This window comes from Dermacentor variabilis, unplaced genomic scaffold (genome assembly GCF_050947875.1).
Source record: "Dermacentor variabilis isolate Ectoservices unplaced genomic scaffold, ASM5094787v1 scaffold_12, whole genome shotgun sequence".
NCBI lineage: Eukaryota > Metazoa > Arthropoda > Arachnida > Ixodida > Ixodidae > Dermacentor > Dermacentor variabilis.
Genome location: NW_027460280.1, coordinates 48,945,370 through 49,222,920, shown reverse-complemented (window position 1 = coordinate 49,222,920; position 277,551 = coordinate 48,945,370). Strand labels below are relative to the sequence as shown.

Sequence of the window (277,551 nt, the reverse complement as noted above, 5' to 3'; positions counted from 1 at the left end):
GATTCCGGGTGGCATGACACCAGTGCTGCAACCCCTCGACGTTTCAGTCAACAAGCCCTTCAAAGCCAATCTCTGACAGGAGTACGAAGACTGGGTGCGAAACCCTGACCGGAAGAAGACGCCGACGGGAAAGCTGCAGAAAGCGTCCCCATCAACCATCGCAAAGTGGATTTCGGACGCGTGGAAGAGGGTCCAAGTGGACGTTGTGGTCAAATCATTTAAGAATTACTCGATCACAAACAACTTCGACGGAACGGAAGACGACCTGCTGTGGGATACCGAGAGCAGCGGTTCAAGCGGTGCGATGAACTCGAATGGCAGTGATAGTGACTGAGCATCCTACACAAGCGGCGGGTTTACTGTCTGCACTGATTTTTCTTTTGGATGTGTGCAAAATAAAATGTTATTTCTCACACCCGTCTCTTCGTGATGTCGCAGCTAAAAGAGGGAGGGGGGGGGGGGGGGGGTCATTCTAGATTTTTCGAATCTAAGCACCCCCCTCACTTTGGGCACCGCGATCGTGAAAAAAAGGGGGTGCTTAGAATCGACTAAATACGGTATATGCGCAGTCAAAGGGTCATCGAATGAAAGAAGAACATGCAGAACTAAGTTATTCACAGCTGATTCTGGCGCGCAACATGGGGAAATAAAGCGCAATCCCAATTGCAAACAACCGGCGGATTTTGTTACACTAGAAATATTAGCTGCTGTTGTGAAATTACAGAGCTTCAAAAAATGCTTGTAAAAGAAAGCACTTGATGTGCTGAGCAGAATGGAAACATCTTCATAAGGTTGGCAGAAGAAATGAAGGCCTTTCTAGGTGTCAACCTCCTGATTTGCTATTGTGTTCTGCCAGCTGAAAGAAGGCAACCTGCGAAGTGGACCGATAGTCAAAAATGAAGTGCTACATTCAAATGTTGTTTGAATTCCTGGACATTAGGGGTAAACAGCGCCTACATAGGTATGTCAAACTACAAGCTGCCAAGCCCACTATACCTGCTCTGACCTTGCTGCAGTTTTGTAAGGAAGTCGTAGGGGTTCTTACTCAAAATTTTTCAAGCAAGAATGGAGCACAAGTCTTGGAAAAATATGCAAGCAGGTAATGTGCACAAGAAGCTCCTGCATGCCTAATTGCAAAAGCACCTGCTCAAAAAGGCGTGCGAATTATGCTCTCTGAAACCTAGAAAACTACACATTTATCTGCTGCAACATTTGCAATGTTCACTTGTGCTCCCCACCGCAAGAAATTGTTTCATGGAATTTCAAGCACGAAGCAGCTAACAAGAACACATAAATCTTAGCATTCCCTTAAGGTAGAGGTAGATTCTGGGGTTTTACATGCCGAAACTATGATTTGATTAGGAGACACGCCATAGTGGGGGACTCCGAATTAATTTTGTCCTCCTTGGGTTCTCGAACACGCACCCAATGCACAGCACACGGGTGTTTTTGCATTTCACCCCCATCGAAATGCAGCTGCGGCAGCCGGGATTTGATCCCGCAACTTCGTGCCTAGAAGCGTAATGCCAAAGCCACTAAGCACCCACGGCAGGTTCCCTTAAGAGGAAGCTTTAGCTCGGGTGCTCCTGTCTAAATACATGTCATCATCACCATCAGCCTATCTTATGTCCACTGCAGGACGAAGGCCTCTCCCTGCGATCTCCAATTACCTCTGTGTTGCACCAACCAATTCAAACTAGTGCCTGCGAATTTCTTAATTTCATCACCTCACCTACTCTTCTGCCGTCCTCGACTGCGCTTCCTTTCTCTTGGCACCCATTCTGTAACCCAAATGGTCCCCCGGTTATCTAACCTATGCATTACATGGCCTGCCCAGCTCCATTTTTTCTCCTAACGTCAATTAGAATATTGGCTATCCCCATTTGCTCTCAGATTCACACCACCCTCTTCCTGTCTCTTAACGTTAAACCTAACATTTTTTTGTTCCATCGCACTTTGCACGGTCCTTAGCTTGTTCTTGGGTTTCTTTGTCAACCTCCAAGTTTCTGCCCCATATGTTAGCACTAGTAGAATGCATTGATTGTACACCTTTCTTTTCAATGATAGTGGTATGCTTCCAGTCAGGATCTGGCAATGTCTGCTGTATGCACTCCAACCCATTTTTATTCATCTGTAAATTTCCTTGTCATGATCAGGGTCCCCCGTGAGCTATTGACCTACGCGAATGTACTCCTTCACAGACTCTAGAGGCTGACTGGCAATCCTGAACTCTTGTTCCCTTGCCACCTGGATATTGATCATTATCTTTGTCTTCTGCATATTAATCTTCAACCCCACGCTTATACTCTCTGTTCAGATCCTCAATCATTTGTTGTAACTCGTCCCCAGTGTTGTTGAACAGGACAATATAATTCATCTGCAAAACTAAGGTTGCCGAGATATTCGCCGTTGATCCTTCATCCTAAGCCTTCCCAGTTTAATAGCTTGAATACTTCTTCCAAGCCTATGGTGAATAGCATTGGAGAGATTGTGTCTCCTTGTGTGACCCCTTTCTTTATGGGTGTCTTCCTATTTTTCTTTTGGAGAATTAAGGTAGCTGTGGAATCTGTAGATTCTTTCCAAGATATTTACGTAAGCGTCCTGTACTCCTCGCTTATGTAATGCTTCTATGACTGCTGGTACCTCTACTGAAATGCCTTTTCGTAATCTATGAAAGCCATATAGAGAGGTTGATTGTACTCTGCAGATTTCTTGATTACCTGATTGATGAAATGGATGTAATCCATTGTAGAGTATCCCTTCCTGAAGCCAGCATGCTCTCTTGGTTGACTGAAGTGTTGCCCTTATTTTATTGGAAATTATTTTGTTTAATATTTTATACAATATTGGAAGTAAGGGAGTAAGTAATGGGCCTATAATTTTTCTATTCTTCAACGTCTCCATTTTAGTGGATTAGTATAATGTTGGCATTCTTCCAGTTCTCTGGAACCCTTGAAGTCGATAGGCAGTTCGTATTCCGCTAGTTCTTCAAGCATTATGTACCCATCATCTTTGATTAAATACACGTAAAACGAGAATTTGTTTTTCTCGGCAACCACTGCACCAAATGTGACGAGGTTTGTTGCATTAAAAGAAAAAGTTCAAATCTAGTGACTGTTGGTTTCAAATTTTTGATATAGGTCAATTTTTAAATTAAAAATTGGGAAGAATTTCAAATTTTCAGAAAACGAAACTGTCAAGTTTACCATTCTAACTCGGCAATGAAAAATGATACTGCACTTCTGTGAATTGCATCCAATAGTACATCTAAAGTAGACAAAATTGATATGTTACACATGAATCTCAATAAATTTAGTAACATAGAAATGCAGCTTTTGGAGAACCCTTGTACACAACATAATGAATTCACGTAAGATATAAATTGACATATCAAATTCGTCCGCTTTGAATGATATAATGGATGCCGTTTACAGAACCGTGATATTTGTTCTTGATGCAAAGCAATTCATTTTTTAACTTCGTGCTTGTATTTCTTGCACATTTCCAAATTTTTGAAAATTTGTTAAACAATATTCAGGCCCAAAATCGAAATTCTGCTTCCAAGAGTCACTAGAATTTAACTTTCTCTCTCAAATGTAACAAATTTCATGAAATCGGCCCAGGGGTTATCTCAGAAAAGCATTTCTGCATTTTACATGTATTTGAATAGGCCACGTCGGAGTTGGGCCCAAGCTAACGCTTCCTCTTAAGGTACATAGGGACACATATGTCCCAGAGGGTAACATCTAAACTATAAGAAATATATTTTTGAAAAGTGTTCCATTATTGTTTGGAAGGCCCAGATAAAGAAAACACAATGCATCAATATTTTCTTGCCTCATTGGCTTATTTACACGAGGGGGATATAACTAATTTTATCTTCACACAACCATTCGACTTTTTACAAATTTATTTGCATCCCTTGCACGTCATCCAGCTGTTGGAACTGAAAAATAAACCATCACCATAGAGCAAAAAATCAACCTGAAATGTCGGCCAGTTGGGGGAAACTCCGTCAGAAACACTTGTAGTGCTCTGGCAAGCAAGTGTATGGAGATAACACCATGTCCCACACACGTGTTTGAGTGACACAATAAGTTCAAAGAGGGGCATGCAGAAGTGGAACTGCACTCTAGGAGTGGGAAGCCTTCATCTAGCAGGACTGATGGCAACGTTGAATGGGTAAGGTAGGTATTGCGTGCCAATTGTTGGCGAACTGTTCGGATGATCACCAGCCAGCTGGACATGCAAAACGAGCGTTCGGAAAATTATCACCGAAAGTTCCGACATGCAAAAACTGAAAAAATGCTGCTATGGATGCTTTATTTTGATCAAAAGAACCTCTGCATGTACGTGTGCCAAGACATGATCGCACATCTTCTAACAGAACCGGACTTGCTTCGGAAAGTCCATCACTAGAGAAGGGATTATATGCAAATGCCCATTTCTTCCCATGTCGGCACTGGCCCCTCTTGTCGTATGAGCATGAATTCTGGATTAATAAGTGGTTTAGCACTGGCTTTATAGTGCCTATAAATGCCTGTTTCTGCCTTTAACTCCTAAGAATACTTTTTGGGGGCACTTGTTTTTTTTTTCTTCAAAGGCACATTTGATTATTTCTATCCACAAGAGCTGGCAGCATGGGCAGATGCCATTGCTAACTGCAACACGCCTTGCAATAACCACTTGCATTGTCAACGTTAGTCAAGGTCAAATCTAGAGGGGGCGAAATGCAAGAATGTCCATGTACCATGTATTGAGTGCACGTGAAGAGCCCCGGGTGGTCAAAATTAATCCGTAGTCCCCCACTATGGCGTGCCTTGTAATCGTATCGTGGTTTTTGCTTGTAAAACCGAGATTTAGTTACCTAATTTTTAATGTTAAGCATTTGGGGTCCTCTCACCATCTGCCAGAGAAAAAGGTCACCAAGTCTCCTTGTCAAGCAGTGGACACGCAACTTCATGTTACACTGCATGGGGGTTTGAGAGAGATAGGTGCACTGTAAACTGCAGCTTAGAGAGACTTGACTGTAGAGTGCGCTGCACGTGTCTTAAGCATAAGCATGCAAAATCAGCTGAAAGTACTGTCCCCTGCAGTTATGCGGTCCCCTATTTCGGCGCCTCCGCTCCTTTTGTGGTTGTGCAGAGACGACTAGCCGACAGTGGCTCACCTAAAGCATTAAACTCTGCCCCTCACTCTGCCCATGAATTAGGACTTATTATCTAATTAGCCAGAATGAAAAAAAAAATAGTTTGAGTATCTCCAAGCAACGGCAAACAACATTACCTTTGTTCTGTTCAGCTACATGGCATTTGCATATTTTAATATTCTGGCTAAAGTTAGCTGGCACACCCTGTATATGTGCTGCCCTTCAATGCCGACATGGGTCACTGTAGATGTGGGACTGGGTAGGTGCTGTTATTCAATGAAACTCCTTAATGCCGGCTTGGAGCACTGGCTATGTGCCACTCTGTCTTTGCTAGTCAATGAACCTCTTTGATGCCAACTTTGGTCGCTGGGTAATGCCAGCAGGCATGTGCCACTCTTGAATGAATGTCTTCGATGCCAATTGGGTAACTACCCAATGAACAGACAACCCTGGGATGTTGCCGGACATTAAGAATTTCCAGAGGACTACAAGGCGCAAAAAAAAATTTGTATATCTTGGGCTGTCCGGCGGACATCAAAAATGGATGTTCGGACGTTTACAAATTTTGTTAGCACTTTTCACTATGTCCAGCCGACGTCCATGGAATATCTGAACGTCCAGTGCACACCAGGGTTGGGATTTTCTGTGATCCTTGGACATCCTGAGGACGTCAAAGTAGCGGATTTTCAGTGGACATTTGTAAAGAAGTTTTAGGCGAGGCAGACATACTTTGTCGCTAATAACGTGAATTCCAGAACAATTAACCGAAATTAGTAATAATTGTTTTATTAGTACTTCCGGGGGCAGTTGTTTAAACAGAAAACTTGGAGGCAGTCAAATTTTAATGCACTCCCATTTTCTTTTACCTTGTAAATTGTGATTAATTCGTTATATTCTTCATCGAATGTCAAGCTGAATCCAAGCAATATCGAAACCGAGTATACCTCGCCGCTATGTCCCACGGAAACGTCCTGTGACTAAGTTTGAATGAGGGCATGTCGAGGTCAACAATGACACTGCACGTCGCGGCGTAGGTTTGCCAAGCAAAACGTGCCATATCAGTATTTGCTGCAATGTTCAGTTTCAAACTTTGACTTTTCGTTACGGAGCGTTTCTGATATAGCAGGGCTGCCTTTTCTGTACTCCCAGTGCATTAGTTTTTGATATTGCCTGGACTGAGTGTTGAAATTCGTTGACGACTATCTTGAAGGAGGCGCAATTTTCAATATTTTTTTTTGTTGTTGTTCAGGGCGCATTCAAATTTGACTGGCTCCAAGTCTGGCATTTAAACTACCCTCAAATATTAATAAAATAGTCAATTAGAATGAATTTGTTAGCTGTTCTGAAACTCTTGCTATTAGTGGCAAAGTATGTCCGCCTCGCCTATAAACTCCTTTACAGAAATGCCAAGTTGACTATGCTGAGAGCTTTATATATATATATATATATATATATATATATATATATATATATATATATATATATATATCTGTGTGCTGAAAAAGAGCACCCTGCATGATCAGCAACGAACGGACAGGAACGCTGCCAACTGGGAAATTGATTTTCTGAAATACAAATATGCACACACCAGACGAGCGGCAGTAATCTAAATAGTAGTCACTTATTTTTTTATTTCCATGCAAATTTGTCCACTAGAACACCGTTTGTTTTCTCTTTGTACATCACTGTCTTAATGTGCAGGCTCTAAGAACTGTCAGAGCCTGTTGCGTCCCTTGTTTCGCTGGTTGTGTCATGCCATTTATTTCATGAGTACACAGCTATCATTAGGAATATTAGTACAAGTCACTATCAACATATGCGATAGGCAAAATTTCAATGTTGCTGGAATTTGCATTTATGTGAATAGATTGTGTAACCTTTACTTGACACCGTTGTGGGGTTTCTACACACACTCTTACAAATTACATGCCACCACACAATGTGCAAATGAAGTATAGAACAGGCACTGGCTCACTAGTACATATGCATAAAAAGAGTGACGCACGTACTGGACTGTATACTGCTACTCTTCTAGTGTATACATTATTCGCATTTCAAATATGTATAATTTTCTTATTTGGCAGCAGTCACCTTTAATCTTTACTGAGCATTTACTGCATTTAGTGCAGCTTACTCTATCACTAGAGCACTTGTCCCATTTCAGGAATATATGTGGGCACTGGTGGCTTGTGCAAACTTCTGTTCCGCATGTGCTATTGAAAGTATGTGCACATGTCAACAACCATTTATATCGTAAATTAAGGCATGAGCATGAACATCTTTTTATTAATAAAAGCAGCAACAGCAAATGAACTGCCACACAATGAAGCCTAACTTTATAAAGACATAAAATGTTGAATACATGGTGTACTGCAACTAGATGGGCAGTGGCTCGACTCTTGAGCACGTGAACTACAAACATGGGTGACTGAATAAATGGTATAGTTTCACAAAAAAGGGAAATGGTGAAAAACTCATGACAAACTACATCACAGAAATAAATGTATAGTATAAACGAATTCGTAGCAAGTAGTGAATTAAGAGAACAAAATATGATACGAACATGAATGGTATGACGTGGCACAATACCTTAGCCGAGGAGGATCACTTGAGAGCAAATATGCCATAAATCAGATAATAAACACGAGTGCCACAATATATTTTAGGCAACTTGACAAACTAACGCGAATATGTGAAAATGACAACTATTCGGCGATTTTTACGTGCCAAAACCACTACATGATTACGACTCCCTGGGATTCTTTAATGTGCACCCAATGCAAGGTATGGATTTTTGCGTTTCACCCCCATGAACATGCGGCTGCTGTGGCTGGGATTTGATCCTGTGCCCTCAGGCTTAGTAGCATGGTTATCATAAAAAATTGTCAACTGAAAAATTTACAAAGTAAGCTTAAATTTCATTACAGATGACAGTTTGACATGGCACTCACTGCTGACAAAATGCAAGATATACGAGATACCATGCCACAAAGATTCAAAATAGTGGAGTGTTAATTTCCTCGCGGTAAAAAACAATACTTGAGAAACGTTTGCATGCAACATCATATGCTTGAGCAAAAAGTATAAAAATTATCCTGCTACTCAGTGACAGACCTCACAGCTAAGCATTGAAGTGCACATCAAGCACGAATATGTTGCTGCAACTACACAATTTAAACTAAAATAACAAATTATCTCTGGCAACAGTTCCTAAGACATGCATGGCAGTACGCATAGAAGTTGATAGAACACATAAATGAGTCACGCTTGCTGCATAACATTATTAGGACAGTTACAGAGATGAATGATATTGTCAATAAGATTTCCAAAAAGTTGCATGTTGCAAAGCACGTTAAATTTTGGCATCAACATCAAATTTGCTACAGTGACTAACCAGTGCAATTGGTGAACTACACAAGCCACACAGATTTCACAACTTGGACTGAGCCCAATATGAAAATTATGAGAGGCCCCTTGTGAACACAACTTTTACATATTATATTTAGCATAGGAGAATTAAGTTTCATCACACTAACATGGATGGTTTACGACTTGGCATATGATATAATGTGAAGAGAATCACTAGGCTGCAAAGGAAGCCACATGTCACAGAAAAAAATTGAGTGGCATAATGTATTACAGACACTTTGGCTGAAGACATTAATGTGTGTTGGCAAAATGAGAAATGTCACAAATTGTCAACTAAGCACTATTACTGTCACGAAGTAAACGTAAGTGTCGCACTTTGACATGGCATATATCTAGCTGTGGAACTAAAATGTGAGATAACAAAATACGAAACAGCATAGGGTCCATGTATTAGAACAACTGAAAAAGTAATGACCCAATATTTTGAAGTGTTCTTTTCTTTCTTTAAATGGAGACACGGTACCTCTAAACCCCAGAAAACGTACTGCCTAGCCTCAGACCACCCTAAATGATTTAATATAATAAATTTTCTACCGCTAGTTCTCGGTTTCATTTCTACTTTGTTGTGACGTCATGACACAGTATGTGGTCACATCAAAGCAGGACATCGCAATGTTTTGACACTCGCTTCAGCTTACTCTGCTACCCACTATGCTGCTACACCGGTTCTGAGAATGAGTAACAGCATAAGAGGTGAGCAAGCAAGCCAGAGTGAGTGTCAAGACATCACAATGTCCTGCTTTGATGTGACCCCATACGGTGTCATGATGTCAAACACAGTATCCTCCAGGCAAGACACCAAAACTGGCTAAAGAAATGTTATCACAATAAAATATTTAGAGCACTTTGAGGCTTGTCACAACATTTTCTAGAGTTTAGAGATGTAGGTCCTTCCCCTAACGTAACAAAAGGATAGTTGAAAATATCATTTCATTACTGCTTTAATGCCGATGCAGCAATAAAAAATTACTTGGCGAACACTCAAGTAACGACACCTGCTTGAGTTACTCACAGAGTCTGTACAGGATTTTTTTCTCTGAGATGTCTTTAGAGCTTTGTGTAGGAATTTTTTTTGCTTGTGTAAGATGGAAAAGCTCTAAAGGCATTTTAGATTTTTAAAAGTTCTGTGCAGACCTTATGAGGATTTTTCAAGTCTTGGTGTGAGATGCTCGGGTGCACACGGCAGCCATGACTTGATATGTGCCTCAACAGCAGCTGTCGTTCCATCTGGCAGCCAACTCACTGCAGCTGAAATTGAATTGAGTGCAAACCAATGCAGTACTTCAGGTTGCAGTACCCAGCACTTGGAGGCATGTGAACACAGTCAATGAAAATTAATAAATAACGGGTCCAAATGCAATACAAGGCTATTTATGTTTTCATTGACTGGCATTAAATGGCACCTCCCCAAAAGTATTTTTCAGTATGTTTTTGAATGTGCCCATGAGCAGCAATTCATTCACAAAATTGGCTTCTAGAGACCTGCATATGCTTCCACTACAAACAATGCAAGATCGTCAGTCATGAATGGCACAATTAATTGAACAGAGTTGTGTTTTATAGCGTTTGGCCAGTGGAATCCCATCCATGTTTACTGTGAGCAGGACGACAGGAGGAAGGTTTTCTATGTGCCTTAGCGTATGCGGCAGGCCAGACACGAATCTAAAGTGCATGTACTAGTCTGTACTCATGACAATACCTGAAAACTTGTCGCTGAAGGTTTTGGCGGAAGCTGTAAGGAGGCCGCCCGCGTCGTTCACATCGTACGGAAGACCCGAGAAACCCTCTTGCTGTCTCAACAATTTGAACTGTTCAACGAGCGGCCTACTATTAATACAACTATCTACCGCCCAGTGCCGTGAGGAGTGTCTGATTTTCCCCTGTCACAGCACCATCACATTCTGGATGCGGGGCGCGGGATCGTATTGCGCTCGGCTTGAAAATGGGCGTGGCGAAATCCACGTTGGCACTGTTGCCGCTACCATCACTGACATCGTACTGTCTGCTTTCGGCACAATGCTAGCAGGTACCGTTGTCTGCATATTCTTCCCTCAGGAAAGGTGGCTCAGCTTCCGAAGAATCGTATATCAGCTGAAATTGCGTTTTCGGCTACCAGCGTTTACTTTGGGGTGCCACCGCAACCATAATTGAGGCGCCTCAATGTTTTTTTCGCTCTCTTTTGCCGTCTTGCGGCCGTACGCCATGTGAAATCGCCTAGCCAAGAAAAGTGGGGGGCAGGCCACAATATATAATGGAAAGGTTGTTCACGGCCGCCATGTTTACGCCAATGTGCGCGTTATGTTCGAACAATTGGGGGAGACACCATACAGCGTCCGAAACTTCGGTCACCGTTTTTCATAGGTCATAAAAGAACGCGATCGCTAGGTGCCGCCAGAAAATCGAGGTTAATTGTCCCGTTGCCTACGCAACCCGCACACGTCGGGGTGGAAGGCATTGATATAGACAGCAACCCACGAGAGAAACATCAGTACAATCCCTTGACTCGGCTCACCGCGGAGCTAATGCAGCCACTGGTCCACGCCATGCGATGCCACTGTAGATGGTGGGGTAAAACGGCGCTTGAGGGCATAGTTCCGTTTTTTGAAAGCGCAAGCAACTCTTACGGGCGCAACATTGGCGCAGCGGTAGCATCACTCGCTACGTTTCGAGAGATCAAATTTATAAATATACTCACCTAGCCAGAAGCAAGCACGGGTGCTGAAGCAACCTGGCATCTTTAGTTTCTCGAGAGGTGCGAGGAAAAAAAAGCGAACAAACGACGAAGGCCCTGATCTATGGTGACCCAACACAAATACACACTCAAAATGCGCGGGAATCCGAGCGTAAGGTAAGCCGAAGTACAGTTACCCTAGTACAGTGCCGCCGAAGCAATGCGTTGGCCGAAGCCGCAGCCGTCATCTCATCTCGCTTGTATCTTACGACTGCTCGCGACCTACGCCCCGTGCTCGCGACGATGCTTCCAACTTGTTTAGTTATATAATCAAATTATTATAAAATTCCAAAGTACATGCTTTATTCATTTCCTAAATTAGGACCTTCGTTGAGTCTATCATCATCATCATCATCGACTGCAAACAAACAAAGGAGCGCCGTAGACCAAAAAAAAGGTATGCAAAAAATAACAACTTGTTTTGTATTAAGCACAAATTCCTTTTTGTAGAAAAGAGAAGGCCACCCAAGGGTACTTTGTGTTTGCAACCAGATTTTCATTATCCTAAGGTGGTAACCTCCAGAGCAAACGGGGATAGCCAATATTCTAATTGACGTTAGGAGAAAAAAATGGAGCTGGGCAGGCCATGTAATGCATAGGTTAGATAACCGGGGGGCCATTTGGGTTACAGAATGGGTGCCAAGAGAAGGGAAGCGCAGTCGAGGACGGCAGAAGACTAGGTGGGGTGATAAAATTAAGAAATTCACAGGCGCAAGTTGGAATCAGTTGGCACAGGACAGGGGTAATCGTCCTGCAGTGGACATAAGATAGGATTATTATTATTATTATTATTATTATTATTATTATTATTATTATTATTATTATTATTGTTATTATTATTATTATTATTATTATTATTATTATTATTATTATGGTGATGATAAACATGTTATTCCAGTGTCCATGGTTTTTCAACTGCGATCTCTGAGAGAGTCTTGTGTGCATGCATAGATATAAACAAAATAGACAGACAATGAACCCTTTTGTCATGATTTCATTATGTTACAGAAAAAAAATCTCGCTGATGGAAGGACAACAATGAATTTGGCGCTTGGCGTCCAGTTATGCAGTTTATCAAGACAATGTGTGTCTTCATTATTTTTCTATAGTGTTAAATGGACACGTCTCAGTTACATTTAGTAATTAATATGCGTGCATCATGCGATGTTTACGTGATGACATAACTGGTGACAAAAGTGGTACATAACGTACATTTACAGGGGGCCCTGCACACTGATTGTCGAGAAATTTACATAGTTATTTACACGGCCTCTGAGTAAATATAATCCACGCACATGGACAAATTGGTTCAAAATGGTTAAACAACTTCCTAGAAAGTTGTTCCGTTCTTTAATGTTGCGAGCTGGGTACTTCCAAGCCGAGAATGACAATTGCGCATTATCAGCTTGACATAGCAGTCTTGACAGGAAAGTAGCGATTGCCGAGTTTGCAAGAAAGGAAACGCAAACAAGGGAGATGAAGATAATTTATTGTGGGACAAATATACACCCCAGAAGGTACAACCGTTTTAGGAGTGTATGCTAAATGCACTGCCGTCGACAGTCATTGGGTTCTGCCAAAGTTTTTAATATGACCCAGAATTCAAGCACTGGAACTGTCAGTGGAAGTCTGATGTTGCTGAGACTCTTGAAGAAATCAAGGCAGTCTAAGTCTGTCTATTGTGAGAGGCATTATCCAGAGCAAAATTCTTGTCATAGGGACGGACAATCAAACAGCGTCTACAAAAATATCCTACGGCATTTGCACCGCCTGTTATAGGAATGGTCGAAAAAAAATTTTTTATTCAATTAACGGAGACCAACTTCCGGTTCGGATGCGAGCGCACGTCTTTTCCTGGCGCTCCGTTTCTTTTCGACAGTTACGCGCGCTGTTCGCGTTTCACCTTCTTCTGTCGCACATCCTCTTCATCGGTGTCGCTTCAGCCACACGTCGAGGCAAGCCTCGGAAAGGTGCGTTGCTTTTTGGCCGTTTTACGGCCGCTTCTACGCGCCAGCGGGCGGCCTTGCTAAGCCTAATGCATGGCCACGACTGCGTTGATGACCGCGCCAGGGTCATCGAAGCTACCTCCATCTGACGACCATGAACAACGCCAGGGACAATCAGCTTTGATGACGCCAACCCAAGACTGGGGCCAGGAAGCGGCTACGCAACGTCCCGAAGGCGTTCCGGAAGCGTCTACCACAGAACGCTCTGCTGGTATGCATGTATAACGCTGTGGGCATGCTACCGCTGACCAACAACATAGACGCGAACGCCAAAGACGAAAGAATAATCGGGAACCGAGCGAACGCAGCCGCAGCCGCCACCGTCGTGATAGCGACCGCTCCGCAAGTCTGTCAACGACGGCGAGCGCGGTATCGAAACGAACGCGGCACGACTCTTTCACGTCATCGGCCTACGAAGACGCGTCCGCCCCTTCCAGTGAGCCGACACGAAGACGACATGCAAACACAAGCACCACCGGCATCCTCAAGCCTACAATCTGATGTGACAATGCTACGTCAAACAGACTGCATTGGACGCATCTCAAGAAGTGTTTTCTTACGCAAACTCAACTGAGAAGCTAGAGACAATTCGAGACGCCGGAGCCCTCTCCCAGGAAGCGTTTGAAGATTACGGTGACGAAGGAGCGTGGAAAGTGCAACGCCGCAAGCACAACCAAACGCGGCCCGAGAAGGAAACACCGCCAGAAACTTTCGTGCTAGTCGTGAAACCACGAGTAAACGTGGCGCTCACGACTGTACCAGGCAAGGACCTCCACCGCAACTTCGTGATGGCCACACCCGCTGCCGTCAACATCAAGCCTTTGACGTACACGTTGCAACCAGCATCTAACACTATAAGATTGCTCGTTCACGACAAGAGGCAAGCAGACGGGCTTCTGAAGCTTTCACACCTAGACGTGAACCACGGGCAGATACCAGTACAAGTGTATCAGGCACCCGGACGAGACATGTGCCGAGGCGTTATATACAACGTTGACTGCAATGAAACAAAGGCTGGAACTCCGGGCAACCTTGACCTGTGATCACCGACGTATCCTTGACGCGCGCCCAATGGGAAAGCGTGGGACATGTCTGCTGACTTTTGAAGGACGCCACCCCCCTAACAGAGTCGTGTATTACGGCCGCATCACCCGAGTTTCAATTCACGATCCTAAAAGCATCGTGTGTGACCGTTGTCATCGCTTTGGTTACAAAAAGGAAGTCTGCCCGAACGAAGCGGTATGTCCTACATGCGGCAAGACACACGAAGGTAGCACTACTGGCAATGAATGCAAACAGACGACGCCCAGGTGCCGCAACTGTGAAGAAGAAGGTCACACGGCGACTGACCCGAAGTGTCCAGCTAAACTGAAGTCCGACGCAAAAATTGCTAAGAAACTCCGCTCAAGGCCCCGCTCTCGTCGTAGAAGGTACGGCGCACACCGATCGAGAAGCCGCACTAGAACTGTCCAGTCCCATGATGTCAAATCGACGCAGCAGCTATTTGAGCGTGGTTTTAGACGAGGTTACTCCACAACCACACAGTTAGTAGTCACTGTCCATGAGCTCGCTTCCGTGCTTGATGGGGGCGGTCAAGTTGACGCTATTTTCTTAGATTATTCTAAGGCTTTCGACAGATTCCCTCATTCGAAACTAATATATAAAATGAAACTGCTGGGAATACCCCTACAGATCATAAACTGGGTAAATTCATACCTGACTGGTCGTAAGCAGTATGTGGAAATAAATGGATCATGCTCCCGGTTTTTGGGGGTAACTTCAGGCGTACCTCAGGGATCGGTGCTGGGCCCAGTACTGTTTAATATTTATATTAATAACCTAGTTAAAATTATGGAATCACCTGTTCGCGTCAAATTGTTTGCAGATGTTTGTATTATATTTAGCAACATTCGAACTGTCTCTGATCAGCTTTTTCTGGAAGAAACCTTGGATAAGTTGGCAGAATGGTGCAATGAATTAGATATGGTTAGTAATTATTACAAAACAGTGCATATGTGTATTACAAATAAGTTAAGAAAGCTAGATTACTTGTACAAAATAAAGGATAATAAGATTAGGAAAGTAGAAAGCTGCAAATACTTGGGGATAACTTTAACTTCACGTCTATCCTGGGTGCCTCACATAGACAATATAACCTGTGCAGCCCGAAAAAGATTAGGATTTCTAAAGTTTAAATTAGGTGACTCCACATCCTCATTAAGATTAAAAGCCTATAAAACGTACGTTAAGCCTCTCTTAGAATATTCGAGTATCGTTTGGGATCCTCACACAGTGGTAGGTATTGAAAAACTAGAAAGAATTCAAAGGTTAGCCGCGTGCTTCATTTATAAGCGCTTCAAACGACGTGATTCTCCAACGAGTATGCTGGAAGCCGCAAACTTGGAGCCACTAACTGATCGAAGAAAAACTGCCAGATTAAATTTCTTTCGCCAGCTTTATTACGGGAAACTAGGAATACAACCGCGTGACTATATTATTAAGGACACATCTCGAATTTCCCGCCACAAACACAGCCAGTATTTAAAACCGATCTTTGCACGAACAAACCTTTTCAAAAACTCATTTTTTCCGAAAACAATCAATGATTGGAATGCCCTACCTGGAAATTCCCACTGGTTACAGCCACCCACTTGATGAATCTTGTTGACTGTAACCCTTGTATATATTTGTATGTTTGCTTATTTTTGTATCTGCTCACGTAGCCCCCTCCTGCTTGGACACATGTCCGCAGTATTGTGAAAATAGATAAATAAATAAATAAATAAATAAATAAAATAAAACATCTCAACGCAGCCACGTACCATAAAGGAAGCAGTGAACGAGATTGTTTCAAAGAACTGCGCGCAACCAACAGCGGGAGGAAACGGCTGCAACCTCAACTACGCAGCAGTGCTCAGGCGAACTCAACCAAGTGGAGACAAACCGGCGAACTCTTCACTTTATACCACACCTATGCTACATTCACCATCGCAGCTGGTTGATACATCGGAAGACAGTGTAGAAGCTGAGATTGCAGAACTCGCACGACAGAACGCTGAACTGCGGCGGAAACTAGAAGAGAACGATAAAAGGCATGCAGCACTGCTCGAACGTGTTCGTGCCAAGCGACAGCAGCAGCCATGCAATCCACAGGAGCTCACTAAAATGCAAGGAGCAGCCTCTACTACCACACAGTAGACATACCTGGCTCTGCTGGTACAACAACTTTTGCATGCTCTCCTCCAAGCGCAGGAGAAGCACTTCCAACGACAATATGGCTTGCTCCAACAGCTCTTCGCCTCGCGTCAGTAGAAACCCGGCTTCGCGTACAGCCCTCGACAGTCCCACACCACGCTTTTTACAGTGGAACTGCCGAGGGCTCGGCACCTGTGCGACAGAACTGAACCTCTTGTTTGACTGTGTCGGACGCCCCCTTGCACTTTTACTTCAAGAGACTAATAGCACAGATCGGACACTACGACAGTTCAATGGTTATTACCAGCCGTCAATAGAGCATAGAAACAGGAAACGACACCGAAACCCGCGGAACAATGGTATCGCCAGTGCAGCCGAGGAATTTGTAATACGGGGACAAGCGGCTGTCTTTGTCCGCACAGATGTTCCGCAAACGCAGATTGACACTTCTCATAACTCGACTGCCGTGCAGGAGGTGGTGGCTGTCCGTTGCACGATTGCAAAGCGAAATGCAGTGCTGGTATCGGTATACATGCGCCCTGAAGTTAGCTCCCGTACACACGGTTCATTCACGTGGATTCGCGCTTTACGGAGACGTTACCCAAACGACGGCTTCCTGATTGGTGGCGTTTTCAACGCCAAGCATCCGCAGTGGAGCTATGACTATCACACGCCCCGTGGAACGGCACTCGCAGGTGCCACGGAGTCAGCTGTCTTAGTGCTCGCAAATGACACCGACTACCCCACCCGCGCCGCCCTGCATAGTGGACAACGCAACACGACCCCGGACCTGACGTTGTCCACACCAGCCTACGTGAAAGACTGGCGATGCGATCCGGACGCCTGGGGCAGCGACCACTATCCAGTGTGGATAACTTTGAACGTGGGACGAAAGCGTGCGGCCGGGCGTACTGTGTGCACGATTAGATGGGATGCCTACAGAAGAGCATTTGCGGAGAAATCCAAGACTGCATCCGTACGAGAGCGGGCGTCACGGGCCCTGCGCAAGGCCACTACCGAGACTGAGGTGAGAGCTGATGCTCCGGCGCCGGACATACATATGCTAAACCTTTTGGATGCACGCAAGCGAGCACAGTTGACGTATACGTCAACTGTGCTCGCCAATGGCCGACGGCCGACGACATCGCGACCGTGTGCGACTTCGATGTCGCACTGTTATCGCTAGAATATACACCAAGCGCCTGTATCGGGAACGTTGGAGCCAGCACTGCTCATCATTCAACGAAAGAACTGGCCTCCATAAAGTGTGGCACACGTTCAAGGCTATGACAGGTCGGCGTAAAACACGCAGCGCTATTTCAAACGTCTTGCTAAAAACTAGCCAGTGTTTGGATCGCACCGCTGGCGCGATCGGTTGGGAACTCGGCGCTGACGCCCGTGGTTGTACCTGGGTCGCAAGCCCCAAGGGTAGCGTTGGCCTGGCGGCCTGGGGTACAACTGGAAGCATCCGAAGGTCCCGGCAAAGCATGAGTCGACTGGTAACAACAAAACAACTTGTTTATTTTAACATCGCAAAGAGTTGGCGGTCAGGTTTGACCGAAGTAGAGAGACGGGAGAGCACTTCACTCAACAGAAGAAATCGGAGCCCTCCTTTTGGCGTCCGGGGGCAGCTGTTTTTATACTCTCGCAGTTGAGGGCAAGAAGGAACTCCTCAAAAGACGAGCACGTGAATGTACAATGGGCTAATGGTGACGCACACTGTCGTAGCGCTGCCGTAGCACCATGTCGAGCACGATCTCGTAGCACCCTGTCGTAGCGCTGCCGTAGCACCATGTCGAGCACGATCTCGTAGCACCCTGTCGTAGCGCTGCCGGTCGGGCACAATGACTGTAATGAGAGGATGATCCCTGCTTTCGCTTCGCCTGGTTCGGGCACAATGACTGGAATGAGAGGGTGATCCTTTGCGGTCGCATCGCCGCAGTCGCGCCTGGAAACACCTGCCGATGAGCGTTGCGGCGACGATGATCGGGCCAAAATGTCTGCCGCCCCGCCGCAGTCGCGCCGGCAAAACCACGTGTCGCAGGCGAAACGCAACACCAGTCAGTCAGCCAACTCCAAGATGATGCCGCGAACACGTTTTTTCCCCAACCGTCGACGCCCCCGAACGTCGACATTTACCGGAAGACGCCCCCAGCGACCGATGAGGGCATCCAGGCCCCATTCTCACTCTTCGAGCTCGAACAGGCACTTTCTTCCATCAACGCGCGCAGCGCGCCAGGCTATGACGGCGTGACGTGGGCGGCTCTGAGGAATCTGGAACAATACGCAAAAAAGCAACTTCTCGAGGAGATTAACGAAGTGTGGATCAACGGTGAAATCCCAGCAGGATGGAAGCATTCGATAGTCACACCCATACCGAAACCAAACAAACAGCCAGATGTACTGTCGAACATGCGCCCTGTATCTCTCAAACTTACTGCGTGTAAGCTGGCGGAGCGAATGGCCTTGACACGAATATCTCACTTTCTAGAAATAGAGTCGCTTTCATCCAGTACAGACAGGGTTTAGACCAAACATTGGCACTCATGACAGCCTCGATCCTACTTGTGAGGGAGGGTGTACTGCTATGGTAGTACTGCGTCAAAAGACAGTCGGTCGCGCAAAGCGACACCCGAGCATCCTGGTGGCGGTGGACCTCCGTAAAGCTTTTGACACTGTGACGCATGAGGCAATCATCGAGGCAGCTGCAGTGAGAGGCACGGAATCACAGGCCGCCCCCTCAACTTTGTGCGTTCCTTCCTTCAAGATCGCACTTTTTCCATACGGGTGAGACGTCGGGAAGGTTTACCCATACATTGTGGGAGTCCCACAAGGCTCCATACTATCACCCCTCATCTTTAATTTGACTATGATAGGCCTGGCTGAGCGACTGGAGGCTATTTCCGAACTGGGATTCACAATTTACGCAGGTGACATCACGTTATGGACTGCATCACGACCCGTTGGTGAGCAGCAGGAGACCCTGCAGGCGGCACTTGACGTTACGTTATTGACCACTACCTGCCACAAACTGGCATGCGGCCATCTCCAGAGAAGACAACCTATGTGGTGATCCGAGGTTCAACGCAGTACGAAGCAGCCCTCACGCGCACTCGCAGGCGAAACGCTGCAGCGAGCGGAAAAATCAGTGTGGGTTCTCGGGATACCTATTTACCAGGGGCGTAGCCAGGGGGGGGGGGGGGGTTATGGGGCTTCAGCTCCCCCCTCCCCGAAATTTTTTCGTGCTGTCCATGCACCGCCGAGCAAAGCAACCCCCGGCGCCGGAAATCATTCTGGATTTTGTCTAGAACGGGTTTTTTTTTCACGCTCGAAAAGTCATTTCACCGCGAAAATTGCGAACACGGGCTGGATTTCGCGACAACGCCCATGCACCAGGAGTCACATAACGCAAGCAGCCCCATCCGTGCACAAAGTTTCAAGGACGTTTTGATGGCGAACGGGCTCGCCGCGGCATCTCGCGGAGGCCGCAGAATCTACACTCTATCATGAACTCTACGGAGCGCATGGATGTCAATTCCGAAACTTTATGGGTATAAAGTTCCCATAAACTTTTGATGTGAAAGGTGCATTGACATTTCCAAACGTGTGCTTTAGATTTTCAATTGCGGAACTTTGTAAGTTTAATGTTCCCATAAATATTTGACGCCAAAGGTTCATTAACTTTTCCAAAGTTGTACATCGGGCCATACAACGAGACAAGCCACATCAACACACTATCAGACAAGTTGACAAAGCCCGCAACGAGGCTCGATGAGGCGAAGCGTTGTGGTGGTATCACATAAAAAATATCAAAATTTTTTTTTCACCTGCGCCAAAGCATCCAGTGAAGACACTAAAGCCAGCCAAGGTAACTACGTTCTTATTTTTTCTACTTTGACTTTTAATCGCGAGGACAAATTCAGCCTCTTCAATTTTTTTTGTTCTCGCTCCCCTACCCGCGGGCTGCCAGAGCCAGCCAGAGCGCATGTGTTTTTCTTGTGTTTCCCCGACCACCGCGCGGCGCACTTCGGTGCGCGTTCGGTTTTCTCTGTCCGAGTGCATTTTCGCCTGGCAGAGTTTTAGACGCTTTCTAGCTAGCAGACGAGAAAACGAAACAATGGTCGCTCGCCGACATCACTGTGGGGACTCGACGGATTGCACCGCGTTCGCTTGAGCGCAACCTCTGCAGAAAGTCTTGTCTCGCCGGTGTAGGATACCGAGCAGTATGCGCATGGTTCTTGGTGGACCAAGCGTCTCGTGTTTTCTTCGATATTCCTTTAATAGCCACATTAGTTGCCCAAAGTAGGCATTCGATTGTGACCAACATACTTCGCGTTTTTTTTTTCCATTACGGTGCCCCCGCCCCACAAAAGGAAAAAAAAAACGTTGCGGCGCAGCGAATTGTCGCATGGTGAAAGTTCTATTTTGTTACTTCTTTTGCGGAAAGTAATGGGCCATGGGACGCTTCAGCTGCCGGGTACTCCTATTATATTATTGCGATAGCAATTATATGGACACTCTAGGCGCATTCCTGCCGTCGCCGTCGCGCTCATGTTCCGCATGAAGTCCAAGGGCGATAACATCGTGACCGCGCGCCGCATGCTGTATGTGCGAGTGAAAGCGTGTGGGGGTGGGGGGGATGGGTGAGCCGACTAGAGTCTTGTGCGCGCCAGGGAGAAAAGTGAGGAGCAAGCGCGCCGCCTTCCGTCGCGCGTGATACATCGGGGGGGGGGGGGGGGATGGAATGGGGGCGGGATCTAGGATTCTGTGAATCTGTGATTGCGCAACATGTTTATTTGCCTTGTTTGACCCATTATACACCGTGACTTTTTCTTAGATACGTAGATTTATTGGCGACTTATACGTATGTTTAGATATCTTGTTGCGAGGTTTTGTGCATACGTGCAGTGAACTTTGTTTCCAGTGGCACTTTTTTTGCACTTTATCAAGCTGTATCTTCGCATTTGTATACTCCATTGTATCTTCGCATTTCCAATGTACGAGGGCGAGTCAAATGAATGCTAGCTTACTCACCCTGTGCAATTATGGTTCTGTTCATTATCTGCAAGGCCTGCGTGTAGCACACAGGCATGTCTCATTTACAAAAGTGACACGCAGGTGTGAGGATAAATGTTCTTTAATGCGCTCATACACTGGGTTGAACATGGTTGCGTGACGTAATGGACGCTCCAAAAGTTGAGCAGCGTGGTGCCGTGGGGTTTTTGACAGCTGAAGGTGTTTCCCAAAAAGAAATTTGTGACCGTATGGCTGCCGTGTATTGAACATTGCATTTCATTGGCCACTGTGAAGCGTTAGAACAAACGGTTCAAAGAAAGACATGAAAGTTGCAAAGACGATCCCAGACCGGACCAAACCATCGTGCAATCACCCCTAACAAAATTGCAAAGGTTGATGAGCTGATGACACGAGAACGGAGGATAAGCATCGATGAACTGGCAGAGCGTGTGAACATCAGTCACGGTTCGGTTCACCATCACCGTTCACGCCATAATTCATGAACATCTCGGTTATTGGCTCTTGTGTGCGCAATGGATGCCCAAGATTTTGAACCACCGCCGGAATACGGAGAAGTTCGGCACTGCCTTTACTCATCTGATCCGGTATCACAATAAGGGTGACGATTTCTTGCCTGCAATTGTGATCGGAGACGAACCATCATGCCACTACTACGAGCCTGAAACATGACGGCAAAGCTTACATCGGAAACATTCGAATTCACCACCCCCAAAGAAAGCAAAGGCCGTGATTTTCGCCGGAGAGGTGTTGTCGACTTTTATTTTTCGATCGTCAGGGGCCATTACTGATAGAATTTGCTAAATTTTGAGAGACTATCAATTGTTTCCGATATTGTGAAACGCCGGATCGGCTGCGTGTCGCAATCAAGAACAAACTACGTTAAAAATTGACGAATGGAGTCATCTTGTTCCACGACGATGCCCATCCCCACGTCGCTGATGTGGTTAATACAAAACTGGCAAAGTTCAAGTATGAAACGCTGCAACATCCGCCATACAGCTCAGACCTGTCGCCTTGCGACTTCCACATTTTGCGGCAACCGAAAAAACAGCTCAAGGGAACCAGATTCGTCTCGGACGATGACGTGAAAGTCAGTTGCCGACGTTTTGAAGCAACAACCCAAGGAGCTTTATGAGACGGGAATTACGCGACTCGTTTGCCAATGGGACAAATGTCTAAATGCTCATGGAGGCTACTTTTAAATAAAGTACCCCGTTTGTCATATATTCGCATTGGCTCACTTTCATCTGACTCGCCCTCGTATATTCTGCAGAACTCCTGCTTTTTATGCGTGCTCCCTGTTGCGACTATAATTTCGGTGCAACTACTCACGATACACGACCGGTGACAGCTGCTCCTGCGTAATACATTGGAACAAATGACAGCGTCATTGAGATTTTTCACTGGCCGTTGCATATGTACAAGAATGTAAACAAGGATCTTGAATGACAAAGTTTCATTAACATATTTGTCCTCAACTTGTTCATTTCATGGCCTTTACATTTTTCATATCAGCGGCATGCACTGCTTTGCTGGTTTCGAACTGATCTAGTTCTAAAGTTCGTGTGATATTTCCTTTACTTACTAAATAGATAAAAAAAAAACATGGAGCATTGACATCAGTTGTGTTGGGCACAATTTTTGGCACATACGGGTATAATATTTTATGAAAAAATACATATTTTACTTGTATTGACAGTGCGTAGCGTTCAAGAATTCGTTTGCAGCATCTTTGGCACTGGCAATGCAGTTATTATTCATGTATTTGATCCCTAGGTAAATTGTTTAAGAGGAAGCTTTAGCTCGGGCCCAACTACGACGCGGCCTTTTCAGATACATGTAAAACGCAGGAACGCTTTTCTGAGATAACTCCTGAATCGCTTTTAATGAAATTTGTTGCATTTGAAAGAGTAAGTTAAATTCTAGTGTCTGTTGGAAGCGGAATTTTGATTTAGGGCCCGAACTTTGTTTAAAATATTTTGAAAAATTCGAAATTTCGAAAAAAAATAGAAGCACGAAGTTTACAAAATAATAGCTCTGCATCAAGTACAAATATCCCGGTTCTGCAAACGGCACCCATTACACTATTCAAAGCGGACAAATTCGATATGTCTATTTGTATCTTACGTGAATTGGTTATGTTATGTACAAGGGTTCTGCAAAAGCCATATTTCCATAATACTTAATTTTTTGGGACTCATGTGTAACATCAATTTTGTCCGCTTTAGATGTACTATTATGTGCAATTCACAGAATTGCGATATCAATTTTCATTGCTGATTTACAGAGTTGTAAACTTCATAGTTTCATTTTCTGAAAATGTTTGATTTTTGCCACTTTCACTAGAATTTAAGAATCACTAGAACATAAGTTTTTCTTTTAAATGCGACAAACCTCATCAAATTTGGCGCAGTGGTTGCCGAGAAAAACGAATTCTCCTTCTACATGTATTTCGATAGGAGCATCCGACCTAATGTTTCCTCCTAGGAGGAGACCGAGCTGCATTGTGAGCCGTGTGCATTATTTCTTAAGGTGAACTTAAGAAATAAGCATTCAAGACGAAGGAAACCGCTGTTATACTTCATTTATGGCCCTATAGCGATTTGATAATTGCTCATCACTTCGCACTGCTCGTACACAATAAGCGGCGCAAGCGGCGACACAGCGCTGTGTCAATATCTTGTACTTTGGTCACCGTACCCGAACGCTGCCGGTCACATTCCCTTAGATGGTGGGTCTGTGTGTGTTGTTATGCTGACATTTCTTAATTCCAGAGAAGCATTGTTTACCTCTGCGTCAAACAGGAAAGGAGAGACAGTGCATTCGATACAGCAGCATAAACTCGCTCAGTTGCCAACGGTGTCAGCGATGGCATCCGCCTTTTTTCGAGAGAACTACACGGCATATAAGTGGGGTCTTATGGCGAGCACAGTTGTCTCTAATAATACTTCATAGCACGCGCAAACTGTAGGTATGATGAAGTTAAACAAAAGCGAGAATCAGAAGTAACAGCCCGTAATATATATGTGTCTGGCTCACAGTTGCAGTTGTTTAAGGGACTCGGCCGCTCATACTGACTCGTCTGTATGTTTTGCTACGTTTTGAGATTATTTCACATCAGCGATGCGCCGTTTATGCAATAACCGAAACTTACAGCGATCTGAAGCTGTAGAGGTAAACAAATGCACCGCTTTGACAAATACCACGTGGAAGGCTGCGCTCGTAGGCTTCTTGAATATGCGAAATGTTTAGTGAATGTGCAAAAGGAATACAAACACGTCACGTGGTTGCGCTAAAGGTCAATGGTGGCTGCCCGGCCGCGCCCAAGGGCTGAACTGAGTGATTGCAATAGGCAACGCATAAAAGCGATGTGCAATCGCAGACCTCAGCTACAACGAACTCAAGGCAGCCGCGTCGGCAGACGGAACTCAGCGTGCCTTTATCGGCCGCGCTGTTACCACAACAGCGCACTCGGGCCTGTTCATCCACTATACTCGATGGGTGAACGACATGCTGCCCCGGAGAAACCATTAAAAATAAATCGCGATCCACAAACCGCACAACCGACGTACACTCAACATGGGCGCAAGTACACAAATCAACCGGCGAAATCCCCGACACCCTTCCAAAACGTTTCCAGCGGCGTGCGCCAGAGGGCAGCACAGGATGAAAGAGGCGGATTAAGAATTCGACCGGTGCGAAGTGGGTGCAAATGACCACAAATGGTCGGGCAGATTCGGGACAATTCACTACCCCACTACGAGCAGCACAGGTTAGAGTTAAATGTGCTCATCCTTAACCTCAAGCCAGCACGTTGAGGCAGCGCAGCAAGGTAGTATTGATTGCAGCACATCGATGTTCGAGCGCTGTCATTAAAAGCTACATCAAGCGAGCAGCGCACGAGCTCGCGCTGCAGCGCGATTCGCACGTACGGTATACTGCGAACTCATATGCATTGCATCAGTTATTAATCAGTTGCTAAAGGGACAGATAGTCGCTACTACAGCACAGGCATAACTATAGTCGTCTAGCGGCATTCAGCCAACAAAGATTGCAGAAGGCCCGCCGTTTCGCGGCATGTCGAAAGACCCCTGCCGTCGCGGCGCGTACGATCGTGCGCTCGAGCAGTTCCGTACACATGATGTCTGCTTATCGCTGCTGTGAATTCATTTATAGCAAGTATTTCCTCGCGTTTGTGCGCCTGAATCTAGCAGCGTGCAAACCTTACCTGAAGTTCAACTTCGTACGCGACTCGCTTCACTTGCGGTTGACTCCGCGCTAAAACTTCGCCGCTTATTTCTTGAACAGCGTACACATATTGGGCGTTGCATAATTTCTTGCCTTTAAGCTGCTTGCCACCCCTGAAAAAATCTTCGGCGCCCGATATTCGCTGCAAGCCGTGGTACAACACAACCGAAAGTGGCGGGTCCATATTGTAAACGTGCTTTCCGAAGTAGATTACCGAGCTTGGTACAACCACGGCCGCTCGATGCAAAAGCACAGGTTTGCATCGGGTGCAAAAGCATTTGCTTTGCATCGAGCGGCCGTGGTACAACCCAGTTCAGGACAGAGGGCGCTTTTTAGCACCATTTTCGGTTTGGTTAGGGTTTTGTGGCAAATGGACGTGCTTTTCGGGGCTCCGCGGCGGCGACGAAATCATAAGTTTTTGTGTATGCTTTGAGCTTGCTTCTGTTTTTGATTTGCTGATTTTTTTTTTTGCCTTTAGATAGTAATTGTGTGGTTTTCTTTTTCTTTTTTCTTTTTTTTTTGTCTCGTATTTCGGGTGAGTGGGTGTGTTTCGTGTACATTTGGCTTTGCAGGATGGTTAGAGCGTCCTTTCGCGCCACGTGCTTCAACACGTGCAGCCGGGTGGGACTTTGAGTGTTTGTAGTCTTTAAATGATAGCTTGGAAGTGGCAAGACTAATAGCTATTAGTGTTTTACTGTGCGTGTTTTGGTAGGAAAGTGAGAGCGTGGCCGCGTGGTTGAGCGCGTGCGAGAGCGTGTCATACTGGTGTTGGGCTGCTGAGCACGAGGTCGCGGGATCGAATCCCGGCCACGGCGGCCGCATTTCGATGGGGGCGAAATGCGAAAACACCCGTGTGCTTAGATTTAGGTGCACGTTAAAGAACCCCAGGTTGTCAAAATTTCCGGAGTCCTCCACTACGGCGTGCCTCATAATCAGAAAGTGGTTTTGGCACGTAAAACCCCAAATATTATTAGAGCGTGTCATACCTTCGGTCTCCGCGGCATTGATTGCTTTTGAAACCGTGGTGAGAGTTGCTTTGCGACATTTTGAGGATTTGGATCCTGTGCGTATCGGTTTTTGCTAAAATGCACGTGCTCTGCATTGATATAGTATTGTAGTATTTGCATTAGTAGTAACATTATTATAGTATTATAGTGTGTGCAGAAAAAGCGGTGCAATACATGGCGAGAAAGCCGGAAAAGCAGGCAGTCCGGGGGGGGGGGGGGGGGGGGTCCCTCAAGGCAGATGAGGAGACGGATGAGAATGGAGAGGGCGTCGAATCAACCGGCACACAATGTGATGTGGATACTAGGCTGCAGAAAATGGAGGCTTTCCAGGAAGAGCTTTCAAATAGGTGCAAGAGCTCAAAAATGAGCTAAACAGGGAGCGTGATGCACAAAAGGTACTTGAAAAGAGACTTGAAGCAGCCAAGGAAAAGCTGAACAGGGCCGCTATTGTGAACGAGAATGTGCGTGACAATGGAACGCAGACCCCTGAGGTGACACAGAGAGGGAGTGTCAGCAAATTACGTGGAATGCTTCAGCGTGATGAAAGGTTAGCTGGAAAGAGCGGCACCTACCTCGAGGCCGCCACGCGGAAAAAGCAGGAGCCAAAGGGACAATGCCCCTTGTCGAGTCCGAATCACGCGGAAAAGGACAAAGGTAAGATAGGGAGAGCTAGGAGAAGGGGAAAGAGTGATTATCGCCGGCGACTCAAATCTGGCTAGGTATCTCAAAAGCAATTGTGGAGAGGGCGAAAGGCGATAAAAGAGTGGCGGTAGGGACATTTCCAGGGCGAAACACTGGGTTCTGTCATGGAGCGAGTAAAAGAAAAGCTCGCGGAAAATGCCCACGTGCGCAACCTTGTCATAGTAGCAGATGCGCTAAATGACGTCCTAAACAGGAAAGGGACAGGACTAGCCCAGCGCTTGGTGAAGGGGGTGGACGACTTGCGCGAGCTATCCACTCAGGTGCAGATCGTGGTGTGCACGGTGCCGGAGGTGCCTGTACGTGACAGTCACGTACAAAGAGCCGTAGTGGCTGCTAATGAGGCAATATGGAAAATGAGCCGAGAGAAAGGCTTCGAGGTTGTCGAAGTAAACAGGGAAGTGAGAAGGTGTGGTGGTTTTAAACGAGACGGGATCCACTTCAATTACAGACTGGCACGAGAAGTTTCAAGCATGGGCAGAGAATAGTGGCATTTTGAAATAAATTGAGAATGGCTTCAGAATAGGTAGGCGTTCAGATGATAACTTATTTGTTCTTACTCAGTGCATTGAAATACCTAAAGCAGAAAGCAGACCGTTATATGTGGCCTTTTTAGACATTACAGGAGCCTATGACAACGTAGACCGCAACATTTTGTGGGATATTCTGGAAGGGGAAGGTCTATAGGTGACGACTGTCTACAGCTTTTGAGAGAGATTTACCTAGAAAATACCGTTTACGTTGAATGGGACTAGAAGACGTTTGCCCTGGCTGAGTAGCCGATTGAGTTAGACCCATTCCCTCGGCGTTTTGGAAAGTACCCACTACCTCGCCTTTTTTATATCTTCGTGCACACTGCTTCATTGTCGTTAGGGCCCACTTTTATGCACACATGAGGCCAGTGTAAGTTCATCTTGTTTGCAGTGGGCATCGCGCGTTTGAATCGCGTAAGTAGACCAGGGCCACGAGATTATAGGATTCTCGCATAGTGAAGGCGTCACACCGGCGGTGGTGTCGTTGTCACGGGTTCACTGGAAGAAGTATTTTTTATTATAGAATTTACTCAGGTATCGTTCTTCCCTACGAGAGAGGGCTTCACAGGCAGTTTTAAAAAATGGGTTATACCTAGCGTCCTTTAACCAGAGACCTTGGCTAGTTTACAGTCGAGCACATGAGCAAGCTGCAATTGTTCGGGGTTTGAGCGGCGCGCACTCTCATAACTTAGCCGTCACGCATTTTACACCGACTTGTCAGGCAGCGTGCTCCACCACCGCAGTCCCGTAGATCACGAGACGCCCCGCATGGTACTTTGCTCCCAGCAAGAGACCCTTGAGTAAACACGAGGAAAGACTCTTCGCACCGATACTAGGGTGGCTAGACCTACCGATGCCCTGCCATGGTTCCGGGGACTGTAAGAAGAGACCCACGAGTAGACACGGGGGGTTCGAGCGAGGCGAGAGGGAAGAGCCGCGGAGGCGAGCCGAGCCAGGGAGACGGCACGGGGAGACGCACGAGAGACGCGGCCGAGGAAGGCAGCAACACGCTTCACGCTGGCGCTCTGCAGATAATAAACAGTTTTCATTTGAATTAGAATCCACCCTTTTTCATTTGCTGTCATGGCGCAGCCGACAGGATCTGCAGACGCGTCTTTCCCGAACGAAGAACGAGCGGCCACCACGGAGCCCAGCAGAACGCCATCGGTGAGCTCGGAGTCCACATTCATCTGGTCACCGGTGAAATCAACTGTCCGCCACGTACTCAGTGCCCTGAAAAAGCAACGGCTGACTGACGAGCTGAGAATCCGTGGACTTCCGTGCAACGGCCGCAAGGACGATCTCGTGACCCGTCTCCAAGACGACAACACTCGCCTCCAGGCCTTGTTGGACACGTCCTCGGACTCAACGACCAGCCAGACCGAAGCTGACGGCGACGACCACGAAAAGGCGGACTCCAAGGCACCGGCTACGATCGAGAGTCTGCGTGCAGAGGTTGACCAACTGCGACGGCTTCTAACCCAGTAACGCGGGTCACACGCTACGAATGACACAACAGGGGCACCGAAGCCAACGCAGGCGCAAGCTGGGGACGAAACGGGCTCCCAACGTTTCGACGGGATCCAAGGCCGCGCTACGGCAGCGAACCAACGGCCTGCAGAAGTCAGCCGTGACGCACCTCCACAGCCCTCGCCGGAGAACACCACCGCCACAGCTCCAGAGGGTACGTCAAGCATGACTGAAATCGTGGCCATGTTCGCTCGCGCGCAGCTGCAGATGACGGAAGCGTTGTCGAGAATGTCCGCGCCAGCTCCGCCCATGCTGATCCAGTCTACGAACGATACCGCGTCCGCCATCCCCGAGTACGACGATGATGTACAACGAAATGTCCAAACGTGGATTACGCAGGTGGAACGCATTGTTGCACTGGCCCACTGGTCCCCACCACTGACGCTCGCAACGGCAGCAACCCGGCTGCAAGGGGCCGCAACGGACTGGCACAGCTCTTACGGTATGGCATGTGAAACGTGGGACCTTTGGAAGGAAGCACTTGCCTCTCGTTTCGACCGGAAGCTAACAATGCAGGAGTTCTTGGACCTGCAAGCTTCACGAAAACTGCGCAATTCGGAGACCCTAGTGGAGTACATGTACTCTAAAAATGCTCTACTGGACAAGTCTCCGTACCCGCTTGCGAATGAAGAGAGAATTTCGCTGATACTTAGCGGGATCGAAGACGACACCTGGCCGAATCCTCTCGCTGCACAGCCCTGCAGCAGCGTCATTGATTTGATAGACCGCGCAGCGCTGCTCGACACCAGGCGGCGTAAAGCAATAACGACGCAAGCAGCGCAGTTCCGACAATCTCAAGCTGGGCAACAGAGCCAACGGAACCAAATGAGGAGCAGCTACGAGAACAGAGCGACAGCCGACGACGGACGCCCCGAGCCGAGCACTCAGTCAATGCGGCGCCAACACCGAGAACCAGTTCGAGCTGCGCGAGCACGAGCCTGCTTTAACTGCGGCAATATGGGACATTTGTCGAGGGAATGCACCAGACCCAAGACGGAGGCCACAATCCACGCGGAACGACGCCGAGAAGCCAGATACGACGCAGGCAACGCCGGCACAACCTCCAGGCAATCGAACTGCTTTCTGCAATCGACGGGCGGCACCCTACCCATTGTGAAGGGCTTCGTTGGGCCGACCGGTCAGAGTCTGCATAGACAGCGGCTCCAACGTCTCCGTCCTCGGCGAGAGCTCCGTGGGCCCTGAGGTTCATCCCCGACCTTGGACGTCTCCCGATACGATAGAAGTGCTCGACCGGTGCATCAGACCGGCGAGAGTGGCGACTCTGAACGTGACCATCGGAACATCGACCGTGCGGCTCGAGGAGGTAGTGATCGCGCCCTTGCCAGGTGCCATGGACCTGATTCTTGGTTCGGACTGGCGTAGCGCTGCGAATGTTGACGTCACGTTCCACCCCACTAACGACGTCACCCTCGTCCCCGTTCAGCCATCGGTGAGTGAGCCATCGGGTCACGCACCAGGCGCACACGGTGCGCATCGCGTCGGAGAAACCCTAATAACAGCCTTTAGCAATCGCAGTTTCCTAGACGAACTAGCGGCGAGCGATGTCGGCTTCGTACAGCTAAAGACGAAGGACACCGGTCCTGACGAAGATTACACCAATCACGTTGAAGAGGCATGTCCCGCGGCGCAAACGCCGACGAACGAGATGAGCTGCGCTCAATTCTTCATCGTCACCATAAGGCGTTCACCTCGAGGAAGGACGCGCTGGGGCTCTGCGCTCACGCTGAGCACAGCATCGATCTCAGGGACGATATTCCAGTCGCCTCAAATACATACAGATCCTGTCCCGCGGACCGCCAGTTTCAAGAGAGCGATCCCGAATGCCAAAAGTTCCGGGCGGAAGCAGGAACTGTTAACTCCATCTACGAAGTGGAAGACGACATCGTGGTGAGAAGATCAATCGAGGGCGGACGAGCTTGCAAAACGGTGGTGTTTCCTGCGGCGCTCCGAAGCAGCGTAATGACAGTCTTTCATGACAACAACGGACACTTCGGAAGCGAGAAAACGAAAGCCTTGATCCAGCGAAAGTATAGGTGGCCATCTAAAGTAAAGGACATCCGCCGCTACATCGAGTCATGCCACACGTGCCAGTTGATTAACTCAAGAACAACACGAGCCGAAGGGTGCCTCAGCCCCAGAGAAGTTCCAAACGAGCCCAATGTTGTCATCTCTCTCGATCACATGGGTCCCCTGGATGGAGGCGAAGGTTATATCCTCGTATGCATCGACCACGCTACAGGGTACATGGACGCGGCAGCAGTGCCAAGCACATCTTCCAAGTACTACCTGGAATTTCTTACGAACCGGTGGATCCCACGATTCGGCGTTCCAAACATCATCCTCACGGATCAAACGAAGGGCTTTGTGAACAAACGAACAGCGCAAGTTCACAACAGGCTTGGAATCCACCACATAAACTCTCCTCCGTACATTAGATGTCTTATACGAAGGGCCATTCGAAATAACGGCACTTACAGGTCCCAACATGGCTGTTATAAGCAGGGCTACCCCCATCCCCGGTAGATCAAACGAAAAAACTGTAAACGTCGAACAGCTGAGGAAGTACAAAGAACGCGCCTTGGACACCGAGGAATTGACATCGACGGACACGTGCGCCTGAGGACATTCGCAAATTTTGTGTAGGCCGTGTGAGCGGCGCGCACTCTCATAACTTAGCCGTCACGCATTTTACGCCGACCTGTCAGGCAGCGGGCTCCACCGCCGCAATCCCGTAGATCACGAGACGCCCCGCATGGTACTTTGCTCCCCGCAAGAGACCCTTGAGTAAACACGAGGAAATACTCTTCGCACCGAAGCCCTGCCATGGTCCCGGGACTGTAAGAAGAGACCCACGACTAGACACGGGGGTTCGAGCGAGGCGAGAGGGAAGAGCCGGAGGCGAGCCGAGCCAGGGAGACGGCACGGGGAGACGCACGAGAGACGCGGCCGAGGAAGGCAGCAACACGCTTCACGCTGACGCTCTGCAGATAATAAACAGTTTTCATTTGAACCAGAATCCAGCCTTTTTTTATTTGCTGTCAGGGGCAACCACAGACCACACTCAATACCTTGAAGGCATGCTCCCCCTGTGATTTCGTCGAGAGATGCAGGTGCCACCGTATAGGTGTTCTGTGGTGCCACCCTGAAGCTTATGCATGCTTTCTTGATTAACTTGCTACTTGTGACATATTTCATGATTACGAATACGAGATGCCACTGCGGCACGGTATTTAATGTATCATTAAGCTCATATCATATCAGTCAGATTTTAGCTACGATCCTCGCAAAGTGCCTGTGTTCGAGCATGCGCAAGACTACTCATAGCGTTGTTCCTTTGATTTGGTCCCGGGAAACAGTAACTGATGATTACGAAACTCGGAATTGTAAAATGTGAGTCTATCGCGTTTGACAGCGGTCGCCAGAGACCCCCGCCCGCTCATCCAACATATGCTGCAAACAATATGCTAGCCGGTCGGGTGGCTTCCGCTTCGCCACCGTCGCGTTCGCGCCGCGTTCGCCGCACTAGTTATTCACGAGCGCTGTTATTAAACGACGCTTGAGAATCATGCTTCTCTCGCCCTCTTCGACGCAAGCGAGCAGCGGCGCGCGCCGACGGTGGCAGCGCCGCGATAGCGGAACGCAGCTGCTTCGCGGCCGTTTACAGCGGGTTCAAGTTTTATTGCGAAGCAATACTACTTTAGGTCGCACTTCAGCCCGTTCCGTGGCGAGGCGGTGGTAGGCACCATTGACCTTTAGCGTGACCTCGCTGCGTGACGTCACACCACGTGACCTAGAGTGACGTCACACCAGCTGTGTAAAAACGGGGCCCCATCTCACGCCGTCGCGAGGCGAGGCGGTAGCCACCAACGGCGGCCTAACTCCCGCTCCTCTCACCAGGGGCGCTACGGTCACTATTGCTTCGCAATCATCAGGCTTAACCAAGCTAAGCCACGGCCGTTTTCTTTTTTTTGACCAAGACTGTACGTCACTCAAATACTGCCGATTGTCGCACGGAACGAGCAAACGATTGAATATTTATACGTGCAAGAATAAGAACCTACTGCAAAGCCGTCAGAAATATTTTATGCTGCTTTTTACAGTAAAATATATCAACTTAGATTAATAAAGCACGTTTCACGCTATTTTCGACGCATATTTGCTGCCCTCAAATATCGGCAACAGCGGGGAGACTTCGCTCGAAATCGTCGCTCGCATGGGGTACGCAAATCGCATACAAACACAACTTGGTTATGTTGAGGTTCTTAATACATGGTGTTCCATGGACAAGAGGCTATGGAAAGTTAAATATTTATATCGAATATTTCGTCATATTGAAATTACTTGTATCGATGTTTAACTGTATGTTATGCAATGGCACTTAGGGCAGAATTAAGGTAAATGGCGCCAGTGAATCTCTGTATAGTACAGTTAAACAAGAAATAAGAAAAATGGCAAAAGTGAAAGGTGAAGTCCAACTAAGATATGCAAGAGATTACAAGATGCACAAAGGAAAAAAAAATACTGGTTTAGGAATTTAAAGTACGTGCTCTTTTCTACGACGCGAAGGAATGCCAATTATGTAGGATACTTGGTTGAAACCGACACCTTGTTTCAATGGCCACACAACTAGCATGATGTAATGGACGCTCGGATGCTATAGATTTGCTGGAATCGGCATGAACTCCATCGGTGTGTCAAATACATGCTCCAAAGTGGTGCGCATGCTGTGCCACATCTTTAGTGGACTGGGAATGGTACAATGATCAACGACTGGGTTTCAAGCCGCCGGCTTCGGGCGACATGGCGTCATGTGCGGTGGGGGGGGGGGGGGGTAAGAGAGGTGAAACACTCGGCTCGGCATCACTCAGGACTCGGAAAAACCATTGACAGTCACTGTACCACAGCCGCACAGTCACTGCTCCTGCTCCGCCATTCTAGTACAATCGATTTAACAATTTCCACCCCACTCCTGTCAAACTCTTGAAAACGATTGATTAATCAAACGGGTTTAATTGATTAAGTCGATTAAGTGAAAGGTGGACGTAATGAAGATTAATTGTTTTGCGGGATACTTATAAGTGATTAATCATTGATCGATATGTTTCCATATTACCAACCCTGGTACATTGCACGAGGAGAGGTCCGAGTTGTGGCAACACAAACATTGCTGCTGCTTCAGGACAACGAACCAAGTCATAATGCTCCAGCATCTGCCAGTTCCTGGCCAAAATGAACATCGCCATTCTGAAACAGCCCACTTAACTCCTTGACTTTGCCCCCAGGGACTTTTACAGCGGAGCTGTTATACGCTAGGTTCTGGCAGTTTGTGTGTTTGGGCAAAAATGGCGGCCACCCGAGAGCTAAAAGAGCCAAAGCATACAGCAAAAGCATATCGCCGGGTATGCATCCTTGCTCCATGCGGGCATGCCCAAGGAGGTTAAAGAAAAACTGCTGGAGTGGAAACTATGCCACGAAGGTGAAGCTGCAAAGGAGGCCACAACAAAACAATAAACGATAAAAATTGTGAAGAAGTGCTTTTCGCGCACTTTCAATGTGTTAATCAAGCTCCTTCGTTAATCATGGCTTATTTTACCAGACAGTTATGTGCACCTCTGTATTACTGGTTTTAGTGTGAAATCTGAATGTCCTGGCATATTGTATTGGGGAGAACATCATCAATATTCAGTAGTTGCTATTTTTGTTGGGAACAGCCAGCTTTTTCTAAATAGCCTAGCATTACAATAACAGAGCCAAATCACTCAATCTGTAAGCGGACCTGACAAGGCTCTATTTCAGGTGAGGGAGGGCAAGCATTGGCTTCACCTTTCCTGGTGAAAAGCTACGGGAGCCTCCACTCCAGCAGTTTTTCTTCAACCTCCTTGGGTATGCCCCAGCTGCGTTTGACCATGAGAAGTGTCAAAACGTATTATGATAAAAGAAATATTGTAATAAAATAAAGTAGAACCGAAATAGACACTATTTAGTATGGATTGCCGTTTGACGTCACGGGCTCTATAGGCAAACCATAGGCGTTCTGTGGGCAAACCAGGTAACATTGTCTCAGTTCCGTTCCACCCGTGCAATCGGTAGGCTGTGTACGGTAAGGACTTCGGAAGAACAGCGCGCCTACGAACAACACCATCATGAACAGAAGCAGAAATGTGCGCAGCGACGGCGAGCGGTATGTACAGACGAAGATCATGCCGCAAACACCAAACGTATGCACCGTTGATTGGATAACCTCAACCCGTACAGACTCCACTCCCATCATAATTGTGGGTGATTTCAACACAGACGTGTCTTGGCCATACGGAAAGTGGTTCAAGGCATTTCTCTCTGAAGGAGTCAGCGTTTAATGTCGCATAAATGTCAGTGTGCCCACGACGCGTCATTGGTCGTGTATAGACCTCACATTTGCCAGGAACCTTTCCAGTGTTGCCAGAGCCACTGGCCGTCATGTCATAGCGATCACAAAGCGATTGCCACCTTGGTGACCAAATAACAAATAAAAAAAGCAAACGAAAGAAGGTTAAAAATTAGAAAAGCATCGAGTATGCGAAAAAAATTTACGAAAAATTAATTGTGGCATGTGTCAATCAACACATATATACATCTCTGCCAGTCATCCACCTTCACAGAGTGGAACGGCTGAATTTTTCTCATTCCCCAAGCTGAAGGTGCTTATCAAGGACGCTCGTTTTGAAGACCTGGAGGCAATGAAAAGAGCCATAAAGATGCAACTGCTGATTATCCTACAAGAATCCTTCTAGCACCACACAGAGGCATGGTAGAAAGCAAAAGGGGGTAAACTGAAGGGAATTACCTTGAAGGGGGCACCTTGAAGTTCGTATGGTGTATAAACAAATTGTCAGTGATACCAGTCCCATTACTTTTCAGACAAATCTCATATTACCATGTATAGGATATCGAAGTAGATGTGGAGTTGCTGCACAAGTGGAGCCATTTTGCAGTGGTTGAGTTCAGCCAGAGCACACACAACTGTTATTGCAATGATGGACTACGTTGTACTAAGCTTAAAGGGGGAACCAAGAAAATTTTTGTCATGCGTTTATTGCTCTGTGAAATAGCTGCCGTTTCCGTAATCGCAATGTGATGCTTCAATTCCTTGAATGTGCAACAAATCATGAACTATAACATCTTTTAATGTGACAAATCCAAAAAGCATGCCAAATGTTTTGGCATAGGGTTCATTACAAGAACAACCTCTATTAGTCATGAAAATTGGGGGTTGACCTGGTATCACTTGAGGTGATGTCAGCTGCATTTTGTGACATCCCAGCCCTCCATATGCTGGTTGGTAAATCACTCAGTTCAGTGGGAAAATTAAAGCTCCTTGGTGCCACAGACTATCCTATATACAAAACTTAATACGCAGTCCTTCCCATGCAGACGCTTGTGCCGCTCAAGTGGTGCACATTGTAACCAGCAGCCTTTAGATGTGGAATTAGTGTAGCTGTAACAAGCAACTGTGTGGCATGTTCTACATGCCTCAACTGCGTGTGCATCTGCCTTGTGCTAGCAGCAGTCAGTATCACACAATGCTTTTCAGTACTTTCACCAAGGTAGCCACAGCAGGCTCTTCCCTTGCGCAAGGATGTTATAACCTTCATTTTGCTGTGCCCAAGTTCACTAGCTTGGTTGCCTGTGTGGACATGAAACCTCTAGGTACTGTGTGCACCATTTACGCAGAAGTTTGTTAAACTGAAACTGCATAGCGGCTTTATATAATACAAGTGGCAAAATGAAGCTTATCTGTCAGTGTTGTTTGTATCCATCTCCGTGCTTGTATGGCTCACGCATTTTCCTGGCATGGCAAGCCAGTGCAAGGAGTGCCACACAGTTCTTCAATGACAAAATTCTAGAGTTGAAATAACTGATTGAATATGACATTCCAAGTGATCATAGCAATGAAGAGGCCAAATGATTCATTAGTATTTTGAGTATTCAGATTAAGGAACTTTATAAAATGTTCTACACAATACCATTTGAGTTTAAAGCCTGTTAATGTGTCACTTGGACAGAGAATGAATTCGATACTTTGGAAAAACGTACAAGAGGCAAGAGAGGCTGAAACACCTGGCATTCAATGGGTTAATGGAGTGCCAATTGCAGGAACCCTTGGTGCATTACAAGAAAGGGCAAGGTGTGGGAAGAATGCAGCAGCACTGTTGAGCTCTGTTTAAGTGTGGCAGTTCTGCAATCACCTCTTTCAGAAACTCCGGAAATGTTCATCTAAGGGTACTTTGGAACAGTGATTGAACGGCAAATTATGCTCAGGGTGCTTGAGGTACCCTTTTTGCTATCATGGCTAGCTATCATGGAAGCTATGCATGAAAAAACCCCCCACTACTGCATTTTGTGTATTAAATATACTCTAAATATTTTTGCATCATCAGTTAGGCTGTAAAATAATAGGATTGACTAGGCAAAACAATTTTGGCAGCCTCTCCACATGGCCACTGACAATACACAGTTTAATTCACAAAGGACGGTATTCCCTCCTGAATGAAACTTCTAACATGCTAGCAGGGACATCCTGCACACTGTCACTTGGCAGCAATAAACAAAAATTATTACAAGCTGTCCACACAACCAAGCAAGCATTGCACAAAGATAGGATGTTTTTTATTTGTGTCTTTAACAGGCAAACACAAAAGTACACGCGCATAAAATCTTGAACTAAATTCATGTCATCCTATATCTGCCTGGCAGGCTCTTTCAAATAAAGGTTATATCAAAAGCAGACTGTTTGTATACGCAAATACAAATGGCATTATTTGTATATGATATATACATATATGTACAGCAAACAAAATGACTTTCCATAAATGCATCCTTAAAAGCCTTAAAAAAGCAATAAGCCTAGGAAGAAAAACTAAACAAATTCTATCACGTTTCAAGCACGGTTGTGCCACTAGTCAACATGGGCACTAAGACATGCATAAAATGATTATCAGAAATGATTCATTTGAGAGGTCTGCCACAACACAACCTGGCATAAGGAGCCAATTATGGGCTCTCACAGAGAGGAGCCTCATGACATGGTTGCTAGGCATCCTCTGACTGCCTTGACTACATATCTGCTTCAATGAGGCTGAATAGACAATCCACAACTAGATGTGCTGTAAAATCTTAAAAAGTAGCAGCTAAAAACAAAGGCTCTGTCCATTTCCTGGCCCAGGCCATTGCACTGGGGCACGTGCAATACTGAAGGAATGCATCTTTCAGGCTACAGTGCTAATTGCAGTCCTTGGCAAGGTTGAACACTCAATCCAAACCAGGACACGGCAAATCAAAGGTGCCGGAAATTCTTAAAAGAAGCTTCATTCCGCCCAGGTTGCATGCCTTGGCTAAAGCAATGTGTGCAGTAAGCACTGCTTCACTCCTCACTAACACAACCCAGGGCAACATACACCTTTGGACTTGCGTGCAGCAAAAATGGCTGCAGCTGGCTTGTAGGGCCTAATTTTTGATGAAGTTACTGCATGAGCTGAATTGACTACTCAGAGCTACTCACGGCATTAAGTTAAAAAAAAAAATGGACTAAAAGTTCTTAAGAACAAGGCTCTGTGTCCATTTTCCCTAGGTCTTGTCCAAACCACTGCACAGGAAGTGTGCTCAAACACACTGGGCTTCTCCACACATGGCAGAGGTGCTGGTGCAACAAACGATGCTGGGCAGTGCACCCACAGGCACCAATGTGCTGGCGTGCTGTGTTCTATCAGTCTTGTGCAGCAGGAGCTTCCAAAGCACAGTTGTCGCAGTGGGGAGGGGGGCACTAACTTGGAGTGGCCACAGCTACCTGGACAACAAAGCCCATCTGCAGCTTGGCTTCATCAACACGCGTCCGATCTGAGAGCAGCTTGCCCCCAAAGAACCAACGTTGGTGGCTGGCTGGGATGCCCTCAAGGTCCTCCAAGCGCCGCTTCGCAGCCAGTATGGTCTCACCCGTGCGCACAGCCATCTTGGTGTCCTTTCCCGTGGTAGAGAGGCGCAACTTGAGAAGTATCTCATGACCTGCACATGGTTCGCTCTCTGGTGATGGTGACTCGGCATCGCTTGTATCCTCCACCAGGTTGCCTGGCGCACTCAGACAGTAGACAGGCAACTGGTACCGATTGCCCAGCTCATCATAGCAGTCAAGCAAGGTCCCTGCAAGAATGAAACGAAGCCACTTATCACGGTGACTGCCAACCATGTCTGCACACAAATGTGGTCACTAAAACTAGGTACATAAACAGAGCAAGTGGGCCGAGTACCTCAATCCCAGAGGCTAGCATCCTGCAGTATCAAGAGTATACACATCTTGCAGCATGTGTACATCTACATGTGTATGATGCACATTATCTTGTCTGACATGTTCCTTTGAGCGTGTTCCCAATATGCAATTGCACCAACTTGCCCATCTATTAACTGTCCTAACATACATAAATGGCTCCAATTCTCAGAGTAAGACAATGCTTCTACACCCACAGCCAATGTGTGCAGTGTTGAGCATGTTGCATAATTTAACAGCTACAAATGCCTGCAATGCAGCCATTACCGCACCTTTTTGAAAAACTGCTGTGCAAGAATGTTTTTGTAAAGGGAGCTGTGACTGTCAATTAAATATAATTCCCAAAGTGGGTTTAGTTTTAGAGCGCAACTCTTAGGCGCCTGTTCCTGCGGCGAGCGTCGGCGTCCTACCTCGTAACCAAGCAAGCACAGTAAGAGATGAGAGCAAATGCGGGGGATGAAAAAAGGGGTGAGAGTAAAGAAAGTGCAAGGAGGAAATCGTGGCAAAAACGTGAGAAGAAAAGCATAGTGCCGCGTATGAGGGGCTTTATGGCTGCGATGGCTACGATATGGCACCGGAGTAGTGCGCGTCGTCTGCATGGAAACAAAGCGCTGCATGAGCAGAGGTTGTCTGTGGTGGCTGCTGTGAATTGTGCCCACGCGCTTCCTCTCGCAATACAGCTGCTCTCTCAATTTACATTTGGGAGTATCGTAATTGTCGGTGAACTTTTTTATTGGGGAGATGAAAGATTTATAGTACTTGATAGGGCTACATAGAGTTTCTCAACTCCATAGAGATGATGAAAATGGTGCCTCCACAGACCATGCAGATTTCATTATGAGATCTAGTATTTGGCTTTACCCAATGGCTGTGGAAATGCAAACTATCTCAGGAATAAGTGCCTTTTCCTACTTAACTACTACCCCTCATATGCATATGATTGTAGTAATACAACCATAAAAAAAAAAAAAAAAATGGCCGGCTCACACAGCTAATACACATTTTCTAAACAACTTCTCTGCAATGTGCTCAACATCCTTTTTGGCCGCTACAGTATTATTGCCAGAGTCTGTGTTGGGCATAAGACCGCACAAAGATTTGTGAATGTTGTGTGACAGCACAGTGGCTACCATGTCCTGCTAAGAATTGCACATTCCCACAGGAACAACAGATTGAATCAGAGTAGTACTTGTGGTGAAGTTTTGAGTGTGCAGGCCTGTTATTTCGTAGTGAAGCTAATGCCTTTAGGCACTTTTCACATTAGAAAGCGGCTGCATTCATTGCTTGGCCTGGGGCAGTGTTGCTTCACCACTCACGAATATGAAACGCGCTGAAAGGCATTGCTACAAAGTCAAGGGATGAGGGAGAAAAAAAAAAGGAAATAGTGCCTATTTGGCTACATTCCTTGCGAAACCTACTGCTGAAGCAATAAAACCTTTATGAGCATCATGCACTCTTCTAATAAGAGGTCTGTGCACTTTAGGGATACCCATGAGCTGACTGTATACAGGGTGATCATTTTTAATTTTTACGGAATTTTTAAAAATCACCTGCTACAGATAGCATAATTCCCATCCTTGAGTTGGATTACTTGAAGATGTGGGTATTACTAGCACCAGAAATTAAAACACATTCAATTAACCAAACTTCACTAATTAACCTCTTAATGAATTTACAGCACATACTGCAATCTACTAATCGCAGCCGGTGAGCTTTCATTTTTTAAATTTTGAGTTTACTTGCAACAACGTTGTGGGAGACCAGTAATAAAAACTGTTTAAACAGCTTGACCTGGCCACCCTATATACATGCCATAATGGTAGTTGCAACAAGGGGAAAAAAATAATGAAAAGGAAATAGACAGTGCAGTGTACATGGCTCACGTACAAACAAAACATACTTGCATGTGGCACGCGTCAGAAAACTTACACAAACACTATTTCGATAAACAGCAAAATAAAAATAAACAAATCGGCAGGAATTGCGTACAAACGTGTACGAGTTTATGGCAAAATTTTACTTCCAGTAATACTATCTGTAGCTGTTTGAATGAGAGTTGTGAAATGTCAAAGAGCTGTTCTCTACTAACTGTATTTAGTAATGTGGGTAGCAAGAACTGTAGCATGTGCTCGCCTTAATTTGTGCAACATTTTTTTTATTTACCATTTTTTCGGTTTGCATGTCTCATATTTTGTAATGTCTGCTTTTAGTCTAGCTAGTATTGCTAGCGTGTTAGTATTGTGGACTATAGCAAATTTGTACTGTCGACACAAATTATAAGTGTACATAGAATTGACCTTAATAATACTATGTTTTCTGAAAAGGTCCTCGGTGTGAAAATGGTATAGAATGTTATATATTAATTGAGCCACACGCTTTTGCAACACTTCAAGCTTGATATTTTCGTTAGTGGTTGTACCCCAAACTAGTAACCCATAGTCATATACTGACAAAAAGAGCATTATAAAGAAGTATGTTGACAGGTACGGGGAATTAAAAGAAACGTGGCATATCACACCTATTGTTCTAGACAACTTACTAATCATATAGTTTACATGTTCATCCCATGTCATGGGTTCACCAAAGTAGACTCCAAGGGTTTTTACTGATGGTACTAGTTCTAATTCTATGTCACTTAAATTAATTGGAGCAAGCTAGACAGGTTTGTTTCGAGGTCGAAATAAGCCCGCCTTTGCTTTATTAATGTTAAACTTTAAGTGGTTTTGAGAAGCCCAGAAGAAAGGGGGTTAACCGAGGGGCCGGATTTTTATTAGTCATGTCATAAGAAGCCAACGAACACTGACACGGACAACATAGGGGAAATTACCTGTGCTTAATAAATGAAATAAAGAAACGACAAATAAATGGAAACGAAAGTGGGTGAAAAGACAACTTGCCGCTGGTGGGGAACAATCCCACAACCTTTGCATTTATGCGTGCGATGCTATACCAATTGAGCTACCGCGGCGCCGTTTGCCCAACCACTTTCTTGGGTATTTATGTTTCCTTGTAGAACCCTGGGAGTGTTAGCCAGCGCCACCACTCGCAAACCTTGGCGGCGGATGTGGAACATCCTTTCTGCCACAGGCATCACGTTCTCACGACGCCTGCATTTCTCGTGATGCCCGATGCCTGCAAGTTCTCGTAATGCCTGCGGCAGAAAGGATGTCCCACATCCGCCGCCAAGGTTTGCGAGTGGTGGCACTGGCTAACACTCCCAGGGTTCTACAAGGAAACAAATACCCAAGAAAGTGGTTGGGGAAACGGCGCCGCGGTAGCTCAATCGGTAGAGCATCGCAAGTGTAATGCGAAGGTTGTGGGATCGTTCTCCACCTGCAGTAAGTTGTTTTTTAATCCACTTTAATTTCCATTTATTTATCGTTTCATTATTTCATTTATTAAGCAAAAGTAATTTCCCCTATGTTGTCCTTGGTGTCAGTGTTGGCTTCTTATGATTTGAGTAGCCGAGTCATTTATTTTAGATAGTGCTTTGTTACCTCTACTTACTAAGTCTGTGCCTGAATTTACCACAAAAGATAAACTGGCATCATCTGCATATATTACAAATTTAGCTGTATTATCAGTGGTTGGGATCTCATTTGTAATAAAAATAATAGTCCCAGAATGCTTCCCTGGGGAACATCACATTTGACCGGTTTCTCAAATGACCTTTCTTCTGCAACCATTACATACAGAGTTCTATGTTGTAAATAGGAGGAAATTAAAGGGTGTGTAACGCCTCCAATACCATAAAATTCCAGCATTCTCAACAAAATGCTGTGATTAACAAGGTCAAATGCCTTGGAGAAATCTAAAAATAAGCAGAGTACCATTTTCTGACATTCAAATTTTTCTAATATGAACTCTTTTTGGGCAAAAAGGGCAAGTTCAGTGAATTTCTTTTTTTGGAAGCCGTATTGGGCAGAATGTATAAGATTATGGCCAACTACAAAAGATGACAGGCACTGCAAGATTATTTTTTCAAAACCTTTAGTAAAGACTGGTAATATGGATATTGACCTGTAATTGCTCAATGCATTTTTGTCCTCTCTTTTAAATTTTAAATACTGCAGTCACTTTAGCGGTCTGCATGTCACGCAGAAAAATGCCTAATGATAAGCTTTGGTTAAAAATATGAGTTAGAAATGGTGCCAGAACATCGATTATGTGTTTCACTGGTTGTATTTGGATACCTGACACATCAGTCGCTTTACTGTTGCTGAATGCCATAAAAGACAACTTCATTCTCGGAAACTGGTATAAGAAACAATCTATGTTCAGTGTGAGAAATCGTATAATTAAAATCTGCATCAATGTTTGAAGACTGACCGAGTGAAAGAAAGAAGTCAGTGAAACTGTTCCCCAATTCGCTACCTGTCAACCAATTTGCTACTTGTCAATTCTATGCTATCTCGTAAAACCGTAATCATTTATTCAGGCAATCTTCCTAGCATTGTATTAAAGGGGGCATGACACGGTCACCCAACATTTTGTGGTTTCCCATGAGAAATTGTAGCAGAGGGTTTATTATGGCTATACACGCATAAAAAACTGGGCAGTAAAGGCACATTTCTGTCCAAAATGTGAGCTAGAACTCGCTGGCTCTAAGCCCCGCCCTTCAGCGCCCACCGCCATATTGCCAAGCCATGTGCGATGTCATGCGCTGCATGGAACCGAGCCATCATCTGCTACAAAAGTGGCCACTGCGCCATATGAGGTCAGGGCATAGCTGCCGTTTCTTACTATATTTGCTCCAGATGTCGCATGGCATGTCTTTGACACTGCCAACTTCACGTGATGAAGCAAGTGAGGCATCTTTCAGCAGCATGTGCAGCGATGGCGTAGTATATGCTGTGCATTTTGACATCGACCTCATCGCCACCAGCTCCAGTGATAAAACACGGCCTCCGAGATTCGCGCGCCAGCTGGCATGTGCAAATCTTGGAGGCCATGGACAAAGACCGCGTAGTAAACGTGGTCAACATAGATGGCGACATCGGTGTTACACTAAATGCTGCTGATGCTTTCTGCACTCATGATATTTTATGCGTTCAGCATGGCTTAGCCATCCGTTCACGGGAGGCAAAGTCTGGTGCTACTTCGCACAAAGCAAATTGTTACGCGTGTAGATTGTTTGCGTAACATGCATTTCTCTAAGAATCGTACTCAACAAAACTATGTTGTTATTAAGCTGCCGCGCGTTCCCACCAGTTCATTTTTTCCCCCGGTAGTTGCGTGCAGCATATATAAACAAATGCCCGCACACATGTGTCCGTGGCGCAAGGATTTGGCTCGATGTACGCTTTGGCTGAACCTTCACTTGAACTTGCTTTATTGCACCAGATATCCATAAAACAAATAGCAATGCTAATGTTTGGCCAGCGTGCTGCCTGCCGGAGGGGTCGGTGCGTGAACACAGTCTGCATTGTGTCTGGCCGGAGCCTCAGCTTTTTCACAGGTATCCCAAACTCAGCGAGCAGGTGCAAATCGTCGTCATAGATGCTTGGCGTGAAGTGTTCCGAGAACAAAACAAAAGCGTCAGATAATCGCCAGTCCTTCCTGAAGTTTGACGAGCTCCTTGGGGAACCTGAAGTACGATACGGAGCACTCCTTGCTCCGTTCGCTGTAGCACGCAAGAGCGCTACATAGGCGCCGTGGCGGCATTGTTTCAGCCGCTACAAGTTGAACAATTCCAATGGCAAGTTGAATAATTGCAATGGAAAACTGAACAAAGCAGAAGCTTTCCACATGCGCGCACAGCCGACACACCGATTCTTCGCCGGAATATACCATATACATGCTAGCTTGGCACGCACGCAGCCTGCGACGTCACGGCTCGGGAGCGTGCCAGTGTTGCCCCGGTGTTATGCCGTTAGAGTGTAATATAAAAAATTCAATTACAAATTATGTGCTGGTTCAAATGAGCTAAAATTTTGCCAATGCGTTCTTGAACGCACAAATATACTATCTCACACTATACAGATTAGGATCGAAAATCGGGTGTCATGCCCCCTTTAAGCATCTTCCTAATGTCAGCATCATGTCCTACAGACGTATTAAACTTGTTGAATAGACATTCATTCTTAGCCCTCCGTAATTCCTTGGTAACGGAGTTTCTAAATTGCTTAAACGCTTTGAGTGCCTCAGGAATTTTAGCTTTGATGAATGTTTTGTACAATTGGTCACATTTTCTAATTTGGTGGAGCAATTCCCTTGTCATCCATTGTTTCCTGCATTTCTTTTTAGCTTGCCAGAATTATTTACTTGAAATTAATTTCCAGGATGACACCAGTTTCGACATATTTTCCAAAAATAAAATACATGGGCGTTCCGGTTACTTTTGTGCTCCAATGAATAAAAGTAGATTTTGTTAAAAAGGTAGGTGGAACAACAGTGCATTTTTACGACAAGTTTGATGGTGCATATCTCCAAACTGGCATTATTCTGGAAATTCAAGATATTAATTCAAGATAATTAGTGGATGCTTGTTAATTAGCTTAATATGCGTTTTGATTTCTCATGCAAGTAATGTCTACCTCATAATATTCCAGCTAAAGGACTATAATTGTTATCTGCAGGAGCGTATCTTTAGAAATTCCATAAAATTTTAGAAATGGTCACCCTGTATATAGTCTAAAATATAATTAACAGGGATATAACGAATTATGGGATATAACAAAGTAAATCTAAGATTTGATTGATCATGCATTATTTGAATGGAGTATTCTGCTATAACAAAACAATACGGGATCCAACATGGTATCACTTATAGTGAAGCAAATATTTGCTTGCAAGTGGCTGAAAATATATATTTTGGTATTAGAAATGTCAAATACAGCTATTTTTCAGACCTGCATGCTTATCTGGACTTCCCTGTAACAGTGCCACCTACCTGTAGAACCAATATGTAATAGCAATGGCAATCCGCCTCTTTCATGGCGCGACGGCGCATGTGCCCTGCCCTAGTGGATTATTCGCGTAACGTTTTGGAAGGGATGCGCGCGTGGCCGAGCGCCGGAAAGTCCCCCTAAAAAAAAACAATGCTCGGATGCGCACTGCTGCAAACACTCGTGCCATGTACCGCGTTAAAACTCTACTGGTAGCTCAACGTCGGTGCAGTGCCGAAAACATGCGTAGCGTAAGAGCGCAACTCCACTTTAAAAGAGAAAGCGGCCAGGGCATCATCCGAGTTGTCCGGACTGCACCTTGAGCCAGGTAGTTGCCGCCTTTCATGAATGGCTCGCCAATTTAACGAAAAACCTGTGTGTTGCACTTGGGCGACACTTAAGTAAATCACGTTGCTGACAAAGTCTTTTTGCAGCGTCGGTCCTTACTTGCTGGTGGTGGCAGCACGTTCCTGACTGCATGTACTCGTAAGGTGCGGCAACGCTGGGTCAATACGAGACCGACAAGACACTCACTCCAATGTTTGACCGACTATTGTGCGTCACTGAAACCTTTTTATCATACCAGGTCGACAACAACGCAACCGACGAGTGCGAGTTGTGCTGTGACAGGCTTTCTTGTTCAGCGTGCCGACCATCGTTCGACTGAACAAAACAATAGCGACAGCGTCTTCGCTTGTATATATGATTAATCGTGCTCAAAATGACTCAAGTACGCCTACCAAGATGAAATGCACAAGCTTTAACCCTCTCAAGCCGTGCCCACGAAGTTTGAGCCAATGTCGATCCTGTTCAGCGAAGGTAAACCTGGCGCTGTCGAGTTCGTGCACTCGCTACCGGTGGGCCTGAACTGAAATGTAAGCAGTTAGGTCGAACGAAACTGCTTTTATAGTACAATTCTGGCCTTAGCGATTTGAAATCAGCTACACTTCACTTCGCACGGCGCGTACACAATAAGCGGCGACACAGCACTGTGCCAGCATCTGTAAGTCACTTTACCTGTAGGCTGTCGGCCGCCTTTGCAACGTATATGGGTGGACCTGTACGTGTTGCTTTGCCGACACATTTCTCAATTTCAGAGATGCACTGTTTGCCTCTGCATCAAGCGGCAAACAAGAGACGGTGTATTCGGCATACAGCAGCACAAACAACTGCCTCGCTCATTTATACCAACGCTGTGTGAGCAGTGGCATCCGTGCGTTTCGTGAGAGAACAACATGACCTACAAATGAGCACTTATGCGAGCACAGTTTTCTCTAATAATGCTCTATGGCACACTAAAACTTTAAGTATGATGGAGTTAAAGAAAAGCGAGAATAAATTAACAGCCCGTAATATATGTGTCATAATCACAGTTGCCGTTGTTAAGTGGTTCGGCCGCTCATATTGACTCGTCTCAGGGTGTAACAACATGGCACATATGTGCAGATATGAATGTTTTGCTACATTTTGACACTATTTCATATCAGCGATGGACCTTTTCCACAGTATTTGACGATAACAATGACCTGCGGCTGTAGATGTCGATGTAAACAAGTGCACCGCTTTATTAAATCCGACGCAGAAGGCTGTGCTCAAAGACTTTTTGAATATGCGAAACGTCTAAATAATGCGTAAAAAGAATGCAAAAAGCGATGTCCAAATGCAGAAATCAGTGACAAATTCCAAGGCAGCTGTGCCGCCAAACAGAACTCGGCATGCCTTTATCGGCCGCACTGTTTGCAGAACAGCGCACTCAGGCCTGCTCACCCAGTAGTCATTGAGTGCTACATGGCTTCAGGAACGACATGCTGTCCCGAAGAAGTCTTTAATAATGATTCGTGATCCACAAAACCCACAACTGACGTGAACTCAACGTGGGCGCAGGTACACAAATCAACCGGCGAAAGCCCCGGTACCCTTCCACAACGTTTTCAGCGGCGTGCGGCAGAGGGCAGCACAGAAAAATGAAAGAGGCGGATTTTTGGTGCCACATGGTTTTCCACTAAATTTTTTGGACATGATGTGGGTGCGTGCGACACTGCAAACATGGTGCTGGACTTCACACCAAATCCCAACTTTTGTTGCCAAATCCTGAAATGAAGCTGCTTAAGTTTCCAGTCAAGGCAGTATGGCTGCGATGAAAATTTGCCGACAGCAGGTTGGTGACAAGTTGCAGCGGGGAGCTCGCCATCAATATGTTCATGCCGATAGATCTCACCGGCAATTGAATGTGAGATCACACGTACGGGCTAGACTGATGAATGTAGTAGCAGAGCTGGGTCTGAGTGTGCTCCCCTCCATGCTCGAAAATTCACTTGGTGACTGTACTCATCAAGAGCAACATGAAAGAACACGTTCTGGTCACGCATACACATTCTGGCAAGCAGTTTAGCTTTGACGCTGTCACCACCAGCATAATGAAACGGACAGATGAACGGACACAGCAAACCCAGTTTTGAGCTTTATAAACTGCTGTATAAAACATTTCAGCTCGCTTGATTGCCTCCTATGCTACTACTCATTGTGAGGCCCGATGTAGCAGCATAGCAAATGACCAAGCGAGACAGAGCATATGTCAATGTTGCAATGGCCTGCTCTCACTTGGCCACCTACCGCATTATGACGTCACAACACAGTCACCTCCTGGGAAAAGAAACTGAAACTGGCCATAGAAAAGCTAGTAGGTTAAATTATTTTGTGTGCTTTGAGGCTAGCCAATATTTCTTTTAGAATTTATAGGTATAGAACCTTAATCTAATGCAAAAGAAAGTCTGAAATATGTCAGTACACCTTTAAGGTTAATTTCCCACTATAGCTACTGTGCCTTCCATTCAAAGCGATCATCATCATGTGTGTAGGAAAGAGTACTTGTAAGGGCTCTTGAGGCAGTTATGTGAATGAGAACAATGCACATAGCCTTATATACACATACTATACTTTGTAGTTGAGATAAATCTTGTCTAAATGGCAATGGCAGCACAAATTTCACTGCCTAGTTCATTTTCTGCACAGAAGCCAACAACATTAGGATGACAAACTGGGCATGTTGGTTTAGCATATTCCAAGGTGAAAGGTGCGTAGATGACGACACACAAGAGAGATATTCCATGAGTATCTTTTTTGTGTCCTCGTCTATGCGCCTTTCACCTCAGAAAACCCACAACATTATTTCAGCAAGGCTGACAAGAACACACATTTTATAATTAAGGGTCCTGTTAAAAGCAAGTGACGTCATACCACAGACTAACTAACAACCACAACACGTGCCTGCTTCCCCATCATCAGCACTTCTCTGGATACAATCGACAAAACCCCAGTTCCAAGCATGCACGAAGCCCTCCGATACCTGGGCTTTGAACCATTGCACTGACATATTTCTCCTGCAGAACTCGCACAAGCGAGATGAAAGTGTCGGAGTAGCAAAGAGTGGAGTACCGTTTGGGAGAGAGATGTTGGCTCCGTCAATGATAGCTTGCGCGAGAGTGAAGTCGTTGGTTTCTGCGGCATAAGCGGCCGCCTTGAGGGCATCCCAGATTTCTTTACGGCCCTCAAAGGCTGGTGCGGTGTCCCAGAACTCGTCCCGCTTACTACGCAGCTGGCCTTCCATGAGCGGCACATCGCTTTTCCACCGTGGCTTCTCATGTCGGAGCGGTTGGTTCTTTCCTATAGAAACTATAAGAATTAATGCACTTCTAAGTAAAGCTGAATGCGTACTGCGCACCTCAAGAATGTTTATCGCCAATAAACTAATTTGCACCTGCGGTATTTCTAATCGAGTTACGAGTGTGTCTCTCTACTACCAAGGGCCGGACAATGGGCGCGTCTTTTCCCAAGACTGGCAAATCAAACAAACCGCGGGAAAAATTCATGGCTCTCATCAAGAGGTCGCGCCCCTAGTCCAGAAAGTATCCAAGTTTCACAGATATAAGTGAAGGGAACGCAACACTGAACTAGAATGCGCAATACACGGGCGTTTCGCGAGCAAAAAACAGTGCGCCTTGTGCGATCAAAACAAATAGGAAGATTCAACGTTACCGCAGCAGTACTCCTAGTTATGACAATGAAAGTAATGAGACATCACATGAATCGTTTAAGAGACCGCACCGAATCGACCTGACGTCAACTATAGTTCAATATTTAGGGTTAAACTAAACCATTGGCAATACAACTATCGATAATACTTCTAGAATAAAGCCATTCATTGCATTTGCGCTGTTTCCTTTGTATTTGGGCGAAACACTCTTTCCCGGCACAGGACACAGGGCACAGAGCAGACGGAAAACAACGTTTAACGTGAATAACTACCTCTCTTTACAACTACTATAATAGACCAAACAATGAAGTCCATACCAGTTTGTTGCAAGTTAGTTTCATCGGTGGATTCAATACCGGACGATGGTCTACTGTTTCTGGTGCCAATGCAACCGCCCATCGTAATACTTTACGCCAACAAACATTGTTACTTCTAACATTCATAGAAGCATAGTTTTTCTAGCAACTGCCATCCCCTCAATCCTGCGCAGCTGACCCAAGGGACACCACCGTGCATCGCAGTGCCGCAGTCAAATGTTCTGTTTTTTTTTTTGTTTTTGTTTTCCGGGCGAATAATTGTTGGCTTTTACAAGTATTTGTAAAAATATACTTACTTACAATTAAATTGGAACATATATTAGTACTTACAATGCTGAAGTGTGTTCTGGAGCTTGTATGCATGTACACCAGTGTACACTTTGTGGCGGTGCTGGAACTTGAAGGCACATGTTTAAAACGGGAGCGTCTGCTGCCATGGACGCATCGCCTCTCAATGACGGTGACGACAAGTTTGAAGAAGAAGTTGCCCGTTATGTGAACGGTAGAGTGATCAGAAATTTGACAAACACTTTGACTAGCTCTGTGCTGATAATGTGTTGGTAGTTGTGACTGAAGTTGATCAACTGATCGAATTATTGCTTTGCTCACACATGCGTTCCCGCAACGGTTTAGAGTCTGTGAGAATATCGCCAAAATGTGCTGAAGGCTGAATGAAGTTGTATTTTTGTAACTGTTTATTGCAGTGATCAAAGAAGATAAGGATCAGTTGCTGCAGATGCTTGAAAGTATGGGGTAAGAGTACAAATTTTGATGTAATGCTTGTTCCCGCACTGTAAGTACTGTTGTCCTGTAGGCACATTTTGACGCACAAAGACTACCAGCGAAGGGCTACTGGTGTAAGAGTAATCACCAACGTCATCCAACTTCTTCCCCAAAGATATCTTGGAAAGGAGCAAAGTAAGTTTTGATGCACTGCATGCTTTCAAAATGTGGAGTGTCTTAATGTCGGTCTTGTGGTTTATGAAACGCAGCTACCACTCTACTTGATTACTATCTGAGCAAGCTGGAGGACCACCCAATAATGGTACCGTTCGCCATACGGGGCTTGTACGAGCTAGTGGTGAGTATAACCTACGGTGACCGCTTTCCCCATGTCCAAAAATGCATCTTGAAGCCTACGTATGACTTGATTAAATGGCGCCTGTCGTGAACGCAGTAGGAAACGCTATGAGCGTCTCGGGCACGTTCACGCCAGGCGTAATTTATGTCAAGTTGAGCATGGGCTTCAATGTAAAATGAGCTGAGCACAACGGGTGATGAAGCTCATATTCGGGCTACAGCATACACCTGAAGTCCACCACACACTCGATCATTTTCGTCGATTGCTAGTTTGCTTTCTGCGGCACTCCACTTGTGATGGTGGCGTCTTAAAGTACATGTGGTTGGTTATATTTCTCCCGTCTTACCTCAACTCAGTTTTAGTTAAATTTTGGGGCTTCCCGAAACAACTCACGAGCTGTGAGAGGCGCCGTAAGGGGTGGGGGGACTTGCGCCTGATTAATTTAAATCACTTGGAGTTCTTTAACGTGCACCAAAAGCACGGTACACGCATTTTTTCATTCCACTCCGATCAGAATGTGACCGGGAATCGATTCGGGACCTCGCGCATACTAGCAGAACACCATAGCCTCTGAACCACCTTCCAGGGTCCAGTAAAAGAGAGGTTTAGTTCCAAGTTTTTTTGGGATGCAACCTGTGCACGTCATATTAAAGAAGTATTAAGAGAGAAGATTAATACCTCCAAAAATATGCACAATAATACAGTGCAGACAGGGCACACTTTCAAGTCAAGCACAAACCAACACCCTACCTACACCCGCTAAACTCCACTGCATCTGGGTTTTGGCATAATCACCACCTTCAAAATGTATTCGCTGTGGACAACACCTCAACATTGAATACATGCACTAGCACTGCTATCCAAGCCCCACCGCCTCATGCCCTCAGAAACCCAACTATCCCTGCCCCTGACTCAAGCCTCCAAGACAAGGTCAAAGATTTCGGGCTCCATTTGTCAAATCAGCATAGGTGCATGAATACAGTAAGTGAGGCCCTGGACTGAAGGTCTCTGAAAATCTAAAACTGCAATAAAGCTCTCTCTCTCTCTCTCTCTCTCTCTCTCTCTCTCTCTCTCTCTCTCTCTGTGGATTGTGATATTCGCATTGCATTCACAGAAGCCATTCTCGAGTGAAAATGGAGCTGCTTTGCAAACTAAAAATAAAATGGGTGGTGTACTTAAAAGTGTGTGGGAAATGTGCGCCCATTTAAAGCTTCTTTATCTATAGTATTGAAGCGATGCCACGCCCTATCTTGCGTTCATAAAAGGGCAGCGCATCTAAAATGCAGCTCGTGCCACTATCAAACAAACTGAAGAAGAAGTTAAAAATACAGAACAATCAACTTTGGTTTGCAAATCTATGCTTTACACCTGCTCATACCAGAAGCAGTACTGATAATCTAGCATTTGTATGTACAAGTGGTGTTTTGTCAGTCACAGGAGTGCACTGAGTTAGTTTTCGCAAAAGTTGCCTGGAAGAAATTCGAAGCACACATAAAAGGAGCCATGGGACTCTTAGAAGTGACGTGATGGTTGCTTTCAATACAATTTCTCTCGCACCCGCCGTGGTTGCTTAGTGGCTTTGTTGTTGTGCTGCTAAGCATGAGGTCGCAGGATCAAATTCCGACCATGCAGGCCACATTTTGATAGGGGCTAAATGCAAAAATGCCTGTGTACCCTGCACTGGGTGCACAGTAAAGAACCCCAGGTGGTCAAAATTCAACCAGAGTCCCCCCCACTGTTGCGTGCCTCATAATCGGATCATAGTTTTGGCACACGAAACCCCAAAATTTAGTTTTTTAGCTTTCTCCCTAGCAGAGCTGCTGGCCTTTAGCTAGACTGCTGGCCTTTGTGCAGATGCTGGGTTGGACCCTCCCGCGTGTAGCCGTGCGTGGCGTAGCCGTGTCTGGGGAAAAGGGGATCCTGAGGGTTGAGCCGATGCTGGGTGTCTGGACCCCCGGCGGAGGCAACACACCTCTTTGGCCTCTGCTTCACATAGACGGCACCTCCAGACTGACGCACCTGGAGGAAATCAGCAGTCGCCTTTTCCTGTCCCTCTATTCAATCTTTTGCTTTCCCTCTCGCTATCTCTTCTTTCCTGTCTTCTTATCACTTCTCACTTCCGAATTTCTAGGCGGCAAGGGTTAACCTGGTGTATGTATCCAACCTTGGGTATGTTATATTAGGTTATAGTGGCTACGTACAGCTGGCGTCTGCGTTTCCTCCCGGACTCGTGGCGTCCCCTTGTTGGGCTCGGTGGTGGGCGGCTGGCGTAGCTACCGAAATAAATGAATTCTGCATGGCTAACACGTCATTACCCCCCCTTTCCGATCGTCCTCTTTCAAAAAGAGGGCGCACCGAAGAAACTTTTCAACTGTTCAGCCAGCGCAAAGAAACTTTCCCCCGCTACCATGTAATACACAGTCAAGATCCTGAAAAGACAGTCAGAACTATCTCGCCCTTCATCGTAGCTAAATGCCTTACCGAAACACTAGGTGCTGGCTACAAAGTGACGAAACTGAGCAGTGGCGACCTTCTTCTTGAGGTCCGCGACACTCTACAGCATGGCAAACTCTCCAGTCTCTTAGCGTTCCGTAATGTGAAAATCACTGTTACCCCCCACCGATCACTGAACACGTCTAAAGGAGTCATCTCTGATGAAGATCTGTTGAGCCTAAGTGAGGAAGAGCTCCTGGAGGGCTGGAAAGAACACAATGTGATTTAGGTGCAAAGAATAAAGATCAAGTGAGATAACCAAGATATCCCAACTAAACATCTCATCCTCACCTTTGCGTCCAGCGTTTTACCAGAAACCTTAGAAACAGGATATACCAAACTTCGAGTCCGGCCTTACATCCCAAACCCCCGAAGATGCTTCAAGTGTCAGAGATTTGGCCATGGTTCGCAAAGCTGCCATGGCCGACTGACCTGTGCAAAGTGTGGCGAACACGAACACGAATCCAACAACTGTAATGGCACACCCCACTGTCCCAACTGTGACGGTGGACACTCAGCATACTCTCGAACCTGCCCCACATGGAAAAAAGAAAAAGACATAATAACAATGAAAATCAAAGAAAACATCTCTTTTCAAGAAGCGCGGAAACGTGTTTCCTTTTTCCATACCTCAGGGTATGCTGGTGCGGCGCGCAAGGGGGCAGCGTCGCAGCAGACTCCGGCTCCGGCCCAGCCCACAACGAGCGTGGTTGCGGCCCTGCCACCAGCCCCCCTGGCGTCAGCAGCCAGCGCTGCTGCGCTGTCCCTGAAGGAGGGCCCATCGACCTCTGGGTTGGTGGCCTCCAAGGCCCTGCTTTTCGAGGCAAGGTTTAAGGTGAAAACACCCCACCCCGCTCGTGTGAGCGGAAGTCCAGCGGCTCCCAAGAGTCGATGGACACAACCCCGAGCCAGAAGGCACATCTAGCGCCTCGGGAGCGGCGCAAGTCTTGCGACCGCTCCAAAAAAGACAAAACTCGTACCATAATCACGGGGCCTGAAAAGGCTTCATAAATCATTCCTCTGACTTGACTCCTCTTGACACACAGCATAAAAACACGAACAATATGGCTACACAAATAATACACTGGAACGTTACAGGTCTTATCCATAACCTCGATGACATTAAAGAACTCTTACACAAACATAACCCAAAGGTGCTGTGTGTTCAGGAGACACATCTTAAATGCACACAAACAAACTTTCTTTGTCAGTACGCCATCTACCGTAAAGACCGCAACGAGGCGAATACCTCGTCTGGCGGTGTAGCAATAGTTGTAGACAAGTCCGTAGCTTGTCACCAGGTCGCCCTTCAGACGCCCCTTGAGGCAGTGTCAATTCAGGCAATTATTTTTAATAAATTGATCACTGTATGTTGCTTATACATACCCCCTAATTTTCATCTGGAAAAAAGTGATTTTTATAACCTAATTGACCAGCTTCCGGACCCTTACATACTCGCAGGTGATTTTAATGCCCACCACACCATGTGGGGAGACTCGCAATGTGATGCGAGAGGCCGTTTTATTGAAAATTTTCTTGTGAACTCCGGTGCATGCCTCTTCAACAAGAAGGAGCCAATTTATTATAATATCCATAATAATTCATATTCATCAATAGACCTGTCTATTGGCTCGCTTCAATTTTCCCGGACTTGCAATGGCATGTAATAAAAAATCCCTATATAAGTGACCACTTTCCTGTAATGTTAAATTCAATGCCTCAACATGAATGCCCCCTACATACACCCCGGTGGAAGCTAGCCTCCGCCGAATGAAATGATTTTAAGGAAGCAACTTACTTATCACGAGATTTTATCGCTGATTTTAACATAGACAATGCAGTAGCATATTTTACTTGTTTTATAATCGACGCAGCTGAAAAGTTCATTCCCCAAACACAAGGTCTCTCTTGTAAAAGACGGGTACCCTGGTGGAATGAACAGTGCAGACTGGCACGAAAGAAACAAAACAAAGCGTGGGATTTGCTGCGTCACGCCCCGACTGCAGAAAACCTCATTGAATTTAAACTGACAAAGTCACAAGGGAGGCGCACGCGGAGACAGGCAAGGAGAGCTAGCTGGGAGATATTTCTCTCGGGCATCACATCCTACACTCAAGAATCTAAAGTTTGAAATGGTGTAAGAAAGATAAAGGGGCAACAAATTCACCCTCTGCCCTTAGTGGACGACCAAGGGACTACCTTGGAGGACCAGGCAAACGCTCTGGGCAAACACTTCGAACATGTATCAAGCTCCACACATTACACAAAATCATTCCTCAAATATAAATACTTAGCTGAACTTAAGACACTTGATCGAAAATGCCGTCCGGATGAACCATATAACCATCCTTTTAACATTGCCGAGCTTAAAGCTGCATTGAGCACATGTAGAAGCTCTGCACCAGGAGCTGATAGAATCATCTATGACATGATTAAGAACTTACACGAAGACACACAAATGACACTTTTGGCACTTTTCAACTCTATCTGGGCTGCCGGATACCTCCCATCCTCATGGAAGGAAGCTATTGTTATTCCCGTCTTGAAGCTGGGTAAAGACCCTTTCTTGGCGGCAAGTTACCGCCCGATAGCTCTTACAAGTTGTCCTTGTAAGCTATTCGAAAAAATAATTAATCGTAGACTGATACATTTTCTTGAACTGAACAATATGCTTGATCCCTATCAGTGTGGCTTCAGAGAAGGGCGGTCCACAACTGATCATCTTGTATGCATTGAAGCAAATATCCGCGATGCATTTTTACATAAACAGTTCTTCTTATCGATATTCCTCGATATGGAGAAGGCGTACGACACGACGTGGCGATACGGGATCTTGCGAGACTTGTCGGGGATGGGCATCCGTGGAAATATGCTAAACATAATAGAAAGCTATCTGTCCAAACGTACCTTCCGCGTGAAAATAGGCAATGCATTGTCGCGACCTTTTATACAAGGAAATGGTGTACCTCAAGGAGGTGTGCTTAGCTGCACACTATCGTGAAAATGAACACCCTTCGTGCTTCATTACCGCCAGCCATTTTTTATTCTGTTTACGTAGATGATATACAAATAGGCTTCAAATCCTGCAACCTTGTAGTGTGTTAGAGGCAAGTACAACAGGGCTTGAACAAAGTATCTAAATGGGCCGACCAAAACGGATTTAAGGTGAACCCGAACAAAAGTTCTTGTGTGCTTTTCACAAGAAAGAGAGGCCTCGTTGCAGATCCCAATATCGAAATGTATGGCCAGCAAATCCCTGTGAACAAAGAGCACAAGTTCTTAGGTATCATACTTGACTCTAAACTAACATTTATTCCACACATAAAGTATCTCAAGGTGAAATCCTTAAAAACAATGAACTTACTCAAAATTTTATCCCATACAACATGGGGCAGCGACAGAAAATGTTTGATGAATCTTCACAAAAGCCTCATTCGATCACGATTGGACTACGGTGCCGTGATTTATCATTCTGCAGCCCCGAGCGCGCTAAAGATGCTAGATCCGGTTCACCATTTAGGAATTAGACTGGCCACTGGCGCTTTCAGAACAAGTCCCATGGAAAGTTTGTATGTCGAATCAAATGAGTGGTCACTCGATCTCCAGAGAACATCAGCCAAACATATTTCCTGGAAGTCCACTCTAATCCTGAACATCCGTGCTTTAATACCCTCAACGATATGACATATGATACACTCTTTCATAATCGTTCACCTGTAAGACAGCCCTTCTCATTTCGTGTGAGGGAGCTTAGTGTTGAAATGGATGTCCCAATCCTCAAACACCGCCTAATGCCTCCAGCTAAGCTGCTACCTCCTTGGGAGTGGCAGATGATACAATGCGATATATCTTTCATGCAAGTTACAAAACATGCTCCAGAGATCGAAATCCAAATGCATTTCCGGGAACTCCAATACAAACACTCGTGCATGGAGTTCTACACAGACGCATCGAAGTCACGCGAGGGGGTGTCATATGCAGCCGTCGGCCCATCCTTCTCGGAATCCGATGTACTGCATCCGGAAACAAGCATCTTTACGGCTGAGGCCTACGCACTACTGTAGGCTGTAAAGCATATAAGGAAAACAAAACTAAAAAAATCTGTTATATATACGGACTCCCTAAGCGCTGTGAAGGCTTTGATGTCATTTTGTAAGCACAAAAATCCAATAATCAATGAACTATATTCCGTCCTATGTAAAGCGTATATATGTAACCAGCATGTCATCATATGCTGGGTGCCGGGTCATAGGGGCATCGAAGGTAACATTCTGGTGGACCAGATGGCCACATCAATTGCATCGTATTCTGTTCATCCTACCGCAGCAGTCCCTGTTACAGATCTGAGGCCCTTCTTGCGCAGGAAACTGCGAAACTACTGGCAACGCTTGTGGGACAGGGAAACAAATAATAAGCTGCATGTAATAAAGCCACAATTAGGGTTCTGGCCTTCTGCAATAAAATCACACCGGACAGATGTCCTATTCTGTCGTCTTAGAATAGGACACACATTTGGCACCCATAACTTTTTACTCACCGGAAATGACCCTCCAACCTGTGGCAGATGCGGGGAGAGGCTGACCGTGCTCCACGTCCTCCTGGAGTGTCGGAAAGCCGAATCTGAGAGAAGGAGACATTTTTCCTTAGCATACCGTCTACACATTCCTCTTCATCCTGTAATGTTTCTCGGTCCAGAACCGCTTTTTAATACAAAGACTGTCCTAGGTTTCCTCAGAGATGTTGTCCTACATGTTATTAGTCCCATACATTCGTAGCGCTTCCTCTCTTGAGAGGATGCCGCTGTGGCAGTCATACTGTATAGCACATGCCTCCAGGCCCTTGCGTTTTAAGGGCTCTGGCGAGGCAGTAGTGCTCCAGGTAATTTTACCATCTCACATATCTTTTATAATGCATCATTCTCTCACGATGGATTTTATTGCTCATAGAACATGTCATTCTCATCGACATAATCTTATAACAGATAGATTTTACGCACTCTAGAGTGACTATTTTTAAGGCCCCTTTACAGCCACGTCACATCAACCTCATTGAACTCATAACTACATTGCGAATTCATCAACACAGGCTTGGCGCTCTTTGGCCATACCTGGCCCTTGCGCCAATAAAAACCAAACGTTCATTCATTCATTCATTGTGCAGATGCCCTATTCATTCTCCTTCAGTTGCAACATGCCACGGGATAGAAATTTATGCGAGGCTGTGAATGAATGTTGAGATTCTCTTGCAGTGACGATGCCATTGATGGCCCACTCCTGCAGTTACTGTAGCCGGCTGTCTGCCAGGATTTCACCATTGCCTCATTGACAGCTGCTTGCTATCTTATTAATTGTGCTTTTAATCTCCTAATTTTTCACAGTGATGTGGCCGCACATGTCGTAAGCGCAAGGGAATATGCTATAAACGGCTTATGTGGTTTATAATAAGTAAATTTCCTTGTAACAACTTACTGCTGCATTACTTGTGTAAGTTATGTGAAATAATAAAAAAGAAAAGATAAGACATCTAGATACCTAAAGAGATGAAGCATATCTATAATTGCAGTCAACTTGTGCCACATTGACATTTCATTGATCAAACTTTTGTTTGCTGTATAGCCACATTGCTAGTCAGTTTTTCTTTTTTTTGCTTTAAACGTCAACGTGTACACACCCTTAAAGGGACACTAAAGGCATATACTAAGTCAAGCTAAAGTGATAGATTAGTGCTCGAGAATCTCTAAGGCATCAATATTATCGTGTAGAGAGCCTTAATAATCAAGGTAAATGCAGGACATGATTACTGGGACATTCAAACACTTGCCCGATGACGAAAGCACTACTCAGTTAAATTTTGTCACTAGTACTCAACTACTTCCTTGCAAAAGAACATCCTCGTATTGTATTATTAGATGAAATAAAATGCTACTTGACCAGTTCAATTTCATATTTAGAAAAAAAGAACTCATTGAAATTGCCGTTGACAACGACGCGGGCGGTCGAAAGGTTTCATTTTCACTCGACTCTGCACCGCCCACGCTTTCGCATTTCAGTACTTTCTGATCGTGTAGTGCTGCGCTGGTTTTGCTGGCTCATAAAACTCGCATAAACAACAAGTAGCAGAGAATTCAACTTCCATGTGATGTCATGGCATGCCCGAATGCTCTACACCACGTGACCAAAAAGCAGCTGCAGCGGTGAATCCGCCGCTCTGTCTTGGCTTGGTGATGGTGTACGCAACGTCACCACTCCCGCGGTTGGGTGGCAGAAGATTTGAATTTTGAAAAAGGTATTCGGACCCTTCAGACACAATTTTCTTGCAAACTAGGTCTTTTCTTGGCACGAAACAAGCATTGCGAGGTTTCTGGAAAGCTATTTAAACAGTCCATGTCGACTTAGTATTTGCTTTCAGTGTCCCTTTATTGAATATATGACAGCATCAACAAAGGTTATAAAATCTATTGTTTAAGAAAAAATTTTGGGGGAAAAAAAAGCATGGCACACCATCTCAATGAAGAAATTGTTCTTTCAGCACTTCGTTCAACTAATATGTTTTTGTCGAGACGTTAATTTTTAATAGATATGGTATATAAAATCTGAACTATGCATGTGCATCATGAAAATAGACTGTAATATAAAAGTATCAGGGCGTCTACCAACCGGGAAAACCGGGAATTCTCAAGGAGTTTGAGTAGTCTGGAAAAACTCAGGGAAAACTCAGGGAATTTGTGCTTCTATCAGGGAAAATTAGCTGTAATTTTATTGAAAGGGTCGAAATTCGCAGTAATGCTGGCTCGCGTAACAGACAGGAATTGTAATTTATCGTCCTTGACGCCCTGTTGTCGGCTGGAGGAGTTACCAGTGTACAGTCAAAGTCCGACTTTCCGGAGTCTCAATAATTTGGACGGCTTTGCGGCACCACCACGTACCCCCTAGAGTCAATGTATCAAAACGTCGGAAATTTCGGACGCAAGAACTCTTCGCCGTCTGATTTTCCGGTCGTTTTACCATGACCGCATGTCCAAAATGGCATTAGTCAAAGCCACCACTTCTGCCATTTTGATTACCTCGCCGCCTCGAACCGGCGCTCTCGCACGCAGATCCGCTGGCAGCTGTAGCCATCACTGCGGCAACGCTAGGCCTAGCTGCTTCGACGATCGCTATGAAGCTTCTTGCCGTTGGGTGTCTTGTTTTTTATTGAAAGAATTCGCTGCTGTCAGCAATAGCCCGGACTCTGCCTTTGTGGTCCTTGCGATTGGCTTAGAAGCTTCGTAAGCACGGGGCGTTTTATAATGCCGGTTTCCGAAAGTCGGCTTCGCCTCTCTACAGAAATCTTGCTTGGTGAAGCTCACGAAAAAGTATTGCAGTGAAGCATAACAAGTGTGGGAAGGGGCTTTTGCCATGGGAAACGGCATGTATTCCTTAATTATACACTTGTGCACCCGGTATTTCCTGTCACAGTACGAGCACCGATATGTCTAATATGTGTACCGACAGGCCTTCAGAGCATTTTAGAATGTGCCTGTTGCATTTGAGCCCTTAACGGCAGTAAATGACATGCATTTATTTTTTCCAACTGGCCGATTTTTCGGACGTTTTCGCGGCCCCTAGGGAGTTCGAAAAATTGGACGTGGACTGTGCACCTGACCAAGAAGGTGCTTCGAATGGTCCGTGGGGCGAACGAATGGTGGAAGGAGGACAAGAACAGAAAGGACCTACACATTGAGGAATGAACGGGAAAGGAAGCGCTGCTGCTGTTTTGAAGAAGCTTGAGCTCAACAAAGCAAAGTGTTGGCTGATGCCGAGATGCAGGTGTCCCTCATCCAAACCAAAATAAACTCTTTAACGCAGTGAAACAAAACACTGAGGCGTCGTGCGCGGGCTGAGAGTATGTCAGGACAGTTGAGGTTGACTTACGAGCTGTTGAGAGGGAATCTCAATTGTGACAACGTTCGTGCCTCATACCAGTGAGCTTGCTATCAGTTGATAGAAATAGCTCATATTCGAAAATATTTGCTTCCATATGCATCTCCTTTTTATTCGTATTTGAGAATGTCCAACTTGATTTGCATTTTTATTCGAAGACTTTATTTGCTGTGCATTTTGCTAATACCTCCCTTCTATTCTCTTTTTGAATAACATAAACACTACTGCTTAGTATTCAAATTCGACTAAGTTGGTTTTTAAAAAAATTTTTTTCATATGCTTACTAGAAAGCGACAGCATTGGGCGATATGGTTTCAGCCCGTCTCGACATAAAACATAGTTCCGCGTCACTCAGGGAATTTTGCAAAGGCACTCAGGGAAAACCTGGAAAACTCAGGGAATTTGAAAATGTCAACTTGGTAGACACCCTGAGTATGCTTGGTGGTAGCTAAAACTAGTAATAGTGGGGTTTACAGTGAGGCATTGTAACCACTACCCTACAGCCGCACAAGTGAAAATGAAGAGAAAACTGTTTCAGCATTCCAATGTCTATTCAGAAAAATGTGTTTAATGGGCCAAGTTAAACTTGATGTTGAATAACTTCCTTTGTATTCAAAATTAAGCCTCTAATGAACTATTGACTGAACAGAATATTTGAGCATGGCTTATGATGGGCATGGTGCTGTCACTAGTGAATGTGTCTAGAGTAGAGCTTCATAGGAATTGCTTCTTGGCCTTGTTGGTATTGGGTGATAGACACATGAGTAGCTGAAAAGACGAACACAAAAAGGAAGACACATAGGCGATGGCTGCCTATGCCATCATCAACCCGTTTTCTTTATTGTGTATCTTTTTTGTGGCAAATATGCTGCTCAGTAGAGCAGAGCTGTTGGGGTTGTAAGGAAATCCACCAGGTCCTACTAGTGTGTTTTCTCACTGGAAACCTTGGTATATATAAAGTGCCTGGATCAGCTTTAGATATACAGTGAGGCATTTGTGCATACTGCCATTGGTGTGCATATACTTCAAGAAAAACATGGAAGGATTTGACATGTCATATGAGATTGAAGCACATGGGCTTGAAGAATGTAGATTGTTTCAGGTGAAAGGTGCAATATGCTCTATTGGAAGAATGGAATGAGAAGGATAATGTTAGAATAAGAAATTAATCGGAGATGACGATGCAAGCAAAAATAAAAAAAAATTATTGCTAGATTGCTGTGAGAAAGTACTTTTAGAAGGCTTTCTATGCCCCTCCATGGTGCATTTGTGCAAGTTGTTATGCTTGCACAAATAACTTTGAGTCCGATAATGGTTATCTGCACTAAATTGCTGTTTGCATCAAATCGATGCACAGCAGCAATAATTGTTGTCCAAAAAGCAGTGTGCCTAATGCAGAAAAAAGAATTGTGCATGTAGCTTTAGTTGTATGTTTCAACTTAATATCAAAAAGCTACATGCATTCCTATAGATTTGTATTTGTAAGTGATCAAAAGATGAGTTGCTGCTGTATAGAACACATATGTTATGACTGTTTCCTTTTGAAGAGGGTTTAACCTTATGTTTTTTACAGGTTAACCAAGACGAGGTGGATGATACCGAAATTGAGAAGTTACTTCAGGCCATCCTCTATGATGTACAAATGCCTGGGCTTCTCCAGGCTGAACGCTACCTCGTCTACAGGATGCTAGCTTATATGCTGCTTAATTATACATCAGGTGGGTAGGCTAGTAAAAGCCTTCTCTTGCTGTGGCTAGGATACTTGGCTCTCTCTCCTCTTGCTGTTGACATTTCTGTTTGTCTAAGTAATAAGGAGTGTTCAGTTCTGTATGGCTCGAAAACAAGCACTACTACTTGGGAAAGCTATATCAAAATGTTATGCAATTGGTAGCACTTGTACAAGTTATAGTAGTAGTAAAGACACAAATTTTCACCACCGCTGTAGGAATGCAGACCTATGCAACTGAAGAGAAATTGGAAGATGTTTGACAGACGCAACAGCATGTATGGCCTGCTTCAGATGTGCCATGTTTATAAATTAATAAAAGCACTTCATACAAAATGATAGAGTGGAAATTTGGGCTAGTTGGTTATTCATGATCATCTAATAACGGCATGTAAAACGATTAGGGACAAACATAAAAGCACCCACAGGGTTGTCTGAACAGACCAATCAAACGCTCTCCTTGTTTATAGGAGGTCACTTTTATTTGCTTTAAAAACGAATTACATTGCCTACACTGGTTGGCTTGTCTTATCTAAATGGCTGACAAGAGGCTAGGGGCTTGCTCAAGTGCAGAGGGATTTTGACAGGGCCGAGCCAGTGCACTGAAAATTGGTAACTGGATGAAGGTGGTAGTGCCAGCGTTTGATTGGTCCGCTTTCCCTTGCTTAGCTTGAGGTGGCTGGTCGAAAATTCCAGCGGCATGCAACGGAAGGTTAAGAATGCCGCTAAAATGGATCCTCAGCAAATAATGACGTCGTAAACGTGCTGAACGTGCTCGAAAACATTACACGGCCACGCAAAAAGTTTTATTGTACACAAATATAGCCATGCTGTCCGGCCGGTGTGAATAGCCAGTGCCTGAGCGATTGGCGGCAGCTATCTTTTTTTCTTTTCGAAACGGGGCACCCTGCAGCTATTCAGAAAAAAAAAAGCAGTTTTGTTCTGCATATTAATGCATCTTTAACACGTACAAGTTACTTTGACGCGGTGAGTTTTTGCGGTTTTGTGACGTCGTGTGACAGGCAGGTGAAGTGGGTGCAACCCGAAAGCATTTGAACAATAGCCGAGGGCTGATGGCAGAAAGGTGTCGAATGAGAAATAACCATTTTTCTTTTGTTCGGTCCAATCTTCAGTGTGTATGTGTCATATCAGATGGAGAGCTATCGCGGTTTTCGTGACATTGCGTGACAGACGGGCGGGGTGGAGGAGTTCAAAAAAGTTTTTGACCAATCGCCGAGGGCTGATTGCAAAATTGGAATTGAAAAGTTTGGAATAGCTTGACGTTATAGCGGCTCAGGTCCTGTGCACTCGGGCGGAGGGTACCAGTGCAGCATGTAGTGTCCATGCAAATTGGACAATGCAAGGGATATGCATGTTCTCTGCTTTCTTTTCTTTTTCAGCTCTGCATAACATGGGTAGCAAGTTTGTGCATGGTTGCATTCAAGCAATTGAAGGCGAACGGGACCCACGGTGTCTCTTGCAAGTTTTTGCCATAATCCCTATGATTTGCAACAACTTTATTTTAGGTGCGTCTTTGTTTTGCAGTGCTTTAGTGCTATGATGTAGAATGGAAAGCTTGGTAAGCTTCTGAGCAGCATGTTCATAACATGCTGCTTATAACTGCTGCTACATACTTAAAATGAAACATGTTAGAGTAAGATAGATGGTGAGTGCTGTCTTGGTTTAACAAGCTGGCTTGACATGTTATTGTGAAGGGTCATCTCTGTGCACCAAACAAGTGTTTGTGCACCCTGGACCCAGAATGATCCTGACTGCACACATACACGAATGTTCATTGCCAAGAAAGGCTGGCTTGCTTTTATTATTGTAATTTTTTTTTGGTACAGGATGTGCATGCGGTCTTCTTATGACTCATGCATGCTTCTCACTTGTCACAACTGTTGTCCTCTGCTTCACCTGGCAGTCTGTGCTTTGTTGGACTCAGTCGTTATCTGCACAATAAGCAGCATACTCTAGCTTTGAGTGGCTGTGTATTGCGCCATATCATTGCCAAAACTTCTTAGTCTCTTTTTGTGACTATACAGTAACAGAAAATGGCAGCAGAGGTTGACTAAAATATTAACTTATTGGGTTTTGCGTTTTAAATCTATCCCTGGACTCCATGGGACGCTCCAGACCAATTTTCAACATGTGGCATGCACCGTTTTGGCATGTTGGTGTTTTTGAATTTCCGCATACGTCAAAATGGGGTGGTAGTAGCTGGGAATTGAACCAGTGGCACCATGCCCAGTGGAGTGGGAAACTTAAACATGTTTCATCCCGGTTTTCATTCCAGCTCTGAGAAAAATGGTTAATTTCTGATTCAACTCCAGAGCAAAAAAATGGTTCAAACTGGTGCCAACTGGTTTACATTCTTTTGCATAGCCTAAGAATAATTACAAGAAAACAGCATAAAATTATTTTGTAGAAAAGCTGGGCACTGCTCTTGAGCTGCACGGAAAAGACTGAAAAAAAAAGAAGTGGTTACATGTGCGGTGCTTTTTTCCACAAGTTGATAAACGCATTATGGAAGCATACCTCAAAAGCAATGTGTCACAAAAGCCAAACATCATTTATATCACACCTACTTCAGTTAACATCATTTATATCACACCTACTTCAGTGTGATACCAGTGTGATCAAAAGCACCCATTTAGCTAGGAAGTGCTTCTTAATTTCAGTAATTATATAGGTCTCCCACTACAAGAAATTTATTTGATGGTCAGAAATTTCGAATGCTAAAAATTCAATTACATTTTCAGGTTTAACATCCTGAAACTATACAGAGGGTTATAAGAAATGCCATAGTGGGGAGCTTCAGGATAATTGTAACTGCTTGGGGCTCTTTAATGTGCACCTTAAGTCTAAGTACACAAGTATTCTTGCATTTTGCCCTCGTTGAAATGCGGCTGCCACGATTTTCAAATATTCGTGAAGGTATTACAGTCGAACCCGCATATTTCGAATTATTGGCTATATCGAACACACAGATTACCCCCTTGAAAATACTATGTAAAAGTATAGGACAATTGCGTAGTATATCGAATTCCATTTTCGTCGGACATTCGATATATCGAACGCTGCGCCGCGCCGCGCCCCTGGAAGGGGCACTTTTCCCAAAGACATTCGTGTCCGGTCATCAGGGGAAAACATTTCCGCAGAGTCAGTCAGCAGGCTCCTCCTCTGCACATGCGCGGCCGTCGCCTAGCGACGGAGACGCAGAGCCTTTCCCCCGTTCTTGCGCCCCACCGGCACGAGCTCTCTCGCTCCTCCTCTACCGCCGGTGTGTGCATTGGGCAAGGGCATTGGAGCTCAGCGAAGAGAGTGCGCAGCATGGAGACGCGGCGACGTTTCCAAGCCAAGCTTTCTGGGAAAAGGGAGAGAGAGAGAGTGAGGGGTCGGCACGGTCGCTCGTGGGCCAGGGGAGACAAGAGAGCCAGAGAGGGCTCAAAAAACGAACACAGCGCCTTCGACGGCATATTCCGCCGATCTTTTTCCCCGCTCTCTTCTTTCTTTTCCCTTTGTCGTTCCTTCGCAGCCCCGTTGACTGCCGCTCGAACAGGCTTCGCTCGGACTGCTCCATTTGCGCATCGCGCATTCTGTTGTGCGTACCTCTGTTTCAACGTGCCGTGTGTAGCGTGTGTGATTGCGGTCATCCGCAGACATAAAAAAGAGGAAGAATCTGGACTTTGCAAGAAAGCTTGAAGTAATCCGGCATGTCGAGAATGGAGAAAAGAAGTCCTCCGTGGCAGACGCATTCGGCATTCCGAGGAGTACTTTAAGTACGTTGTTAAAAAACATGCAGGACATCAAGCTTAAAGCAGGTGAGGAAAGTCGCTCGGGAGCGTGTCATGTGCGCCCTGCTGCTTTTGACAAAGTAGAGAAGGCACTCTATATGTGGTTTCTTGAAATCCGAGCGAAAAATATTCCCATGGATGGCCTGATGTTAATCGAAAAGGCCAAATGGTTTGCTACGGCTCTTGGCGAAGAGAACTTTTGCAGTGGCACTGGATGGCTGCAACAGTTTAAAAACCGCCACAGCATTGTAGGAAAGGCCATTTCAGGCGAAAGTGGGGCTGTCAGCAGCCAGGAGATGCAGCAGTGGCTTTCTGAGGAGTGGCTGAAGATCACTGAGAAGTTTTCGCCTGCAGAAATCTTCAATGCAGACAAAACTGGTCTCTTTTGGCAAATGTTGCCGAATAAGACACTCGCTCTTCGTGGAACCTTATGCCACGGCGGTAAAATGAACAAAGTGCGTGTGTCGGTGCTGCTTGCAGCCAACATGGACGGCCCGTGCAAGCTACGGCCATTCGTGATCGGGAAGAGCAAGTCACCGTGCTGCTTCAAGAACTGTAAACAGCTTCCCGTCCGCTACGGCTGTAATAGGAAGGCCTGGATGACACGTCAACTTTTTGTTGAATGGCTGCAGGCTTGGGACACTGAGTTGGGCAAGTCGGGCTGCCGAGTTTGCCTTCTGGTAGACAATTGTTCGGCCCATCAAACGACTTGCAAGCTGCAGCACATCGAATTGAAGTTTCTCCCGCCAAACACCACAGCGAGACTGCAGCCCCTCGACAAGGGTATCATAAAGGCATTCAAGGTAGGCTATCGGAAGTGACTTATTCAACGGCTCCTTATAAACCTCCGCATGGGAACCGATCTCAAGATTGACCAGCTCGGCGCGATCCAGATGATCACCGTCGCTTGGGGCGACGTGAAGCAGGCCACAGTAGCCAACTGTTTTTGCAAGGCAGGCCTTGAAGTGGCCGGAGATGAATGTCCGGAAGTTTTAGATGACGATGAGTGCTTGGAGGACGCGTTCCGCGACTTGTCCAATTTTCCCTGCGCCATCCCGTCTGAAGTTACTGTTGATGACTTCATTAACGCTGACAACGAAGTTCAAGCGGTAGCCGACCTCGCTGATGAGGACATTGTGGCCGGAATAGCTGGCGTTCAAGACGGCGATTCCAGCGACGACGAGGGCTACTGTGTTTTCGAAGAAACGCGTCCATGCACAGCCACTGAACTGGCGTCAGCATTCAGCCTGATTCGGCGCTGTTGCAGCGAAATGGAAGGCACTGGGCTCTCGCACCTGGACAATCTCGAGAAGATTGAGACTAGTGTTTTAAACTTCATTTCCCAGACGAAAAAGCAGCCCAAAATTAGTGATTTTTTTTCCGTGAAATAAAGCGCTTTCATATTGTGTGCACATGCTATGTGATTCGCGGCTGTTCCAATCGGTAAGCCACAATTTTTCATGATCGTGAGTGCTTTTTTGGCCTATATCTGTATATTGAATTTTCGCTATATCGAACTATTTTTCGATCCCTGTTGAATTCGATATATCCGGGTTCGACTGTATTGACATGCTTGCCTCCGAACGAATTGGGTTGAAAACAGCAATAATGGTGTTGGCACTACTAAAATTATAACAAGCCCAGTGAATTTACAATGTTGGCATTTCTAAAATGATAGCAAGCCTGTGTGCACTCTCAAATGAGGTGGCGTGGTTGAGCCACAAGTGTAAGCAATGCATGAATGAAACTCGCTAAAGATGGTGGCTAACCTTTACAAAAATACCATTTTATTTTTTCATTCCAGAATGAAAAAAAAATGGTGTAACAATACCAGTTGTTACATCATTGAAAAGATGAAACTTTGCTCTGTTTTTATTCATAATGGCCATCTTTTTCTACACATTTTTGTAGACGGTCTTCCATCCCAATGTCATAGAACTCCGCTGCCAACCCATTGAGGAAACGTTTCACCTCTTCTTTGACGTCCTCGTCGCTCCAGAAGCGTTGGCCACTCAAATGTTCCTTTAACTTGGGGAACAAGTGATAATCACTAAGCACGAGATCTGGACTGTACGGTCGGTGGGGCATGATAGTCCACCCAAAGTTTGTCAAAAGTTCCTGGGTTTGACGGGACGTGAGGTCGGGCGTTGTCGTGAAGCAGCGTTACACTGGCTGCCAGTGATCCTTCCTGGCGGTTCTGGATAACTTGCCTGTTTTCTTAGTGTTGCACAATAACTGTCTGAGTTGATTGTTGTCCCACGTTCCATGAAATCGATCAGCAGTATCTCCTTACGATTCCAAAAAACACTGGCCATGACTTTAGCGCCAGCAGGAGGAGTTTGTACTTCTTTGCAACTGGTGACTCTGGGTGATGCCACTGTTAGGATTTTTGTTTCATTTCGGGAGTGAAATGGAACACCCACATTTTGTCTCCCATAACAATGGAGTCCAACAATCCTTCCTTATCTTCTTGACACTTTTGAAGAAACTGGTGAGCACAGTCAAGGCATTTCTCCTTGTGGTCTGATGTCAATAGCCACTTGGTACCCATCGAGCACAACACTTGTGACACCCTGATTTTTCAGTCAAAGCTCTTTCCACAGTACCGTAAGAACTCTCAGGAATCTGAGCAACACGTTCACGGGCGGTGATCCTCCTGTTTCGAAGCACTTCGCGTTGGACCATATCGATAACCGTCTCTGAAACTGACGGTCTTCCACTCCGTTCTTCATCATGTACTTCCTTCCGACCAGCATTAAACTCCCTGCACCACTTTCGAATGTGTTGAACGGACATACATTTGTCGCCATACACCTCTGTCAACTGACAATGAATATCCACGGGTGGAGTCCCTTTGGCGTGCAAAAAGCGAATTGCGGAACAAATCTCCCACTTGGCGGGATCAACAATGGGAACCTCCATATCAGACGGCTGCTGAGCCAAGAATGAGCAGCGCAGTGAAGCGCGGCCGGGGGGGGAATCGAGAGTAGGGGGACAGCCGCGCGCAGCAGTGTTGCCGGATTTCGCCTCGCACCTTCCCATGTGGCTGGAGCTCTTTGGGAACCTTATTTCTGTTTCAACCCTCGTATAATGAAGCAAATAACAAAATTTCTTTGCCAATATCAGCTTGTAATAAATATTAGTTATAATTAAGGTGTTTTCGATTTGGATGTGGCTTTGTTATAGTGAGGTTCAACTTTATATTGATAATTGAGATTGAACACATTGGCTGTTAAATGTGTGGCACAATAATTCACCAGCCATTTGCATTCCAACAAAAATTAAGTGTTCCGGGTGTTATCGCTGAAGAAAATGCTAGTAGACCAGCAACAAGTGTATCAAGTACTGCCAGCAACGACACTCATGCTAGCTAGCCGGTTTGACGGCAACTTTTTTGTTTCATAGCTGATGGCATCAGAAGTGTGTACACTAGGTCTGTGCTTGAGTCTGTGTTGCTATCATTCTGTTATTTTGTTTTCTGTAGTTATTGATAGCTTGCACACTGTTAAATGCAAACTGTGAGTAGAAGGGCAGAGGAAGTGAAGTGGATGCAAAGTTATAAAGCTGTGATAAAGTGAGGCAGAGAAATCAAGCTAAATGAAGACTATGCCTCTGAAGGCCAGCATGTCTTTTAGACAGGGAAGCGAATGCATTGCTGGATGCTTGAGCCAGCAGTCCCATCTGTCTTACTGTGTGGAAAAGAACTGCAGCAGTGGTACTGGCAGGCAACTAAGCATCACTTACTGTAGCACCAGTACTAATTGACAACTAATCATTATATGTAAGTGTATGGAAATACTATACAAGGTACCCCAGCCAGAGGAAGGCAGCGATATGAGAGTGCACACTTCTTATTGAACCTTGTTATAATGAAGTCACATCCAACTTGAAAAAACACCTTTGTTGTATTTGACATTTGTTGTAAGCATACATTTGTTGCACATTGATTTCAGTGAGAGACATTTTAGATTTACTTTGTTATATCCAATAATTTGTTATACCCATGTTGATTAAATTGAGGTTCAACTGTATTAACAAACAGACACAGGCTGACAGACAGATGGGAATGGATGGTCTCTCATCATCATGTGTTTAAGCGAGAATGAGGGGCCCCTTGGAGGCCTAGGAAGATGTATGAGGGAGGCAAGCAGTGGGCAGTGGTGTGGTCGAGAGCAACGTAGGATGTTGCAGGCTGAACTCATCTGGTTTTCCCAAGCATCATCAAAGAGGTTCAGCAGTCAGATAGTTTGTTAGAAGAGTGGCTTACTTGAGCCTGCTGTATGTCATAGCACTTGCTCTTCTTAGGTGACTCTTTGTTGTTTAAGGAAACACCAAATTTTTAGCTTGAATTATGCATTGGATGTTAAACCATACAGGTTCCACAGCAAGCCATCATAACGTAAGCACATTAGGTGTGGCAGAAAACTTGTATTCTAAATTTTTTAGTGCTGCAACTGAATTGTACATCAGTCTGGCAACACTTATGGGTGACAAAATAAAGTGAATTCTGGGTGGCCAATATGCACTGTATACGTGTGGATTTGTTTTCACGTGTGCAACTCGGTGATAGACTAGAGGTAGTTTCTGAAGGCATTCCCTTGTTTGTGCTGTTGTTATTGTGCTGTTGTTATTGTGCAAGTGAAAGAATTGCGGGCACAATGCAATGGAAATGGATACCAGAGCATGTGAGCAAGGAGAGTAGGGTGCCCAATGCATTCCCTTTGAGCGGAGGTACACATTCAGGCACCTCGGGAGAGTCCAGCACAGTGTGCCCATGCTGGACTCTCCCAACAAACCATTCCAAAATGGCATGGTTTGTTGGTGGGACAGGCTTAGAGGCAATGACGTTAAATTGAAATTTAGGGTTAGAATGGAGTGGTAAAAGCCCAGTTTAGTTGTTCATATAACCATAATGGCCCCTTTATTCTTTTTGTAATGATAAACTGAGAACAGTTTGATGACCATGTCATTGCCCCTTTATTCTGCTCAAGTTCATGCAGCCAGTGCTGCGTTTTCATTTTTATGTTTTTTCATTAACTGTGTAGTGGCCAGTATCACTGTGCCTGTGAAGCATTAGGTGGAATTATCTGTGTATCTTTGTGCATACACTAAACGTAGCCTTCTGCTGGTGTTGTCCTCACTTTTGTGCTGCTTTCACAATTCTTGGTACTATGAAAACTCTATGTCGGTACTGAACTGACTTTCTTGTTCATTTATAAATTCTTTTTGTGACACTATTGAATGACTGTAGTGTTAGCTATAAATAGCATGTTTTATTCCAGCCAGTGTTTGCACTTTAATGACTGTAGCTGCTTCATTCCTTTCTTGAAGCCAGCAGTACAGTTTGGCAACTCTTGCTTTTCTATGTTGCGCATTTGCTCCCTCGTATTATCAAAAGTTTACTTGAAAGCATGAAACTTGGAAGTAGGTTTTAAAACAAACCAACTGTAGCTGTGTTTGAAATTGTGAATGCTTTCTTTTCCAGGAGAACTAGAAGAATCGCTGTTTGAAGTGTGTGCATGCTATTTTCCTATCGACTTCAATCCCGTAAGTTCTACTTTCTACATCTATCATCTTTAAGTTGTTAATCTTTTGCCTTGGCAGAAAGTGATGTCATGAAGTTGTTGGCTTTGGAGCATTCCTAATTTACGTTATTATGAAGGGCAGTATTAAGAGCTTATACAATGTTTTGCGATTGTCATTTCATGACAACAGTTAGAGATTTTCTAGAACGCAGCTCTTAGGCGACAGTTCCTGCTGTGAGCGTTGGCGTCATACCTTGTAACCGAGCGAACAAGCACAGTGAAAGATGAGAGTGAACGCGGAACCCATGAGGCGGAAAGCGGAGGAGGAGGGTATGGCGAAAGCATGAGAAGAAAAGCATAGTGCTGTGTGGCACGGACTATGGCAACGATGACTATTAGATGGCGCCAGAGTAGTCATTAGGGTGCCTCAATGCGCTCGCTTGCCTTTGCTCCCTTCGCGGGGGGTGCGCGCATTCAGGCACTCTACCCATCGTCTGTTCACCAAAGTGCTGCATTAGTGGAGGTCTGTCTGCGGTGGCTACTGGGAATCATGGCCACACGTCACCCACACGCTGCCTCTCACGATCTCCCAATTAGCGAATCAGTCGTGTCACACTTCATTTCGTTTAGACTGTGCCGCATCAGACAGATTGTTCGCGCCTTCCAATATATTGCGAAACGAAAACACGTTTAGAGCTGCGCTCAAATTTTACATTAGGGAGTATCGTAATTGTTGGTGGATTTTTTGTACTTGTACTTTTTTACTTTGCACTTCCAGTACAGACATGCATTTCCATTGGAAGCAGGCACAGGTACCTCTGCAGACTATTCAGTCATCTCATTTTTGCCAAATGTAGACAATGGCCCTTGGTGCCAACTTTGTCCAGTGTTAAGCTTAGTGATGGCAATCGCCCAGTTTTCCTGGAATAGATTAAAATGTGTCATCATCTATGGCAACACCAAATTAAAAATGTGGAACACTGTGCAGACTGCCATGGCGTTTTTTAAAATAGAAATCAAATGCAATGCACTAACAGATAACAGAAGGGTGCTATGTCATTGCCCACATTCCAACAGCTGGCACAGCTAGAGATTGCTCAGTGTTGTTTAGCTGGACATTACTGAAGGTGGTGTATATTTATTTGTTTTGCATGAACCAAGGAAGATCCGATATTAAAAATTGCACAGTACTAAGCCTACCAGCAGATGTGAGCAAAGGAGGCTGTTGGTCTAATGCAGAACAACCAATAAAAAAAAGATCATTTGTGATTTAGTGGCAAATGCGAGAAATGCATTAGGGCATTATGTCACACCTCTTTGAGGTCCCGGATCCATGATTTAAAACTGCATTCACCACATTTCAAAATGTTGCTCAGGAGCTCACCTGACACGTGTCCCGACTCTAGGAATGAAGTGCAACTGACAGTGGTCCGGCGCAGAACGCCGCAAGTAAACAAACGGGAAGAGAAGGGCAAGCAGAAGGATAGAGGAGCAGTGGGTCAGGGAAATAGTTGGTTTTTGGAATGGCTGAGATTTGGGTGTGTCGTGTACTGCTTCGAACCTGTTCAAGGCCTCAGGACTCCCATTACATTTTGGCAGCAGCAGTCATGCTAACCCGCAGCAAGACGTCTCCCAGTACGATGCCCTCGCTCGCATCGGTGCCTCAATTTATGCGGGCACCGTTATCGGGCACTCAACTGGACTAAGCACTTTCCATGAGCGACACCACCACTCGCTGTCAGCCTACACCTGACTTAGCGGCTTTCCTGGCCACTTTTGAAGCACGCCGTGACCAGCAACTGCTCTCCGTTGAGAACTGTTTAGTCCAGCGTATGTCTTCTGTGTAGTGTCGCTTCGCTGACCTCACCACACGTGTTTCAAGCCTCATGTTGCCTGCTTCCACTGATCAAGCTTCACCTGTCTCGGCACCTCAATCTCCCTTTCCGAATTCCATCACACAGCAATGTCAGGGACCCTTCCCTAGTCCACCTACTTTTGGTGGTACCATGTCATGGTCCGCTGTTTGTATGTAGTTCGAGTATGTCGTTGCTCTCCACTACTGGTCATCTCACCACAAAACTCAAATCCTTGTGGCTCAGCTCTTCGTCCTGCTGCCTCTGAACTTCTGGAGTTCCTGCTGGCATCCAACCATTCCAACTACGCAAGTCTCATCTCGGCACTCAAGTCCTACTATGGTAATGCCCATCTTCAGCACTTAAATCTTACAAAATTATGGCATGTGCAGCAGGGCCACTACAGCCTGCAAGAACTCGCTGCTCATCTCGAGCGCCTGTCATGGAAGGCCCTGGCTGGTTGTCCGAACTCCACTGCCAACTTCATTGCTACCAAAGCCTTCATCGAAGCCATTACTGACCTCAATGTTCAACACTTCATCCGCCTTGCCCGCCCGTCTACAGTTCATGCTGCCTTAGCTCTTGTCTTGGAGGCTCACATAGGGGAATGCTCCACAGCAGTGCCCCACCCCCACCCTTTTCCAAGTCAACAAGCATCAGCAGGCCAAGCCAATCGCTCCGACATATACCATTTGCGCTCTCCAACCATGCACTGCTATCAATGCAACGAGATCGGCCATTACACTCGAGACTGTGTCTCTCATACTCCTTCATCAGAAAACTTCACTGTGGGCCACTGAGGAGCAGCACCCTGTGTAAGTCGTCAAGTCCCTCCTATCACTGGGCCCGTTTACAGGTATGCCCACGTTGCAAGTCCAGCTAGGTGAGCCACCGGAAAACGTTGAAGCCCTAGTGGACAAGGTGCAGCTTTTAATTTTATAATGCCAAATTTGTTTTCCATTCAGCGCCATCTGAAGATGGCTATGGTCGCACCGGCCGGCCTCCTCCTAGGTTATAGAACTCATCTACCACCCCTTGGAGAAATCTCGATAACTGCGACTGCTTTCGGAAAAGGTGTAAGTGTCCCATTCATTGTGGTGCAAAACCTCTGCACAACCCGCCGTGGTTGTTTAGTGGCTATGGTGTTGGGCTGCTAAGCATGAGGTCGCGGGATCGAATCCCGGCCATGGCGGCTTCATACCGATGGGGGCGGAATGCAAAAACACCTGTGTACTTAGATTTAGGGGTACGTTAAAGAACCCCAGGTGGTTCAAATTTCCGGAGTCCTCCACTACGGCGTGCCTCATAATCGGATCGTGGTTTTGGCACGTAAAACCCCATATTAAAAAAAAGAAAAAGAAAAGTCTACGTACCCTTAATTTTAGGCTGCAACTAGCGCTCAACACTGGGCGTACGCATGGTCTTTAACTACGTTGGGTGCATAATAGGATTGCACCCTCATGATCCGGCACCTGACCTGGCAGCCATCACAGTCGCGAATAATATGTTGTCCTCGTTCGTGTGCTCTATTTTTAAGTTGGCCAGCCACGTAGCCACAGGAGCTTGCTCCTTTCTGGCACTTTGTCGTTGTGTAAGCATTTCTCTTATTTTCATGTGAGAGTATGCGCCCTCTCAACATGGATATGTGTGCTAATGACTGTGCTTCTATTGAAGGCCCACAAACATGAACATGTTTGCCCACCACCACCACTTTATTTTCCTGTGCTGGCAACATCTATGGTAACTATACCCTTGTTTTCTTCTGCATGGGTACATGTTCGTTGTGACATGGACTCATGCTTAGATGCAGATGTCTTTGTTGACTGCACTACCTGCTTGTGACCGGGCAATGAATTTGCCATCCCACTCTCTTTACTGCGCTCCTCTTCTGCACTTGCTCTCCTGGTGTTCAACCTATCAGACAGACAGCTGCACTTACACTCTGGAACTGTGTTAGCATCTGGCCCTTAAGCCCTGCTCCATCCTCGCAACAGTGCAACACTGTACTTCTCCAGAGAGTGGCGATGACTCCGTCGACTGGAATGCGTTTCATTTTGGCCCAAACCTAACGTCATTCGAGAAGTCCAACATCCAAGCATTGCTGGGGAAATTTCAAAGGTGCTTGGCGTTATCATCGAGCTAACTTGGCTGTACTACTCTTGTTCATCACAAAATCAACACTGGCTCCCATGCACCCGTTCGACACAACCCTTGTTACGTTTCTGCTTCTGAATGTGCTGAAATTACAACTCAAGTGGAAAATATGTTACAGCATGGCATCGTATGTCTCTCATTCATTCCTTGGTCATCCCCATTAGTTGTGCGAAAGAAGGATGGCACTAGGCAATTTTGCGTGGACTATCACTGCCTAAACAAGCATTACAGAGCCGCATATATACCTTCTTCACTGCCTCAACGACACCTTAGATTGGCTTCACGGGGCCAGATTTTTCACTGCACTCAACCTTCTCTTCGGCTACTGGCAGGTCGGGCTTGACAAGAATGATGCGGAGAAGACTGCTTTTATCACACTGGATGGCCTGTATCATTTTAACCACCATTGTTTTAGTTTCTCTAACGCACCTGCAGTGTTCCAAAAACTAATGGACCGGGTCCTTGGACACTTGAAGTGGTCGATGGCATTAGTATATTTGGGTGACATCATCATTTATGCTTCCTCATTTTCCAAACACCAACGGTGTTTGGAGCTTGTCTTGCGCGCTTTAGGTGATGTTGGACTCTGCATAAAGCCTTCAAAGTGTTTTTTTGGCTATTGAGAAGTTACCTACTTGTTTCATGTTGCGAGTGCCCACGCATTAGCCCTGACCCTTGAAAACTACAAGCTTTAGCAAGCATTACAACGGCCATATAAGTTTGACCTTCACTTCCTACTTTTGCCATTTTGTCCCTGGCTTCGCCGCTCGCGCTGCACCCCTCAACGAACTTCTGAAGAAAAATAGGGAGTGGCATTGGGGCCCCAACCAAGAATCAGCCTTCCAGAACATTAAGGCGGCCCTGATGACTCCACCGACACTTGCACACTATCAAGAGGACACCCCTAGCATCATCCACACTGATGCCAGTGGTCTTGGCCTTGGGGCAGTTCTTCTACAGTCTGACTCTGAAGGGAATGAGAAGCCCATTTCCTATGCCACTTGCTGCCTCGGTGAACCAGAGAGTCGGTACCATGCTTCAGAACTTGAGTGCCTCACGGTAGTCTGGGCCATTGAGAAGTGTGGCCTTATATCTATGGTGAGCATTTTACTGTTGTTACTGACAACGTTGCACTGTGCTGGCTCCAAACAAAAAAAGACCTAAATGCAAAACTTGCCCAGTGGTTCCTCAAACTTCTTGACTACAGTTTCACAGTTGTTCATCGTAGTGGTTCTTGTCACCAAGACACCAACTACCTTTCATGCAACCCTGTCATTACTAACTACTCTGCGCCAGCATTTGCAGTACTCAGTCTCCAAGCTGCGCAATCAAAGGATACTGAAACTTGTGTCATTGCCCAAGGGCCTCTCTGGTGATACCAGTACATCTAAGCGCCACCTCGAGAGACTTTCATCAGCTTGTACAGTTCTGAATAGCATCCTTTATCATCGATGTACAGGAAGTGAATTGTACCTACCTGTGGTGCCTGTGGCAATGTGACCATCCATACTTTTCATGTGCCACGACGCCCCCTCTGCTGGCCACTGGGTCAGCAGAAGACTCTGACTCACATTAAGAGAAGATTTTGGTGGTCTGGCATGGGTGCGCCAGTGCCTACCTGTGCATGTCATCCTGCAACATTTGTAAAGCTTGTAAGGTCGTCACAAACCCACAACCTGTGCCCTTACAACCAATCACCCCTCGTAATGAACCATTCAGTATTGTGGGCATTGATCACATGGGCCCATTTTCTCACCGCAAGCATGGCAACAAATTTCTCATTGTGGCCATGGATTACCTGATTAAGTGGGTAGAAATTCGAGCTCTTCCTGATTCTGCAGTGCCTCATATTCTGCAAGGCACACCGAAGTTGATTTCCGACCGTGGCACGGCATTTATGTTGCGTGTCTTCAAAACTTTCTTTTGTAAACATGGAATACGACACGCTACAGTGTCCCCTCAATATCCATAAACAAATGGACAGGTCGAGTGCACCAACCGCACCATAAACAACATAATTTCTTCCTACATCTGTCCCACACACACGATGACTGAGATGACTACGTCGGTGCTGTGGTTTTTGCTCTAAACATGTCCCAACACGAAGTCACTCGCGCCATGCCATTTCCGCTTCTTTATGAGAGGACGCCAAGGTTACTGCAAGAACACCTTCTTGGCTTCGACATGTCCTTGCAAGAACGCCCTGCAAAAGTGGAGTCGAGCGAGACCCTGCGCCAGGCTCACCTCCCAAGCTCAGTTAGCAATACTGAACCACCAAGCATATTTTAATATGTCTTCTCAGCAAAGTTCTGCTCATAATGCAAAGAAGGGGTAAGGCATGCAGACACGGACACAAGAGGAGAGAAGTGGACAACATGAACGCCGGCATTATGAATCCTTATGAGCTAGCTCAGTTTTCTGTTGTTCTAAAAGTCCTGCTCGCTCTTGCCAACCAGGTGATTTAGCCATGGTCACGGGTGTCATGTCTGGCATCCAAGAACTGGGCGGCGTAGACGTAGCGTCGAAAGAACGTTTATTCCTGTTACTTGGCAGGCAGCCAACAGGTTACATACTGCGCGCGGTGGGCCCGTGCGAGCGGTCTTTTAAAACCAGCACGGGCTACCCGATAAGAGATAGCCGGGCAGAGAGCATGCGCAGACAGCACGCGATAACACGCGTGCTTGGTTTCGCGCGCACACAACATCTCCTTCCTCCTAATGAGCACAAAGTCCTTTTGCCACATTATACAATGCAACTAATGCTATGGCTGATATCTGTCAGGAGGTCGCCGGTCCCTCTGTGGATAGCGTCGCTCCCCTGGAGGGTCGGTCGTTGCCGCAGGGGCCGCAGCTGGAAATGGCTCGTTGGCGCTCTCAGGATCCCTGAAATCTGGAATAAAATCTTCCGTGATGCTCTGCTTTGAGCTGTCGATGCTGAGCAGTAGCTGGTCTTGATGACGACGCCAAATGAGCACCCCATGATTCGTTCTAACGCGAACCTTGTATGAAACGGGGCCAGACTGCTGAATGATAGTGCCAGGGACCCATTTCTCAGGACCTCTGTAATTCCTCACGAGGACCTCATCATTGATGTTGAAAAGTCGCTCACGTGCCTTGCGTCGCACCATATCGGAGAGCTGTTGCTGAGCCACTCTTCCCCCGACAGAAGGCTTGACTGCGTCGAGTCTCGTGCGCAGTCGTCTACCTATGAAAAGGTTTGCTGGAGTTTCTCTTGTAGTCGCATGCGGCGTGTTGCGGTACGTCACCAGGAACGTCTGTAAGGTTGCCTGCAAGGAGTCTTGGGGTCGTCCTTTCCGCAACGCAGATTTCATTGTCTGTACAAATCTCTCCGCAAGGCCATTCGTGCTTGGATGGTACACTGCACTCACGATATGACGACCACCGAAGCCTTTGACGAAGCTCTTGAATTCTTCGGAAACGAACTGTGGTCCGTTGTCGGTCACGATGGTCTCGGGTACGCCAAAATGCGAGAACAGGTCTTGGAGACACTGAATTGTGTGGTACGCCGTAGTCCTCTGCATGACATAAACTTCCGGCCATTTTGAGTGTGCGTCCACAGCAACAAGGAACATTTTGTCTTTCATGGGTCCAGCAAAATCCAAGTGAACTCTTTGCCACGGCGAAGTCGGCCATGACCATGGATGAAGCGGAGCCGGTGCTGGTTCGTTCCGTTGCTGTTGACAATCTTCACATTTCTTCACGTGTTGCTCTAGGTCCGCGTCGATACCAGGCCACCAGACGTAGCTCCTCGCGAGTTCTTTGCATCTTACGATACCGGGATGACCCTGATGAAGTTCCTCAAGCAAGAAGGCTCGGTGTTTTGAAGGCACAACTACTCTCATGCCGTACATTAAACACCCTTGATGAACTGTGAGCTCCAAACGCTTGTCGAAGAAATGTTTCAACTCCTTCTCAGCGACATGCGACGGCCAGCCAGCACTTGTGAAGTTCAGTACCTTGCTTAGTAATGGATCACGCCTCGTTTCACGAGCGATGTCTTGGCCTGTGACAGGCAGCGTTTCCAAACGAAGCGAATAAAAAATTTCGCTTTCTTCTTCTGATTGCTTTTCGCTGCTGTCGAGCGGCAAGCGCGATAAACAGTCTGCTTCCGCATTATCGGAAGATTTCTTGAATTCAAGAGCATAGTTGTAGGCTGACAGCGTCAGCGCCCAACGCTGCATGCGGGCAGCTGCCATCGCGGGAATGCCTGTTTTCGGGCCGAGAATTGTTTGCAGTGGTTTATGGTCAGTCACAAGCGTGAAGAACCTACCGTAGACGTAGAAGTGAAACTTCTTTACGCCGAATACGAGGGCAAGGGCTTCTTTCTCGATCTGACTGTAGTTCTTTTCGGCACTTGACAAGGTGCGGGATGCGTAGGCAACCGGTCGAACTGATCCATTTATCATTTTCTGCGAAAGAACTGCGCCTATACCGTACTGAGATGCGTCGCAGGCAAGTTGAAGCGGTCGCTTCGGATCATAATGGGCAAGAACTGGAGGGGAAGCCATAGCTGCTTTTATCTCCGTGAAAGCAAGCTGGCATGACGCATCCCACGTCCACTCCGTTGTTTGCTTTAGCAGCCTGTACAACGGCTGTGCCAAAGTCGAGAGACGCTGAACAAACTTGCCGTAATAATTGACCATCCCAAGGAATGACTGCAGTTGCTGCTTGTCTTTTGGAGCAGGCGCATTTAGTAGTGCCAGTACCTTTTCAGGCGATGCGCAAACACCCTCGGCGTTGATGACGTGGCCCAGATAACGGAGCTCTCGTTGAAAGAACGAGCACTTATCGCGCCGGATGCGCACACCGCGTTCCTGCAATCTTGACAAGACGGCTTCCAAGTTACGGAAGTGCTCTCGCTTGGTCTTGCCTGTGACCAGGATGTCGTCAAGGTAGCAACTGACTCCTTCCAACCCTTTCAGCATGTTGTCCATAATTCTTTGAAATATGCTTGGGGCGGACGAAATGCCGAAAGCCAGACGGTTCATAGTATACAAGCCCTTATGCGTGTTTATCGTCAGTAGTTTCCGGGAGCCTTCCGCCATAACTACCTGCTGGTAGGCCTTACTCAGGTCAATCTTCGAAAATTCCTCCCCTCCTGCAAGCGCTGCGAGAAGGTCATCTATCCGAGGTAGCGGGTAGCGGTCTACTTCTAGACAGGGATTGACGGTGGTTTTATAATCGCCACACAGTCGGAGGCTTCCATCCCTCTTCACTACCGGTACCAAGGGCGTTGCGTATTCGCTTGTAGCAACAGGCGTTATGATGCCAAGCTTCTCCATTTTCACAAGTTCCGCTTCTACTGCACGTTGCAGAGCAAAGGGAACGCTTCTTGCCTTTACAAACTTCGGCTGTGACCCTTCGCGAAGGACAAGCTCGGCCTGCTCTTCCGTGATGGTACCTAGCTCATCCTTGAAAAGTTCGGAATGGCTTTCTAGCATGGCTTCCAGCTTTTCTTGCCAGTGCTTTGATATTTCTCGAGAGAGACCAAGGTGATTAAAAAAAACTAGGTTCTTCCAATCCAAACGAATATCTTGCAACCATTCTCTGCCGAGGAGTGCCGGTCCTGTAGAGTCCACGACGTACAGGGGAAGCTCCACGCACTGGTCGTTGTGGCGCACGACGACTTTCGCCAGACCCTTCGGTTTTACTATGGCCCCAGTATACGTGCGCAGCTTTAACGATGCTGGCTGAAGTCGCTTACGTGGAAACAACCTCTGGAATTCGCGCCATGATATGACGGATACGGCTGCGCCGGTGTCAAGCTCCATCGTCAGTAGGACACCGTCAACGTTCACGGGTACAGTAAATGGGTCTGCGTTGAATGATTTAAGTGAGACAGACGACTCGTTTCGGACGGACGTGAGCATCTTCACACGTTTCCGGAGCTTTGCCTCCCTAGCTTTCTTTCCTTTCCTGCAGGCGCGTTGAATATGCCCTTTTCGGTTACAATTGTAACATGTATCGCCGATATGAGGGCATGCTTCGCTAGAGTGATTGGGTGACCCGCAACGGAAGCAGCTTGCCGACATCACAGACTGCTTTTCGCCTCGAACCTTATTCACTTCGTACGCCGGGGATGCGCTGTTATGCGTGAACGCCGCGCTAATCGTTGCAGTTTCCATGGCAAGAGCTCTATCTACGGCCTTTTGGAAGGTTAGCTTTTTGTCTTCCGTGAACAACACACGCTGAATGTCCTCGCGGAGCAGGCCGCAAACGAAACAGTCCCGGAGCGCTTCATCCAAGAAACTTCCAAATTCGCAACTCTGCACCAGCCTTCGAAGTTCCGCGACAAATTCGGTAATGGACTCACCGCTCCGCTGTGACCGCTTGTAAAATTTAGCACGCTCTGCGATGACAGACGACTGCGGTGCCAGGTGATCGCTCAGGAGTTTCAGGAGACTGTCAAACTCTCGTGACGACGGTGCGTCCGGTGCCGTCAGCGACTTGAGCAGCGCGTAGGTCTTCGCGCCGATGAGACTCAGGAACGCAGGAACCTTCTTTGCTACTGGAACATCGTTGACCAAAAGATAGGCTTTCAACCTTTCCTCGTACGAGCGCCAGTCACTCGTGGTCTCGTCGAAAGGTTCAATGTGGCCGATGTGACTCATGACTCACTTGGAAGTTTCGGCTGCCGTGATGCCAGTTTCAGGAATTTCACCGCAGGGAAATCTTCGTGGCGGGAAGCTTTTACACAGAGGCCAGGTTCTTCACACTGCGAATTCCGTACGGCGGTCATCCCATCTTCGTCGCCAATATGTCATGTCTGGCATCCAAGAACTGGGCGGCGTAGACGTAGCGTCGAAAGAACGTTTATTCCTGTTACTTGGCAGGCAGCCAACAGGTTACATACTGCGCGCGGTGGGCCCGTGCGAGCGGTCTTTTAAAACCAGCACGGGCTACCCGATAAGAGATAGCCGGGCAGAGAGCATGCGCAGACAGCACGCGATAACACGCGTGCTTGGTTTCGCGCGCACACAACAACGGGCTGTGAAAAATTCTTGCCCCCGGTCTTCTGTCTTTTTCCATGTTGTGGAAGCTCGGGTTCCTGTGATGTTTTGTTTAGCCATGATTACCGAACTTGATGACAACCATCACAAATGCACTTTTCCTATTTATAACAGCCAGATAAAGCTTTATGTCCCTTGTGAAACCTGTACTGAGCTCCTGTCTTACTCCTGTGCGAACTTGAGGGTAGAGGGGGCGGCGAGTGTAACGGCAACGAAGAATGCTTCAAGTGAAAGTAGAGGAAGAGAAAGGCAAGCAGAAGGATAGGGTAGCAGTGAGTCGGGGGAATGGTTGGTTTTTGGAACAGATGAGATTTGGGTGTGTCATGTACTGCCTGGAAGCCATTCAAGGTGCCAGACTACTGTTACAATATATGTACCATGTGACTGGCTTCCCGCACTTAACACGTACGCTTTTTTTCATGTTGACACTCTTTTAGCTGATGCACAATAAAAAGAAAATGTGTCAGTGCTAGATGGAAGGGAATTATTATGTTTGTTTTCCTACATCTTTGACGGACCTTTTCGTGTGCTGCCACCATTAAGTTGTTCATGCATTCATGTTCATTGAAAATGCTCTGGCCTTTACATTATGTAACATTCTATAGAAAGGGAAGTTTCTCTTCTTGCTGCATACTACATTTGGTTATTGTTGCCTTTTCTGATGAGATTAGCTTGATGGTATGATGTGCTGTGGTGCATTCATGCATTGTGCCAGTGAATGCCTGTAGTGTTGTTTGTGCCTTAGCTTGCTGTAGTCCATTGCAGTTAATGCTGAAACAATATATGTAATTTTTGGACATTGGCACGAATGAGGCAAGTGGGGAAATCAGATGTTGTGAAAGGAAAAGTTTATATCCACCTGAATGTGGCTACAAAGCTACAAAGAAATGCCATATGGCTTCCTCAGAAAAGAGCATTACATTAGGAAAAATAAAATGCCTCAGTTTTGGGATCAAACCTAGAATACATCTGCCTGACTGGGGCATTCACTTTACCAATTGAGCCAATCAGGAGATCAACAGTCGTCTCCTGAGTAGCTCAGTTGGTATAGTGATAAATTTTTCTTCATATTTATCCTCAAGCTTTCTATCTGAGGAACTTGTAGGTTTCCTTTGTAAGTGTTTGTTACATTCTCATAGATGACAACTTTTCTCTAATAAACCTACCTGCACCTTGTAAATTACCACAGAACTCATTCAAGTAAATATGCTTCTTTGAAAGTAAAATTCAAACTGAAACTGCACAAGATAGACCAAGGATGTGGAGTGCTTTTGCTGTCTTTTGCAGGTTTAAAGTGACTTGGACATTTTTTTAAAGCAAATTATCTTGGCTGAGTACACAAAGCTCTGCATTTTCTAACTACATCTTAATTAAGTGGTGCACTGTCAATTGTAGAAATACCATTGCCAAAAGAAATGCTGCTTGGGCATTAACTGCATTCTGTGATTGGCATATTGTAATGATTGTGAATGTTCATCCCAGTTTTTTTCACTTAGATCTACATATGGCAGCATTGATGTTAACAAACAATACCTAAATTTAACAGCAGAATTTGTGTTTCAATTTATGTTATCTTGCTTATGATTTCATTTATCTCACTTTTGCAGCCTGCCAGTGATGCAGGCAAAATTAGCCGGGAAGATCTGGCTGAAGCCTTGCTAATGTGTATGACTGCTTCGGCTGGTTTTGGAAAGTACTGCGTACCACTGGCTGTAGAAAAACTAGATTCTGATCTCACTGTTGCAAAGTTGGACTCACTGAAACTCTTGGTAAGTTCTGTGGCTAAGCCTGTATATATATATATATATATATATATATATATATATGCATATAACCAGGTTGTTGCACCTGTTATTTGCTTTGCTTTGTGGCATCTGCTTGAGGCCGCTGAAAGCTGCTTTAAAAGCTGCTCTTGTGTACTGAGTTTCAAATTTAACGTAGTCAGGTCAGTGTATGAACTTCGAAATCCTTGATATGTCGGTATGAAGCTTGCAGAGAAATAGAAAGCAGTACAGGACAGTTCTGTTGTGATTGATAAATGCATATGTTTAAAAAGTTCTGGTGCCTTAATGCCATCTCTTTTTTTCCTGCAGATTCATGGAGCTGAAGTGTTTCCCCCTGCCTGTTTCACTGAAAAGACAGTACTTATCTGGAAACAAATACATAACCTGGTAAAACATAACCTACCAATTAAGCTACCAGTGTCATTATTTTTCTTAGCCTACATAGAGAATAACTGAATTTAAACATTTGTTCATAGGTATTTGTGAATAGGCATGAGGCCATCATTCCCACTGCCCTCAATTGTCTTGCAAGTGTTGCAAGAGTCATCTCTCATCACAAAAATGTGAGTTGTCATAGGCTTTATATACTAACTGTAAATATAGCTAGCTAATTATAGCAGCTTTTTCCAAATTGGGTAAACATAATGTGATTCTTACTCTAGCTGTACATAACCAGATAACAATGTAATGTAACAGTGATGTAACATCATGTGAAGCTACTTTGGTTATTTTACTTACTTTAGTTCCAAGTTTTCTTTATGCTTGTTGGCTTTTATAATGAATTTGCAGAAGTGTATGAAGTCGAGAGTATGACGGAAGTCCATCTGGTCGGGATGTTGCATACTTAAAAGGAAGAGGCCCGGACACCGACCAAAATGGTTTAAAATAGATGTTTACGTTACGGCTCCCCACGGGCGCCTCGTTCACAATGAAACAAGTGGCAGAGCTGGTGCCCCATTTATGTGCGGCTCAAAACATGACTAAACTTTCTGGCATACAGGGGCAGCAGATTGCCTTCGTTGCAATTAAGAGTGTGCGCCGTGGTTTGGATGATTAGGGACTCAAGATAAGTGTCTGTAAACACTCAAGAAGTGTCTGTAAAAGGGAAGGAAAATGCACTGCTAACAAATTTGTGAGCTTGTTGACTATAATTGGATGAAACTCATGCTTGTGGTGCACTTACGTAATTCACATGGTTGTGTACGTATCCTGTGTAGTGTTTTTGCTCAACTATTGTGCAGTGTAGCAAAAAGCTGGGCTATTATTGACGGTGAAATTGCCTATATGACATTGAGTTAAGGCCCATAGGCAAGCTAGTTGGTTGACTGAGTAATGCACGATTATTTCCAGCAGTGGAAAAGTTTAACGAAAAAATAAAAGAAGAAAGCACTGGAAAAAAAATAGTGTCTTTTCTGTCTCGTAATAAACTTTTTCACCGCTGGAAATTATGGTGTGTGATATTAACGCTACTACTCCTCATGCATCAGTACAGCTGAACCTCGTTCTAATGAAGTTCAATATTTGTTTGTAAGCATACTAGCTGATATTGTCCCAAAGATTTCCGGATTTTAGATTTGCTTTGTTATTCATGATAATTTGTTATCTGTGTTCATTATGTCGAGGTCTAACTGTGTTCTATCTAACCTAACCACTAACTGGTGAGATGGAGCATTATAATTTTTTGCAGGGATTGACAGCACTCTTCAAAGTTGTTTGGAAAGGTGAGTTTGTTTTATATTGACTTAGTGGATAATGAATAATTGCTTTTTTGTTATCCCCTTCAGACTTGCAACGAGGTGAAGCCCCAGGAATGGGTAGAGTGTTTGAAACATTTGCAAGCGCTTCTTCAGAAGCCTGTTCAGTTGCCCTTGTAGAAGCACTGCCCAGTGTTCTTCAGCTGCTGTCAAAGAATGAAGTAAGTGTTAGTGGCAGGCCTGCCCAAAACAATATACAACTGAGCAGATATGGTGATGTATGCTTGTGGAATAACATGGTTTGATTATTTATAGTTTAATATTCACTACTAGGACAGAAACTCGTATTACTGTGGTATGTCATGCTAGGACTAGCAGGAGAATTGCTGATGTTAATTCAGGCTGCCTTGGCTTAAGTGAAGTTGGGTCTTTGCATGGCAAGCATCTCAGCCTTCAAAACTACAAAATTCATGGGCAGAATAGATAAAATTTAGACACATCTACTGGGAAAGTAGCAGAAAGTGTAAAATCAAGTGTAAGAAGTGTGAGGTCACAGTAAAAAGCATGCCAGCAGCATATGAGGAGGGCTTTCTAAAAAGGCTGTTGTAGAATATACTAGTAAACACAGTGCTGACAGTGCCACAAGCACAGTACTTTCCACGGCTTTTTATATATTGTGAATACTGAAAATATTGTGAATGCCTTCTCTTCTCCTTGCTGTCATCTCTCTTCCTCACTGTCCCTGCCTCTATTTTCTCCTATGCTGTCCAGTCTTCAGATTTTGGCCATTCCAGTAGAATTTTCTTTTTCCTTTCTTTCCTCTCACAACTCCAAATAAAAATAATAGTAAAAGCAGTCGCGTTATATTATTAGAGAACATTAGCGATTGATAAAAAAAGTGCTGCTGCCGGCATGAACGCATAAATGTTGCGAGGTAGCATCTCCAAGCAATCCAGTTATGATAAGCAGTTATAACTATTGCATTATTGTGTTTTTTATGTTAGTGAGTTAGTTAATGCATTGTTTTATGGTGTTAGCAGAGTTCTGTATATATTTGAACACAGATCTATCAATCCAGAGGCAGTAGGAGACATATGTTAAAAAAGAAACCAACAACGAAAGTATGGTTCCATTTGTGTCTCTTAAGTAGCTTGGGGGCAGAGGCTATTGCTATCAAAGCCAGCACTTCATGGAGGGCATTGGGCAAGCAAAATCTGGCAGAAGTTTCATGACCAGTCAAAGCACTGCAGGACTCACTGGTGCTATATTCATTTCCGAATACTGAATGTACTGGCATGGTTTGAACACTTCAAACCATGAAACTAATTGTTTAAGGAGTTCTTCGAGACTTCTTGGACACGGTAAACAAATTCACATAGTCGCTTAGCAATACAGTAGAACCTCGTTGATGCGTTCTCATTACGTACGTTTTGCCAGTGCCATTGTTCGCAATTAAGAACACAAAAATGACCCAGTGATGCTCATTTGATGCTCAAGGGTGCTCATTTCTTACCGATTCATAGTTTCTCGGAAAACAAGATTTTTTAGCACTAACATTCAGTACATCGCCAAACTGCAATTGTATCATACTTTTTCCGGCTGCTAGATCCCATGTAAACAAGAAAATGCACGAGGCGCGCGCGATTGACAACAGTATACTGCCTGTCGCGGCAGCTTACCCGCAATATTCGCCCGCCCGTCTCACGTGAAAATGCCGGCGCGCACTCAGTTTCTCACTTCAGTACCAGCAAATCTTCACTGGAGTCATTGCATGCGGCATTCACAGCTGTCTCCGCCAATCCTATTGTGATATGCATCTTCGCCTATCTGTTTCACAGCGCGTGGTGCCATTGGAAGCGTGATAGGCGATAACCGAAACGCTAACCGATAATGATAACCGATAACCGAAATATACGTTTTCCGGCCGCTAGATTCCATGTGAACAAGAAAATATGCAAGGCGCGCGCGATCGAGAACAGTATATAGCCGCCCGTCTCATGGGAAAAGGAAGGCTCGCGCAGTTTATTATTCCGGTACCAGCAAGTCTCCACCCAGGCCGTCGCATGCCGCATTCACAGCTATCGGTGCCAAACCTATTGCAATAAGCATCTTCAACTATCTGTTTTACATCGCGTGGTGCGTAATGCCATTGTTAACGTACTGCGCACTTTTAGTAGGTACTAATCCAAACATGCCGCCATTCCCTGCAGCAGCCGTTCCCTGCTGCAGGCGGCGCGATGTTGGCATCATGTTTCGCTTCGGCAGCATCCGACGTCGCCCACCAGCTCGATTTCGTTTCGGTTCCCCGTCGCCCTCTTAAAACACCACGCAATAGGAAAACAACAAAATGCGTCTCAGACCGCTGGAGCACCACTAGCTCGACGCGCATCGGCGTCTTGTGCCACAACGATCCGCGCAACGCTTCACATTACGTAGATGTCAGCAATAGTTGAATCTGTCTCATTTTTTTAGTTACTTCGGATTGTACGTTTTCCCAGTTAGTATGTTTTTCTCGCATTTTTTTTTTGAAACATATGAACAAGGTTCTACTGTATTACTATCTTGAACATGTGAACCAAGTGTTATTCCTATACATGCTGCCGGGAGCCCACAGTTTCACTTGAAAGGCTGCCTGTCCTTTCCTTCAACTTTTCTGAATCCCACCATTTCTTTTCCTTGCTCTTACACAAGAAAAAACACCGTGGCTACTGTGCTGATTTATTTGAATGCCATGACTAAGCAGTGTCTCTGGCAAAAGCATAGAGATTATTACTGAGGTGCCGGTGCCACGATCTGGTGGTGCAGAACAATATCACTGCGTTGATCACGGTAGCGCTGACACTTAGGCCTCTGAGATGGACAACACAATAAAGGTTTGCGCCACATACTCTCGAGATCTTCCTGATGCAAAAGCTTGGCACATTGATGGGTAGAGCATAGTGCACATTATTCCATTTGGGCACAATGCACGCAGCTTTGAGTGCAGTAGGAGCAATGAAAAGGAGGGAAAGGCTGCGAGGGTGTTTGAGTGGCAGCATTTGATCGTTGATGTTCGTATTAAAAGGCCCCTCACCAGGCTCCATTGCAAATTTTAGTTGTACTGTAGTTATCGCACCATTTTCATGTCCACTGCGAATGGCGAGACTGATAGACATGACATTTGCAGGGTGTTCCGCAGGGTGGCATCCTTAGCCCAATATTGTTCAATGTTATACTGGTGGGCCTTGCAGACAAGTTGCCTGACACAGTGCATATCAGCATGTACGCGGATGACATTTGTATCTGGTCATCTGGGATGACACGTCCACAAGGGCATGCAAGACTTCAATGTGCGGCTACGATCACGGCGAAGTATTTACACCGTAATGGCCTGCTGCTCTCAGGAACTAAGTGCGCAGTGTTGGCATTCTAGCGCAAATCAATGTCACACTATCCCATCATTGTCTATGGGACAGCTTTCCCTTGAGTCACCCACCACAGATTTTTGGTGCAATTTTTCTTGGACAAAACGTGTTACTGTGCTTAGGACTAAGCTGACAAACTTGATACACATTCTTTGTGTTATATCTGGACTGAGGCGGGGCCCTTCTGAACAAAGTTTGCTCCAAGTGTACCAGGAACTTTTCGTGGGCTACATATGCTACAGCATACCTGTTCTATCTAACATGGGGCCATCTTGTCTGCGCATTCTTGAAAACCTTCAAGCACAAGCACTGCAGATATGCCTTGGCTTGACACACTATATGTCAACCAGGGGCATAATAGCAGAAGCACGGGCTTGCACAATGGACATATACAGCTCTTGTGAAGCTGTGGAAACCTGTCTTTGCCTGCTGACTGGACATCCTCTGTCATCACTTCCAAGAACCAACCTTGACTGATTTTGCTAAAGCAATTTCATGTCACGCAAGCATTATACCTGCAAGGTTTCAGGCCACCAACATCCCTGAAACCTCCTCCCTGGACAAGAGCAAGACCACTAGTGAAGCTTCAAATACCCGGAATTATGGAGGAGTTCTACCTTTCTTCCATTGGCTTGGAACAGCTCACCCTGTTCCATATATTTGCAATATATACTGTACAAGTATATACCGATCATTTGGTCATACCATCTGCCACAACGGCTGCATTTGTTATCCTATATCTTGGCATTACCTGGTAATTTCAATTGGACCACAAATCGACATCTACGGCTGCAAAACTGCCAGCAGTACGGGAGGCTGTCCGTTTTATGTTAACGCAGACACCTCATAAATGGACAGTGTTCTGCGATGCCAAGGAAGTGTTGCAGATGCTAAAATGCTTTTTAAAGAAAGGACTATATTACCTGCTCGTGCTGGAAATCGCTGAACTTCATCACAGTGCCCAGCGATGTGGCCACTTGATCATTTTTCAGTGAGTGCCTGGTCACTGTGGTGTGATTGGCAATGAACTCGCTGAGTAAGGCAAAATAAGCATTCTCTTCCTCTGATGAAGTACAGATTGCCTACTTGTGACCTTAGACCAGCTCGCTGATCAAGGCACTCATGCAGGAACTTACACAAGCATACAGAGTTCACATTGACAGCACCCACAGGTGCCTACATACGATCGACTCCGACAGTAAATTCTGTTTGCTCCTGAAGGTTATGCAGAGTGAAGCGTCATTGCTATGTAGGATTCGGCTGGGCGTTGCTTTCATCTGCCACTACGCACATCTCATTGGCCATTGAACAGCCCTACTTGCGAACACAGTCAGATGCCTGAAATGCCGGAACACATATTGTGTGATTGCCTAGCATATATGCTAGAACGAAGGACCGTGGATAATTCCCTAGTCAGCGTTGGTAGGCAACCACTGTCTGAGGACTCTATTCTTGGCCCATGGCTTTACACTGGGCCTCTTTGATTATCAGTCCCTGACAGTCCCGTACTGCTTGGGACTTATCCCGTATTCGATTTTCTCGAACAGCTTCAGAACCTCTGCCCACCAGTCCAAGAGCTGCCAGAATCATATTCGTTTTTCACGAACCAGAAGTCACGGACTGTCCGCGGACTCTCAGAGCTGTGAGCAAATTTTTGCTCCCACAGGCGCAAGCAGCTAGCAAACAGCTGTCTTAAAAAAATGTGCTTGGCATTTGACTCCATGTTGTGAAAGATGTCATGTGCTTCTGCATACTTTCCACGTTCCTTACGGCAAATACTGTGCACTTAGCTATCGCTTCTGTTGCATTGGTTCTTTGTGTGCCATTATGCGGGTTTTCCATGAGCCGTCTAATTGCTGCAGCTTTAGTCTTTCTGTCTCTTAAGAGAGAAGCACAGCAATCAGCTGCAGATGCTTAATTTTCTTGATGTGTTTTGCAAAATCTGTCATGCTCATTGCTATATGCGTAGTAAACAGGTAGATTTCGCTTTTCATGCGAGTGAAACTGGTGTGCGAGGAAGCATATCACATTGCATGCGGCTATTTCATGCTGGTAGCTGGGGTGATATAAAATTGGAGCTTCACCAATTGCTGTTGGCATATATGTTGATCCCTTCTGTTACCAAGCTCAAGTGTTTTCTTTTCGACGTGCAGGATTAGTAGACGGTGTACATGCGCTCTGTCCTAGACATGCGTCGGGCCTTTAATTAGATGGTCTCATGGGTTTTGAGGATACCGGCGGGTGCTTTCTGCATGAACAGCAACATGGCATGACCGCGATTTTGCTTATGTCCATGTGGCAATTCCGCTTAAATAGACAGTATTAGTTTAGCGTATGCAACTTATAGTGTATGCTATACGCTATAGTGTGGCATATACTAAGCAGTGCACGTTTCTTAGTTTTAGTTGGCCGGTGAGATCATCGGATCTCAGAGGCTATATGCCGTCGTTGCGACTATTTCCCGACTGTAGCGATAGGTGGTGCTGACATCTCGAATGTTTCTTTCATTAGGCTTCGACTCGTTCAAAACGAGAAGCGATCTCGAAAACACCACAAGGTTATTCATAATACTCTGTCGTCGAAGCGGCCTGAGACTAAGCAAAAGCTGTTGACACAGTCATTTACATTGAATAAAGGGAAAATGAGACATCCACCCGTTCGTAGCAATTGCTACAAAGGAAACCCATACGGGTTCCTCGAAAGAAAAGCCTCATAGTTGAAGAAAAATTCGTCCTGGTCCGGGACTCGAACCCGGGACCACCGCCTTTCCGGGGCAGCCGCTCTACCATCTGAGCCAACCAGGCGGCTAGCAGATGGCAGGGCGAAGTCGAATTTGTCGACAACACGAAGCAAAGGCAAGAGTTTGACGTAGTAGTTCTGCGGAAACCCGCAAGGTGGAGAGGTGTAATGAATAAAGGGAAAATGAGACATCCACCCGTTCGTAGCAATTGCTACAAAGGAAACCCATACGGGTTCCTCGAAAGAAAAGCCTCATAGTTGAAGAAAAATTCGTCCTGGTCCGGGACTCGAACCCGGGACCACCACCTTTCCGGGGCAGCCGCTCTACCATCTGAGCCAACCAGGCGGCTAGCAGATGGCGGGGCGAAGTCGAATTTGTCGACAACACGAAGCAAAGGCAAGAGTTTGACGTAGTAGTTCTGCGGAAACCCGCAAGGTGGAGAGGTGTAATGAATAAAGGGAAAATGAGACATCCACCCGTTCGTAGCAATTGCTACAAAGGAAACCCATACGGGTTCCTCGAAAGAAAAGCCTCATAGTTGAAGAAAAATTCGTCCTGGTCCGGGACTCGAACCCGGGACCACCGCCTTTCCGGGGCAGCCGCTCTACCATCTGAGCCAACCAGGCGGCTAGCAGATGGCAGGGCGAAGTCGAATTTGTCGACAACACGAAGCAAAGGCAAGAGTTTGACGTAGTAGTTCTGCGGAAACCCGCAAGGTGGAGAGATTTGGCGTTGCATTTTACAAAAGCAACGCCAAATTCAATTCGAAGCGAGCAGCCGGGACCGCTGCCATGTTTCACGCAAGCTCCACATAGCACGCAAAGACGCTAATGCTAAATCTGAGAAATAGCGTGTGTACGCTATACGCTATGGGTCCTTTAACGTTGTGCACACGTGCAGTGACAACCCGCTATTTTATAGCATACGTAATGGTATAGCTTACGCTATATGTACTAAAACTGTCTAATATCACTGGTTATGACCTAGCTTAAATACAGCGTTTAAGAGGCACGAACAGCGAGAGCACGACATAAACTGCACTTTGCGAACACATTATATGTGCTCAGGCTGCGGTTTGACAATGCAAGCTTTATGGTTGTTGGTGACATGGCCTCTGAGACTGTACCACTTCAGAGGCCATGCAAATGAATTTGCTGGGTAGCAGGCTGTCTACAAGTAGCTAAGCAGATGGCGGCAGCCAGGAGAGTGAGTTCCGGTCCACGGTGCTTTTGAATGAAATCTCGGACAGTCTCCGACAGCTGGATCACGTGACTGTGACGCATTCTTCTGTCAGGGCTAGTCATGCCAGAAGCCGCAGACGGTTTGCGAACAGTCCGGGACTGCATAATTGAAGAGGCCCCCTGCAACTTCAGTGCAGACAGTTGAAGAGCTGTTAAAGTTTCAGCATGACACGAAACTAGGTGAGTGGCTCTAGTAGGACCACCATCTAATGTGTATAAGTACTCACTACTTCTCTTGTCATTATCATCCATACCCGTACTTTCACTCCCCTTCCTTCTTTCTCGGTGCAGAGTAGCAGACTAGAGTGCACTAGCTCGTGTCAACCTGTCTTTCCTATCAGTAAACTCTCTTGTTGTTAGTTATACTCTGAAAGTTATAAAACACCTTCTAGGGACTGTTTATCAAAATAATTTTTAAAATCTGTTTATTATTGGAGGAGGTAAAAGAAATTGAATGCCCAGTTACCACACTGCCAGGAGCCAGAAGGCAAATCATCGTGCAAAAATGTGCTGAATGGAGCGCCAGCATAACCTGGATAAGTCTTAGAGTTGGCCGATTGTTCTGCATCGATCTTCCCCGATGAGTTCACGGATTTTGGCGATGTTGTCCTCGGTTCGCGCACTTAAAGGATGATAGTAGCGGGACTGATCTTCAATGGTTATTTCCCCCCTTTTATGGGGGGACCCTGTGCCTGGAAGCTTTTTTTAAAATTCTTTGTCGATTTTGATGAAACTTGCTGAGTTTATGTATTTCAATGTGCTAGTTTTAAATATACATCCAGTTTTCTTGCAGAGTAAATAACTTTCCAGAAACTGAAGAAATTCAGCCTTATTGCATAATTTGCTTGGAGGTGAGCTATCTACTAAACTATACATGGCATAATAAATATCGACATATGAAAATGATGTGGAACAAAGAGTGCAAATAAGCAAGTATGATGCTCTAATTCAATTTTATATCAATTGAGAACGTTGCAAACTTCAGTGAGAGAAATCCATCTAACTGATAAAAAAAGAAACATTTTTTAAAAATTTCCTAATAAATGCAACGATATTATTTTGTATATTTGCACTCTATACAGCTTTGCCTTTCTTGAAAAAAATTAAAAAAAAAAGAATTACAGTGATAGCACAAGTACAAGCAGAGATAATGCACCTCCAATATGGCATCATAATCAAAATTGTGGTTTTGAGAAAACAACAAAAGACATGTCCTTATATATTGAAAGAATGAAAAAATGGCACCAGAGGCCATCAGTAGGCACTAGGTATAATTCATGGCTGTTTGGCCGTTGCCGGTCGACAACATAGCATGCACTGCGAGTATGTTCACTTCAAAAGGATTACATGTTTTTGGGCCCTCAATTCACCGCGAGCTCCATCCCGACGCAATTTCACCGCAGATCTTGCAACCCACAGTCACTTTAGTAGCGAGACTGTAATCCTGATCGCTCCGCACCAGCTATGCAGAACCACCGCAAGTATTACACGAGAAAATGCCGAGAAGATTGTTCACTGCTGCAAGTCCGACGACAACCTACGGAGTAGCAGACTTCGCGACTGAGGCTGTTGCACTTTCGGCGGTCGGATCTTCAACAAAATGCCAAATCTTTCGCTCCGTAGTCGCCGTAGATGCAATCTTGTCGAGCATAGCTTTCTCATTTGCTCTTATCTCATCCACTTTCTCTTCAGTTACGACAGCCGTGTTCAATTCTTATGCGAGTGTAACCGGCGTGTGGATATGCGTGACACGGCAAAGCAGTTGAGGCGTCGACATTTGGTGGCGGTACGACTTCAGTGGCGAGCTGCTGGGCATCCTGTGCCGACTGCGACAACAGAATCGCTTTTGGTAGTTCATTGCGTCTCGTTCGTTTCAGCCTGTAACAATTCACGGAGTGAAACTTTGTCGGACCTCCAGCATATCCAGCGTCACAGTCGCTGAGACAAAATGGCGGCTGTTTTCGTCGTTTGAGCGCTCGTGGTCCTTGGAGCCGATCATGACTCGCCATCGTGATCACATGCTCAAACTGGCCAATTATAGCATGCGCCGCGAATTTTGCTTTCTGTTGTTTCTTTCGTGACCACAGCGCTGGCAATGTTGCTGTCTGACGAATAAAGAAAGCCAGAAACGTGAGCTTTCTAATGATACCAAAATGGCACTGGCAGGGCACATAGTTATTGAGTTATGCGCAATGAAAATCAGGCACGATTTGTCCCCAATCTAAAGGGCAATGCTTGCGGATCTTTAGATCATGGTAATGGAAAAACCATGCGGTATTTTGAAACCAAATTTCAGATATAGGTACGGAAACTCATCAGGAACATGGAAAATAAAAATTGAAAATTTGAATTTTAGGCTGATATTCGGTCCCAAAGACCCAAGTCTCCCCTTAAACCAAGCAAACCACTCGTACACTTTCATTTTTACTGAGAGCATGTTCTATGTAAGTTGTTTGCATCATCACAACAGTTCCTGCTGCATTCTTGCTGATTAAAAAAAAACTAAGCTTCACAGCTGCATGTTATTCATGAGAATCTGTCATTTCTTCGTGTCATGAGTACACTACAGACAGACACGCAGAAATTCCAAAGAAACCACACACGTGGTTGACACCACTTGGCATACCAACTCAGGAGAGGTCCTCCCATCGGACCCTAGCTGCGCAACCTCATACTACAAGTACACAATGCGACAGAGTATGACTTCGGTTATTTTTGGTTCCACCCTCGTACATGTAAAAAATGGCTTCTTCACTGGTTTGACAGGATAGGAAATGGCCTGCTGCAGAAGTAGTCTGGCTTAAAAGTGCTTGTTCTTGTCTGGTTGGTGAAGAGCTTGTGTTAAGTGTTTTATCCAGCATGGAAATGAAGGGTGGAAAATGTTATGTCAGGCTGTGCCTACTGATAGTGCATTATTATAATCTCATATGTGCATGTGAAGGGCGGCTAGCTTCCTATGGTAAATCAGGCTATTGCTGTCCTGTATTTAATGAGTACACTATATTGAGCACTTCTAATTATTAATGAAGGGTAGTATATGCATTTGTGTAAACTTTACTTTTTTGTCAGCTTCAAATTGTGACTTTTACCCTAATCTGTCATCATAAATTCGCTGTGTAGCAATGATTGTCCTCATTTAGCCTTCAATTTTTACCATTGTGCAACAGTGAGAATGTTACAGATAAAAAAGGTCTGTTAGAGACAATCAAAACCCATGGCCAGTGTCTCTGCTCTAACATCAACTAGATCTATCGAAGGGCTTGTTTCGAAACTTTTTATGTACTGAAAATTACTTGATACAATGAATTAGTGGTTAACACGAAACAATCAACTGCTCTAAAAAAGAATGTATGGCTAGTACATAACACGGGTGAACCACGAGGACCACTAAAAGAAGCTACAACATGCTTTTTCAATGAAGCAAGCCAAATTGTAGAACAATCTATGTACTACCCGTCATTTCCGCAGTTTTTGAGCAACTGCAGTCCCAGATTTTTCCTATAATTTTAGTATGAAACTCTGTGCAAACAAGGGTGGAGGGATGCAGTGGGAAGTTGGTTCACTGTGCTTCGCTTTACCACGAGCATCTTTAGCTGTAACGGTGCAGTGCACACAACACCCACTACGACCATATTTTAATGCGGGTGGAATGCAAAAGCATGCGTATCATGCTTTGGGTATATGTTAAAGAGCCCCTTGGTGGTCAAAATTAGACCGAAGCCCTCTGCTATAGCGTCCCTCATAGCCCACTGTGTAGCTTTGGGATATCACACTTCACAACTTATTTTAATAATGCAAACAATCACACAGCAGCGCCATAATGCACTTGCTCACTAGGAGTATCAAGCACCGAGTCTAGGCCATCCCATTTTTCACAGTGTTCACATGTCTGATGGATGGCAGTGAGAGAATTTCAATCACGCAAGTCAGAGGGTAACTTATGAAAGGAGAAAAATTCGAAACTGTCAATCTCGTGGAAACCAAGGACTATTTGCCACAGTGAGGTGGAAGTAGCAAACTAGAGCAGTGTACATTCTTACACTAGACTGCAGATTTCCAAGGCTGTCTTGCAGTCTGCCGTAGATTGAACGTTTTGCAGGGTCTGAGGCCAGTCCTGGTCCTTGAAAGTACCACCGCTGTCTTGTCATTATATGCGGCACTCTGCAATCACCAAGAGGGTGAGTGATCAATGTGACATGGAATCTTATTGTGCTTGTCCTTTGAAATTGGAGCCTCTTGTTATTATGGTCCTGTAATTCCTGTGAGGCTTCTGTTGTTGCACTTTCCTTGACATACTTTACAGGTACTTTTAGAAGTGTTGCATGAGCGAGGAATGTGAACATAAAGGGAGATTTGTAATAAGATCAATACTTATTAGTGTCTTTGTCACATGCTTATAAATACCCATTAGTCATGATTATGGAATAGCAAAATATATTGTTTCTTTATGACTCTTTACAGCCACATTATATGTTACTAATTGTATGTCATCTTATCATTCATGATTCAATGCCCTGTTGTTGGTGATCTTTGGCCAGCCTTGGCCTTCATGCCTAAAAGCCGTTGCACATCATCACAGATCAGATGAAAACGGCAGAAATATGTTTTTGATATCTCATAAACAGCTAAGCTTATAAGCAGCTAAGTTATTATCTTTGAAGCATGCTTGTTGATGTTGACTACCATTAATCCTTTGAAGCTCGAATTTTTTCGCTAATACCGTGCCTGTGTGGTCAGTTTTTTTATTGCTATTTCCTGTGGTAGGAAATGATTGAAAACTTACCAATATACAACAAACATTATTGCAAGCAATATTTTGTCTCAAAAACGCTTTACTTGTAGCAACAGCATACACACAACTATGCAGTACAGTAAGAGATCAAGAAAAATTTATAGGAACAACTTTGGCTATCAATTTGTTGTCCTGGAAACGTGTTTCTTCAGAAGAAGTGCATCAGAAATGAGTCAGAAGAAAAAAGCGCTTCAGAAGTCACCGCGACAAGAGGCACCATGTGTGGCCATACTAAAATCACGACTTCACGCACCCCAGTGTATGGAAACACACGAACTGCTATCGAAAGGGGAACCGTCACGGAAGGCAAAGAAAACGAAAATGTATTAGTATCTCTAAACTTCAGGTGTGCAGGCTATATCTAAGCTATCGGAAACGTGACAGCAGTGGCCATAAAAAGTTGTAGCATCTCCTTCACGCACGCCTTTGAAATAGCAGTCACCCACGTGACAATGTAAACAAGAGCTTGGAGGTAAACAGGTTGAATTGTGCACCCCAATTAGCTTAAACACAATTTCAGATGACTTTGGACGACTCCATAGAGATGACAGCACCTCTCAATGAATAGTGGTGTTGAATACGTGCGGAATGTTCAACATAAGATTGGCACCATACATTTACATACATCAAAAACCATGCGGGATGGGTCAGCAGTGCTGTGCATGTACGGCAAAAATCCTCAAAGGGTCAAAACCCATCAAGATCAAGAATTCAACACTACAAATACTTTTTGCATCTGCTCGGGCAAACATACCCTTGCTGAATCACTGTAGGAAGATAAGAATAAACTAATAGCAACAGGTGGAGCTTTAGAAGGCCATTGAATAGATTTGGATATCTTGTGTTTCCTGTCTGCACCTACTTTCCAGTGGTCCCATCAATCCCACCAGCACACTACCTGCCAGTAGCTCTGGCATCTACTTCAATGTACTCTGATCTTAATCATGTTAACCATAAGAGTTGAGGCGCAGAACCATTGTGGTTGGAATTGTTGACTTGTACAACAAACACGAACACACACAGGAGTGCCACCATGAAGTAGACCTCCAATCCTATCTGCTCTTGCACGTTCACAAGGGCCTTAGTGGAGGTGCCAGGTGGTAAGTATGAACGTTGAGGAAAATGTGCAGATGAGAGCATAGATGAAAATATTATCACTTCAAACACCTGTTGCTTGCCCAGAAGTGCACTTGGGTTGCATGTGACCAGGTCTCTTTAGATTCTCTTTAGTACTGATGCCACATTTTGTGCTAGTCAGTATCAGTAGGTGCCAGGGACGTAGCCAGGGGGCGGCACACCGGTGCATGCCCTCCTCCCCCCTTCTCAACCTCCTTGTTTCCGGTCAAGTCCGTGCCTTCCCACACAGAAAATATTTTCTGGCTACACCACTGGTAGGAATGTATGCCAACTGAAGCATCTGGACACGAGTGTGCGAGAGTGAACAAGATTTATTCGAACCAAGGCTTTTTATAGCTTCGGGCAGTATGCGCAAGGAACATGTGCAATATAGAAAAGATGTGTGCCAATTACACTGCATCAGCCTTGTTTCCCCTCAAGGCTGGTAACGATCCGGTGGACGTCTGGTTCGCGTTGACCTCCGTAACATGTTATGGCCAAGCTCAGGAGTCTTTATTGACATCATGCTCGCTGCGGACGGCATTTTGAACTTGACTGCTGTCCGTAATTCATTGGCTGTCGCTTACTGGTTCACCTAGGCTCTTGGGGTTTTCTTCAGTAACTTGTGCGTCGGTCACTCGTGTGGTGGGTTCTGAAGCTTTGGGTTGCTCTGCTTGAACACTCGACTCGTGCTTGATCCCCGTGTCACTAGCAGCAGATGCCACGTGGCTGGTCTTTCTAACCTTCAAATGGTCATCGTGTCGATTATGAGCTCGTGCCAGTGCTTGGCGGAAAAGTCGCAGCTTGTGATCTGTAATTAACGAGAATGTGCTACTGAGCAGGTACTCGCAAAATTTTGTTACGCCAAACACCACTGCCAGCACCTCATGCTCAATTTGCGCATAATTCCGCTCCTCGGCGGTCAGGGTGCGCGACTGGAAACCGGCTGGCCTCGAGTCTGTGTTGACGCAGTGGTATAAAACAGCGCCGGTACAGTACAATGACACAGCGAATGACAATGACATCTCACCCACACAGGTTAGGCCCAGAACATTGCAGTACCGCCAAGGCAGCTTCCAGAGTAATCCCACCGTACATTACTGAGACGTCCAGTTGACCCTTGATGGGAAGCTGATCGATGAAGCAGGTCAGTTGCAAGGATGTTTTCTGAAGTCAGGGTCAGCGTTGAAGGTTCTTGGCGTATGTGGGCCATGTGATGATCGACACAGGGGATCCCGTGTCCACTTGCATTCGAAGTAGCACGCCATTCCATTCCAAGGTACAGAAAAGTGGTGGAACCATGTTTACTGACAGCACTTGTAGGTTGAGCAGGAATTGCTCATAGTCATCATTGTCTGACCCACAACTTTGAAAGTGAGCTACGCTGCTCTGTTGACGCTGTTGTTGCTGTCGCACACGAGCCAAGTGCCCTTGTCGATGACAACAGTAGAATTTTGCATGACGGAATTTGCATTTTCCCACTGTATGACCGGTTCCGCCACAGCATATGCACTCCCCTTCGTGCTGCCTGTCGTGTCTGCCCGCCGCATTTTGCGGTAGTTGAAATCTCCTGAACTGGCCCATATTCCTCAGCACATTGACTGTATTCGGTGCTCCTGCCATCTGTTCCACATTTACAGCTGCTATCTCTGCTGCACAGGCTGCCTCTTCCACATCTTTCAGTGTGAGTTTCGTTTTTGCCAAGAATTTCCAGCGCACATTCATGTCACGCAACCCACAAATGAGATGGCTACTCAGCATTCTGTCGAGCACATCACCGAAGTTGCAACCATTCGCAATCTTTTGTATCTCGACTATAAATTCATTCACCGACTTGCGTGCAAGCTGATTTCTTCTAACAAACTTGTACAATTCGGCAATGTCGTTGCAAATCGGGACAAATCGCTCACCCAGGAACTTCACTGCATCTTTGTACTTCAGCTCCTGTAACTTAGCCAGTGCGCAGCGTGCAGCCAAGAGATACACTGTCCTGGTGCTCAGTGTCGTGACCAAAAGCACCCTGCACTTCTTCTCGTCGATGATGTCGTGCACCTCAAAGTATGATTCCAAGCGCAGCAGGTAAGCTTCCTAGTTGTCCACCTCTTCATCAAAAGCTGGTTGCCCCTTGGGCGTAGCCATGGCTGCTGAGTGCCCACCGGTTCAACGGCCTCATCGCCACTGAAGTGTCTGGACACAAGCATGCGAGAGTGAACCGAGGCTTTTTGTAGCCTCCGGCAGTATGTGCAAGAAACATGCGCAATGTACAAGAGATATGTGCCAATGACGCTGCATCACCGATATCAGCAGGTTTTAAAGGATGTCCTGTGATAAAACTAAACATTGGAATCTGAATAACTCTTTTGAAGATATTGTTGTCGTAAAGTAGTGCTGCCGACAGACCACTTGGCCATGCCTCCAGGAAGTTATCGTTAGATTAGGCTGATTGATAAGTAGGTAATTCTTTTTGACGTGTGGAGAAGTGCCTCACCTCTATGTAAGTAAAAGAGAAGTACTGAATGTATTGTAAATTGCTGTCTTTCAAACAATCCTTTACCAGTCTAAATTCTGTCATTTGCTTAGCTGTTTGCTTTGTCAAAAAGTACGCTTTCGTATGGACATGAGTTACTTCAGAAAATTTTTCGTGCTCTATGTGCCAGAGGTGGGCTTAACTGTGGGCTTTATGATTTTTTTGTGCAGTCTGTGTTATAGATGTAGTGCAGTCTGTATTATAGATGTATAGATGCATCAGAAATGAAAGTTGTTTCTGCTACATACAATGTTTTGCTGTAGTACTAGCCCCCTCATGTTCTGGTCATCTATGCAGCGACACCAGAGCTGTACCAGTTGCTTGGCCTGCTGGCTGACCTGCTGTGCACTCTGCTGGCTGGCAGTGATGAGCTAGCTTTACGAGCTGTTAAAGCTCTTCACACTGTGCTTCCAATTAAGAGCTTCTTGACAGAATCGCAGCTGCAGATAGTAAAGGGGCTACTACTGCATGTGGCAACATGTGAGGACGCTCCTGCACCACGGTAAGATGTCATGAGCATTTGAACTTTCAAGAAGTGGATACAGGCTAGCATTAGAAGACATCTGGCAAAACACATTGGTTTGCCAGATGTTATCGCCAGAAACATCTGGCGTTAACATGTTATCGCCAGATGTTATGCCAGAAACAGTTATCGCTTTTCTGCACTGAAAAAAAAAAAATGCAGTTAGGAGAAATGTCATCTAGAACAGTAATGTACTTTGCCCCACATTTTCTGTATGTATTTCTTAAAGGGGCCATGTCACTCATTTTTCGAGCTATATTTGAGGACAATTGGTGCTGTAGACAACTTGTATTTGAAAATTCTGATATCGCAATCGAACCGTATAGCAGTCTGGTAACACTAACTGGTGACAATAAAATCGCACCCCCAGCAGTTAATGGAACCAAATCACGATGGCCATGCTTCTGTGCACTGCAAATTTTGGATTGTAGGAGCTGAAAATACATCATGGTCGCCACGTGTTCTTTCATTTTTGCATGTGCATCTCGACAGTCAGCGTGAGATGGTTTATGCAGGTGTTCTCTGGTTTGTGATTATTGTGCAAGCGAAAGAATTGCAGGAACAATTCAATGGCAACACCCTTGCTGTGCCACTGGGTGCCAAATTAGGTGTGTGAAGCAAGAGGTTTGACGCGGTTCCAGACTGTTTTGTGGCAGACGACATACTAGTGGTGGCCCCGCACTTCTTGACATCACCCAAAAAAAATGTTCGTCTCTGTCTGTGGGAGGGCTTAGAGGCTGTGATTTCAAATTGAAATTTCAAGTTATAATGTGCACTGAAAACCCAGCTTCTTGTCTGTATATATAACTACATTTCCCCCTCTGCTATTTTACAATAATATATTGAGAATAGTTGGTTGACCATGTCATGACCCCTTTAAGAGCGGCACTAGATGCAGTTCTAGGAAATGGGTATGATTTGGGCTGGCTTCAATTTCGTAGTTGCAACATGCATTTTATAGTGTTGATTTTTTAACTGCACAATAGAGGATGCAGAAGGAACGACGACAGAGCACTGACTGAGAGCTGAACACTTCTTTCCCGTAGTGGCATTTACAGTTAAACTTCGATAACGAAGTCAATAAAATCAATGCTTTGCTTCATTGTATAGAAATTTTGTTATATTGAAATTCGATTTTTTATGCAAAGAAGTACAGTTGCTGATAGTTTTTGTCCTACGTGGAAGGGGCTGCAAATTTGAACAAGAAAGGAATTAATTTGATTGAACTTTAGAGTTTGCAATGAAAGATTCGGTTTCATGCCATGTCGAGAATATCTTAATAATTATTGGTGGTATGAAGCGAAGCTAACCACACTTTTGTGTTCACTCCACCGCTGTGGCTGATAGTGTTGTCTGCAGTGGGATGACACTATCATGAAAAGCACCGGCAGCGGGGAGCGCATGCTTCGTCTGCCTCTAGGTTCAACGAGTCTCCAAAACTCGAGATTACACAACCTCCAGCACTAAATGCGCAGGAAAACGGCACATGATGCCATGCCATCTCAGCGCTTCCAGTCTTTGTGCACACAACAAATTAAATTTAAAACAGGGCATGCAGGCTGTGCATGCACTCAGCCACGCTGACAGCCATGTGCAGCCACAGCAAGGCTAGAAAAGGAAACCTTCACGCGTGCTTGATCATGTTACCATGAGCTTGCTTCCCTCCCCCCTTTTCCCTTGCTCGCGCGGGAAGACTACGCTGATCAAGCTGCCATTCTTCTTGGCTCACCCTCGCGTGCTTTCACTCGCACCTAAGGCATACAGCATGAGGGGCACGATAGGATCTTAATTCACTTGGACATAACGCTGCTCTGCCCTTCGGCAGCTGCTCTCGGTCGCATGGCACACGATTTAAGGTGCGTTCGCAAGCGGCCGCATCTAATTACACCATTTGACCATCTGCATCTGCAGAGGTTTGCATTTATTGTCTCGGTATTCCTTCGCGGCGGCAGTGAACTTTCGTTATACTGAAATCGTGTTAAACACACCAAGTTATATTGTGGTTCATAATACATGGTGTCTTATAGACAAGAAACTGTAAAAAATTATATGCTTCGTTATATCGAGGTTTAACTGTATGGTCGCATGGAAGGCATGGGCAAAGAAGGAAAAACATCAGCATGAAATAGTATAAATAATTTCTTTTGTCAGTAGTGACAGGTTTGGAGAGCTGATGCATCTGTCTCTACGTGTCAAGATATTGAAAAATTTGAATATCTTGTGGGTGTGCTGTTTGTGGTAATTTCTTACTAGTATTATAGTAATCAGTAAAGCAACATGTTTCGGTAGGTGGTCATTGATACATATTGCCATTTGCCCAGCGTAGCAGTGGCAGCAATGGCAGCACATTAGCAAAATTAATCTCATGCACAACTTGTGCAGTATTCAACAAAACGTTGAGTGTGTTTTTTAGATCAAGGTTGTTTTTTTGCTTTCTTCTTGATTCACTTTCTTACATTTCCCAGACTGATTTTTGGGAGTGCTGAAAGTTACCGTCACTTTGGCCTTCACCGCAACTTTCATTTTGTTATGGGACATGTACGTAAAGAATAACAGCAGTCCTTCATCCAGAAAGCTGGAATGATTGTTTTGTTTCTGTGCCCTACTGGTTTTGATTTCACTCATACTCTGTAGTGCATTGGTCGAATAGCCAGCATATTTTAACCTGTTAATTTGTGTTGAAAAGCTTGTTTCTACTAAGTGCTTGTACAAGCACATTCAAGCACTCAGTGATTCCATTCAAATATATCCTGATGTCTACCGCTCCAAAAGTGGCTGACTGTGCAAAAAGTAAAAACACATAAATAGAATGCTCAGATTGACGTCAAATTTGTTGAGCAGGTTTCTCTAAACAAAGTAAATTAATGGCGTCGAAAAGAAAATTAGGTAAATTTTGATCTGGGTGGGAATGTCTCAGACACCTGCTTAAGTTCTGTGCCGCATTTATTATTGCTAAATGTTTTCCCTGACACACCCAGCATACCTGCACCCTTGTTGCCTATCACACCAAGTAAGACCAAATTATGAATGTTTTTGTGCGCTGTGATAGTGTTCTTACTCTGCTGTGTGCTTTGGGCTATGACATAGTCTGAGTATGGCCCTTGAGCCATGGTGCATGTATGTTTTGTGCAACGGTGACATATTATCTACCATAATGCTCATGCACCTCACAGGGTATGAAAAATTTTTTAGTACAAATGTACAAGTATATATTAAGTGCCATTCATGCGGATCGCGGGTTGATGAGGTTGGAACGTCATCATGGCCAGCAGCATGGTTTAATGATAGATTAGAAGTGTTCCATTTGTGAGTTATGTGACTGAGACGGTGGCATGGAGCAGAGGCAGAACACTGGGTCTCTAACCTGAAGGTTGCAAGTTCGTATCCTCCTTCAGTACACTACATTTTCCAACTTGAACACTGGCACAAAAAAAAAGAAAAAAGAAAGAAAGAAAAAGAACAAAAAAGACGAGAGTCAGTGAGGTTATACTAGTCCAGGTGCAAACAAATTAGGCAGGATCACTAAGCTTCAACAAGACACTCCCCCACCAGAAAAGGAATTGGCCTCCCTGGTGCAGTATTTGGCTGCTACCTCCCTCATGACCCCTACCGTTAACCCATGGCCCTTAGTTCCCAGTGGCTGCGGAGCACCTGACCATGGTGGTGGTCAGACCTGCGATGCGGCAGAGGGTGCTAAGAATCTCTGGACCCGGACAAGCTGCCTCTGGAAACTGAACCTGGCAACGTTCAACACATGAACCCTCTTGAGTGAAGCTAGCTTAGCAGGACTCCTTGAGGAATTATCAGGCATTGCGTCGGACATCATTGGCCTTAGTGAGGTTAGAAGAACTGGTGAGGCTTATGCACTGCTGACTAACTGCCACGTCCCCTGCTACAGAGGAAATCCAGTTAAGAGACAATACAGGGTAGGACCTCTCATCCACAAGGACATAGCAGGCAACATTGATGAACTCTACAGCATTAATGAGAAGGGAGCAGTAGTCTTAATAAAGCTGAATAGGAGGTATAGAATAAAGGTAGCAGAAGCCTATGCCCCAACCTCCTATCACGATGATGAAGAAATAGAACAGTTTTATGAAGATGTTGAATTAGTGATGAAAAAATTGCAAGCTCGGTATACTGTAGTCAAGGGCGACTTCAATGCAAAAGTGGGGAAAATGCAGGCTCGTGAACAAACAGTGGGCAACTACAGCATCAATTCTAGGAACACTAGAGGAGAGATGTCGATAGAATTCGCGGAAAGGAAGAAGCTCCGAATAATGAATACCTTCTTCAGGAAGCATAGCAACAGGAAGTGGACCTGGAAAATCCCTAATGGAGGAACAAGAAATGAAATAGATCTCATACTCTCTGCCGATCCCAGCATAGTGCAGGATGCAGAAGTGTTAGGTAGGATGAAGTGCAGTGATGATAGGTTAGTGAGGGCTAGGATTTCCCTCAATATGTGGACAGATGGTTTTTTTTTTTTTTGCCACAAAACCTATCACCACAAAAGGGAATTCACAACGTCTGTGCAAACGTTTAAAACTGTGTTTCGTTTCGTCCCAGTCGCCATGTCTCTCTCTAATGAGCAGAAGGTAAAAATGATCCCTGCCTTGGGAGCTGCAAATGACAACAAGAGGAAGACCACAAATGTGTATCAGTCATGGAAGTGTGGCGGTAGACCAAACACGTTGACTATCATCAGAAATGATGAAAACCTTAGACAAACCGGCAGCTTCAAGAAATAGCGGCGGAGAACTCCACTTTTGAATCCTAGTCTACGCACAGATGTTCTAGCATTTATTGCCTCAAACCCTCATGCTAGCGTGTGGGATGTGGCTGCCCAGGTACCAATTTCCACGTCATCAGTTTGTATTCTTAACGACGGCCTTTCACCCGTACCACCTTAACCAGCACCAATGCTTGGAAGATAGGGACCCGTAGAATCGTCTAGATTTCTCGAATTGGGTCCTTACAGATGCCGATGAGTCACCGGACTTTTTGAGCAACATCATGTGCACAGATGAAGCTAATTTTCAGAGAAACGCCCGGGTAAATTAGCATAATGCACACTATTGGAGTGACTACAATGCATACTGGATAAAGCGCAATCGGCACCAGTACCAGTGGTCATTCAACGGGGGGTATGGCATTTATTTTTGTGCTATAATCTATCCCGTTTTCTTTGATCACACCCTGACCGGACAGTGTTACGTGGAAGAAATCCTTGAAGGAGTGGTGGATGAGTTTCTCAGCGAAGTCCCGCTGTCATGTCTTCCACTTCTGTGGTATCAGCAAGACGGAGCACCAGCACACAGCAGCAGCCGAGCACGAAACTGGCTAGATGCGACTTTTCATGAGCAATAGATTGGAAGGCACGGGCCTGTAAATTGGCCGGCTTTATAGGGTCAACTGACCTCTCTCCTCTCGATTTCTTTTTTTTGGCGTTATGTGAAAGATCGCGCTTGCATGATCGAGACGGACGTCAGATTAGCTCAATACAACTTGGACATTGGATGCCTGCCATAGAATTCGAGTGTCGGTCATCAGGAAAGTCACTGAAGATGTGATAAAGCAGACTCAGTACTGCCTAACTGCCGAAAGACACCTATTCGAACTGGTCCTCTAGGCAGCAGCTGGTGTTGAACAGTGCTTATGAATTCATAGATAATAAGCGAACACTGAAATCTGATGTTTTTTTTTTTTTTTTTTTTTTTTGTGCAGACGTCCCAGTTGCCAATTCGGCTCATGTAGAAGTGGTTATTTACTTTCTTGAACACATTATTTTTGCCCTTTCTCAACATGTGGGTCTCTTCCCGGTCTATTTATTTCGCTTTTATTTTATGCCATGAACCCGTATTTGCAGAACGTATACAGTCTCATGAAAACTAAAACCGTCACTTTAATTTGGCTTTGGTCCGAAGCAAGCTTCTGGCACGAAATATAGCTGCGCACGCACTCTGTTGATGCGGTGGGAGCAAAGCCGGGATTTTGAAACATTTTATGCCTATTACTTTGCTTTTTGCATTTCGTGTGTGGTCAGAGCGGCGCTTCGACCATGTTATCAAGGGGCTTTTGTTATCTCTGTGATCAGTCAGCCTTGAGAGAGTGATAATAAGTGTGAGGTAGAGAGGAAGGAATAGCTGCAAAGCCGCGAAACCTGCTGTTGGTGCTCCTTCCGTACCATTATCAAGGTGACGTGCTGTCTCTTCGGGTTTGCAACAGGCAATGCAGTTGCTATCAGTCAGCTTATTTGAGGGCGCTGCTTTACGATGTGGGTAGCAGCGCATTCACGTGGTATTTTTCATATTTTGTGGGGTTTGTTTGCCAGTCGGGAAAAATTGCATGCAATTACTACGTCGCTGAAAACACAGCAGTTAGATGTCATTTGTGGGTGCCTTGTGGTGCCTACAAATGCCTCATTCACACTTGAATAATTAGGACAGTGCTCCTCAAATTACATAATTAATTGCAATTATCGAATTAAATTTCAGGAACAAAGGAATTACTGATGGCTACTCCACTGTACTGAAAACAATGTGCACTAGGTTTTCTTCCAGTAACGCAACTGCTCTTTTTTTAAGTCTTGGTGCATGATAGTTGGGGCGCCCTGTATAATTCACTTAGTCACCAAAATGAGGCCAAGCCAGATATACTCAAAATCTGGATCAACAGCAGTTATGCGCAAGAGCACCTACACTCGGACTCACAGAAAAAGAAGAAGAAGAAAAAAAAAAAAAGCAGAGAGAAGCTGTAGTTTTGCCGGAAAAGCAAATCAGTATTAGTGATAGCAAGGTATATGACAATTACACGAAGGTAGAATACACCACCGAGAGACGCCAGATTCTTGGTGGTGGGACAGGACTCTGGCTCTGAAATTGAACCGTCTCCTACTATGAGGTCTTGTAAATTCTCATATAAGGCTGTCACTTCAGTGAACAATTCTTCAAGGTCACACAAAGTTGACCTTCAAGTGCAACACACACACACACACAAACACACACACACACACACACACACACACGCACACGCACACACACACAGCCTTCGTCAGAGTAGTTTCCTGTGCATGTTACATCGGGTCCTGCGTGCTGAACTTTGAAGATATATATATATTTATGGGGTTTGAAAAGCTGGTCGGGCCCCAGCCCCCCTCCGGAAAAATGAAAACTTTCCGCGTATACAGGAGGCATACGTGAATATCTTGGGAAATATCTACAGAGATTCCTCAGCTGCCTTGGTTCTCCACAAGAAGCGTAGAAAGTTACCTATCGAGAAAGGAGTCATGCAAAAATACACAATCTCTCCAATGCTATTAGCTGCATACTTGGAAGAAGTACTCAAGCTATTAAACTGGGAAGGCTTAGGAGTACGAATCGACGGCGAATATCTCGGCAACCTTCGGTTTGTCGATGACATTGTTCTATTTGGCAACAATGCAGACGAGTTACAGCAAATGATTGAGGACCTCAACAGAGAAAGTGTAAGAGTGGCGTTGAAGATTAATATACAGAAGACAAAGATAATGATGAATAGCTGGGCAAAGGAACAAGAGTTCAGGATTGCCAGTCAGCCTCTAGGGTCTGTAAAGGAGTATGTTTACCTAGGTCAGTTATTCACAGGGAACCTTGATCATGGGAAGGAAATTTACAGAAGAATAAAAATGGGCTGGAGTGCATGCGGCAGACATTGTCAGCTCCTGACTGGAAGCTTACCACTATCATTGAAAAGAAAGGTGTACAAGCACTGCATTCTGCCAGTGTTAACATATGGCGCAGAGACTGTGAGGTTTACAAAGAAGCTCGAGAAAAAGTTAAGGACCGCACGAAGAGTGATGGAACGAATAATGTTAGACGTAACATTAAGGGGAGACAGGAAGAGATTGGTGTGGATCAGAGAGCAAACGGGTATAGACGATATTCTAATTGACATTAAGAGAAAGAAATGGTGCTGGGCAGGTCATGTAATGCGCAGATTAGATAACCGTTGGGCCATTAGGGTGACAGAATGGGTACCAAGAGAAGGGAAGCGCAGTAGAGGATGGCAGAAGACTAGGTGGTGCGACGAAATTAGGAAATTTGCGGGTGCTAGTTGTAATCTATTGGCACGGGACAGGGCTAATTGCAGATCGCAGGGAGAGACCATCCTGCAGTGGACATAAAAATAGTTTGATGATGATGATGATGTCTTGTGTGAAACAATTGTGCACACATTGTTTTTTAAAACTGTTTTCGATAAATGAAGGTGTAATGAATTTTTCCTTTGTGCTTTGAATGGCTGCTTACTGGCTTGCTGCCTTTTCAGGGACGAGCATGTCTTACTACTGGCCACAGCTGCAAAAACAGCTAGCTTATCCGAAGAGATATGGTTCACACTAAAGCAGGAAATTGAAAAAGGTATTCAATGTTTTGTATCTATTAATGAGTGTCATAGCCTCAAGTCCAGTTTCTCACATGTACTTTTTGATGAAAAAGGTTACCACCCTGGCAAGACTGAACGAATCATGAAAATAGCCACTGCGTGTGGTGGTAGCACATCATCTCTGTCCATATTGCTGCCATTGATTGAAGAACACTTTGTGTGCGCTATTACAGGTGAGCACTCATCACTCAAGAAGCTGTATTTTCCCTATTGCAAGAAAGCAATTATTATGCATTGTATCATGTAGAAACACATAGTACAAAAGGGAAAAGGAAAACAGCATAGCCACCACTATAGATAAAGTTTTTACTGCTTTTCTACATTGTGTTCTTTCACTGCAGTTACTTTAGCAATTTCTCAAACTTTGTCTTGAAGAATAAGAGCACGAAAACTTGTAAGGATAGGAAGGATGTCCCAAAAATACATCTCTTCTTATCCATGTAAGTATATTTGCACTGATATTCTTCAAGATAAATGGAGTCCAACTTTTCCAACCTGCTGCACTTACAGAATTTTGTTTTGTACATAGATCAGCCTGTTGCTACTTTTGTTTACTGATGCATGGTGTTGTTTGAGTGTGAGAGCTTATGCAGATGCTCTAATGGCAACATTGGGAAGTGCTGTGTTGGTCTTTAATATTTACATGAAGTATTTGTGGAGCTTGCTACATTTGGTTGGGCTGGTACAGCTGTGCCAAAACTAAAAATTCCTTCCAAAACACTGAGTGTGACCACCAAGGGTACGTGCTCAGGCCACTTTTAGTGGAAAGCAGAAGCTATGTAACTGCCAAGGCTTTGTTAACTTCACTCTCAGCATATCGGAAGTTGCCATAGTCATAGAGCATTGCACCATTCCAGCCTGCATTACACATGCAGGCTGGAATTACATTACGGCTGCATTTATGTGCGATAATTCACAGCCGTATTGACGCTCCCACGAACCTGTGTTTTTGTTTTGTGGGGGGTTTATGATTTGCATATATTCAGACTTATCCCACGATTATACTTGTCACCAGGGCTACTAGACCAAACGTGCTTTGCTGGCTCAGTCAGCCGGCGACGGGAGACGCCTGTCCTCACTCATTCAGTATGGTTATATTATTTGTGTGCGGTTCCACACAGCAGTCTGGTTACATGTTGTGAAATGTAAATGCAAAAGCTTGGAATGGGCTGCCCGTCGCTTACGAGGAACACTGTAGCAGTGCACAAGTTCTATTTGAGTCTAAGAATATTCGGTTTAAAGACACTTGAAGTGCCCATGTTGTAATAATGTTACTGCTTTTGTCAAATACTATTTTCTCACTCGGTGCTCTGGGTACTAGGACCAAGGGAACCATAAAGGGGTTTAAATAATGGGAGTCCCTTTCATACAAAGCTACACTGCAGTCTGCAAGTTGTCAGAACATGCATTAAATGCGCTTGCACCAGGTTTTTTGGTAATGTGGTAGCCGTGACATCTAAGTCATTATATAAAAAAATAAGGTATTTCATGTGAAAACGCTAACGTAAAGGAACAAAGCTCATGAATATGTTTGTGCTGATTGAGACCTAAAATGCGTGCAAGAACTAGCTCTGGAAACCCAAATGGATTAATAACATACCGTGAATGTTGGCCACAGTTAGTGTGTAATGCTAGCATCAGCAATTACAATAAAGGGATTCAGTACAGTGACAAGTGCACCACCATCTGCGGCACGAATTCCAAAGTTCTCTGGGTCGGTCACATACATTGGAAAGCAGCATTATTGTAAATTCACATAAACATTACTTGTCATTGGAAACACACTGGTTTACACAGCATTTTGATGTGTTAGCATTCTTTGAGTACTTCATGCACTTTCTGGGGGCTATCTATCTGTGTTCATTTGTATGTTCATATCTAACCATTTTCCCACCTACGTGGGCCAATGGGTAGTCCATGGTCAAAAGATTAGCACATCGGGCGGCTGCGCTCAGGTAACAAGGTTCAAAACCAACCATAGGACTAACTTGTCTCACTGAGTATGTGCCAGTGTGTACACACAGGCCGCTATTCAACGAAGGTCTTTCACATGGGTCACTGGATCACTGGGACATGGGTCACCGTAGATGCGGGACTTGGTAGGCGCCGCTGTTCGAAGAAACTCTTTGATGCTGGCTTGGAGCGGCTGGGTATGTGCCACTTGGTCCATGCTAGTCTTCAGTGAACCTCTTTGATGTTGACTTGGGTCAGTGGGTATGTGCCATTACGTAAGTGCCTCTGTTCAATGGACGTATGTGACACCAACTTGGGTAACTAGGTATGTGCCACTGGGAATGTGCCGCTCTAGAAGGACGAAAAAGATCCCTTAAATTTCTCCGACGCTGAGTGCAATCAAACCCACATCACAAGAGTTCCACAAGGTCAGCAACCCAGTGCATTAGCAGGCTGTGACACAAACGCAATGGATAGGTGCCGCTTTTCAAAGAACGCCTGTCATGCCAATGCTTTAGCGAGCTATATGCCATGAATGCACTGGGTATATGCCCCCTCTTCAATGAACCTCTCGCCAACTTGAGTCACTGAGTGTGTGCGACTAAGTATGTGGCAAGCGAAGCAACAATTCTCAGTGTTCGCAAGCACCGGCGTGGCACGCTTCTCATCTCGGAGGCCAAGCACAGACTTCTTGGCAGTGCCATTAGATGGCAGAGCATGTCCAGCAAGAAGCGCGAGAGAGGAACCTGGGTACCGTATGACGCATTTCGGAGGTCATGCGCAGGCTTCGTGGCGGCGGCGCTAGATAGTGTGGAGTGGAGTGTGCTTAGGGAAGTGCTATAGAGCAGTCCCACTGCAGCATGTGTCTCATACCTCATACGTATAACTTGTTTCGACGGTGGCAGTATGTTGTATCACTATATTAATTCAGTGCTAATGCATTACCACCTACAGTCATCATGAGATGGATTCTGCTGCAATTTTTTAGACAAACCATGGTTCAAATCATTTCAAGAATGCCTGCAGCTGGCGTCACATGGTCCCCACCGATATGCAGTACACAGAAATTTCTGTAGCATACGCCAAAGCTGTGCCGGAGAGCCCTATAAGCATAGTGCTAAAAAAATAAGGAGACGCAAATGTGTGTGCCGTAGTGTTCGACCAGAATTTCATTTGGTGTTCAGGTATCGTATTTCTGCAATAAGTGGCAGGCGGAAGCAGGAATTCTGCTTGAAGTAATCATGTTACGCCTTTCTGTGTTCGAATACCAAGAGTTTTTCTCAATTAAATGTCTGGTGCTGGTGATCGGACCCAAAATTCCATTCGAGTTATCCGTTATATTGAACTGTGGGAACTAGAATTATAGAGATTTCACTGTTTCTGGTAAATACTAGATAGCAGAACACAACAGTCTTTTGCGCACTCTGAAGTCAGATCTATGACTGCAGGATGAAATGTAAGAAGAAAGGACTAGAGTAAAAATTGCAATTACTTCCTTCATTGAGTTGCTCCAGATTTAGTGTGTTCTGCTACGGATTACTTGTTCCAATTATAATGCTTGAAGCTCCAAAAATGTCCCCTTTTTTGTCGTTAACCTGCTCCAAATTCAAAATATTTTGCTTCAAAACCATGATTTTCTTCTCCAAAAGTTCTTCTTGCTCTCCCACTTCTGTATACACTTACCCTGTGAAACAGTAAGCTGTAAGCATTGGCGTGCACCTTTGGTTTTGGAGTGAGAGTAATAGACTTGTCTGTTTCAGTGCAGTCACACAGCTCAAAAGGGAATCTCCATGACTTTTACAGTGAATTAACCCTACTACTTCAGAAATTCGTCACAGCACTAAATTCACTCAAAATGTTTTTTCATAAACCAGTCTGCTTAATCCTTGTAGTGCCAGGTTTTTCAATTGCTTCCACCTGCTGAGTGTTGTTTTTCTGCTCTGTAGAATGCGTACTTCATTTTCATAACACAATACCAGACTTTATATATGAGTTCCTTCAAACAGCTATTTTGATGATTATACATTTCATCCTGCAGGTTTCTTTTTTTTAAGGGCGGGCCTTTCTGTAGTACTTCCATCAAGTAATGTACAGTAAAAAAGGACTTCTGTTTGGAATTTTACTAGGCTACATTAGTTTCTCAAGCTCTGAATATTTAATATATAATTTAGCTCATACAAAGCTTTATTACTAATATGAAAATGGTAAACAGTTCTATTGTGACCTACATATATTGCATTGTTAGATCTGAATGCTTGCTCACGTCTGGGACACATAACAAAATAAACCCAATCACCCATCAACCTTTTTTATGAACGGCTGTTGCACTGTATTATTATAGCATTTTAGCATTATGTGCAACATTTTTAGACATTGTTCTATGCATAAAGCTGACTGCAGCACTATTATTGCAAGCAGAAAATTTTGATCACATTACTTCTGATCAGAGTTTTTCTCACTTCCATCCTGCCAGAGTTTCAAATATGGTACCGGAACCAGCTGGCAAATTGCCTAACAGGAATTGCTTGCCAAGCACAAAAGTATAAAGTGAGTTTTCATCACTCATCACTGCTTAAGAAGATTGTGGTTGCCTGGATGGATACAGTGAAGCATGGAAATGAAAATGAGAGTTCTGAAACCTTTGCTGAGGTTGCACATCTGTTGTATAAACTTTCCGAAATGTGCAGCAACAGGTGGGTTCAAATGCTTTTTAGGTCTTTATAATAACTGATACTGAAGCTAACAATCCTTTTTACTCATTTCAGAGATATGAAAGATATCATTTCCCTCGTTGAAGAAGCATGTGTAGAGACATCACTTGTAAGTGTTACGATAGTAGTGTAAGTGTTACATGCAGAAATGCTAAAAATTTGGTTCATTGTGGAACTGGCTGTACCTTTTGACAGCTTAATATTACTATGCAAACAAAAAAGAGAATTTAGAGGTAGTAAAAAAACTTGCAGGTTTCGTTTGACATACTTCGTGGATGACAACGATCATTATTGTGGTGACACGAACTGGAAAAGAAAAAGTGCTAATTTCAATTGAAGAAAAATGCCGGAAATTTTAAGCCTAAATGCTGATTAACAAAACCCATATATTTTTAAGTGGTTTAGCACCAGCTGAGCTCCTTGTGCCTCCTTCTCCAACTTCTTGATGAAAAGCCAACTTCACATTATTGATTCAACCAACTAAATTGAAGTTCAATAGTGTAATGAATGCAGATATGATGAATTAACAGATAAAACAAACATATTTTTGTGTTGGGTGCAACGGTGTTAGTATTATGAGGTTGGACTGAGTCATTAGTCATGTAATCCATACTGTGAATGATGTTCCTTCCTAGGGTGAAATCGCTAAGTAAAATATTGTCTGTTTTGTAGCACTGAAGTCCAGTGCATTTAGTTCCCTATCCTTTACCCTGGACCTGCGTTGTTGATAATGCACTCTACAAATGACATGGCTCAGAGTTTTCCATCTGCAGCCCCCTTCATTTGTATGCACATTCTGTTCAAATTGCAGGCCAACAGCTCACTGCTGTTGCTGGAGTGCATTGTGTGCCATGCACGTCCAGAAGCACTAAGTGCCAACCAGCACCTTGTGAAGCTGCTGATCAACGCCCACTGCCAGGGTACCTGCCAGCATGTGGCTCAATGCTTAGCTGGCTATGTGAACAAGCTGCCAAGTGCTGATCTAGAGGAGACCCTGGGCTGCCTGTGGCCATGCCTTAAGCCTGAATGGACGGCAGCTAAGGCTGAACTGCTGCTCTGGGTGATCAAAGCACTTCTATTGAGAGGGTACCCAGACCTGGCTCCATATACAAAGTTGGTAAGTTTCCAATCTATTTATTTATTTATTTATTTATTTACAAAATTTTGTAGCACTACTAGGGCCAAGATTGAGGACTGGGCGTGTTGGTATAGCATATTAGAGGCTCGATTGCGCAACATTTGTGTATGTCATCCAAATATTGCGCAATCAAGCCCCTAATATACTATTAGGGCATTATAGCAGAAGGGGAAAACGTACGTGCAACTTACTGCCACAATTACACTCGATAAATATGCACACTCTACAGAAGTAGCAAACAAAAGAACCACGGTATTGAATTGGAACTGAACCAAGAGCAACACTGCTATCTTTGCTTGAACCAGAGCTGAGCCGGAACGTTAAGATTTCTTTCACTTTAGAACAAAACTGAAAAGAAAGAAACAATAGTTTTTGGTTCGGATTGGCCACCTTCTCTGGAGCCTTTTGTCTACACATGCACTGTAAAAAAGAAGAAAAGGAAGAGGCAATTTTAGTGACATAACCTTTTCTATTTCTCGCTTTTTCTGTAATTTCACTGAAAGTTTCTGTTAATGACCTTTTTTTGCAAATTTATAAGAAAAAAGATTGCTTCCGGAGTTCACTTCCTAATGAGAGCAGCATTTACTTGCCTCATGACTGCAGTTCTCAGAGAGTACGAAACAGTCAAATGTTGTGATGTGGTTGTGACAGAACATACCAGTATAAATTACCACTCTGCAGTTGGAGACTGCACTATTTCGGACTCTCCAGGGACTGCAGTTATGTCTAAGAAATTGGTCCTTGAGTGCACATAGTGCTCATGAGAACTGATGAGGCACCTGGCCCTACACTCTACAGTGCACTCTTAAAAAAGTTTGCACCCTTTGGGGCTTATCTTGTACCACAGCAATAATCGTCATCTGCCTTGCGCACCTTTCCTTTCTTTAATGCTTTGTGCCCGGTACTTCCAGGCCATGAACGGCACGCACGTCTTCGGTGTGACATACAACATTCTTGACAGCAAAGTAATGAGCACAGAATTTCAAGACAGGAAACGCAAGCAAGGCAGATGACTATTATTGTTGTGGGACAAAATAAGCCCCAAGGGGTGCAAACTTTTTTAAGACTATATATATAAATGTAGCTATAGTCTCTGTGGTGTGACTAACCCGGCAAGCAGCTTATCTTTTTCAATAATTCCCTCAAGCATATGAAATCTGTCCACCTACAGTTACATGGGTGAAGCTGCACACAAATGTTAATAAAGGAACCCGAAAAAGCAATTCCACTCCCAGTACTTATGACAAAATTTTCACTTTACCTTACAGTGGCCATTTTTTCCGCAATGTTGCCTGCATTTCTGGATAAGCTGTGCTACCCGATTTATAAATGCCCGCAAGCTCGCCGTGATTTTCAAAGTGGCAGCACATTTATTGCAGCTTTCAACATGTTGCTGTTAAGGCAGGCGTGTTAGTACTAATACCTTTATGAGTGTTCCAAATTAGTGACCCACAAATAAATCTCCGGTAGTGGAAGAGCTATATAAAATTGCTCAAATGAAGAAGCACTTCCAAGCTTGGCTCTTACTTTTGATCACATTGGTATTTAAATTGAAATATGTAAGACAGCAGTGGCATTTTGCTTTTGAGGTATGCTTCCACAATGGGATTTTTTAACTGCTTGCAACCTGAAGAACAGCATGCATACTTTTTTCCAGTCTTTCTGTGTACCTTAGTGGCACTGTCGAATTTTTGTTTCAGAATAAGTTCACACTGTTTTCTTGTATTGTTATTTAATATTGCAAATAAACCTAAACTGGTTCAAACTGTTATGAACCATATGTTTTTTCTCTGGAGTTGAACCAGAACTGAACAGTTCTAACTAAACTGGAAAAAAAAGTGTTTCAGTATGACACTCTGTAAAGAACACAGACACACAAAAAAAAAGAGACAGCATCTATTACATAGTTTGCCTTCAATATCAGCTCAAGTTGCAGTCATGTCAAAGCAAGCCATTGTGTATGAAATGCAGCCCAAGTGACCATGAGGGTGAATATAATAGTGGGATGCGTTGAAGAGGGAAGCAACAAGATATCTATACACTAGCAGTTATTGTTGCCTTTTCCTTTGTGTATGCTCCTCAAACATTAACCACATGGACAATTTGAGGGAATTGGAACTGACAGACTGGTAGATATTTACAGAGGCTTGACGTTTAAGTGCCAAAGATGTACTTACATGTGTTGCAACACATAGCAGTGCATTAGTCAGTCAAGGGTGAATCCTGGGTAGCCTCGATAGGGGCCCCATTAAAGCATACAGGGAACAAAGGTGAGCAAGGAGAGGGAGTGCATTGTGCCCCCAAGGCCTCCCTCTGGATTCACCAGTACTAGCAGGTACTAGAAGTAGCTGAGCTGTTGCTGCCACTATGCCTCAGGCTACATTCTCCATAAATCAGTACCTTGGTAGAAAAGCGATGTCGCCAAGCACACAGAATGCATAATTGCATACCTATCAGGTATTTGCAGATTTCGTGATTGCGAGAAAATTCTCAGTAATACCATAACTGCTAATTTTGAGTTAAATAAATGAAAATACATGTGTCTGCAATCTCAAAAAGAACAATAATGTATTTAATCTTTGTTCTTTCGGTCTATATGCGACAGTTGCGTGTAGCTGCGTCTGCTGCGCATCGTCTCGTAGATCGCGCCGGCATGCTTGATAGCATTGATACTGCGGCCGCCATTAGTGCCGCGATGAGCAGTTTCACCAGCAAGATGCTCTGACAACCACATGCTCTGATTGCTCCCTGTAAGCGAGGTAGCTCCAGGCGTCGGAGCACCCATCTCGCATCAAGATGCCCAACTTTTGGGCAGGGCCTTGCCCCCTTGCCATCCCCCCTTGTATCTTTCAGCAGGCTAGTGGATACAAAAAGAGAGAGAAAGCTGTGCATCAGTGTGAGTACCTCTAACTCCACTTATACTTCAAGGATTCAAAAAGTTAATGTGGCAGGAGATTTGTGAGGTGACTTCCCCTAAAAGCGAGGCCTCCTTAAGGGCCCCTTTAACAGGTTCTTTGAAACTGATTCAAGTGATTCAATGCAGTGTATACAGTCCAATACTAGAGTACTTGTAACCAATTATCAACGTATCGTACTGATCCTTTCTCTTTAAGCTGAAAGATCTTTTGAAAGATGGATTGCTGGGAAGACATGTCGCTAAAGGCTTTCGACAAATTCTGCAGCCATCAGTGAGTAAACAGGATTCTTATGTTTGATTTTCTTTTGTGTTATATTATTGTAAAGCTATATGGTTGTTGTCATTGTTTTAATAATACACTGTCATGTTCTGAATTATTATTTATTATAAAACATTATCATTATTATTATAACTACTATTTTGTGTTATATTATTGTAAACTCCAAATGAAATTTAGAAGACCACAATGCATGATTCAGTACATGCTAACTGCTGCATGGGGATGTGAAATTTCATGCAGAAAATTTGCTGAAAATTTGAGCACACTAGGAATTTGAGGGTACAACAAAAGTGACAGGGAAGACCTAAAGCTATGTTGGTCTACACATTCATCGGCAAGCATTAAATGTGATTTTCACATGAATTGACATCACATTTCAGCTGCAATAAATGCCTTTCTAGACACACAATACAGTTTTTCATTCAGTGTTTTGGGTCGACTTCTCATTTTGTGTGTTCTCAAAAATGTTTCTAATCTTAAGCAATGTAAACCTAATTTTGCATGGAGGTGCTGAATTGTGTGCAGAAAGTAATTTCCTTAATTCCATTTGAGTCTACTTGATTTCATTAAAGAATTTAAAAGAAAAGAAACACGTAATTGTTGGCTTTACAAAGGAAGTTTGTTTAAAACGTATTTTCTTGTTATAAAGATGTAACATGTTTTTGTTTTTTTTGCACTGAATTGAATTCATTGGCCCTTCTAGCAACAACATATTGTGAATATTAATTCTCCCAGACCCAGTAAGATATTTCATTGGCCCTTCTAGCAGCAACATATTGTGAATATTAATTCTCCCAGACCCAGTAAGATACTACAAGCCTGTACCAAAGAGCTTGTTTTCTGTATTTAAATACATTTATGCCATTTAACAAACTTGAGCTATAGTTAATTTACGAACAAATTTGTAAACAAAAAATTGAGCTATACAAACTACAAGCCTCATTGAAATATCTTCAGTATTAATAATGATTACTTTCTTAGGTGTACATGCAATGTGCATGTGTGCCTGAGAAAGGCAGTACGGCAAAAGTGGCAAATCAATGCTGGTTAAGAATGTCAACTGGCAATTGGAAACAGTCTGGCTACAGCAAGTTGACTTCACACATGAAAGTCTATGTTTAAATTTCTATTGATGTTTAAACATGATTGCCCTTTAAGTAATATCCAGTGAGGCCCACTTGATTCTGTCAGAAAGATGTGGTAAAACTGTATTTTTTTTTTCAAGGTCTTGACAACAGAAGGGCACTGCACGATCATGCTAATGCATCCACAGCGGTTCTTTGTGGAAACTGTAGACTTCTTAATCGAAGGTTTCAACAGTGCCACAGGTGAAGGTAGGAATCGGATGTTTTCACGTGAATCTGTGAGATTTGGTGCGACTGGAAAACAAGTGCCAAGTGTGAGATCTTGCCTCCTTTTGTGATTGGCAGCTGTGAAGGAGAACTTCCTTATGGGCCTTTGCTGCCAGCTTGCCTATGTTCCTAAGCCAGTGGTGAATACATATATTGATGAGGTAAGCAAAACAAGATCCACAAAACGAGCACTATTCTTTCCAAGTGTTCAGGGACACACGGTGTTTCGAATACTTACACCATGTCTCCCCGGTGTCCTATTTGTGATTGAGTCATGGGGTTTAACATTTCAAAGCAACACTAGAGCTGGGATCTCGATTAATTTGTACAACTTTAATGGGCACCTAAACCTGAGCATGTGAGTGCTCTTGCATTTCTCATCGAGTTGCAGTTGCTACAGCTGGAACCTCAGCAGCGGAACACCATAGCCGCTGAGCTACAGCAGTGAACATTGTCCAGCAGCCCATGCAAAAAAGTGCTTGTGCAAGGTGTCGTACAGCTTAGGAAGGCTTCACATGCCTGGCTTACCTGCTGTAAGATGGTTTAAAATAAAATATAGTGAAATCCTATTCTGAAATCTCACTAACCATTCATAGCTACACTATGGTAGAATTGTGTGGTTGCACAAAATGCAAAAATGCTGTTTCAGTAAACTTTTGGTGCAGTACAGTCCAGCTGTTTTGTCATAATATTCTTTTTAATCAGCTATGGTGTGCAGTTACTCCAAGATTAAATCTGACCTATATTGAATATTGAGCCAAAAATTATGCAGATCTAATGCATGCATGCAGCAGGGAGCCCACTATTTCGCATGAATAATCGCTTGCTCCCTCTTGTGGTTTTGGAGGCCTCTCTTTATCATGACCGATTTATGACATCATAGACGTGCGCGACAGCTGATAGACGTAAGCCATTGGGCACTTGTTCATGATCTTAAGTTACTCCCGAGCACATGCATGCACACCCCTCCAAACTTCTTGCAAATGGGGAAGCAGTGGTTGTTAACGATTCTCGCCTGCCATGGCATCACTCCTTTGTCACTCTTGGGCAACTTTGTCAGGAACCAACCTTAAAAGGTTACCATAAGTGCACTGCAGAAATACGGTAATTAAAAGTTAGAAAGAACCAATAAGCGGGGCAGTGCTATCAGCGCTGCCCCAGCTGAGAGAAAGTACTGTGTTGAAGAAAAATGGCAAAAGTAAATACTATTGCAATATTTATATCTCCGTTATTTTAGGGCCTTCTAAAAATTTTTTATGGCAACATATTCATTGAAAGGCATCGCACTTCTGAATGAAAAAGCACAACTATACAAGTTTGTGTATATGAGCATAAGCATAGCTGTGTGGCTTGCATTGCACAGGCAGTTGCTTCAACTTCATGCATACTTTTCATTGCATTTTACATGCACAGATCCTGCCAATCTTGGTGACTGCCTTGAGCAGTGCAGAGGAATCAATAATAGGAGAATGTGTGCTCCCGTGCCTTACTGAAAATGTAGGCCTGATGGTTTCCTGCCTCAACTCAGTCTTGGTACAGCTTCTACGGCTTGCAAAGCCACCTTTTTCCATGGTGAGAGCACTTCTGGCTTACTGCACTTGCATGTTTGCTCTGCTGAGCTTCACAACGCCAACATAGCAGATTCATTTTAGAACATCCAGAAATTAATCAAAACTGTACTTGTCTAGGATGTTCCTTTAAGAGGCTCGCAGAACAATGTCAGAGTAGCAAGCAAACCTTGGACGGGCCTATGCCCTCTCTAGCACTGTCAAGGAGTAGGATAATGTCAGTATGTTGTCCTGAAAATCCTTCAGGACAGGCATAATATAAAGAAATGAATAATATTCTGACAAGGAGAGAGAGTGTTCAGCATTAGATGGACAGAGATTACTTAGAATTTTGTTACTAGTGTTTAGCACAGGACTTACGATGGTTGCAGTGAACCATACACAGTGCCCCTGTGTCACACTGTTCACAGGAAGTCCGCCGGTCAGCTTTGGAATGCTTGCTCCGGCTTTCCACCATTGAGGAGAATAAGTTGCTGCCCTATCGACAGCAGGTGGTACAAGGCTTAACACAGTGTTTGGCCGACCACAAACGCGTTGTACGCCAAGTGGCAGCTCAAGCATCATCAATGTGGTAAGTAAAAATTTAATACACTGGTGGATTTACAAATTATTCAATACATACTTGCATTCGTGAAATACTAAAACTTCATTGAAATTTAACAGTGAAACCAATTTATGGATAAAAAAATTGTGCTGTGTTTATACACCAAAAACATCACAAATATTGCAGCAGTGAATGATAGGGTTAGCCCCTTAACCATTCTGGCAAGCCTAGTTTGCCATGCCCAACTGTCCTCAAACTGTTCTTTTTTATGACAAGTCGAGCTTCTCCATGCTGAGTCATTTCCACAAACACTTACGAGCTTGTCCAATCTCACTAGCTTTCCGCTTGAATGTTTTCAACAAGAAGGTCTCATGCTGTCTTGGAAAATAAGCATTTACGTAATTTCAGGTGAGAATTTTTATTATAGAGGTACAGTTGCTGGGTAAGTTTCTGGGTTTCTGGGTACAGTTTCTGGGCCATTGACCCTTTCTGGGTCAATGGCGTGTATATACGGCACGGCGAACAAGTCCAAAACGGTCGATGCCATATATCTACGGCGCTATCTGTACGTTTAAAAAGCGCGCCAATTTCCGAATTTTTTCTTTCCTGGCATGTACTGCCACTATGTGGGAATACAGGGAATTTTTTTCTTGCACCTCCCTCTCTCTGTTTTCGTTGCATGGTTTGTTTTAGAGCTAGTTTGCTCCGGCGCATCTATGTACTACCGCTCGCGCATTGGCATGCGTGCGGGCGGGCAGCGGTTTGGGTTTCGTTCCCCAGGCGGTTTCGGCTTCTTGCACTCGCAAGACTGATGGCTATCTCGTTACTAATCGCTCAAAGGGCAGCCACCTGTTTCTCACTCGTTTAGTGCTCACAGGGGTGAGCATTGGAAGGATGCCGCCGTGCATGCGTTTCCTTTTCTTTTCTTTTTTTGGCAGACTCGCAATATCTGATTGCCTCTGGTTGGCAATAAGATGAAGATTAATGGAAGTTTGTCACATGTTTTGTTTTTTTGTTGGGCACGCAACCACACAGTTTTCTTTAGTGCGCTCATCTATGCAGTAATATTTAAAACAGCGCCAAAAAACATGGACAAGGGAGGACACAGGATGAACGCTGAAACCATGTCACCTACGAAGTTCAATTACGCTGTGGACGTAAATATTAGTGTAAGAGCAGGAACATTTTAGACTTGCAAAATAGCCTCATTTGCACATATTCTAAGCCTTGAACTATAACAATGCATCAAATTTCTATTTTTATATGTTTATTTTCCTTTTTTATTGTTGTTATTCATGAATAAAGAGTACATATATACCAACACAAAATATTTTTTTCTCACTTTATGGTCACCCGAGAAAAATTACGGTAAATTTTTTTCGAAATAAGTCCATCAGAAGAATTAGGATCTGCAATAAAAAGAAAATCAACACTGATCGGTCACATATGGCGAAAAAAATTGACCCTGAAAGGGTTACGACGTTGTAATAATGGAATTATGGCGGTTTTTACTAGCACCAGTAGAAGTTCATATAGAGGTTATTTTTGTGCTTTGTACGGCAGTAATCTGTTATGTTTATGAATTGGTTGGTGGTTTTGCTGATACACTGCATATGGAACTGTGCATTTTATTACTTTACTGAAAATATCCCCTTTGGTTGAAGTGCAGTGTTGATCATTTGTTTGACACAGTAGAAGTCTTTAAAAAAAATTTAAACTACTTTATTCTGGTCCCCTGATGTTTGCTCTTAAGCTAATGTCACTGCAAGAAAAGTGTGAAGTTTATTTTTCAACAAAAAGAATCACATTAAAATTATGTTGCAAATAATTTGATGTAAAAGATCTTCTATCTGACCATTATTTTGGATCAAAAATGGTGGACCTGGTAAAATAGTATTAAAAAAGGGTGTTATGACTTTGAAAACAACCTATTCACTTTTAAGTAAGTTTTGTAAATTTAATCTAAGCTATTAACTTCAACTGGGACATTATCAGCTTGGAAACTACCAGTTGGAGACACTTATGGAGAGCCTGTTCAAATTGTGTGGAAATAGTGAAAACAGTCTGTATTCTTAAATAGTCAGCAAGAAACAATTGTTCTTATGATGGTGTCTGTAGATTGGCATTTTTATACTTCCCAGTTTTTTCATGTTTGTCATGAACTGCAATATAATTACCTGACAGTCCACTTCATTGCTGGTTCTAACATAGCCACTTATAATACCAGTGGATTACTTGTCATTTAACTTCCTTCTGATGACCTGTGAGACGCAATAATGGGCACTAGATTGAATCGTGTTTCATATATGCTAACCATTCTGCCAAGTTTGTCACTTTCAAAACAAAAAGACCCGATTAATTGATTTTCTGAATTCAGTGGGAAATATTGTTCTTTTTGGCCTCCCACTAACCTTGGCAAAGGATTGATGGCAACTGCAGTGATAATTATCTGTTCTTTCCTTAAATTTATCACAGTGCTGAAATCTTCTGGTATTTCTAGTTTTTCTTTGATGGACACTGTGTTTACTGGTATTAATGGTGTACCTCAAAGGAGTATATTGGGCCCCATGATTTTAATGCCTATATATAAAGATAAGAAGTGGTCCTACTGTGCAAGATATACTATTACAAAAGATGAAAGCATTATATACTAATTTCTGGTTGCAGTTTTGACTGTACACTGTATAGACCTCTGAAAACACTGAAAATGTGTTTCATACACTGTACATATGAAACACTTGTTCAATAAGCCTTGTGTGTTCATCTGCAGTGTTCTAAAATTTTTCATATGTGCATTGCAGAGAACTGGCTGAACAGAAAGGCACGAAGCTTAGCACTGATTTACGTGTTAGCCCAACTTAGTGTCTTTATTTCATCTCAGTAATTGAGCAGAATAGGAGATAATGCACAAGGACTCTGTACTTGAGGCTGAGGTAGGCATTCCTTATTGACTTCATGTGAAGAATGAGAACTACATTCGATCTGCTTGAAATGCGTCTGTCAAGAATTCACATGAATTTCAGCAACAGGACATCCACTAGTGTAGATAATCCAAAAATGCAATGGGTGTGGTAGGTTCAAACTGGCACACTGATATTAAAAAATTGTATATATGGTCACGTGGTGGTGATGTTGAATAACACAGTAGCAATACTGTGAACGACAAAAATAACTTTTATTGGGCGAACCTGTGCCCACAAAACAGGCTACACTTATAGCACAATGATAGCGGCGAACACGGTCGGCGATCGTTGAAAATCTGATCAGCGGGTCGAGCGTGTCGGCTTTTATACAGAAGTCGTCGAATGTTCCAGACTAATCGCTTGGACCCGCGTGTCTTCCAAAAGTTCTACACCATTCGCGTCACGCGATGAAATCAGATAACATAACGTTCGGTGACAACAGACAGTGGATAGAAGCATCGATAACCTTCCAGAAACTTCGGATAGATGCAGGCGCATTCCGCGCTGTGCGTTAACATTTGTTAGGTGGCGAAACGTGTCTCCCGATAAAGACAAGTACACGTGTCAATACCCCCCTCTTAAAAAGCATCGACCCGATGCTGCAAACAAACGAAAGTAATAAAGAAGCACTCGTAGCAAAGAAAATAACATAAGTTCGTCAGCGTCCGAAAAAGGGTTTAAGACGCACCACGTGGACCACTTGAGATCGTGCACGGCGCCGCTGTGAATGCGAAATGCCGTCTGGCACGACCTCATAGTCCAGTGCGCCAATACGTCGAATGACCTTGTAGGGTCCGAAATAGCGTCGAAGTAGTTTCTCACTGAGTCCTCGTCGGCATATCGGGGTCCAAACCCAAACACGGTCACCGGGCTGGTACTCGACGAAGCGTCGTCGGAGGTTGTAGTGTCAGCTGTCGGTACGCTGCTGGTTCTTGATCCGTAGGCGGGCGAGCTGTCGGGCTTCTTCGGCGCGCTGGAGATAGCTAGCGACGTCAACATTCTCTTCGTCAGTGACGTGCGGCAGCATGGCGTCGAGCGTCGTCGTCGGGTTCCTGCCGTAAACCAGCTTAAACGGCGTGATCTGCGTTGTTTCTTGCACCGTCGTGTTGTAAGCAAAGGTTACGTATGGCAGGACCGCGTCCCACGTCTTGTGCTCGACGTCTACGTACATTGCTAGCATGTCGGCGAGGGTCTTGTTCAGGCGCTCCGTGAGACCATTGGTCTGCGGGTGGTAGGCAGTTGTCCTCCTGTGGCTTGTCTGGCTGTAGTAATCCCGCTGGCCTTGTCGGTGGTGTCTTGCGTCGCTGACAGTCGCGGCAAGTCTTGACGTAACGGGCAACATCGGCGGTTAGGCGCGGCCAGCAATACCTTTCGTGTATCCTCGATAGCGCCCGGGATAAACCGAGGTGCCCAGCGGTCGGATCGTCATGTAGGGCGTGCAGTACTCCTGGACGCAGCGCCGACGGAACAACAAGAAGGTAGTTGGCGCGGACTGGTGAGAAGTTCTTCACGAGTAGGTTGTTTTGAAGGGTGAACGAAGACAGTCCGCGCTTAAATGGCCTAGGGACAACGTTGGTGTGCCCTTCCAAATACCCAACGAGGCCTTTTAGCTCCGGGTCTGCTCGTTGCTGTTCAGCGAAGTCTTCCGCGCTTATCATTCCAAGGAAGGTGTCGTCATCCTCGTCACCTTGCGGCAACTCAACGATAGCGGCGAACACGGTCGGCGATCGTAGAAAATCTGACCAGCGGGTCGAGCGCATCGGCTTTTATACAGCAGTCGTCGAATGTTCCAGACTAATCGCTTGGACCCGCGTGTCTTCCACAAAGTTCTACACCATTCGCGTCACGCGATGAAATCAGATAACATAAGGTTCGGCGACAACAGACAGCGGATAGAAGCATCGATAACTTTCCAGAAACTTTGTATACATGCAGGCGCGTTCCGCGTTGTGCGTTAACATTTGTTAGGTGGCGAAACGTGTCCTCCGATAAAGACAAGTACAGGTGTCAATATGTTAATCTAATGAAAACAAAACTATTTGCAAGCTGTGAACAAGAATGCTCTATGTTGCAACGCGCCCTTAAATTGTACGATATGGAGCCAATGTGCGCGAAATTCTTGGTGTTATATTCTCACCATTCTGAAAATGGGATCAGCATGAAAGTTTTGGCAGTTTCAGGTGTGCTTTCTTGTAGTTTACTTTTCCAGTAAGGACAAATTTATTATGGTCTCCTCACATGTTGTTTTATTGACTGTAAATTAGTGTGGGCGGCCACAATTAATTAATGCACTGTAGCTGCTAAAAAATTGTGTGGTTCATAGCAAACATTCATTATTTCTTTTTGATGCACATTGCTTTTCTCTACTTCGATGAAGGCAGACTACACCTGTGACCTGCATTGCCATTCATTTTGCTTCTAACCTTAAAGGGCAAGTCCGATAACATAAGTATGCACTTTCTTAGATGTGCTCTCCTGGGAACATGCAAATTGTGCACCATGTGGTGTGGCTGAGATTTGTGTAAAACACAGTCACACAGCCTGATAAATGGGCAAATGCAGTGGCCTGAGCAAGCACAGAATTTCCTGCATGATGTGTGTTTTCTGCTTTGGTACTGCTGCAAAGCGTGCGGTGTTTTTGAAAATACATGCACAATGACATTTAAATAGAATTGATAGACTTCAGATATTTTATTTCAAGTTTCTCACAAAAGAATATTTTTAGAACAAACAAAGCAGCCAGATAATTTCTTGCAGCCTATAAGTTATTGATAATTGTGACAGTTGCCAATAAAACATTTTTTTTTTCATTTCTGTAAGTAATGAAAATGCTGTGAAATTGAAATGTACAGTAAAATGCTCTTAATTTCTTGCTTTGATGTCAGTCATCATATGCATTTTGTGAATGTCATTCTCTGTCCAGTTACTGTCATAATTATAAACTTGTTAATTGCTTTCTAGTAGAATTTTTGTTGTGTAAATGTTTTTCTAAAAATAATAGCAGTTAATAATAACGTATATTTTGTGTACTAAATTGTATTCCTTGTTGTAGAATGATAGATGTGTAAATGCTGCAGTGTAAATGCTTGTTTTCAACTGTACTCTCTCTTGGTCACCATTGTTTTGAGCTCTTATTTGAACATTATTACGGTTAAAACCGACCTATAAATGGCCCTAGAGTGAACTCTTGCTTAGTGCGAATAGCTCATCATCAAAGAAAAAAAAAACCCGAAATAAACATTTTTAAAGCCTGTAGAATGCTCCCTACTTACAACGACCTGGCTGTTAGGGTCGGTCTGTTCAGAACAAAAGGAATGAGCTATGGCGCAGTGGTGTTGCGACCATATGAGACACACCTAGAAGCAAAAAGGAAACCCTACTAGCTTTCATGTCAGAAAATTTGCAGCAGAGTATGTTCAAAGCACAGAGGGACACTAAACACAATATTTGACGTTATTACCTTGCATGTCGAACTTTACAGCACTGAGCGCATAGAGAGGCTGTGCAGGTGCCTACATTCGTTTGCTAGTGGCGGCCTCAACTTCAATAAAGCAAGGCGCAAGATAAAGCATAAAAGAGCAAAGAGAGAGCCTGGTAAAGTGTGTTAGATCATTGGATGGGTGGGTGTTACAGAGCTTCAAGTAGGCCACAATGACATGCTTTTGGGGTTTCTGGGGGGGAAAAAATCACTTTGTGCATTATTTTTATGCCTCAAATATTGGTCCCCCAAGTTATTTAGAATTATAGTAAAGTTCCACAATAGTGAAGTTTTTGCACCATGAAGCAATTTGTTATAAGCAGACTCAATTCTATATATTGGAAAGATGTGTGGGGCTATCAAGGTGTGGATACAGCTTCTAGCGATAATTATTTCTGGAAAGTATTAAAACATTTTAACGCTGGAATTATTGAAGGCATGGCAGAAAAAAATTATTGCAGTAGATTTTAACTTGATTTAGCCCGCATAATCGCATGCCGCCAATACTTTGTATGAACTTTGGAGTATGTTGTATATTCGCAACATCCAGCACAAAGGCCAGGAAATATTGTACACATATAGAGAGAATAAGAAACAAGTCTGGAGCCAGTTCCTAACTTGCTCAAAACTGCTTATTTTGCACTAACGATGAGCACATATTTATGAATGGGCACACATGACTTTTTCTTGTGACCTATGAGTGGTGAAAATGCTGATAATAGTTGACATTTTTGTTCAGACTGTGGTGCACATGGCACTGTGCACATAACTGGTCAGTCCCTTGCAAGCTAGTCGATGGTTGGCGTGTGCTGTTGATGGCTGGCCAGTGTCCGGTGATGTCAGTGCTAATGCAGGCTACAGACAGGGGTGAGACCATGGGAAGGGCAACAGTCATAGGCCCTCCTCCACCCCTGAAAAAAGAAAAATTGCTGGCTACGGGCACACACTTCACACGAATTCTCTACCTCTTGGGGGTGATTCCATGAGCGCTTGATATTTTTGTTTTCTCTGGTTTATTTTACATGTTCTGTAAGAATATCCAAACTGCACGGAACTGAAAAATTTATTCCTGAAACGCATTCCCAGCAAGCCAAAAAAATATTTGAACGTGGCGGTGCGAGCGTCCTATTGCTTACCACAATATTTTCCAATTTCATGGCCGAATTAAATGCAAACTAAAACATTGTGTCGAAAAACTTTTCTGGTCATTTTGGTACACTTCGCAGTAAATTAGTTACATGCGTTTTTTTTTATGCTGTCCGCAAATTAAAATGTAAAAAAATTCTAAACATGGCCAAAGTAAGAAAAGTATTGTAACTTTGATGCATCTTGGTGCGTTTTCTATTTCGCACAAAAACTTGAAAAAAGTGTAAAACATAGAACATTCTCTTTGCAACATTTATGCAATATATTATCTTCCTACATAAAACACAAGAGAAGAAAAAGATAGTTAAATAAGTAAAAAAACTCATTTTCAAGAAATAAAATTTTAAAAACTCTGGTTCCAATTTTTGAAAAAATTTTGGATGGAAGTTCGCTTATGTCAGGCGAAACATGGGTGCGATAATATGTTTACTCATTTGCTTTATGCACAAAATATAACAGGCCAAAGTGGCCCATGTTGAGGGTACTGGCTTCAGTACCTTTGCTGGTTGTCTGCCAGTTTGCATTGTACACAAATCTAGTTCTAATTTCTTTGCTGCTTCAGAACTTTGCTCTGGCAGGTTGCTTTCAACAAAAATGTATTATCAGATTTTATTTGTGTCTAGAATGCGCGGGGGTGGGGGGCTGCCACCCCCTAAAGTGCTAATGCGTACTGAGTTTGCAGCCTGCAACATCTGTGGGCATTGCACTAATACCTCCATTATTCGCTTGTCAACAGCATGCGAGACACCGTGAGTGCATGTGGTGGCTGACTTTGCCAAAACCCGCCTGGTGCACACAGTAATTCACCTGTAAGTGGCACCAAGGCAGGCTAAACTGTAGGTGACGGAGCGTTCCCATAATCAGCAGGTGCACCATTATAGAGCTGCTACTTCACTGCCTGCTCCCCATCCCCACATGCACTGAATACTGGAACTTTATTTGCCACCACCATGTGAGACTCGCCCTGTGCCTTTCTAAAAACTTATCTGAGTGGTTTCTCGAGCCGTTTATTTCATTTCCCGTTATCACGTTTTCCACGTAACTCACAGATGTCTTCCTGTCTTACCTCGACTTTCACCTCTGCGTTTCAGCAGTGCGGCATGACTGAGCCAGAGGCTGCTGAAGTTGCCTAATTTATGATTTTCTGTCAGCACGTTGCTGACGCACTCTCCCATGCCGCGAACAGCAGAGGTCACTGGTTGGGCCAGACAAACATTATCCTTTGATAATGAGCGTGGCCGACATAAAGCTTTATAAGGCCTATTTAATAGAGCATGAAACTGTTAGATATTCTGGAGGCTCAGTCATGATAGCAGCACAGAAAAAGTGACAGAAAGAGTGCGGTGCTGTTCAGTATAAACATTTCGAGTTGGTCTAGCTAGCTGTTCATTACACGTGATGCATGCGGCTCATAGCTCGGTCCAAGTATTCCGTGCTGATTATTTACGCGTTCTCAAGAAGAAGATTGCCAAGAAAAAAAATTTTTGTTGCGTAAATGTTTTGGATGTTGCCTCCCTGGGGAAGCTACTGCCAGAGGCTGAGGATACTTGTGACACTGACGAGGTCTGCCAACACTGCTTTGCGTGCATTCCTTCAGGAAGAAGAAGCGATTGACGTCTTGAACAGGTACATCCACCTTTCTTCTGATGTTTGACCGTTGAAGCTACCATCTTCCATTCACAAACGCAGCAGACGATCTTACGGGAAGAGAAAACGGGCCGAGATTGAAAGCGTCGTGGTGATGAACATACATTCAACTTTAAGCACTGCATACAGAAGCGTCAGTACAGCTGAACTGTCTGTGACAGAATGTCGTGCATGCATTGGTTGGTTAAATAGCTTGAAGCAAGCGTACAAGGCTTCAAGGTCCTATAGAGAGCGCCTCCATCTCTTAACCATCATGCCACCAGAAGTTGAAAACAAACGTGTTCAAGAGGCAGTCCCACTTGTCACAACGTACATGCTCAAAAAGACCCCAAATTGGCACGAGAAGCATGGAATGTGGTCAGATTTTGATCCGTACATGAGGTCAAAGTTAAGCCCATCGGATGTACAAGCTGCGCTCAACTACTTCACCAAGGGCGAACTTGGGTGCTCTTGGCAGAGCCCGAACAAGAAGGACATTGTGTCAGTAATCAGGAACGGCCAGAGAGAGTACGGCTCAAAGTGGTTTATGACACATTCTGTCCGCGAGATGTTCTGTTGTGCTGCTCGCACCACAAGAGGTTTGCGTTTCCGTTTATTGAACTAATGCCAACCTTTGTGTCTCCATGTTTGAGGATGCTTGAGGTTGTAACTGGCATAGAAATCTCATTGAAAAGCATAAAGTATTGTGCCTTTGCAGCTCCCCAACCAAAGATTGTATGTTAGGTGAATGCGAGTGCTGCCCATAGAGTGAAAGCCTCACTTTGGCCAGTCTGGGAATGGTTGACGAGGACGAGGTCACATTTGCTGTTTGGGAAAGCGGTGACTACACCACAGAAGACGTCATCTCCAACCCTTTTTGTGAAAGAGCTTTGCAAATGGATGACCAAATGGATTCCTCACAAATACATGCGCCACACTCAAGCCACGGCTATTCATGAGGCAAAGAAGTGTGAGCAGCATAGAAGCATTGTTCTGCATATTGTTTTTGTGGTAAACTGGACTGTCCTTCTCTCATATGAAACACAATTGTACCATTGGCACAGGAAAGAAATCTCCATTTTCACCTGTGTCGCCACGACAATTCCAGATGCAATGCATCATGATGCAGCACATGCCTGCTATGAACTAGGTAGAGTGCATGAAGTGTTAGACGAAAAAACGCCCATCTACTGTCACGTAACATATGTCAGCGATGATGCAGCGAGCTATTTAAAAAATAGGTACCAGCTGTATGAGTTGTGCCACTTCAGTTATACATCCTCAAGGTGGATATTTTCCGCTACCGGGCATGGGAAGAATGCCTGTGATGGTGTGGGTGGACTCCTTAAGCACCAAGCTTCCCTGCACAACCTGAGGTCTGGAAGCGCCGCCTCCATTGAGTTGGCACATGAGACGGTCTCCCAGCTTAGCTGCAACATCAAGAGTGTGGCCCTGCTTTATGTGCCTGCTGCAGCCAACGAGGAGCATCGTCAGCACAAGTCAGTGGAGTGGAAGTCAGTGCCGCTTGTGCTAGCAATTCTGTCATGGCACGTGTGGTTATGTGCCTGCAGTCAGTCAAGTGAAGATGCGCTGTCTGTTGCGAGAACTACCCCTAGCCAGCTGACAGTGATTAAACCCTTTTTAATGCTAACTGCAGATAACGCGCAATAAATTTGTTTGAGCACCATAAGTAGTGTCGAGTTTGTTCTCTTTTTTGTGTCCCAGAAAACAAAGCAGAAAGCATGTTCTCTGTTATTGCCACAATAAGAAACCCAGGTAAACTTTTCTTCAATTGTGGCAACCGTTGCCTTTTCTTTTTTTAAAGGAGTAAATGTTAACAAACCGGAACAAGTCATCGCGGCCCTAAAGCCAGCAAGCTCAACATGGGCCACTTTGGCCCGTTATATTTTGTGAATAAACCAAATGAGGAAACATATTATTGCACCTATGTTTTGACCATCATCATCATCATCAGCCTGGTTACGCCCATTGCAGGGCAAAGGCCTCTCCCACACTTCTCCAACTACCCCGGTCATGTACTAATTGTGGCCATGTCGTCCTTGCAAACTTCTTAATCGCATCCGCCCACCTAACCTTCTGCCGCCCCCTGCTGCGCTTCCCGTCCCTTGGAATCCGGTCCGTAACCCTCAATGACCATCGGTTATCTTCCCTCCTCATTACATGTCCTGCCCATGCCCATTTCTTTTTCACGATTTCAACTGAGATGTCATTAACTTGAGTTTGTTCCCTCACCAAATCTGCTCTTTTCTTATCCCTTAACGTTACACCTATCATTCTTCTTTCCTTAGCTCGTTACATAGTCCTCAACTTAAGTAGAACCCTTTTTGTAAACCTCCAGGTTTCTGCCCTGTAGGTCACTACTGGTAAGACACAGCTGTTATGCACTTTTCTCTTGAGGGATAATGGCAACCTGCTGTTTATGATCTGAGAATGCCTGCCAAACGCACCCCAGCCCATTCTTATTCTTCTGATTATTTCAGTCTCATGATCCCGATCCGCGGTCACTACCTGCCCTAAGTAGATGTATTCCCTTACCACTTCCAGTGCCTCGCGCTACCTATCGTAAACTGCTGTTCTCTTCAGAGACTGTTAAACATTACTTTAGTTTTCTGCAGATTAATTTTTAGACCCACTCTTCTGCTTTGCCTCTCCAGGTCAGTGAGCATGCATTTTGGTCCCCTGAGTTACTAAGCAAGGCAATATCATCAGCGAATCGCAAGTTACTAAGGTATTCTCCATTAACCCTTATCCCCAATTCTTCCCAATCCAGGTCTGAGGATTGGGAAGAATTATGTATGAGGGATACCGTAGTGAAGGGCTCCAGTTTTGACTCTCTGTCATCAGAAATACTACCTGTACACAAGAGTTTTGCACTGTGCCCCTGGCTGAACGCAGTTGCCATGGGTTCAATCCTGCACTCTCTTGGTCAGTAGCAGAGCAACTGTGGTGGATACACCACATTAAAATATGCATTACTCACCTGTTATTTCATTTCAAATTTTCATTTGGACAAGTGCTCTTACCAGATTGCACAATTCTCCCTTTGTCGTACACATTGCCTGTCCTTCCATAAACCCAGCTGCACAGTGGAACAGTCGGTCATCTAATCTACTCACTAGTAGTGTTAACTTTGTAATTATTCAGTCTAGGGCATACATTTTAACTTTGAAACGCCTCAAAGTTATATGCATATTCTGTGAAAGCTTTCCCAGATTACTTTCTTCAGTCAGTGTGTTGGCTAAATGCTTCTGTCCTACAGGCTTCACAGCTGACCACCAATTTCTGTTATGTCCATGATGCTAGAATAAGGTGCAGCTGTCTGGCCAATAATGAGCAATGTGTTCAGTACATCACTTGGTTGAATGAAGTATATGGAGTGCAATCTTTGATGATGTATAATTACTGATGTGCTTTAGCTTAAAGGGAGAGGTGCTTCAGAGATCCATTTTATTGCGATAGCAACTATATGGACACTCCAGGCAAATTTCCGCTGTTGTTGACTCCGTGAGGTTCCATATAAAGTCCAATTTTGATAAGATGTAGCTGCGAAGGAAAGCGTGTGAGAGTGAGACAAGAAATATGGTGGCTTGATGTGGTGTCTTCTTGTGCACGCTAGGGAGAGAGCGGGGCAGGTTAGTACGAGCCTTCTCTTCTACTCTGGCTGCAGCTGTGCACGACATTGTTGAGTGCAGCTGCGCTGTGGTAGGTGCAACGACTAGCCAACCCAAGAAGCTTGATGGTAATCTGTGTGCTGTGTTCTCGTACATCTAGTTCGCGTTGAAGTGAGAGTCAGCACTAAGGTGAATTTGCTTACTGCCACTGCCACTCTTTTTCATTTCAATGTTCTGACAGCAAGTGTCTACGGTCATCGAGTGAGATGTGTTCATGTTTGCTGATGCTTGTGACACCATGCTTGTTAATTTAGTAAACAAATGTTTACAGCCACTTATGCGACTGATAAAACTACTAACCTTACTTCAAATAGTTATCGCAATCAAAGCTTTTTCATTTATAACAATAAAGCTAATTAGCTGGAATTTATCCATAATATAAAGTTTATTTTCCTATTTTTGAATATGATTTTAGTTTTTCAATATCCTATCTAGTCATTTTTCTGTGCTTCCTGGAAGTGAGAAAAGCACGGTCTCTTGAGCAAGGATTGAGCTTCATATCAGGTGTAAGTGTGTCATAAAATAGCCTATATTTCTTCCTATAAATAAGCAATTGTTTCAGTTTTAGTGCTGAAAGAAAAAAAAACAACATTAATCTCAACTAGAGTTATTGACAACATTGGTTTCCTAAAAAGTACATCACCAAAATTGCTGCAAATTGCAATAAAACCTAGAAACTTTTATTCAACATGTCCTTGTACATGTGCATGCAAAATTTGGCTGAAATTGAGTTGCATTAAATGTAATTTCTGTTCACTAGCTGTAAAAACAGTAAGAGACTGAAAAAAGAGAGAAACAAAGTTAAAAATTCCTTAACGTGCTGATTGCTATTGCAGATGATACATTTGCATGAAATTTGGCCACCAATGTAGACTAAACTTTCCAGAAGTGTAAAATGTCGGGGAGGAGGAGAGGAAGAGAAGGACAGCCTAGCCAGTGCTTAGACGAGGAAAAAAGAAAGACTGTACATGAGTGCAATGTAGCATGTAACACTTCTCAAAGTCTGTCACTTGTCCTCAAGAAGCAGACAAGAGAAAAAACTCTACATGAGTGCCATGTAGCATGCAACACTTCTAAAATTCTGTCGCTTGTCCTCAAGAAACCCAATGACACTTCCAACACCTTTGCTGAGGACAGTCTGCTGAGGACAGGCTCTAATGAGCTAATCGGCTCATCCAGTTTTGCTTAACCAGCCAGTAAGTGTGCACTAAAAGTGACATCGCTGAATGTGATCGTCCAAGAATACATCCCCAGCTTCCAAGGATTCTTGCTCCTGACAAAGGCCGATTGTCTGTCTGACTGATGTGGTTAAGAGTTCTTTTCTAGGTGCACTGAAGTGAGGACATTCACAAAGGAGATGTGCAATGAGATCCTTGCAGCTACAGTTTTCTCAAGTGGGGTTGTCAGCCATTCTGATGCAAAATAAAACTTCAAAATTCTCCTGCTACATAGGCATAGGTGGTACCCTCAGAACCCTTTTGAGCTTCCTGTTTCAGCTGGGTGTTCTCTGCTGCGCTGCAATGGCGAGATCGGTCTTCAGCTATCTGCATTTCCCAGATATTATTTTAATTTTTTCCTGGTCTCTAGTTGCTCAGAGCCATCAACTCCCGAGCTATAATGAAAAGTGGAAAGGTTCCCACGTAAAGGCGATTATTGTTCGACAAAATTGGATAGCATTTTTGTAGAATATTGTTGCTAAAGTACTTTGTTATGAAGGCTAGTGGCTGGCTTTGAGTGCATTTTAGGCTTTTCTCTGGCTATGTTTGTAACAGCCTTTTGTGTAAAGGATGTTACTCTTGAGAAGCAGGTAGGTGCATGGTTAACTTATTAGGGTGAGAGCGGTTAAAATGACCAATGAATATGTTTACTGCACCGATACTGCATTCCCTATAAGGATGTCATCCTTGTAGCGGAGAAAGATTTAAGGTTTTAACAGATCGGGATTCTAACTGTCCCATAAAGATGTTGGTGTGAAAGGGTTTTCCATGCTAGTGCTGAAACGTTGTAGGCATCAATTAGGTCGAATCGAATTCAGGATAGTTTGTGTACATGGCCGAGACAAGTTACAAAAATGGCCTCGTCAGTGTTCATTTGTTGCCTTAATGGAATCTAAAGTTAGAAGAAATGGGGTTTTGAAAGTGACTCTGCTTTGTACATGTGTTGTTGTTGGGTATAATAAGGCTGTCTAAGATATGTGGAGTGAACAATTCTATGGAGACCTTAATGGGACTGCTTATTGTTTTTCAAGAGCCTTCTATTTTGTAGTGCAATAGAAAGCCATTATTCAAAGTGTCTAGACATGCAATTGTTTCTCTAGAAAGTGAGTAGAAAAGTTTAAAACAGAATTTTTTTATCTGCGTAGCCTTAAAAACTATGCACAAATGCCGATAACACTGATTACTGGATTGTGCACTAGTGCACAACTTCGTTCACAGTGACTGTTTGCACAAGGCAGCGCCACTTTTCAACCCGTACTAGCTGGAAACAAAAAGTTACTCTCTCACACAAAGATAAGTTAGCAGAAGCGCATGAAATACAATTTCATGCAATACAATGTGGTACACAAGCAAAATAACTCAATGCGCGGCTTTTTGGTTATGTGACAGTACACAAATTTGTTGAACTGTTTCACCGCTGCACCCCATGTCATTTTTTCACAACTTTCAGAGCCAAATTAAAAATATTATTCTTTGTTTATGGGTTACAAGTATGCTTGTTTTCCTCAATATGACACACAATCTTCTCATTTCCACCACAATCCAAAGACTCGTTCCAAGCAATACAGTCCCTTTAAAAATCGTGAAGTGATATTCAGAAAGTGTGATTACACCTATGGTTAGAAACTACATCTTTGTATGCTTATGATGTCGTATTACTGTACGTCTTTTCTATCCACAAGTTATTTTGTAACTGTGTGCAGAATAAGTTCTTGTGCTTAGAATTTCTCTAGAGTAGTTCTGTGTATTTATCTAGTTCTTGGCATCTAGTGTCCATGTGCTTGGCAGTCGTGGAGCTTTGTTGTTTAGGTTGTCATAAGCTGTATCATCACTCAACACTTCATAATGACCCTTTTCATTTGCCTTCTTCTATCTTTGACCTACGCGACCATCCGTTTAAAGTTCAGCGCTTCTCATGTTGTACATTTTACTACGCACATTCTTTCATACCACGCACCATAAGCGACTGGAATGCTCTGCCTCTACCGTGTTGCTACTGTCACTGATCCCTTGCAATTTGTTGTCTGCAATCTGTTGTCTGCTTTGCTTAACATGATGCGTATATTATTACTTCATGTTTGAACTGTTTCTTTGTATTTATAATAATGTAGATGTTGTTTCATTTTATGCTGTTTGGAAAATGTATAATTGGTATAATTTTCTACTACTGCCCTGTTCATGTTATTGCTTTTTTTTGTACTTGTCGAAAATAACAGTATTTGGTACTTATATTCTAATGTCACATGATGTGTGCTTAAATTGTTTTATCAGTTGCCTGTATCCCCCTCCCCACTATGTAAATACCCTCAGCCGCGAGGGCCTTTAGATACCCCTAAAGATACCCCTATGCCTGCAGAGTTCATACAGCGAACTCTCGTTCAAGGGCCTCTCACCAGGTCTGGCCATTTTGAGCTGACAAGCGCAGAGCATACAATGCGCGCTAACGGTCGTGTTTGCAAAAAATTACAGTGCTACGTGCCGCGAAACGGTCTGAAATTTCAATCCAAATGCTGTTTTCCCTTTCCCTCGCAGCGACCGCGCTCCAAGCCGGACGGTGACGTACTGGTGGGGGTACTCTGTAAGAGTCCACCTAGTGGACTGTCCATTTCAGCCGCTGCTGATTGGATGCAGCTGTAAGAGTGAGGAGGAGACGAGCGGCCCTAGCCAATCAGGAATGGCCAAAATGGACAGTCCGCTAGGTGGACTCTCGCAGAATAGCTCCCCTAGTGTCTCCGCACCTACGTACTCGGGTCCGCAGCGTGACGTTTCTCGTGGCGACACATTACTGAGAATTATTCAAGGCAACATCTGTTATTTGTGTGATCTGTTGCTTGAATTGACGAATTGAAGTCTAGAGAAATAACACACAAATGGAATGTCTGTGTGTTTTTTGTTTTACTTCGCACCAAAGCAAGAGAGACATACTTCCACTTCGTCTGCTTGTTCCCATGGTCGTGCAGTCACGTGCGCAGATACCGAAACTATGCCATTTTCTACCGTGTTCCAGGGCGCGATCATGCTCTGCGATCCACTTGTTCTGCATCAGTATTCGTCTAGCACTGAATTATACCGCTAGTCATGTGTCCTTGTGCACAGCGCGCTAAATTGTGCGCTGCGCGAAACCAGGCAATCACAACAGCTCGTGCGCAATGCCGTCAGCAAAAATGCGCAGCGCCGGGAGGGGGGGGGGGGGGGAGAAAGAGGAGAGAAAAAAAAAAAAGACTAAATGCTAAAAAATACTAAATGCCCGTGATGTATGCGCCACGCGATCCTTGAGGTTCGGCATGGGAGAATGCAGAGAAGGAATTTTGCTTGCGGAGGCAAGACAGGGCGAGTGGAGAGAATGTCTCGCTATGCAGTGGAGCTCGCCTCCTGAAATCATGGGTTAGTGGCACTGAAATAATTTTTATCTCGGCTATTAATGAGCTGATTTTAAAAATTTTTGCGGCAGAATGCTCCCTAGAGGACATGTAACAACTTTCAGTGTATAACCAAAACTTGCTATGGGGCCTGGTGAGGGGCCCTTTAAGACTAACTTGGTTAAGTCGAATTCTCGCATATAACGAACAACATGGGAATGTTTGTTTGGTTTTCCATAGACTCAATGCACACAAAAAAAAATCTGCTTAAAACAAACCGCCTCAGACATACTCTTCGGTTAAGACTAACATTCGGATGAAGTGACCGTCATAGTTATCGATCCTGGGGCCGTATTCTGAAATGTTTGCCTTCTGCGAAAGTTTCGCCGCCACGATAGTCACGCTCAATAAATCAAGCGACTGCTTACCTGTGACGTCAGCGTGCACTACCAACACATGCTGTTGAACGCTTCACGTCGCATGAGAGAGTGCACCGTGCGAGTGCAGAGCGGCTCGGGTGTGTTGTTTTCGAGTGTAGTGGCCGCATTAAGGGTTCTGCGCACTGACTACCATTGGTTACGGCCGCTTTAGGTAAAATAAGCTGAATAAATAAGTGTAAAATGTTTTAAATGAATCAACAAATATAGCTGCGAAACAACACATGTAAGACTACTATAAACTACCACCCATCTTATCTCTAGTACACTCCACCACCAACTGAATGCCAAAAGACGCCAAAGGACGTGTTCATTTATTCAATTTATGGCAAGAGGACCCATCAACACCATGACATTAAGATGGCCTAGGCCGGAACAACTAGATAGTGCTGTTTATTTTCTGGTTTTGCTAAAACAGCTAATCAAGGCATGCTGTTGGCGGAGGCGTGGCCAAGGTGATAGTTTCGCAGAAGGCAAACGTTTCCGAATACGGGCGACGTGTAAGCATACGGGTGCTATAGCACACGAAGCTGTTGGCCCTCGGTGCACCTAGACTGTCTACACTGTCGGTGCCTACACTGTCTGCATCGCAGATCGTACTCAAGACAAGGCTTGCGCGGCCAAGCCATACGCAGTAGCCACCAGAGTAGAATGCTCCTTGTAAACATTCGCTTACTAACCGCATTAACAAACATAGTGCCAGCACTTACAGGCAAACATGAACACATCACTTTCGATAACCACAGACGCTCGCTGTCAAAACGCTGGCAGGAGGAATCGTGGCAGCAGCAGCAACGAGCGAGATGACCTTCGTGCTGTCTATTGCTTTAATGCAAATTGAGCAGCGAGAACATAGTGCACGCATAGCTACGAGCCCCCAAAGCAGATCGCTTTCAAGATAAAGCCTGCGCGGCCAAAGTACAATAGCCCCCTCCCTCCTGTCCCCCGGTGCCATGCATACAAAGGAAGACTGTTCGCTTCCTCCCCCTTTCCTCCCTTGTGCATGTAAAAGAGGTGCCATCCTCGGCTCGCCAGTGCATGCTTTCACTGGCGCACACAGTGTACGGCATGCAATGACGTCACGAGACAATGCTGGTACGTCCATATTGCAGACAAAACCTGTAGCAACTGATTGAGGAGGTCAACCCAGTGCACCTCCACCTACCTTCCTCCTCCATGACGCTCCGCCCCATTTTTTTTTCTATTAAGTTCAGCTAAATAAATGCTTTTTATGTCATTTTCCCCCCTTTGCAAGTCTACTTCATTTACCGTTTTGAACTACCTGAACATGTTGCCAATTGTTCTTCTGATAAGACTAACAAATTTTCATGGTCCCTTTGAGTTTGTCTTAAAGTGAGTCTACTGTAATTATTTACCGCACTGCTATGAAAAGCAATTGCTGCCTTGACCACGTCAGACAGCAGCTGCTGCTTGTTGAAACTTTGGCTTTGCGAGATTCTTTGTTCGAGCACTTATGATGAAGCGCCATGCATTCCGTAAGTTGGGAGCAAGCAGAAACCAAATATAGGAACTTTTTTTCCTGTACAGGTGTTCGATCTTGACCTCTAGGGATAGGCACTGGAATAATACAAAGCAAGTGCTATAGAATATGTTCCACCAAGAAAGCTTGTCTGCAACTTGTGCTCAACTGCATGTTGAGCATATTGCAGTTGAGGGCTACCAATGGTGATTTTTCACCCCCATATTCTAGGATGCTGCTTCTCGACACTCCATCAGCAAACAAGAAAATGGATAGCAGCACCATTCCTTGACAACATTAACACCGCAAAGCAATTCCTCAGTGAAAAATGTATAACTATGTTTTCAATGTCTGCATAAATGCAGTGGAGTGAACATGTTCTTTTGGGGGGAAACACTGAGGAGCGTTATTGAAGTGTAGTGTCTGCTTTGGTTGAGAAGTGGTACTGTGCGCCACTGGCTAGAGTAGAGGCCAGTTTGTACTGGCCCAAATTGAGGTCGGTCCACTTGAAACACTTGCCTTTAGAATGACAGCAGTGGATTTGATAACTAGTGTGTTGGTGTACAGCAATGGAAATACATTTAGCCTTGTATTTTTCAGGCACATGGTTGGAGAGCCAAAAGGTGTGTGACATCTGGTGTTTCTGCGACAGCCACTTGCATCAGAAGACACGAAGGCCACTGGATTGCATAACAAGTTTTATGTAACTAGATTCCATCTACAAAATGTGTTCAGTTCAAATTGCAACTTGATCAGGCCTGAATTAAGTTCGAGTTTTTAAAAGTAAAGAACTTTTGTGATATACATGACTAAACAAAAAAACTTGTTTCTGTCATTTAAAAACGGAATGCGATGTAAAACTTTGGCACAAATTTTGCTGCAAATAAAGTTCTTCACTCATTTCGGCTGGGAAAAGAAGGGGTGGGGGGGGGGGAGGGGGGCAGTTGGACTATCACACACAAACACACACTGCTGTTCAAGTGCACAGGATGTCAATTTTATGGGCACTAGTGTTAGTACACAGCTATAAGACTAGAAAATGTCCACGACTGCAGTATGAACAAATGTTTGACACACCAACTCAATCATGGCCAATGGCAGATGTACAGCAGTACTTGGCAGGTTCTCATCACAGGCATCTACTGGCCCTCTTGCTGCAAAAGCCTTGCCACCAACTCCTGTCTTCGTCACAGAAAAAAAATGTTGGTCAACAACCATGAACCAGTTCTTCCACCACAGATGTCACACGGCAGATGAAGCATGAATTGCAGACACGCACTGGCTTGTAGTGGCCATAGCGGGGCAGTGTTATTGAATGGGCACTGCACCGGGAACAGAAGATCTGCACAGACAATGCACAGGTTGCAGTCAGTGGCTCTACCAGGCAAAGACTTGTGGAAGTGCACTTATCCCCCAATACAAACTTGGACCACCTACCTTTCCACATCTTCGGCAGTGATGCCTCCGGCGCAGCAGTGTAAAGTGGGCATTACAGTCCATGCAGTTGGATGTTAACTCGTCTGGCATCCAGACTGGGCTACCTAAAATGTGAAACCCTTGTTTCAGCACACGACATTGCAAAGTCAAAATGACGGCAAGGTCTGCCTTTTCATTATAAATCTGCCTTTGATACCAACTGCCTATTGCTTCTGGCTGTGTGTCCCAGCTGACAGTTTTTATTAGTAATATTAACAAGGTGTCGGTTGGAGAGTTGTAGGGATGACCTAGAAACATGAAAACCATTCCTCGTATGGGCATGAAAATTCAAGCAGGGCATGAACAATGTAATTAGCGCTTTTTTATTTGTAGCCTAGAGGAAATTGTCAGTGCTTCCTACAAAACATTCTGATCAACACTTTTTCCACAAAGCATATAATTTTAAATTGGTTGGTCACATTAAAAACGAGGCAAGAATATTTTTACCATTTAGGCTCTAAGCGTAAGCAAAAATATGTGATTTATTCAACATATGTAGCTTGTCCATCTTTGTGGGCAATAATAATAGATTGTAGTGGTATGTCTCTGCATTTAAGAAAATGAATTCTGATTGCGATCCTTTGCGGTCTTCTACAAAAAGTTGGCCAGATAATTCTCCATATATTGTTTCTATATATATATTATGGAGAATTATCCGGCCGACTTATTGTAGAAGACCGCAAAGGTTGCCGTCCTTTGCGAGTCATAACTAAATGGGAGTACAAAATTCGAAATAATGAAGGACGTTCATCTGTGGATAGGCCGTGTTTTTTCTTGCTGCACCCAGATTTAACTACAGGAATATGACAGCTGGCAGACCTATGACAATGTCCAAATCATCAGTTTATTTGTTAGAATAGCATAAAGCATTACAGCAGAGCCTTAGCCTGTGGCTGGTTGGTATTGCATAGTGTGTAATACTTTGGTTCCACTTATCCAGTATTTCATATTTTGTGCAATTGCTGCCACTCAGCCATTTGCAAAGTTTGAACTTGTGTGCAGAAGACAAGCATTATAACTTTATAGGCATGCTGGCAGCTATGTGAAGCCACGGCTGCACTAGAAAAGAAGATGCCTGCCAACCTACTGCCCACTCCACCCTTGTATGCTTGATTGTATTACCGCGAGCGTCGCTGTCCTCCCCCCACTTTTCACTTCTCATGCGGGATGACTGCGCTCATTAAAGGGACATTAAAGGCAAATACTAAGTCAATGTGGACTGTTTAAATACTTTTCCAGAAACCTCGCAACGCTTGTTTCGTGCCGAGAAAAAACTTAGTTTACGAGAAAATTGCATTTAAAGGGTCCAAATGCCTTTTTTGAAATTAAAATCTCCCGCCACCCAACCGGGGGTGTGGTGACATTGCATACGCCATCACCACCCTTTGCTGCCGTCGGTGAGTAAGACGGCATCCGACAGACAGCAGCACTGATCCAAGACAGAGCGGTGCATTCGCTGCTGTAGCTGCTTTTTGGTCAAGTGGCGTAAACCGAGCGGCCATCCTGTGACATCACATGAAGTTGAATTTTGTGCGAGTTTCGTGAGCCAGCAAAACCAGCGCAGCACTAAGCGATAACGAAACTAGTGAAACGCTTAAGCGTGGGCTTAAGCGGTGTGGATTCGAGCGAAAATGAAACCCTTTGACTGCCCACGTCATCATAGGGTAATTGCAATTTCTTTTTTCCAAACATTAAATAGAACTGGACAAGTAGCATCTTATTTCGTATTCTAATATAACACAAGGATGTTTTTCTGCAACGTATGGCTGAGTACTAGTGACAGAATTTAACTGAGGAGTGCTTTCGTCATCGGGCAAGTACTTGAAATGTCCCAGGGGAGTCTCTAACCATGTCTTGCATTTACATCAATTTCTCGATTATTAAGGCTCTGTTCGCGATAATATTGACGCCTTAGAGATTCTCTAGCAATAATCTATCACTTTAGCTTGACTTAATATTTGCCTTTAGTGTCCCTTTAAGCCACCATCCTCCTCGGCTTCCCCTAGCACGCTTTCACTCGCACCCAAAGCATACACTACGTGGGGCATGTAGGCTCTTGTCACACTGCGACTTTATACGGAATGTGAACTACTTGAATGTTGGTAGCACTAACATTCTGCACCACCTTTTCATTATACATATTGGATGGAATTAAAAATCACTTCACCGTTTCAAGCACGAACAAGGCCTACAGTTTATGGTTCCCTTGTGTGTGAGGCTGCAGACAGCCACAACCTTACCTCCATGCCCAGATTCCGAGGAGAGCTCCAGTGCCAGCTCATCAGGCAATACCTCCTGAGCACTGTCCACTGAACGGCGGCCAGAGCTATCACGGTGCTCCCCTTCCTCTTCCAATTCCACCGCATCCACAAACGACAGTGAGAAGAGGGAGCGCTCAGGGACACTGCTCCGCTCTGTAGGGTTCTGCCAAGCAAGCAATGGTCCACTCTGTTATCCACCATGGCATATAGAAAGGCACACGAGCTAACAGAATACTGGGAAACAAATGCTATATTCCCACACAATGTGCCTTTGTCTTTCAACCTTAAATGGACATTACAAAGAATTGCAAGTTACCTTCGAACAATATACCAATAATCCCATAATGGCCCAAATATGAAAAGAAAAAGGCTTTGAAATCTGTGAAACTACATTGGCATGCGGAAGTTGTGGCACACAATTTACAAAATTCAAATTTGGCCTTTTTTTTCTTGTCACAAAACTAATAAAACAAGAATTGTAAAAAGAATATTGAAACACTAATTTAGTGTTTCTCGTTAGTGTCCCTATAACGTAGCTCATTTTGAGTGCTGGGAGTATACTATCCTAATGTCACAATTTCTCTTGAGGCCAATTGTACGAGATGTCGCTCTTCCAGTCTCTCTCTCTCTCTCTCTCTCTCTCTCTCTCTCTCTGTGTCCAGAACAGGACAGAAGAAAGGACAATTTCAGTGAACAGGAACAGGGAAACAACATGGGCAGCAGTTCCCAGTTGAACGCAAAGGATGGGGATGATTTTATTTGGACAGCTAGCACAATGAGTAAATCAGGTGTACACAACAGACATGAAAAATGTGTAACCCTTGAACAAAAGCTGCAATGCAGGAGGCCGTGAAGGAATAGCAACAACAAGCTTACATGGAGGCAGAGTGGCAGATTCAAGCAATGCTGCCCACTATTATTTTACTAGGATTCTGTCTGTGTTGTTAAAGGGGCCCTGAAGCACCCTTCAGGTTTGGTGAAAAAAACAGTCCGCGGATAGCATAAGCTGCTGTGAACATATCAGCCAAATTTTGCAGTCGTGTGCGGCGTGTGGATCCCTCAAATGGAGCGCAAAGTCACCTTTCTCTCAAACACTCTTTTTTTCAACAGAAGCCTGCTCCTCACTTTTTTATGGATGATTTATGTTGTAATACAGCCAATTCCCTTGAACAGCTACTACTGGCCAATAGCTCACAACAACTAAGACGGGCATTTGGATTACTGCGCTTCTTTCTACTGTTTCTGTGTATATTTGTTGATCCAGTTTAATAAACAGGCTGAAGTAAGTGAAAATATGCTTTGAAATTCAATTATGTAGTTCCGGAAGACGGCAGCTATCGTCTGCTGAGAACTTGGCCGCAGCCGCCCACATAGGAATTAAACTTTGGCCACTCTGCTTATAGGTGTCATAGTCATTGGGTCTCGCTAATTTCAGCTAGTTCTGAACACTCAACTAGCCTCGAATCATTAAAACTTAAGCTCAGACCACACACGCATGCTTGCCAGCGCGTGCTCACTCCTGTCCTGCTTAGATGTTATGGCAGACTTCGCTTTGTAACGATCGAGCTATTGATAGCGCTTCAAAATGCACAAAATTGATGTGGTTGCTATCTGTCAGTCAAGCTTGGTGCAGGACAAAGCTGGTCTGCACCACGCAGCACAGCCAGACAGGAGCGCATGAGTGCGAGTGTGCCCTCTAGCCCTGTCGTGCATAAAGAAAAACACTGCTGCTGCATTTAGTTGCAGTCTGCTACGTAGCATAGGTACTGCGGCTTGCTGCAGACAACCACGTTTGGCACGTTTGGTCACGTCTGGCGCGTCACAAGTGCCAAAATTGGAAATAGTGGCATCTACGTGAACATCCAAAATGAAACGAACTGCGTGCCATTGTGACGTTCGGTAGGCAGAGTGACTCCGCCTTAGCCTTTGAAGTGCAAAGCATTTAAGAAGGAGCAGAAGCACCGTGAAGGGAATGTTTAATTGTTAATAATTCCACTTCTGCTGAAGGGACGTAAGTACTTTTCGTGGCAAAGTATTTCTTAAATGGCCTAATTTAAATTCAAATGCACTTCTCCACTTGGATAAAAAGTTGTTTAGGTCCCCTTTAACATTGAACCACGATGGAAATAATGGGATTGTAGTAGGCTGAGAATGTGCTTTGCAATTTATTATATTGTTCTTTAAGGTTTGGGCTTCGTCTTTTCATTTTGTTCTGCAGCAATTCGAGGTTCTGCATACACACTGCACAGAACTCTACAATAAAATGCTTCATCTACTCAAATAGCAAACGCAAAATTAAATGAGTGCCATAAATTACACATTTTTCAGACATGTCACAATCTTAGTGCAAAAGTGCCACTTCAGCCTGCATTCCCTTAGGCTAACAAGAAAGAATGACAACACTTTAAAACTTGAAATGACATTGCTTCAGATTAATCCAGGTCTGCCTTCTGAAACAGGTCCTAGTGTGACACAGGAAGGGTAAAAGATGTCAAATTTGAAACCAATAAACATCACCAAAGTGACGCATTCACGAACAATAAAATCATAGTCAAATATTCATATGCTAACCCCAAGATCCATCATAGCTAGTTCCTACTTCTCGTTTGACTGTCATGCAAGAGAACTAACAATAGAATTTTTATTACTGATCTCTATTTACCAAACACATGCTTCCCCAGAGCCAAACAGCAAGCTACATACATAGACATAGTACAACACACAGAATATGGTCAGAGAGCAAATTTCTAGCTTCGCAGAGCATGTAACAAATCTCTAAAGGAGCAGAGATATCAAAATTCTGGTTTTACATATTTTTTTTTAATTAAGCACAGAAATGTTGAAGGTGCCTCAAAAGTATGTGCTAAGTCACATTAGACTGGCAAAGTGTTCTTTTGAAACTCTCTCTGGGCCTGTCAGGTTGCAAGATTGATTGTTTGGTAAGAAAATCAAGGCCAATGATTAATTCACTGAATCTGAATTTTGTGCCCAAGCAATTGTTCTGATGATGATATTCAAAATTATACAAGCAGTAATGATACTGTGCGACGTAACGGGAAGCTGCCTCAAACTCAAGGTGGCGGCACTGTCAAGTGTCACTCACCTTTGAAGTAATTTTCACAAAAATTCTCTGTATTCATCGGAAATCACCTATACAAGTGTAACAACGCTATTACAAGAGTGTAATATACCACTCTAGCTTAACTAAAAAATTTTTCTGATTCCTTGCTCACTGAAGAGATTGCTCCAAAGCGCACAGGTAAAAAAAAAAAATGTGAACACTGTGGCCACAGCAATTGTAAACCAGAACTGTTACAACTTTTATGTCTTGTCAAGTCATAATGGGCACCTGATTTCCAGAATCGAAACCCACTGAACAGAAAAAGCTTGATAAAACCCTGGCACGTGTTCAGAATGTTACACACTCCATGTCGGCAAGAAAGTACTAGGTATTTCAAACAGGGAAAAACAAATTTTAATGCCTCTGCTCCTAACAAAACTACAGTCAGTAATGCATACTGCTGACATGAGCCCACCTCTGTGTCCAGGGAAATGGCAGAGGAATCTTGCTTTGAAGAGCTGTTCATTTCAAAGACGCACTTCAGTATGTTTCTCATCTCGCCGGCAAAATTTGTCTGCAGCTGGTCAGCCACACCTTTTCCAAGAAAGAAGAATAGCCAATGCATGTTTGTAAAAAGATTTACCACATGCTTGCATTCTTTTCTTCTTTTTTTTTAAGATCCTGGAAGTTCCACTAATCAATTTGGAGCAGCTTTTCTTAGTTTTGTGGATATAAACATAGCTGCTCTGTTTCGTAAAATGCTGCAAGATGAAGTGGTGAATTCAGAGATATATGAATTCAATTCACCAGTAAAAAATTTGATCTTGCCACATATAGAGCAGACAAACACTCATTAACATATATTGAGGGAAAAGAAATTGCTCCAAACTGACCAGTGAAATTATGGACAAGAATTTCTAGAGGACATGCATTGCTCACAGCCATTCCTGAAACACACTTTTTAAATGCTACAGTGATAGCAATGGCATCTGATCACTTCTCAAGCAGGGCTAGCTAGTGACCAACATCATCAGTTCATACACCAACAACGTTAACCTTATAAAGCCTTTCCTCCACACAAGACCAAATTTTTCAAGTCGTCAACCAGCAAATGCTTTTTTTGTGTGTGAAGGCATCAAAAAATATAATACAGAAGTCCTGAATGCTTTCCATACAAGAAAGCTGACCCCCTTTCGAAGGTCTCTCCAGCAATAGCACTTTTGACAATTATCACCAGGTTGATGAAAACCTTCAAGGCTTTCACATATCTCGAACAAATGACCAGCACAGGGTGGAATAACTCACCGGATATTCCCACGAAGAGTCTATGAATGAGGTCATCAGTGCTCTTGAACCGACAACGAAGCTCATTGTGAAATGCAATTTCTGCAGCTTGTAGAGCCAAAGCTATTTCTTCATCATCAGGGCAATCAGAGTTGTAGGAACTGGTGTCTGTGCTTTGGTAACTATGGAGCATTAGCAAAAAACAGGGAAGAAAAAAAAGCAGAAAATGTTATCAGGTTCTTCTCAGTGGCAACCTAGAGATGAGCATACCTCATGCACTCCCATTCAGCACTTGAAAGACTTGACAGACTTTTGCAACTTGAGCATGGGGATGGCAGAGAGCGCTCTTCATTCTGCAATCGCCGAATCTGTGGCACCACTGGAACACGATCAGACACATTTGATGTTTTGGATGATCTGCGCAGGCATGGACTCTGCCTTGGCTGCTGCTGCTGCTGCTGCTGCTGCTCGGTGGAGGCACCTGCGGACGCCCCTGCCTGCAGGGGGTCACTGAAGAGAGGCCACCAGTTGTCGGAAACCACACTGTCATCAGAGTCGTAACTGGCACTGCTTTCACTGTCAACAGCACTTGGCTGCTGCTTGTGTGGTGAAGTGGTATTCTGCAATGGACACTGGGATGCTGCCACAACTTTGCGAGCCAGTGGACTGGAGTGTTTTACAGCCCAGAACTCTTTGGTCTCCAGACCAAGCTCACGGATATGCTTTTGCATCTGCTGGACAGGCTCGCTCTCTGGGGCTACACCAAAATTGTGGTTGTAAAAGTCTTTGATGAACTGTTTACAGCTGTTATAATTGCTGTAGAAATGCTTGATGCACACATCAGAGTCCAGTCCTATATATTCGTCTGTACCAAATGAGCACTGTTTGGAGTTGACGCATGCTTTAGGCTCTTCAAGTTGGCATAAGGTTTTTTCTAGAAGCCAAAGCTCCTCTCTTGACAGGGTCCACAGCAGTTCCCTAAAAGGAAAACAAGAAGCACTCAAGCATACAATCATGTTGTTCGGCCACATTCAGAAATGCTGCATATTCTGCAAATGAATAGAACATCCTCAAACAGTCACTTGATGGTACTTGACAAACAAGGTAATATGGTAGTTAGATATCAAGCTTTAGGGTAAAGAATAAACAAAACCACAAATAATTTATTAGGACATTGATGGTGTACAGAGCACTACAGGGTAGTCCACTGCTTGCTACATTGCTTTTCTAACTACAATTCAAGTTTATTTCTAGGATACGTACCGAAAATGAATATGGGCAAAAAGCTGAATCAACAGCATTACTAGGCCCATAAGCCCTTACAAGGAAGGCTATACAAATGTCTACGAACATGAACATTACCTATAAGATACGAGACACATAACCAGCATGTACCATTGTAGCTTTTACAAATATATTCAAACATCTATGACAAAAATTATAACACATAACTACAATATTCACATTCCCACAGGGCCTTAAGCAGGAAATTTTAAATGCAAAAACAGTGCAAACAAGGTAATAGTTCAGACAAACCATTACATATCAATGAGTTTATCCTAGCTATACTTGTACAAAGAGTAACATTCCTGTCCTGCACCACAAATGATACTAGCAACCAGGGCCGGATTAACCCATTGGCTATGGTGGCTGCAGCACTGGGCCCCGATTGCTAGGGGGCCCCATGAAAAATGTTTTTTTTTTTTTTTTTAGGCCCCTCAACAATTATAAAAGGTCCCTCAACATTCATAAAAAGTCTCTCACCAGGACCTCATAGAAAATTTTGGTTGTACAATAGCAGTTGTAAAGCATCGTAGTGGTTCTATCGCACTATTTCTTAAAAAGGGGTTTAGTAGCAGCCAAAATAGAAGCAAAGAATCTGTGGTGCGAGGAGGCGACCTGCCTTTCGTGCACAGAGGCTCTCTCCCTTTGCTCGACCAGCACCTGCAAATGACCTTCCTCTCTTGCCTAATTCCATATAAGAGTTCAAGGGGTCACACCTCCTAGTACATGTGCTATCTGGTATTCGCCTAGATTGCATCCCACATATGCAGAGAAATTGAAAGTGTTGATGCGAACCAAAATGTTTGTTGCTTTACAACAGGCGGTTCTCTTTTTTCCAATTGATGGAGATGGAGCAGTTTGTGAATTTTTGACTAACTTCATTACTAAATGATAGCGACGTGCCCGTTAGACAATATAGCATTGGATAACAACTTAAGAGAAGTAAAGAAACATACTTTCTCAAAGGAATAATTTTGCTAACATTATATCAAGATTAGATGCCCTCGTATGTTCATGGGCATTTTAGCGTTTCTTCCAAGAATAAAATTGAAAACAGAATACGATACCTGCAACAGTTTAAATATTTGGCATCTTAGGTGATCGTCATGATCATCAACATTGTCATCACCGAGTCTCCCAGACAAATTTAGACCCGGGCCCATAATTTCTTAATCTGGCACTGCTGGCAACAAGTGCGTGATTTATATAAGTGCTTCATAAAAGACAGTATCAGATGGTAACATTCATAAATTAGTGACAAGACAAAAAAAGCAAAGAAAAATACTGTTTACTGCTTGTATAGATACTATGTGTTCTAAGTAGCTGGACAGAACCAAGGTCATTAACACTTTACAAAACCTTGGTATGTTCTAAATTAGAGTACGCATGTGCCATATGGGATGCTACTCAGACTACACTCATTCAAACTCTTGAAGCCATTCAGAATTGCGCAGCATATTTCATCTTATTGAATTATTCACATCATTCCAGTGTCACAAAACCCTAAACTTGCCTGACCTTACGTTGCATTGAAAGTCATCTCGGCTTAACCTTATTTAACAAAATCTATTATTTTAACAGCGATTTGAAGGAGGTTCTGTTTCATCTGCCTCACTATATATCTTCAAGGACCGATCATCGCTTCGAGGTAGGCCTACCGTCTTGTCGCACAAAATTGTGTAATGACTCTTTTGTTCCTAGAACAAGCGTTGCATAGAACCATCTTCCCTACAGAATCGCCAGCATAACTGATGACCAAGAGCTCAGGACCGCTTTACAAGATGCCTTGTATGTATGTGTGTGTGTATATATATATATATATATATATATATATATATATATATATATATATATATATATATATATATATATATATATATATTGTTAGCTGCACGTCTTGCCATTTTCCTTCCACTCCTTTCTGTAGTGCTTTTGGGCCCTGAAAGCATTTTTAATAAATAAATAAATAAATAAATAAATAAATAAATAATGTTTGCCGTCGCTTGGAACAAGTAAGACTATCTTTGTATTCTGCTTAATTACATAATTAGTTAATAATCAACTTCTCAAATATTATATTCAGAGCAAAAGTGTCAATGACAAAATTTTAGGTTGGCCTTCCTTTATCCAAAGCCGAAAAAAAAATTTTTTTTTAATGCCACCACGTCAACTGCATCCTCAAAATACTTGCTTTTCAAGGCAACACATAAATGTAAAGCACATAGCAACAGAAGTAGTCACATACCTGATTTTGCATAGAAGACTGTAGAATGGCCGAAACAATTCCGAAAGGCTTGAAGAGTCCTTGTCAACATTCAAAGGACCATCAGAAAACAGCACCAGCCCACTGGCAATAAAAAATTCAGCCATTAGTTGTCTTGCTAAGCTGAATTTCCTATGAATAACTTACGCAACAATTGCTAGCCTTGGAATGGTGAACATGAGTGCTGGATCGTATGTCTCCACCATCTCCTGGGGAACTAGCTTTACCTCAATCGCTCTGAAATTGAGGACATTTTTTGTAAAGTGGATGACTTTTGCCAACAAATAAATAAACCACATTTTTAAGGGCTTACAAGATGTCAACATCACATCCTGGCTAAGACAGCAACTTCAAAGTGCATCAGTGTTATAGTTGGTGCAAGTGCCTTTAATCAACACTAATGCAGACAGACGCAGGCAAAAACACTTTCAGAAGGCTATAAAGCACAACCCCAAAGCCACAAAGTGCAAGACCGCAGCCAGCTATCGGGTACATAGTCATCCTCCTGTTGCACTTCTGCTTAAAGAGACAGTAAAGAGAAAAATTATGTGAGCTGTATATTACCCTACTACAACACCAAAAAAGCCACTCTTACCATGATAAGTGGCTTAGTAAGGCAAAAGACTAAAAAATAATGATGGCTGGTGCACATATTTCCATTTTGTCAAGGGCGCAGACATGCAAGAGCTGTGCTGCCTTTGTCCGACACTTGTGCGCACGTGCGAGTTGCAAGAGAAACATCGGGGGATTGCGTCTAGGTACTACAGAGGAACAGAGAAGAACACGGGTCAGCACCGTTTGTTCCTAGCCGATGGCAATACACACTGCATGACAAGCGGTGCTTAACTTCCGTTCAAATGGGATAACAGCAGCCGATACAGAGTCTGTAATGGGGAAGCAAAAAATACAAGAAATTCACTGTAACAATGTGTCATTATACATTGGCCTGCGGCCGCTAAAACAGCATCTATTAATTACCCAAGTCCACGCTCCACGCCGGGTCGCTTCACTCCCCTTGTCAGAAACCCTACGCATTAGGTGTGTTGCTGAAGCATAGGTAAAGAACAATGTGTCATTATTCATTGGTCTGTGGCTGCTAAGGCAGCATCTACCAGCCCCCACCACCGCATCTTGTGCCGGGTCGCTTTGCCCTCTTTAGCAGGAGCCCTACACCACAGAGTTTCCTACAATAATTACTAGAAGGAACTCTGGCGCTGTGATTATTGAACCATAATGGGAATGATGGTTAGTACATAGATTTGTCTGATCTTCATGCTTGTGGCTTCAGACGTTCTCGTGGCTTCGTTTATTACCCATTATCTGCCTTCGTTGGCCTAAATTTCAAAGCAATCTATGCCTTCTATATATGCAGAATGCAGAGAGACTCCATGAACACGCATAATCGCTGCTTATTGCAGTAGTTCCATTTAATAATATTTGGGGCTTTACGTGCCAAAACCACTTTCTGATTATGAGGCACGCCGTAGTGGGGGACTCCGGAAATTTTGACCACCTGGGGTTCTTTAACGTGCACCTAAATCTAAGCACACGGGTGTTTTCACATTTCGCCCCCATCGAAATGCGGCCGCCGTGGCCGGGATTCGATGCCGCGACCTCGTGCTCAGCAGCCCAACACCATAGCCACTGAGCAACCACGGCGGGTGCAGTAGTTCCATTTGCCCATGAGTCTGTAGTGCAATGGTTTCAATACTGGGCTTCATTGTTAGAGGTCCTGTGTACAAATCTTGTCATTGGCCAATTTTAATTATGTTTAATTATTTATAACACAGTACTCTCTTGAAAATGATCAGTTTGCAAAGTCGCGAAGCCGTTTAAAGCCAGAAAAACAAAGTTTAGGCATATCCATGTACTAACTATCACTTCCCTGTTGGCGAACCACCCTGCTTGCAGCTCCTGTAGACACTATCACCACAGTTCCCGCTAGTGATTGTATGCAACTTTATGCCCTATGCAAGGCATGCTGGTGAAGCATGCATACAGAACTACTACTGTTCACTGATCTTCGGCCACTAAAGCGGCATCTACCTGAGTCCACACATTGTTCCCATTGGCAGGAATCCTCCGTGTCAGGCCTGGGGCTGAAGCAGGGATAAAGAACAACTACTGCAAATGTGAAAGGGGGGAATGAAGTAACAATGCAGATCTAAAAAATAATTTTCAGAACACGCATTTGAATTATGGTACTCCCAATTACAAACGCGGTACTGTGATTGCTATGCCAGAACAGGGGAACGAAGGGAGAGCTTATTCCGAAGTATTTATTCATGCTCGCGTAGTGCAGTTTGGCTATGGACAAACCGGCCTAAATGTGTCCTCCTCTGTAGTGCCCAGGGGCAGTCCCAAAATTTTTTTTCTTGCAACTCACGCATGCACACAAAGGCCAGGAGAATGCTGCGTATCTCTCGAGTACCTGTGCACTTGACAAAATAAAAACATAGAGGTGGTGTACTACTATGAAGTTTCCACACCAGCTTGTTGCGACATCATAGATTTTGATGGTGCCTGCCTGCATTTATTTCATTTGTTGGTAAAGGTTAGCTACATTGTGTTCAAAAAGACCCACAGACTGAACTTAGCAAGTTCACAGCCACAAGAACATGTAAATGTACTCTGAAATTTATGACATCACACTGATTTACTGGTGCAGGGATGTCGGTGCCAGTATGTCAGCGTCATGAAATTTGAAATATTCATTTTTTAATAATTAACCTATTGCCATAAAAATTAAAGAAAATAATCTTTTGAATGAATAAGTCATTAGCCTAAACTTGTTTAGTGTTTATCTTTAGTGTCCCTTTATGTGCTCTAGAATAGGAGGCAAACCCCTGGAATCATGCTCAGTACATTGCGCACAAGGGCATTCCGCCACCAGAATTATCATAGTTACAACACAATGCAGCCAAGACCCAGCAACACCCATACTCCAAGTAGCTCTCTCTTGCTGTTTTTCACAAAGGCTGTACATTAGACACATATGCATACAGTGGCCTACTACTATGATAATCTGAGGAAGGAAATTGTTTAAATCACAGTTTCCTCCTCTCTTGCATGCATGTGGAGGTTTAGCTGCAGGGGAACAAACCTTTGCAATGTCTCGGAAAACAACACCACAACTTCTTGTTGCAAGTGGTATTCCTTGGCAGATTTTACAGGTACCATAGCACTTACATAACTGCAATAAAAAAAAAAAAAATCAGTATTGGGCAAACTGACTTATTTTAAATGTGCAAAATAATTTTACCTCAATTCAAATTCAGCGAAAAGCCTATCAAACGTCTTCAATGATTCTTTCAGCTGCGGAAAAGAATGAGAATCAGTGTGAAAATGACAACAGATGTTATTGGTTAGCACTCATTTGCTTTGCAACCCTGGGAGTGTTGGCCAGTGAGCGGCACTGGCTAACACTCTCAGGGCTAATCCTGTACACATACACAAACACCCTAGCCAGTGGGCGGGAGGATGAAACCGTGCCAGCTTAATTGGTAAAGCACCACAAGTGTAATGCGGAAGATGTGGGCTCGGTCCCCACCTGCAGCAAGTCATCTCTTCGCCCACTTTCATTTCCTTAAGTTGCACCACTCGGATCCCCCGCCATTTCTCTAATTCATTATATATATGAAAAAAAAAAAAAAGAACAAACTAGAGCATGTAGGCAAAAAAAGGCGACCTTACTGATGTTTTGCTTACGAGACTGGCTGTTATTGTTCTTCAAGCCTTGTTTTGCTTATTATACTGCCAGATCCTGTGATCCAATGTTTCACTGATTACAGAAATCTTGGGGGAACTAATGATCTGAAGTATGTCCTTGCATAATCCATACTTTCCTTATTTGCAGTACATCTCAGTAAAATTATTTGTTTCATTAATACTTCTGCATTGTTTCCACTCAAAAGGTCAACAATTGCAACCAATATTTATTGGAAAAGGTAATAACACTAAAAATATGGGCATTCGCTGCAGTAAGGAACAGTTTACAGGACACCATCCTTTGAAATGACTTGGTTAAAATGAACGTACATGCACCACAAAGTTGCGTGCCACAGCATAATTTGTATTGTGAAACAGAAGTGCGAAAAACTGCAATATATATTACTCTTCATGTTTAGGAACCTGAAACATGACAGGGATATTCAAACATACGAATATCTGAGCAGACTATATGAATATTAAAATATGTAACACTTATGGCATTCTGTGGTGGGAAGCACTGGTCAGATTAAGAATCCGTCACTACTCAATTGATCCATTCGCAACCAAGGCCAGCAATTTGTCAGGTGAGAGGTTTTGTTGATTTAAAAAGTGTAGATGACGTGAGAGAAAATATATGCTGGACAAGTGTCGAAATATTGTCAATAGATGGCACCAGATGTTCACTTCAATGTAGTTCGACTTATAAAAATTTTCACTTGATATTTGTCAAATGTGTTCACATGCATAATGTGCATTCTGACACCTATGTGCCTTGAAGAGTGCAGTGGGTGCATTTTCTATGTCAGATTCCACTGTATCTTGGCAAACAAAACACATCCTGGCAGTACGAATTGGGCAATGCAAAAAGGAGGAAAAACACAGCAGGTGAGAATGTGAAAAGACAGTGCTGCATTTTGAATGTCTTAGTGTTTCAATGTTTCCCATATAAAGATGAATATGTGACTGCCTTTAGGTTTCTGAACTGAAAAGTGCTGCTTCATACTGTAAACACAACTTATTTGTTTGCATTTTTTAGCATTTACTACTATCGCACTATAGAATAAGTGCAACAATGGAAATTTGCACAGTGTGCCACATACAGTGCAAAAAAATAATTGGAACAGAGGGCGATGTACCCGCATAATATTAAGCGCTCGCATGTCAAAGTTCCTTTTAAAGATGACGCTGATGTAAACAACCCGATGAGAGAAAAAGTTCCCGAAGTCGGCAAAGAATGCTTCGCATTAAAATGATTACAGTCAGCTAAGTTAAGCCCTCCCATTCAAGCTGAGTGTAGTATGCAAGTGATCTCTGACTGCCACAGGCACCACCAGGTGCTATATGGCAGAGAGAAACTATATCCATGTGCCATTGACCGCTCTACTAACTTGCAGGCAGGCATGGGTTCAGATATTGATAGTTTCAATGGTTCAGCACGGTTTCAATGTGGAGAACACACAACCTACCTTCTCTGGGTACTCATGTGGATTGCAAAGGCACTGTTCACGTAAAAGGCAGCGAACATTGTCCAAAGACCTTGTGAGAGCCCTTGCCAATGGCCGCATCTGTGAGCTCTCCTGTTCCCTGTTCATGATGTTTGAGCCAGCAGCAAGACACTGCAGTTCAGAAAGGAATAGTGCTTACACCTGAACCACATTGCCTTCCTAACAAGTTCTCGTACCTCAGCACCAAACCAAAGCAGGCCAGACATGTTTTCCTGCAGCACATCATCAGGAAACTTGGCACGAAAGTCACGATTTGCCCGAGCATCGGGGATGGCTTCATCCATGATGTCATGGCAAATCCCTAGCACCTGCACATGGTGGTAAAAACCCGTATTGCTTGACATGGCTAGAACAGCAACAAACTGTGCCTTACCCTGTCCTGACAAACACGAAGCTGGTTGATCAATGCAGAGCATCGATCTGGGTCCTTTCGGCCATCAAAGCTGTCCAATTCAGTAGCCACTAGATTTAGCTCTTGATCGGCCCAATAGAACTGTGCAAGGGCTGAATTATCCTCCTTCTGCAGGTAAAAGTAAAATGTGTGACATATGTTAAATATCTATTCACCACAGAAAAAAGGACACAGAAAACAATGCACAACAGCAAGCAGCTGAAGAAAAGAAAAAACTACGAAATATTGCAGCTAAAGTGGTAAAAGTTTCAATATACATCATTGTCATCACCAATCCAGCCTTTAGAATGTTCACGTTTAAAACACACAGGTTATGCAATATTTCTACAGATCTATGCCGCTATCAACAGGTTAACAGATGCTCACTCAGTTTCAAAAATGTTCGTTTGAAAAGAAAGAGAGAGAGAGAGAGAGCACTCATCTTGAACTCCCAAAAATTAACTTCATTCCTACAACGAAAGACATACCTCTTAAGTTTTTATAAGGGCCACCCCAGCACACAATTTAAGCTTATTATGTGAAACTTTGTGCATTTTTTTTAATTTAGAACATTTTTTCTTCCATGTTTTTTGTTCTGGATTGAGACTTTCTGGTGCTTTGTTAGGTGTCTGCCCAACCAGAATATTTAGTAAAACTAGGGCTCGCAAATGCACATATTTCTCTAAGATTTTCAATTATATTATATTTATTGTTTTCATTTGGCTGCAAACGCCATATGAGTAGAATCATACCATGACGTCTCTGCATATTATAATGAAATACTTCTGTTGAAAAGAACAAAACATTGCAAGTTTTTTTTCTGTTCTTAACGACAGTGAACACTAAAAATTATGTGGTAGAAAAAACCTAGCTCTCTTCTTTATTTGTAAATACTGTTTGCAATAGTGTTGCAATAGCAATTTCTCCTATATTTCTTGTGGCAGTTAGAAAATGAACAAAAAAAAAAAAAAAAAGGTTGAGACAGGACAAGCGCTAACTTTCAACTAAGACTTTATTGCAGATCCTGGGCTTCTGTGCGCGTAGTGTGCGTCAATGGACGCGCCACTGGTGGCAGCCTTGCGCAGAACACTTGGGAAAGGAGCCAGCCGCGCGCCGCAGTTTGCTGCGTCGTTTTCGTGCTTCTCTGTCTTATTCACGTTTTCAGGGCAAAATAAGCAACACCCTTCGCATATGTGAGGTGGCTAAAGCTTCAAGGAATGTTGAAGAAGAATTGTTGCACGGTGAGGCGCTGAAATACCAGCAAAAACGTGCCAGCGATACGGTTATAATCATTCCCCACAAAGCTTCATCAGCGGGAGCAACAGTAGCAATGGATTGCCGCTGTTCGGCGGGAAATTTCTTGTTCTCATCCTTTCCTTTGTCGTGTCAGTGTTTTTTCCACTCGATCATAATTACACAGGTCAGCGACGAAGTTTGTCTGCAGTGCAGAATGTGGTTTAAAGACAGTTGACTAAAGTTCTGAATGCCATTTGCCGCTTCTTTACTGCATTGTGCTAGCTAGGCAGCACGACTGCACAAGCACATTGTGTTGTATGCTAAAGCTACTGAAGCTTGCAAGAACTGAAATTGTTGTTTCTATGCGGCCCGGTAAATCCTCGCACCAGCTGTCACGCACTTCATGTTTTTGCATCTATTTTATGCGTGGCTTCGCGCAGATTGAACTGTTACTAGTTGCTTCATGCATAACTGTTCTTGATTTTTTTTAGATGCGAGGTTTTCACCCTGCCTCATTTGTAAAGGGTCTAAATCAGGCTGTGTCTTATCGAAATGATACCAAGCAAGTACTTCTTTAACAGCTTTATTCTTTTCACCAGAGGGCATCTTAGATATCGTGTTTCTTTTGGGAAATGTGTTTAGAAAATAGGTAGTTCAGGGCGAGAATTGCTAATAGTTGCTGCATATGGTATTTTTGTTCCATTTTCGCTGAAAAGTTCGCATCACGTTTGGTAAGTCATCACACCTCGATGCTGTCTGAGCAGACTTACCACCCCGAGTGATTTGTTTGTTTCAAAACGTAGTCCCTTTTTGCGTGTGAATTTTGTACTCAACTGAATTCTGTCTTATTATGCTTACGCTACAGAGGACTAAACCCGGCCTTGCCGCCAGCGCTCATAGACTTTGACTGGCGCTGCTCTGCCTTTCAATATATCATGTGGCATCTCTCTTTAGTAACATTAAAAAAACAGTACTGAAAATTCGGTCAGGCTTTAGCGTTGTATGTTCCCTAGGGGAATTTCAAATTGCAAGAACTGCAGTGGGAATGGCAGTTCATCGGTGTATGCAGCAGAATTGCTTCAGCGGTACAGCGCTAACACGCGCTCTTATTAACCCGTGCGTTTGGAGACTTCGTTGGGTAGTGTACGCGTTCCCATCAATAAATTCGCAATTACTCTTCTTGAGGCGACTTTGAGTGCACTTATTCGGCGATGTCACATGTATTCATCGGCAGAAAGATCACAATGGCATGTGCAGACATCGCACCATGCAGATTTGTTTGAGATATAAGTCTGCACTAATGATGGGTGCTTATTATTGAGGTTCAGAAGCAGCATTAAGGCAAGGATAGAATTAAAAAATAACGATCGAGACATTGCATTACTAAAAAAAATTTAGCGGCTAGTTAACATGAGCTCCACTTCATGTAAATGGAGTTTATGGCGTTTGTCTGCGGGATGCACCTGGCACGTATGTGGACCAGGTTGTCCCAAACACCTGTAACATTGCGTTCATACCCGCTCCCACAGAGGCCAACGTCATCCCTACAGCTGTCACCACAGAAGAAGCAGTCTGGCACCCGAACACAGGAGAAATCGCAGCTGCGAACTTCATCCATCCTTGCTGCAAAGGGTTGTCATCTGCCACTGCTATCGAGTGTACTGTTGGAAGCGCCCACTAGGTGGCTATCAGTGGCACCTCTATAGGCGGTGCACTATGCATACATACACACACCCATCTGAATCTGCAGAGAAGAAGAAGGTAAACTGCCACGTGCAGACTATGAAAAGAATTCAAGCTCTGTCTTTGATAAAACCACTGATGGACAACTAATGCAATCCCATGCAATCTCAGTAGCTTTTACGATTTGCCTGGTTAAGTTGTTGTGATGGTTATACACGATCAAAAAGAGGACAGCAAGGTGGCTGCATGTCACATTTTTTACAATGGGCAGCCGTTTGGCCATTTGTAGCCATATTGTCTACTTTTTTGTTGTGCTCTTGCAGACGCACATTTAAGCACCTGCTTGTCTTACCAAAGTAGCATCTTCCACAAGAGAGTGGAATTCTGTAAACAACTCCCTTATTGCAGGTGACGTAGGCATCTTTGTGCTTGATAGTACGGTCTGGTTTGCGCATTCTCGTAGAGCAGCTAAACTTGCACAAACTCAAAAGCTTATTTGGCGCCGTGTACAACATTTTGACACCGGAACGTTGTCCTACCCTTTTTAAGATTCTGAGAAACTTTATGCAGGTAGGAAGTCACTGCTATCTTACCCTTTTGTCTTTCTTCTTTCTTTCTCTTGTCTTCCACTCTTTGTTCGTTGCTCATGCGCGATTCAGCCTTCCTACTGCGATGCAAGCCTTCAGCAACTGAGACTATAACGTGCCTCAGATACCCCCCTCCCCCCCCCCACCTCTCCAAGCATGCCACTTGCCTTTGAAGGCTTTCTAGCATGGAATGATCACATGACTTACAGAGAGCACCCGACAAGAAAGAAAGAACTACATTTCTTTTTACAAACTTAGACTGTGTTGAGCCGTACAGTAAAGGGGGCTTATTGGCTCTTGGTCCATACACCAAACACGCGTGATCACCTTTAAAATGCAGCCGTAAATCTAAAAACCTACTCCTGTACTTGTTTGAGGAATTCAAAGGTGAAAGAAAGGAAGTGGCCTCAAACATGCATTAAAAGAAGCTAAAATACATGAGACAATAGGGTATGTAAAATCTAAAGAGCAATCTAAACGCATACTGACAGTAGGGTCCGTAAAAACAGGCCCATCTAAAAAAAATTTAAAAACCGTCAATGTAGCGGAAAATGTTTAAAACCGCAAGTTCACCCAGCAGCTCAAAAAGAGCCTTGTCACATACAAGGTCAACCTGTTGAATGTAAACAAATTGTAAAACATTGTAAAGCATATAGAAGGTAGCAATAGCGATTGCCTGGAAATGTTTTTCTTGGCTAAGACCCATAAGGTGGAATGTCCTTTCCGCATGATTGTGTTTGAATTTGGGTCGTGGCAAAAGTGTGCTACGTACTGCTTGCAAATCAAGTTAAAATGACTTGACATGATCGACCTGCTCCTGACCAAAGATTCTGCTGCCGTTATTGATTTATTAAGATCAAGTGACCACAGAAGTTTAATTACTTTTTCTGTTCATATAAAAGATTTGTTTTATTCTTTGCTGCATGAAGGGCTGCTGTCCTGCGTTGAGGCTGCAATTGACAAGCACAGTGCTGTGGATTTTTCAAATGACTGTGGTGTGAGTACAGCTAGTTTTTAGAGCTCTTATCATGCTGTTTGACATCAACATTTGTTTTTTTCGACAACATTTACCTGCAAAAGTACGGTGTTTGCATAAGGTCATGCATTGCACCTATTTTAAGTGATTTATTTTTAGCTCGACGTGACAAGGCTCTTTATGAGCTGCTGGACAAACTTAAAGGTTTTAAAAATTTTCCAGTATGTTGGTGATTTTTAAAATTTTCTTAGATCTGCTTTTACGGACCCTATTGCCAGTACTTGTTTAGATCGCTCTTTAGATTTTACAGACCCTATTGTCTCGCATATTTTAGCCGCTTTTAATGCATGTTTTAGGACACTTACTTTCACCTTTGAATTCCTAAAACAGGACAACATTAGGTTTTTAGATTTGCGGCTGCATATTGTTGCGCGAAGGACGAGTCAGTAAGACGAGCAACTATTTACAGGTTATATTTACAATAGCAGTTGCAACGCTGACCGGTTAGATTCACACCGTGAGCCCCATTCGTTCTTCCTCCTTTCTCGAGTGATGGCACCCACGCACCTCGTTCAAACAATCAAATACCACCTGCGTGTAGCAATATTAAAGATGATCACGCGTCTTTGATGTATGGGCAAGAGCCAATAAGCCCTTTTTATCATACAGCTCAGCACAGTCTAAGCTTGTAAAAAGAAATATAGTTCTTTCTTTCTTGTCAGGTGCTCTCTGTAAGTCATGCAATCAGGTAGAAAGCCTTCAAAGGCAAGTGGCATGCTTGGAGGTGGCAGGGTATCTGAGGCACGTTATAGTCTCAGTTGCGGAAGGCCTGTATCACAGAAGGAAGGCTGAATTGCGCATGAGCTACAAACAGAGAGCGGAAAACAAAAGAAAGGAAAAAGAAGAAAGACGAAAAGATAAGGTAGAAGTGATTCCCTACCTTCATAAAATTTCTCACAATCACAAAAAGGTATGGCGATGTTCCAGCGTCAAAGTGTTGTTCACGGCACCAAACAAGCTTTTGAGTTTGTGCAAGTTGAGCTGCTCTACGAGAATGCACAGACCAGACTGTACTGTCAAGCACAAAGATGCCTACATAACCTGCAAAAAGGATGTTTACAGAATTCTACTCTCTTGCGGAAGATACTACTTTGGTCACACCAGCAGATGCTTGAATGTGCATCTGCAAGAGCACAACAAAACAGTCACCAATATAGCTACAGACGGCCAACTGGCTGCCCATTGTAAAAAATTGATGCACAGCCATTTTGCTGTCCTCTTTTTGATCAGAGTGTTGTGTATTGCCACTGCAACAGCTTAACCAGGGAAATCGCAGAAGCTACGGAGAACACACGGACAGGAGATGATTGCATCAGTTGTCCGTCAGTGGCTTTATCAAACAAAGAGCTTGAATTTTTGACACAGTTGGCACGTTGGCAGTTGGCAAAATGTTTTGCATCAGAGCGATTACGTGCCTGCTTGGCAAATCAGCAAGGTGCGAATCCCCCATCCCACGCGACCGCAGATTACACTATCTCTGGGACTGGGATCAGATCAGTTTACTATTGCACTATCTCCAGGACTGGCCCACCGAGGTAGACCGAGCAGACTCGCCGAGCCTCAGAAAAAAAGACAGACAAAGCTTTGCTTAAATTTATAACTGTTGCAATGAGGATATTTAGGTATCTTCTGTTGGAGCAAGGCACACATGTAGGGATAGCACGGTTGTGGCTCTATATAAGCCGATGAGTCGCTCTCCTGTGTTCAGCGGGACGGAAAGATTAACTGTACGGCCACTCTACAGAGCTTTGCTGCATTACTGTACTGTGCGGAAAAGCATCTGACCCTATTTTCCGTCCGACGAAACGGCGCAGTCACGTACAAGGCACGTGATTATCGTGTGGCCGATTCTTTAACGTGCAGCTAAGTGTCTCCACGCAGGCGCTCTCGTATACCGCTTTGGTCGGAATGCCGCTGCTTAAATAGGATGGCGTGCTCCCAAAGAAAAAAAATTGGACAGACACGTTTGTGCCCATCACAACAGCCACGTAGAACACCGTATCAAGCGACAGGCAAACGCGTGTCGCGGCAGCTGACGTGACCCGGAAGGCCGGCACGCCGCTCCGGGACTGCCGATTATGAAGCCCTCCCCTCTTATTATTTTCCGGGGACAGTGCAACGCCGGCGGCAACACCGCGAAACGGGCGCGTGACAAGTAGACCCGTGCGACCTTGCGGAAGTGGCGCCAGGTCAGTGGAACTCTGAAAGCGGGCCAACCGGTCTACGATCGGCAAACACCCTCCCCAGTTACGACAGGCCGACCACAAGGCGCAGCTCGACTAGGCAACGCGCCGCCGCTCACGGGCTCTCGCTGAACACAGCAACTCTCTTTTAAAACGGTTGCTCCCCTTGGGGTGTATATTTGCCACACCACGATAATCGTCATATGTCTTGCCCGCATTTCCTTTCTTTAACACTGCGAACCCGGTACTTCCAAGTCACGAACGGCATGCGCGCTATCAGCATGACTGAGCATTCTCGACACGAAAGTAATGAGCGCAGTGTTTTCAAGAGAGGAAACGCAAGCAAGGCGGATGACGATTACCGTTGTGTGGCAGATATACACCCGAAAGGGTGCAACTGTTTTTAGAGTTGTAAGCCCCAAACGGTGTAAAGTTTTTAGGAGTGCATACACTCCTAAACAAATGGGGTGTCAAATAACAACAGCAAAAAAAAAAAAAAAGATCGCCTGTACACTCTAAAAACAGTTGCACCCTTTGGGGTGCATATTTGCCACACAACGATAATCGTCATCTGTCTAGCGTGCCTGTCTAGCGTGCGTTTCCTTTCTTGAAAACGTGCTCAGTGGCTATGGTGTTGGGCTGCTGAGCACGAGGTCGCGGGATTGAATCCCGGCCACGGCGACCGCATTTCGTTGGGGGGCGAAATCCGAAAACACCCGTGTACTTAGATTTAGGTGCACGTTAAGAACCCCAGGTGGTCGAAATTTCCGGAGTCCTCCACTGCGGCGTGCCTCATAATCAGAAAGTGGTTTTGGCACGTAAAACCCCATAAGCTTTTTTTTTTAATTTTTATTGAAAACGCTGCGCTCGCTATTTTCCTATTGAGAATGCTCTGTCATGCTGATAACGGGCATGCTGTTCGTGACTTGCAAGTGCCGGGCTCGCAGCGTTAAAAGGGAATGTGAGCAATACAGATGATTGTTGTGTGGCAAATATACATCCCAAAGGGTGCAACTGTTTTTCGAGTGTACAGGCAAATGTTATTTTTAGCACAACTACCAAACCGGTTCAACGTGACGTGGTGACGTCGTCAAAAGCGTTGCAACTTTGATATGTTAACGGGCGCATATGGCGCATGGCAAAGCGCAACTTCCGAGGCCCGAATCACAAATGCGACAAGTTCCCGTCATTGCCAACATGGGGGAAGCGAAGGTCGTAGGGTTGTAGACAGACCATACCTATTCGCTCTTCATACTTTGGCTGCACTGGAACGTGCGACTATACGGATGGTAGCGTGTGCAGCGAACAAGTCCGCCGAGCGGGATCGAATTAAAGCAGCGACGCCTCGATTCCGGATAGCGCAACCTTGACTGCGTACGAACTCGTCCGATCAGTGCCGCTGGCGCCGAGACCCGCTTCGATTCGAGCCGGATAAAAGGCACGGGATGTCGAGCGCCACCACCAGCGGCGGAGGCTACGCAATACCTCATCGTGACGCAACGAGGCCTCTTCCGAGCCGGTCACGGTTTCTTCCACGTGCACCGACGCCGGCACGATAGCGCGCAACGACTTGTTCATCACTCACCGGGCCACGACCTTGCGGGTCGCGCTCACCTGGCCGAGATTAGAGCCAGCGGCTCGGCACGTCCGTCCGCTTTTCAGAAAGCAGGTTTCGCTTTCGCGCGTGTCGGCTCTCGCCGCGAGCTGTGGCCAAACAGCCGAAGAAGAACAAGGACGGCAGAGCGCAGAACTCCAGCTTCGACTTTTTGTTCGAAGTGGGCTCTTCCTTGGCAAACTGACGCACGGTTTCGAACGTAATTGATAACAACCACGGACCAGAGAGGTCGAGAGAAATTATTCAGCCTTCTGTCGTCTGCCAGATGTAGAAACCTTTAAAAGGAAGGCATTTTGACCGGCTCGTTTGCGAAAACAAAGCCGAACAGGAAGGCCCGCAGCGATGCCGGAAGAAAACAAGTCACACCTGCTAAATGGTAGGTTCCAGGCAACCTCATGGATGCTCGGTCAACGATCTCCTCGAAAAATATATATATATATATGTGGGGTGTACATGCTAAAACCATGGACGAATCACAAAACAAGAAACGTATCAAATGAAACCCGCAATTTGACCGATTTCACAGCTTTCACCACGACATTACTACTGCAAATGTTACCGATAGTTCCTGACGGATTACCTGCGTAAGGTGTCTTTTTCGCCGGCATTTAGGGCACGGATGAAAACGGGATCCGTGAAGTCTCTCTCTCTAAATTAGCACAAAAGACGAGAAAAAAGCTATCGCGGCAGCGACACTGGTCCGCGATAGACAGATGTTGAATTGGCCTATGTGAGAAGACATCCGTGCTTTTCCACAGCACAAAGTAGAGGAGAGGGAGAGATAGCAGGACAGGCACAGACAGCATGCGCGTTACCTTCGTATTCACGTCAGAACAATAGGCGCAGATTAGCACACGAAAACACCATAGAAACAAGGTTGCAATCGACGGCCTAGACGCGCAACAGCTATTCGGCGTCCCCGTAAATATCTGCCACAGTGGCCAGAATGTTTTACTTCTGCATAATCAACGGTTGAATTCGCAGAGGCCGCATTGTCATGGGAGCGGAATGCCAAAACACCAGTGTACGTATATTTCGGTGCAGGTTAAACAAAAACAGGCTGTCAGAATTACAGCTGACTGAAGGGGTGCGGATATGGTACGTTGAACACATATCATTTATATTAGACGATGAATTAATTTACAAATGCGGGCATATAAAAATGTCGTTGGCCGCGAACGTATTGACTGTCGCTTTAGTTGCGGTGGCCACGACCAACCCACTCTTCTAGGCACTGTTCGACATGGTAGCGAAATCCGAAGCGCCGCCAACAACTACCGGTTCTGGAAAAAACGAACTTTTTGCCATTTTAGAGCACGCCCATATGAGCGAGTTTGACGAATCTCGGGACCATACGGAACAAAACTACATTTCAGCTGTCCCTCCCTACAGCCTGGGTTGTGCTAATATTTAACATATCTACTACCAAAACAAGGCATCTGGCTGTATCGCGATGGTTCCAAATCTACAGATATGTATGAATGTATACGTATTTTTTATAATACAAAATCCATAGATTATATATATATATATATATATATATATATATATATATATATATATAACTTATCGTAGAGGGCGTCGTTTTCTTTTTTTTTTTTTTAGCGCGATTTTGTATCATTCAGCCGCGAAATCGCCCGAACCACCCATTCTTGCTAAGGGAATTATTTTTCTATATCTGCCTGCGCAAAAATATTTCCTTATGCATTCCATGGACGAAAAACGAACTGCGAGAAAAATCCGGTATAACCTTTGCAGCTTTTTTTTTATAAAATGTTCCGAACACATGCAGACAGCGAGGTTATCTGACGCATGAGGCAGCCGGCGAAGGCTAAACTTTTAGTCGGCCTGGCAATTTCACACTGAACTGCAAACTAAATCGTTTAAAGAGTATTGCGGTACTGTGGACGATGCGGATGTGAGTACACTTCTCGTGCGTCAACGAATTGCGCGGGCCGGTAAAGGCGACAGGTGCACCGGAACTGTGACATCATCGCCGCACTGGCTCAGCTCCCTTAGGCTTTTCAAGGTATTGCACAGGACGGCACCGCAGCATGCTCTGTAACACTGCCTGGTCGCAATTACGACAAACGCGTTAAGACTGCGCTGAACGTTCAGCACATCTAAGTACTCAATTGGCAACTAAATCACTTCAAAATCTGATCGCAAAACTGAGAGAAAGGTTCAACCAACTGAAGGCTACCCGGAAAAATGTCGCCACGACGGTTCTGGCACGCTTGCTAGCGAATCGCCAAGAGCTCAAGTTGCGTGAAACCGATCATTTGACTTGGTGGTTCCTGGGTCGTTCAAAAGCGCCGCAATGGTGCCATTGCGCGGCTGCGGTTTATTGAGCGTGTCGGATGCAACTGTATAAGCTTCAGCATTTTTTTTATACTACAGAAAGTACAGAAAACCAATCGGACCCCACGCTCGCGTTCCACACAAACATTGAAGTATAAAGGGGTTATGACGTATACACAGATCGCCCTCAGGCTTAACTTTGAGAACACGCGAGACATAAGAAAAGTTTAGAACACCCAGCGACAGTGCTCACCGACACGACTCCTGCAATGGCCGAAAAAAAAAAAAAAGAAGCAATTGGGTATTTTTTCCATTAGGAGGACTGAGCGAAACTGCGACACACAAGCGAAGTATTTACTCGGACACTAACACACCCTTCTTTGTGTCGCCATCTTTTGTGACAAGAAAAGCCGTTTCTCGCCACCTGCCATAGCAACAGAAGGAGTCAGACGAAACAATTTCCTGGAGTATCCACGTGAGCGACTTCACAATGGCCAGGTGCTGTACAGATAACTGCAGGTCGAAGGGGCGCGCATTCACTGTTGCCATGTGTGCGCCCGAGCTGAAGCAGTCTGCCGAAGACCGTGCACATGTAAGGCGCACAGAGGTGTCAGCAGTGCGCAACCACAAAATAAAGCAACAAAGACACCCACGCTTAGCGCCACATAGCTGAAAGGCAAAACATCTTATGCAAAATAGTTGGCATTATATATACAGTGTTTTACATACAGCGTGTTTCACTTGAGCTAACTTTTAAAAAAATGTGCGAATGCTACGTAACTGGACAAAACCAAGGTAACGTTGTTTGCCGTCGCTTGGAGCGGCTCGAGTTGCTTCTACCAGAGATTTTCGTAACCAAGACGCTCTCATATGTTCAAAATTAAATTACTGGGTTTTGCGTGCCAAAAGCACGATTTGATTATGCGGAACGCTGTAGCGGGAGACTCCGGATTAATTTCGACCATCTGGGGTTCTTTAACGTGCACCCATAGCACGCTGCCCCCCACGGGTGTTTCGGCATCTCGCCCCTATCGGAATGCGGCCGGGGTTTGATCCCGCGACCTCGTGCTTAGCAGCGCAGCACCATAGCCGTTAAGAAACCACGGCGGGTTTCACATGTTTCGTAGTCGGTCGAGCGCCTGCGGGGCACATCGAGCAGGTGACCGGTGTTGCAGAGGCAGCAGCATCATAGTCCGGCGAGCCCTCAGCTTCACCGACTTCCATGCTGGAGTTGTCCGGTTTCTCGCTATTGCAGACCAATGGGTTACGTACGGCGCGGGCCTTTGTAGAGACGCCACTTGGCCAGCGCGTCCTCTGTCGGAGGGCGCCTTTGATGGTGACGATGTAATGGCATCTCTTTTGAAACGGGGCGGTGACAGATAGCCACCTAGCCTGCTTGACTTAATCAGCTATGCTATACATGTTTTATCTAGCGTTCTTGTATACATCTTAATATTTTTTCCCTCCCTTCAACATCTACCGTGTACCGTTAGCTATGACTAAGAGATCCGGTCGCATCAATCTCCTTCCTGCTTTTTTCCCTCCCACCAATACTCTATATGTCTCCTGCCTATCTCGACTGCTTACCGGTTGATGCTTTGGTCCACTTTAAATCCAAGCTCTTCTGGGAGGCGTACGTTACCTATGCGGTTCTAACTGGGTGAATTCCTTCGCATTCCATTAGGATGTGCTGAGTGGTATCCGGACTTTTCATACAGCAGACAGATGCATCATCTAGTTCCAAATATTTGCTCCGGTATGTGTCCTTAGACAACCGGCTCGAACCTCAAATAGTATCGCATAGTTATTGTGTTATCGTGTTATATTGTGTTATCGTATAGATTTTCTTTTCTAATTTATTCCTTCTCATTCTTGTAAATCTCCATGGTCATTTTTGTTTCCATTCTTTGCATCCAAAATGACTGTCCCTGTTTCTCTCAATTTCTTTCTAATGACTCCTGGTTGTCTATTTACAGTTTCAATTACCCTGTAACTTGATTGTCAACTTTCGCGACCTCTTCCTCCATTCTGTGTCCACGTTTTTCAGGCACAGATACTTGTGCCACTTTAGCTGCTCACTTATTTTCATCCATGTTCCTGAGTCTTTCTTCAAAGCTAATTTTGCTCTGCGCTTCTCAGATTTCAAAAGAGGCTCAACCCATGTCACCCTGCACTGCCTCATTTGTGGTTTTGCCGTGAGAACCCGAAGTTAACCGGCCTACCGATCTTTCGTTAACTTCCAACCCCGACAAAATATTCGATTTCAAGCGTAGAATGGCACTTGCGAACGTTAGCCCTGGCACCGATACTCCTTTACAGATTCCAAGCACCACATCATTGTGGCCCCACAGTGCTCTGTGTTTCATTATTGCTGCATTCCGCTTTCCCTTGATTTTCATATTAACGTGGTGGGTGCATGAATAAGTCTCCTTCGTTTATGTATATGACGAGGTATTTATATTGCTTGACTAGGGGTGTATGACTTACTGTTGAATTGATACCACGTAATTGCTCGTCTCTTCATTAAACATCATAATTCCCGATTTCTCTGTGCTAAACTTAAGGCTTAGATTTGTCGCTGCGTTCCCACATATATTCAAAAGTGTCTGTAAATATTTTGCATTGTCCGCTAGTAGCACTATGTCGTCCGAGGGCCTTGTTGCACCATTTCTCCATTACGCATGTAGGATAAATCAAACCCTAATTCGCGGTTTCCAGTTGTCTTTCTATTCCCTTAACATAAAGCGTGAACAACAATGGAAACAGAGTACATCCTTGCTTCAGTCCTTGGTGAATTCCCACCACTTCATTACCTTTTCGACCGTCCCATACAACTTGAACTAGGTTGTCTCTCTCTCTCTCGATATATATATATATATATATATATATATATATATATATATATATATATATATATATATATATATATATATATATCAGCAGCTCCACGAAATCGTCCTCTATGCTTTCGTGCTTAAGAACACCCCACACCTGTCTACGTTGTCATAGCCTCCTTTAATATATAGAATTGCTATCAATAAAGATCTATTCTGAGGCTATATATGAGGCTAATTTTTAAGTCCACTGCAGGACGACGGCATGTCCCAGCGATCTTCAATTAGCCTTGTTTTGCGCTAGCAGATTTCAACTTGCCTCTGCAAATTTCCTCATCATCCCACCTAAAATTCTGCCGGCCTCGACAGCGCTTCCCTTTCCTTGGCACCTATTCTATAACTATAATAGTCCACCAGTTACCTACCCTATGCATTACACAAGGTATTGCATAAAACGAGGTCTTGTTAAGAATGTAACTGGAACACCAATGCATTTCTCCGCAAAAGTTCGGGAATTAATATCTCGAAACTGATGTCATCCTGAGAATTCGTTCCAAGTGTATCCGCCTTGCGAACTCCACGGCTAGAATTTGTAAATTGCAATACGGACCATAAGGTAAGTAGTCAAAAACTTAATTAGTGAACTTGTTAACTAGTCATCTATAGATTTTAATTTTGTGAGCATGGTCCGCCTCTTTGAGAAGCCCAGTTCTTGAACTAGAATTGTGCTATCTGCCACAGGAAACCTTTAAGATTAAAAGCGTTCGCTGAAACACACGGTATATCAGTTCGCCTGCGGCACCCGCGTGCGCGACGTGATACGGAGACAGTGAGCCACGCCATGCTCATCCGCGGACTGAATAGGCGATTTGGTCCGTCGTGCGCACACAACGTAAAGAATAACACGAACTGCTTGCACCGGCCAAACTCGATCCATTTAGGTTCCACGAGTGGGGTCAGAGCCGCCACGCACGCTGATGTCGCGCCGGCGTTAGCGCACTGATTGGTTGCATCCGTTCGCTGCGCGCGATCCGAGTCTGGATGTTGCGGCAAGAGGTGGTTCCTGATGAGGAAACTTCCGGTGAGCTGGTCGACATCTTCATTGCCGACGACACCGCAGTGGCCCGACAACCAAATCACACGAAGACGCAAGCTTGGGCGAACGCGGCGGTGTTGCACAGCAGTGGCGACGCCTGACCTCTTGTATGCAGTTGACAGCGTGGTCGCTCGCGGTACACAGAGCAAAACATTACGCAGGCGGTGACGTACGTCACTGTCAAAGCAGGTTCAATCCGAGCTTCACTCCAAGCAGCTCCACCGTACCCAAGTAGGTGATGCGCTCTAAGTAGGCTGATTTGCATATGAGATGTTCCCGCAGGTGTTCGTGCAAGACGGCTTCGGTCAGTTGAAAAATATCACAATGAGTGCTGTAGATTCCGATCATGTTTATTATCGCAACGTCCGACTGATGGCTAAAACTTTACGCAGCTGATGTAAGGGTGGGTCTCCAGGTGCTGTGACGTTAAACGGAGGCAAATCAGCCAGTGCGCACTTAACTGCATCATGACTTAGCGAACGGCACCAGACAAGCATAGGCCTTGGAGGATTGCACATGCCGCCCTCGGCGTTCCGCTCGGTGAAGTACGCAAGACGTAGAGGTTGGTGGGCGCCGAGCCAACATTTCAGGATGGTGGCGTCGTTTTCCAATTTTTTCTCGAGCGGTCATATATGATGACGCCGGATACGCTGCGAGTCGCGGCCCCACGAAACAAAAGATGCTTCAGCACCCGCGGGGGAAATGACGCGTCAAGCATGCATGCGCACAGCATCGGATCCAGAACAGCAGCCCTCATTAACCGTTAATTAACCAATCGTACCTCGGTCAAAGCGGTAACAATGGGGCAAGGTTCGCTGCCGTGCACTTGATATGACGGCCGATCTGCACACGGTGCGCGCGGTGGAACGAACAGAACGCTTTCTCGGTGTCGCAAAACGCACAAATATTCTCTGCTTTACCATCTGTTGCGTGACTGCAAAAGCTTAAGAGCCACATAACAATCGCTGCTGTATTACATATAGCACTGCCGCCACAATGACGGTTTACGATTAGGAGGAGAGCTCTTACTCTCCAGGTCTAAGGAGCGTCATCAGTTAGGGCATCAGAAGAGCCACTACATGGCCCAAAAGTTACTCGTGCTCCGAGTTGGGTACTTGTCCTTTTCACAGAGAGCGCATGAGATGCTCTTGTGGAAAAGCTTGAAAAAAAAAATTGCTTTCATATATCAATCATACAGCAGACTCAAGCGCAATTAAGGGTGGAATTAAAAAACAAACCAACGCATTCCTCACGCAAGAGTGACAGAACACTAAAGAAATTACAAGCTATAAGAGGCTGTTCATTTCGGCAAATAAATTTTTTATCGAGAACGAGGAGGGTGTTCAATGGCGTTTATGCCTTTTCTTTAAAAATAACCGGTGTCATTCGATGAGATGCGCTGCGGAAGTGCGAAAAAGCGGCCATTACCCGCGAAAAAAAAAAAGAAAAAGGGACAGCAGAAAGCTGCCATCATGAGTGCTTCGTATTCAGGGAGAGCTCCTGAATACATTGATTGATGCGGATTTTTTTGTTACATGCACGAATAACACGCGCTACGAAATAGCGACGTGCCAAAGGAAGCGAACAGGGCGATCGACCTGCTACCTCGGTTTTGCCTAAGTATAAACAAACGTCAGAACGCACACATATACACTATATGGATAGCGGAGGAGGAGCGGCTAAAACCTCAAGATCAATGATCAGAAGCGCTTAATTGTAGTTCGCGTTAAGCGGCGGGAGCATAAGACGCTTCTTTTGATAATCATACAGAACGCTACAGTGGGCTCCGTTTCAATAATAATAATAATAATAATAATAATAATAATAATAATAATAATAATAATAATAATAATACCTACACCAACCGCTGCTGTGTTTTCATCACAGTTCCACACACCGACGGTTTTATTGGAGTCGCCGGAATAACCAGACTGAAGGGCGCCGACCGAAAAATTCAATATTGTTGCGAAATATGAGCGAGAACAAAGAAAGCAGCGATAAACACAAAATCTTTCTCAAGGTTGATAAAAACGAAGGTCACTGTATATACATTTGAGCCGCACTTCGCCCAACAACTTGGAGCTCGAAACACCCACCTTGCTTAGTGTATTTGACCGCGCGCAAGGTGACGTCTGACGCATGCAATGGCGGGAACGCCGAGTTTTGAGCCTGCTACAGAAAGTTTAGCTATCGCCAGTTGTGCACGAACAGAGGCATGGCCAGCGCAAACAGAAAACAGATTTCCTGCCAATATTTTCCCGCTATAGATTTGCAGGTGGGAGCCTGTATATATAAAATTTTCCGCCTTATTAGTCACCTTCGACAGATCTATAGATTGGTCCAGCTGTGCACAGCGAGAGCTCGTAATGAAACGTGTTCCTTGATGCACTAACGGAAAGCACAGACGCTGTCAAGCGGCTCAGAAGAGTGCTTTCGCGCAAATTGTCTCGGGGGGTGGGGGGGGGGGGGGCAGCTATCTTTGGTTTTGCTGCCCACAGCCGCAGTAAATTTATGCGTCACAAGTACTGCGCTTTTCAGAGCAAACATATGAGACCAGGTCGTTCACTTTCTTCATTGAAATGAATGGATTCCGCAATCGCGCAGCGCCCCATCGAGATGAAGTAAACACAGACAAGGTTTTTTAAGCGGCGGCCGTCTATCGGTTAAAACCACGGAAACCTCGGAGGACAAAAAAAAAAAAATAAAGTCGCAATTTAGTAGACAGCTATAAGAAGTAAGGACAGCAGTTTTATCGGTCGTATAAACTTGGAAACATTCGCTTACTAATTAAAGTAACATACATGATGTCAGCGCGCACAGGCGAATATGAACACATCACACTCGATGACCGCGGGCACTCGCTGTCAAGACGCTGGAGTGAGAAAGTGCGGCTTCAGCAGCAGCGAGCGAAGTGATCTTCGTGCTGTCTATCGCTTCAAAGTAACTGAGCGGCGAGAACACATCACGCACGAAGGTGTGAGTCGTCTGCAGATCGCTTTCAAGATAGGCGCGCGCAACCGCGTAAAGTAAGTACGCACGAAGTTGCTGCCGGAGTAGAACCACCCTCCCTCCCGCTTTCTTCCTGCGCGCGTGCGAGTTTGAGCCGCGATCGTCGGTTACCCTCGCGCCCGGTCGCGAAATACGCAGCTGCGGCCGGAGCACGACGCACGACTCCCCGGCCTTTCGCGCGGCTGAATACGGCGCGTTTCCTCTCCGCTTTCTTCTCTTGCGCGCGCCGGATTGAGCCGCGATCGTCAGCTCCCCGCGTGCGCTTTCACTAGCACGTACAGCATACAGCGCGCGGCGAGTTTTATAGCCCTTGTTATCACGGCGATGACATCACGGCGACGACAAAAATGCGCCTGGAGTGTCCATATAATTGCGCAACAAAAATATCACGAAAGGCTTACGGAAGCCAACGCGTCGGCCCCACGCAGAACTGAAACGTACAACCTGTCAGGGGCCCTATAACGTAAAATTATTCCAATATGTTTTCATTCCAATCTCCTGACGTCAAATTAGCGAACCCCGCCCACTCAAGCATCGGGCGGTGACCCGAAGGGTTGTCTAAACAGACCAATCAAACTATCTCCTCTTTTAAAGGAGGTCACTTTTGTTTGCTTCAAAAACGAATAAAATTGCTACGCTGAGCGGCTTGTCTTATCTAATTGGCTGATAAGAGGCGAGGAGCACGCTCAAGTGGAAAGGGATTCGATGGGGCCGAGCCAGTGCACTGAAAATCGATAACCGGATGGGGAGGGTGGTGCCGCCGGTGGTGACGCAAAAAGCTTTATTGTACGCAAATAAACCCATGCTCTCCGGTAGGTGCGAGTAGCCAGTGCGTGAGCGATCGGCGGCAGCCTGCGGCTATTAAAAAAGAATAGTTTTGTTCGGTATACTAATGCATCTTTCAAGCGTACGCGTAACTTTGACGCGGTGAGTTTTCGCGGTTTTGTGACATCGAGTGACGGACAGGTGAAGTGGGTGCAGCCTGAAACCTATTGACCAATAGCAGAGGATTAATGGCGAAAAGGTGTCGAATCAGAAATGATTATTTTTCTTTTGTTCGGTATAATCATGCATAATCAGTGTGTACACGTCATGTCAGATTGGGAGCTATTGTGGTTTGCGTGATGTCGCGTGACTGACAGGCAAAGTGGGGGTGGCCCCAAAAAGTTTTTGACCGATCGCGCAGGGCTGATTGCAGAACTGGAATAGAAAAAGTCTAGAATAGCTTTACGTTATAGCGGCCCTGTACTTGTGTGCAGCCAAAACGCGAAATTGTTTCACCCATTGCGTTCTTCGAACACATTTCGCAGTCAAGTTCACCGACCACAGAACTAATAGTACAGAATTTTAACAGCTTCGGGCACAAAGATAATTTCCCACCGTACTGTACTAATGAGAGTGAATATCAAACGGATGAGAAGAAAACGATATGTCATTAACGCGCCAGGCTTTTAACTAACGTATGCAAGGTCGCGTAATCTTACTTGGTTGTTTGATCCTTTAACAGAACGATACTGTGACCTCGCTGTTTCCGTTCATATTTTCTACCTTCAACTGTTAATGACACGTCCCCTTTGAAAGCACTAAGGTCACTGGTGTTAAAAAAACGCCGAAGAGCAATACGAAAACCGGTGACTGGTAAAGCATTGTTTCAGAACTTTACTTACATTAATAAGCGTTTTAAAGAATCCTTACTGGGAGAGAAAACTGAAATCAACCTTTACTAAAGTTCGCGCACAAACAGCCGAACCAGCACGTCAGTGTGACGTCACGGATTTCAATGTATTTACTCATATTCAATGTGTTTTGTTCTTTTTTCGGAAGGGGGGGGGGGGTGTGGAGAGAAATCGCGAGGCGTAGCCGTTCACTGACCCAGCTAGCTGAGTCAAGCACGACGAATTGAAAAAAAAAAAAAAAAAAAAAAAACTCATTCTGCGGTCGACATTATGTTGCGCACAGCACATATCAACAGCTGTCTCCACCATGGCGACGCAGAGGAGTTTGCTGTCAGCCGATGTGCAGAGCTGAAAAGCTGTCAACAAAAGAGCCATTTTGAAGATCCTATGCCTTTTCTTTTTTTTTACTAGACCCGCGACTACAACATACTCGAACAGTAACGCCAGCAGTTTTTGCTGCCTTTGATTCACTTACCCCGCATTCAAGAAGGTTTGCACAATGTCGAAAGAGCAGAGCTCGGGAGCAGGGGCGCGGAAAGCAGTCGCAGTGTGTCGGACGACAAAGATAAAACGACACGCACAGAGGTGTCGCAAATAGAACACTGACCTCACAATGACTAAGAGCTTCCCAAGTACAACAGAAGTCACAGTACACCACTGAATACGCATTGATCAGCGGACGCGAATGCTTCATTTCTGGGAAGACGGTAATAAGACCAGGAGGCTAGGAAAATTCACAGTCGCGTACACGTGTCAAGAAAGGGCCTGACAACTTGCGGGGCACAACGCGCGCGGAAATAGCCGCCATCCCTTCGCATTCGTCTCGAGCGAACAGCCGAATACGCTGAAACCCTATTCGGGTGTCCTTACAGGCAGGATCACAGCTGCGCAAACATCCGCAGCATCAGTGCGAATTAGACGGCTTTCGGTACTTGAAAACCCCTTATCAACGCACGTTACAGAATGTACTTACGACACCCGAGTTTTGCGAAAACCCTTCGGAGCTCAATGCAGCCTCTCGCAGTGCTCCTTCCAAAAAAGGCCGTTGAACGCAGGATGTGGCAGAATGCAAGAACCGGCACCTTGGGCCGACAAAACACGACAGAGGCTCTCATTTGCCCTCAGTACACCCAGTGAACTGCCGAACACAGAAAACAGCAACCTTTATTGCGCCAAACAACCGTTCTGCTGAAGTGAACGATGAATGAAGGAACGCAGGCGTGCTTCAACAAAAAGCGATACGACTTGTATTGCTCCTGTGAATTCGCGTGAATAAGCGTCTACAGCCGCGAAGGTAAGTCGAAATAACAGTCGCACCTAGCTCTGACAAGGGCGCCCTGATATGGAATGGAGTCAACAGCCCAGGAGAGGCGCTATGTCTGCTCTAAGGAAACGCGTTATCACGAGAGCAGCTCAGAAACACCCGCCGCATGCAGTAGTCCGGTGGCTACAGCACTGCTAAGCTTGAGGTTGCGAGTTCGATCCCGCACCCGGGCGCATTTTTATGGGGGTGAAATGTAAAAAGACGATTACGATACTCCCTAATGCGAAATTTGAGCGCAGCTTCATACGTGTTTTTATTTCGCGATATATTGAGGCAAAAAATTTGAAAGAGACATGAAGCAGAGTCGACAATCGTCGGAAATCTGATCTGTGGCTCAAACGCGTCGACTTTTATACATGACTCTTCGAAGTTTCAAGTGTAATCCCTGGTTCCGCGTGGCTTCCAGAAAGTACTACACAATTCGCATCGCCCATGCAATCAAATTACGAAACAATCGCAAACCATGACAATCGAAACAAGCGTGAGCGAGAGCTGGCGCGAGCAGACGATAGTACGCATCGAGCGGCTCCGCAGGCAGCAGTTTCCCGCGCGCACGTCACTGAAGGGGCCGCTCTCATTGGCCCCCGCCGCTCGTGTTTCATCTCCGGCTCCGCGTTCGCTCTTTCATCTTTCGCTGTGCTCGTTCGCTCGGTTACGCCGCCGACGCTCGCCTAAAGCTGCGCTCCAAAACGCTCGTGAACTTAGATATGTGCACATTAAAGAATCCCAGGTGGTCAAAATGAATGCGGAGTTCCCCTGGCGTGCCTTATACTCAGATCGTGGATTTGGTACGCAAAACACCAGAATTCATTAGAAAGACGCGAAGGGGACGTGGGACCAGGGCAACGGCTCGTTTACACAAACCTTGCGCGAACCGGCTATCCTATCGGACGCGCCCGATTCGAGCGCGTGGCACGCTGCCGCGTCGCCAGATCAGCCGCAGCCGACGGCACCCGAGGGCAAAAGGGTCGCCCGCTTGCCGGCGGTGGCCAGCCGCTGTAGGGGGAAACGGAAACCCCAATCCGCCACCGCGCACATAGGCTTATAATAAGATCGCCCAATTCAATGCCGCCGGCTTCCTCTCGCGCCACTGCCTCGCCAGCCGCTTAACTTGACGCGCGCGCCCTAGAATTTTCTCCCAACACAGTTCCCTCGCTTGCACGGTCGGAATTCACTAAGCGTCTATTAACAAAAAAGTGGCACACGAGAAGGAACGGTCGAGCGAGCTACAGCACATGCCAGGCCGCCGCCACAGTCGTGCCCCAACAGCGCTTGTTGGCAACGATGCTTCGCAGCTGCACTTTCCCTCGACCGCGTTGAGATTGAGCGACAAGAAGCGCAACGCTGAATAACAGGTCCAGTATACATGGTGTCAGCTAACTTTAACTAGAGTTTAAAAATATGCAAGTGCCACGTATCTGGACAGAACCAAGTTAATGTTGTTTGCCGTCGCTTGGGGATACTCAGAGTATTTCTTTTTGCGTTCCGACCAATTACATAATTCGTCTTAGTTAATTGAACAACTTCTCAAACGTTAAAATTAGATTAAAAGTGTCAATGAGAATATTGTACAGCGACATGAAACACTCCCGATACAGCTTTCTGTTGCTCAAAACGTGCTACATAAGTGTTTTTCCGATTGTGAAAGAAGCCTGCGAATACACGTAAAGTGCCTCGAGCGGCCAGTCGCGCGGCAATTTTGCGTGCATTTGCGGGCTTCTTTCACGCTCGAAAAAACACTTTTATGCAGCGCCTATTGAGGAACAGAAAGCTGTATTGAGAGTGTTTCATGTCTCTACAATTTTGTTATTGACACTTTCAATCTAATTATAATGTTTGAGAAGTTGCTTAATTAAGAATAATTATCTGATTAGGCAGAATGAAAAAAAAAAGTAGTTTGAGTTTGAAACTGGCTAAAGTTAGCTGGGACACCCTGTATGTGTACGTGTGTGTCAATTCCCTGCACCACACCCTCTTGACGGGCGAGTGCTGCGGCTGAGTCAAAATTTCCTCCGCTACGATATACACACGGTGGCAAGGCCATCACAACGTAGGTGTGGGCTTTGACGTCAAAGGAAGCAATATGGTGCTCCCTTAGCGGTGGCCTCCCGAGCTGTTTCAACATCGCGCCTAAAGGGCGGATGGTCGCTAGACTGTGCAAATGAGCTTACTCTGAAGGAAACTAGTCCTGTACTAGAATACGCATCCATCTCAGACTTCCGCCTGCAATCGAGATGAGTCTTTAAAGGTCTGGCCATTTTGAGCTGACAACCGCAATGCAAACAATGCGCGATAACGATCGTGTCTGCGAAGTATCACATTCCTACGCGCCGTGGAAAGAGCTTCAATTTCAAACCAATTATACTTCTGGCGGGCGCCGCGGTCCCAGCCGGGGAGTCGACGTATATCGCGCAACTGCGCCTACGCACATGGCAGTGCTGCGACGTCGCTCATAGTGCCACAGGACTTCGACAATTATTCAAGGCGACATCAGTTATTTGTTTAATCTGTTGCTTCAGTAGACGAATTAAAGTTTAGAGAAATAATAAAAACATACAAACCGAACGTCTGTGTGTTGTTTTACTTCGTACCGCAGCAAGAGAGATCTACAGTCAACCGCAAAAGTTTACGGGACGCAGCATCTGCCAAGAAGCTGAATTCTCGCGAAGCATGGTGACACAGCCTAGAATTAAATGTTCCAGCATGTAGTAGCCTTCGCCGCCTACACAGTGATTTATCAAATACGAAGTGTCGTGCCTTAACAGAGCAGGGATTCACATTTGAAGGAGAAACCGCATCCCGTAAACTTTTGCTGTTGACTGTACTTCCGTTTTGTCTGCTTGTTCCCACGTCGTGCAGTCGCGCGCTCAGAGAACGAAACTGTCATTTTCTACCGTGTTCCAGTGCCGCGACTACGCTCTGTGATCCGCTTAATTGTGTCTAGTCAGGTGTTCTCGTGCCCAGCGCGCAAAACTGTGCGTTGTGCGAAACGAGACAAGCACAACAGCTCGCACGTGAGACCGTCACCGGTAGTGCGCCACTCAGCAAAAACGCGCGAGAAAAAGAAAGAAAGAAAGAAAGAAAGAAAGAAAGAAAGAAAGAAAGAAAGAAAGAAAGAAACAAACAAACAAAGGCGGGGCCAGTGACGTATTGGTCACGCGACCGTCCGGCTCCAGTATGGGAGAATGCAGGGAAGGAATTTCGCTTGCGGAGGCCAGACACGGCAAGTGGAGAGAGTGTCTAAGTTGGCGGCGGTGACGCTCGCCTCCTGAGTTAGTTAATTCAGGTTTAATGGCGCAAAAGCGACTAAGGCCATGCTGCGCATGGCCTGAAATCATGGGTTGGCGCCACTTCAAGTATTTCTATATCTTCTATTAATGAACTAATCTGAAAAATTGTTGCGGTAAACACTCCTTAGAGTGCACGTAACAACTTCCAGCGTATAACCAAGATTTGCTATGTGGCCTGATTAACGCGTGCACAAGAACATTATACCAGTTTGCTAAGCACGGATACGAATATCAGCAATATGGTAACAGAAAAGCCATCTCATAACACTGAAGCTCGGTGCCCCGTTCGGTGCCCCGATGCCGGGCGCGCGCGCTTCGGCGAATTTGCGCGCGCTGCGTACTTCTGCGTGCCGCTACTAGGTGGCGAGAGCCGGGATATGCACAAGATCTGGGGTGCGCACAAGTCGCTCGCTGCGCCAGCACCATTTTCACCAAAAGGTGCGGTCCCGTGCAAAGGCCGCACTTCATCAACATCGTGAAAAAAAAAAAAAAAAGCCCGGCCGCTGTTACACGAGTCTATACGGTACGTTCAACAGACATCCGTGTGTGTGGGGTGGTTGCACACAATGGGGCTTGCCATTTGCTCCCTGATCTCACTCTGAGAGCAGAGTACATGAACTACACCAATTGAGCTAATAGGGAGCTTCAGAAATAGTCCTTTAACGTGCACCTAAATAAGTAAACGAGCGTTTTTGCATTTCACTGCTATCGAAATGCGGCCGCCACGGCCGGTGATCGAACCAGCTGAGAGCTCCCATGCTCAGCAGCAGCGCGTTTCCCAAAACATTATCGAAACAGCGGTTGCTGTCCTAGCGATGGCACGATGGCGACGACACGACAAAGAAAACGACTACCACTCCCTTACAACGGAGCACACAGAACGCGCCGCGGAAGCTGTCGGGTGGTAGCTCTTTCGTGCCGCGGTAGGGGTTGGTTCTGGACCGATTTTTCGCTGCTTGCTGCGTACAGAGGACTGATGATACCATTGAAAGCGGTCCTTTCAGCGAGAAACTGGTGTCAGGACCCGCCCGAAAGCTCGATTTGCACTCGCGTCTGGTGTGAGCCGGACTAATCGTTTCGCATTATCGTCACGCTTGTTTTGGTTGGCTTGGCTTGGTTTCATTCGCACTTGTTCTCTTTGTTTGCGACTGTTTTTGCAATGATGAGTCTAAACCGAGATGTCCAGACGGAAATGTCTTTGGAGACAGTGTGGCACATCCGATTCTTCTGTACGACAAGACGGACCCTGAATACAAGGTCGCGGAGGCGACTCTCGGTATCTCGTTCTCGTTGTCTTTTGAACGCGGCGACGTCGCACCAGAAGGATGCACATCATCATGATTATGATCACAGTGGCAACGACGCCGTCATTATCATCCGACATGACTTACATTAAGCATAGAGTTTCACACAATAATTACTATAGGGAACTCTGGCGCTGCGATCGTTCAGCCAGCATAGGGACGATGGGTAGTACCTACACGGACTTGTCTGATCTTCGCGCTCGAAGATTCAGACGTTCTTGTGGCTTGGTTTATTACCCACTATCTGCCTTCATTGACCTAAATTTCAGAGCAGTCTATACCTTTCTTGAAGTGCAGAAGGCAATAAGACTCTGCGAACACGCATAATCGCTGCCAATTGCAGCGGTTCTGTTTGTCCATGCGTCTATGGCGTCATGATTTCAACATCGAGCTTCTATGCTTCCTGTGTTCGAATCGTGCCGTCGAGAAATTTTAACACTGCATATTTCATTATTTATAGCGCCGTACATTCTTGAATATGACAGGTTTGAAAAGTCACGAAGCCGTTTAAAGCCATAAAGACGAAGTTTAGGCAAATCCATGTACTACTCATCATTCCCGTGCTGGCTGAACTGCTCTGCTTGCAGCTCCCGTAGACATTAGCGCCACAGTTCCCGACAGTAATTGTACGAAACTCTACAGCGTTAAGGCCGAAGAACGTAAACACAGCGCCGATCTGTCAGACGAGGGAAAAAGCGCGTGACATACACGCAGTGAGGAGAGATTTTCCTGCCGTCACTTGACGGCCGCAGGCAATTTTGCGTGCGTTCGTCGGCTTTTTCCACGCTCGGAAAAACACTTTTACGTAGCACGTATTGAGCAACAGAAAGATGTACCGATAGCTTTTCACGTTGCTTTGCAATTCTCTCACTGACACTTTTCACCTAATTATCATAATTGAGAAGTTGATTAATTAAGACTAATTATGTAATTAGGCGGAACGCAAAAATAATCTTACTATCTCCAAGCGACGGCAAACAACATTACCTTGGTTCGGTCCAGCTACGTGCATAGTTTCAAAGTTTGTCTCAAGTTAAGTGAAACACCCTGTATACGATTATACGGTATTCACAAGAATTTACCCTCGATTTGTCCCGCGGGTACATTTTTACGTCAGAAAGAGTAGAAACCGACAAAGGTCGAAGATCGGGGCGTGGCCAAACTGGCCAGGCGGGCGGAAAACATCCGAATCTTGAACGCCGGGGGTCTGGACAGTGACAAATTACGCCATATTGGCAAATTAAACTATCTTGTGGGCTCTGATTGGCCCGAAATGGCAACATAGCGAATTTCGATAAGATGGTCGAATCTGACAGTGCCCAGAAAGACCACTCCGGGTCTGGACGTCCAGACGCCGCAGTCGGACGAATTTCGTCGACTGCTCGTCGTTTCCTCATCCTCTGCATACTGTTTGGGCCAGGCCAAATTGGCCTGCATAGTTTGTAAAGCAAAATAAATAAAGTACTCTAGGCTTTGGGTTCTGTTCCCACTGGCGGCTACAAACGCGAATACAGCTGGTGCTACAAATGCAAAAAAAAAAAAAAAATAGTCATCTGAATTTGCGACCGCAGCCACCTCACCGGCGAACAGCTAATTAGAGAGGATAGTCGCAGCTGTCGTTACTTAATGCCCAGAGCATCCATTTGGTTGAGAAGAATCTCTTGCGCTTTATGGCGACAAACGCCGTGTCGTGAGAAAACGCCCCAACACTCGAACTACACAACGCGAGAGTGCCACGCTTCGCGTTCACGGCAGCAGTTGCCGGTGGAAACCGGCAGCAGTCGAAGCGAGCTCGTGAGGAAAAGATGGCGGTCAACAAGCACGACACAACCGCAGATTGCACGGTTCGAGTGAGGGCTTTCTTGAGCAATAAACGCCTATGTGTAACCTCATTGCAATATTTATGGCACGGAGCGAGAACATCAGATGATGCCAAAGTTGCTGGAACACAATACCAAATTACTGCAATCGTTTGCTGAATACAGCCAAATGCTCCCCCAACCCCCATCCAAAGTTTTTTTTTTTTTTCTTATATCCTGGGCGCGTCCTTGTGCACGCACGCGAGATATTCGGCCACTTTGGCAGCTGTATCGCCGCGTTCGCCATGTATGTACTTCTTGGAGGCCACCATCTTGATCGCGCGATCGTTAATGCAACTTGAGCGTGAAACACTATCTGCTTATGGAATCGGCGCCTAGAGCTACAACTATGCTGTTGCATAATTTTGATATGTTTTGGAGCTGCGGAGCGCTGTATTGGGCGCATTTTCGCACAAGGTTGGCTGGCAAACGATGCTCCAACAGTCAACAAATACGTGCCCGTAGTATGCATACTTTTGTAAATTTCTAAGCTCTCCGACATGACAGCTACACAAGCGGCTGTTTGTGCCTCAGATATATTTATTACGCAATATTTCTTCCTTGGAGTGCATGTTCCCGCTGCCTTGTCTCTGGCAGATATGTCAGCAGTATTTTTTTCGTTCCCTAAACTCGTGTTACGTCAGAAGGCGTGCAGGAGTCTGCCGATATCACCTTGAAGACACCAACCCTCCCGCCTAAAAGAAAGGAAGAAAGGAACAATTTCCCTGCCATGCAACTTTTAAGATTTCGGCGACACGATTGAAATGTGTATATGACATAATTAAATTAATTAAATTATGGGGTTTTACGTGCCAAAACCGCGATCTGATTATGAGGCACACCGTAGCGGCGGACTCCGGAAATTTGGAAGACCCGGGGTTTTTTAACGTGTGCCTAAATCTAAGTACCCAGGTGTTTTCGCACTTCGGCCCCATCGAAATGCGGCTGCCGGAACTGGGATTTGATCCAGCGACCTCGTGCTTAGCAGCCCAACATCCATGGCCACCAAGCAACCACGGCGGGAGCACCCAGCGGAGGCTACGAGCGCCAGTGTACCCTTTAATAATGGACCTCAGTTACATGCGACAGCCCCCTCGACTGCCTGCACGGCACGGAAAAAAATTGTCATGCGAAAGGAAACCAGCGCGACTTAAGTACTTGACTCTCCCAACAACAGCAGTGGCACACGATTGCCCCCTCTCTTTGATCTACTACCTGCCCCGAAGTATGTAGAATACCATGGGCGGTTCAAGAAACGGTTTACCATAGATAAAAAGGCTATTTATTAGGCAACACAGCCTTCGCCTTGCTGGACAACAGTCGCCAATAAGCTCTTCAGTTAACTATAGTATCGGCGAAATTCAAGTCTGTGAGCGGTCAAGGCCCAATATACGTCCCCAAAATGTGCCGCGAATACGCCAGTGTCCCGCGTAATATTTATCCACAAAGCCTTATTCCTTACGCACTGAGATACGAACCTATGTAGAGCACTGACTTCGTGGATGACATTGGCGACAAAGAGCTAAAGAAAATGCTGTAATTCTACAATTACATGTGCGATCAAGTCACGAATTAAAACCTTGTTAGTGAGCCTTAATTAAAGGGCTTACGCGTGACTGCTGAGCATTTGGACGCCTGCTGCCATGAATGTGTTGAAACAATAGCCTGTTTTATAGGCCACTGAAACAATCGCTGCATACTCGACGACCGACATGTCACGTTTTTCAGGCGTTTGGTGACGTATGCGCATCGGTAGTGCTAGTAATAAAGCACCCCATACGTATAATTGTTGTAGAACGCAATCCCTAACATGCGCAAGAAAACAACCCAAAACAATGCGCAACGAATGACTGATCGATAGACCGATTCATTCATGGGGTTTATAACGCCCTAAAGCAACTGCAACATATGATAGATGCCGTATAGTGGCAGGCTCTGGACTAATTTCAACCACCTGGAGTTGACACGTAACACCAAATCTAAATGCACCACGAGCTTTTTTGCGTTTCGCCCCTATCAAAATGCAGCCGCTGCGGCCGGGAATCGAAATCGCGACTTCGTGTTCAGCAGCACTGCACAAGTTCGCCTTTCTCGATGTGAAAGCGCTGCACATTCAACTTGCGCCCCTGCGTATACGCCTATACTTGGCAAACCTCGCTTGGAAACCCTCTAAGTGCCGATTCGAGCATCTGACTCGTCGAGACGAAAAGCAGGCTGGCAAACAAGACGGAGCGAGGCTGGGCTTTTGATCGTTCGGTTTCACCAATTCGAGGCAAACCATCGGAGAACGGGTACGCGCACGACAATGGAATGTGCCACGTTATTTGGCAGGGCTGTGGAGGCAGCCGCTAAGCACGACCGAAGATGCTTCATCGCGATGATCGCATTGGAATAATGACGCGCCGGCTCGAGTGACTGCCTCCTATATCGCGCCAACGGCACACGACACGCGCAGGAAACAGACGGGCGCGCGGATCGCGATGACGCCGCACTATGGACCCGTCTCGTGTGGCCGCGAACGCTTCGGATGCCCGACAGCAGCAAGTACGCGCGGCATTTCGTCAACCAAATGTCGCTCGCGACGTGGCTAATCTGCCGCGCGTGGTAACTGGACGGTCGCGCAAACAAGACCAAAGTGATGTAACTCGCGGTGGATGACATCATCACACAGCAAAGTGGACAATTTTTTTATGTCAGGTCTCAACGTCCGACATGTAGACGGGAAGCAAAGCTGTTTTAACGCGATATCGTTAAAGGCCCCGTGTCGCATACCTAGCGCCCCCCCCCCCCCCCCGTGTGGCGCAAGGAAGCTACTGAAGTAACTGAATTTCCCGAACTAAAATACGCAGAAAAATCGCAAAGTACGACTTAAGCGTCGGAATGTAATTTGACTATGCGAGAAAACATAATTCTGTTACGCGAGAACGAAAAGAAACCACTTTTCCAGCGTTTTTACAATTCATAGACTGGCCACGGCGTTCGCCATTTGCGCGCGCCGGCGTGTGGGTATCTTGGAGGCCACGCCGCATCGCAGCCCACGCAAGACGCCGCGATTTTACTGGAAAGGTCGCCTCCGTGCATAGCGTTAGCGGCTAGCGTTTACCGGGAAGCATTACGGTTTAAATACGCTCCAGTTGCCGGGAAGCGTGAGAAGCAGTCAGGAACCTTTGAATGCTATCGCGTTCCATTGTTGAAGGCGAAGCTTAAGCATTCTCCAAATTGTTTCACGTTCAACCCCCCGCGGTGGCTCAGTGGCTATGTCATTCTGAGCACGAGGTGGTGTGTTCAATTGCCGGCGGTTACAGCGCCTACATTCCGCGCTCTTTTGGTGCACGTCGCAAACTCCAGGTGGCCGACCGGCACACTCCAGTAAACATGCCCTAATTTGCCCGCAAGTTTCTCCGAGACGCTCAACCACGTTCTTTTGTTCCTCTTATTATTATTGTTGTATTTGTGTTGTATTTGTATTATTATTGTTGCACATGAGCAGCCATGAAGCAAACCTCGCAGGATTTCAGTTTTATCACGCCATGCTAGACGCATGCCAATGCCTCTCGCTAACGCTCTGGATTACGAAAAAAAAAGAGGGGAAAAAAGGAAACGATGATAAAGAAAGTGACAGGCTAGGTCTGTTGGTTTCCGCGGTGGAAAATGCATGCTACACGCTCGTAAAGAACGCATCTTGTACAAATATTTGTGACATGGAGTGGAGGAGGGAGGCACCCGACTATTTTGACAACTTCGGATTTTAAGAGAGGTCTTGGAGGAGGACTGGAGGGCGGGGTTAATACATGTGTAGCGCGCGGAATAGACTCTGCCTTGGTATGTAAATTTCCCCGCTCAGGGTGGGGGGGGGGGGGGGGAGAACATGTTTAGGGTAGTTGGCGAAGCGACGAAGAGGGTCTCGCACCCAAGACGCAAGGGCTAACCGCCAAAATGCGAACGGGAAACGTGCACCCACAGCCGCTAGTCCGAAATAACGCGGGCCAGACACGAAATCGTCCCCGCACACTGCACCGCCACGAGACGACGGCGCTCAACGGAGCCAGACGAGCCCCAGGGTGGGTGGGGGTTGTAGGGGTGAAAAGCAGCGAACGTTCCTGGAACGCTGGCAGAGCTGCGAGACGCGCCTTCGCGGTAATCGCGCGGGAACTTCCCACAAGCGTCCACTCATCCCGCCAGTCAACAGCTACTTGTGAGCAATGTCACACCTTGTCTCAGCTCCCTGCAACAGGAGCGACATCGAGCAGACGTCGGTCCCCACACTTCCGCGAATAACATACGAAGCGGAATTGGCTCGTTCCATTGCAAAGAGAATGTTTTTCAAAATCATACGCGGCTGGGCGGCAGACTCGACCGTCGCCCACGCTCGACGCGATCGAAGCGTTCGAGACGACGGGAAAGCTACTAGTAATAGCGGAAGTCAGGTGCCGACTTTGCCTGCTCTCTTCGACCACCGACGGCGAATCGTACACTGACTTTTGACGTTCACTGTGACTTTTGACGTTCACTGAAAGTTCCAGAGCGTTTCACGAGCGAAATAAATGTAAAATGTGCACTCGCGGCTGGAGCACGGACGTGGTTCCGTGACGCACACACAATATATACGTGCCTCACCGAGTGCTACAATCGCAACAGCTCTGCTATAGCAGAACGCACTACTTGCAAAAGAACTTGAGTAGTTAGCATCCTGTGTCATTTGCGCCTCTTGGCCATATCCTTTGACGTTCTGAGAGAAGACATGCAAACACATCTTACTTGAATATATACATATTTTTAGAGTGGTGGCGACATCGGCTCGATGCCTCTACTGTTGCAACGAGCGGAGACTTCGTGCGACGTTGTACATTAGCACAGCGCCGTGAAAAAAAAAAAAAACTGTAAGGATTACTATATTAAGTTGTCGGGTTTAACGTCTCGAAACTGCACAGCGGGTGAGGAGGGACGCCGCAGTGGAGGGCTCCGAAAAAAGCACGGTACACGAACGCTTTTGCATTCCGCACCCATCGGAGTGCGGCCGTCGCGGCGGGAATCGAACCCACGCCCTCGTGTTCAGCAGCATAACACCATAGCCACTGAGCCATTGCAGCAGGTCCTCATAAACATTAGACCCACACAAGGGCAAAAGCAGAGAAGTGGTCCGTTTATCTCTAGTTCTGCATGTCTTTGCACTGTAGCTTTTATTGTTCTATGCATGTGACAAGTAGTTTGCAAAGACGTGGATAAGAAAGTCGAGTGTTCTCCAGTAAAAACGGAACTATCAGCAACGTAATCCTAATCTCTGAGCCTTGGCACGCTCAGAGGGCGCCTCAGTGCGACGTCCTGACCAAGCGCCGATAAAAGCAACAACGTGGCCAGATTGAAACACGGAAACGGCCCTCAAGCTGCAAACGGCCTCGCATGTAGGATACGGAGAACAAAGTTCCCATCACCCTTCAAGAGAGGCCCCGAGCTAGCAGCACCACCACAGTGAACACACTCCTCACATCACAGCGAACACACTTCTCAGTGAATGACCTGCGACGCATGTTGCGGCAAGCGAAGTGCCTCATAAGCAAGGTTCACCAAGTCGCTGCTACCGACTTCTTTTGGAATGCTACCGTCCACCAAGGCCGCGTGTGAGGCCCCACGCGCTTGGTGGCGGTAAGCAGACATGGCATGGTCGAGCCAGAAGACCGTTCTACGCGTAGCACATATCTGCGCCTGCGTCTTCTTCGCTTAGTCCTGTCATCTGCGTTGCTTGTACTATAATCGAGTGCCACGTTTTCCTGCCGGTATGCCTTCCTCCGAGGAATCGCTCGCGAGAAGTCGCCTGACCGTTTGTACAAAAGAACGCGCTGCCGGGCAAGTGTCGTGTTCGCTTGTGTGGTGTCTATTTTTTCGCGCCGTTAAAAAGAATGATAGCTGGTCGCTATATAGAGTTGAAACATAGGAGGATATGGTTGTAATAGCCTGCCTTGCAGCACAGTTCCCATTGTAGTTCAGTTCACGCAACTGAACGATCCTGCATTACGACAGACACACAAAGACGGCAGATAAAATCTGCGCGTTGAACTAGATGGCTCGAGGAGGCAGACAATACTTGCACAATAAATCGCATACTATAACTAACTGATTAACCAAATTTCACTAATTAAGTATTTAACTTATTACTCAAGGGCACAATTTACAAATGATAACCACTTAGTTCTCAAGGCATGGTCCACTTGGAATGAATTCTGAGGATGGCACCGGATGAGCGGTAATATAGTGTTACAATCAATGAAATACGCGTAAATTACAATCCAGTGCCACCAGCGAAATAACAAATAAAGACTCCAATCCACGAGAAGGGGGACAGGGCGCAATCATCGACCCCCAAAGTTTCCTCGCGACCACTTCCTCAAAAACACGGAAGGTAACGAACGGCCAGTTAGCTTTGTCACGTCGTACCTACAAGACCGATGGGCGACACAGCGCACGAATGCGATAAGGCACCTTGGTGTCAAGAATATAACAATGTTCAAGCAATCGACACCTTAAACCACCCCTCGGTGCCTCACGCAGTTAAAACATACGGCACAACGAAAAGCCAGCCGAAAGTAATCTCGATGCAGACGCTCATCGGTGTCAAACAGAAACGCAATTGTCAAATATTGATAAAGTGATCCGTGAAATCACTGCTATCTTCACTTTATTTTAGACAGAAAGGACGCAAGAACATTACCAAATAAGAAAATTATGAGGAACCGACAATCGTAATTCAAGTAGCAGAGGAATTTTAAAGGTCATAAAATACTTATAGTCGGAACAGCTACGTAGTAGCCGTCACGACTAATGAAATAGCTAAACGTTGCGAGCTATGCATCATAAATTGTGCGTGATGTCAGTTAACGGCAGGGGCAATTTGACACACTCTGCTCCACGTCGGTTTCCGCACATAACGTAAGCTGCATCAGCAAGCGTGTGAATATACCGCTCGTGAAATTATCAACTACTAGCGGTAAAAAAATAAGGGTCCCGAGCGTATTGCATTGGCACGTCACACAGGCCGACGCGAAGGGGCTCACTTTCCGGATGTCACGGCCCAGCGATTTGAATATATCCCTGCTGAAGAGATTGCGAAAGCTAATGGGTCTGATGACGCATTCGGCACAGCCGACAGACAATGCTCGCTCTAACTGCACTAAAGCAGATGTAATACGCCTATGGATGGACAAATTATTCACACAGCATGCAAACGATCGTCGGCCACCAGTCCTGAGGCTGGAACCGCGCGCTTCAGCAGACGCGTTTCACTGTAGTTTAGGACGCTACTAAATGTTGCTGAAGTAAACAGTAAAGTTAATCACACTAGTTGTGCGGCGTTGTTTAAATAAAGTCGGAGAGTAGGAACATTTCGAAAAACGACGGCGCACCACGTATTGCTGACCATGAGAGAAAGGCGCGGATGGTACGCAACTGCTGCAGACGATAAAGTCGATCAAGCATTAAGCCTAAATATCTCACCTTTGGTCTGTAGAACCATTTCCTCAGGGAGTTCATCGTGCGGCTCTGTGCGACTTCCTGATCTGCCTTTACTCAGTCCGCCAACGCTTCGCAAATCATAATAGCTATTAGCCCAGCCAACAGCAACTAGAGAACCGGGTCGAAACCGTCGCGACTTTCAGTCACACCCGCACTCGACCGAAGCCCCTTCGGTTTGCGTAGCTGCTCGCGGAACGGGACGCACAGCACGGGACGCGAGCAAGAAAACAACGCATGCGCGAAGTGCGATGCTCTTTCTGCTTAACTTCCGGCTCCGTTTTCAAGACGGATGTACGACAGCATGACGCTATAATGTATATGACATGACCATTAAACGCACTGATCATAAGCGTAATAATGGCAGGCATATTTCTTGTTAGTTAAGCTGATACTCAACTATATATAAATTTTCGTGAAGCAAACTTGTTCTTTCTTCGAATTTAGGCTATTGCGCATCAAGTTCCGTTGAAAAGAAATGGCAACATTGCAGTGCTCTAAATGCATATCTAAATGCAAGGCCTTTGAGATTGTATACATATATCATGCCGGACGGCCGCGAAGAACTGAATGTCGCAATCTTGGAGGCCATACCAACTTGCAGTAATTTGAACTTTAGGACTGTCTAATAAAAGTGTAATACATATTTCACTACTTTGAGCGAGCCATGAAACCAATGCAGAACCGTTTGTACATTTATTTGTACTTTTGAAGTCCCATCGAGGAAAAAGCATGGAGGAAGGAAGATTTTACCACAGAACACCTATATGATTTTACTTCCTCCATGAGGAAAAAGAAACTGAAAGAGGTAGAGGGCTTTGAGGAGTGGCTTCGACAGCGATCAACAGAATCCAATCCAATCTACAAAGCGTTTACTGAAAAGGCGGGCTGCTTCAGTATTTTTCGTCGTCAGAGTGCCATTGTCAGCATGAATTTAGATACTTTTAATAAAAATAATAGCAAAAATGCTATAATTAAGTCAGTTGTACCGGATGTAACAAAATCAGAGCCTTGTATGCTGGGTGTGGACGAGGCTGGAAGAGGACCTGTTTTAGGTGCCGTGCACGGATACTTACTTTTGTTGCCATACGCGTGATCTACATAGCTTTGAATCCTGCTTTGAAATAATAGACCCAGAAACCTTTCATCAAGTGATTCGCTGATGTACCTTCGATCATATTGTAGCTACCGTCAGTCGCGGCAAACTCGGAATTTTGCGTCCTATATTACATGCGTTGAGTATGACAATTATTCTACACATACGCAGTAACACTACACATTCAAGCACTAAATAATATATCACTATTATACCGAAGCATTCAGCGAGACAAGCAGAAAAAGAAAAATAATGTTTTGATTTTATTTACTGTTATGCACGCAGTGCCGTGGGTAGCGTGTTGCAAGTCTAAATTGTAATTGAATCGTTTTGAGGAAGAAGTTTCCGACAAAACTTCGTTAAATATACCTTATCATCCTGATGTAAACACGTAAGTTTACGCGGATGATAATGCGTTCCTTGTTTCTTCAGATGACATTCAGTCTCATTACAGGACGTAAGATTATCACCACCCTTGAACAGTGACTAGAAAAAATTTACCCGTCTCTCAACGTTAACAAGAGCGCGGTTCTGGTCTTACTTTCCGCTAAGGAGTTCAGTGTATATATCTCTCTGTTATCAGAACAAATTCATCCCCCAAGTTGAAGCAACTAAGTACTTTTTGGTGATTTGTGATGGTAAACGCAATTTGCTACTGCATATTGAGTATGTTGCTGCGAAAGGAGGCAGTTCTCTCGGAATATTGCTACGACTGAGCAATAATCGTTCTGGAATGTGGAGACACGCTGCTAATGATATACAGCATGTATGTCAGGCCAATATTAGAATTTGGGTGTGTTCTGTTCACTGGAGCTGCCGCTTATAAGATTCGTCCCTTTGTTTTAATAAAATGGGATGCACTACACTTTTGGCTTGGCCTCCCCAAATTTCTAGCGAACGCTGCACTGTACCTGGAAGCGCGAGTGCCTTCGTTAATGCCTACGTTTTGACTACTAACAGCTGAAACCTTTCTGCGACTGCATGAAGGCCATTTTAGAAGACACGAGACAGTGTTTATTAGTCTTGACAGTTTATTTTTTAATGTCCATTGGTCCCATTTTCATGCTTACTGGTGGTCTCTGCACAGGCATTACTTGAGCCCTTGAACTCCAGCAAATTCTACTACTGTCCCTCTAGAAATTATTTTTGATAATGTCTACCTAATTAAAGCAAAATTTTTATCTTCATGAATTCTCAATAACTTGCTGGGTGATCACTTCAGGCATATTTAGACCAAGATTATAATAGCAACAGATGCCTCGCAGAGCAATGAAAAGGTAGGTGTAGGAATCTTTTCTCATTTGCTAGATGGGTCCTATTCAATTAGGCTTCCTGGTTTTACTCCTATTTAGCAGAATTCTTAGCTTTAGTTTTATCATTGTGGAGATTGAACCCCTCTCTTTCAATGTAGCTACTATTGTCACCGACTCGCTCTCTCTACGTTGATCACTTACAACATGTAGAGACTAAAAAATGTTGCAAGCATTATATCTATTGGCTCTGTCTCATTTGTATTTCCTTTGTTTAATTAAGGTGCCTCAGCACAAAGGTTTACCTTTGAATAAGTGTGCTGACTCATTAGCGTAGGCTTTCCTCTATGACCCTTTAATTTCTGCTGTTCCTTATATCACTGCCCCTAGGTTTCATATATTCATAACTAACTGCTCACAGTTCACCGTCATCGCCAGCCATGCGTCTAAAACTACTGACGTTATCTCTGGAGTTCCCCAAGGTTCCGTTCTTGCTCCGCTTCTCTCCTAATTTTCATCAACGACCTGCCATCTGGGATTTCGCCATCCGTCCGTCTTTTTGCGGACGATTGCGTCATTTATCGCCGCATCTCCGATAATACCGACCAGGAATCCTTACAAGACGACCTAAACAAAATCCAAAAATGGTGTTCCGACTGGCTTATGCAGCTTAATATTTGAAAATGTAAATGCATGCACATTTCACGTAAGCTTTCCACTACCCTTTTCCCGTACTCGCTGAACTCCATGGCGTTATCAGTAAAAAACTCATACAGGTACCTAGGAGTCGAAATAACTAACAAGCTAACTTGGGTGGACCATATCACGAAACTTTGTGCTAACACTTCCAGAACACTTGATTTTATCCGAAGATCTCTGGCTATGTCCCCTCCATCCATCAGGCAACTAGCATACGAAACATACGTCCGCTCTGAAATGGAGTATGCCTCAGCCATATGGAACCCTCACCAGGTTTACTTGATTCAGTCGCTCGAAGTCATTCAGAACCGGCCAGCCCGCTTCATAACTTCCCAGTACTCACCTTGGCACACCGTTACTGACATGAAATTGACTCTCGGAATCGAACCCCTAGCACTCCGCCGGAAACTTGCAATGCTCTGTCTTTTTCGCAAATTATACTTTAACTTTCCTGTACTGCGCGAGAACTTATTACATGCTCCGATACGCTCATCTCACCGTTTGTTTAACTCCCTTAGCATGCAGCGTTTGCATGGTTCCTCCAACGCCTTCAACAAATCCTTCCTCCCCATCGCCATAAAAGAATGGAACAATCTTCCCGAAGCCGTGGTTTAAGAGTCAAATCCGTCCAAATTTAGACAGTTACTATCAGACCATTTCAACCCAAAATAGCCACTTTTCCTCACGTTTCCTCTCCCAGCAATCCGACTTGCTTGTGTCATCGCCTATTTTTCCTTCTCTTCTTTTTTGCTACTTATGTTTAGCATGTTTCGCATTTACGTGTACACTTTTCTTTTAATTTATTGCTACTCAGTTTCAGATATTTTCATTGTTCTGTTTATACCTGATGTTTTCTACAGTTTATTATTTATTTTTCTGTTGCCTTTGTTTGCATTTTTTTTTTTTGAGCTGATGTATGGCACTTTCACATCGCTGTTCCCCCTCCCCCCCTTGTGTAATGTCCCCGAAGGGACCCTTAAGGGAATAATAAATGATGATGATGATGATGATGATTAACAGTAATGAACAAGCTGTATAAATCTAGCCTGGCCTCGTGTTCTGACTACCACCACCTACTATTCCCCTGAAGTCGTAAATTCTGCCCAACATGCAAATTGGAGGTTGCATTTACTAGGGTATGCTTCCGCATCGTGACACTAAATTTCTATATACACAGGGCTGGTTTGGCGGCATCTCCTTTGTGTATACAGTGCGATGAACTGGAAACAATTGACTACTTTCTCCTTGCTTGCCGACGATTTTGATCAGTAAGAAGGTTGCTCAAGGTCCCTATAAACAAGCTTGGCCTCAGCATGAATGTCCCTGTCCTGCTTTTGTTTGGAGCTTCCACATTGGGGTACAGCCATCAGAATGTTTGCACAGTGATGAAAGACTATTCTTGACACCAATCGGCTATCTTCCTAAAACAGTAAACTTAGGATAATTATTTATCTATTTTTTAAGACACTTTAGCATGATGGCTGCTCCACTTTAAACACTGAGCAGAATACATGTTTCTTCAGTATTCTATTTCTAAACTTCTTTTACCCATTTTCTGCAAACTGCGCACTTCTCAAATAAACAAGTGCCATTATTAGAAAATTTATGAATGGGTAAGAAGTGAGGTTACCTTAAAGATGATACTGCTATGCTAACATAACTTCTATTTCTTATTTGTATTCTTACTAAACTACAATATAAAAGTTAATTATGAAGTACCAGAGGAGCGTAGGCAAGCATATGCACAAAAGAATTTGTATTGTTTTTGAATGCAACATTTATTCTAACTTACTTTAATATGTAGAAGGGCACAGCTGTGATCATGAATTGTTTTCAAGCAAAGGGGCACTCACCACTTTTTTTCTTTTTGAAACATGTTTATTGCAGGTCCCATGGTCTATGGAATTGCTTACTGTCCACTTTCCGCAGAAAGTCAGCTGAAAGAACTTGGATTTGCTGGTAAGATGTCTCCAAAAGAGCTGCGCAAAACTGCTGCAGACATATACCGTTTCTTGTTATTGCCTCACCAGATTCTAAAACTCTTACCGAGGAGAAGAGGGAAGAGCTTCTGAGTTCTGTGGAGAAGTCTTCATTTCTTGGCTTTATGGTGGAAGTCATACCTCCCTCTGTCATCAGTGGCCACATGCTTGATGTGTGAGTGCATATTCGGCAAATAAAAATCCACCAAGCAAGCATCTGTGCACATGTGCACAAACTGTGCTGGGCTGCAATAATGCAGTCCTTCTATTCCGTTGCTGTTTCAGAGCACTTAATTTTGTCCTTGGCTTCAGTAGCTACGTTATTAGCACCAGGTTCACTTTGTACGGCAGATAAAAATGGAATAAACTTGAACGAAAATAATTATGCTAAGTGGTCATTGTCACATTTTCAGAAACTGCTTGTGATTTTGCTGATTGGTAATGTATTGCTTGGTGACCAATGATGGATTCAACGAATTAATGTAGTAGAGAAAGTTTGATAGATGCTATTAGCATTCAGTTGTGCAAAATCATATCCTCTGCTGCTTCCTTTCTTCTGTTATTAGTGTTGCAGAGTGACATGTACACCGTAGGTTTCATGTTGCTCTTGTCGTAGCTTTTATAAAGGCCGAATTTTGTTTTATGTCAAGTGCCCTGCACTAGACCTTTTTAGCCTAAAAGCATTTTAACATACACTTTACTAGGGTGATATTGTTGGTGGCTGACACAGATTGTCTGTGCTTAATTCTGAAAGCAGTGCTTGTGAAAACATCAGATTGGATGCAAACGTTATGGCAGCTTTGCGGATCATAAATTAATTTTGTAAGTGTGCTAAGCATAATGGCTGAAGGTACACCTTATAAAAGTGTACACCTTTTGGGGCATACCCTGTCCCAAAACAACAATCGTCATCTGTTTTGCTTGCATTTAGTTTCTTGAAAACTCTGTGCTCACTACTTTCCTGTCAAGAATGCTATGTCACGATGATAATACACATGCTTTTCCTGCTGGAACTATCAGGTACACAGCATTAAAGGAAAAATCACTCAATATAGGTGACGATTATTATTTGGAGACAAGGTAAGCCCCAAAAATTTCAATCTTTGTTAGAGTGTTGTGGGCAGCTTTTGCTCGAGGAGGAAGCCAGCCGTTCTTGTTCAAGTTCCTTCATAATAAACTTGTCACTTTATGGTCTCAAGCTAATGTTTGTGAAAGACACTGCATGGGCAGAACATTTGTAGCATGCTTTTTGAAGGCAGAAGTCCACCTGTAAAAAGATCACGTCCTCTACCTCTTTTTAACTTGTGATCACATGTTCTGATGCATGCAATAGTTGATACAGGTTAACTATTTCCACAGCAAATGGATGTAACTTCTGCTTTTCTATGGTAGGACAAAGTACAGTTTGAATGCAATCAGCCATGACTCTGCCATTGGTCTCATTCAGCAAGCTCTGGATGATGGTGTACAAGTAGCAAAAGTAAGCACTTGCTCTTACCTATGTTCAATGTGTGAAACATGTTTCGTATTAACTTGATATACTGCTTCAATAAAATATACCATATTCCATTAGAATGGCATGTAATACATTCATGTTTACTGGTGCATACTGCTGGCTATGAGAAAGTATGTTCTGTTGTTTAGGTTCCTTAAGGTGCTCAAATATAGTGAGAAACTGGTTTATCAGCATTGTGTCATCACGCACTCACTGAGTAGTACACAATCTGCATATTTTCCCACATATTTTACTTTATTAATGGTGAATTTTATTATGTTTAGTTCACCAAAACTGTAGCTTCCTTCAATGTTGCCTTCCAGGAATCACCAGTATTGAAAAATATGTTCTCAAATTATGTGGTGAAGTACATTTATATTCTAGTTAACATTTATCAGCATTATGAAAAAAGTGCTTTACTGATAAGTAGTGGAACATCAACGCTTCTCAGCATGGATTTTGAGGGTGTGTTACTCAAAACTGTATCTAACCACATGTTTCCTGCTAAAGAGATTAGACTTCATTTCTGCTCGGCTTCACTTCTGAATTAGCACACGTGCCTTTAAGTGGATAATTACAAAGTTAATTTGGGAAACTTTAGGGATTAACTATCATTTCACCAGACTTGTACGCGTTTCAGAAAAAAAGTGTAAATTACAATTTCAATCAAAAACGTAATTGATTACAATTAGCAATTACTGCCCTGCAAAAGTAACTGGGCAATTACTAAAAAAGGAATTGATTACAGTTATGCTACTTTCGTTTCAACTTTTATTAACGTTGCATGAATACAGCAGGTATATAAAATGAGCTGGCCTGGCTCTTTGAGCCCGTTGTTGCTGCCCTTCACGCATTGTTTAAATTCACTAACCATTGTTTTCAAACTTTTCATCACTCATCTTACCTTTTTTTGTTCTAAAGACATCAACAGTGATACAGAAAACTCAGTAGATGTGCTCGCTGGAAGTAACGCTGGTATGTAGCATATGAATACTTTACACACAAGATTGTGATTGCATAATTCCTTATTGCTCGCCATCTAGATCCTGCTGAAGAGTAGCGTTTCATTGTTGAAGCATGGAGAAGACACTCCTGTTATGGAAAAGCTGAAAATATTATCCGCAAGTGATTTGCTGGAAAGAACTTCCAAAGTGGCCATTGGTGTTGAGTCATAGCAACACCGGTTCGCTTCGTTGGCCAACATCTGGTGAAGCCTCTGCCAGCCTTCTCCACTCGTTAGCCATTTAGACTTAAACCGAAGAATTGTAAGGGACGCCAGCAGAAGTTTGCATTGCTCGAAAAAGGGGTTAACTGTGTAATGTACTTAAAGATATAACTGCCTATCATTCAGCCGTCAAAACACTGTTTGTGTTACAATCGCAAGATAAATGTAGGCGTGTCACGTATCATGCAGACAGACAGGAACACGTACATTTAACGTCCGAAAAGTTGTCTATATGAGAAAAATCATTGATTGCGCTAAGCAAAGTATTGAGTAGCAACTCTTACCGCCTATGGATGCCTCTTAAAAGCGCCTCCAAGAGAGGCGTGCAAAACTGGTTTGTCTATCGAAAGAGGCACACCCACGAGGCTGCTGCGTTTTATAACCACAGGCGTTCTGCTGTAGTTCCTGCCAAATGCAGCTGCTAAAAGCTGCATATCTTGTTATAGCTTGTCCTGGTTACAACTGGTTACAAGTGATTGGTTACTGAAAAATAAAATTGAGTTACAGTGACTGTTACTGAGTAATAAAGTAATCATTGAATTACAAAATCACGAAGTAATTATTTACATGTAGTTTGTTACATACAAGTCTGCATCTAACTGCAATTATAGTGCAGGCAGTATTCGCCTATCCTAGTAATCCAGCTGATAAGAGATTCTCAATATGTGCCTTAGGAGATTTTACTGCAGAAGCGGTTTTTCTCAAGGCCTCTTGCACACAGAAACAATGTCCTTGCTCAGCATGGCTCATCACAGGGCAGCACACATATAACGAGTTGGCAAATAGGCATAGCCATCTAACTACTGCTACAAGAGCACTGGTCACTGGCTCTGTTCTCTGCAGAATTACACAACAAAATAACAAACAACCAAAAAAACTGTACAGAAATCATTGATGATGATTGTTAATTTAAGTGAATAGACGAATGCTTCTAGAAAGCTATTCACATTTTTAAAGGAATGATGCACTTGAAGGTGCATATTTGTTTCAGTTAGGACATTTAGGTAGCATCCGTTGTTTCAGTGCGTAATTTCATAGAGAACAGAGGTATTAACCAGTACATCTGCAGCTGTGGTGGAGCCCTCTCTTACAGGCATCACAGGCAGAGAGAGCGACGAGAGAAAGGCTGTTTTTACTGAGCGCTAGACTGCAGCATCTAAACCTTCAGGAACTGCAAAGCTCTCATGAAACAGCATGTGCCGGTAGGCCAGGTTGTTCGCTCACACATTCTACTTTTACAGATGATGTTAGGAAATACCTGCCGCGGTGGCTTAGCGGCTATGGTGTTGCACTGCTAAGCATGAGGTCACGGGATCAAATCCCGGCTGCCGCCGCATTTCGATAGGGGCGAAATGCAAGGATGCCCATGTTCCGTGCATTGGGGGCACATTAAAGATCTCCTGCTGGTCAAAATCAATCCAGTCTCCCACTATGGCATGCCTCGCAATCAAATCATGGTTTTGTTCCGTAAAACCGCAGAATTGAATTCAGTGTTACAAAACCATGTTTACGACGAAGCCGAGTTATACATTCACATTGTCGCTTCTTGCGCATTTTCACAACCTTTATTAGAGTGCTGAAAGTTTCAATGAAATTTCACAAAAATTATATCGAAGGATATAATTTGTGTAAGCATTCAGCAACGAATGCCAACAGCATGCGTCTTATACATCGGCACCTTTGTATCAGCAGTGAAAGTCCAACCAACAACCATGAAGACTGGTGAAAGAGCCAAAGAAATCTATGTGCTTTACTAATCTCACTGCAACAATTATATGCTGTCAAGCATATCATTCCTTTAATAAACCCAGTTGACTTCTTTGGCTCTTTCTCCCGTTTTCCTACTTGTACTTTCTCTGCTAAAGGCACTTGCTCTCATGCAACCGTGTTGCGGGACGCATTTGTCGCCAACTATCTCGTTGAGACATATGTGCTGTCGTGTGAGAGCTTTGTGGTGTCTTAAGGTCTAGATGTTGTGGTCGGTGGTAGCCCTGTGTTGTGTTTCTCTGGGCTGATGGTTGCAAGGCGCATTTGTTGAATTCCACTACACATCTCTTGTTGATATGCGGCAAAATGTACTCTGCTTCCATGAATAATACACATTTTAATGCCATATACTTCCAAACCTGTTCGAGACTGCTTACACTGTCCTGTGGCATTCAGTGGCCGCAGCTTCTGCAGTAACCCAGTAAGTTCAGAAATTAAATTGTCCTAAATTTTCTTAGGTCTGTTTCCAAACACCCAAAAAAAATCACCTTGTGTATGTGTGTGTGTGTTTGTAGGGAAGGGAAGAAGTGGGGAAGGAGGTAGACGCAATTGTACACATTGCTCCAGAAGGAAGAATGTATATTTAAGATCTGTAGATTCTCACTGGCATAGCCTGGTGTGTGCTTTACACATTAGGATAACCCTGTATTTTCAGATGCGTTGCAGGGATGTACGTGTGTAGAGTGCATGGGTACAGGTGACGGTCATTTGCCCGTTTTACACCCAGTACAGTCCAAGAGGCACAAAAGCAGTTGTAAGCTTCATGCACAAGATCATCCATGTTTCTATATTTTGGCAACAGGCCTGTGGATTGTGATTTTCGTAAAGCATGGTCATATCTCACAGTGGCCCAGCCTAAATGGCTCTATTGACTCCTTTTTGCAGAGCGGTTTGCTCTAGAGAAATGAGATGGCGCTTTCAGCACTGTGCTGCACGTTGCCTCGCACGAAAGTGCATGAAAACGAAAGCATTACCATGCCTGCCCTGCTACTATGCGATCAACTGCTAGAAATGCAACTGGGTGTTCGCTAATGCACTGTGCTCCATTCATGCTTCAAAATGTATAACGGTAAAGGGAAGGTATGTGCAGTGGTTGGCTGCAAAAAATAGTGACTTTCATAATAAAAAAATTTAATGAGTATGTGTGATTAAGTCCATGGACCACTTCTACATAAAGAACGTGTGTGTTGCCAGCCACCATTTGCGATGCATGGCTTTCTTCGAGGATAAAAAAATTAACTCTTTTGCCATTGTTGTATCGCTAACCTCCAAGGAAAGGACTTCAAGCACGGAATGTTGGCAAGAATTAGTGCTGCTCGTTACATAGTGACAAAGGGAGTAGCACCGCTTCCTAGCATAGTAAGTTTGTCGCACTCTGTCTACATGCTATCTACGCTTTACGTCCATCCGCCCCAACACACATGCAAACTTACGCCCATCATATCGCCCACGTATGAAGAATAAGTTAATGGACTCCCTATTAAATCAATGCACCGAAGCATGGGTGACTGCGACTTACACTGACTACACATGAATGTTCGATGCTGAACGTTTCGTGACAGTCCACACAGTAAGCGAGTGACTAGCGATATTACACATTTGCTACAAAGCAAAGTACAGATCATCTACATCTCTTCGTTCCAAGCCCTTATGTGCAGCAAGGACAAACCTATCACAGCTGAGCACACCTGCGAGCGATTAGGCAGCAAATAAACAATCAGATAGTGACTGCACCAAAGAAATTTATGGAGTCAGTTGGAAACATGACAAACTGCTGCTTTAAAGTGATTGCCAAATAAAGAATGAAGATTGAAACCCACTGATCCTGATTAATTCAAAAGCGGAAAGTTTGGACTACTTGGAAAAAATTTCTAGCCCCGCTTTTAGTATGAGCACCGTATATGCTGCTTGTGCTGTTTGCACAAGGCGTAATAAGCATCGAAAGTGCTTACATGTCCTCTGAAGCTGTGACCAAAGATTCGTGTCGTCCACCCAATCACCGTGTACAATATCTGACATAATAGAGATTGCTGAGCCACACTGCGGCATCATGCACATCCATTGTAAGTACGGATGCAATGGAGACAGCTGAGGCAAGCAATGAACGCATCGCCACGTGATCAAACATAGTGGCACCCATGAGATCTTTGGAACAGGGTCAGATCTATATAAAGCCCAAGTCTTGCTCACACCTTCCTAGCCTTTGTTAGGCTTGTGCTTTTGAATATGGCATAGTTCTCTGTGTTGCTGATGGCATGCTACTCTAGAATGTTTGGGCACCCCTAGCAGCTTTTGCATTTTGTTTTTTTCATACTTTTCTTTTTTCCAGGTGTATGTAGACACAGTGGGCCCACCTGAAAAGTATCAAGAAAAACTACAGGCACTTTTTCCTGATATAGATGTCACAGTGGCCAAAAAGGCAGATGCTACATATCCCATTGTTAGCGCAGCTAGTATCTGTGCCAAGGTGAGATACTAATTACTACACCATTTTTTTTATCTGTGATATTTTGGAATGTACCTATACTGTGCACCAGTATGAAAGGGAACACTTAATCTGTGTTTAAACAGCGATACCTGTAAACATTTAAGTGAGAGCCTCACTCACTGCTACTTGCTGTATACATAATTGTGATAAAGAGTCTGTCACATGCAACTTTTTCATTTGGAGAGCAACAAGAAGGAAAATTACAGGATTTAAATGTAAATCTGGTGTTTGCTTTCAAATTGGCAAACTGTTATGTCACATGCAGCATACCAGATTCTTTTTTTTCTTCCATGATCCAGCTATTCTCTCTTTTTTTCAGTGCAATTTTCCATAAATACCTGGAGGAGCCTCTGTGTTCCAACATATATTTAAGTGTTACTGGGTTTAGAAGTTCTCATCACTAACCTGTAACATTCATTTACTGTTCATCATTGCAGTCATTATTTTAGATGCAGAAGGGAAAATGCATTGTTACACCCTTATCTGATGAAATGAATGGGCACTGTAAATTGCCTTGTTAAGCATGCAGGTTTGTTAGGTTGAAAGCATTCTGAAAATCATGAAAACATAGAATTCACATCGTTCATAATGTATGCTGTAATTTATTTACCTCTGCAATGTTTAGTGGGGGCATCTCTATGCACTGTTGCGACTGGGGCTCCGATGTCGTCGACTATGCTCTGCTCATAGAGGAGTAACGGAACATGGGGCTGGGCCCGATATCCAGGACATTTTACACGCAAGTTTATATTACATAATCACAAGAAAATTCAAAGTAGTACAGAAAAAGTTCATAAAAAAGTTCTAGCAACCTATCACTCCTGCCGTCCGTTGCTCTTTTTATCCGCTGCCTGGTCATTGTTCAGTCTCCCCGAATCCGGTGTCAGGAGACTGATGACCTCAGGTACCACCAATCCGGAGGTCTGTTGCCCTTTCCCTCCGAAGAGAGCTTTGTCGGAAACACACGCACATCACTGGGCATAAACAGAAGATGGAAGGGTAGCATACTGACCCCGTCTCCGGCGTGGACGTGCCAGTTTGGGCGGCTGACAGGTGAAGGACCGTATCCTCGCACTGACCGCGTCTCCGGCGTGGACGTGCCAATTTGGGTGACTGACAGGTGAAAGACCGTAGCCTTGCTAATTGCCCAAACCTCTCCTGACCGAGGTACTCCAGTGGTGGCCATACAACATCCAATTTGAGAACAACCTTGACGAGGCCGTCGGCCTGTTTCCCATAATCGCATTATCCATGACCGGAGGTTGTCACTGGGTTAACGGCCACTTACAACAGCACCTATTTTAGTTTGTTAGAAGCTTGTGTATTCTTAATCTTTCTTGCACACCAGGAAACTAGAAATGAAAAACAGTGCACCCAAAGGTTTTTATCATTATAATGGCTATGTGCCAACTTAAACTAGCCCAATAACAATCTCTCCAACAAGAAACTCTATGAAGATGTCTAATAGCTAGAACACTGCACTGGGACCGGGCTGGCCCGAAAGCCTGGGCTGGACTCGGGCCTAGGAGCTATGGGCCTTAGTCATGCCCGGATTAGGCCTGGACATGCTATTTGCAACTCCACAAAACTGAAGACTATAAAAACTTCATCCCTATGCAAATTTTAGGTAAGTGGTGCCTGTAGGTTTATGGGAAAGTCAAGGAAGGCAGGCCACGACACAGCAGCTGTATGATGCACAGATTAGTGTACATTAGGAGCCCTCTTCGGCCATGGAGAAAATGGTACCAGTGATCAACCGTGCTCACTGTACGCCCCGCCTTGTGTTTAATGCGATCAGCATCCTTTGCCTACATCAGGCACTTTTTTGTCTGTCTGTCTGCCTGTCTGTTTTTCATTCTCTCTCTCTCTCACACACACACTCACTCCCTCTCTCTCTCACTCACTCCCTCTCTTCATGTGGCCCAATCGTTGTCTACTAACTTGAGCCACTGCATATGTTCTTGGGGTCATGGTACCATCGTCTTCATACAATCACAATCATCCTGTTCTAGTCATGTCGCTCTCGTAGCACTGTTGTACCATTGTCATCATTTCAGAAACAACATCAAATTGTCATCATACCCTCATCTCCATACTGCCTTGGCAGTTCCATCAACGTCATTCCATCGTAATCATGCTGTCATCATTCAATCGTGATTATGTTGCAGTTGTTGTGCCATTGTCGTCATTGTGTTTTCGACATACAGTCATCGTCACGACATTTCTTGTCCCAGTGTGGTCGTGATACTGTCATGGCCGTTCCATTGTCGTCATTCCAGCTTCATCATCTGATTCTCCTCCACGCCATTTTCATCATACAGTCGTCGTCACACTGTTGTCATCACACCATCATCATCGTAAGCTTGTCATTCGATTGTTGGCAGGCCACTGTTGTCATGCTGTTGTCGCATTGTCACCACCATTTAAGAAATGTCATCCAATTGTTGTCATACCGTCGTCGTCATACCGCTTTTGTCGTTCCACTGACATAATTTATCCTTGATTCCGTTATAATTGTGCTGTCGTCATTCATTTGTGATTATGCCACCGTCATCATGCCGTTGTAATTGCGTCGTGGTTATTTATCGTTGTCACTTCAGAACCATCCCATCGTCGTCATGCCGCCATCCTCATAATGCCTTTGTCATTCTATCGACGTCATTCCTTCTTAATTCCATTGTCATCGCAGCATGCGGTGTCGATGTATGGTCCTTGTCCTACCATCCTGCGATAAGCTTGGCGAGCGATAGTCATAACAAAGTGGGCCAATCACGGAGAGTGTATATCGCATACAGCCGAAGCACTTGAAATCTCAAGCAGACGACTACAGTTTCTAAATAAAGGTGTCTTAGCAAATATGGTGTGTTGCTACGTGGTCGCTAAGCTGCGTGAATGCTAATTGCATTAGCTTCTAGTCATATTAAGATGGTTTCTACTAGAATTCCTTCATCTTAGTGACACTAAAAAACTCTGGTCAATGTTGTTCCCAGTTTATTAAGACCTTGAATTCCTAGAGGCCATTGTGCTCAGGCATGAGATGGACGGCCCGATGTTCGATGGAGGTAGCACTGTGAGTTTGACAGCGGCCCCACCTATCAACAATGGGAAGTATTGTGGTGGTTGGGAGTGGCAGCAAAAGGCAAACTTCAAGATTTGCAAGAAATCACAGGTTCAAATCAAAGTGATGAAGAGTTGGAAAGATATTTACATTGCAATGATGCTAAAGAGATTGGAAACTATTTGATTGGTGTGAGACTCATCGCTAAAAAATTCCCCAGACTGTCTTCAGGTATCCAAGCCGTCCTTATATACCAGCCACAAGAGGAAGCAATGCGAGGAGTTTGGTACAGCTGGTTACATTTTTCAAGTTCAAAAGACGTGCCTAGAGGCAGAGTCGTCTGCAATATTTTAGTGCTGAACAACAATATGTACATTTTCGACAGTGGTCACTGATGGGCCGCTTTGCACTGCTTGTGTGTGATCATTTTAATAGAAAAACAAAAATTAAATAAATTTTCCATGAGTTCTTAGAGTACTTAAATAAAGTGGTAGCAAATAAATTCTGGAAAGTACATTTGCAATTTTTTTTTTTTGTGTGTGTAAAGTCAGAGTGTAACTTGCTACTGGTTTCCATCTTTTTTTCTTCATTATTAGTTCAAGCGAGTTGAATATTGTGCCGTAGTTTATCGCACAATTAGTCCAACTAATAAAATTTTGACTTTCAGCTGTCCATTGTTCTTAGATAAATACTTTAAGCCTATGCGGATGCTGCAGAATTTCTCAACATTGGTGAGAGGGGTGGGAAAACAGAGTGCAGAAAATTTTATTTTCTCAGTGAATTTCTTTTAATGCTATTTTCACTTGTTAAGTGGCTGAACCCTCATGTTCGCAGCCTTGTATGTTTTTCTAGGACTAGGTGGGTTTCCTGTGAATCTATGTCAACAAACAAGCAGATCATATTTCAGTCTGACAGGAAAGAAAACGATGTGTCCTATGTTGTACATGCACTGTCCTGAAACAGAAGTAGACAGAGTTCAAATTTGCATATATTGCGAAACAAGGATGCGTAAATTGTCGTCTGAAGGACTGACATTATAATGAAGCTAAAGAAAGGAATAAAAATTGCATGTTCCATGTGAAAATATGATTGCATATAGGCGTTAGCCTTGCGGATCACCAGTTTGTGTTTAATGAAAAAAAGCTTCTAGTGGCTGTGTATTATAGTATTCCTGAAAGCCAATAGACCAGCGTATTTAAATTTACATTTGCATGAAATTTATTGGCTTGAGTTCCATCGCTGTACATCCGAATAATTATACAAGATACAAAAGTGAGGTGAAATGGCTGGCGATGTGTACGGGAGTGTTGGCCTATGTTTCTCTATAGTATGTTGCTGCACAACTATTTAGAAAATGTAGTACGGCCGTTCATAGCGCCCTTTAAAGCATGAACATGGTGATCGCTGCATGTACTTTTTTATATCTTTCTCCCTAAATGTAAGCAGCCGATGTGTCACTCCCGGTGGCTGTTTCTAGCCTGATCCCACCTTATTTTCCTAACTGTCCATTGTGTATGTGTGTTTTCATACCAAATATTCAAATAATAATCTGTGCGTGTTCAGCTAGCCATGAAATGTTTATTTCTCTCACGTTTAAAGTAGCCATCAAAAGGGGCTGCAGGGCAAGAAGCTGCTTTGATGTAGCTTGAATACTATCCAGCGCCTATTGATCACCTGACAGTACCTTCACAATAACTTGACCTAGCTTCCTACAGGCTCACGGGCTAATTGGTCGAACAGAACCGGGTCGGGCCGGGCCGGGTCAAGTTTAAAATCAACAGGCTAGGCTCAGGTGGGCCAAGGCATGGTGCTTTCGGGCTCAGGCCGGGCCTGGGCCTGAAAATAACTGGCCTATACAATGGCCTACTAACAGCTCACTCGATGTTGGCAGTGGCGATTTGGCAATGTCCACATGGTCGGTGGTTTCTGATTCCTTGACTGCACTGCCAAAAATGTTATGTTCTTTGTTAGAGATATCCAACCAACAAGCGCTTAATCCTTTCAGGGTCAATGATGTAAATATACGGTGCCACGAACAAGTCCAAAGTGGTCGATGCCATATATTTACAGTGCCGTCTGTACATTTAGAAAGCGCGCCAATTTCCAAACTTTTTCTTTCTTGGCATGTGCTGCCACTATGTGGGAATACATGGAATTTTTTTCTCGCGCCTCCCTCTCTCGGTTTTCATTGCATGGTTTGTTTTAGAGCTAGTTTGCTCCAGTGCATCCACATCCTACCGCTTGCGCATTGGCGTGTGGGTGGGCGGGCGGCGGTCTGGGTTTTCTTCCGCGGGCACGTTTGCCTTCTTGCACTCATAAATTTGATGGCTATCTCGTTACTAATCGCTCAAAAGGCGGCCGCCTGTTTCTCGCTCGTTTAGTGCTCACAGGGGTGAGCATAGGAAGGATGCCGTCGTGCGTGCGTTTCCTTTTCCTCTCTGTTTTTCTCGGAGACTTGCGAAAACTAATCGCCTCTGGTTGGCGATAAGATGAAGATTAGCGGAAGTTTGTCACACGTTTTGCTTTTTTGACGGGTACACAACCACACAGTTTTCTCGAGTGCGCTCACCTACGCAGTTCGATTACGCTATGTACGTAAATATTAGTGTAAGAGCAGGAACATTTGACACTTTCGAAATATTCTCGTTTGCGCATTTTCTAAGCTTTGAACTATGTGTATAACAATGCATCAAATTTTTAATTCTTATAAATTTATTTCCTTTTTTTATTGTTGTTATTCATGAGCAAGCAGTACATATACACCAACGGAAAAAATTTTTTCCTCACGTTACGGTCACCCTAGAAAAATTACAGCAAATTTTTTGTCGAAATAGGTCCCTCAAAAGGATTAGAATCTGTAGTAAAACAAATTTACCCTGAGCAGTCGTATATGGCGAAAAAAATCGACCCTGAAAGGGTTAAAAATATGCATCCAGAAACTCAATTTCTGTGGTGTAATAAAAGAGATGGCCTTGCAAAACACCTATCATTCACTTTTTGTATAAAATATACTTCTGTGACTTTGTGCATTGTTGTGTCATTATGCTACGACAGTAGTAATATTGCATTGGACATCAACAGAGTACACTGGCAACATATACCGTGCAAATTTAAGCCTGCAAAACATGAACAAGTGCCGGGCAACTAGTAAGTTGGAGGATAGCTGGCTTTTCTGTGAAACATTATGATCCCTGAGGCGGTCATTCTATAAATGACCTGTCTGACTGTTGTAGCACACTGTTTCCATACTTGGCTAATCTTTCCTGAGGCTGTACCTTGCAAAGGGCAAGATATAAACTCTCAGTTGATAGTAAGCACTTGTGCTGTTGCCTTCTTTTGCATTCCAATATATGAGCAGAATACAAAAATGCTTGTGTACCATGCATTGGGTGCATGTTTAAGAACCCCAGGTGGTGAAAATTAAACCAGAGGTCTTCACTATGTCTTGTCTCAATTAAATTGTGGTTCTGGCCCATAAAACCCCAGAATTTTGTTTTTTGTTGCCTTCTATCTTGCGCGTTTTTTGTAGTACTTTTTTTTATCATGTTTGGCATCTATACTGCACTGGCATGCACATCTGTGTGCAGCAGTGGATTATCTGAGGGGAAAGAATCATTAGTTTTAACCTGGCAGTGTGCCGATCAAATATGCACACACAGTTGAGGACAAGTGGTGCGTCAGTGTAGTGACAAGGCATGCAACCTGTGAGTATATTTCCTTTACCTGTAACTTCCCTTCTCTACCAGAAAACCTCCCTCTTCACTTCTTTTCATTGGCAGTTGGTAGCTCTCGTATGCTGTCGCAAGCACTGTTTCATACAGCGCCACTTGTGGTGGAGTAGCCAAACCTGGAATGCTATGCTAGCAGATGATGTGGTTACTCACTACCTTTTCCGTGCACACCTGCACCTTTTAGCACCTCGTAAATGGCAAGCCGAACTACAGTAGGGCTATCCTAGATAAGGGGATGCTCATTTATGACGAAAGACATGTTTACAGAGTTCATGATTGCAAGAACAAGATGAAACTGACCTCTCCTAGTTAAATGTTGCTGAGCTGCTAGCTGTTCATTTATGCGTGGCGATTCCGTTTGCCTATATTTGGTAAAAATTATTGGTGTTGGGATGACATGCCACAGGGCCCTGCTGGAAGCACACAGCTGCTGTCCTTGCATCTCCTTTGAGGAAGTATGTGAAACTTGACTACTTTTATAATTCATTACTGCACATCTTTAAACACTTAGAGAATTTGAGCTGTTTAGCCAATATAGGATTGTGTTGAGCCATTGTAAGGGACGCATTGTATATTCTGCTTCTGAGAAAAATGGCATTTCTTGTTCAAATTCCGTTCTAATTCCAAAGCACCTGCCATTTCACAGCAGGATAAGATAAACTTCGTTGTAGTTTATTGTAAAATAGCTAGTTGCGCATGTGCTTTCCTAAACACTGATATTTTATGCAAGATTAGTTTGCCTCGGAAGGAAGTTTCTCAGTACAGGAGGAGTAATTTGAAAGTGCCCCCCCCCCCTTTTTTTTTTGTTGTGGTTTGTGTACGTAGGACCAAACTTATTTGGTGAAGAGCATTGACTGATTACATTTGTTTGGTCTGGAACTCTCTACTATACATCAACGAATATGTGCAAATAGGCCCCGTGGATGAAGCTTAGAATGACAGAAAGCTGTGCTAGTTGGTAAGGATTCATTATGCAAAAAAGGTGAGGCATTTTACTGACTGTCGTATGGGTGTGGTTTATAAAATTCCCTTTAGCTGTGGCCAGTTCTACGTAGGGCAACACCCGCCGTGGTTGCTCAGTGGCTATGGTGTTAGGCTGCTGAGCACGAGGTCGCGGGATCGAATCCCGGCCACGGCGGCCGCATTTCGATGGGGGCGAAATGCTAAAACACCCGTGTACTTAGATTTAGGTGCACGTTAAAGAACCCCAGGTGGTCAAAATTTCCGGAGTCCTCCACTACGGCGTGCCTCATAATCAGAAAGTGGTTTTGGCACGTAAAACCCCATAATTTAATTTTTTTTTTAATGTAGGGCAAACGGGGCGGTGTATCAATCAGAGGCTAATGGAACAATAAAAAGGTCGTTAACCAGTGGATCGCCTTCTAATCTTTCCCTACATTGGCAAGATTATAACTGCATGCCAGAGTTTGATGAATGTGCAATATTGCACATGCATAAGAATGAAGATGCGCGTCTTATGGTAGAGGTATGGCATATATATAACGGTAGAAGTGCGGGCGTGAGTCAGCCTTCAATTACTTTACATAAGGAAGAGCTTAAGTGTCTTAACAGTTATCTCTCACGTCGACCGGCCCGTGTACCCGACTGACACGTGGTGATACCATTCCAGAGCTTGCGCAGATGGCTTTTGTGTCTTCTTTCTTTTTTTTTTGACTCAGTGCCCCCTTCAGTTGATAATCGGCATTCGTGTTGTCCACTTCTCTACTCTTGTGTCCTGTCTGCACGCCTCACCTTTTTTGCATAATGAATGGAGCTATATACTGGATCTTGTTGCTGATGATTGGCATATTGTGATTGAAGTTTCTAGAAATGCAGACATATATTTGCTTACAGAGCTATTAGCATAACCAGCATGACTGTCGATGACTGTCTCGTCTTTGTGGAACTAGCCAGTGTTGCATGTCACAACAACAACAGGACAGACACATACCATGCTCACACAGAAGTTTTCTGCAGAAATGCACAGGGTGGGCACTTTTGCCATGTTTGCACTACAGCAGAACCTCGTTTATACTTTAAAAAAGAAGACGAGAAAAAAATGTACTAACCGAGAAAACGTGTCATCCGAAGTAACTGGAAAATTGGACAGACTCAACTGTAGCTGACATCTACGTAATGCTAAGCATTGTGCAAATTATGTTGCACGAGGCACGAGACACTGATCTGCGTCGAACTGGTGGGACTTCAACGGTCCGCGGCACGTACGTTTTGTTATTTTCCTATTGTGCAGTGTTTAAAGACAGTGACAGGAAGCCGAAACGAAATAGAGCTGGTGGGCAATGCTGGATGCCGCTGAAGCGGAACGTGATGTTCACATCGTGGCGTCTGTAGTAGGGAAAGGCAATGCATTTGGATTATCGCCCATTAAAAGCGTGCAGCACGCTACCAACGGCACTACACCCCACATGCTGTAAATTAAATAGGTGAAGATGCTTATTACAATAGGTTGGGTGGCGATAGCTGTGAATGAGGCTTGCGATGACCCTGTAGGAGGTTTGCTGGTATCGGAATAAAGACTGAGTGCGCTCTGGCATTTTCAGGTGAGACGGGCGGCCGAGTATTGCGGTGAAGTTGCCGATGGGGGCAACTATGTACTGTTCTCGACTGCGTGCGCCTCGCGCATTTTATTTTTTACATGGGATCTGGCAGTCGGAAAACGTATCATACAATCGCAGTTTGGCGATATACTGAACGTTGGTGCCAAAAGTAATCTTTTCCAGAAACGTATGACCGGTAAAAAATAAGCATAACCCGTGTCATTTTTTGTGTTCTCGATTGCGAATGTTGGTGCTGGGAAATCCTATGTAATGGGATCGTTTCAACAAGGTTCTACTGTAGAGTAGAACTATACTGCTATACTATACACAATAGAACTATCTACTATACTGTACAGTAGCCATAGCCTGTAATATAAGTAAATCAGTTTCAACATTGTAGAAGGAGACACTATGATCATGGCACTACAAATTGGGCAAAGACACAACATTCTCAATTGATACAAAAGCTATATGTAGAAATGCATCAGCTTGGGCACGTTTGTAGCATTTCCATTGCTGTGAATACAGCCTACAGTATCACATGTCAGGCTCTCCTTGGTAAAACAAAGTACTCTTTATGTATGCAGCAGTACAGAATAAATAAAAACACACCATGCTCAATCACTACTCACATTATTTGCAGAAATACACCCATTTAGGAGCCTTTTACATTTACAGTGCTTTCAAGAGTGTTAGCACTGCCTACAATATCAATACATCACCATGATATTTGTAGTATTTAAAGCGCAGCACACGCACTGAGAAAAGTACCAGCGTATATAGGCTATAGGGTAAAAGCACATCAAGTTGGTGGCAGCTCAGGGGCTATGGTGTCCTGCTGCTGAGCACAAGGCCACAGGTTCGATTTCTAGCCACACTGGGGATTGTTAGGTACAGTGGGGGCAAAATGCATATACTCTTGTTTACTTAGACAGGTGTGCTTTATAAACCCCAGGTGCTCGAAATTAATCCGGAGCCACCCTACTACGGCATATCTCCTAGCTGCTGTGTTGCTTTGGTATGCTAAACCCTGTGATTTGATTGATTTGCCGCATAGTCTACGTACATAAGCAAACTGCTCTACACGTCTAACTATCCGTAGCATTTAAGCATATGGAGCATATGGCATCTAAGTAAGCAATGAGCTTTTTCATATTCATGAGTAATAAGAGCTCAATTTAGAAGTTATTGCAATGCTGGAATTTTTTTTTAGGCTCAAAGAAGATAAACATAAGTTATGGCATGTTTGCAATGCTGCTGTGTGCAAAGTTTTAGTGTTTTTCTTCTCTATCCAGGTCGCTCGGGATCATGCTATTCAGTCTTGGGAGTTTCCAGAAGGCATAAGTGCGAAGGCAGAGGATTATGGCTCTGGATACCCAAATGGCAAGATAGAGCTCCACATTCTTGGATATTTTGCTTCTGCTCACCTGCAACAATTTACTTGCTTTGCATCAGAGAAACCTGTGTAGAAGAGCTTAGATAGCTTTGTTCCTAGCTACCTCCTTAATTCCTACCTGTTTACATTGCAGCCAAACATGTAGATGCACATCAGTCATTGCAGTCAAACAAGTAACAGTGTAACAGATAAACAAGGACTATGTAAACAGGCTGGTGCTTGTATTGAAGATATTGTGTAGCTTATTAATTGCATGCCACATATAAGATCAATTATTGCAGTTGGACACTGAGGGAAAAGGTTTGTTCGATTCAGAAAAAGGTGTACGGCACCACAAACGAAAATGTGCAGGGGGTGCCAGTTATGGTGTGCCGGGCTGCACCCACTTGCTGCAAGGTTCAAGGGTGAACTGCACCGTGGCGGCACTTTGCCTTGCACCCTGTTTAATTGTGCACGGGGGTACAGGGTGCACCATTGCACCTTGGGGAATCAAAGGTCTAGGTGCAGCACACTGAATAGGTGCAAAAGCTGCAGAGAAACTTGGCTGAATCGAGTAGACCTAAATATAAATTGATATGGTTAATGCTTTATGCGCATTGCCTGTTCCTTCTAGCAGACAAATTTTGTCTGGTGTCAAAACATGTCTAAAACTTTTAAGGGGATCCTGCAGTTAAGCTACCTTGGCTTTTTATGGCACCAAATTTGACCAACTTCAGTACGATTGTGTAAATTGTTGTACATATGTGAGTAGAAAAAAAATCCGAGGACCCCTAAGCACTTATGAGTTGTGAATGTGAAAGCATTAATGTCCAATTGTGAACACTGCTGAGCGGTCCTTTGAGTTTTGCGCTGCAAGTAATGTTTGCGTTAATGCTCGTTCCACCCGCCGTGTGTTGGGATAGTTGACGACGATGGTGGATTTTGCTGCCTGCCTCCTCGCTCGTTTTTCTGCGTTCTTCCACTCCCTTACTTCATCTGCAGTGTACTGGTGTGGACGGCCACGTTTTTCTACTGCCAAAGTTGTGGCTGCCACCGACGTGCTAGATGCTTCAGACTCCATAGCAGTACATGCCGCCCGAGCCAGCAAAGAGCAGCAGCCTCCGGTGCCAACGCCGCATGCCACTGACGTTTCACTACTGCCAAGGTTGCGGTTGCTGACGTTGTAGATGTTTTAGACTCCATAGCGATACGTGGTGCCTGAGCCAGCAAGCATGAGCCAGCATCTTGCGCCCTCATGCCATGGTGTTGCATCCAATAGGAAATTAGGTGCCATTTTCTTGCTGCCGTAGATGCCGCTGGCTTTTTCACTCAATGGGCAATTTGACGCTTACGCATCAATAAGTGGAAGTTACAAAATTTAGTACATTTCCAATTTCTTTCCAAAACATATAACCTATTAGATGAAAATAGGAGAAAATTTTTGTAGAGTATCAGTATGCTCACAAAAGTATATTTTTTACACGGAAACTTTTTTTTTCTCATTAAGCTTAAGAAAGTAGGTGAGGCATAATAATGATACTGAGGTACTAACCGTGAGCTGGATCAGAGATCTTTGTTCGATACTCGTTCTGTTCGGTTGCTGCAACATCACAAAGTGGGAAGTATGCAAAATTTGTTATTATGGGAGGGAGAGAGCAGCCAATCAGGGCAAGTGGTGAACTCCCAGGAAGTTTACTTGCCTCATTTGTCGTCTGCTTACAGACAATATACTATAAAATGAAACGTTTCTCGTCTTCCAATGAATAATATCCTTGTGTAAAAAATGTATTTTTCTTCTCAAGTGTTCTCAAATACTAATATATTTGAGTACTACAATTCATAAATATTACTTTCCCTGTGTGGTCCCTTGGTGGCGTCAGGCACAGCGAGGGGAAAAAAAAAATAAACAACGGGAGCTGTGACGCACATTTGAAGAAGCAACAACAAGATTCCACTGGCTCGCTGGCACCTTATCATGAGGTTGAGTTCACCGCACAACCAAGGCGCTGTTTCCAGAAACAAAAGCGACATGTTAAGCCAGTCTTGTAACGAGTGTATGCTCGCTCCAATTTCACAACCACGGTGGAAGAGAGTTGATCCGACGGTGGCGCAAGGCGTGGCCACTTAGTGTTACTTTTATGCACACCGCTGCCGCAAAGCGCAGCACCTGTTCTGGGGGTCTACTTGCTCACTCGCTTTGCAGGTGCTTCTATAGGCGCGCTCGGTAGAGGTGCTTTATTTTTATGCATATGTGCCGTTCACCTGCTTAAAACAACTCTATTGGTTGAGGGAATGTCCCTTTATATTTCTGCTGACATTCTGTGCCATAATTCGACTCGAGACCGCATGAGTGAATAATTGAGGGCTCTAGCAGCTGTCATCACAGCATATGGCTGCATTAGACTCATTTTCATATTTACGAGAAACACGGGCCATATAATTGCATACTTCCTAAAAGTGCCAAAGTGAACATGCATTCAGAGGAGTGCTAGAGCATAAGATAAGCCTCCACAGCTGCCAACATGTACAAGTCATGCATTGCTCAATCTGCAAAGTGTCAGGGCACAATTTGAGGAGTGCTATTATTGATTTCTGAATTGCGTTAAGAATGCAATAGCCTGAGAAAACTGCACTTGCTTTCCTTATTTTTATTGTAAGAGAACTGATGCCCAGCATTATAAGCAGGTCGTTTGCAGGTCGTTTATGTCATTTAAGGAAACAAGTAATTATATACTTGAATGGTAAAAAAAAAATTCAAAACAGAAAAGTTAGAAGCAACGCAGAAACACAACCAGCACTGACAGGGTGTCTACCAACCGGGAAAACCGGGAATTCTCGGGTATTTTGAGTAGTCTGGAAAAACTCGGGGAAAATTCGGGGAATTTGTGTCTCTATCAGGGAAAATTAGCTGCAATTTAATTGAAAGGGTCGAAAGTAGCGGTAATGCTAGCTTGAGTAACAGACAGGAATCGTAATGAATCGTCTTTGTCGCCCTCTTGTCGGCGGGAGGAGTTGCCAGTGCATAGTCAATGACTGACTTTCCAGATTCCCCATAATTTGGACGGCTTCGTGGTGCCACCACATACCCCATAGAGTCAATGTATCGGAATGTCTGAAATTTCGGACGCAACAACTCTTCGTCGTCTGATTTTCCAGACGTTTTGCCGTGACCGCAGGTCCGAAACGGCATTAATCAAAGCCACCACCGCTGCCATTTTCATTACCTAGCCGCCTCAAACCGATGCTCTCGCACGCAGATCCGCTGGCAGCCGTAGGTAGCGACCAATGTGGCAACGCTAGACCTAGCTGCTTCGACATTCGCTATTAAGCTTCTTGCCGTTGGGTGCCGTGTTTTTCATTGAAACAATTGACTGCTGTTAGCAATGGCACTGACTCCGATTGGCTTAGAAGCTTGGAAAGCACGGTGCGTTGCATAATGCTGGTTCCCAAAGTCAGCTTCGCCTCTGTACAGAAATCTTACTTGGTGAAGCATACGCAAAAGTATTGCAGTGAAGTATAACAAGCGTGGGAAGGGGCTATTGCCACGGGACGCAATATGTATTCCTTAATTATGCATGGGTGCATTCGGTATTTCCTTTCACAGTATGAGCACCGATATGCTTAAATTGTAAACTCTTGAATACAGCAAAAACATCTTGCAAAGAATATTTGCAAGATGTTCCAGCCACACTGCACTCCGGAGTGAGCTGCTAATCGGAAATTTCCCGTCCGATGAGGAGCTGTAATCGATCGATTCTGACTTGATATACTTGGTTGATACTCCAAGTAAGAAGAAGAAATGTTTGAGCGGTCACCGCGAGAAGAAGCACATACGTGGCCATACTGAAATCATGATTGCGTTCACGCCAGTGCCTAGAAATAGTTTGTGAACAGCAACCGAAGAGGAAACCACAACTGAAGGCAAAGAAAAAGAAAACTTACGCAACTGAAGGGAAAACCACAACCGAAGGCTAAAAAAAAAGAAAGCTTATTAGTACATACTATCGCAGCACTTCCGCCACACGGGGCTGTATCTAAGCTACCAGAAACACGATAGCGGCAGCCATAAAAGATGATAGCATTGCCTCCACGCATGCCTTGAATGTAGCAGACGATGCATGTGTCATGATGTGAGTGAGCGCCCAGAGGTGAGCAAGTTGAGTTATATGCCGCAGTAAGTGAAATCGCAACTTCAAATGACGAAGTGCCACCCCATAGAGAGTGCAGCACCTCTCAACAACGATGGTGTCGAATACGTGAAAATATCAAACATAAGATTGGTGCCTTTATGTAGAGCAAACACAATGCAAGACAGATAAGTGGCGCCATGCATGTATGGCAAAACCCTCAGATGATTAACAAATGAAAATAGAATGACGTAATAGTTCTGCGGAAACCCGCTAGGTAGAGAGAGGTAATTGATAAAGGGAAAAAGAATGGTTCTGTTTCTTGCATACAACTCCTGTAGCATTAAAGAATGCAATGGAAGCATCTATTTTTTGTCTGTATGCCTTACATATATGTAAACCATACTTCATAAAAAATGGGGCACGATCGATTAGCATTGTTCATTGCGTTCGTTTGGTTATCGGCACGCGCGATTGTCGTACTCTGCACCGACGTTTTTGGTGACGTCAAAATGATGACATGCTCATGTCAATCATATTGCAAACGAGCACATTGTCTACTAGGAGCCACACATGACAGGAGTTATGAACACAGTGGAAGAAAAGAGGTGCTCCTATGGTGCACACATGCTGAGGCGAGAGAGCGGCCACTTCGTGTGACCGGAAGTGAGCCCCGCCGCTAGGGGCAGTGCGTGTTCAAGGGGCCTTGCTCTCCGCCAATTCTGCTGCCGCTCCTATGAATCAGCGGCACAAGTGTGGACAATTTAAGACTTCAGTCAGCATTGAAAAACCCATACCTAAAGATATGCCCTTTTTCCTTATTTAGATGCCTAATTCTGAGCAGGTAGAAGGTTTCATGCCACTTAATGTCAAAATACCGTCATTTCTGACACGAAAGAGATGCTCGCTGCAACAGGGCGTGCACCAGGTGCGCTTCTTGCGAATTGTTGCTCCGTCTCGCCAGTTAAAGAGCCGTTTTGTGGTATCAGATCACTGACGCTTCCTGACTGGGTGATCGGCAGCTTAGCTGCAGGGTGTAGGGTGATGTGCGGGACCGTCTCAATGGTTCCCTTCGATGCGACTGCAGAGATGCGCCCTGATCCGCTGTCTGAGTCTTCTGTGTATATGTGTGTTGCAAGAAGTGCATAATTGTGTTTTAATATGGGCAAAAAGTGCTTCATACCCAGCGGAAATAGCAGCTACACGTCCTGCAAGGAGCCGGCATTGCTCTTTAAAGCTCCCAAAGAAGGAGCTCGCCTCACCATCGATGAAATGCTGGATAAGCTTCGCATTGGATTTTCATGTGCTGAGCACAAAGTAGATGTTGCAGCACATCTTTTCAGTTACTATGTTGCGATGAAGATGCGAAGCCTTGGCGTACAAAGAAGGTCTGACAGCAGCAAGTCGTGCAGCTTGAGAAAGCTCGCGAAGCTTGTGTGAGCTACATGTGCTGTTCCGCCAGCTGAGGGGTCAAATGTGAAAGCTCTTGATGAAAACAGATGGCCGTCGAGTGATCGAATGAAGGCACATCTTCCACGACTTCTATGCGGCTTCAAATATCCAACGGCACACGGTAACATGAAACCAAGCATCTGCAGAGCAACCGATGGCAGGATACCGTCAATACAGCCCAAGCTTGCAACATTCTTGCAACCATGTGCATCTGCTAAAGGGAACAAAGACATGCAGGCAAGGTGTCTACCAAGTTGACATTTCCAAATTCCCTGAGTGACGCAGAACTATGTTTTATGTCAAGATGGACTGAAACCATATCGCCCGATGATGGCACACTCTAATTCAAAAAATAAAAAATAAATAAAAAAAACGACCTAATCCAATTTGAATACTAAGCAGTATTGTTTATAGGGAGGGGTTAGTAAAATGCACAGCAAATAAAATGTCTTCTAAAAAATTGCAAATCGAGTCGGACATTCTCGAATACGAATAAAAAGGAGATGCATACAGAAGCAAATATTTTCAAATATGAGCTATTTCTATCAACTGATAGCAAGCTCAGTGGTATGAGGCCCGAACTTTGTCACAATTGAGATTCTCCCTCAACAGCTCATAAAATCAAGCTCAACTGTCCTGACATACTCTCAGCCCGTGCACGACATGCAGTGTTGTGTTTCACTGCTTTAAAGAGTTTATTTTAGTTTGGATGAGGGACACCTGCATCTCGGCATCAGCCAACACTTTGTTTCTTGAGCTAAAGCTCCTCCAAAACGGCAGCAGCACGCTTCCTTTCCCATTCATTCCTCAATGTGTAGGTCCTTTCTGTTATTGTCCTCCTTCTGCCACTAGTTCGCCCCACAGACCATTTGAAGCATCTTCTTGGTCAGTTGCACAGTCCACGTCCGATTTTTCGAACTCCCTAAGGGCCGCGAAAACGTCCAAAATATCGCCCAGTTTGAAAAAATAAATGCATGTCATTTACTGCTCTTAAGGGCTCAAACCGCCATAGGCACATTTGAAAATGCTCTGAAGGCATGTCAGTACACGTATTAAAACACCTGCACTTATAAAAATTGGCCAGGGGGTCACATTCTTTGAGAGAAAATTTAACCCTCAAAAGGTTAAAGGGCCCCTCTTGTAGCCTTATTGCAAATTGTATCATGCCAGCAATAGACTCTATCCAGAAATGTGCTGCAGAAGATTCGACACTTGGACAAGTTGGTACTGGTTGAACATCTTGAAGGGGCAGCACTCTCTTGTCTTTCCTGCTTTCTGTTTTTGTTGTGTTGCGCTGCCCCTTCAAGATGTTCTATCAAGAAACTAATATTTGGCAGAAATATTTAAAGAGTCCAGTAGTAACAGAAAGACTGCAGGTAGTAAATCTAATGTTGTGATTTCCCTTTTTTTTCCCTTCTCCCTATCAAATTTGTGAGCCTATGCTGAACATGCTTCACTTCTCTCCGACCTGCTCCTGTTATTTTCCCTTGGCACAGTTTAAAGGGACTGGCAACCAATTTTCATGGTACCCACTTTTTTGGTGCAATAGAAAGCTTACCGGCCAGAGCGTCTAATCATGAAGTACAACGCAGAAAACACCGTGGAACATCTTTTATCAGAATTTTTCGATCTGCAGTAAGGATGAATTCGTTCACTGGAAGCATGCTGAAAACTGTGATAGGTGAGCGCGCTAGTGATCATAGGCTGGCACTAGTGGGAGGCAGACAAGTGCAGCCGTAGGTGTGAGGAAGTATTATTTTACCAAGTCGATGTTCCTGCGATTCATGTTTTCCAAGGTGTTAAAATATTTCTGTGATAATAGCTACATGTTTTTGCGGTTTCCTGTCCAACTGCTTTGGTATTTGGCTAGTCAAAACGAAACCAAGCTCATCAAAACGAAACGATGCTTTTACACGTGATACGCAGCTTGTGTTCCTGTAGCCAAGTGTGCGCTTATGATTTTCGATGTCGTCTCACGAAGACCTGAACGAGCTGGAACAAAGGATGTTAGCTTGCATGCATGCTCAGAATTTATACCCTTACAAAGTAGCACCCGAACATCATGCTTCGATGGACGAAAGCGGCAGTGGAAGTGATGAATTCGACTTGCACAATAGGTCACTGTCCCTGCCACAAGCAGTGCGCCTGGGTAATGCCGATTGGTAAAGGCTCACTCACACTAGGCCGACCTGACACCGATTTCGATCTGCCGGCTGTTAGCGACAGCGTTTTTTCCTTCGTGTCAGCGCCTCTGTCACACTGTACCGACACCGACAATCTGCCAACGGTCGGTGGAGAGCTTGGCATCGGTACAGTGTGACAGAGGCGCCGACACGAAGGTAAAAAACACGCCCATTTACGGCACAACTCGTTGAGGGCATCTTGTGTCACAGGGAGATCATAATTCTCTGCGTACTTGCAAACTCGCGCTATACTCGCATGCATACAACAGCATGTACGCTGCCATGCATGTGGAACAACGCAAGGGCCGCTCATTAGCGTGAACTTTCTTTGCTTCCTAATACGCATAGAATGAAGCGCAAGTGTCTAATAATATACTAGCTGCAATTTTAAACAATAATTATACTGTACTTAATGACAGTCGACACACCTACAGTAAATCTCTTGACTTCATTTCGAAGTATCAAGATCTCACTGCCAGGCCTCACTACTTACTGGTTTTTCTGACTGTCTTTGTCAATTTAAAATTATATTTCCTACTTAAATTCTGAACAGCATGCTGGATTCTATCACTGTAAATCATGGTCATTTCATTTCCATCAATGTCTCACAACACATTCTGGCCAGTTGTCAGTCCCTTTAAGTGTCGACCACATGTACGCAATATTCTGGCAACGCCTTGTCGTGCTCTCGCGTCGCAGCGTGAAGCAACCACATGGACGCGACATTGCGAAAAACAGTAGGGACAGATTTATGTTGTTTTCCAAATAAATGCAATTGTGTGCACGTAAAAAAATCAATAACGTACCATGAGGCCAGTGTTTTAACCAAGGTACATCATCACCAGTGGTAATCCTTTCATGCTGCCAATGTCAAATGCTGTAGCGCCATCTGGTGAGCAAAACTCGACACACTTTCGTGTCTCTCCCTGGCTTTCGGCTCTAACAGCATCAAAGCATCAAAACAAACACTTGATCTCAATAGTAACGACAAGACAATGCCGATACTTTGTTCCCAGCTTGAGACAAGACAAAGCAATGGCTGATCTTGCTACTTATTTTTTTCTGTCACTGCAGAAAGTGAATTGCAGAGCCAATTCAGATCGAAGTGGACAAGTTGCTTCCATGTTGTTGCACAATCACACTGTCCCCGGTGGAAGTCATCGTGTGAACATTGTGGGGATGCGCGACTCTCGCGCGTCCCCTGATATGCTTTTCCCGCATGGCGCGTCTCCTGTAGTGCGGCTTCGCCGCGCACGCGGCAGTCGGAGTGGTACAGGCGCAGTGCGAGAGATGGCGCTAGTGTTGCGCTGCTGCGGGGTTACTTGGGTGCGGGAGAGACAAGGCGCTCTCTCTTGGGTTCGAGACAGCAAGCGGGACGGACGTGCCGTGCAGCAACCCTCTTTCCCGGCGGGCCGGCGCGCGGCGTGGACGTCCCGCGCGCGCGGCGACCCATGCTTCTGCGAGACTGTCTCGCGTGGCCGCCTTCGAACGTGCCACCATTCGCGTGACCGTACACGCGAACGACCAGGCGTTGGGATCCAGCATGGAGCGAACATATTCGCTCGCTATCCGGTCGCTCGGTGAGTCGGATTTCTAGATTTGTCGCGCGCCCATCGGCATGTTTTGTGGATAGCAACTCGGCTAGCAGGCATTGATCTATGAAAGGTGCAATAAATGCCCTTGTGATTGTTTGCACTGCTGTGTTGTCGTTCCTTTGTCCCAAGAGCACGGGTGTGAGAGACCCCACAACTTCAAGGCAAAAAGCAAAATTTTCTTGCTGGCCAAAAATTGATGATGCAATAAGTGACAATGTTCAATTGCTCTCCACAATGGCGAAACCTGTCGCTCATTGCCGTCGCTCAAAAATCGCATGCATGTGGTTGTGCCTTTATAGGCAACAGCGAAAGCGCAAGCTGGAAAGTTGTGAAAGTAGCATTTCTTGATGCTGTTTGCATATTCGTTATGTGTGTTCCCATTGCACATGGGAGTACAACAGGGCACTCTTATGTTGAAGTGAATGTTAAGAAGCACAAGAGTAGCGCTAAATGGCAGACGCATGGCCACACTAAACTGGAGGGTTTCCATGCCTAAACCTGGCTGTGCAGCATTTGTGTAAGCTTCCTGAGGTGTACAAATAGAGAGGAAAAGAACCTAGCATGCAGTAATCGGAAAGGCCCACATCTTTCCATTGCCTAGGCAACCTCTTTGCACGCACTCATTTCACCCTTTTGGAAGCCATTGCAGCTGCCTGTCAGTGCCTTCTAATCTCTGACATCAGTAGGATGAATCTTCAACATTGTCATTTGAAAGGTCAGGCGGTGAGAAGACTGGTTGTGCTGAGATGATGCTTGCACAAGGTTTTGCTTGAAATTTCAGCTGTCCTTGCTACACACATACGTGTATTACTGCAGTATCTGCACACCATAGTTCCATAGCTGCAGTCCTTAAACGTGGTGACAGTTTCATAAAGAAATGGCAAAGAGATGAGAGATAGCAAGTGAATAAAGTATTGAGGCTGTGGAAACATCTAAGGTTTTATAATTTTATGTTGTAGTGCATTAATAAGGTCTTCCAAATATTATGGGCATGTTTAGCACTGATGCATCACCACAAAATAAAAGTGAAGTGTAAGGGTTGCAAAAAAAAGGGGGAAAAAAGATGTCTCAACCAAACAGTCAATTTTATTAATACAGTATGCATTCGCAATAGTGTTGTCATGGCACTGCATACAGCTTCGTGAAGTATACTGCACACCAGAAATACTACTGGCACCTAGCAGAAGTGCTTGCTAACTGGCACTAATATCTTTTTTATTTTTTACCTAAATAGATATGCTATCTTATTGCCAGCTATCATGAAAGAAGGAAATAGACTAAGGTTGCACTCGGTCGTGCGGCTGTATTTTGAGAGTGATCTGCATTGGGGGCAAAGTCGGTGCATCGGCGGCTCGTAGCTTTGTGTATGCTGTATGTTCTGGACACTCAGTTTATGTTGAAGCGATAGACAGTGCAAAGGCACGAAGGTCACTTCGCCCGCTGCTGCTGCCACGTGTCCTCACACCAGTGTTTTGACAACAAGTGTCCGCAGTCATCGGGTGTGATGTGTTCATGTTTGCTGGGCACTCTCACACCATGCTTCTTAATTTAGTTAGCAAGTGCATGTTTACAAGTTTATATGGCCAATAAAAGTACTATCTTTACTTCGTATGACTGTCTGCTAATTTGCTATCGCAGTCAATGCTTCACCTTTCTGGTGAAACTGCGACTTCTTATCATAACATGAATGGGGGGGCACTCTAGAATGCGGTATGCATCACAGACTTCATGCTTTATTTCGTGCAGATCCTGTGACAAAAAAGTTCCTTTTGGAGAACATTGATACAGTATTTGGATTTCCCAGCCTCGTGCGCTTCAGTTGGTCTACAGCAGAAAAGTTGCTTGAAGACAATGCTGCTGCTGTTATGTGGTGAGTTACTGGCTCTCTTTATTTTATTATGTGCCTGACCAGCTGTATCTCATTAACTAAGCAAACAAGCAAGAAATTAACTACTTATGAAACTAAACTACATTAGTTAATTAAACTTAAAATTTAATTTAGTTTGATTTCATTTATTTATTTCCTGAACGTGCCCAAGGACAGCTCTACACCTTAGTACTGGTGAACTTGTGTTGTGCAAAGAACAGAAAACAGAATAACAAAACAGAAATCTCAAGGAACAGTAGTACAAAATGCAAGAAAAATTGGATTAATCCCCCCAATCGCCCACCTTACCCAATGCCTCATACGAGGCCTGTAAGGACATTTTAAATAAATAAAAAGGCAGAAGTCACATAATGAGCAAATAGTAGAGCTGAAGATGTCATGGTGCAAGGTATTTTGTTGTGGTACAAGACGTGTTGTAGCGTTAGAGGTGCAAGAGGAATTCATGTAGAAAATGCTGGGATTACGCAAGTTTGGGCGAGGCATGCAGAACATTACATGTGACAGCAACCGTGGACAGAAGTGGTTGTGAATTAGTTTATACAAGAATAAGTAATCACAATATTTTCACCTTATTTCTAGGGGTCTAACAAACATGTGCAGTAAATGCTCATAGGCATAAAATACATGCGTCCCAGAAATCGATCGTACATGACACGAATAAAACGTCGCTGAACAGATTAAATTTTTGCCACATTGGTGGAATTAATACAGTTCCATACAACAGAACTATACTGTAAGTTTGGGCGGGCAAAAGAAGAATTCAAGAGGACAACGCAGTTGACATTCATAAACATTTTTGTCATTCTTGATATGAGGCCTGACTTTCTGTAGGATGCATTTAGCCAGGAGTCAACCAATATTCTAAGTTGCGCGTGCAACTCGCTCTTTTTAAAGAAATGTTATCATGTGTATATTCATATAGTAAAATTTACATTTTGCAATTAAAGGAAACAACATGTGTCTTAGTTCGATTAATATGCAAAATGTTAGCACACCACTCCACAACAGAATTCACATCTTCCTGTAATAATTCACAATCCTGCTCTGATAATATTTCACGATAAAGTTTAATATCGTCAGCATATAAAAGGAGACGTAAATGATGCAAACATTCTTCAAGATTATTTACAAAGATATTGAAAAATAATTGGCCTAAGGTAGATCCTTGCGGAACACCGGAAGTTGATTCATAAGACAAAGAGTACTTAGCACCAGCATGAACATAATTTTACCGAGTGCACAGGTAGTCTTTAATAAGCTTGCACAGGCTGGCACTAGCGCCATAACTCAAGAGTTTATGGATAAAAAGGTCATGAGAAACATCATCAAATGCGTTTGACAAGTCGAAGCATTCTGTGTCTGTCTCCGGTTAGCAACAGCAGGTCCTGCAGCATCAAGAAAACGAACAAGGTATGTTTCCACAGACCTACCGTGAACAAAGCCATGCTGGTATGTACTAACCTTATGCTTAAAGAAAAACAACAGATGTGTAAACATACCTATTTCAAACACTTTTGCAAATGGAGACGAGAGACACGAGGCAATGATTTTTAATGTCACTCATGCTGCCACATTTATGAACTGGCACAACTATGGCATTCTTCCAACAAGAAGGAAAAGCACTCGTACGCAAAGCAAGACTAAGGATGTGCTTAAGGAAAGGAACAAAAATAGAAGAACAGCCTTTGACAATAAAACTTGTCATACAGTCGTAAGAGAATGCTTTGGTTTCAGCTTGCTTATGGCTTCTGCAATATCGTGTTCTGAAAAACATGAAATGTTGAAATGGTCACTTAAGCTATATTGCCAGTCAACAGAGCTAGAAGCATGCGCTGTATACAGGAAAAACGAGGAAAAATATTCAGTGTATTGGCGATATTGTTGCAATTTTTAATAATGCCACGAGATGGATGATTTATGACAGTCCACTCAGGACTATAATCTTTTACGTAAGTAAAGAAACTTTTGGGATCACATTTTATGCGCTGTTCAAGAAACTTAATGTATGCATCACTGTCTCTACGCATTACGCGTTTCACCCGGCTTCTGAAGACAGAATTTTTTGTACCACTCCAATGATTCTGCTTTCTTGAACTTCCAATGGTACCTTAGCTTTATATGAAGTAAACCACATAATTCCTTAGAAAATCTCATGGGATAGCGAGCAGGACGAAACACTTTGCAGGGAATGAAGGCTTCCAAAACACATTTTACATTATCAGTAAGGATGCTAACTGATTTGTTCATATCTGTAGCACGGTACAATTCACACCAGTTGGCATCATTCAAATAGTGGTAAACACCTACATAGTAGCTGTTTGGAAAAACAAATGAGCGAGCAGACTCGCTCAACATGTCAATTGCCTCTAGAAAAATTATGAATTCGAGCGGAACATGCCAATAATGAGCAGGAACCAAACCACTAACAGTAACAGAAAACTCAGCAACGCAGATATTAGCAGGAATCAGATCTGAAACATTGCCAGTGGCATTTGGAACTGTGTTAAACTGTGTTAATCCAAGAAATTCGATAAAGAACAACAGTGCATCACAGCTAGCGGATGATAAAAAGATGGATGTAATGCGTGAAGAATCCCAAACGATAGACGGAACATTGAAATCGCGAGCTACCAGGACATTATATTTCACATGAGTAACTTCAACTAAGTTAGTCATATGCTCAGAAAACTGCATGTTACTCAGTTAAACCTATTCCATAACTAGTAACTAACTGAGCTAACTAAACAGCCAACTAACCTAATAACTAACTCAACTAAGTACCTAACTGAGCTAACTAAACAGTCAAGTAACTCAGTAACTAACTCAACTAAGTAATTAACTAACTGAACTAATTACCTAGCTAATAATAAGCTAACTAAAGTAAATAGTTACCTAATGAAGCAAAATAATTAAGCTACACTAATAATTTACTGACTAACCAAATATAACTATAAATAGAAAGCTCAAACTAATCTAACAGAATTACCTAACTTATGAACTAGCAAACTAAAACTACAGTTAAACCTCGATATAACGAAGTCGCTAAAAACTGCAATTTGCTTTGTTATATTGAAATTTCGTTGTGTTTCAATTCGACCCTTTATGCAGGTAAGTACAGTCGCCGATAGATTTTTCTTACACGGAAAGAGGCCACAAAATTTTCGGAATTATCGAACAGTAAAAAAAAAAAATCGAATTTCAATGAGAAAACAATTCATTTTGATGAATTTGGGAGTTGGCGACGAATTATACGGTTTCATTCCGTGTCGACAACATCTTCACATCGCCGGTACAAATTAAGCGAAGCCAGCCACGCTTTTGTGCGCAATCCGCCTTAACGGCTCATTGCGTTGCCCGCGCTGGGACGACACTATCATGAAAAGCGCCGGCAGCGGAGCACGAATGCTTTGTCTGCCTTTCGCTCCGACGGATCACCGAAACTCCAGATTGCGCAACCTCCAATACTAAACGCTCGGGAAGATAGCTTACATGATGCCATCTCGGCACGCCCACTCTTTGCACACGCGGCAAATTACCTCTAAAGCAGGGTGCATGGTGCCGTATGCGCTCAGCCATACTAACAGCCATACGCAGCCATGGTCCAGACAGATACGTGTCAGAAAGTGAGACAGGCGCCAACTTATGCCCCACTATGCCTCCTCGCGCACTCTTGATCGCGTTACTGCGAACTCGCTCCCGTCCCTCACTTTTCCTTTGCTCGCACAGGAAGGCGGCACTCGAGAAACCATCATCTTTCTTGTCTCACTCACGTACACTTTCACTCACACCTAAAGCACTAAGTGCGCAGGGCGTGATAGGATCTTATCGCACTTGGAATTTACGAAACATGATGTGGCTCCACTTCAGGGATCGCTCTTGTCGCGCTGCGCGCGATTTACATGCAACAAGCAGCCGCATGTAATTCAATCCTATGACCATCTGCATCTGCGGAAATTTCTGTTAAATCTCTCGGTATTAGTTTGCGGCGGCAGTGCAATTTCGTTATATTGAAATCGCGTACAAGCACACTTCGTTATATTGAGGTTCTATTTAAATGCAGTGTTCCATGGACAAGAGGTTAGGAACAGTTAAATACTTTGTTATATCAAGAACATCGTTATATTGAAGTCTGTTATATCGAGGTTTAACTGTATATATAAATTAACAAGCCTAATTAACTAATAAAGCTAACCAACCAATTAAGCTGTCTAAACTAAATTCTCGAACTAAACTAATAATCTATGTAACTAAAACAACTAACAACGAGAGGAAAGGGAACCGAGGGGCCCGATTTTTATTAATCATATCATAAAAAGTCAGTAAAGACAACAAGGGCAACATGGGGAAAATTACTTGTACTTGCTAATTGAATTAAATGCTGAATAAATGGAAATGAAAGTGCATGAAAAAAGAGCACCTGGCCACAGAGGGGATACCAACCCACGTGTTCGCATTAGGCATGCGATGCTCTTACCAGTTGAGCTATTGCGGCGCTGTTTTCCCATCCACTTTCTGGGGTATTTATGTTTTACTACTAGAACTAACCCTGGGAGTGTTAGCCTAAGCAAGCAAATATAGCTAACTTACTAACTAAACGAAATAATCAACTAGTAAAGGCAAACTTACTGATCCAGCTAACCACATATAACTAAGTTATGTAACTGACCAACTAGAGAATGGCATAAATAGAGAGAGCTGACCAAAGCATTTTGTGCAAGGAATGCTTGTAGGAGGGATGGGGGGATCACAACGGTGCCATATATAATTTAACCCTTTGAGGGTCGATTTTTATTTATTTATTTTTTTGCCATATGCGACCGCGCAGGCTTGATCTTTTTTATTGCAGATTCCAATTCTTCTTAGGGACTTATTTCGAAAAAAATTTACCATGATTTTTTTAGGCTGACCGTAAAGTGAGAAAAAAATATTTTGCATCGGTATATATGCATTCTTGATTCATAAATAACAATAATAAAAAAGGTAATAAACTTATCAGAATTAAAACTTTGATGAATTTTTATGCACATAGTTCAGGGCTTTGAAAATCCGCACTCGAGAATATTTTGCAAGTCTCAAATGTTCCTGCTCTTACACTAATATGTACGTCCATAGTATAATCGAACTGATAGGTGTGCGCACTCAAGAAAACTGTTTGGTTGTGTGACCGCAAAAAAGCACAACGTGTGACAAACTTCTGCTAATCTTCATCTTATCACCAACCAGGTAGGGCAATTAGTTTTCGCGAGTCTCCAAAAAAGAAAAAAAAAACGGAAACGCATGCACGGCGGCATCCTTCCTATGCACACCCCTGTGAGCACTAAACGAGTAAAAAACAACCGGTCGCGTTTTGAGCGATTAGTAACGAGATAGCCATCAGTTTTGGAAGCGCAAGAAGCCGAAACCGCCCGCGAAAACAAAACCCAAACCGCCACCCACGCGCGCGTTAATGCGCGAGCAGTACTATGTAGACACATGGGAGCAAACTAGCTCTGAAACAAACCATGCAAAGAAAACCGCGAGAGGGAAAAGCACGAAAAAAATTCCCTGTATTCCCACATAGTGGCAGCACATGACAGAAAGGAAAAAATTAGGAAATTGGCGCGCTTTTTAAACGTACAGACGGCGCCGTAAATATACAGCATCGACCAATTTTGGACTGGTCCGCGGCGCCCTATATTTACATCATTGACCCTCAAAGGGTTAAGCACAAATGCATTGCACATAAAATTATTTTGCTAAAGTTCCCGATGCCTGTTCGCTCTGCAAAGATGCTGAAACAAATGTGGAAGACGCGCCTTTCCTCGTAAAGGATTTCCATGATCGTGCATCTCGGCCATCTGGCGCTGCAGCTTGATCCCCAATGATGATGATGATGATGATCCACTTTGAAACGGGGTGGAGGCAAATAGTCACCTAGCTTGCTTGAGTTGCCTAGCTATGCTATATGTGCTTTTAATTCTAGCATTTTTGCACACATCTGTCTAATCTTTTTCCTCTTCCTCAAAACTTCCCTATCCACCTTGTACCGTTACCTATGCCTATAATGGATCCAGTTGTATCAATCTCTTCCCTGCTTTTTTTTCCACCAATATTCTAAATGTCTCTTGCTTATTTTGACTGCTGACCGGTTGATGCTTCTGTCCACTTCAAATCTAAGCGCTTCTGGAAGGTTCAATTACCTATGGGTCTTGCTGGGCGAATCCCTTTGCAGTCCATTAGAATGTGCTGAGTGGCCTCTGGATTTTGCTGCAGCATACACATACCTCATCTAGTTGCAAATATTTGCTCCAGTATGTTTTTGTCCTAAGGCAACCAGCTCGAGCCTTAAAGAACAAGGCACTTCTCTTCATGTTATCGTACAGATTTTCCCTTCTCATTTGTCTTCTCATTCTTGTAAATCTCCATGGTCTTTTTTGTTTCCCTTCTTTGTATCCAATTCACTGTCTCTGTTTCTCTCACTTTCTTTCTGATGACTCCTGGTTGTCTATTTACACTTTCAATTACCCTTTATTTGGCTGCCCCTTCTACTTACACCAGTGTTTCTGGTGCCACCTTCTGTCCCTATATGGAAATTTCTGAAAAGTTTCATGACCAGAAGGAAAGTGTAGAAGGTCCCTTGTGATACCTACACAGCACAGACTGCCTACTTGCTATGTCGCTGAATGGGAAGGTTTGATGACAGTCATCACCATCCGTTCTATCATATTAGAGAAAGTGAAGTAAATGGTTTGCTTAATCAAGAAATTTGTCAGATCAAAGTTTGTTGAAGGGACACTAGAGTGGAATGTTAAGTCCGCTTTATTGTAAATTAGATTTCTGGAATACCAAAAACAGCTGTCCTACGATGACTGACAGGTAAACCTGGTAAGCTGGAAAAGGCACAAAATATAAAGTGGTGATTCGAACTAAAAATTTGCAGTATAGTAGTTACCTGTGATGTCATACATTTTTACGGCCTCTGTTTGGAACTAGTTAATAGTTTATGAATAAACAGATTATGTTGTATTCTATAAAAATCAAAGACAACTAACTAGTTCTTATATTTTTTCCTGCAGAAGAATGGTTTTAAATTTGCAAATATACTTTTAAATACAATATATCACGCTGATATACCAGCACTGCAGATTGTATGCGAAATCAAAATAGAATAACCTTGCCCTTCATTTTTTCTCCTAGTAAATCACCTTTTTTCACCATGTGAGTGAAGGTGAGATCTCTTTAAGGGTGCCTAGACGACCTATGACATTTGGCACACATTTTGAAATTTTGAAATAAACACACGTCACTACAGGGTGCCATGATAATCATCTTTGGCAAACATGGCAGCACTAGATGTCACATGCATGCCGCATAGTATTCGTAAAACAATTCTGTGCTCCTCTCCGAACTTTTCTGGTCATTTCTTCCCATACTATGATGCAAGCAGTATTGCATGCATTACGTCACCAGGGAAGAAATCTGTCAAATTGGTTCAACTACAATCAAACTTGCATAATTTACAGAAAAAAGTAACCAATTAAAATTAAGTTACTCCATTCAAAAATATAATTAGTATTTACAGTGACCAATTACAACCGTACGAAAGTAATTGAGGATATTCTGAAAAGTAATAGATTACTTCTATGTTACTTTCCTCATACCCTTTATTGACCAATACAGTAAATAAAATGAGCTGGCCTAGCTCTTTCATACATCCTCTGCTGCACTTCAGATGTTGTTTATCTTTACTAACAATTGCTTTCCAAAATTTGCTGTGGTCATTTTTCTTCGTTTTTTTGTGAAGACAGCACTTTCACTGGAGACTCGCGAGATGTATGCAATGGAGGGAAATGTGGTGTTGTAACATAACTTACATATACTTTGCACATACACTGTAATTACTCAATGCCATGATGCTCATGTCTGGGTTCCTTATGAAGCACAACACTTCATTGCTGGGGCTTGGAGAAGGTGCTCCTGGTAGGGCTAATAAAAAGCTGATAAAAGAATCGTTAGATGATTTCCTCGTATCAAGATCTGAAGTGGCCATTGCTGTCAAGCCTTAGTAGCGCTGGTTCAGTTTGTTGGCTAACATCTGGTGGAGTGTTAAGATGAGGAAACAAATACTGTGCACCTCTGTTCGCTTGTTTGAACATGCGCATTCGCAAGGCTGCTGCATGGCACACGACCATGGGTGTTTTGCTGTAGCTCCTGCCAAATTCAAGCGCTCAAAGCTGCATCGCCTGTTAAAGCTTGTCTCGTCAATGATATAACTGGATAACTGTAATTTGTTAGAGGGACCCTGAAACGCTTTTGACGATTTTCTACATACGTACTGAGTCGTTAGAGTAGGTCCTTCTGATCATTAATTGACACATCTAAGTGCTCCGCGTAAAGCGTGTAATTTATTATAAGGTTTTAAAAATGCACATCGCTGCCGATCGCAGCACACTGCTCGGCGGAATTTTAAGCCGCCCCTAACCATATGACCGAAGTCACCCATATGACGTCAGTGGGGCGAGCTATACGATTGGCTGACCAGGGCGCATGATCGATAATTTTTCCAACTTTATGGTAAACAAATGATCTTCGTAATAGTTGTAATGTTAGTTAATTTGTTTTTATAAAAAGAAAGTAACATAAAGAGAGTGCACAAGAACAATTTTTCAGTACACTTAAGCACTTCCGGCACACAGCAAGTGTCGTCTGCTTGTGTTACAACGTACTTCATTTTGACGAGAGCTCCGCGGTCAGAGTCGGTCTCAGTCTTTTCGCGAGCACTCTGATTCGACTTTGTTGCCTTGTGGACTGCAAACGTAGCGACTGGCAATATGTCAAGCTGCGACATCATGTCCCTCTGCAAGGCAGCGTACGAGCGAACTGGCTGCTGCACATCGGACTGCCGCTATCCGATCGGCGCCAGGATTTGCGCGTTTGTGGCCGTCACCTTACACCGGAAGATTACTAACGCAATAGCGTTTCGCGAGTCCGGTATCTGGGCAAACGCAAGCGCAAGAGGACAGGGTCGGGCCGCTTGACCATACACAGTAGCAGCAACGAAGTGTATTCTTCTTTGCTGCTGGTGTGTGTTTTTCGCAGGAGTGTAATCATCAACGCGTTGATTTTATAAATGTTTAAAATATTTAACACTTGGTTAGAGCAATATTAGCGCTTTGTTTGGCTGGTTAAGCGCTGCACCAACAAGTTTCTGGACCGTGCGACCGATCAGGCCGCTCACGTACGTCTACGCTAAAGTTCCTTCATCAGCTTGAGTTTATGCCTCCAGCCATTCGCTGAAATGACTTGCCTGTGGTTACTGGATTACCTGACACGTTCGGCGCTACGACAGAATGCTCGCAATGCACGCTACTTCGATAGCTGTCGCTTGGGGTCGACGGCCAAGCGGCTAGCGGAGAGGTCTTGCGCGGGCGGGGGCGGGCTCCAAAACAACCGGAAGTGGATGATGTGATGTCGCATCGTGATGCAGAACCAGTGAAGGCGGAGCTTAGCCCCGCTCGCTCGGCGAACGAGTTGAGGAGGAAAAGCATGGCTAGGGAGGAGGGTAACTTCTAATCGCTTGTAGCTCCATTAATACGTAACGCTTCACTTAAATTCTGGTGTGAATGTTGTACTTAAGCTGTACCCTACACGTCTACAAAATTTGTCCGAACCGTTTCAGGGGCCCTTTAATATACAGTGAGTGTTACAGAGCAAAAAAGTAGTCTATCAATTACAAAAGCACAAAAAAAAGTAATTGATTACAAGTAATTTTTTACTAGTAATTTTGTACATACAAATGTGTACAATAGACAAGAGTGCAACATGCTTTTCGGTACTTATGTGGTACCGAAGGGTCTCCTCGAGAAGTATGCGTAGAGAGTACTTGTGGGGATGGTAGTAACAGCAAGTGGGAAACCGGGTAGTCATTCACTGAATACATGTAATTTAGCTATTATGGTATCATTTTGAAGAATTATTGCAGCTGTATGTTCGTTGTAGGCTGGTGCATAGCTGCAATTGTAAAACAAATTTTTTAGCCCAGAGTAGTTTTGGGGCCCTTTAAAGACTACTTTGCCAGTCTCAGCCAACTTACTGCGGTCCCTTAGTGTCTCACGGTATGGCCATATTACTACAGGAAGATTACTTGCTTTTCTTTCCAAAATGTGTATATAACATAAATTTCAGTCACTTCACAAATGAACAAAGTGGCTTGCATCAGATGAAAATTTATTTGTGCCTTATTCAGGAAAAAAGAACATTGTAAATGAGTCCAATTTTGTTTGCTAAAGTTGAAGTGCATACTCTATCCATGTTGTATATGATAAATCATCTACATTTGATGCACAATTCAATTTCAGTCCAAATTTTCTTTCCTTGACTTTCTTTAGTGGATGCATGGTTCAACCCCATTGTATGAGCATTATGTCTAGGTGTAATAGAGCTCAAGTTCAGACCCTTTCCCATGATTAAGCTATACCAACAAACTTATGTTCAGACCCTTCTGTTGTGATATACATATTGGATTAGCATACCATAATTGCACAGAACATTTTTGTCATGTCTGACGGAAGGACAGTGCAACGATGGAGCGAAAACAATTCGGCTTTATTGAGCCATCAACCTAACAACGGCGGGCGAACTGCCCGCTTCTATGTTACAGGAATGAAAGCGCGCACCAGCTTGAATGCCGGCCCTTTTAAGCACAACCACAGAGTGATAATGTTTGCGCCGCTGCCACGGCGCATGCCTAGCTGTGACGCCTTGTCACCTAGGCGCGCGACATATCATCTCCCCCTCACTTGTTTACTGTCTCATAGTAGGATTAGGTGCCGTAGCTGTCGGTAGGTCTGCGCTGATGTAGTGGGTAGCAGCAACCCTGTTCGGCGGCTTCCCTGAGTGTCGACGGCTGTTCCACAGGCTCGGTGGTGCTGCTAGCGCTCGTGCCAGCCATGACGTGGTCTTCATCGTGGAAGTCGGTGGCTGTGATCACCGTGTTGTCAGAGTCTGGAGCACGTACGATGTAGTTACGGTGACGCACCCACTCACACACACCCCGGGGGGTCACAACACTAACACGATACGACACTGGACTGGTGCGGGCAAGAACGGTAGCACTGAACCACCTTGGTCCTCAACAAAAATTGCAGACACACATGAAGTCTCCTTTGCTAAACGTAGTCGCACGATGCCTGAGGCGACTGGGGTCCTGAAACTGTTTATGGGCGACCCGCTCCTCAACGGAGGGCCTGACGAGGTCTAGCCTAGTCCTGAGGCGCCTCCCCAACAGCAAAAGAGAGGGTAGTAGTAGTCCTCTGCAGTAGTCGCTTGCGTAGTGTTGCGGTACGACAGGAGGAAGTCTGCGAGCTCTGACGGTGATGTGGGACCGCTGGACTTCCGAAGTGCACCCTTCAGCGGTTCCTACTCACTGCAGGTACTCCTGGAAATCTGCAGAAGTGAGCTGAGAGCGGTTGTCGGACACTAAAGTCTCGGGAAATCTGAATCTGCAAAACAGTTCATGTAGGCATGAAATGGTTGCTTCAGTGGTGGTTGTCTGGATTGGAAACACTTCTGGCCATTTTAAATGTGCATCAACTACCGCAATATACGTCACTCCGTTTATCGGGCCAGCAAAATCGACAAGCAACCGTTGCCAAGGGTGCGTAGGCCATGCCCAAGTATGCAAGGGCGCTTTAAGTGGCAGACTGCGATTAGATGCGCAAGCGGTACAAGACGCAGTGAAATGCTATATGTCACTATCGATAGGCCACCAAACGTAGCTCCTTGCTAGTTGTTTGGTGCGAACAACACCTGGATGACCTTGGTGCAACTTGTCCAAAATGAACATGTGGAATTTTTCAGGAACAAGTACTTGCATTCCCAATATAATGCACCCTCGATGTATGGACAGTTCTAGCCTTCTGTGAAAGAACGGTTTGATTTCATCCGGGACACTAAGCGGCCAGCCTGACAAGATATGATGGGTCACAGTACGCAAAGTAGCATCACGTAAAGTTTCAGGAGCAATATCATTGCTGTTGATTGGCATAGTGTCAAAGCGTAGGTCATAAAAAGATTCTTCCTGCTCTTCGACCGTCGGCTGTGTTATTGGCAGCCTAGACAAGCAATCTGTGTCAGCATTCTGTGCAGAAGGCCAAAACTTTAATGAAAAAGAATAGGCCGACAAACCCACTGCCCATCATTGTAGTCTTGCGGCAGCAAATGCAGTCTTGGGACCAAAAATTGTAGCCAAAGGCTTGCGGTCCGTGATCAAAACAAAATGCTTTACATACATGTAGTAATAGAATTTTTTAACGCTGAACACAAAAGCCAAGGCTTCTTTTTCTAATTGGCTATAGCCTTTCTCAGCATGACCCAAGGTCCTTGAGGCATACGCTATTGTCCTTATCTGACCATCGGAAAAAATGTGTGACAACACTGCACCTACCCCGTAGGCGGATGCATCACAAGATAAGTGCAGGGGCAGGCCTGGATCATAGTGCACCAAGATCGGAGCTCACGAAAGCAGCTGCTTGATGTGCTGAAAGGCACGATCGCAAGCAGTGTTCCAATTCCAGGCGAAGTCTTTCTGCAAGAGCCTGTTTAAGGGGAAAAGAACGGTGAATAAGTTTGGAACGAACTATCCATAGTAGTTGATGAGGCCCAGCAGCGATTGAAGTTGGTGCTTATCAGTTGGTGCTGGTGCCTTGGTTATCGCGGCCAGTTTTTCGTTCGTTGGGTGGATGCTGTGTTTGTTGATTACATGGCCCAGATAAGTCAGCGCATCATGAAAGAATTCGCACTTCGATGGCTTAATGCGAATTCCACTTTCTGACAGTCTTTTGAGAACTGCGTCAAGGTTCTGCAAGTGTTCTTCCTGTGAGCAATCCGTAATTAGGATATCGTCAATGCAGCAAAGCATGAACTTGAGGCCCTTCAAGATATTATCAATTTTTTTTAATATTGTAGGTGCCGAAGCAATCCCAAAGGGTAGATGATTCACGGCGTAAAGACCTTTGTGGGTGCTAAGCGTAAGGTACCGTTTTGACTGTCGATCCATTCCTACTTGCTGGTACGCCCTGTTAAGATCAATTTTAGAGAATTGCTGTCCGCCAGCGAGGGCTGCAAACAGATCGTCGGGCTTGGGTAACGGGTAATGTTCTACATCTAGTATGGGGTTCAGTGTCAGCTTGTAGTCACCGCATACTCTTATTGACCCGTCCCGCTTCAAAACTGGCACCACCGGAGTGGCGTACTTGCTACTCGTTATCGGTGTCAATATGCCCATCTGTTCTTCTCTTGACAACTCTTGCTTGCTCAACAGTACTTTTTAGAGAAGACGGAATGCTTCGAGCTTTAAAAAATGTTGGCGTCTTCCCATCTTTGAAAACAAGAGTCGCCTTCTCACCTCGGATGGTGCCTAGCCCGTTCCTGAAGAGGTCCTTATGGCGGTCAAGCAACGATTGTAGCTCGGGAAGTCTTTGAGCACTTAGTAATGTCTCACCCCGTAGCTGTTGCAGGCCGCGAACTTGGCTCCAATCGACGCGCACTTGCTGAAGCCAGTTGCGCCCGAACAGCGCTGGCCCGCTCTGGGGAAGCACGTACAGCGGCAGGCGCTGGCACTGATCGTGGTGCTCAACTCTAATAAAACAAACACCACATGGTTTCACAGGTTTGCTCATATAAGTCCTGAGTGTCAACTTAGTTTGCTTCAGAGGTACTGCCGAAAAAAGTGAGCGGAACTGACCCAGGAACATTACCAAAACGGCAGCTCCCGTATCCAGCTCCATTTGCAAGGGAACACCCTCGACTATTAAACTGAGCATGATGGGGTCTCCTGTCTCTACCTCTTCAGTTGCAACACTTTGCAAGGGTGGTTCTGACGGTTGTAACACCCGAACATTATGTACTGTTTGCTTTCGCTTCGGCTGCAATTTTCCTTGGGCAGGCATTTCAGTATGTGCCCTTTCTTGTTGCAGAAAAAACATGTTACATTGACGTGCGGACATGCATTGGCAGTGTGAGTTGAGTTACAGCGGAAGCATTTCGTTGTTCCCCTGGTAGGTAACTGATGCACCCCGAACTCGCTTTCAGGCTTCGAATGAGCAGCTGTAGCATTAGTGAGCGCAGCTTCCAAAGCTGTTGTGCGGTCAACGTTAGATTCTTGTCTTCCGAAAACAAGTGTCTTTAAATGTCGACACTGAGCAAACCGCACTCAAATCTGTCTCGAAGCGACTCGCCAAGAAAGGTGCCAAACTCCCATGTTTGCACCAATGCCCGTAACTCCACCACATACAGTGGTAACGTTTCGTGTTCCTTCTGCCCTCGGCGATGAAACTTCACTCGCTCACCTATGGCTGACCATTCAGGGGCCAAGTGTTTACGAAGCAGCTCGCACAAGCTTTCCAGGGACTTCGAGGACGGCTTATCTGGAGCGGCGAGCGACTTAAGCAGCGAATACGTCTGTGGACCCAATATGCTGATGAACGCATCTACCTTCCGGTCCTCCGGGACATTATTGGCTCGAAGGTACGCTTGCACACGTTCTTCGTAGCTAGTCCAATCGCTCATAGAATTGTCGAAATGTTCTACTTGCCCCAGCTGCAGACTTGTGGTCGCCTTCGCCATACTGCCCCAACCGGCTGCTCCTCAACTATCCATGCATAATCCATCAGCAGGTGAATTCCGTTGCTGTCAGGCAGGAGCTTGTTCCTTGCTGGCAGCATCCCATCTTCGTCGCCAGTCTATGTCGTGTCTGACGGAGGGACAGCGCAACGTTGGAGCAAAAACAATACGGCTTTATTTAACCATCAACTTAACAACGGCGGGCGAACTGCCTGGTTCTATGTTACAGGAATGAAAGCATGTGCCAGCTTGAATGCCGGTGCTTTTAAGTGCAGCCACAGAGTGATAACGAGTGATACGGGAAGCTAGGCATTATCACAGAGTGATAATGCCTAGCTGTGACGCCTTGTCGCCTAGGCGTGCGACATATAAATTTTTCGCATCTCTAAACTAGGCCTTTCGGTCCTGACGTGGGAGTGGCCTGCTTCGGGCTAGGAAACTAGTGCGACCTGAAGGACCTGAATAAAGTTTTTCATGCCATACCATATGGATTATGGGGCATGCTCTGTGTGCCCCATAAAGAGGCAAGCGCTGGTTGTACCACACACACTCATTCTGTAACATGTCCCCAACATATAGTGCAAGTAATCTCAACTACGGTGGGTTCAGGTGACTAATGTAAAGCAACTGGATACACTCAAACAATATTTATTGCTATATGCAAATTGAACTAAGTGCTAGACAGAGTGTCCGCTTGCCTCATGTTGCTTGTGATCGTCAGATGTCGGACTCCCTTACAGAACGGGGCAAGTAATCTGAAGGTGAATTTTATCAAAATTGACTCGGAGCAAGAAAGAGCGTCTCGCATTGAGACTTGCCCTGTTATACCTTTTCACCTTCAGCAAAAGGACTGTCCTTCTCGCTGAGGGACAGATACTTCTCCCTTTGCCACAAATGCGGTGGTAGCGTGTGCCACGGTGTCACAAAGAGAAGTTGAAGGAAGGAGGCATTGTGCGCCTTCCCTATGACTCTGCCAGCTTCAGGTATGGGTTACATGATGCAATGGCACGTCGGTGCGGTAACCTGGAAGAAATGAGCATGTGCCCCCACAAGGTGCAGTAGCTATACAATGCTGCTGGTGGTCATATATGAGATACTGTGGACAAGAAAATGCAATTTCGTGTGCTTACTCTCATTCTTACTCTTATTTTGGCACCAGACAGCTCTCAAACGGTATATGCACCACAATTATGGACCAGCTGGGTTAAAAGCAATGCCTGCTGAAGTGTGAGCACATAGCCACTAGTCCAATTATGAGACCTTCATTTTAACGAGCATCTAGATTACATTGAAAATTATATGTGGCAGCAGTATGGAATATAGTCCTGTCAGTACTAGTAGTACTTGGAGTCTGCAGCATTCCTGCCAAGAAACTATTGTTCCTGGCAGTACATATTCGCCTACACCACTTTCTTGTTCTTATAAGGAAGCAAAAGATAAATAGGAATTGAATCAAAACTGGTTGATTATAGCTCTGAAACAGCATATAGGTCGATGTTACTATTAGTGGATACTTAACATGCAAATAAAGATGTAAAATGCAAAAACAGAGGACTAATGGCGACACCATTATGAAATTGGTGTATCATGACCCCATGACACATATTGGCAGCATGAAGCTAATCCTAGAAAATTGTTTATTAATTCTAAAGTAAAGGATTAGAATGCATTCAAAAAATAAGCAAGAAAAACTTGGTGGCATTTTTGGATTTCTCTGCACAGCAAGGGCCCAAATACACAAATATACCATGGAATTCTGAATGTTACCATGATGTCATTGACAAATTCAAGAAGACACCCGCCGTGGTTGCTCAGTGGCTATGGTGTTGGGCTGCTGAGCACGAGGTCGCGGGATCGAATCCCGGCCACGGCGGCCGCATTTCGATGGGGGCGAAATGCGAAAACACCCGTGTGCTTAGATTTAGGTGCACGTTAAAGAACCCCAGGTGGTCAAAATTTCCGGAGTCCTCCACTACGGCGTGCCTCATAATCAGAAAGTGGTTTTGGCACGTAAAACCCCAAATATTATTATTATTATTAAATTCAAGAAGAGACAATGTTGATACAATGCCAAATGAGGAAACACAGAGGGAACAAATATGACAGGACAAGGTGCGACTTCCAGCCAACATATAAGTTGGAAGTGAAATGAATCAGCTTTGCCCAGATCAAGGTTTTATTAAAAAGGGAGGAATGGCCTCGATAATTCTTAGCTATAAGTAGGGTTCCATGTTCTTGGTGTTAATTTTTCTTTGAATTTGGCGATTATTTATCATTGTTTACTTTTTCCCCCTTTGAATTGGTGTTTTTCGGAGTCTAATTTTAATGCTGGAGAGGAATCACTGTTTATCGGGCCTTGTCTTGTAAGGCGACTGTATGATTACTGGAGAAAATATAATGCACCTGACATTACACAACTTTGTTGAACACGTACCAAACATTCTACATAAATAATTAATGCACCAACGAGTGAAAATAATGACTGAAACACGATGCTTTCAGGAGCTTGAAATTAATACTGAAACTTTTTGAAACAAATGGTCATGTTGTACATTGTGAGAGATTTGTCAGCCATCGGAATACACACCTTGCGGCTCAAAATCGGAGTTTTTCGGTTATCACTGATTCAGGAAAAACCACTTAAGGGGTTAATTTTCGGTGTATACCGGTATATACAGAAAACAATGAATGCTAGCTATAAAGCAATCCTTTTTTGGCAATAAAGTTAAGCGACTGTTAAATGAGTAATCTACCAGATTTAGTAGGTGTTTCGCTTTATTAAAATTTTAAGAATGTCCAATGGTACACTTGCTTGTTGGATGCTGCAGGGACGAAGAGGACAGTGCTGAGCAGAGTGGCATGGCATCAATCCAAACATTCTTCCAGAGAGACCCCAACCGAGGGAAGAAAGTAGCTGCAAAAGAAAGCTCCTTCTTCACCAGCCGGGCAATCAGCCAACTCCATGTATTGTAGCTTCTTCTGCGAGCATGTGCATGCACTGGATGGAGTATGGTACCATGAGGGCTGCTTTAGCTGTGGATTTCTGCCTTGGGACATATCTGTGGCAAGTTCATATATATATATATATTTTCTTAATTCAGGGCTTTGCTGCAAGGCATATGTAGTAAAAGAAAAATTTTAAAAAGAAGTCAGATGTGTGCTCACTTTCATTAACCTCTTAGTGCCTAATTTATTTTCGACTCATGCGAAAGGCTTGAAGCTTTGTAGCTTCTCAGACTTGAAAACCTATATTGAAAACAAAACAGGGACTGACAACTGGCCAGAATGTTATGTGAGATATTGATGGAAATGAAATGACCATGATTTATAGTGATAAAATCCAGCACGTTGTTCACGATTTAAGTAGGAATTATAATTTTAAATTGGCCAAGAAAGTCTCAAAAACCCGTAAGTGGCGAGACCTGGCGGTGAAATCATGGTACTTCGGATGTATTGTACGAGATTCCTGTACGTAAGTCGACTGTTATTAAGTATATCTTATTTATTACTTAAAATTGCTGTTGGTATATTATTAGACACTCGCGCATTATTGTATGCTTCGAAAATCAAAAATGCGCAACTCATTTCAAAAGGAGGCAACGCTAGGCAGATCCTTGAAAGTGAGCTTCACCCCAAGGCACCTATGGCTTTGTGTAGAACTTGTACAGACAATTCTCGTTGGATGTGAAACATTAGTGTACATTGCATTTGCTTTACACGTGTGCGATACTGCCATTGCAGCCAGGGATCTTGCGTCAATCTCTTCTCTGACCATGCTTCACATAATAAAAAGCAAATTAAAGAAAGTAAAGGGACTTGCATGCCAAGCATCTTCCTTGTACTGTGTTTCTGCTGTAATTCAACAAATGACACTTGCTGCCTGTCATTCATTGTTGGCCAGAGACATTTAGCCAGCAACTCCATACTCAATACTTTGCCTATAGGCAGTACTCGTCCTTAAAGGGTTAAGAAACCTCATGAATTCGATCTTGTTGCATCAACTGCTGCTGGAAACAATAAATTTTGTTTATTGAGGAAAACCGTGGGTCCTTACATTTAATCTGATTGCACCGTAGCTGTGTGTCATTTACAAGGCATCAGTACCCGCTGCTCTTTGTTGTGCCTTTAAATGAAGTGTTATGCAACGTTTCTATGAAAAGATATTGCATGTAAAGCAATCAGAAATTTATATAGGCCCTAATAAAAATGGGCAAAACAAAAAAGTTTATGAAGGGATGTCTTCTTTCCTTTTCAACGCACAGAAAAACAATATTTACAGTAAAAGCTCATTAATTCGAATTCCGTGGGGATGCTATGAAAATTCGAAATATACAAAATTCTAAGTAATGAAAGTCAGCGAAAAAAATCGCTCGGTTAAGGCGCGTATATAGCGTGACGTGCCGTGAGCACGCGCGCACACGCTACGTCACGTTGGCGTGAACAACGTCTATACTTCGATGCACTGGCGCAGCCAACGTAACAGGACGCGGCCACAGCGGTCCGACGCGCCCGACGTCGAGATGGCTCTTGCTCCATCCGCGCGTTGGTCGCGCTGACGGGCGGAGAAAAAAAAAATTCGCAGTCTCGCGCGGAAAGCGACGCATCGATTGCGAAGAAAATTAGTAGATAGCTATACGAAGTAAGGATAATAGCTTTATCGGCCGTATAAACTTGTAAGCATTCGCTTACTAAATAAATTAACAAGCACGGTGTCACGCGCGCACAGGTAAGCATGAACGCATCTCGCTCGATGACCGCGGAAACTCGCTGAAAAACACTGGAGTGAGGACACGCAACAGTAGCAGCGAGCGAATTGACGTTCGTACAGCTCTCGCTTCAACGTGAACGAAGCGTAGAAAGCACATCGCATGAAGCTACCGGCACTACGCGCACTCTGCAAACATCGCAGATCGCTTTGGAGATGAGGCCCACGCGGGCGCGCACTTTGGCCACGTCGCAGATCGCTTTCAAGATGCGGCGCCCGCATGGCCGCGCCGTAAGCAGCAGCCGCCGGAGATCGTCCCCCGTCCCTCCCTCGCCTCACCCCCCTGCCTCGCGCGCGACAAGAGAGGGCGCGCTCCGCCCCACCTTTCCCTCGCGCACGCGAGATCTCGCCGGCTCACCCTCGCAAGCTCGTGCACAAAGAATACGGCGCGCGGCGACGCCAGCGTGCTCCAGCGCACTAGCACTCTCCCCATCCACGATGATGCGGAGTTCGAATTATCGGTGGCGGTGCGGATTTCAGTGTGAATTAGCGGGATGTGTTACATATTGCTTTCAATACCTTGTTGGACGGACCGCGGCGACTACTTCGAATTATCCGAAATTTCGAATTAACGAGTAGTGAATTAACGAGCTTTTACTATAGTGGTTTTCTAGGTTGCAGTGCACTTATATGTGCTAGTTTTTTGTGTTCTGATGAACAGTTCATGAGTTATTACTTGAAATTGGTAATTTATAGCTATACTTGGTCACGCATTACCAAAGAAGAAGCAAGACTATTCAATCTGAATCTGCAATTTCATGAAGAGAAAGTTGTCTTATGTTGAATAAGGAATCCACAAGGAAGCAGTGAATTTAACAAATTTTTCTGCTGGCCAGGTCCGTGCAAATTGGTATTCTTTTTCATGTACACACTAGTTCACAACGAGTGCTGCACATTGGCAGAGCCATACAATGTAGTGTAATTACTAGCACTCACTAGTGTTATTAAGCAGTGCTTGAAACAAAAGATTTCCAACAAATAATAAATATAATGCCTTTTTTGCTGGTGGCGTCATCTGTGAAAAAAAAATCAAGCTCTTTCACGTCAGTTCCAACATTTGTCAAATGTGGCGCCACTAAACATTACAAAGCGGACAAAACGCGGATGGATTCTTTCTCCAGATTTGAATGTTTGGCTCACTCTAGTCGCCGCGCCTATACCCATGCCTACCCCACATTCCGTCAAGCACACGTGTCTACAACCAGGCCTTCAACGTGCTCCTAAGGCAGCTCACTCAATTGTGTCTGTTGGGAAAGAAGGAAAGAAACAAAGAGAGCGCCGTTCAGGGTACAGCGCATCATGACTACATGCCAGCTAGCGAGCAGGTTAGGCTATGGTGCCATTGTGCCCTGAAGAATGGCAGATAAAGAAAGATTCCAGAAATTTCATGGATGTTTAATTTTGTTCACAGTTGACTGTGGAAGCGCTCTTGAAGTGCACACAGAATTCGCCCTCGCCTCCTCCTAGTCCCCAGGCTCGTACAACGATATCTGGAAACTTGCATGCCCCACGCAGTGAAGTGCGACGTGTTTGGTAGAGTACTGTGTTTGCCTTATTCTGCGCGACGCCGGTTAAACGATAGGATTGACAGCAAACAATGAAGGAGCATTTATTTTCCCACTGTAGCGAAAAGTGCTGATGGCTGCGTAACCTGTAGCATTCCAAGCCGCGGAATGTCACGGAACAAACGGAATATCACGTGTTCCGACGCCCAGTGAAGTTTTGCAATACGTGATTTCTAGTAAGTTGTCTTCTCGTGCAAAGATATATCGTATTTACCCGTGTAATCATCACTATGGCATAATGCTCCAATCCGCACATTGCCCACTTTCTTTTTCGAGCAATATATCGTACCCTCGTAAATTACTAGTGATTGTCATCTGCTTGTTGCGGTGCATGGTAGCCGATCGAGCAGAGTTCTCCGCTGTTTTCTTTTCTTTTTGCGAAGCCCTTCCGCGATTGCATGCGCAGCAGCGCACATTTGCTCGAAAGTCTGCGAGAAAAGCCCACGACTTCATCGAGCAGTCTAGCCTCGCCACTGCGCTGTTCCACGCGACCCAGCAGTGCCGTTGACAACCTTTCTCGAGGAAGTCGCTAAACCAACCTTTTTGTTTCTTTTTACTTAGGCACTCAGTCGTAAATATTTCGTTTTTACTCTATACTCTCTACTAACTTTACGCCTTCTCTTCTATCGCCACCCCTCCACTGGTGACCGCTGTTCAGGTGTCAGCAGACTGCGCTAACAGTTACTGCGGTCAGTAGCAATTTCCTTCCTTTTCTATCTGTGTGTTTATACGCATAAAGCTATTTACCACTTGAAGCCTAGAACCTTCCTTTCGCGGGCCCGTACTTTGCGGAATGCTAAAGAACGGAAAAAAAAAAGAAGGTAGACACTAGGAACAAAAGAAACAAAACTAGTTGACGATCAACGTCACTCAAGGTTCCGCCCATTTCAGCCTTAGTCTGTCTTTATTATTACAAGTGTTGTGTTCCGCCGAGGTAGTGAGCACTGCAGTCGCCATCTACCGAGACGGTTTTCGAAGCAGCGTCCCGCATTCTCATGACAGCCACGTCAAAAGCGACACAGACGAACCATTACCACGCCTGTAGCCACCATCAGAAGCACTGAGCATCTTACATAGCGAAAGGTTCGACCGAGCAATTGTTGAAGTTATCAGCGGGGAGAAAGCCACCACGCGCAGCAACAAAACAACAATGGTGCAAGGCACAACTCGTCCTGAAAACAAGGGGGGGAGGGGGGATTTTCTTCAACTACAGCAGATCACCTGCCGCAACAGGGACAGACCGGAGCATGCTGCGACGGCGAACAGCAGATTTCTTTCCCATTTTTCTTCACATGACTGAGCGGCGTCGCCGATCGGAGATGGTTGTTCGGCGCGTTCGTTCGGTTACCGGCGCGCGCGATTGGCCTACTCCGCGCCGACGTCGCCAGCCACGGGGCGCGGCCACGACCTACTGTATACAGTAGGTCGTGGGCGCGGCCACGTTTTTGGTGACGTCAAAATGACGACACGCTCCTGTCAATCATCCTCCCACCGAGCATTTCGTCTGCTAGACGCCGAACCCGACGGGAGCTGGGAAGTTTGGAGCGATCATACGGCTTCGCATGGCGCGTCTGGTGGATTGGATTGGATCCAACAGGCGGCTGCGGCATGGCACGTTTGAATCCAATCCATAGTTTAATTCGAGAAAATGGCGCTTCCGTTGGGAACTTAGGTTGTTGCGCTGGCGTTTCTAGAGGAAGGAGGAGAGCGGGTGGCGGTGCGAAACGCGTTTGAAGAAATGACAGAAAGTGAATTCCGGCGTCGTTTTTGTTTCTCGAAACAAATAATTCGTTGGTTGTACAGAGAAATCGACCCCCACTCTTCCCGTCGTTTTTTTTTCTTTTTTCTTCTCGCTGTGCGCGACACCACCTAGGTACGACGCAAACAAACGAATAGTTATAAATTGCAGTAGTCACACGTACTACTATTTGAAAACCTGTTTGGGCTTGAGAAAAAAAATACATTTTTTTAGATAAAGATTTCATTCATTTGGAAGACGAGAAACCTTTCGTTTTGTAGTATACTGTCTGGAAGCAGACGACAAACGACGGAAGTAAACTTCCGGGGAGGTCACCGCTTCCTGATTGGCTGCTCTCTCCGCCCCGCTGTCACAAATTTTGCATGCTGCAACATTGTGACGTTGCAGTAACTGAACAGAACGCATATTGAACAAAATATCTCCGATCGCGCACCCTGGTGGGAGAATCTGAACTACGCGCATGATGGCGACAGTGATACGTTCACCTTAAGCACGAGGTCGCGGATTCGATTCCCGACCGCGGCGGCCGCGCTTCGATGAGAGCGAAATGCAAAAACGCTGCGTACTTAGATTTAGGTGCACGTTAATGAAACCGAAGTGGTTGAAATTATTCCGGAGTCTCGCTCTACGGCGTGCCCCGTAATCATATTGGGATTTTGGCGCGTAAAATTCCAGAGTATAGTTTAATTTTTGTGCAGTCCACATTGCCATTTTCTTCCAAACGTGCATGTTCGGAAAATACCTGTCGACTTGGCAGATGTTGAAATATATGACTGCTGAAAAAATTCCAAGCCCTGCCTGCTTATAGGCAGTGGTCACAAGTGCTAACTTCATATGACAATTATTACCCAGGCCAGGTGTCTATTTCTTTCTGCTTTATTGTATTGGTCTGTGTCGAAATTCTCCCGTAAGGGCATTTATGTTGTATTGATGCTGAAAATGAAGGTCCGGAAAATCTTCGCCATTAGTTGGCGTTCTGGCTATCGCAAAGTGTCACTGGGTTTTATTATGTCTCTCTTCAGTCAACCGTTAATTAATTAGCCAGAACGTAGGGTGGGTTTGGTGGCGCCGCCTCGGGTGGCTCCCAAGCTCGGAACACGCGAGTATAAATATTTGAGAATGCCACGCAAGGCGTTATTATTATTATTCGTATTTTTTTTCACCTCATTGCAAAGCATGAGTCGGTGACAGGACGCCAGCAAAGGGGCTTGCGTAACGCGCAAGCGATTAAAACCTGCGGCCGAATTTCCCAAAACCGGTGCTCCAAGAACTGAGCATGCTGGCGGTGCTTGATAGCTCAAGTGGTGAAGCGGATCACATTGTGGCGGCCGTAGATCCTTGCGCATTAGAGCCTGTCAATTACGCTTACCGGCGTTTAATTCTGCTTTAAGAGCGCTCTGTTCCGCGCCTTCCGACGTCCTGAGTCGTGACACGTCAGCCCTTTCTGCGATAGAACAACACGCACACATATAGCGAGAGGAACTGCGCCGCCCGTGGAAACAGCGCTTTGATCTCGCCGCAAAGCCGAACGAAGCCGTTTCCTGTCGCACTCGGCTCTTTCTGGGTGGCTCTTGCCGCTCCTGAGCTTGCACCAGGGAAGTCTGCACCTCGTTGCGGCCGCCCTTCGCAGCTGGACGTTACGTTGCTCCCTGCAGTGAAGCGTCGTATTGGGACTCGCCCGTACAGGCTGCATGGTTGCGTAGCGCGAAAGTGGCCTTTGACAGACGCACCATTATTATTCTCATGTTATGCCCCCTACGGCGCTCACCCATCGGTCAGCGGAAGAACGATCGGTCACCTGATTGGATGAAGGCAACGTCGGTCTATGTTAACGTACTTGTCACGTTTCAAAGGCTGGTATCCAGAGCACTGTCTGCAGCGAAGTACACTGCGGGCCAGTTTGCTAAACTTGCCCGGAAAACCTCGTGTGGGAATGGCACTGAAGACATTCCGGGAGAAATATGTACCGGCCTAAGCATGCGACGTCGTTCAAGGACTGGGTCCGGTGATGGGTTAACGTCGAACAACTCACCATGGAGCTTCGCATATGTATACCATCGATATAGTTAACCATACTTGACTCGATCGCCTTTACGCTTTTCTCCAAATAGGCCTCACGCCATCGTTTAAATATATTTTTTCTCTCTGTCCAAACAGTTCGTGAAGGACCCCAACTAAGAGACTGGCATCACTAGCTACTGACGTGGTGTTGTGGGGAAAAAAAAGAAAAAGGGAGCAAACTGCCCAGAGATGCGCGCGCCTTTACCCGGCAAATGTGGCAGCGAGTGAATCTAACAAGATTCGGGAAAGAGCTAAGGCAGCCGTGTCAGCCACCACATGATTTGATGAAATCCCCTGCTATGATTCGAGAATTTAGTCCGCCTGTATTGTATTTCATCTTGTCCAATATATGCTACTTTATAACTGGAACTTGCCCGCACTGTATACGCGCTTCTTGAAATAATGGTTATGTTAGTACTTCTTCTTTTCAAAAGTGTACAGGCTACTGCAGTCATTCGGAGCAATTCTTATAGCAAGTAAAATTGCGCTTTTGGGGCAGTTTGGAGCAGATCAAATTTCATTTTGAAGCGGTTTGGAGCAGACCAATCTGAATTTTGGTGGAATGATGGGATATGGCAGCTCCCTTCGAAACCACGATGAAACAATAAACCAGCACGAAGCGCGTAGGTGAAGTGCGCTTTTAGCTGTTGCATACTATAGAATATGAAAGAGTTTGTCCAGAGGCGGCACGGCGCACGCTTTCCTATAAAGCCGAGAACATAGGTGGCACTAGGATCGAACTATATATTCCCGCGCCGACGCTCGTGATGACAGCGGAAAGTATTCTAAAATTATGCGGTCCAATCGAAGCGGTAACATAATTTCTGGGTCACCATATGTCACCGCAGACCCAGAGATCCGCGAGTGGCATAAAGTAAAGCTACTCCAAACTGTTATTACGATAGCAGTCATGTGGACACTCCAGGCGCATTTCTGCCGTCGGCGTAGCCGTTATGTTCCATATAAAGTCCCAGGGGCGGTAACATCGTCGCCGCGCGCCGTGTGCTGTACAATATGTGCGAGTGAAAGCGTGCGAGAGTGAGCCGACGATCTCGCGTGCGCAACGGAGCAAAGCGGGGAGGATGCGCGCAGTCTTCAGTCGCGCGCTAGACACCGGGTGGAGGGGGGCGTTCTACTCTGGCCCTATTTTGAAAGCGATCTGCGATGGGGACAGTGCGAGTGCTCATAGCTTCGTGTGCGCTGTTTTCGCCGCTTAGATCGCGTTGAAGCGAGAGACGTCACGAAGGTCCATTCGCTTGCTGCTGCTGCTGCGCTTCCTTTCTCCAGCGTTTTGACAGCGAGTTTCCGCAGTCAACGAGTGAGATGTGTTCATGTCTACTGGAACCCGCGTGACACCATGCTTGTTAATTTAGTTAGCGAATTTTTACTAATGTATACGGCCCATAAAGCTACTATTTGTACTTCGTATAGTTGTCTACTAGTTTGTTATCGCAATCGATGCTTCGCCTTTCGGGCGAAACTGCGCTTTTTTGTTACAAATCCGCCATTAGGTCAGAATGGCTCAGGCCTAACCAATATGAGCATAAAAACAGACCGGAATAGAATACTCAACCGTATTCTAGCACACAGATACAGCCGCCCAAGAGAGAGAGAGAGAGAGAGAGAAACAACTTTATTTGCCACTGCAGGGTAGGAAGTTAGGGCAGGTAGGCCTAGTGTGGCTCCCAGGTGGGGGCGACGTCTTGGGCCCACGAGACGAGTGCGAGTTGCGTTTTCTTGTCTGCTCTTGTCAGCAGCTGGTTCCAATCCTCCTCGGAGGGAGCTGGCAGTAATGATCGTGGGGGAGGGTTACCCTCGCATCCCCAGAGAATGTGTGCCCGAGTGGCGAACACTCCATGGTCGCACTTAGTACAGATGGGATCGTAATCCCCGCCAGTGATTAAATAAAGCCTAGAATGACTGAGAATTGAATCGGTCTGCAGTCTGCGAAGCATGGTGGCTTGCGCTCGTTCGAGGTCGGGGTGGGGAGGCGGGTACACGCGTCTCGTCTCCTTGTAGAAGTTGGTAATGTCAGCACAGGATTTGGGGGCCTCTGCGCGCGCACCGGACTTGCCGGAAGCGCCGAAAAGTCCGGTATTGTAGGCGCGAAAATTCTGTGCAGGAGGCGCCGTCGCCCGCTGTGCGGCATGCCTGGGAACGGCTGCACTCTACGGAGAACGAATCCGCTCGCTGTTCGCAGCCGCTGCCGGAGCACACACGGCGAAGCGGTTCTGGCGCAGCGTGGCGCAATTTTCGTTAATTTTCTCTGTTTTGCGCAGGAACTTGCGTTTGTATCAAAAAGGCGCAATTTATTTATTTATTTATTTATTTGTGATACCCTCAAGGTACATAGTTGTACATTGCAGAGGGGAGGGGCGAGAACACATTCCAAGAGTAAAAAATACAGGATTAGTTCTAGGAATTCGCAGTGAAGGGGACAAAAGCGATATAAAAGAACTAGTAATGCATTCATAACAACCAAAACAGATACTTACATAAATATGAAAATACAGAAAGAGTACACTTTAGCAAGCAGACAATGTTCACGAATAAGTACGTAATTATGCCATTTGCCACCATACATTATTTTATGTTGAATAGTGCATTCTTAAAAAGAGTGGGGTCACTGATGCTTACTAATGATGTAGGTAGATTATTCCAGTCGATTGAAGTCCTAGGAAGGAACGATTGTGAGCACGCGACGGTATTATGACGGGGTACGTTAACTTTACGTACGTGATCACAACGAACCGAATAATAAGGCGCAGGGTGGATCCGAAGAGGGCGAAGAGATGCGTTGTGGTAGTAGATTTTATGAAAAAGGGAAATGCGTGATTCCTTTCTGCGAATAGCTAATAATGTGATTTGAAGTGTACTCTTCATTAATGTAACACTAGCAGTGCGATCGTAGTTAGCTAAGATGAAACGAACAGAGCGATTTTGCACTGGTTCGATTTCGTTAATTAATGTGATCTGATGAGGATCCCAAACGGATGACGCACATTCTAATTGGGGGCGTCCCATTCCTGCATATGTCACAAATTCCAGCGACCTGGAGATTGATCAGAACTCTCGCACTCCCCATCGAGAGGCCATCAGTGGTAGGAGCGCGGAAGCCGTACCGCGCAACCGAGCAGCACAAATTGTGAAGGTAAGGAGTGGCCCGTATACATTTGGCTAAGTATGTACATCAACCACTTGACACATAAATCCAGGGCACATTGAGAAAATAAGCTTTATTGTTTTCGCCGTCGGGGTGATGGCTCCAAGCAAGATGCGACAGGGCCAACACCGTGCGTGCCGTAGCCTTTTTCCCCTGTCAGGGACATTATACAGTAGCCCAGTAGGAGCATCCGTCTTTTATGGAGGAGGCGCTTTATTCGACGTCTGGTAGCGTCGAGAACGTACCGAGATTATTATTATTATTATTATTATTATTATTATTATTATTATTATTATTATTATTATTATTATTATTATTATTATTATTATTGGTAGGTAAAGTATCTTTTCCACATCCGTTAGTCCAGAGCCGCAAAAGCACCAATTTTACCGGAATAGTGCGCAGCGAAAAAAAAAAATGCTGAAAAGAGAAAGAGATATGAGGTTGGAGGCACAGTGACGTACAGCCGCAGCTGGTTTTACCCTGAATGCTCTGTGTTTAAAGTAGCCCGTGAGACTTTGGAGGCTGCGAAGATTTCCACGACAGCTAATTTGACGTTACATAGAACCATTAGCGTTCGGCTCGCAGAAAGATGAGCAAAGCGCCATTGCCGTCTTCTATATCCGCGCCGAGGCCTGGCGTACAGTATATATTATATATAGGTCTGTACGTTGAATATCGTACATGAAGATTTCATGTACGAAAAATCTTCTAAATTAAAATTTTTGCTCGTAGAAGCCGTTATTGATCAAAATCAATTACGAAAATTCATTCTAGGCACTGCCAGCGCCATATACAGGGTGTCCCAACTATTATGCGCCAAGATTAAAAGTATGCAAATACCACGTAGCTGGAGAGAACCAAGGTACTGTTGTTTGCCGTCATTTGGAGATAATCAGATAATTTTTTTGCTTTCCGCCTAATGACATAGTTAGTCTAAATAATTCATCAACTTCTCAAATATTGAAATTACATGAAACGTGTCAGTGAGAAAATTGTAGAAAAACATCAAAAACTCCCGATACAGCTCTTCTGTTGCTCAATACGTGCTACACAAAAGTATTTTTCCGAGCGTGATAGATGCCCGCGAATACACGCAAAATTGTCGCGTTGCCATCGGAAGGCCGCCATTGAAATCTGAACCTGGCAACGTTTAACGTTAGAACGTTATCTAGTGAGGCGAGTCTAGCAGTGCTATTGGAGGAATTAGAGGGCAGTAAATGGGATATAAAAGCGCTCAGTGAAGTTAGGAGGACGAAAGAAGCATATACAGTGCTAAAAAGCGGGCACATCCTGTGCTACCGGGGCTTAGCGGAGAGACGAGAACTAGGAGTCGGATTCCTGTTTAATAAGAACATAGCTGGTAACATACAGGAATTCTATAGCATTAACGAGAGAGTGGCATAGTGGAATGGACTGGAGCATAGCATAGTGGAGTGGAATAGCAGGGGAGAATTATTAGCAGAGTTTGCAGAACAGAATAATATGCGGGTAATGAATACCTTCTTCCGCAAGCGGGATAGCCGAAAGTGGACGTGGAGGAGCCCGAATGGCGAGACTAGAAATGAAATAGACTTCATACTCTGCGCTAACCCTGGCATCATACAAGATGTGGACGTGCTCGGCAAGGTGCACTGCAGTGACCATAGGATGGTAAGAACTCGAATTAGCCTAGACTTGAGGAGGGAACGGAAGAAGCTGGTACACAAGAAGCCAATCAATGAGTTAGCGGTAAGAGGGAAACTAGAGGAATCCCGGATCAAGCTACAGAACAGGTATTCGGCCTTAACTCAGGAAGAGGACCTTAGTGTTGAAGATATGAACGACAATCTTATGGGCATCATTAAGGAGTGCGCAATAGAAGTCGGGGGTAACTCCGTTAGACAGGATGCCAGTAAGCTATCGCAGGAGACGAAAGATCTGATCAAGAAACGCCAATGTATGAAAGCCTCTAACCCTACAGCTAGAATAGAACTGGCAGAACTTTCCAAATTAATCAACAAGCGTAAGACAGCGGACATCAGAAACTATAATATGGATAGAATTGAACATGCTCTCAGGAACGGAGGAAGCCTAAAAGCAGTGAAGAAGAAACTAGGAATAGGCAAGAATCAGATGTATGCGTTAAGAGACAAAGCCGGCAATATCATTACTAATATGGATGAGATAGTTCCAAGTGGCTGAGGAGTTCTATAGATATTTGTACAGTACCAGTGGCACCCACGACGATAATCGAAGAGAGAATAGCCTAGAGGAATTTGAAATTCCCCAAGTAACGCCTGAAGAAGTAAAGAAAGCCTTTGGAGCTATGCAAAGGGAGAAGTCAGCTGGGGAGGATCAGGTAACAGCAGATTTGTTGAAGGATGGTGGGCAGATTGTTCTAGAAAAACTGGCCACGATGTATATACAATGCTTCATGACTTCGAGCGTACCGGAATCTTGGAAAAACGCTAACATAATCCTAATCCATAAGAAAGGGGACGCCAAAGACTTGAAAAATTATAGACCGATCAGCTTACTGTCCGTTGCCTACAAAGTATTTACTAAGGTAATCAAAAATAGAATCAGGAACACCTTATAGCTTCTGTCAACCAAAGGACCAGGCAGGTTTCCGTAAAGGCTACTCATTTAATGAGGGAAGATAGCCGATGGTGATTAAGGGTTGCGGACTGGATTCCAAGGGAAGGGAAGCGTAGCAGGGGGCGGCAGAAAGTTGTTAGGTGGGCGGATGAGATTAAGAAGTTTGCAGGGACATGGCCACAATCAGTACATGACAGGTGTTGTTGGAGAAGTATGGTAGAGGCCTTTGCCCTGCAGTGGGCGTAACCAGGCTGATGATGATGATGATGATGATGATGATGATGATGATGATGATGACGACTGGCCGCTCGAGGCACTTAGCGTGTATTCGAAGGCTTGAGGAAAATAAAGTCGGAAGCCTGTTTTCCAGTGATTTATATCACATATTCGTTTCTTCGTTATTTCTCAACAATAACATTCAACTTCGTGAGCAAGTGACACAGATCTAGATGATTTATGTAATATGCTTAGTTACCTAACACACACAAAAAAAGTTTCATTTTCTCAGAAATGTAAGCGCTCTCGGAGCTCATTACGCCTTTTCGAAATGGCGCGAGCAGCGTACGTGGTGCTTGTGCCAAACGCGATGCTAGAAATGTATTCCGAGGTGTCCAAACTTTCCACTTACGAATTAAATCAGGATAAGTGTGTTTCGCTCTTCGTTATTTATTTGGCAAACACTTTAAACCCGCGGCTTGTCATGTTTCCGACTCGGTAATGCTCCTCGGTGCGGTCGCTATCTGATTATTTTCTGCAAGAGGATGGACGGTTTGGCGAGTTGGTACGGTAACATATTATTGTTTTGTAGCGCGAAGTGACGCAGACGAAGATTAGAACTCTTCGTTGCGTTACTTCGCGCTACAAACCAATGATATGCTTATTTTCTGCTTAGTCGCTCGCGGGTGTGCTCAGTTGCGATAGATTTGTTCTTGCAGGGTATAAGTTCTTGGTAACATTTAGTTGTTCTGTACTTCATAATATATAGCTGATAGCAAAGACGTATTATCGCTATAGTCACTCTCTTACTTTGTGGACCGTCACGAAATGTTCAGCTTCGAACATCGGTGTGCTGTCGGTGTAGTCGCCGTCACCTGCTCTGACGCATTGATTCAATTGTGTGCGCCCATTAACTTATTGTTGATAAGTTGGCGATAGAGTGGGTGTACGTTTGCGTGTGAGTTGGGGTGGACGTATGTAGGTGACGTTCGAGAAACTTACGATACCAGAAGCGACGCTACTCCTTTTGTCACTGTGTAACGAGTGGTGCTCACTCTTGCTGACGTTCCAGACTGAAGCTCTCTCTTTAAATGTTAGCGATACAGCACTGGCGGATGGTCAAATTTCTTCATCAATCGAGGAAAGCCGCACGCCTAGAAGCGCTGGTAACACGGACAGCTGTAGCAGCGGTCCGTGAACTTGGCTACACAAATTCATTCCATTCCTTGCTATGACATTCACTATTTTTGAAGCTGAGTACTGCACACGTATTTACTCTACCGCTCCACATTTTTGCAGCAGGAATGGAGCACAGTGCGTTAGCGAACACCCAGTTGCACATAGCAGGGCAGAAGCGGTAATGCATTTCGTATTCGTGCGCTTTCGCTGAGGCAACGTGTGGCGCGCCGCCGAAAGCGCCATCTCGTTCCTCTAGAGCTCCCCGAAAAGGATCAATAGGATCTTATCGCACTTGGATTTAATACGGAACCTTACGGCGACGACAACGGCGAAAATTCGCCGTTGTAAGACCATGTAAGACCATGTAAGACCATGGTTGGAAACCATGTAATTGCTATCACAATAAAAAGACAAGTCGGAAACATTATGTCAGTACTGCTTTAAGGTTGCGCCTATCATTTCCCATTCCGTCTCGCTATTTACGCGATCCTTGAGCCCCTTTCAAGTTCCTTACTATCCTTCAAGTGTCGGCCCCATAGGTTAGTACTGGCAGAATGCAGTGACTATGTCATTTTCTTTTCCTGGATATCGGTGGGCTAATGCTCATTATTTTGGGCGGCCTGGCGTGTGCGCTCTAGCCCACTTCTACTCTTCTGCAGATTTATTTGTCGCGATCCGGGTCTCTTGTGACTACTTTGCCTAGAAGAACGTATTCATTACTGCTTCAAGAGGCGGGCTGCCAAGTATAGCCTTTCGTTTTCTTGCCACTATTATTAAACATATTTTCGGCTTATTATTATCTTTAAAGATATAGTTTTATATATACCTAAAAAGTTAAACTTGAAAGAATATAAATTTGGGCTTGTTCAATATTAGCCTACAAGCGCAATAAAAGTACAATAGACGCAGGCAAAGCGCTTTGTATTTATGTATTGTACTGTCCTTGTTTTTTTATGTGTGCTAGTAGGCTAATATCATTAGACCTTGCTGTTTCAGGTCCTTAACAGCTTCTTCTAAGTCACATCCAGGGTTGCTGAACAGAACAATGTGATCTTCGAAGAGGAGGCTGCGGAGTTATTCTCTGTTGATCTGATTACCTGAAGCTTCTCATCTAGCGACTCGTATTTTTCATGCAAGCACGCAGCGAATAAAAACGGAGGGATTGTCTTTCTTTGCCGCGCAGGCCGTCTTATCTAGTATTTTCACACGTTTTTTTGTGAAAAATTATGGTAGCTCTGGAATTTCTGATACATTACCTGGGGCATTCACGTATTCTACCTCCACGCATTGACTGCAAAATACCTGTGTTGCTGGTATCTCTACTGGATTGAACGCGCTCCCGTGAGGGGCTGGTTATCTTTCACACACATCACAGCAACCAGATTACACGAGTGTGATCTGTTGTTCAATAACCTTTTCTAAGAGCCAGCTTTTTCTGTGTGTTGATGGAGTGTTGCTTCCATTCTGTTCTGTTCTGCTCTGTTGTACAGACAGTGCTGTGAAAAATTAGACTTTTTATAACTTTACAATTGCATGCGAAGGATTGCAAGCTTTTCCAGTACAATACCACAGCCGTCTTTCATCAGGTCAAGCGTTATTCCATCGTCAACTGCCGATCGTTTCCCCTGAAACTACTTTGCAAAGCCTTCCTAACTTCATCTAAGGTTCCACATCTACGGGGAGGCGCCGCGGTGACGTAGTGTCTATGACGTTCTGCTGCTAAGTACGAGGTCGCTGGTTAGATTTCCAGTCGCGGCGACCGCATTCCTGTAGTGGCAGGTGCAAAAAATATTCGTGTAATATAGCTCTAGGTGCGTGCTTAAAGAACTTCGGGTGGTCAAAATTATTTCAGAGCCCTGCACTACACTGTCTTATAACACATGTGTTATACTTTGGGATCAATCGCTGCTTGTCATCTTTTGTGCAACTATACACGTCTAATTCCGTGGACGAGACTGGTCTCTTGGTCCTAACATTTGCAAGCCTTCTTCTGATTTCTCGAATGTTAATGAATTGCGATAGTTGAGCCACTTCGAATAGGGTTTGAAACTTCCATGGTCTGACGCTTCTTTATAAGGTCATCTCTGTTGCTTATAGGAGAGTTTGCCTGTTTTCTATCTTGGTACACCGCCGACTTCTGTTGTGGTATCTGGAATAAAAGTTGGCTTGCTTTTTTTCCCGGCAGCTCTTTCGCTTCAAGTCAAGGATTACCCTGTACTTTACTAAATAACCTACGCTATAGTAATACCTTACCCTACCTAACGCAAAGAGCCCCGCTAAGCTACAGCTTCACTCGATAGGTTTTCGTGTTGAATATTCCCAGCGGCGGCCTGTCCGATTAGCACTCTCTGCTTCCGCCGCCTGGGTCAGGCGCTCTGAAGCTGTTGGCGACTGAGTGCCAAATGTTTATCGCTGGATTCAAGTGCCAATTAGTGACTGCTCCATGGTGTACAATTCCTGATCTGGCGAAGGAATGTTTTTTGTCAGATGTAGGCCTTCTTTGAGGGGGGGGGGGGGGGGGCGGGGGGGTTCTATAGACTCACAGGATCTCGGCAGGCCTCGTGCCGGAATCACGCATTACTCCAAGCCAGCTGAATGTAGTAGCCTGGATGGAGAATCGAGCCGAAAATATTGAGCCCCGGATCGAATGCGATCCTGTACTCCATGCCATATTTTTTTTAATTCTTATATACTCCACCCCATCGCTTCATTAATTTAACTATGTCTACTGTGTACCGTGCTAAATTACATAAGTTATACTTATGTAATTATATATATATATATATATATATATATATACTGTGGCGAGGAAAGCGTACGTCGCCTTGAAGAAGACAAGTCCACTTGTCGATCTTGAATTTCCATCTCCCGCATTCCCCGTCTTTCCCCACAAGTTTTACTAAGTTATACCGAATTATACTAGTTTAGCATTTCCGTCAAAATGCCTTAGCATGTTTAGGGTGGTTGTCGCGTCCTTTAAATACAATTGTTTTTGACAGGCGCCTAATACACAGACAGGCTAAGACCGACAGTATCGGTTGAAGTAATTTCGAACGTAACAAATTATGGCCGGCTAGCGAAAGAATATGCGGATCCCACGCGCTGTGGAAATCGATGTAAGCGAAGCTTTGTATGCTGTTTGCTTTGATTGACGATAATAAGCGGTGATGTTGGCGGCGAATGTGCAATTTCTTCAGCGTTTACTCCAGTACGGGATTGGTGAGTTCATGTTAAACGCTACCTTGCGTGCACCACTGTTGTTTTTCTGCGTATAGTCCATAGAACACACAGTGTTAAGAACGGCAAGCTGCAGTGCAAGTTTGCCAGCCATTTACGCCAGCGGTGGCAACCTCATCTTGGAACGCCACCGCCAACCTCTAGCCACGGCGTGACTAAGTCGACTTTGTGTCAGGAACAATGCGCGCATCCTCCACTCTCCGTTGCTTCAGCTAGATGCGTTAGACGAAGCAGGCTTTGGGCTGAAACCGCCACCGTTACGCTCTAGTCTCGTCGCCGTTGTGACTGAAGGAGTTCGACGAAGCAGGCTTTGTGCGCAACACGACAACGCGGACCTGATCTGCTACGGGTGGGGGAGTTGCCGCGGGAAAGCCGACGAAGGCTCCTTCCCACGCGCCGACCAAGACGCAAGACAATGTGCTACTCGGGCGCGCTACCCGGAACGGCTCCGAGTTCTACGAAATTCGTGTGGTGTCTATTTCGGACCGTGAACATGTGTGTGCGTGCGTGTGTGTGAGCCCTCATCCTCCTCCAAGTCGAGAGCCCGCCTCCTCCAAAAGGGCGGGTCATCTACAATGACGTCGAACTATGACGTCGAGCGGAGTGCATATAAGCAGCGATTGTCGGCTGCTAGTGTGTGCTCGTTGTCGTGCTCGAAATGTACTCGTGAGCTGTGTGCTCGTCAATGTACTCGTGAGCTGTGTGCTCGTAAGCTGTTTGCTGTATGCTCGTCTTGCGGGCTCCATTTGGGAGTCACGTTAGACTGTCGATGTATCTCATGTTCAACTGTAAATAACGTGTAAATAAATTCTGCTCTCCTAAGTCCCGACGAAGAGTCAAGCTCCTTCCTACAGCTACGACTGCCAAATCTTACATCTGAATGGCAGCGGTGAGATCGGCCTACAGCTCGTAGATCGTCCGACAACTCTAACAAATGGTGGCAGCGGTGAGATCGTCCGACGAATCTTACAACAGGAAGACATGTTTGCTTGAGGCGTTGTTGCGCGTCATTGTTCCTAATCTCTTGAGAGTTGAGCATTATCATTGCCTCACATGGTACATCGCATCGTGGCACAAGTGTTCACCTTTATATGAATTAAGGGGCTTTACGTAATTCAATTAATTTTTATAAAATTGTATGTATACATTGGGTACACATACATTCGTGGTCTGCACCACGTTTCGCTGCGTAGCGAAGACACTCCTGTACCGCGCAACGCTAGGAGCCATTTTCTCTGGCGCGTGTTTACGTGCTTCTTTGCATACATGACCAGCGCGCTGTTGAGACGCCAGCTCCAATCGCTCTCTTCAGGCTATGGACGATTGTAATGTTTACGCTATCACAGCCCAGCACGCGACTTCCACAGCCCAGCAACTGCGTTTCTGTTGCATATGAAAGCGAGCACAGCACGTGCCTTACGCACAAACTACGCATGCTGGCACGCGGCGGCGCCGGCTGGGATGCGCGGCAAGACCATCACAGCGCCTGGAAAGTCGGGAGAAGAGGCAAAGAAAGCTTCGCTTTAGTAACTGCTCACGATCGCCACCGTTTTCTATCTTGCGCGGTAACTTAACACGGAGCTCTTTTTGCGGCTCTCGGTGTTCCGTAACAAACTACACTTCATTTCCTGCGAGCCTGTTGATTGATCTAATGAGAGTGAGAGAAAAGAAGGCGCCGAGAGGCGGGCACCGTAACAGCCTCGCACGATATTGAGGGCACAGGAGCGGTTACATTTGTAATGGTGCAATTTTAGAGCGCGGCTCTTAGACGCCCGTACCCTGCGGTGAACGTTGGAGTCCCCCTCGTAACCGAGCGAACGAGCACACCGAACGATGAAAGAGCAAACGAGGAGCGCCGCGGGGAATGAAAGACTGCGATAGTGAAGAGAGCGCGAGGAGGAAAGCGGAGGAGGAGGGTACGGCAAAGGCATGAGAAGAAAATCGTAGTGCTGCGCAAGAGGGTCCCTGCGGTGCCGATGGTTATGAAACGGCGCCAGAGTAGGGCGCGTCGTCTGTTCACCGATGACGCCACCAATACTATACATGGAAACAAAGCGCTGCATGAGCGGAGGTATGTCCGCGGCGGCTGCCGTGAACCGCGCCCACGCGTCGTCCATGCGCTGCCTTTCGCGATCTCCCGATTAGCGAGGCAGCCGCGCAACACTTCGCACCGTTTGCAACGTGCCGCACGAGACAGATTGTCCGCGCCAGCCGATATATCGCGAAATGAAAACACATATAGAGCTGCGCTCAAATTTCGCATTAGAGAGTATCGTAATCGTCACTGATTTTTTTTAATCTACTTCACCGCTACAATGGCTCGAACGCAGGAACTCGACATTCAAAAAGAAATGAAGTGCTTGCATTCATGTGAGTTTTTTTCTTCTGGCTCTTTCGTCTTAAAAATAAAGAGGAGGGGTGCTACCGCGAGTGCATCTCCAGAACTACCTACAGAGGCCCACAGCTAGCATACCATCGGGCCACGCGATAAATCCCTTCGTGAAAGGGATTTCCAGCCAGCGGAAGCGATTTTGTTGTGCCATGGCTTAGCACGGGGCAGCACGGTTAGGGGAAAGAATTTCAAGTGTTCTGAAAGGCTACTTCAAGAAGTGGAAAAGTTCCGCCCTATCATCTTCGTCAACATCAGCCTATTTGATTTTCAGTGCCGGACGGGAGTCTCTCCCATCGATCTCTAAGCACCTGTGTGTTTCCGTCATCCGACTCCGTCCTATATACTAGCAAATTTCCTAATCTCATCACAACACCTCTACTGCTTTGCCACAGCAGTCAACTCCACTTGTTCTCCTTAGTCTTCACTACACACCTCTCTGGGGATTCAGCGCTATGTGCTGTGAGAGCGGACGGAATCCTTGGCACCTTGGCTGATGGACAAAGACGAAGAAACGCAGTTCGGGGCATGCTGGCCGGGCCACCGGAGCGGCGCCTTGGCGTCCCTCTAATTCACTCTGCCTTTTTCTTGTCTCTTAACGCGAGGTGTTATAGCGCACGAAAGACGAGGAGAAAAGGGAGAGACGTGCACGCACGCAGAGCTTCGTCCGCTTGCACCAAATTGTGCAATGCCAATATCCCAAACCGCTACGTATACGTATGTCCCTTAAAGGGACACTAAAGGTTACTATTAAGTCAACGTGGACTGTTGATATACCATCACAGAAACCTCGAAACGCTTGTTTCGTGCCAAGGAGAGACTTATTTTAAGAGAAAATGCGTTCTGAAGTGTCCGCGTACCTCTAGCGCAGTTCAAATCGCCCGCCCTCCGATCGAGGAGCACTGACATCATGGTCTCATAGTGACGTTGCGCCATCGGTGAGTAGAACGGCGTCCGCAGACGGCGCTACGGCTTTTCCGCGCAAAACGCAAACGCGCGGCCAGAAACAGAGCCAAGACAGAGCCGACAGCAGAGCGAAAGCGGGAGTATGGTGGCTAGCGGAAGGAGAAACGAATTACGTCCCACATTACGTCCCACGGCACACGGAGAGTCCGTTTTCGTTAAACTATAGGCTGCGGCGAGCTCGCAGCGTGGTCGGCGTGGTCTGTGAGAAGTGACGAGCCTTTTCGCACTCGCAACAGGGCATAAAAAAGTGCGAATCGACGCAAAACTCGAATCGAATCGACGCAAAGCCTAGAAACGTGCTTCGCCACAGCCAGGGCTCAATACGACCCAAGCAGGCACGACCGAGATGTCGTTTCCCGCACCGCCACCAGGCGCCGCTACTATACCTCAAACTCCAGCGCAAGAGGCCCATAAGCTGGTACTTCATTCTATGACGCAAACTTCGACGCACGTCGCCATGGACCCTGACACCGACAGATTGGCTCGCCATGGTGGGCTCAACTTCAGCGATTTGAGCACCGGTGAGCGCGACCCGCTACTGAGGCTCGCACTGCCGGCGTTGTTGCGTACTACGACGGTGGCCTCGACACCGGCTCTCCGGAGCGGGAAAGCAACGAGGGCTTCCCACGACATCACATGGACGTGGCATTCTCGCTGCTTGTTCCAAATGAAAGTTTCGCGAGCCAGCAGAACCCTCACAGCACGACGCGATCACGAAACTACTGAAACTCCAAAGCGTGCGCGGCGCAGAGTCGAGCGCGCAGAGTCGAGCGAAAACGAAACCGTTCGATCACCCATACTACTCAAGGGTAACGTCAAAATGTTATTTTTTCTTTGAATCGAATAGACGTAGACAAGTAGCATTTTTTTCCGTCTTATAATCGAATGAAATTATATTTTTAATACGAGTAGTTGAGTATTAGTAACACAAATTATGAGGAGTGCTTTCGTCATCGGGCTAGTACCGGAATGTCGCTGGGGGGTCTCAAATCGTGTCATGCATTTACCTTAATTTCTCGGTTACTAAAGCTCTGTTCGCGATTATATTGACGCCTTAGACGTTCTAGAACATTGCTCTACCACTTTAAGTTGAGTTTCTGGTAGCCTTTAGTGTCCCTTTAACGTTGCACCTACCATAGTTTGCTCTATGCCGCTCTTTCCGCGGCCTTTAGCTCCTTATCAATATTCTTGTTTACGCAGTCTAGTAGTCCACTAAACCACGGAACTAAACCTTGAGGTATAAATTGCACCCCAGGTTTTTAGCTCCACGGGTTAGTGGACTAGTATAATGTCCGGTCGTAAAACACTACTACAGGTGATGCATGGGAGCGAACACGCCGGCTATTGAGTGCGGCCGCAACAGCGTATGTTACCTCTTGACGTAGCGGGCAGCGCGGGCGCTCTATACTGAGTGGTAGTAATTGGAGGCAGCCTCAAGTGACGAGCTCGTGTGGGAAACTTGCGGCCGCCACGCCAGTGGCGATGGGGGTGCGCGAGCAAACGGGGGCTGTCGTCTTCGTCATTCCAGTAGTAGGTTATGACAACGAATCCCGGGGTATCTGGTTTTTGAGATAAACGAGAAGAAAGGGGGTTCACAGATTTGCCCGATTTTTATTTGTCATATCATAAGAAGGCCAACAAACACTGACACCAAGGGGAGATTACTTGTGCTTAATAAATGAAATAAAGAAAGGATGAATTAATGGAAATGAAAGTGGATGAAAAAACAACTTGCCGCAGGTGGGGAACGATCCCACAACCTTCGCGTTTTAGATGTTTTGAGATGTAGCTCACCCTTACGAAAGTACATAGACGTTTTTGGCAGCTTCTTTCCGTGTCGTCAGTTGTTGGCTGCAGTGAACTCCGGCGGCTTACCTGAATGCATGACGCCTCGTGCATTATAATGCGTCTCTAAGAAGCGGTAAAAGAAGCCGTGTTACGACATCCTCTATCGCCGAATCAGCAGTCACAAGTAACCCGCCGTGGTTGCTCAGTGACTATGGTGTAAGGCTGCTGAGCACGAGGTCGCGGGATCGAATCCCGGCCACGGCGGCCGCATTTCGATGGGGCGAAAACACCCGTGTACTTAGATTTAGGTGCACGTTAAAGAACCCCAGGTGGTAGAAATTTCCAGAGTCCTCCGCTACGGCGTGCCTCATAATAAAGAAGTGGTTTTGGCACGTGAAACCCCATAATTTTTTTTTAGTCACAAGTGACGGTTCCTTCTTCTCCAACATACAATGCATCCATATATATTTTCTTGCATGCAGGCAGATAGGGGTTTAACTACTTGCGTATTTGTTCAGACAACTTATAGTTTTCGTCGCGCATTCGGCGTGAGCACAGATGGTCCATGCATGGCGCCATTTCGCAGTATAGCACCGCTGTGAGATGTCATCGGGAATACTGTCCTCCATGCCCTTGAAGGAGACCCAATCTCTCAAGGGGATATTGCGGCATACGTACATCTCTTGTCTGCTGCTGCTGCCGCTGCCGCTGGCCGTCGGTGATACCGTTTGGTGGACTCTTCTTGGATAACTTATGAGTTTTTAAATTTATTTTTCTGAGAGCGGTCCCTGCGCACGTACTGGAATGGCGGCGTGGTTCTTTTTTTTTCTTTTTACTTCTAGCTCTTGGCTCTTGTCAACACTAATAAAGTTCCTCGCCGCTTCTTTTAAGTCGCGACACTTGTGTATTCACAGTGAAGCTGTATTCTCGTTCGATCGATTACCTTCAGGAGTATCCCTTTCGATGCGCGCTTATTGAGTAAGCCAGTTCGCGCGTCAGTTTCGTCGTCAGTTGCTCCTGCAGCAGCAGCATCAAATAAAAAGATGCCTGTGCGCTTTGAGCCGGGGTGTCACGCGCGTAGGCAAGGAGAGCCAATTGAAGATTATTGACTGTAATGCGAAAGATCGTTCAAAGCGTCGCCCGACTTTTTCCTTTGAAATGTAGAGCCCTCGCCTTACGGCGCGACATCAAGACTCAACGCAAACAGTCCTGCGGAATTGCTGTCGAGCAGTGTGATGACGAAAATATTATGCTTTTGTTTTCTGCTGAGAATACCACAAGTGGATATCGTTCAGATTGCAGCTGAAAGCACTCACGGAGCACTTACCGCCATGCTCGGCCTAAACAAGAAATATGAGGACCACTCCAAGAGAGCATTTGCCATTATCTATGTCATTTTTCTTTTTTCATTTCTGCACCACTGAAAATAACGCTCGTGTTCAGCTTACAATATCTTGGGGAAAAAAAACGTCACTGAAATGGTTAGAAAGCTTGAATAATTAATTTTAATTATTTGCTTTATGACATATGTTACAACTAATGCGAAATTGAAGCTGAGCAGTCTATAGTGACGGCATATCTCCTTAACAGAAACCCTAAAGCTTGCACGACTTTCAACATATCTGTCGCGAAAATGAGCTTATATATATATATATATATATATATATATACTATGGTGTTTGTTCAGCGCTTAAGAAAAACGAAAAGAGGCGCAGAAGCTAGAAGGATCGATGATAGATCTTAATGCTTTGTTCCGTCTGTCTCTGCAGCTATTTTCAATTTTCTTACGCGCTGGAACTTGTCTTTGTCTAAATTCCAACTAGCCCAACTCTCTGCCTTAAGTGCCGCTTAAGACCGTCCCGAACTGCTAGAAAGACGAAGTATTTGCGAAACTGTGTATTGGAGCGCCGGTATATTTCTTAGCACAATTGAAGGACGGATATCACGAAAGTGGTGCTGGTCGTAATATTTCTAACCAAACATTACTTCACTGCTGCTCGGCTTCAATTCTGCAGCTTAAGCATCTGTCCTGGGTGAATAATTAACACGTTGGTGAACATCTTAATGAGCTCATGTGGACATTGCGATTTTTTGGTGCAAGCAATGTCCTCCTCTTCAGTTAATGCAACTGGGCCTCTATTTTGTAGCGACGCCTCCCGCTCGATTCTGCTCATCCACCGCACGACCGGCTGGTCCCATTGATGACTCGGGTGGAGCGTCGCTCTAATCACGGACGGAGCGCAAAAAGGCATTCGTGTTGGAAACGGCCTCGCAACGAAATCGTGGCCCTGAACAGGCCGAATAGCTCCGTGCGATTTTAAAAAGATATGTACGAATTTAAAAAAAAAATCAAGGAAAAAAAAGGAAAAAATACGAAAGAATAACGTGCGGTATATATATCTTTGCATACAGTCTTGGAATCATAGTGGGAAAGGTAAATTTTAGTCAGTTAATATCTCAATGGTGGATTACGGTTTTCAAATCGCGCAACTATATCTATATAGGCTCCTACGGCGGCCCGCTGAAATACTGTCATTGCAACGTGGGCCTTAAAATTAGCGAACAACTCACCAATTTCAGTTATTTTGCGAACGGATTGCGACCGCTATGTACTCGCCCATCTAGTGTCCGCCTCGCTGATGGAACAAGTAGTGAATTAAACATCCTCGCATTGGCTAAATCCTTCCACTTCCACCTGCCTCCTTTTTATCTCTCGCTAGAATCTGTTTCCATAAGAACAATCATTCATGGTATAGTGAGGGAGAAGGATAAGGTGAAGCAAGGGGCTCGATATTTAGCAACAAACATGTCAAGTGGACAACGAAAGCGTACAGGAAAATAGTTTCTTTGTTTTATTTGTTGAATTGTATGAATAGATACAGCTGGAGCATCAATTTACGATAAACTTCATATTCTTAATGTCAAGGAAGGTAATCGAAAACGTAAGAAAATATAATTTTGCCGCCGCTGGCAGCCGCACCCACAACCTCCGCATGACGCTTGCGATGGTCTACCAGTTGAACTATATATGGCGATGGCTCTCCCTCCGTCTAAGTTTTGTGATGTACTCTCGTACAGTCGGCCGCAAAAGTTCAGGTGCCCAGGATTCTTGGAAATTCAGCCTTTTTGCGAGTCTCGTGCACCGGGAGCTTTTGCAGCCGACTGTACATGCATATATAACCAAGAGGCACGTGCACGCAACTGCAAATGTATGCGCTCATATAGAGCAGTGGTAAGCACAATCGGGGTTTGTCGAATCGAATCACGCGTCTGCTCAAGTCTGTCCGCTATTCGCACGCGCTTCATCATTACATTCCGGAGCAGTCGGTGGTGCTGGCGTCGGGGAGGTTCGAGAATGTAGTACGCTATTCGCGTACAATCTGATTTGACAAGCCCGTTGAAATGGTGACAGCGTCTATGAGGTTTCCGATATCTATACAGCGAGCGCGTCTTGCTCGTATGTGGTAAAGCGGAATTAATGTCAGATCGGGGAAAGCATGCCTTCGGACCGAAGTTAGCTTTATCTGACGTAGTAGTTCTGCGGAAACCCGCAAGGTGGACGCAAGGTGGAGAGAAGTAATTACTTTAATTACTTCTCTCCGCAGAGAGAAGGTTTTACGCAGAACGTTTTCCGCGGGTTTCCGCAGAACTACTACGTCAAACACTTGCCTTTGCTTCGTGTGTTGTCGACAAATTCGACTTCGCCCTGCCATCTGCTAGCCGCCTGGTTAGCTCAGATGGTAGAGCGGCTGCCCCGGAAAGGTGGCGGTCCCGGGTTCGAGTCCCGGACCAGGACGAATTTTTCTTCAACTCTGAGGCTTTTCTTTCGAGGGACCCGTATGGGTTTCCTTTGTAGCAATTGCTACGAACGGGTGGATGTCTAAGTTAGCTTTAATGCGAAAGCATTATATGCCGCATTACGCGAAAATACCGCGTTCTCGTCGGCGGCGTGACCGAGAGATCGTACCAAAAATGGCCGACGGCGCGAAGAGCAAAAACACGTCAAAGAACGCTCGGATTGACGTCAAATTTGTCAGGCAGGTTTCTGTGAACAAGTAAGTGAATGCCTTCGAAAAGAAAATTAGGTAAATTTTGGTCTGGGTGGGAATTTAACCCGGGCCTCCGGGGTGCGACACGAGCACGCTTCCCCAACGCCGCGATGGCGCCATGGTTATGGTTGACCTAAGTTGTGCCTGTAGTGCGCGCGTCATTGCACTCGTCACATCACTGCCTCCGTCACTGCCGCCCACGTGTCACATGCTCTTCGGATTTCATCGGTGCTGTGTCTACTGCGATGCGCTCCGAAGCGTCTACCTCAGTGGCAGCTGTGAAACGTGGTTGCCTACTGAAGCACGCCTCCGAAGACGAAGCAAGCGAACACCAAAGAAGGCGACACATTCACGACAGACCTACCATTCATCGTTCTGTAGCAAAATGGTCCGAATGTTTCCAGCCTGTGCCCAACGTATACGCAAACACACACACACCGATTCAGCAGAAAGTACTTTAATGCATGTCGAAAACGTCAAAAACATTTCACCTAAGCGATTATAATGATTTCGCATTTCCGCATCTAAGCGGTCGTAAGTGTCTCAGATGAATTTCTTTCGTGTCGTTTTAATTCGAATCACACTTTTTGGCATTGTCAGACCAGTTTTCTTTCCGCTTATCTAGCTATCCCACCAATAACTTAGGCCAATCCAGGAGATAGTGCAGTTAAAGAATTCACCGGCGATTACGATATTGCTTAATGGGAAATTTGAGCGCAGCTCTATGCGTGTTTTCATTTCGCGATATATTGACTGGCGTGTACAATCGGTCTCGTGCGGCACATTGGAGACGAAGCAAAGTGGGGCGCGACTGCCTCGCTAATCCGGAGATCGCGAGAGCCAGCGTGTGGGTGACGCGTGGGCGCGATTCACATAGCCGCCGCCGACAGACCCAGACGACGCGCGTTACTCTAGCGCCATCTCGTAGCCATTGCCGCACGGACCCCCATGCGCGGCACTACGCTTCTAACGCTTTCGACCCTCCACCGCTTTGCGCCTCATGGTTCCGCTGCACCCTCCTCTCCGCTTTTCTCCTCGCGCTTCTTCTCACTTGCCGCGTTTATTGCGTTAGCAATATATGGCCTCGAGCTCCACCACTGGAAAAGCTGGCGCCACCGTCGGCGTGACGTGCTAGGAGGGATCACGTGGACATAGCGGCCTCGTCGGTTGCTTCGGGCGCGCCGAAGCGAGCTGAAAACGAGTTTAAATTCCCTCGCACGCTGCGGTCCTCATTTAGTGGCGAAATGTTCCCGCTTCGAGTGTCTCCTTTACAACGCTTCAAAGCACTACAATAGGTAGTGGCTGCCTTTGAAGGCGCGCAACATGGTAGGCTACCGTTCGGTTCCGCAGGGCCGGACGCACGTAACGGAGGCCGGTGTCAGCCTTATTCACACGTAGCCGCAGGACAAGAAGCTGCGTGAAGCTTGGCTCGCGAAACATAAAACCGGCAAACAGTCATCGGCTGCAACTCGGGTATGCAGGAAGCACAGACGCGAGGAAGATTTCTGCTACGTCGCCCGGTCTGCGATCTTCTGAAAACGCGCACTGAGACGCTCGCCCGAGTCCGCTGCCCGACTAATGTCATGACGGTTTGGTGTATGAACTTGTCGATGCTATAGATGCTCGCAAGTTCAGTGGAGTGGAAAGGCAGCGGTAAGAAGCACATTTTAAAAAAGCATGGCATATGGTCATGTTTGTGTTATGAATTAATGCACTGGATTACAAAAAAGGAGCAGCGGGAAATTGCACGCTGAGAACACCGATAAACATACAGTGCGACGCAACTCGAGAAATAATATTGAAAGGTCAAAGAGTTTAGAAGAAAAAAAGATTGAATCGTCGCGACGGGACATCACAGTCCTCGTAGGCGTCGAAGTCTCTACAATGAAATTATTTTTGAACAGCTCTGATAGCGCCCACGCAACAATGGTTGCTTGTATACTGTCAAATGCTCATATTCTGCGGCCCAAAGCTCATGGCACGGTGCGAAAACGCGCGCGCGGAGAAAGCGACACAGTGCGCGGACAAGCATGCAGACGCGCAGTCGGTCGCTGCGAATCTGCGCGATCGCTGCATTGAGGCTTCGTTCTATTACGCTCCATTTAGTTATACAAACACTATAAGAACATATTTCACATAGTTTGCTCTCAGCGTTTACCTACCTTTCACGCAAGAAGCCGGTTCGGGAGACTCCATCGCGGCGACCGCGCGCAGTGGCGTTCACTGTACGTATTCGGTAAGGAGATAGCGTCTGTAAACGATTGTGTGCTTTCAGTTTGCCCAAGATTATTATTTAGACAGTAAAAAACTTCTCTCGTTTCGAAAGTACTTATAGAAATGTCCGGGAGAACTCGCGCGTGGCGTTTTCAGTGAGCGCTGGCAGCAAAACCTATGAGGAGCGCGCCGCATGATCCCTCATACTACGCCAGCGAGGCGCTTCCGATAGATGGCGACTCCGTAACTCCTCGCCGCCAATATCGACACTCCAGGCGCGTCGCCGTGAGGTTCCGTATAAGGTCCAAGGACAATGCTGTATGTGCGAATGAAAGGGTGTGAGGGTGAGCCGGCGATCGCGGCTCAATCTCGCGCACTCAAGAGAGGGAAGTGGGGAAGAAGCGCGCCGTCTTCCGTCGCGCTCAAAGCTCCGGGGGTAGGGTAGGGAGGGGCGCGCGTTCTACTCCGCCCGGCC

General features: G+C 44.8%; 4 protein-coding genes and 2 non-coding genes across 7 annotated transcripts; 2 read left to right on the top strand and 4 right to left on the bottom strand.

The window, feature by feature from the left end:
* Window positions 1-38,209: 38,209 nt before the first annotated feature.
* On the bottom strand, window positions 38,210-51,337 carry LOC142566362 (ubiquitin domain-containing protein 1). 2 transcript variants are annotated; one of them, XM_075677305.1, is made up of 3 exons: window positions 51,120-51,337; window positions 50,205-50,441; window positions 38,210-39,758 (listed from the first exon to the last, which is right to left on the bottom strand). In XM_075677305.1, the coding sequence occupies exons 1-3, from the start codon at window positions 51,199-51,201 to the stop codon at window positions 39,385-39,387; spliced, it is 693 nt and encodes a 230-aa protein (XP_075533420.1). In that variant the 5' UTR covers window positions 51,202-51,337; the 3' UTR covers window positions 38,210-39,384. The 2 variants fall into 2 exon arrangements, with proteins under 2 accessions (XP_075533420.1, XP_075533421.1); XM_075677306.1 differs by having other exon boundaries at window positions 50,205-50,432.
* A 147-nt stretch (window positions 51,338-51,484) lies between these two features.
* On the top strand, window positions 51,485-145,707 carry Mms19 (MMS19 nucleotide excision repair protein). Its single transcript, XM_075677303.1, has 25 exons — window positions 51,485-51,621; window positions 51,824-51,872; window positions 51,934-52,037; window positions 52,112-52,200; window positions 64,189-64,333; window positions 65,742-65,867; window positions 73,624-73,685; window positions 86,308-86,469; window positions 86,794-86,871; window positions 86,961-87,047; window positions 88,172-88,205; window positions 88,269-88,399; window positions 99,663-99,741; window positions 104,296-104,500; window positions 112,829-112,920; window positions 112,999-113,118; window positions 117,372-117,591; window positions 117,664-117,718; window positions 118,421-118,726; window positions 121,861-121,935; window positions 123,170-123,278; window positions 123,375-123,457; window positions 124,710-124,868; window positions 125,275-125,435; window positions 145,407-145,707. Exons 1-25 carry the CDS (start codon window positions 51,528-51,530, stop codon window positions 145,435-145,437), a joined length of 2,856 nt encoding a protein of 951 aa, XP_075533418.1. The 5' UTR covers window positions 51,485-51,527; the 3' UTR covers window positions 145,438-145,707.
* On the bottom strand, window positions 94,312-94,386 carry TRNAS-GGA (transfer RNA serine (anticodon GGA)). Its single transcript has one exon. It is a non-coding gene; the product is annotated as a tRNA-Ser (tRNA).
* On the bottom strand, window positions 94,874-94,948 carry TRNAS-GGA (transfer RNA serine (anticodon GGA)). The gene has a single exon. It is a non-coding gene; the product is annotated as a tRNA-Ser (tRNA).
* On the bottom strand, window positions 145,488-196,807 carry LOC142566361 (lateral signaling target protein 2 homolog). The gene is made up of 14 exons (XM_075677304.1): window positions 196,564-196,807; window positions 162,025-162,171; window positions 161,828-161,959; window positions 161,613-161,762; window positions 159,698-159,750; window positions 159,539-159,628; window positions 156,583-156,672; window positions 156,418-156,519; window positions 153,159-153,866; window positions 152,910-153,070; window positions 152,080-152,198; window positions 148,523-148,706; window positions 146,244-146,347; window positions 145,488-146,148 (listed from the first exon to the last, which is right to left on the bottom strand). The coding sequence occupies exons 1-14, from the start codon at window positions 196,597-196,599 to the stop codon at window positions 146,014-146,016; spliced, it is 2,211 nt and encodes a 736-aa protein (XP_075533419.1). The 5' UTR covers window positions 196,600-196,807; the 3' UTR covers window positions 145,488-146,013.
* Window positions 196,808-197,422: 615 nt separating this feature from the next.
* Window positions 197,423-249,185, top strand: LOC142566345 (ribonuclease H2 subunit A). Its single transcript, XM_075677265.1, has 8 exons — window positions 197,423-197,633; window positions 201,511-201,582; window positions 201,654-201,777; window positions 202,995-203,082; window positions 208,419-208,556; window positions 219,220-219,307; window positions 230,403-230,526; window positions 247,974-249,185. Exons 1-8 carry the CDS (start codon window positions 197,507-197,509, stop codon window positions 248,116-248,118), a joined length of 906 nt encoding a protein of 301 aa, XP_075533380.1. The 5' UTR covers window positions 197,423-197,506; the 3' UTR covers window positions 248,119-249,185.
* The last annotated feature ends 28,366 nt before the right edge of the window (window positions 249,186-277,551 follow it).

Bases quoted from the DNA above. Each gene is read 5' to 3' on its own strand.
- LOC142566362 (XM_075677305.1), bottom strand. From the start codon at position 51,201: ATGGGCGGTTGCATTGGCACCAGAAACAGTAGACCATCGTCCGGTATT. The intron at 50,442-51,119 runs GTATGGACTTCA...TAATTCTTATAG, and splicing joins AACTAACTTGCAACAAACTG to TTTCTATAGGAAAGAACCAA. The intron at 39,759-50,204 runs GTACTCCACTCT...TCATTCTTGCAG, and splicing joins CAACATCTCTCTCCCAAACG to GGACCTTGCTTGACTGCTAT.
- Mms19 (XM_075677303.1), top strand. From the start codon at position 51,528: ATGTTTAAAACGGGAGCGTCTGCTGCCATGGACGCATCGCCTCTCAAT. The intron at 117,592-117,663 runs GTGGGTTCAAAT...TACTCATTTCAG, and splicing joins TCCGAAATGTGCAGCAACAG to AGATATGAAAGATATCATTT. The intron at 123,458-124,709 runs GTAAGCAAAACA...TTACATGCACAG, and splicing joins TGAATACATATATTGATGAG to ATCCTGCCAATCTTGGTGAC.
- LOC142566361 (XM_075677304.1), bottom strand. From the start codon at position 196,599: ATGAACTCCCTGAGGAAATGGTTCTACAGACCAAAG. The intron at 161,763-161,827 runs GTACGAGAACTT...TCTGAACTGCAG, and splicing joins TGCTTTGGTTTGGTGCTGAG to TGTCTTGCTGCTGGCTCAAA. The intron at 153,071-153,158 runs GTATGCTCATCT...AATGCTCCATAG, and splicing joins GCTGAATGGGAGTGCATGAG to TTACCAAAGCACAGACACCA.
- LOC142566345 (XM_075677265.1), top strand. From the start codon at position 197,507: ATGAATTTAGATACTTTTAATAAAAATAATAGCAAAAATGCTATAATT. The intron at 203,083-208,418 runs GTAAGCACTTGC...TCTTTTTTCCAG, and splicing joins ATGGTGTACAAGTAGCAAAA to GTGTATGTAGACACAGTGGG. The intron at 219,308-230,402 runs GCAAGATAGAGC...TATTTCGTGCAG, and splicing joins TGGCTCTGGATACCCAAATG to ATCCTGTGACAAAAAAGTTC.